This window comes from Pseudochaenichthys georgianus, chromosome 8 (genome assembly GCF_902827115.2).
Source record: "Pseudochaenichthys georgianus chromosome 8, fPseGeo1.2, whole genome shotgun sequence".
NCBI lineage: Eukaryota > Metazoa > Chordata > Actinopteri > Perciformes > Channichthyidae > Pseudochaenichthys > Pseudochaenichthys georgianus.
This window is the reverse complement of record NC_047510.2, coordinates 18,053,187-18,273,608: the sequence shown is the minus strand read 5'-3', so window position 1 is coordinate 18,273,608 and position 220,422 is coordinate 18,053,187. Positions and strand designations below refer to the sequence as shown.

Sequence of the window (220,422 nt, the reverse complement as noted above, 5' to 3'; positions counted from 1 at the left end):
ATGCGACTGAGCAGAGACCAGCAAGCTGCCATCCAGACAGCCACCGGAGGACAGCGGACAAAGTGGCAGTTACACAGGCGGGGCAGGTTGACAGCCAGCAAGTTTGGTGCTGTACTGCGGTCGGGACTTTCATCCACTCCATGCGCGTCCCTCATGAAGAGGGTGCTCGGGGGGTACAACTTGGTCATGGCTGTCAACTGGGGGGTTGTAAACGAGGCCGAAGGGGTGAAGGCTTTTGTGCAGGCCTATCAGGAGACAGTGTTCGAGTCTGGTCTCTTTGTGAGTGAGTCGGTGTTTTGGGAGCATCCCCCGATGGACTTGTGCAGCCATCTGCCCTGCTGGAGGTGAAGTGTCCACCATCATTATATAGGATATATATATATATATATATATATATATATATATTTGTATACATATCTGTAAATTGTATAATTTTATTTGATTTAAAAGTATTTTTGATCTTTTGACTGTTGGAGAAATGAATCCAAATGAAACGTTGGACTGAACTACAACTACACCTTTAAATCTCTACGGACTGTTTTTCAGTGGGATGGCAAGATCCTATCTTAGTTTTTTCTCAGAACAGATTTGATTTTCTGAAGTTAATTTAACTTAACCATGTAAGGTCATTATTAAAAAGGTACAATCAATTTGTTTAGGGTTGAATAAAATAATGATAAACATTTCATTTGGATAATTTACTGACAGAATAAGAAACTCAATGATGCTCTACTCACCTGTTCCTTTTTATAAAGTGAAACAGTTGAAACGATAGATTTTAGTAAACTTAAAAACAACCTTCTCCAAAAGCTATCAAGGAATATACCTAATACTTGTTTTAGAACTTTATTACATATTTTTATATAAATAGTTTGAGTGATCCATAATTGACAGAAGCTTGTGTTTACACTGACCTGTTACTCATATATTAATGTCTTTGTAACTTATTTAAACCACTACCTCACTAATTTCTTTCATTCATCACGGTTCAGTAAACTAAGTGACACATGAACCAGTTTAATAATTATAATAACGTAGGATTGCAACTCTTTGAAACTGTAGGTGGCTCTTAAAAGAGCCGTTGTATTTGGGTGTGCTGGTCTCAGGTCAGTCTAAGCCCTCTCTCGCGGATGCAGCTGGATGTCCTTGGGCATGATGGCGACCCTCTTTGCTTGGTTCATCTTACTGCGGGGCAGCTACATGGATGTCGGTGCAGTCCACAATCATTGTGCAGTTGAAGGCAGAATGAATTTATTATTGACTCCGAATGAAGCACAACTTCATGTCATACAATACATTGACTTTATTTGTAATTGTGTAAAAAATAAAGCATTGATTAGCAAGCAGGACCTGCGGGAACAGGGCACGGTGATGGATGGAGCTGGGAAGAGAGAAGAATAAAGAAAACAGATCAACTTCATTATCGGATATTAAAAATTCAATTTCAAAACAAGTTGCCGCTCCTACAGTTTTCTAGTGTGTAAAGATGATTTCACTTGACCTATGCACAATATCACACTCAATACATGTGTGTCTCTGGGGGGTGCATTGTGCCTTTGATGTATATAAATAATATACCATAACCAAATACTATTACATACAGTGGAAATCAGGTTGCCAGAGCAGGTCAGTCCAGTGTGCATGTTCCTCAGGGTCTCAGCAGTTACAGGTGAGGTAAAGAAAATAAAAGAGAAAAAGGTCAGTAACAATACTTTGAATAATTATCTCTTTTAATAATGTTCTATCAGTGATCACTCAACTACTGTCTTTCCAACAAACAGATTGACTCACTATCATCACAATGAAACACGTCCAGAAGAATGGACCACAGATGGAAATGAGCTATTAGCTATAATCTGGCATATTGCATCTCTTCTCTTTGCTGAGATTAATGTTTTTGTATGCATGGTCCTTCTATAAATAAATACATGTCATGCAAAGCTGCCTGCCTGCCTTCTTTCCTTCGACTCTCCCTGAACTGCCTGATCTTTTAATGTTCAATGTTAACCATTTGAGCAGATAGCATTAAGTAGAAAAGATCGCAGATGCTAATCTGCCGTTAGCCTACCTCCCGCCCCCTTAGCACCTGGTGGAGAGGGCGATAGGCTCCTCTTCAAATGTTTCACAAAATACTTACCATCATGACTACTCTTACTGTTTAACATTTGGGTTCACTTCATGTTAAGGCTAATACAAATGACAAGGCTAAGTAATGTGATGCTAACTAACGTGCTCGCTACTACAGGGTTCCCACGCTTGCCTTGAAAAATGTTTCCATACTACCTCCTGATTTTCCAGGTACCATATTAAGTGATGATCTATAGGCCCCTGAAGCTTGTGAAGTGTGACCTGACCATCTTCATGACCCAGCGAATCTCTGCTTCAAATACAGCTTGGCTTGAAAAAAAGTTTTCCCCTGAGCTCCAGAGCCTTTTTCCGTAGGCTGTTCACTGCTGGTACTGGGCACCTGACTGTCACTTTCGATATCCTGGCTTGTTGGGCCGCTTCTTCCCTCTCCTGTTTTTGTAGTCAAGAAATCTGTCATTCTTCTTTCATTATTTAGCTGTCCAGCTAACTTGGTGTGGGTTTGTCCTTTTGATTGGCTCTTGAGGGAAGCGACCCCCATATTGCTGATGTCAAATGACTTGCGGCAAACTTGCAATAAGCCTTGTGGACATCTCCTCCTGGTACCTCTCCAATCCAGTCCTTGTATTGAGAGTCATCTTTCCAATGTGACTTGAATCTGCCGCGTGTCATTGTCACTCACTCCCGTAATGCATCACACATTTGAGATTATGAGTCTTACTAATGAACCTAAAAGGGAAAACATAAGGCTGGTTCCCCTGTAGTTCCTCAGTACAGCAACCCTACTAGTAAGCTTAGCTTAACAGTATAGATGTATAGAATCAGTCTAGGCATGATAAATGATTTTTCAAAAATGTCTCACCCCAAATGTTCCTATTTACTAGTATAATTTTTTTTAAGAAAAAAACGAAAAATCACAAAAAGCTAAAAGTAGATATGAGAATGAATGTTACAAAATGTATCAAGACTATACTATTCATGTCAACTAGTATAGAAGTAATGTCACGGCCTAATGTGAAAATGTATTGGTAGTTAGCTAGCAATGCAAGCTAGCCAACACCAGCTAGTTAGTTAGCAAACTGAATGTTGGCTTGCAAGATTGCACTCCATGTGCTTGCTAACCATTATTAACAAATCCAAATTCAAAACAAACTCAAGTTGCTAGCTAGTTAGCAAGATTGCACTGCTTAATAACTAACGTTGATAAACCCAAGTTTACCACAGTTAAACACAGCTACTTACATTTGAGGATAAACTTGCATAAGAAGTTTCACTGTAGATGTCAAGGCTCCCGTGTTGGCTGGGAAATGCATGTATTTGACCCTTCTATTGAGATCGCGAGTAACGTTATTATTCCTGAAGTCCACCAATCCGAAACTATACTTTTAAAGTCCATATCACCAAGTTGCCTGCATCAAATTCCAACATCCAATATACCATATAGGATGCCAAGAGCATGCTCTACAACATGGGATCATCCATTTCTATCTACAGTAAAAGCTGTTCACATGTAAAGGGTTTTTATAAACTCATCTTAATTCTGTGCTCAATAGTTTCATTTTATTACTATTTTACACCTCATCCAATAACAATTTCCAGGACAACTGTTTCTATTTCCATGTAAGTGTTCACTTTTGCGCAGTTTCCATGACTTCTCCATACCTGGAAAATTAAAAATGTAATTCCATGTTTTCCATGTTTTCCAGGTACCGTGGGAACCCAACACACTCTCACTCCCTAAGCGTCCAATAGCGACGTTTGGTCAGTGTCCGTGGCGTCCAATTGTGACGCCCCTAGGCTCCTTCAGCGTCATAAAGGGACGCAAATAGCTTTCAACTGATTGCAATGTATTCCCATCTGCGTCGGGATTTGACGCTCATGGAAGCACGGCATTCGTTTATGCCGGCTGCCCTTAAAGGCAATGTGAGCATCCATTCCCATTGGATAACGGAGAATTTTACACCCGGAAGTAAGTACTCCTCTTACTGTCGATTGATTTTACAGTGATATCTGCACTACTCATCGACTAAAAAACACCAGATTATCCTTGTTAATTACACAACATTGATTGGTTTAAATTGTGTACAATGCTTTTGTATTTTTCCCCTTCGATTCGGAGAAACAAATGTGTTTTCTGAGTAAAGGATGGCAGAAGACACTACACTACCCAGAATCCCCAGCTATCGTTTGGCCTACACCATGTGCTCTGTTTGACAAACCCCGTTTATGGCTGGCGTCTATGTCACGTGATCTTCAAATGTCTCCCTGCAGAAAAAGAAAACATGGCCGAACATCGTTTTATTCTAGGTGTAAAATGCCTATTTTAAAGTTAGTTTGGCCATTAAAATGCGTTTTGATGTCATTTGATGCGAGAAATATGAGTTGTTATTTCAGATTATGTGTGCAGTGGATGTACATGATCTTTAGTTTGCTAGTTATTACGAAGATTACTTCAGGAAATCGCGACGTTTTCATTGTTACCAAGGTGGTTGCTAGGGACGCTGCTATCGATATTATTTCTGTTATGTTGTGTAACTGTTTAATGGTGTTATCTTTATTGCTACCCCCTTCCCCGTCAATGTATAGTGTTGGTCCACAGCCTAAACATATTAGTTTAACAAAATCCGCATCTAAAGATAGCTTACGTTATTTCCCCCCTGTGCAATTCCAGTCTCACATCTCAGAGCACACCGTCATTAACAAATACCGGAAACAGACCGAAATAATAATAATACCTTATTCCGAGTGTGCTTGCGTTTCTCGTTGAAAGTCATCACATAACGGCATTGTAATACACGGTTCGGCTGCATTACATATTACATATCTGCCGTAGTTCTGTATTTATAGAGCCCTGATGAGAAGACAAACATGAGGAACTGAAAACGTGACGTGGATCATAAATATATCAGCCATTAAACAACATCTTACATTTCTTTTCACACAATGCGTCTCCTTGCAGTATCAACACTAATTCGGCTCACTTTTATATTTGATCCAATTGGTAGATAGGCTGTATTTACACCATAAAGGTGCACAGTTGATATAAAGGGACACCTGGTGGTTAAATCATGTTATTGAATTTCAATATTTTTATTATTAGATATTAATACGATCCCTATAAAGTATTCATTACTCGTTATTCTCTATTAATTGTTAATTAAAGACTGTATGTAATGACTATTTTGCACATCCCTTTCAAGATTTCAAGATTTTCTAAGGTTTATTGACATATCATAATAGGCCTACACAACTGTGGTGTAGTTCTGCACTGAATGAAAAACTTGGGTTGCAGGTTCCTCAATAGTGCATTACAAGACATCTATCAATATTTGTGCATACCTCCAGCAATGTTAACTATGTTGAAGCACTTATTGTAACTGATATTATACATAATGTATTATACTCTTATAGATGTATGTAGATATTTCATCTCCGGCCTTGTCAGGTATTGAACAATCAATAAATAAAGAACACAGAATTGTTGAATATAAAACACAGAATTTATGTGATTATACTAAATGATTTTCAAATAAACACAACTGCATATTTAACTGTTACACATGCTGATGTAACGCAAATGTTCCAACTTGGGATCAATAAAGTATATCTTATCTTAAGCTGATCGATGGCTACTGCCATATTTGCAAAATGTGCCTCTGAACCTTGACAAGTGCATGTTTCAGGCTTATCAATTAATGTAATGTAATGTTATCACAGGGGTCACACACATAAGACCAGCTGTTAAATAAAGCTCTTCTGACTTTAGCTGGCATGTGGGTATATATAGTAATACTGCCCATAATGGGCACAAGCAATTTTCACCCATTTATTAATTATATGTTTTAAATGTGAGTGTTTCCTTTCCCCTAAACCTCCAGGGATGTACACAGTTTAATACTGGCAACTTCTTATTATGGGAAATACGAAAACGTCTTTTAAAACTACAACTCCCAGTAGAGACGTGCCATAGAGAACATGTTGCGAAACAGTATAGCCAGCATGTGTATTTCTGGGGACGGGGTGGGGGAGGGGGGACGCGGTGGACCCGTTCAAATCCAGTTTTGGACAGTCTGCCGTGGTTCCATCCCATTTCAAGTGCTGTTCGAGGCTGGCTTAACCCTCGGAGCACACTCTCCAATCACAGAGCTTGAGGACTATCACGGGGTTTGTCAGGAGCACATGGTGTAGTCCAAACGATAGCTGGGGATTCTGGTAGTGTAGTGTCTTCTGCCATCCTTTACTCCTGGGAATGGACGCTCACATTACCTTTAAGGGCAGCCGACATAAACGAATGCCGTGCTTCCATGAGCGTCAAATCCCGACGCAGATGGGAATACATTGCAATCAGTTGAAAGCTATTTGCGTCTCTTTATGACGCTGAAGGAGCCTAGGAGCGTCACAATTGGACGCCACGGACACTGACCAAACGTCGCTATTGGACGCTTAGGGAGTGAGAGTGTGTTGGGGAACCCTGTACTAGCTATGTAGCTAGCTTGACTGTGTTCCATGCACAACATGTGTATTACCTGATATGTTTGGTCCAACGACTCCTGGTCCTTTCATCAGACGGGAAGCGATAGAACGAGCTATGATCTATAAGTATGATCACTTATGTGATTACAACCTGGTACAAAGCACACAGGCATCTTGTAAAAGTGAATTTATTTTTAGCAATCTCTTATTTATTGGAGGGAATAAATCAGTTATGAGATCTTCTTCTTCTTCGCTTTAATTACGAGTCGCAACCACTTGGAGCATTATCGCCTGTGACATCACTTACGCGAGCCAGAATGGGATTTGGGATTTGTAGTCTTTGTAGTCGCGTATTTTTCATAGTCTTATATTTCAACAGTTTTACGACAAAATGTGACTTTTTTGACATGGAACTTATTGTTTAAGATTGACAAACATCATATGTGTAGTTCGTGGCACAATTCAAACGGGATCAAAAGATACGTTTTCTCTCTCCATTGAATAGGCTACATGCACAGTCACTTCCGCATTCTACTCAGAGCGGCCGCTGCATTTCCTGTTGATGAAAAATGACGACCTTCTACACCCGCTGCCTACAAGAGCTTCCGAAATTAAAAATGTCGGATGTTCATCGGATTTGCCGGACGACTAAAGCCCCAGCCAGCAAACTCGATAAAGGCTTCAAATTATATGCTGCGTCATATATACACAACTATGAAGGTAAGAAGGTAACAGGTACTAACCAGCTAGCTTATGCTCCGGGTTATGCTAACGTTAGCTGTCAAAAGCTAGGTAACGCCAGAGCCCTATAGTATAACTACTATTATTATTATTATTATTATTATACTATTACTATAGTAGACTACTATAGGGCTCTGGGTAACGCTATGTACTGTTTCTGGTGTTAATTCTTTAAAACATTAGCCATTTTGCTAACAAATACTATCGTTTAATAGCCTTATAGCCTAGCCAAGGTTGTCTTGTTGTTAGCCACACTGCATAATGGTATCGGCTTTTGTAAAGCAATGTTGCCATAGATGTTTTGACGTGAGTATAGATCTAACGCTGTTGCTCTGTTTTTTTTCATTCAGTGTCCAATAAAGACAGGCTGACAGGTCAGCGTGAGAGCCTTGTGCTACAGGTCAATGAGGAAGAGCGAGACAGCACACAGTTTGAGTGTAGGCAGGCAACATTGCCACTGTGTTCCCCCCTGTTTATTGAGTTTCAGTTAAACATTAGTTTACCTTAAGGGAATCTCAACAGTGTCCTACTTGTCCTACAGTGTCCTACTGCTTTATCACAGCTGATTGGTCAGATATTATTACATTGATTATGGATGTGTAAGTATGGGGGTTCAAATATATAGTCAAAACTGCTTTAATACAATTTTCAAGGCATCTTAGTTTCCAAAGAAAGTTCATTGTGGTATTGTAGGGTAAGAGGGTAACACTAAGCATTCAGGAATACATGCTTCTTCTAGGATAATGGGTCAGTAAAAATAACCAATAATTCTACTCATAACCTCCTGGCTCATTTACCACAAGTGAGGTTACTAATCACTAGTATTTCTTCTCTCTTTTTTAGATAACGCTTCGTGATTCATCACCAGTGGTGCTCACGCACAACCAGTGCTCCTGTGTTGCAGGAACTGTTTTGTGCAATCACACAGTAGCATTGCTGTTCCAAACAGCACATTACACTGAACTGAACATGTCAGTTGTGCCACCTGTGCATAGCTGTACTGAATCGGAACAGCAATGGCACAAGCCGCGAACAATGGTAATTTCAATGAGGTTCAAATACTTGTAATCTTTCACAGAGTTTTTGTTTTAAAGTGACTCAACGAACAGTACTTGTCTTTTCCTTAAGGGTGTGAAGCCAGGGCCCATCAACTCCATGGTCTTCACCAAGCCTGTACCAAATAGGATGGTGCAGACTGGAGTAAGGTCAGTTTAGCTGGAAAATTGTGTTTCCTGTGTTTTTTAAATTCATAATTCTGGTGCTGTATTCCTAACCTTTGTCACATTAATGTGCTATATTGTCTTTGCCATTCTTTGTAGGAGTGGATTCTACAGAGGCATGGTGGGGCCATTACCAGATCCCTGCCTGTTCAGAGTTACGGAGGCATACTCAGCGTTCAGCATTGAAGACAGACCGCTTGTGACCACAATGAACATGAGACCTGACAAGCCCCTTGTGGAAAGTGCCTTCGGGATTGTGCAGGAGGGCAGTGTTCTGTCCTATCAGATGCCTGCTTTGACGTCTCGGTACACCACACTTCACACTGACACACCACTTGCCCATAGAGGGGTATGTGATCTTGCCATGTGATTTACCGCTGGTGTGCTCAGAAGAGGAGCAACTGCATATTAACAGCTTATCTGTTGATTTAGAAATGTCTCACAAAATTGAGGAGGCTACCCGTGAGCAAAGCTCTAGCTCAGAGTGGCATCTGCTCCGCAAACCCAGGGTTACTGCCTCTAGGTTTAGAGAGATTTGTCACGTCAGAGGTGAGAGCTCTGCTAACTCTCTTGCAGAGCGAATACTCAAAGGTACAAGGCAGACTGCAGAAATGAGGAGAGGTGCAGAGATGGAGCCCACAGTAGCAGCTGAATACAGTAGACTGGCAAACGTGAACTACTCCCCTTGTGGCCTTGTCATTCACCCCTCTACGCCCTGGCTTGGTGCCTCCCCTGATGGAGTTGTATTTGACCCAACAGAATATCCCCAATTTGGCCTTGTTGAATTCAAATGTCCCAATGTCCCAAATTATGTCGACTGCAAATATGTGCAGATGGAATGTGGCTCCCCTAAGCTCAAGAAAAGCCATGCCTATTACTGGCAAGTACAGGGTCAACTTCTTGTGTCTGGGATGCAGTGGTGTGACTTTGTAGTGTGGGCACAGGAGGACTACCTGGTGCAAAGAATATACACAGATCCAGAAGTGCAAAGAGCAATCAGAGAAAAAGTAGACTTTTTTTTTTTTACACATACATGCCGAAGTACCTGTCATTACAAAAGTAGTGGGCACTGCAGCCATTGATAACTCTGTGAGCAGTTAGCTGCTAGACCCTGGCTCAGCCGCCATTGTTTTTAGGAGGCAATCCCTCAATCATGTGTTCTGAATGACAACAAAATGTGATTTTAATATTTTGTTTTTGATATATATTGTTTATATTGTATATTGTTTGTTTGTTCACATTTCATATATGTAAATAAATATACAATTGTATTTAAAAAGACAATAAAGTGAAGTGATTTTTTTGTAATGAATAGTAAATCATTGCATTTGTAAGAAATCATCAACGCATTGTAATTTGCTATTTACCATTTATTCAAACAAAACACTAGCGTGTGTCAGGCAACACGGTGTGCTCGCCCAGCTTAATCACAGCTACCTGCACAGGTGTCATCATCTTGTCTTATTTCACCCATTTCTTGACCAGTGCTTTGTTCTGATAGTTTGACAGCATACATGCTACTGCAAACAGTTGGTTGATGTTGTAGGCATGGGACAGGAGGATGACGCCATCAAAAAGTTTGTTCTCTTTTATCCTCCTGATGACACGCTCCACATGAACCCTCAGTCTGGCAATGGCCTGTGTCTCCCTCACCTGATAGGCTGGCATTTGCTTCTGCTTCGACAGAAAAGGTGGGCAGTACACTTTGCATTTGCAGCAATCGCTGATCAGGAAGCCCTTATCTACCATCACTGCCATGTTTTCAGTCAACAACGCAGCTATTCCAGACTGTTTGAAAATCTCCTTGTCGCTGACAGAACCACCATACAGACTGGAAACAAATGTCACTGCGCCATGTGGGGCTATGCCAACCAGGGCTTTCATGGTGCAGTGAGATTTGTATGTAGAATACATTTCACTTTGGAGGAGGAGTGAGGATGGTGTTTGACACCTCAGCTCTGTGCAATCCAGGATCACCTGTGTGTCTGGGAAATCTTTGAAGGCCTCTGGGAGGTGGGCTTGAACTTCTGCAGGTGTAAGCCAGATGCACTGTGACCCCAATAAAGTTGTAAGAAAACTTGTCCATGTTGCAATGATGCGGCTCACAGTGGACTGGTGTACGTTGAAGCGGTTTGCAAGGTCCCTTTCTTTCAAACCCACCGACAGGAAGCAGAGAAAAAGGAAGAACTCGTCAATTGGCTGAAGCAGCTGTCTCTGGAAGATAAAAACAAAAAAGGGTACTATATTAATGTCATGAGTGTAGCACACGATGGGAAAAACATTAAGTTGTTTTAGTTCTCTGATGTATTCAAAAATGATTGAGTACTATAGCCTTTTAGCCTACACAAAAGCAATGAAATGTCAGAGAAACATTTTCCCTTCAGTTTGTGTTTAGAGTGTGTGTTAAAAGAAACGTAGCCTACCGTTGATGGACGTGCGTGTGTAACCACTTCTTCATTCCTCTTGGCAGCTGATATCGCTCTTGTGACACGAACCATTTTATAAATGGAAGGCTCAATCAGAAACCAGAAGGCCATCAGGTGGTTATAGCTCGGGAATCTGTACACAAAAGACACATGTCAGTCATTAATGACTCGTTAACTGACCACATGGGCTAATGCTTTCCTCTTGTTTGCTGTAATACATTACAATTCAAATAGACTGATTAAGAAGGCACTTGGTGCAGGTATAGTAATATACAGCAGTAACATGTAACAACTACATTAAAGCAGCAGTAATAATCTAAAACATAAAGGGAACATTTTACACAGAATGACTACTTTTACTCTTCATTCTTAAGTGTGCAACTGGGAGAAACGCAGTGGATATTGACATGTACTTTTACTTTGGTAAGGTTTTGAAGATTTCCACTTGTAGTAAAGTATTATCAGTATGTTGTTAGTATTAGTATGTTTTACTCCACCACATTTAGTTAACCTTCATAGTTTCTAGTTACTTATAAAAACACATGATTTATGATTCTACATGTTCAGTTCAGGAGTATTTTCAAACCATAGTATTTGTACTTATACTTCAGTTAAGTTGAGTAGCCTACTTATTCCAACACTGCATGCATATAGTCAGCAGTCAAACGGCAGGTAAACAGGATTCTTTATAAGCTAACCCATCTCAAAAACTTGGATAGAATTTAGCCAAAACATTACCTGGTATAGAATCGGATGTTGTCGTCGGAGCCAGCAAACCGCTGTAAGCAAAACTCTCGCTGGACTCTTAACTCCTGCAGTTGCTTCTGCAGATCCTCCACTGTTTTGGAGTTGTCTTCTGTAGCTTGAGAGGACATGTCCAGTGAAGCTGGTTCAGGGGCTGAGCAGTAATCATGGTCACGGACATCCATGTGCTCTTCCTGCTCCTCCCGAGAGACTGGTTCAGTGGGCCGCTCCCTTCTCTCCCAAACACTAGCCCGCGGTGTTTGAGCAGTGAAGTGATTCCACTCAAACAGAGTTGGTACAGCACCTTTCACAAGCCTCCTACGGCCATCAAGGGTTTTTGGCTCTATTAGTTGATCCGTAGCGAAGTGACGACTGCAGACCTTGGAGTGAGAGGAGATTGTGAAGTTATCGCGTCGTATTTTAACCAGCCACTGTCTTCGCAGCTCGAGTTCGGTCGGAAAGCCATGGAAACTTAGGACCCCGTTAAATTTAGCTGACGCCGTACAAAGTGGGACACAGCAGTGCTCGGAGTAGTTCTTTACTTGTCTTTGCAAATGCTCCGTTTTGAAAATCTTCCGTCGACTCATATTTAAACCATAGATTTAAACAGTAAAACATTTGTGGACGCTCAGCTACGCAGACCGGAAGCAAACCGGAAGCTCCCAAGCAGTATTACGGCTAAGGCGGAAGTACGTCTCAGACCCTAGTGCATGTAGCCATAGACATATAAAGAGTAGACGCCGCATTGGCTGCTGGGGCGCAAGAAATACGGCCGCCATCTTGGACCGGTCATCCTACCCATATTGTACAGACATTCTACCCATAGACAGCAGAGGTTTCAAGATGCCAGAGCACTGTGCAGCATATTGCTGTGCAAATCGGCGGACGATTGCGAACAGGGGTCGGGGGATTACTTTTCACAAGTAAGATTCAACATTATAATTGGTTGTATTTTGTAAATATAATATTATTGTACTGTATTGATGTCCGCCAGCGAAATCGTAGCCAGCAAACATTATGTTCATGGCCAACTGAGACTTTATAAATCGCTGCTGTAACAAGTGAATTTCCCCGTTGTGGGATGAATAAAGTAAAATCTAATCTATCTAGGAAGAAGAAGGAAGAAAATAAGCTTGACCTCCTTCTTAAAATGTTTTTGTGTTGACTCTCAAATCTCCCGTTTTTATTTTGAAGGTTTCCCAAAGACAAAGATATGAGAAAGAAGTGGGAAGTTGCTTTGAGGAGGGAAGGGTTCACTGCAAGCGAGTCATCCGTGATTTGCAGTGAGCATTTTAAGCAGGACGAGTTTGACAGGACAGATTGTCCGACTCAGAGATGGTGTTATTCCCTCCATCTTCAGCTTCCCGTTTCACCTCCAAAGAGTAGGTGTATCATCATAAGGTTATTAGCATTCATAAATGTAAATATTCTATTATCAATAACAGGGCAGGGTGACATACGTGTGTGTGTGTGTGTGTGTGTGTGTGTGTGTGTGTGTTTCAAGTATTCTGCTTTCTTATTTTAGCCAGAAAAGGGCAGGACTACGTCTCCTTCCAGAAAAGCTGAAGAGAGCCTGTCTGTGGCCCCTCAGGACGACCCAGAAGCTTCAACCTCACACTCACAACCTCAGCGTAATGATGTGAGTATTTCTATTTTCAACATCATTCATAATGGTCCTAGACAAAGTAAAATCTCTCTTGTTTGCTGCCACTCATATTAAACACACTCACAAATAAACACATACACACACAATTGAAGACATGTTGAACATGCATTCCTGGCACACTCACACACGCACACACACACACACACACACACACACACACACACACACACACACACACACACACACACACACACACACACACACACACACACACACACACACACACACACACACACACACACACACACACACACACACACACACACACACACACACACACACACACACACACACACACACACACACACACACGATGCTGGCAGTGGCTTTGACAGGTGATGACTATAAGAAAGAATGTGGGCCATACTCTAGTTGTGTCAAAGTGATGTGTGTGAAGTGAAACATCACTCAAACCATGTTCATCCCTCTTTCTAGGATCATAGCTATGTCTCGCCTGCTTCTCCTACTGCTCTTAAGGCCAGACTCAATGAAGCTTTAGCAAGAGTGGAGAGTCTCGAGCGAGAGAGGAAGAATGCCATGGCTAGAGAAAAGAGGGCAGAGACCACAGTGAGGACTCTTTTGGGGGATTTGAGGGAAAAGAACCTCATTAATGAAGAACTCAAAGAGGCTTGATTTCTACTCAGGTAAGATGAAATTAGCACTTTGAAATTCATGTACATCTTACTCTTACACTCTTTATTAAACTCCTTTGTTATTATATGAAGGGGACTTATTAATTTTTTCTCATACAATTTCAGATCTTCAAATAGACTTGAAGGCAAAGCAGGGCCATGAGTACTCCAAGGACCACAGAGAATGTGCCCTCACACTCCATCTACATGGTCCAAAGGCATACAAATACCTCAGAGAGACTACAACAAAAAGGTAGTCTTAATGTTGTTCAATTTCATTTTTGGAAATTACGGTTGCAAGTACGTTAAATAGCTACTTCTCAATTTTTTTACAGGTGGCTGTGTTCGGTGGATGGAAAGCCTGGCCTGAACAAGATGATGCTGGATATGCTGGAGAGAAGATGCCAGGACGACCAGGCTAAATATGGATGTGTTTCACTCATGTTGGATGACATGGCCATCAGAAAACATGTGCAATATAATCCACATAACCAGTCAATGTCTGCTTTTGTCGACATGGGTGATGGAAACAATGAGACCGATGCTGCTACTGAGGCTCTTGTGTTCATGGTGGTTGGCCTACACGGACATTGGAAGGCTCCCATTGCATATTACCTGACGAAGTATTTGTCACCTGAAACACAAAGGGTCCTAATCTAAATCTAAAATCTAATCTAATCTATCTAGGAAGAAGAAGGAAGAAAATAAGCTTGACCTCCTTCTTAAAATGTTTTTGTGTTGACTCTCAAATCTCCCGTTTTTATTTTGATGGTTTCCCAAAGACAAAGATATGAGAAAGAGGTTCTCAGTCATGCTTTGGAGGAGCCGCATGCACGGGGCATTCGGGTGTCATGAGCAACTTTGGGTAAATATGGTTTGGGCGGGGTGGTGTCATGTTCTTGTGTTTAACTTGAACATTTACATTTTTTATATAGATGTAGAAGTACATTTTCATTTTTTATGACATAGATATTCATTTTTACTGATATATAACTTCTGTCTATGTATAATGTATTATTGTTTCTTCATTTTTCAACTTATTAAAATAGCTGAGTATAGGCCTACACAATATGCTTCTCTATCATATATAGACCATTAGTGTTTTTTTATGTGTGTGTGTGTATATATTATATATCGTGTGTCTTTTGCAAAATACCTATCATACATAACATAGGCTATCAAATACCAGAATATTCTATTGCTGTTAAGCCTACTATGAATATTAAAATACGCCGAATCATGTGTCCGGTATCATGCCTACATATATGACGTTTGCAGAAACCCCCCCCCCGTGAAAATCAGTTTTGTATTCAGCGAGTTATGATTGATAAAATGCGCTGACACTTCATTGCGCCTGCCAGACAGATTACACTGAGTGGAGCGGGTGACCGGTCCGAAGATGGCGGCCCCAGCAGATGCGGCGTCTACTCTTTATATGTCTATGCATGTAGCCTATTCAATGTTAATTTTTCGCTTCCGGGGTCCCATGGGCCGGAAGTAGATGGGCGTGACTTCGCCTCTCTATGCCCCTCTGGTCATTATTTTTGTGCCACACACATTAGAGGCTTCTCAATACTCAAATTTCCCCTCCTCGACTCCCCTCCTCGACTCCCCTCCTCGATACTTAGACCCGCCCACAGGAGATGCGAGCGGAGGACCGAGGAGGGGAACCGAGGAGAGAGGAGGGGAAGCAGCAGACGTTTAAAGAAATGAGAACTCCTCTCCTCTGAGCGGTCATATTAAAGCGACGTCCGTTCATTATTACGTGGCAACAGCTGCATCAGCTGTCGAGTGTTTCGTCATATTTTATAATCTCTGTTAGATCAGCTGAACATTGTTCCCCCACATATTTACTTTGAGTTCATTGAGAGTGCGGTATAATGAGACAATACCAGGCTACAGATGCGGACACACAGACACACATATATTTATATAAATATAAGCAATTTAAAGTATGAGAGCACTCTCATAATAACGTAACACAATCAGAGACTGGATATACCCCCCCCCCCCCCCTCTCTCTGGTCGCTGAAATGGGGAATTGAAATTACGGGCCAAAAGTTGTATTTGCAAGTATTAAAAGTAAGGACATCAAACCAACTGAGACCCGTCTGTCCGCCGCACCTACACACAGTACAACACACACCTACACACTGTACCACACGCACCTACACACTGTACCACACGCACCGACACTATAGGCCTACCACACACATGCTTGGAACAATCTTCAGCAAGAATTGAAACTGAGCATCTCATTCCTCTGCATGTTTTTAAAGCTAGGGTAAATGAAATGCTTGCTGATACAATGGGCACTTGTAAATGTCTATAACTATGTATCCTGTAAATATAATGTATAATGTCCTTATTGTTTTATGTTTCATGTGGGACCTATATGCTGCAGGTCTCCCTTGAAAAGAGATCTATGATCTCAATGGGACCAATCTGGTTAAATAAAGGTTTGAAATGAAATGAAAACACCTACAGCTCTTAAAGCATAATCAGGCAACAGCCGTTGTGTATTTTATTGTGAAGCACTAAATGTTCTTAGAAAAATATGGACTCTTTGTAGATATCTACTAAACTAAAGCAAATAAAGAGAGTAGGCCTGTTATACTGAGTGATATATATTTTACACACTGCTCTGCTTTCTGCACGGACCTCACAGCTGTTCTCTCTGTAAACATCGCGTTGCGATGAGAGCAGTTTCTAAAATAATATCCAGGGGATGCATGCAGAGCTGTCATTGGCTGAGATAAGTCCGGCCGTGCGTCACGCCGCCACCGTTCCCGGAAATGCATCCGCGGAGGACCCGTGGAGGAACCATCAGTGTATCCTCGGTTATAGCTCCTCCAGAGAGCCTCCTCGACGCTCGATCCTCGGTGTGCATTTAGAGAAATGAGACGTCCTTCAAAATGGCACGCTGAAATTCATTTCCGGGTCACTACCGGAGGACCGAGGAGTCGAGGAGTTGAGGAGGGGAAATTTGAGTATTGAGAAGCCTCTATTAAATAGGACTTAATACTCTGAGCATGCGCAGTGTAGTTTTTACAGTCACCATTGACTTAAACAGGGAGAGGGAGGGGCAGGATCGGGTTTTGTCCCACATGGCTCGAAACAGCTCAATAGGCACACTGTAGACACTAATTAGAAGAACACAGACTAAAACAGCAATGTACAGACGAATCAGATGATTAAACATGATCTTAAAATATATTTTATATTTTTTTTTATTTTTTTTTTTCATTTTTTTGTAATCATTATTTGTAATACTTTCTGCTGACACTAGGTGGGGCTGTGCCCCACCTGCCCCTAATGACCAGTCGCCACTGCCTATCTGATACTTTTGTGACCGGTGTCTGTCTGCGTTGTGTATGTTTCTCAAAGAGGACGGCAGACGGTATTTGAATTAGTTCATCCCAAACAATGCCACAAGTGCACACGCACGCACGTGCACAAAACCGGCAGACAGGTCTACAAAAAAACTACCGTTATGCTTTAGTTACTGTGCTGCAAAAAGCAGACGGTGCTGCGCTCAACACACACAGACTCAAAACAATGGACACACAGGCATATAAGTAACATAAACAATGGATAGGCCTACTGTAAGTTGCATAAAGGCTTGAGCTAGTATTGCTACTAAGCAGACAGCACTGTTTCTCTCTCTCTCTATCTCCACTTTCAAAATCTATTTAAATCTGAAAAAAAAATATAGCCTACTCAGGGGTGGATCTAGAAAAATATTCATGGGGTGGCAAGAGGGTGGCAGGAGATTTTGAGGGGTGGCATCGCCTGGTAGAAGTATATGCTGATTTAATCGCAGTCAATGTTAACTTGGAAAGCCAAAATATTTATATTTTAACTGAATAACATTAGGTGACATTATTGTGGCACATCAGTAAAGCCTTAAATAGAAATATATAAGATGGCAGACATAATTGAATGCATTTTAACTGGACAATAACTGAATTAGTTTGTTTCACTCTTAGACCAGGGGTACCAAATGTATGCAGACTGCTGCAATAAGTACATTAATTAACTGTCTCATCGAAGTTTGTCTGAATTAATATGATAATATTAACAATTACATTATTCCTATCAGCTGTCAATCACTGTTATGATGCGGTGATTACCATTCTGTTCAGCAAAACGCCTCACAAACTGATTAAGATCCAAAGCTTTAGTGCGTTTTGATTCAATGCTGAGTACAGCCAAACTTTACAGTCTCTTCTCTGTCATTGTAGACCGCAAATACGTCATTCCTTCCGTCTACAGTACTTGGGTCCGGATGCTTCTCGTTTTGCGCTGTCCTGTTCAAATGAAATCGCCGCCAATCATATTTCCACGCTCGCGCCAGGGCCGGGGGAGGGGTTCAGGGGCGGATCTAGACAAATATTCATGGGGTGGCAAGAGGGTGGCAGGAGATTTTGAGGGGTGGCATCCCCTGACAGAAGTATATGCTGATTTAAATCGCAATCATATCAATCAATTAGGGGTGTAACGGTACACGTACCCGTACTTAAATTATTCGGTACGGGCCCTTCGGTTCGGTACACGTGTGTACCGAACGAATATAGCGTTAAACGTAAAAAATTGAGAACATGAACAACTTTCTGGAAGTAATCTATATCATTTAATTTCATTGGACGAGAGGCATACTATGAGAGCTGGTCACAGGAATGCGTTCAAATGTAGTCAGTAATTTGAGGAACTGTCGAAATGGCGAACGCAGATAAAGTTGAGCTGAAAATCCTCCAGCATCATTGAAGTCTCCGGTTTGGGAACATTTTGGTTTCGCAGTTACGTACAAGGATGACGGACAAAGACAGGTGGACCGAACCAAAGCTGTTTGCTGGCATTGTTCAACTAACATTGGCTTACGCGGCTGGCAATACATCACAATAATTTGAAAAGGCATCACCCGAATGTGAATATCACCAGTACCAAAAGAAAAAAGACTGAAGTGCAAACCCAACTCCCACTAGCATGTAAGCCTCCACCACTCGCAGAAAGTTCAGACCGAGCCAAAGCTATTACAAACGCCAAATATCCTTATGTTGCCATGTTAGCAAAGCGCTACCTGGCTGTATCTGCTACCTCTGTCCCTAGAGAGGGTGTTCTCCACGGCAGGAGACATTGCTAGTGCCAGCAGATCTGCCCTTTCGGCAAGCAATGTGGACAAGTTCATCTTTCTTTAAACAACATGAAAATACAATGACAAGCAAGTCATAATGTCAAGCTGGCTGCTTAGGTACTAGTACAGTTCAAATACAGATTATTTCAGTTCATCGAAATGCTGCACCTTAATGTTTATTTTACTATATTTTGTATTTATTTGAATACATTAGTCACAGTTTAATAATAATTAAAAAAAATATTTAATGTTTTGTGATAATTGTTTCTGCTGTACCGAAAACGTACCGAACCGAACTGTGACCTAAAAACGAGGTACGTAAATGTTTGTGAACCGTTACACCCCTACAATCAATCTTAACTTGGAAAGCCACAATATTAATATTTTAAATCAATCACATAGGTGATATTATTGTGGCACATCAGTAAAGCCTTACATATAAGGTGGCAGACGTAATTTAATGAATTTTAACTGAACAATAACTGAATGAGTTTGTCTCACTCTTAGACCAGCAGGGGTACCAAATCTATGCAGACTGCTGCAATAAGTACATTAATTAACTGTCTCATCGATGTTTGTCTGAATGAATATGATACTATTAACAATCATATTATTCCTATCAGCTGTCAATCACTGTTAATAAATAATAATAATAATAGATTTAATTTGTTAGCGTTTTTACAGGTGCTCAAAGACGCTTTACAGATATAGTGAAGAACTGTATAAATGAATATGTTATGATTAACATATTCATTTATTATTGAATAAACTATATTTTTTGGAGGAGTTAATGATGAATATTCATCAAGATGCTTGCTCACCCTCCTTCAAATTTGAAAAACAAGTAATTATATAATTATTGATATACAGTTACAACCTTGACTTTACATCAGAAAGAACAAACATTAAAGAAGTGACTAACTGCATCAGTTAGGGTTAAAAAACGTGTATTCAGCTAAAACATAAACATCGCTGCAGTTATTATCCAGTGGAAGGTCCTTACCTACTGGCCTAGTTAAATCAAAGTGGTTACTTTCTGTTGGCTGGGCAGTGTAGTTTTACACGCTGTCTGATTTTACTTTCTCAGGACTTAAAACTGTTTTTTGGGGGCAGACCCCCACAAAGAAAAAAATATATACACGCATTCAAGGTCATCATCTTAACAGTTTGTTATTCTCATCGAGTCATCCGTGAGCAGAGCATCAAGTTGACATGTCTATTACAGCTGAATGCAGCGATTACTATTTTGTTCAGCAAAACGCCTCACAAACTTATTAAGATCAACAGCTGTAGTGCGTTTTGATTCAATGCTGAGTACAGCCAAACTTGACATTCTCTTATCTGCCATTGTAGACCGCAACTACCTCATTCCTTCAGTGCTTGGGTCCGAACGAAAGGCTTCTCGTTTTGCGCCGTTCCCCCGTTCAAGTGAATTCGCCACCAATCATATTTCCACTCTCGCGCCAGGACCGGGGGGTTACATGACGTGCATCTTGTGGTGCATTCACTTGCACTCGGACATTAGAGACTTTCTCTCATAAATGTCCGATGAGCCACAACTTTTCTTTCAAAACAAAGATGCCAACTGGGGTGGCAGCTGGGGTGGCAAGGCTATTGTTTAGGGTGGCAGTTGCCACCCCATGCCACCCCGGTAGATCCGCCCCTGGAGGGGTTACAAGGCTCGTGTCTTGTGGTGCATTCACTTGCACTCGGACATTAGAGATTTTCTCTCATAAATGTCCGATGAGCCCAACGACCACTACCCCACTGCCTGATATCATTAGAAAGCTAGGAATCTCCTCTTTCCTGACAGTGTATACAACTCAAAATGTGTCTTCAGGTCAATGCGACTGATTTTGATAGAGCTAGTCACATATGAGGTGGTCCCCGAAAATCCTTGATAATAAAAAGTGGATTTTATTTAGCTTTTTTCCACGGACCACCTGCAGTACCCTCGCGGACCACCAGTGGTCCGCGGACCACAGTTTGAGAACCGCTGGTCTATGGTATTGACCCGTAGTGTCTTACAAAATATATAGCTATATAGATTGTTACAATATATTTAAAGGTCGTTGAAATTAGAGGAAGACATTTTCACCTACAAGACCTTCAAGTTGTATTCCTGTCTATATTCTGAAGCTTTCTTTTCAAAATATTTTTATTAATTTCTTGTTCAAGACAGAAATGCCACAAATTGGCCAAAACAGTGTCACAATACAGTGAGTTGTGCAAACATGTAGCATTACATAGAAAACGTGAAGACATTTTATAGTAAAACAAAAACAAAAATACACCATCAGCAAAGAATTGTGAACAAATAATTATGCCGGAGATGGCCCATCCCTCCCCATCCCTCCCCGTTCCAGTGGATGATCAAACTAATTATATAGCACATTGTCCAGAGTAGAGAATATAATTACTATATGTTGTTATATATTAAAATGGAGTCACACTGTTTTCATGTCAAGGGCCAAGTAACCACATCAAGCTACTTTGGTCTTATTAAAGTAAGCCAAGAAGGGACCCCAGGTCTTATAGAATTTCTCATCAGAGCCTCTGATTGAGAAGCGCAGCTTCTCTAAGTTAAGGCAGGACATTATGTCCCGAAGCCATTGATTGCATGTGGGCGGGGCAGCGTCCTTCCATTTAAGTAGAATTGCACGTCTGGCCAGAAGCAAGGAAAAGGCAATCATGCGGCGTTCCGAGGGTGTCAAGTGCAGCACACCTACAGTGGTTGTACCAAACATAGCCATCAGGGGGTCCGGGTCTAGTTTTTGATTTAGGATGTTGGACAAGGTAAGGAAAACGTCTACCCAGAATTCCTGTAGGCGGGGGCATAGCCAGTACATATGAAAGAGAGTAGCAACATTGTTTTTACATTTATCGCAAGTAGGGTTCACATCTGGGAAGAAGCTGGACAATTTAGCCTTTGAAAAATGCGCCCTGTGTACTATCTTAAACTGTATAAGGCAGTGTCTTGCACAGAGTGAAGATTTATGAATTGATGTGAGGATTGTGTCCCATAGGTCATCCTCCAGGGACTGCCCCAGGTCATGTTCCCAAGCCAGCTTAATACTGACCAAGGGTGCCTGAATCAACATGGAGATGTTTCTGTATAAGGTTGACATAGCCTTTTGAGACATTGGGTTAAAGGAGAGGAACATATCAACAGGGTTACTATCCGGTTCCTTAGGAAAACACGGCAAGACAGAACGCACATAGTGCCTAGCCTGTAGATATCGAAAGAAATGTGTCTTAGGTAGATTGTATTTCTCTGAAAGTTGGTCGAAAGACATGAAATTACCATTTGTAAACATATCCTTAAATTGCCTGATACCCTTCCTGTGCCAGTCCTGAAAGGTGGAGTCATGTCTCGATGGAACGAAAAGATGGTTGGAAGCCACAGGGCTCAGAAGTGAGAAATCTTTGTGACCAAAAGACCTCCTAAACTGGACCCACACTTTCAGGGTATGCCGAACAACTGGATTAGCTATCGACTTAGACGAAAATTGACTGAGTGGTGACCCAAGGAGTGCTGGAAGTGAGACATCACCACATGACTCCAGTTCCAAGGATGTCCACGCTGGCCTATTGGGTTGAAGGTAGAAGTGGAAAACGGAATCTAAGGAAACAAAGAAGGATTTGGGGATGAACACTGTCACAATTCACATGTTATGTCACGTTTGTAGTTTTGTCTGTGTTGGTGTTTTTCTTGTCTTTGGGTTTCCTGTCTTATTGTGTTAAGTGTTCACCCCCGTTTCCTGCCTGTCTGCTTTCTGTCTGTTTCCCTCCCTGATTACCCGATTGTGTTCACCTGTTGTCCTTGTGTTTCTCCTCCCCTGCCCGGCTGTTTCTCGTTGTCATGATTACCCCTTCTTGTATTTAGTCTTGTCTCTGTCTGTGTTCAGTGTTGGGTCATTGTTTGTTGGTGACGGAGTTCACCGGAGAGTGTTCAGTTCGGTATTTATCTGTATCCTTGAAATAAAGGGTTTCTCAAAGGTTATCTGCATTTGGGTCCTGCTTCCTTCACTAATCCGTGACAGAATGACCCAACCAGGAATGGACCCAGCAGACAGTTTGTACGCTGTGAAGTACAAGTTAACATGCTTGAGGAATGACTTTCGATATGCCTCCAGTACTGAAGAGAGGCAGTCAGTTATTTCTGCGGCACGCCAGGAGGTAACCTCAAGGCCCTGGTTGAGGGAGTTGCTCCCCGAGTGGGTGGAGGACTTTTTGGGCAGCGTTGAGGTCAAACCTTTTCCCGGCCTGCTAGCTCCAGGCATGCTAGTCCCCTACCTCCCAATTCCCAACCTGACACCATACGTCTCGGCGTGTTCCGTCTGGAGTCAACCTCTGCTTCTTCCCCAGTTCCTGCTCCTGTCCAGGAGCCGTTCTCTGGAACTCTGGCTTTTGGAGGCCCACGGAGCCTCCAAAAGGCTCCTAAGAGAGGGAGTCGCAAGTCCAGACTAGCAGCCACGGTTCCAGTCCCGGCTCCAGCAGTCACGGTTTCGGCCCCAGCAGCCACGGTTTCGGCCCCAGCAGCCACGGTTCCAGTCCCGGCCCCAGCAGCCATGGTTCCTGCCCCAGTGCAGGCTCCCGCAGCCATGTTTCCGGCTCCGAGTCCGCCCCACACAGTCATGATCCGGGCTCCAGAGCTGGATCATACAGCCATGTTTCCGGCTCCAGGGCCGGCCCCAGCGGCTATGGTCCCGGCTCCGGGAGCGCCCTATACGGCCGTGTTTCCGGCGTCGAAGCTGGAGCTTATAGACAGGATTCTGGCTTCAGCAGCCATGTTTCTGGCTGCTATTCCGGTCCCTGCAGCCAGGGTTTCGGCCCCAGTTCTGGTCCCCGCAGCCATGGTCCCGACCCCAGCTGCCTTGGTTCCAGACCCGGATCTGGTCCCGGCTGCCACGGTCCCATCTCGGGTTCCCTCCTCTGGTTCCTCCTCGAGTCCCCTCTCTAGTTTCCCTCTCGAGTTCCCTTCTCTAGTTACTCTTCTAGTCCCTCCTCTAGTCTCTCCTCTAGTCCCCTCTTTAGTCTCTGTTCGAGTCCCCTCTCTGTTTCCATCTCAAGTTCCCTCTCCAGTTCCCCCTCGAGTCCCCTCTCGAGTTCCCTCCTTTAGGCCCTCCTCTAGTCCCTCCTCGAGTCCCCTCTCTAGTTCCCCTCTCGAGTTCCCTTCTCTAGTCCCTCCTCTAGTTTCTCCTCTAGTCCCCTCTGTAGTCCCTTCTCGAGTCCCCTCTCTGTTTCCATCTCCAGTTCCCTCTCGAGTTCCCTCCTTTAGTCCCTCCTCTAGTCCCTCCTCGAGTCCCCTCTCTAGTTTCCCTCTCGAGTTCCCTTCTCTAGTTACTCATCTAGTCCCTCATGCTCTCCCCAAAACTTACCATCTGCAAATCAACTTCCCTGCACTTGCTCTATCTCAGCCCCACTATCCACATTGATACAAGTACCTCAGAATCAAAGCGTGTTCAACTTTAAATGTATGTTAACAACCTTACACACGAAGAGGTTAAACAAAAAGCAGTGCTCGGGGATACATACACACACACACACACACACACACACACACACACACACACACACACACACACACACACACACACACACACACACACACACACACACATACATACATACATACATACATACATACACACACACGATAATAACAATAATGAAATAAGTGATACAAATAAACAATGGTAAACGGCAATATTAACTAAAATAAGAAATAGTAATAATGAGTAAATAAGCATTTGGAGGATCAAAACGTGACATTTTTTTCAGGACACACACACAGCCGAGGGATTCACAACTATATGGAGCATAGGTGGCATATCTCAATGCAAATCATCTCACGAATAGAGTAACAGTGACTAGGGGTTTATTCATAACAGAAATGAATAAATAAATAGTCACAGCAATGTGATGGGAAAGCATAATAAGACTGTACCTCGACATGTATAGTATGAAAAAAAACGGCAAAGAGTGTCAAAAAGTCCTTCTCCACAGCTTTACAATATATATATATATATATATATTATGGAGTGATGTATGAAGCATAGATCAAACCTGCTATTAAAGTTGGCCATCACTGCTCCTCTCTAGTCGAAGACTCCGACATGTTACCCTGCAGTGTTGCTAGGAAAGATGCAGCGTCCTCCACCGATGCGAAATGCTTTTTCCCCCCGTCCTTGGTTGTGATCCGTAACCTCGCTGGATATAGGAGTGACGGTCTCAAGCCGCGTTGATAAAGTGCGGACATCACCTCCCGGTAAGCCGCGCGTTGCTCCACGATCTCTGGGCAGTAGTCTTCAAAGATAGCCACGGGCTTTCCCTGGAAAAACAGTTTCCCCCGCCGCTTCCGGGCCTCCTGAATGATCAGCTCTTTCGTCCTGAAATGATGGATGCGGGCTATTACCGCTCTTGGTCTTGACCCAGGACTTGGCTTGGCAGTCAGGGCTCTGTGTGCTCGGTCCAGTTCCGGAGCTGTAGTGAGGACTTGGTCACCCAGAAGCTCCACCAACAGTCTCGAAAAAAAGTCTGTGGGACGTGCACCCTCAATCGACTCCGGTAAGCCAGTTATCCTTATGTTATTGCGGCGGCTGCGTGACTCAAGGTCTATAGCTTTAGCCTTTAGCTTGTTGTAGCTTCCCTCCATTGCTGCGCACTTAGCCTCCAACTCTTCCATTTTGTCGCTGAGCTGATTCGCGTTAGCCTCCAGGGAGGTCAGGCGGTTACCGTGGTCTGTAACTGTCTCCTGGACAAAGTCTAATTTCGCTTCCAGAGAAGTCATAGCCGACTTAAATTCCTTGGAAAGGGCATCTCTGTGATCCTCCAGTAGCTTAACCAAGAACGGCATGCTAACTACGGCAGTAGCAGCTGCCTCGTCTCTCTTCTCCTTTTTGCTTGTTTTCGAAGCCATTTAGCCGTTTCAACTGAAAGTAGATAGTATGCGTACAATAAATAAAACAATTAAACAAAAATCCCCGCGTTGTTTACAGGTAAGAGGTTTATAAGTGAGTTGTAAGTTAAAAGTAGTGGGAGCTAGAGAAACATGCGTCTACTCCATTCCTCGTCGCCGGAAGTCCAACGAAGCTTTCTAAAGACTGGAAAATCTCACTATTTACAATATTAAACATCACAACTTTCAACCAACTATTCATTATAAATGTCAAGACAGTGTCAAGTTCTTTGTCTGTCTTCCAAGACAGTGGGTCTGGCTGCTGTGTAGGTGGGGGTGATGGTGCATGGGCTGCTGTGTAGGTGGGGTGTACAAGTGCTATACGAGACCTCCACGAGACCTCCTTGCTGGCTGGGTTGAAGGTGATGGCTGTGGTGGAGCCTTTGTGCTGAGGTGTATCTTGACCTGGTGGCAGCCGCAGATGGAGGTGGAGGCAGCTGTAGTGATGATGGTCTGCTGGTCCTTGGTGGTGATGGCTCTGGGCCACAGTAGATCTTGACCTGGGGGCCGGCACAGATGGATGTTCTGGCTGCTGGATAAACGCCGCCTGTGTAGGACAATAATTACAACTAATTTCATTGAAATAAAGTTCAAGTAAAATGTTGCTCAAGCACAAATAATAATGCACACATAAAAATAAAGTTTGGGAGGTTGCAGAAGGAGTCTCTCTCAATCACACACACACACACACACACACACACACACACACACACACACACACACACACACACACACACACACACACACACACACACACACACACACACACACACACACACACACACACACACACACACACACACCCACACACACACACACACACACACACACACACACACACACACACACAGGTATTTCCAGTTACTTTACATTCAGTATAAAATCACAGACACACATATAGGCTACATCTGATTACAAAGTCTCATCTGTACAGAACAGTATGATAAAATAATCGATGGCAAAAACATGTCACTGTAAATGTCTCCGTTGTGGGACGAATAAATGATTAATTTAATCATCTCCACATGTAATCTCACTTTTACACACCAAAATAACGTTAACACAGAGTAAACGTTTGCTATTTTGTCCCAATAAAAAGTTCATGACTATCGATACAAAATATATATCAATAAACCTATTGTTCATTTTCGCGGTATTCCCCATACATTGCCAGTACACTATTACTGTAATATTTACACTTACCCATGTCCAAATGGATCCTTGTTGTTGTCTTTGTGTTCTTCTTGCAACCTGATCTCACCAGAATGCGTGACTCCACCACGACTCCTTAACACCGCATTGCGTGGTGGTGTCACGAACTTTGTTACATTTACGTGTCTGCACCACGCAAACAACCCCAATGTAAAGTGAATGAGGCTCCTTTGTCGTGGTGACGCATTTCTACAACGTCCCGCAGTGAGCTTTTATTCTATACAACGTTTTTTAAATCTACTTTATAGCTTGTAGTAACTCACGGGAGGCTTCTTTGATTTTATTTGTATTCATAATAATTTTTATTTTTCGACAGAATGTATTATGGTGCATTAGTTACGAATTTTTGGTCTCAAAAAACAGTGCATTGTGTGTAATACAACTGTGATTTGTATTAAATTAGTTTGTTTTTAAGGAAGGCCAGAGCTTCAGCTGTGTCAAATAGATTGTTCCCTTTAGTTAACGTTTTTTAAAAGAACATTATATTCCGATTTGATCATGTCCTCTTTATTGTATTACGGAGAGCAATGTGAGCATCCATTCCCATTGGATAACGCAGGATTTTACACCCGGAAGTAAGTATTCTCTGTCGATTGATTTTACAGTGCTATCTGCACTACTCATCAACTAAAAAACACCAGATTATCCTTGTTGATTACACAACATTGATTGGTTTAAATTGTGTACAATGCTTTTGTAATTTTCCCCTTCGATTCGGAGAAACAAACATTTGTTCAGTTTAGGATGGCCGAAGACACTACACTACCCAGAATCCTCAGCTATCGTTTGGGACTACACCATGTGCTTTGCTTGACAATGGTGAAGTTTACGCTGAGCGACAAACAGCATTTTGAAATGGAATGAAACCCATCGACGGCACACTATTCAAAACAGGAATCGAACGTCTCCCCCCCCCCCCTCCCCCCTTAGGTCACAGGCTCCTCCAACAGTGCAACACAATAAAACAGATAAACAGAAAAAATAGTGCAAGTCAATACAAAAAGAAAAATAGTAAAAAGTGAAATAGTGCAATAAGAGTCTATACAAGTGATTGGAATATGATATATTAGACAAATCATTTCTAAGTAGCAGCCAGATGAATGTTATGGATGTTATTTCAAAGTTCAGGTGTTTAATAGTCTTATGGCCTGTGGGATGAAACTGTCCCTGAGTCTGGTGGTTTTGGTCCGGATGTAAGATAAGATGATACTTTATTGATCCCAATTTGGGACATTGTTTTTGTTGCAGCAGCATAAAAGACAAGGCATTTTACAATAAAACAAAACCACAAATAAACAAGAATAGAAAGAAAAGAAAATAGAAAATATACGTGTTGAAATAGAAAATATACATGTAGATATTATATATGCAAATATACATATTCAAAAATATATGACAATGGAATATGGAATATCAAATATTGAACAGATTATATATGTGTACAATGTACAGCGAGGTTGTATTAGAGAAACTATGGAGCAGAGAGTTCTCTTCCAGCCAGAGGTGATTTATTGTACAGAGTTATGGCAGTGGGCAGGAATGTGTTCCTGTATGGGTCCTTGTGACAGTGGAGCTGCATCAGTCTGTTGGAGAAGGAGCTCCGTTGACTGTCCAGCTGCAGGTGGAGAGGATGGGTGGGTTATCCATCATGGACAACAGCCTGTTCAGTGTCCTCCTCTCCACCACAGCTTCAAAGGGGTCCAGCTTGATGCTGATGACAGACCCAGCTTTCCTGATCACTTTATTGATCCTGCTGGTGTCACCGGCTCTGATGCTGCCCCCCCCAGCAGACCGCAGCAAAGAAGAGTGCACTGGCCACAACAGACTAGAAGATCTCCAGCATCTTGCTGCACACGTGGAAGGATCTCAGCTTCCTCAGAAAATAGAGTCTGCTCATCCCCTTCTTGTACACAGCGTCAGTGTTGATCCTCCAGTTCAGCCCATAAGTGCACTCCCAGGTAGTCCTCCACAATAGCCACATCCTCTCCTAGAATGCGGCTGTTGTGCCAGATGGCAGCAGACAGAACAGTTTGTGGCTGGGGTGATGGGGGTCTTTTATAATCCTGAGGGCTTTCTTTAAGATTAACCAGGTATTTTTACTCCACTACATTTATTTTAGTTACTTTACAAATTCTGATTAATGATGTGAAATATAAACAACCCTTAAAGCAGACTTTAGTTACACCTGAGTAAAATTCAGGGAAGGTGATTGTCAAGTGCCAACAATCAGGTGAGATATTTGATTGGAGGACTGGCTTATCTAAAGCCAGTTGAGTAGCACTTGAAATGTTTTTGCTCTATGAAGCCTGATGTACTTTATGATTCTGTTTTCTTCAAGCTTGTATGTTGTTGGTCGAATGTACTTATTGTAAGTCGCTTTGGATAAAAGCGTCAGCTAAATGCAATGTAATGTAATGTAATGATTGTTGGTGCTTGAGAAGACTAAATATGTATCTGCAGATCCCTATAAAGTATATACACTACTCGTTATTCTCTACAAATAGTTAATTAAAAACTGTATATAATTGCTATTTTGGACATCCCTTTTCAAGATTTCAATATTACTCTAAACGTGTAATAACGTGCTTTAACCAGTAGGTGGTTTGGGTTAAAAATCTGTCAAGTTTACAGTGTTAACAAAATAAAATATACTGCTGTTTCTGGTTTAGTTTATGACGGATATATTTAGTTATTGTTTTGATATTTGTAACACAAAAGCGATGGAAAAACCCCACAGCAACACAGAAAAGATGGTCTTAACATGAGTAGTTAATAAAAAACAATAATATCAAAACAAATGATTACTACTAACTTTATTGTGAAATTAAAACAGAACGGTAAAAGAATAGTTTCCGGTCTATTCTGAGCCAGATCTCTGTAGATAAATACAAATACAGAACTACGACAGATGTGTAATATTTAATGCAGCCAAACCATTTATTACAATGCATTCATGTGATGACTTTCAAAGAGTAAAGCAAGCACTGCTGAATAAAGTATGATTTATCTTTTACGAAACGTTTTTTATATGGAATACAGTCAACCAATCACAGAGCTTGAGGCAACGCAGACAATAGCTGAGGATTCTGGGTAGTGTAGTGTCTTCGGCCATCCTAAACTGAACAAATATTTGTTTCTCCGAATCGAAGGGGAAAATTACAAAAGCATTGTACACAATTTAAACCAACCAATGTTGTGTAATCAACAAGGATAATCTGGTGTTTTTGAGTTGATGAGTCGTGCAGATATCACTGTAAAATCAATCGACAGTAAAGAGTATACTTACTTCCGGGTGTAAAATCCTGCGTTATCCAATGGGAATGGACGCTCACATTGCTCTCCGTAATACAATAAAGGGGATATTATCAAATCGGAATATAATGTTCTTTTAAAAAACGTTAACTAAAGGGAACAATCTATTGGACACAGCTGAAGCTCTGGCCTTCCTTAAAAACTAACTAATGTAATAAAAATCACAGTTGTATTACACACAATGCACTGTTTTTTGAGACCAAAAATTCGTAACTAATGCACCATAATACATTCTGACGAAAAATAAAAATTATTATGAATACAAATAAAATAAAAGAAGCCTCCCGTGAGTTACTACAAGCTATAAAGTAGATTTTAAAAACGTTTTATAGTATAAAAGCTCACTGCAGGACGTTGTAGAAATGCGTGTGTGCACCACGACAAAAGAGCCTCATTCACTTTACATTGGGGTTGTTTGCGTGGTGCCGACACGTAATTGTAACAAAGTTCGTGACTCCACCACGCAATGCGGTGTTAAGGAGTCGTGGTGGAGTCACGCATTCTGGTGAGATCAGGTTGTCTTCTTCTTCAGAAGAGTCGAAGACTTCAGGTTCTGAGGCTCTATCTTCACTGCTGCTAGCGAAAATAATCTCTAGCGAAGTCGGCAACTGTAAAGTTTTCTTTTAGCCATTTTCTCTGTCTCTCTCTCTCTCCCCTCACAGACGTAAACTGATGGGAGACACGTGGTTTATGTTTTGTTTACTTGGTGGGTAGGCCCTTAGTGATTTCTCGATGTCCATTGGTCATTTCAGACCATGATGGCTGCCGGCCGAGATTTCCTTGACGGGCACACAAATCCACCAATCCCACACAGTGTAAAGTCAAGCTGCTTTGAGCTGCCATATTGGCTGCTGTGCCCTGGTTACAGTCTCACAGGAGATACCGCTGGAAAGCTACTCATTCTAATTCTTACTAGATACAACCACGGAGGATTAAAATATAACGCATGCATTTCAGCGTGTCACATTAACTATCGCGGGCCGCCAGAAACATTTACGAGGGCCGCCATTGGCCCGCGGGCCGCACTTTGAGAACCCCTGGACTAAAGGCTCTATGCACACTTTTAGAAATCAGTAGGCTTTAGCTTGTTGTTAAATTACCACATATTTATAACATTATTACATTTAAGTGACTGTGGTGCCTTGTTCTTTAGGGAGCTTTGTGTGTGTGTGTGTTTGCTGTGGAAACAAATACAAGTTGACAACTTAAGTGCATCATTTGAATATTATTGAGAACATTTGAACAACTTTTAAAATCCACACAACATATTTTAACAGCGAGTTGTGTCAAACAGTCCACCTCACTCTTGCTGAACAGTCTCAGTGCACTAGTGAAGGTGTTCTCCCATGTGGTCTGGTTCTCTGAGACTCTTCTCACAGTGAGCCAAGACGTCAGGTTTTTCTCCAGTGTGGGTAGGCTGGTGGAGCTTCACACTGTATGATTCACTGAACTCTTTCTTCCAATGGTTAAAGAGGTGGTTTCGCTGGTGGCGCTTCAATGAGCGTGAGTCCCTGAAAGTCTTCTCACACTGGTCACAGGTGAAAGGTTTTTCTCCAGTGTGGGTTCGCTGGTGAATCTTCAAATGGCCTGACTGGCTAAAGCTCTTCTCACACTGGTCACAGGTGAAAGGCTTCTCTCCAGTGTGGATTCGCTGGTGAACCTTCAAATGGCCTGAATGGCTAAAGCTCTTCTCACACTGGTCACAGGTGAAAGGCTTCTCTCCAGTGTGGATTCGCTGGTGAACCTTCAAATGGCCTGAATGGCTAAAGCTCTTCTCACACTGGTCACAGGTGAAAGGCTTCTCTCCAGTGTGGATTCGCTGGTGAATCTTCAAAGAGCCTGACTGGCTAAAGCTCTTCTCACACTGGTCACAGGTGAAAGGTTTTTCTCCAGTGTGGATTTGCTGGTGAATCTTCAAAGAGCCTGACTGGTTAAAGCTCTTCTCACACTGGTCACAGGTGAAAGGTTTTTCTCCAGTGTGGATTCGCTGGTGAATCTTCAAATGGCCTGACTGGTTAAAGCTCTTCTCACACTGGTCACAGGTGAAAGGTTTTTCTCCAGTGTGGATTCGCTGGTGAATCTTCAAAGAGCCTGACTGGTTAAAGCTCTTCTCACACTGGTCACAGGTGAAAAGTGTGTCTCCAGTGTGGGTACGTTTGTGGACCTTCAATTTCCCTGAACTCCAGAAACTCTTCTCACACTGGTCACAGGTGTGTGGTTTTCCTATCATGGCTGTAGACTGATGTTGATCCAGCTGTTCTCCAATGATACTCTTCTCCCCCTCATCATAAAGTCTATCTGGGTTTTTGCAGGTCTCTTCCTATAAAACAAATCAACATAGAAAGTGACACAAGTGTATTAGGACACATATGAATGTCTTGATGCAAGTTAAAAATGGACGTGACAGAAGTAAAGTAAGGTTTTTAATGAAACCCGAGAATGCATTCTGACTCGTTGTAGCCTAAAATACCGCTGAATAAAGGAAGAAGTATAAATACCTATTAACTTGATACAACAAAACAACAAAGACACACTGATTGGTTGTTTGATTCAGAATGACTTGTTGTTATTTTTAAATGAATACAAAGGGGTTGGCTCTCACAGAGACATTTTTTAAATATGATTCAAAACATGCTAAATTTAAATGTGTTTTTTTCAACCAATATCATGATGGAATATTGCTTACTTTATCTGTTGTAAGGTTAGAGTTATGTATAGCTAAATACAAAAAACTAAAAGGGTTGAAGCACACAAACTTGTTTCATTGTTTTATAAATTAGTTATAGTATCCAGGTATCACTAGCTATTAAAATATCTACACCGTGAATTTGAAAATAATGAACATTAAATGATCACATTATATCAGTAAATTCAGAGGTAGGAAGTACATTTACTCAGGTACTGTACTTAAGTACAATTTGGAGGTACTTTTACTTGACTTGAGTATTTCCATTTTATGCTACTGTGTACTTCTACTCCACTACAGTTCAGAGGTAAATTGTGTACTTTTACTCCACTACATGTATTTAATACCTTTAGTTACTTTACAGATCTGGATGAATGATGGTAAATCTAATCAAGTGTTGAATCAGACTTTAGTTCCACCTGGAGTAAATTCACAAGCTACCCTGCAGTATACAAAGTCATTCAGACTAGCTGCACCTTCACCAGCTTTGAGAACACTTTCATGATCAATCATTATAAAACATAACATATATATTATTCTGAAATGGACCAATCTGCACAATCACTACTTTTACTGTCGCTACTTTCACTATATTTTGATGATAATACTTTTCTACTTTTACTTGAGGAACATTTTGAATGCAGTACTTTTACTAACAGAGTATTCCTTCACTCTGATACTTCTACTTTTACTCAAGTACAAGATCTGAGTACTTCTACTTTTACTCAAGATCTGAGTACTTCTACTTTTACTCAAGATCTGAGTACTTCTACTTTTAGTCAAGTACAAGATCTGAGTACTTCTACTCAAGTACAAGATCTGAGTACTTCTCCTTTTACTCAAGTACAAGATCTGAGTACTTCTACTTTTAGTCAAGCACAAGATCTGAGTTCTTCTACTTTTACTCAAGTACAAGATCTGAGTACTTCTCCTTTTACTCAAGTACAAGATCTGAGTACTTCTACTTTTAGTCAAGCACAAGATCTGAGTACTTCTACTTTTACTCAAGTACAAGATCTGAGTACTTCTCCCACCTCTGAGTAAATGTGAATGATCAGATGTTACCATCTCCTCGTATATGCTACTGTAGCTTTAGCACTCACTATTTGCTACAGGTGACTTCCTGTTTACATTTTTGATTGATTTTGCCAGATGTTTCCTAGCAACCAATAGGATTCACTCAGTATAACGAATGCTTTTTTAATTTTTCATTGTTTTCACTCAAATATGAATAATTATTTAACCAGGATTTTCACTTTTAAAAGTTAAAGTAACTTACCTCTGCTGATGAAGTCATTCTGCTGCTTGTGTTATCGTCTACCTGAAGTTCAGCCATCTGCAATAACAGAGATTACCATATTACTTATTAGCCAACTACAGGAATTAAAATAAACATTTTGTGTTTTTCTAAATGTTAAAGTTGAGACCATTCATTTGACAAAACAATCACTACCACAAAGCTCAAAGAGAGATGGAGTCCATCCAGTTAGACACTTGCACATCAGACATATAGAGACATATCTTGTTGTGCTTTAGTTTGTGCATTTTTTAAATAAATGCAGCTTTAAAATGAGGTAAAGCCATATATCACAAAAATAAATTGAAGACAATAAGTCAGTCTTGTGCAGAGAAACATACATTTCAGTCGCAGTATCCAACATGCAGAACAACAAACTCTATTTTCATTAAATATCAAAATAAGTTTGAAAGAGTAAAATAAATCTCCCTCTGCCAGCCAAACAATAGCTCCCGTAAACATCTCATAGAAACGACCCAGCTGCAGAAACGCTGTTTTTCTTACCGTTGATGTGTGAAAGTAGTTTCAATAACTCGTGCCGGTTGATGGACGTCTTCACGTAGGTCAGGTTTGAAAGATGCAAAGGTGTTTCCATGGTAACACAATTCAAAGGTTCCAATTCAAGTTTTATTTTGATTTGTCTTTGTTGTTGTATTTGTGTCATCTGTTTAGTTGGGTGGGTAGAACGGGGTATCATGCACCCCCCTGAAATATACTTTTAATCAGATTTTCTAGATTGAAAAAATGGTGTAGAAAACAATTAGCTATGTTAAAAAGTAAAAAAATTGTCCCACGTATATTTTTTTCCCAAATTAGTGTTTATTTACCCTTAAAATCGAGTTTCACTCTTTTTATACCTTTCACTATATCTCAGCCATTATTGCAGATAACTGAACAAATAAGGTATCCAGATCCATGTGTTGAGGGTCAAGGAACACAATAAAACTATTCTTAAAGTGATCACATGTGTCTGTGGCATGCTATTATGCTAATTAGTGCCGCCATTACAATAAAATAGCATTTTAGTCTTGTACCAAGAACGATGTATTTTGCACCGACAGAGAAATATTCTTATAATCAGTGTTTCCTAAGTGTAAAAAGTATGTAGAAAATGATGAGCTATGTTAAAATATCGTCTGGATGTCCCACATGTATTTTTTATGCAAATTAGTCTCACAATTGCCAACGGAATGTTCACACTTTTCACTCTATATCAGCCATTATTGCAGATACATGAACAAATAATGTGTCTAGACCAGGGGTCTCCAACCTTTCTCCACCTGAGAGCTACTTTGAAAAAATGAAAGTTGCCAAGAGCAACTTGCATCGCATCGCTTACATTTATTCACATAGCACTCATCAGTTGAATTAAGCTACTTTTGTGTGAAATTGCAATACCTAAAGCTTATCTAAAATCTTAACTTCACATCAAGGTCCAAGAAAACGACAATTTCTAACATATTAATATGGACAACATAGTAAGTACATCACTGAAGATTCACATAAATGTCCAAGAGAAAAATACAATGTTTTCACTTCTTATTATGGCCCACATAGTAAATACATCGCCTTAATCACCACCTTGCAAGCATCTTATGGCACGTGTAAAATAAGTGCATTCACTCTTTTTTACAGTTAGTGAGATGACTGGCGCTGCATGGAGTCCACCATAGAGGTGTATGCTGGAGTGTACCCACTTAGGTTCACTCTAATAGAGTCATTTACATGTTCATCAGTCGGTCTTGTTCTGTAGTTAGATTTCATGACATTCATGCCGGAAAAAGCAGCTTCACAAAGGGATGTAGAGCCTAATAAAGCAGACATGTTCAGTGCTGCTTGGTGAATGTTCTTATAGTTTTCTGGGTCTACAAGGCTCCAGAAATGTTGTGAGTTTTGCTGAGACTTCAGCTGAACATGATTTTGGAGATTTATAACCTCCATCTCCATCTCCACAGGATTGACACTGAACAGTGCAGCCATATTTTCTTCTTCTTCGTGTTGACATTAAATTATAAACCATAATTAATCAATTGTATAGGTCTAGCCTCCCTATATCTGTGTGTGACATTTTTCCATCCTCAAAAACAAAAAACTAATACTTCTGCAGTCTAGCTGCAGCTTCTAGCAACGGTCTTCTGTTAAAGAAAGGACACTGAATGTCCTGAATGAGGCATCACACACAGGACTTAAGTCTGAACACAGCAGACAACAGGAGTATTTACAACAGCATTATAAAAACAAAAATAGTGCATGTGGGTGCACACTTATTCTCTGTCTTACTGTTACATGAATCCCATGAATGTATGAGATTAAGTTAGCTTCATCATCTCAATCAGTGAATAATAAAGTTTCTATCAGCCTGTCACTCTTATTAGTAGTTATTTTTCAGGAGGGGGCGGGGTTTGGAGGAACCGAGAGGAGACGGTGATTGCGGAAGCTTTCCCCCTGCCTTCACAAACTTTGCACGTATTTATCAACTGAAAATAGCGAGAGGACATTCATACTCTGCAATCCAAGACTTGATTAAATCCACCAAAAACCTGACATTACGATAACGAGTGTTTTTCAAAAACACAAATCCCTTCCTGTGTGTCTCTGAGCCGCAGCGACGCGGCCTGATTCAGAGCGGGTCATTCTGCCGTTGGTTCTGACTGGTGCTGCTGGATAAAGTAGACTGCATGGTGTGTGGTGTCGCTGTGCCGCTGTCACGTCTGCTCCTTGATCTCTGCGTCACCGACCAATTTTATATTTGTGTGACAGAAACAATTCTAAAATAAAAACACTTTATTGTCCGGCCGCGGCCGAAAAATCAAGAAGCAACGTTACTACGCTATAATCGATAATCGAGCGGCGAGCTACTGAAAAGCTGCCCGCGAGCTACCGGTAGCTCGCGATCGACGTGTTGGAGACCCCTGGTCTAGACCCATGTTTTGATGGTCAAAGATCACAATAAAACTATTCCCAAAGTGATCAGATGTATCTGTGGAATACTATGCAAATTTAGAGACGCCAATATTGCAGTACAGTAAGTGAACACATAGGGTGTCCAGACAGATGCTGTGTATTTAACCAATATTTATTTGTTTTGTACTAGCCTACAGCAAGGGTCAAACATCATAATATAAGTATTGATGTGACTACTCTTTCCCATTCCAGATAAGCAGTCAAGGTTTGGCTCTCCACTATCTGATTAATACTCAATTTGAATCATCGTTTTCAATGCTATCATCAGAGTCAAATTCCTCTTCCTCTTCGTCTTCCTGTTCACGCTCTGTCGTGTCCAGGAGATCAACCAGGGAGGTTGGCAGGACAGGACCACAGGACCACACCGGTCTCAACACTCCATCAGTCCTCATCCATCCCTGCTCCTCATCATAGGGGTTTGGTTTTTCTAAAATGGATTCATCAGCTCGCTTGTATAGAGCGACGCGATGGTTCACACGTTGGACGTGCGGCTTCAGAGCATCATAGCATGGAGGAAGGCGAGCCAGGTCAACCTTAGACTTGGCAGTGAGTTTATCGTCCTGCCCCACCATTTTGCGCAGCAACTTGGCACGGACTACGTCCACTGAAGACTCACGACTCTCTCCATATATCAGACAGGTGAATTGCTCCAACTGCTTCATCACCTCAGGCTTGACATTCCAGTTGTCACCGAGTTGACTGAACGCCCTGTGAAACTTCGGGTTCTTCTCCAGCTTTTTCAAGGGCGCCACCTTCCCCTTCCCTTTGAAGGCACTGGTGCAGTCTTCTCCGCTGAACACATGGAATCCAAGAAGTGTGGCACAGTAGTCTTCTCCCAGGGATTCTGCGAGCTCAGAGAGGTTGAGAAGTTGTCTATGTTTCCCTGATCCCGTATCCAGGTATATAGTCAGCCTGATGGCATGAGCGTGGTAAAGAAGAATCACAAAGATATCTGTGTCAGGTGTTCAGACTACAGCATTCTTGTACCCAAGGGCACCTGTACCTTTGGTGATGTAACAGTCACATGCGTGTTTAGGATGCTAACATGAATGTTGATATGGAGCCACTGCCTTCAAGTGTAGCCTACCTGTTACAAAGAGAGGAAGTCCAAAGGACATTGCACCTTCAGCTTCTGAACATAAAACCATAAAACACAGAAACATTAACTCCTCACCCCCATACACCATGTTATGCAACCTTGTGCAGTGAGTTAAGTAAGTAAATTAATCTATAATGATGAACAAGACATCTATCATAACATGTTGATCGTCTGGAAATGAGACAAAATATCTACAGCCACACAATCAACCGTGTGATGCTTTTCTTAAACATAACGTTGTTTTAACCTAAAACATGCTCGTGTTTGCAGGTATATCATGTTCAGTTTAGCGTGTTTGCATGATAAATGAACTAATAAGCACTAAACACAAGGTGCAGCTGAGGCTGATGGGAATGTCATGATTAGTTTTGTGTCGTTTCATGTTCATTAACCAAAGTAATGGACAAAACTAAGAGAAAATGTATCTTAAACTTGAGAAAAATGTCTTTATACTTATTGGATGACTGCTGTGGAATTTGGTCATGATTTCTTAACTTCTGTTAGATATACTTAATATATCTATATGCGCTTGTAAAGCACTTTAAAAATGCTTGTCCTGTGACTGTGAAAATATGAATGATAAAACTAACGTGCATGGATTTTCTCTCCTAGTGTGGTTTCTGCTATTCTGTACGGAGCCATGGCTCTCGGAGAGGCCAACTCCTTCGCTCCAAACTACGCTAAGGCAAAACACAAAGCCAAACCGAAAAAACAACACTCTTGTAATAACACTCTTTAGACAGATGCTAACATATCTCTCTTTTGTGTCATCTCTTTAAACCCCCAGGACAAATTTGATGGTAATGTGCAATTTGACAGTGTTATGTTTAACTACCCGTCACGCCCTGATGTGCAAATCCTGCAAGGGCTGAATCTGAAGGTGAGGAAGGGAGAGACTCTGGCCTTGGTGGGGAGCAGTGGCTGTGGAAAGAGCACCACCATCCAGCTGCTGGAGAGGTTCTACGACCCCAGAGAGGGGAGAGTGGTAAGAAGACAAATAGACGTACATACTTTGTGCAACTGGGTTAACACCTTTATCTACTGTAACTTGTGTGTTTATGGCTACTTTACAGCACTGACATGATGAGAGGAAAATAAAAACTGGCTGAAGCTGGTGTAGCATGTGTGTTTTTATCTTTACTGCACTAGCCATTTCATTTTATCTTGATGGGATTCATTCCCGTTCATACTGACAGTCCTCTGAGAATGTGTTTAATTTTATAACTAAATTCACATTTTTGTTGACGTTGAAAATGAAAAGCTATTTTTGTACTACACTGAGAGAACCCTTTGCAAAACCTCTCTGTACCTGAGTATGGTGATAATAAATATACTTTTATTCTAAAAGGCACACAGACATACTTAGCAACTATTTGATGACCAAAGGGGAGTATTCAGCAACTATAGATCCAAATTATATTTCTTGGATACCAAAAACAAATCTGCATGTTATAGACGTAAAGCCCCATCAATCCTTATACAATAATGACTGCAAAATACTTTTCTCCTTCAGCTTCTGGACAATAAAAATGCACAAGAGCTGAACATCCATTGGTTGAGATCTCAGATAGGCATCGTGTCCCAGGAGCCTGTGCTGTTTGACTGCACAATAGCCGAAAACATCGCCTATGGAGACAACAGCCGCATTTCATCGCAGGCGGAGATAGAGGAAGCTGCCAAAGCGGCCAACATCCACAGCTTCATCGATAGCCTGCCACAGGTAACTGCTGAGGTTTCAGTGAGGAGATATGTCCAGACAAAGCCTGAAATTAAAGATATGTCGTTTTTGTATGAGCAGTATTATAACATCTCAAGGCCCTCTACTGGGCGTTTGGGAAATTGTTTCTCTAGTGGTACTTGTTTGGGCTATTCTGGTCTACTGTATGTGAGCAGGTTTAGAGATATGCCGTTTGTCAATACATCTGATTTCTTCCTCCCTTTCTGAACAATGTCAGTTAATGGGATTTGTTTTTAGTGAATCTCACAGAATTTACATTACATCCATGTGTATTCAATTTAAACAAAATCAACAGAGAAAAATGTGTAAACTTATATAAAGGTTTCTCAAAATTAATAAATAATGGATCAATATTTCACTTTTAATCTTAATTTAAATAATAGCCTCACAACTGTCTCTCTGTTGTTTTGGTATCAATTACATTATTCTTTCTTGGAAATGACTCTACTAAGATAATGTTTAAGTATTTAAAATGGAAATATTTCAGCGAGGTGTTTGTTGGCTTTTGTCTTTATTTAACATGTATAACAATGCACCTCTCTCTCTCTGTGTTGAGCAGAAGTACAACACTCAGGCCGGTGATAAGGGAACGCAGCTGTCAGGTGGTCAGAAGCAGCGTGTAGCCATAGCCCGAGCTATCCTTCGCAACCCCAAAGTGCTGCTTCTGGATGAGGCCACCTCCGCACTCGACACTGAGAGTGAGAAGGTAAGTGTTACGGGCACCAAGACCAATGAGCAAGAAAATGGGGAGAACTGGCGTTTTACCAGAAAGGTCCTTTTAGATACAGTAGATTGTGCCTGGGAGATGGGCAGCAAAGAAACGTTTCATATATACAAAATGACAGAACACATCACAAACAAAACTTAACAAAAACAACAGACACAAACAATACAGGAATTGTACAGCAACAGTCTTAAGCTTAAAGTCGATTCATTAAATGTACTTAATCCACTCTGGAAATTAAGTGCAAGTTATTCAAAATTACAAATAATTGAATGTGCATTATCCCTCCACGACACGGGAAGTATTAATAATTAAAATCAATAGAGAAAGATGGAACAAGCCACGCCTTTCTCCAAATGTTTTTCTATAAGTCCGTCCATGTGATCTCACTTTCATCATGCTGCTCTTCCAGGTGTTGCAGGAGGCGTTAGACGAGGCCAGTAAGGGCAGGACGTGCATCATTGTGGCCCACCGTCTGCCCACCATCCAAAACGCAGACCGCATCGCTGTCTTCAAGGGAGGAGTGGTGGTGGAAGAGGGGACACATCAACAGCTGCTGGCCAAAAAGGGATTCTACTTCATGCTGGTTACCACACAGATGGAACACGGTAGGGAATAGGAGGACATAGAGAGCAAAACAACACTGACGTGTCCAGAAATATTCATGTTTCCCTGTCCTGCAGTAGAGCAATGAATGTGATCATCAGACAAGTCAAAAAGCCAAGTCAAACTCCTGTATTACCGTTCATTAGCTGTCACTTCTAAGGGCCTTTTTCACAGGAGATATAATTTGATATGTGACAGTAGGAGATGTGCAGATGTTAATAAGATCACAGATACTTGTATTGTGCATGCTGGCTTACTGAATGTTATTAGTAACACCTGCTCTTCTACTATCACAAGTCAAAATGTCTGCTGTTTTTTCCCCCCAAGTGTGTGCCTTGAACACATGGACTCCTGTTTTCCTTTCTTTATAAAAGGTGGACCTACTTGTTGCCAATACGCCTTAGCTGTTGATTTCTGGTGCCATCTTCTGTTAAGCGTTAAATACTACTGATGTACAGAGATTAAAGATAGCGACACACTGGATTTATTATGCATGATAGGGCATTAAGTATACATCTGACATCATTACAAATGTTCTACAGTATATGTATTTGAGCACATTCTTTATAATTACTTGATTTTCATGATGAAGAGTATCTTTTTGTTACAGTTTGTGTTAATGGAATAGAAGTGCCTAAAATAAAAAATATTGTACACACAGGGCTGTTCAGAGTTTAATTTTTTATTGTCACACTTTGGTTGCAATCACAAGGAATCCTATTGTTTCTACAAATGCAAGGAAGGACTAACCTTCTTGTAAAACTTGCCTTTATGTAACTATTAAAGTTTTGTATTCAGTAATTGAATCATCCACTTACTTTAACATCAGATTACAGTTTGCAACATTTTGAATAATAAAACAAAAGTATTAATGTTAATTATTAAGCTAGTGTTCATTGTATGTTTAAATGAAGTACAATCTTATTCACATTTTGCCATTTCCAAAACCTTTGTCAACACAGACAGATTGTTTTTAAATGCAGTGGAAATGAGGGATGGAAATCACAGTTTTTTGGGCTCATTCACGTTTTACCGCAGCAATCCCAATATACATTCGTATTAACATTTAGCAATCTCAAGCGTGACGTACAGATAAAGGAAAGCTGCATAGTGTGTAGGCTTTTTGAGGTGCGGTGACCAAGCAAGTAAGGCAACCATAAGCAAACCAAAACTTTTCAACGTCAATAGATCTGAAGGCCATTCTTAGTTCCCAAAAGTCAAACTGAAATTTGATGGTTTGATTAAAAAGTGGAAGCTAGCTAAATGGTACGTTACTTCCTGCATAGCTTGGTAGTGTTAGCCGTCTTTCCTACAGTATATAGGGTGAATGCAGCTAACAGCTTACCCATACCTGTGTTTCCCACTACCAGGGGCGGACTGGGGGGAAAATGTGGCCCGGGGATTAATTGACAGACAGGCCCACTTAATGCGCGGCATGTATCGGCCGGCCGGCGACGAAAGTATGTTACTTAACAAAAAACCCTATGCATTTTATGTTATTTTGGACCATTATTCATATAGTAATCACATTACCTGAGCCTACCTTGAGTTGCCTAGAGCAAAATAGTTACAGCATATATTTAGTGATTTTAATGTTAACAGATCATTGATGCAATAACATTTGGACCCAATTTGCCTGACTTGACGCATGGAATAAAACATAGGCGTAGGAAGCATCCTCAATGTGGGTGAGACAATTTAACAGGGGGTGTGGGCAGGTGGTGGACCTCACTTCTTCTAGGGGGGGTCCGGGGGCATGCTCCCCCGGGAAGATTTTTTTGTTTTGTTTTAATGTTGAAGTTAAATGCATCTATCTGGTCCATTTTGAGAGCAAAATTAGGGACTAAATCTATGGATACATCTCTCAACACCCATATGAAACAGATTTACTTTTTCTTCAACATTTATTTGAACAGCAAGTGGAGACAAAAGTGACTGCACCCAAAACAATAAACCTGCTAGCTAACTAGCCTAAACTCAGTAACAGAATGTGGGCAACACGTTCTTCTCCACAGCCGCGCAACCTCTGAGTCAGACGTCACTCACTTCCCCCTTTTCTATCCTACGGGTACAGCCACTCCCCCTGAACCCCGTTTCCCTACCAACCGGCCCAAGCACAGCACCGGCCCACCGGGAAAACTCCCGGTATTCCCAATGGCCAGTCCGCCCCTGCCCACTACAACTATCAACACTGTAATTCCTATCACGATTTTGATTGTATGCAAACATAAAAACAAACAGTAAGACCATATTAACAGATTTCTTCTACAAAAATAATTTCAGTCCAACTTTTAAAGTTATGTGCTATTCTCTAGATTTGTACTAATCCATAACATAAAACAAATCAATTATATTTAACTTATAAAGTTATTTTTAATGAGTTAAATCGGAATGCATAATTGCAAAAATAATTAAAGGACAATAACTAAAAGAAACAGAAGCTATTTTCTTCAATTGTCCATGGGTCACAGCGTCTGGTAAATATTTACCCCCTGAAGAACCAACACCATAAAAAGGCCTTGAGCCATAGCATTAGCTTATCTTAAAAACGGATTAATACTGTCAGAATTTAAAATGAAACATTCTCCAAAAAATGTACACAAGAATCATAAAGATTTAAACTAAAAATGATAAATCAGTACATGAACCAGAAAAGTTGATAAGATTTGATTTAATACCCAAACCAGTGGCTATCAGCAGATCAGATTCAGCAACTTTGCATTGATCTGTGCTCTGAACAAACATGACTATCGCTAGCTGTCGGCTATTACCAGTGTTGGTGAACCGTGAGGGCAATAAAGTGTTACTTATAGCTGAGATGTGGTGGCCAGGTGGAGCATCTCATGCATGGAGCTGGAGAAGTTGTTGAACAGAGTCGCAGCGTCTGTCTCACGGCAAGAGTTCCACGCCAAGACAGTATTATTTGGATTTCTAAAAAACGAAAACACGAATAAAGACTGTACTGAATAGTAGTTTCTAATCAATTGCAAAGGCACTCATCAGTTGAATTAAACCGTACTTGTGTTGATGTAATGTAACATCTGTTCCTTAGGTTTTGATTCAAATGAGAGCTTTCACTCTCAAGGTATACACTCCTTAACTTCTGCTCTTGCGTCTTCTCAACGTCTTCTAGTCACACTTTTGATGATGATAGCTCTAAGGCTCCTTGCTGCTGACATCTTTAACCTCTCCGACTTCAAATCCAGCCATGTTTAGACTGTTACATTCACTCATGCAGCTGCGGGAGACCACGATCCTGGGGAGAAATAAGGCAGAATGTGGGTATTATTGAAATCGCTGAAAAAGCAGGGAGGCTACGCACAAATGTTCAACTTTTAAGGTAAAAACCGTATGTAAATAAACTAGGGCTGTCAGTCGATTAAAATATTTAATCGCGATTAATCGCATGATTGTCCATAGTTAATCGCGATTAATCGCAAATTACTCGCACATTTTTGATCTGTTCTAAATGTACCTTAGAGGAATATTTTTCAAGTTTTTAATACTCTTATCAACATATGAGTGGACAAATATGCGTTATGCTAATGTTTATTATCATTTGAACAATGACAAATATTCTCATGAATATTAAACACAACAACCTCTGAACATTACAAATATTCGCCTCAATTCAACCTGGAACCTCTCATACAATAATACAATACAATGTGTGTGTGTGTGTGTGTGTGTGTGTGTGTGTGTGTGTGTGTGTGTGTGTGTGTGTGTGTGTGTGTGTGTGTGTGTGTGTGTGTGTGTGTGTGTGTGTGTGTGTGATGGATCGTTGGAGCTATGTGCAACTCAAGGCATATGCTCGAACGGGAGCTGCCTGGACGCTGCAATCATGTTGCACTATCCGTGCTGAGTGTGCTGACTTTTCGTACAATGTCCCGCTGTCTGGCTGCCTGCATAAAGTCAAGTGCTCGGCGCAGTTGTGTGGATAGAGCGCTCCTCTGTTTTCATTTAAACAGCTCCTTATATCCGTTAGCGCAGCTAGCTAGCACCAGATGCTAACAACAACAATGCACGTAAGGTCTCTCTCTCGCTCGCTCGGGCCACACATACACACACACCCTCCCGGTCCTCCCGTTATTAACGCGTTAACTTGACAGCCCTAAAATAAACATATGAATGACAAAGATGCACATCATTAATATTTCTAAAACGTTCAAGAACTAGGAAAAGCAGCTTATAATTGAGCAAATAATCTAATTAATAAAACTAATTAATCTTGTGTTTTAAAAGGTTGCTAAAACATTACAGTTGGAGCAGAACGATTTTCAGAAGAAAAAACTGCATTATGGAAACATGCGTATAAGCCTTAACTCACCTGTCGTCTCTGATGCGATAGAAAAACCCGTAGCCGTGGTGCACCATGGGAGCCGCGGCCCCCAGAATTGTGGTGTAGCCCACCAGGCTGGACGACAGCACGAAGTTACCACCTCCACCGCTGCAGACACAAACACAAGTCAGACAGAAGGAACTCCCCAACAATTCCTTATTAGGATATTGTCAATGTGCTTTTCTTGCTACGACTATGTAAAATATATGTTGGAAAAAATTATGGAATTTGGAAATTGGCATAGTGGGTCATCTCACTTTAAAAACAGCATAGACACACACAGACACAGCTTTACAGGTAATACCTCAATGAGTAAAGGGGATCCATGAAGAGGTCTGGAGTGGGAAGTCCCTCCTCTCTGGCGATAAGATACAGCCCAAGAAGATGCCTGTCAAAACCTGGAAACATTGTCAGAAAATGACAGATTAATATTTGAGACACAAGCGTCAGAAAACAACATGTCACCCTGATCACCCAAACATTAATACTCCAATTTGTAAATAGGAGGAGATACCAAGACTCATTTTATCGTGACAGGAAAACTGAACTAACCTTGTCCATCCTGGGCTTCAACCATCAGGTTGTTGTGCATATTGAAGGCTGCCAGCATGGCTTTCCTCCTGCTACCAGCCTGACAGAAAAATAAATGGATGTACCCTGTAAATGAGCAAAAGCCTGATTTTGCCACAGTGTAGAGTTTCAGACGTGTACACACTTACATCACACGAGGGGTCCATCATGGCTTTACACCAGTTGACAGCCTCCTGGGTGCAGGGACGCATCGTCTCCGTCCGGCCGTGGTAGAACTTGCGAGTCATTGCGGTCTCATAACAACTGCCCGGCCTGTGAAGGTTAAGGAGAGAAATTAAGGGCCTTTCACTTCTTGGACATCAAACATCAGTAAACACATGGTACTATTTTTTGTATCATCTTGTACCTTTTGTGCATTCGCTGGAAGGCCAACTGCTTTGCTAGTTGTACAAAAGTGTCTGGGTGCAGCTTCTTCTGGTTGATGGCATCTTTTCCAAACGCTGTGAAGGCGTAACACACAATCTGCAGGTCTTGTGCCTGAAAAACCACGACCCACACGGCTGTGACTAAGTGATTTTGCATCAGGCTTTTTCTACTACAGTTTGGTGTAATCCTGGCTCACCGTCTCCAGGTACTGCTGTTTGGCGTGGCGGATGTCACTCCGGACTTTTTCGTCCACAGTAAACACCAGCTCCTCAGGACGGTGCACGGCTCTGACTGCCTCTGATCCCTTCAAAAGCATAGACATCGTTATGTGGAGAGTTGACATATACATTTAAATTGAACCACCATGAACTATTTAAATGGATGTAAAAAATAAAGTAATAGTCAATATTTACCTTCCATTTGCCTTCTGTAGCTTTGATTTGCTGGTCCAGATACCAACTCAAAGACACCAGCACCATGCCATCATAAGGTGCATGCTGCAAAAAAACAATCAGTGTTATGAAATCTGTTTTTTCTTATCTTAATGATAATGAAATCTTTCACATACAGTATACATGTGTCATATAGTGTTTCTCAGATTTCCTTTAGCATGACACACGTATACAAACTCACATCACAAGTGGTTCCAAAAGTTCCATCTGCGAAGCTGAGTGAGTTGTACGATTTGTCGCCCCAGCGGATTGTGGGGTCCCCTGTAAGGGCCGCCCTGGTTATCTTTGTTCAGAATTTCAAAGTCACGCAATCAGAAACAACTCATTCCTTGAAAAAATATATATAAATTCTAGTGAACAATACAAAGTAAAAAATATACGTTGTGATGCTCTTACATTTGTGTAGTTCACTGGAGAGGAGTAGGGTTTGGTTTCATCCAGAGATAAGACGAACAGGCTGCTCTGGATGGTCTCCAGGATGTTGCTATTGTGTGGATCGATGCTTATAAGATGCTCCCTGGTCTGCAGAGAAAGATAAATACTGACAGTACTGACTCAACTATGCTTTTGTAATATAAGAACTGCTTTAGATCTCATTAACAAAGATGGACACCTAAATGTTGAAATGTGAACACCCATACCTGCGCCCAGCGAGACCTCTCTTCTGAGGTGAGGGCCGACACTCCGTCTCCCTCTGGCTCCCCCACACAGCACTCTTTCACATAGCTCAGCTGCCTGTACATCAAATAAAACAAGGCAACATTGAGCCCTCTATGCTTCTCAATCACCTAATAGAGGCTCATAGTTAGATAAAATACCTTACAAAATGCAATTAAAAAATAAATAAATAAAGCGTCATTAAATGTATTTTTAAATCCAATTATTTCAGTACTTCCCAGGAGTATATAGCATTAACCTTTCACAGCTAATTATGAATTATATGTTTATGGATGTTGATCAATGATATGATCAACTTGGAACCCGATAAGCAAGTTCTTGCTGGAATTAACACCGGTTTCCCTGTTAACACAATTAACACACGTTTCCCTGTTGCTTCTGTAATACAATTATTTAAAATTCCTGCTGCTCTGGGGCACAGTAAAAACTGTTATTCTTTCATATATATTTCTTACTAGGACAGTTAAGATTCTGACTAATGGTGAAAATGTATCCTCACATCTCTAAAAATAGAATAAAATGAATTCAAACTCAGTGGTAAGATGTGTACTGTTCCTCCATGTTTTAGTACATTTAGCACTATCAGCGGCAGTTTGTTCATGGACGGACCTTTCAACCCTCCGTTGTTCTGTTGAATGATGTTTGTACTTGTGTGTATATCACTACCTGAGTATTTCTGGAGGAGTGAGGATTTGTCCATCACACACTGCATCAAATGTGAACATTCGTCCACGACACATCACCACCAAATGGGAAGGGCACGGCCCCTCACTCTCTGTGGCAAGGAAAAAAACGCACAAAAACAACGGTTATAATTAAAAACTGAGAAATTATGCTAAAGCTATCGGAGGTGTGTCTGAAGGCTCTAGATAAGATAAGATTATTTCCACCTGTCTTGAAGTAGTTACGGATGGTGTCCTTCTTCACTCCAGGTACTTTGCAGGTGCAGAACAGCATTCTGAACTGGTCCATATCTAACGGCAGTTTGCCGGCTTTCTGAGGATGCAGCCTCTCCCTAAAAAGAAAAGAAAACAACACATTTCATAAATACCCCATTTCATATTAAAAGACCAGCTTTTGATTAACAAAACACAAAAACACAGCTTGTAAAAATGTGTTTGAGCAAATCTTACGTGCGGATCAGGTTCCAGTACTGTAGTGTGTGCCATGTGCTAATACTAGCCCTCTGCAGCTGAGTTCCCTCTTCGGGGAGCCAACAGTGCTCCAGGTAGGGCCCCGGGCCGGCAAAGTTCACATTCAGCTGAGATGGGATGCGAACCTCCAGATACGCAACATCTAACCACCATTCTTCCAGCTGAGGAATGTTATTTTTGTTTAAAAAACATATAAGTAAGGATGAGTAAAACATCTAAGACTGTAACACCCAAAAAATAAATGACAGATTCATTACACACCCAATTCCTGTTTGTTCTGGCTTTCTGCAGTAGCTTTTGGTGCAGCTCTTGGCCAACACCCTCTTGAAATGTATTCACAATGTCCAACGTAGCCTTAAACTCTTCCTCAGATGCAAATAGGTGAACTGATGGAGACATGGCAATACAAAATAATTGTGAACATTAGTTAAAGCCAGTTAAGTTAAAGCCTTTTATTGTCATTATACACAGAGTATAACGAGATTCAGAGTGCAACTCTGTCCCGGTGTGTAAAAAATACAAACAAATACATAACACTAACAAACACGGCAATAGGACAGACAACATTCAATCATCCATCCATCCATCCATCTTCTCCCGCTTATCCGTGGTCGGGTCGCGGAGGTAGCAGTTCCAGCAGAGAGCCCCAAACTTCCTTTTCCCTGGCGACATCAACCAGCTCTGACTGGGGGATCCCAAGGCGCTCCCAGGCCAGCGAAGAGATATAATCCCTCCACCTGGTCCTAGGTCTACCCCTTGGTCTCTTCCCAGCTGGACGTGCCTGGAACACCTCCCTAGGGAGGCGCCCAGGTGGCATCCTAACTAGGTGCCCGAACCACCTCATCTGACTCCTTTCGACGCGAAGGAGGAGCGGCTCAACTCCGAGTCCCTCCCGGATGACCGAACTTCTCACCTTATCTCTAAGGGAGACACCAGCCACCCGGCGGAGAGGAAACCCATCTCGGCCGCTTGTATCCGCGATCTCGTTCTTTCGGTCATGACCCATCCTTCATGACCATAGGTGAGGGTAGGAACGAAAATGGCCCGGTAGACAGAGAGCTCTGCCTTCTGGCTCAGCTCCCTTTTCGTCACAACGGTGCGGTAAAGCGACTGCAGTACCGCTCCCGCTGCTCCGATTCTCCGGCCCATCTCACGCTCCATTGTTCCCTCACTCGAGAACAACAACTTCACTTGGGGTAAGGACTCATTCCCTACTTGGAGTGGACAGTCCATCGGTTTCCTGCTGAGAACCATGGCCTGAGATTTGGAGGTGCTGATCCTCATCCCAGCCGCTTCACACTCGGTTGCGAACCGATCCAGTGAGTGCTGAAGGTAGCAGACCGATGAAGCCATCAGAACCACATCATCTGCAAAAAGCAGTGGTGCAATCCTTAGTCCACCGAACTGCAGACTCCCGCCCCCACGACTACGCCTCGAAATCCGATGCATGTATATTACAAACAGGATTGGTGACAAAGCGCAGCCCTGGCGGAGGCCAACCCTCACCGGAAATGGGTCCGACTTACTGCCGAGGACCCGGACACAGCTCTCGCTTTGGGAGTACAGAGATTGGATGGCCCTGAGTAGAGACCCCCTCCCCCCATACTCCCGCAGCACCTCCCACAGTAACTCCCTGGGAACTCGGTCATACGCCTTCTCCAAGTCTACAAAACACATGTAGACCGGATAAGCGTACTCCCAGGCCCCCTCCAGGATCCTTGCGAGAGTAAAAAGCTGATCCGTCGTTCCACGACCAGGACGGAATCCGCATTGTTCCTCCTGGTTCGACAATCGGCCTATACAATCATACGGGGGAATGAATTGTTTGTTTTTTTGTTTTGTTTTTGGGCATTAGGCATTTTTTATTGTAAAAACTGATTTCATGAGCTTGCGTACATTTTACAAAATGAGAACATATGCAACAATCATACACGCAAGCTCAAACATTTGTATGCTGTTATAATATTAAGAGTTTGACATGATTAAAACACCTCAAAGTTGCACATTTTCTTTTCAAATAGTGAGTCAATTCTGAAACAGAGGAACTTGCGACACAGCAGGCTGTTCAAAGTTACTATCCTACCTGCATTCAGGTACTTTGAGAGGCTGGTCTCCAGTGATGGGACCGGCAGGGATGGCAGGGTGTCTTGGTGCTGGAAGGTCGTCTCTGGGGGAGCCTTTGACAAATGATTATCCATTTCTTCTCCCTGGAAGGAATTAAGAATGGATCAACAAAACAAACATCTGAAATAGTTGTGTCCTACATCAGAGGTTTCAGATTATCTACAACATAACTTTAGATCTGAAAACTGCGCGTCCAGTTTATATGACTATAAGCGTGCCCACCTCCGGCAAAAAAAAGAGCACCGGGTCATTTGAAATAAAGCGCATTTGCGTACAGAGAGAGAGAGCGAGAGAGCGAGAGAGAGAGAGAGAGAGAGAGAGAGAGAGAGAGAGAGAGAGAGAGAGAGAGAGAGAGAGAGAGAGAGAGAGAGAGAGAGAGAGAGAGAGAGAGAGAGAGAGAGAGAGAGAGAGAGAGAGAGAGAGAGAGAGATAGAGAGATATATATAGATATATATATATATATATATAGATATATAGATTTGCGAGTTGCATATGAACCATGATATGAACTCAGGGCCGGCCGGCACTGGCTATGTTCGCCGAGGGCGCCAGATCTGGGGAGGTGCTGCGCTGGCAGTTCTGGGAGGGAAAAAAACATTTTGACCGTTGGGGCTCATCCTAATTTTCGGCCTTGATATTCAATATTCATAATTAAGTAAATGTAACACCCTTTTCACCCCGGTTACACGTTTCTTTTGCCCTGTACGATGGGCGCTGTAAGTGATGAAAATGGGGGATGTTGGCTTATCTGGCGCCCGCAGCTCACAGCCAAAATGCGAGGGAGAGAGGGAGGGTGCACCGGTACCAGCGCTGTTGTTATTAGAATCTGGTGCCGTGCTAGCTGCTCTAACGGATATAAGAAGAAGATGTTTCTACAATAATGTGGAGGGAGAGTCCTCTCCAGTCAGACTGAGAGGCTGATAAGTTAACTACAGCTCAGTGAGGTAAAGGACTCTTAGTCTAAGTTCAAACGGTTTGGTCACAATTTATGTAAACACATATTTCCAAGGCACTCCTTTATAATTATTGGGATAAACAGGTTTTAAATCATTCCAATGTATACTATAGGACAGTAACCAAAAATATCCTTTCAAACTGGAGAGATAAAATAAATGCATAAATAAATAAATGTTAAGGTAAAATAAGATATGAATGAACAACACAAATAAAATAAGTTACATTCATTTGTTATTGGCTATGGTAGGTTATTGGTTATGTTCACATACTTATTTGATTACATCCACTTGTCTAAGATGACAACAGAGACTTTCGACCCAAAACCAGCTGTTAACTTGTGGATGCAAGCAGCTAATCGCAGCCTCAACTAGAGAAAGTAGTAGGCCTACATCATCAGCTACCATGTCTGACAGAGAGGAAGACAGTGAGGAGAACAGTCAGGAGGGATGTGATGACAGCTTGTAGGATTACTGGTCATGCTGCTAATGTTGTCTTGTGTTCACCTCTGCATGTGTGTTCTGTGTTCACCTCTGCATGTGTGTTTAGTGCTGTGTCTGGCAAATAAAGTCAAGACCCCCTCAAAAGTTACGGTTTATTTCATTTTAAGGATGAGCACCAAGCAACATCTCCAGGTGCTCCTTTGAGAACCAGGGCAAAAAAGTGATGTGCACCCCTGACTATAGGATAACGTTTAAGTTGTACAATATGCCTGTAATTCAAATGCGCAGCTTTATAATTTTTCTGTAGAATGGTTTGCAGGGTTTCATTCATATTACACATTGGTTAACTGGTAATTAAATAAATATAATCTGTGCAACATTGTGAAGAATATATAAGGTTAGACCAGGGGTGTCCAAACTGCGGTCCGTGGACCATTATGAATCGGCCCTCAGCTAATTCTGAAAGTATGGCCCACAAATTAAACTTGTGCTTGTCTTATATTGTACTTCGTAAATATATATGTAAACATATATTACACAGTAGTCATGTGTCAACAAGCCCACTTTTTGAAATAAATTCAATCAATTACATTTGAAAACATTTTCTAACAAATCTAACTTGATAAGAAAAAAGCCCAATAACTTCTTTATATAACAAGCATGACATTTACCCTTCATATTTCCCCTAATTATTAGCAATCTGAGGCTCCTGTTTAAGGAATGAGCTGCTAACAAAATAAATGAAACCCTATGGAGAGCTGGGATGTAGGCTGTTTTTTTCAAATTAAATAAGCATATTCAATAACAAGCATAATTGACCTACATTTGATTGATTTTGCTGACTTATAACTTAATTTATGAGGCAATAAACATCACCTCTAGTAAGTGGCCCAGCTCTTCTTATATTTTTCTGTATATGGCCCTCGGTGAGAAACGTGTGGACACCCCTGGGTTAGATAGTGTTCTAGTAAACGGTTTGCCTGTTCTATCATCATGTGATTGTTATAATTTATAATTTCATCTGCCCATAAGCATGCAATACTGTATATGACCACTCGATGTTTCTGTTGTTATTGCACCAGCTGTAAAGATGTCTAATTATCACATAATCACAATACTTTGTCCATTACCATTGTGTTGTCTGATAACAAACACCGTTAGCTATTTCAGCATCAAGAAAAGTACTTTTCACTTTGCAGCCAAACATGGACTTAACTTAAGTATCAAACCCACTACTTTAATCTAACTTTTAGAGTGGACTTTGCACCCTAACTCAAGAAATTATTAACGTATAGTTGGTGCAACAGGCTGCTTTTGCACAACATAAACAAAAGCTTTGAATTTCATTGTGACTGATAAACATTCACATGTTATCCCACAGTTCCAAAGTGCTTTAACGCGTTGCTGAGCTGTGTTGCTATACATGAAACAAACTACGTTCATTTATAATCCTCCTTCAAAATCACGAGACTCAAGAAAAGTTGAGTTACTTAGCTTTCAAAGCCCTAGGTAATGGAAACACGGACTGCTAAACCGCTTGTTGAAAGCAGTCAGTTTGGGAGTTTTTACTTGTTTATTCATGCAACAGAGCTAACTGTTCCAGTGAGCAAGCAAACGATTATAGTCCCATCGCATTAGCTACTCTCGCCTGCGGATATTGTCAACAACAATAGACATTTTGTGAGGGTTAAACTTGATTTAACGGCACAGTTCCTAGCTTTCCAACACAATGCATATCCTAGCTCACCTTCTTCAGGATGAGTCGACTTTGCTTACAGTATCAATGCACAGCAGAAATATCTGTAGTCAGTGTGTTTATGTCCGCAGCAGCAGCAGCGGTCCTGTTACCTTTACCCCACTAAACCCATCCGGAAGATCTCACTGCGCATGCGCGAGATGGTGGCACTTGACCTAGATTTAATCAGTGAAACAATGATGAGGCACTGATAGTGAGCTGTTATACTGCACAGAGGTGACAGGGCTTTGATTTAATGAATGAAATCCAGTTATTGCAGTTAGTCTTTATATATGTGCGGTATAGATAATGTAAAGACAGACATAGTTTCAGTAATTAAGAATACATAAATAAAAGAGATATTTTAACCCCTATTTCCAAGCTCAATGTGAACAAGAAGTAGGCTTACAGCTAAGATTTACATTTCATGTGACCTCAAATTGCTAGCACTGTATTAAAGTGTAACCAGAGAGCAGTGGTAACTGGGCAGTTTCTGCAGTAGATATTTATAATTTAACCCAATACAAGATGCAATGGTGATAGAAACATGTATCAGGGTTCATACACTTTTTCACCAATGATTTGCAATGACTTTTCCATGACTTCTCAATGACCTTTACCTCGTTTTCCATGACCAAAAAAAATTACCACTGAAAATGGTTTATTTTAACATGGAACAGGAAAATAAGGTCTGCATATGAAACATGTTGTGCCTATCAAATCAAATAGTAGGCTTACTAGCTTCGACACGCTGAAGCAACTGCAGTCAGGGAGGCAAACTCATCAGGTATGAAAAAGGTGACAAGGATCCGAGCCCCCCGACCCCACGGAATATCGGCTTTAAAATTAGGAATAACAGATGATTTTAGCAGTCAGAACAACTAAAGCAGCAGTGTTAATAATAACAGAAACGCCAAAGAGTCACATCTAGTAGAAATATATAAAAGCATTTATTTTAATTGTGTAGCAGTCAGTTTATAATTTTGGCAGCACTGTTGAGCATTTTGAAAATGTATTTTCATGCCTCTGTGCAAGGCTTAGTCTTTCTATCTTTATAGCCACTGGTGTAAAGTAACTAAGTTCATAAACTCAACAAGTACTATACATGGGTACAATTTTGAGATACTTGTACTTTATTTAAGTATTTCAATGTTTTTGCTACTTTGTACTTCTACTCCTTTACAGTTCAGAGGTACATGGTGTACTTTTCCTCCTCTACATGTATTTAATCCCTTTAGTTACTTCACAGATGTGGATGAATGATGTGAAATATAATCAAGTGTTAAATCAGACTTTAGTTCCACCTGGAGTAAATCCACAAGCTACCCTGCAGTATACAAAGTCATTCAAACTAGCTGCACCTTTACCAGCTTTGAGAACACTTTCATGATCAATCATTATAAAACATATCATATATATTATTCTGAAATGGACCAATCTGCACAATGACTACTTTTACTGTTGCTACTTTAACTATATTTTGATGATAATACTTTTGTACTTTGACTTGAGTAACATTTTGAATGCAGGACTTTTACTGTAACAGAGTATTCCTACACTCTGATACTTCTACTTTTACTCAAGTACAAGATCTGAGTACTTCTACTTTTACTTACTGTAAGGGAAACTTCTGTGTAGCAATGCAGTGGGAGTCACCGACTCAGGAAAGAGACACGGGAAGAGCAGGAGCTTTGATGTCAAACACTGATGGTTTATTTGGAGCTTCGGCCGGAGAATTCACATCACAAGTCACAGCAGCTACGATCTGACTGCACGGTAGAGTTGCCACGTCAATTCTGAAGAACTCTACCCCAGACCCATGTATTTAGCTAGTTCAGAGAGCATCATCAACATGCTGCATAACAAGATAAAATCATAACACCTCTATCAGCTGACGCCAACAGGCAGGAACAGGGAGACAGAACACTGAGAGCACAGCAGCAAAGGTTACGAGGTGCGTGTGCTCAGTCAGGACAGTTTGAACTGATGAACTGGGTCAAAGTTATGGGCCTTGGAAAATATTCCCCAACACTTACAAGACCTGAGTACTTCTACTTTTACTCAAGTACACGATCTGAGTACTTCTATATTTACTCAAGTACAAGATCTGAGTACTTCTACTTTTACTCAAGTACAACATCTGAGTACTTCTACTTTTACTCAAATACAAGATCTGAGTACTTTACTTGTATTAAGTACAAGATCTGAGTACTTTGCGTCAAATTATATTTGACGCAACTTTAGTTACATTTCCATGACTTTTCCAAAACTTCGGGAAAAATATTGTTTTCCATAACTTTTCCAGGGCCTGGAATTTGCATTTTGAATTTCCATGACTTTTCCAGGTTTTCAATGACCGTACGAAGCCTGATGCATCACCTGTGATGAAGCAGAGCACTGTCAAGAGGGGAGAAGCATACATATACAATATAGCATACTCAAGCTACAGATTGTCTTTCAACTAATAAAAGAGAGACATTGCCAATTTGATCACATTTTCACTTTTAGTATGCGTTTCACATTGATCTGAAAAGTGAGACTGTATCTGTTTTGCTTGCTTTCATCATTTCTCTTCATAATACCTAATTACATTAAGTGCTTCCAATGTACAGTAAATTGAACAAAATCTACAATCTTTATTCTGTTGCTAAAATACTCTCAGTTGCCATGACTATTCCGTGCACCAAGCCAAAACTAAAACAGTCCTGCTATAAATCATATATTGATGAAGGTCAGAAATGTGTTTAAATGCGTGTTCATTTGAGAATTTTGACCCCCTTCGTTATATCAATGAGGGTAGGCTGAATAACAACAACAAAAGACAAACAGTGCTCAAATACGTTTTATTTTTGACATTTCACAGCATTGAGTTTATCCTGGTGAGATGAAGAATCAAGCTACATTTAAAAGTGAATGTGTTTTGCTGGTAACACGTGGTGACAAGTTTAAACTACATCTACTAAGTTAGTAAAAACAGAAATGAGCAAATGTAATATTTCTAACTTTAAAAGGATGCATGGAAGTTGTTCAATTAGTAATCCATTAAAAAAAATTAAAAAAACATGAAATACAGCCCATTTCAAATTACCCTTGTTCCTGCATAATTGTAGACTCTGAAAACAGAAGGCTACGTGCTATTAGGAATATCTGCATTGCTTCAGTCATTGCGTTAGTAGGCTGTCCTCTTTTTGGGTTATTCATGCCTCTTCTGTTCATTTCAAGCTTTACAAGCCATATTTGCTAATGACTTCCGTTGCAAGTGCAATGTAGGCCGACATGGCATCCTCCTTGGACTTTTCTGAAACATAATTGGATTAAAACACAACATTTTAATATGATTCAAGATTCAAAGGTTTATCGTCATAACATATACAACTACGGTGTAGTTATTTCATGTATGAAAAATAGTTTCCTCAACAGTGCAATTACAAGACATAGAACAAATTATATAAACTAATGTTGCTTGTTTTCTAGCCAGCTTTACAAGAAATTCTTTATAAGTTACCTTTCCTAGAGTTCCAGGCATCCCACTTTGCTTTTCCTTTGAAGTCCAGCATTCCTGGTCTTTCTGCAATTGTGACATGACACAGGGAGTAAGGAAATGTTCCGAAATTCGGGAATATTGCATGGAAGTTATTCTGAATCTGAAGTCATACCGGTGTTAACATCTCCAACTGTTGCCTGCTTATAAAGGCCATAGAGGTCCAGCAGCTCCTGGTCTGTAGGCCTCGTCTTCACCTTCTTCACATCCTCTGCCAATTTCTCAAACTCTGCCTGCAGATAACAAATGTTCCCATAGCCACTCATTATATTTCTGTTATCTTATTCAATGCTAAGCTATCATTTCAGCACAGGGTAAGCACTGATAAAAACACTTATCTTCTTTGCCAAGTCCGACAGATGAATCCGTTTAAGGAATATGCATATTAATAAGTTACAAACAACACTGATTAAAAATCTGAGCATAGTGTTGTAGTCATGGTGCACAGCCCGGGAGACCTTTTGTTTCACAAGTTTGAGTTAAACAATGGGCTTTTTATTCAACACTCTTGTGCTTTGTGCCTACTTGAATAATCTCCTTACGAAAGCTCTAGCACATTGCAGAACAGATCATTAAAGATAGGAAACGTGAACACCATCAACTCTAAATATTAACCTCCAAACCTTTAATAGGAGTCGAAATCAGGGACGTGCACAGACATTTGAAGGGGCTATTGCTCTAAACTGGAAAAAGGGCCTCCCCCCGAAAAAAAACATACCTTATGAAAATTGTAACTTGTTTTTAATGTAAAGGAAACCAAACGATTATTACATCAACTAAATTGAACAGTAATTCACATCTCATAACAAAATAAGTTAAGGTGACTACTTGCATTCGGTGACTTGGTTTTTAAAATGTTTTGTGGTCCATATCTCATTAAAATATCTAATGTTAGTAACTATTAAAGACAAAATGGGGACAATTCTGTTCTAATGTAGTTTGACCATTGTAACTGCTGTGCAGACATACTGATAAAATAGGGCATCTAACTAATTACCTTAAATAAACTCACCAATTAATTAAACCAGTTCAATACGCATTATTCTTATTCTTATCATTCTTTATGAGCGCAGTAACGGTAAGGTATCTAATTACTTATTTATTTAGTATTCCATAACTTAGTAACAGAGATGGTCAAACTAAAGTGGTAGAGACATGGCAGAAATCCTACAATGAAGCGGGACATTGAACTGTTCACCCGTGAGAGGGCGATCAAGAAAAGAGAGCGAGCGGCCCCATTGAGGGAGTTTACAGATGAAAAGACACAGAAAGACAGAAGCACAATAACAACAAGTAGGCTATATTTAGGTGATTTTTTGTAAATAACCGACGGTATCAAGAGGAAGTAAAGTCCCCTGGTTTGTCCCTAATACCCTAACTGCCATGAGACAACTCAAAATCAAGTTTCCAAAATCCGACACTGAGGTGGTCTTAACGCAGATGACAGCGCAAACAAAGTGTGTTTCCCGCAGCGAGACGCTACAATACTAATTGTGGGCTTATGATTCGGCCACAACAGAAAAAACAAAAACAAACTCTCACTCTCTCCAGAGGAGCAGTTAGTTCAGCCAAAAATGCCAAACGGGCCGTTGCCCGGGCAACATTAGCCCGTACCTGTGCACGTCCCTGGTCGAAATGGTCATTAAAAGTGAAATATTTTCCATCTACTAAATGTAATAAGAGGCAACTCCTTTCCATAATTACTTATATTTAAAATACTGTTTATTTGGCGTGTTGTTTAAGCAATCTGCTTGCACTAAGAACCAGAGAATACATATGTATTACATTAACTCATCCCACACCGACAAAGATGGTTGACACACACTAGTATGACTGGAGGGAAGTGAACACACCCTGTCGCTACAACCGTTCTTTATTTAAATGCGATAAAGCGTCTACGAAACACTGCCGCATACAATGGAAGTGGATTTTTTTTTACCTGAGAAGCCATTTTTGCAGATGCAGTCTCGAGGTCCAGATGAATTTATGTCTGCTGCTGTCGGCTGGATGGACGTCTCTGCGCAGCTGTGAATACCAAAGACTGTATTATGCAATATATGGGCCATGGACTGTCCTGCGGAGGAAGGAGTAGAGAGAAGCCGAGCAGCTGATTGGCTGTCAGGATACACACACACAGGGACGTGCACAGACATTTGGAGGGGCTATTGCTCTAAACTGGAAAAAGGGCCTCCCCCCCGAAAAAAAACGTAAGACCTTTTGAAAATTCGAACTTCTTTTTAACGTAAAAGAAACTAAACGAGTAATTCACATTATCATCTCATAACAAAATAAGCTAAGGTGACTACTTGCATTCAGTAGTTCATAAAAGGAAAACCAGGGACATTTTTTGTTTTGCGGTCCATATCTCATTAAAATATCTAATGTTACTAACTATTAAAGAGAAAATGGCGACAATTCTGTTTTAATGTTTGACCATTGTAACTGCTGTGCAGACATACTGATAAAATAGGGCTTCTAACTAATTACTTGAAACTCACTAATTAATTAAACCAGTTCAATACGCATTATTCTTATTCTTATCATTCTTTATGAGTGCAGTAACGTTACGGTATCTAATTACTTATTTATTTAGTATTCCATAACTTCATAACAGAGATGGTCAAACTGAAGTAGAGACATTGCAGAAATCCTACAATGAAGCGGGACAGTGAAGTGTTCTCCTGAGAGGGCGATCAAGAGAAGAGAGAGAGGGTGAGGGAGTTTACAGATGAAAAGACACAGAAAGACAGAAGCACAATAACAAGTATATTTAGCCTAGGTGTTTTTTTGTAAATAACAGACGGTGTCAAGAGGAAGATAAGTCCCCTGGTTTGTCGCCTATACTCTAACTGCCATGAGAAAACTCAAAATCAATTTTCCAAAATCCGACACTAGAGGTGGTCTTTAACGCACCGGCAGATGACAGCGCTGACAAGGTGTGCCACAACTGAAAAAAATAAAAATAAACTCTCGCTCTCTCCAGAGGGGCAGGTCAGGGCAAACAGGCCGTTGCCCGGGCAACAATAGTCCGTACCTGTGCACGTCCCTGCACACACACACACACGCGCGCACACACACGCTCTCATTCATTTGCGTGCACAATACATGTCGCACTTTCACTCGAACGCTGGTTGGCGCTGTTTGTCTTGTCCCTTTGTTAATAAAGTTATTTCAATTCAAACAAAATGGCAGCGCCCTATGATCAACCACACGTGTAGTTGGACTGAACCGAACATCAGTATAAAAAAAAAGTAACGTGCTGCATTAAAATTCAGGTAAAGTAACCTAACGTCTCTTTTGTTTGTCAGGCATGTTGTCGACTGTCATATTGTTAATGCTGTAATAATAACAGTCGCTGGTAAAACTGAAGAGAAATTATTTCTTAACTCTTGTTAAAATATTACATTGCACCATCAATAATCACAACTGAAACAATGTCATATTATTTAAAGGCAACATTATTATAATATTTGTATTGTTTATCATTGTTTGTACTAATATGTTTGATAAGAATCCCTAAAATATGGGCAGTAAAGATTTGTAACGAGGAAATTGTCAGTTGTTGTTGTTGTAGGGACTTGTTGTCATTACCATTCATACTTGGATTTACTGCTTTTTATTGAGATTAGTTTATTTTTTATTTAATGTTGTGTTCCTGTCAGTATTACAAACCAATTGCTATAAAAAATAAAGATGATAATTTTTGGATTTGGTTAATTTATATTTGAAAACAAACTTATGGGTGCTCTCTGAAGGAAACACTATAGGCCTAAATGAGAAACTCTAAATATCTTTGGCATGTCGGGGATTTCTTATTACTGATATTGACGGGGTCTACCTGTAAAAGGGTTTCTTCATCATCACTTTTTTCTTGTCTTTATTTCAGAGGTATGGCTGCTGCTGGTAAGCCATCAAAAAAAGAAAGCAAGAAGTACATTCCGACCAAGACCTCCTTCACTTCACCATTCACTCCAAAATGGGGCCCACTCCCCCAAGAAGACATGCATTTTATCCTGAACACAGTGAAGGACAAGCTGGTTTCCATGGGCCTTGAGAAGAAAGAGGTGAAAGTGTTTCGCCCGTGGAGGAAAAAGAAAGACCCGAAACCTGCTGCCACACCAGAGCCTGTTCCCCAGGTCGGTGAGGTGCAGATGAAGGATGCTCCTAAAAACGGCTGGACAGATGTGGCAGCTAGGAGACAACTGGCCATCGGGGTCAACGAGGTCACCAAAGCTCTAGAGAGGAACGAGCTCAGACTGTTGCTTGTGTGTAAGTCCGTAAAGCCGAAACACATGACGGACCACCTGATCTCGCTGAGTGCAACGAGAGGTGTGCCGGCCTGCCAGGTGCCTCGTCTGAGCCAGAGCGTGTCAGAGCCGCTGGGCCTGAAGAGTGTCCTCGCTCTAGGATTCAGACATTGTGCCTCCAAAGATGAAGAGGTGTTCACTGACACTGTTGAGGCCATTACACCCAGAGTGCCCTCCCTGGATGTGGCATGGCTACAAGGTGCATCACCCAGAGTAACATCTGTAGACCCTGTTGATATGGAGGAGGAGGAGGAGGAGGAGGAGGAGAAGGAAGAGGAGAAGGAAGAAGATGGCCAGAAGAAGGGCCAAAAAAGGAAACTAGAGAGTGAAACTGAAACTGTGGCGGTCACAGAGTCTACCTCCTCCTACACTCTGCAACCTCTCAAAGTAAAGAAAATAGTTGCCAACCCGGCAAAGAAAATAAAAAAGGCTATTCAGCGTAAAACAGACTGTCTAGATATAAAAAAGACCATTCCTGTGATTTTGCATGTTTAGTCTGAGTTGTATCTTGGATTTTTAGCGGCCTGAAGAGTATAAGAAAATCTAGTATTTCACCTCCTGTGTGAATCTGATGTTTCAGATCAATTGCTAAAACTAAAAATATCACTAGTTTTTGTTTTATTTTCCTGACATATTGGTCAGCCATAGGTTTATAATCATGTTTGCCAAGACTTGAAACTGGCTTGAGATAGTTGTGTAATTCATTACAAATAAAGAAGTTAACATGTGTTGGAATTAGGGACCCTGACAAAAGTAAGGCTCTGTTGTGTTCCATTGAAATTGAAGTATCAATCGACCGGTTGCTGCATGGAGGGTCAGAAATGTCAAGTTATTTAGTTTATCATATAACTGGCCTGCCGTTTACATGACTTAAAATCACTTCTTTAAAATGGTATGACAAACCGATTTTTTTTGGGGTGACATCTCATTAGCCAGAAACAGGCATAACATAAGATGTTTCTGAATTAAACTGGGTGAGAATTATTAGTTATGTTCTTTAGTAAATATGACTATCTCAAACCAAAATAAAGAATGTTTTTGGGCAGTCTATTTAATATTTCAAACAAAAGTGCATTACTCCTGTCCGTTTTTAAAGTGAGTTTATTCAATCAAATATCCATGCTGGTATAGCCGACTTGTGTTGAAACAGATTGTTATTGGCATGGGGATCATGTCTTAAATGATGCTGGTAAAGGTTCTTCAGCTTTTTCACAGCTTACAATGGATTTGAATAAAAAATATTGTTCTTCAGTTAAAGAAAGCTGTATGTCATTTCAAAAGTACCCCCCTACCCAGAATTCTTAATTTAAAAAACAAAACATCTTTAAATAAGGCAGGTACTTCGGGTTGAGTTCTCACTAAAGGGCGTAGCTAGTAACATCAACGCTAAAAATCACAGCAGCAAAACTGACATGCTCGAAGTTCATTCAAACAGCTGCAGGCAACACATCTGTGACACAACCAACATCCATGAGACATGCCGTTGACTCAGTCTTAAATAAATGCCGATAACATCTGTCTTTGTCAACTCATTTAACCTTTCAATTGTTAAAAAAAAAACATCTTTGAGCCCTGAAGCACTGACTGTCCATCGGTTGTCCCTTTCTTGCTATTATATAAAGGAAAAGGTAACCACAAAGATGGCAGCAGCCTTTACCTCTTGTGTTATGCAGAGCCACATGAACATGAGCATCAAACACAAAGTAACAAACACAGAGCAAGACAATAAAACAAAAATAATGTTGTTAACCTTTGAGTACCGCAGCAGCTCCGGCTCAGAACAAGTGCTCTATCCGTTTTTCATCAAAGATCTCCATCGCTCAGTCAAGCACAGGGCAACGCTAAATACTCCAAACCCTCAAAAATCTGTTTCAAAGTTTCCTATTAAACTGAAAAATCTTGGGGGGGAAAAACAGGAATTGTCTTAAGACATGTTGCAAAGTACAATTATAAATACCAGAACTGATCAAATAATTTTCATTTAGCTGCACAACACATACAAAAAATGACCAACAGTATATTTTTCAGACACACAAAAACAGTACCATTTAAAAAAATAACCTGGAAAAGTTCAAATTTCAAATCGATGCGCTTACCGACACAGGCTTTTGTTTATCCAGCCACTGTGCTCTGAAAACATGCTGTTTATTCTCCAGATACTTTACATGTTGTGATCAGTTCTCTTTGTCATACTTAACCGAGTTAAACATCCTACATCAAGTGAAGGAATTGATGGTTATCTACCTTTTATCAACATAAATGTTGAAGTGCTGTATTTCTTGCAAAAGGCAAAAAAAGCAGTTTCTCTGAGTGGCAATGACTAACTTAAAACTAACCTTGGCTGCTTTCAAGAAGACTTAACTGGGAACAATTTTCAAAGTAGGTAAGCCATAGTTCTACTTTAAAAGTGTCTCTGGACAATAACAGACTGTTTTTGATTTTAATTTTTGATTAAATCTGAATCAGGGTGAGTCCACTCTGGTTGTAGTTTAATTGTTTTTTGTTTCTCTGCCCTGCTTTTGCACTCGGCGTGTTGTCCTATTTTTTTTAGGCTCAGTAACTTTTGCTTCCTTTTTAACTGAACACATATTTCACATGCAGGTTAAACCCTATGCCGAATATACATATATGTTTTCTTAAAAATCAAGTCTAGAAGCTGGTTTATAACAAGAGCTCACATCCCTCGTAAAAACCAAGGTTGTACATGGAACGCAACAAATCTGTTTTGAAATCTGACCCTTTAAAAAAAGGGCTCTTTTGCTTGTTAGGAACTCAACAATTGTGCTTCATTGATGCAATACATTCTTCATCAAAAACCACTTTAAACCAACGTTGTCTGAACAAACTCAGTGACATCTACACTACCTATGAGGAGAACACTTTGGATCAGCCCTCCCAAACCCCAAAACTCACACGACAGGAATAAATATGATCTGGCTTTAAATGTACAGGTAACTATATTTTTAACAAAAGAACATGTACATAAATGCACCAGTTGAATGAGTCCTTTCACGAAGATATCCTTTTTGTGTATATGTGTGTTGTTTGACAGTGTTTGTATGAAAAGAATTTTTTTTTTTTTTTTTTTTTTTAAAATGCTTGATGAAAAGTGTTTTTTTCTTCTATAAGTCAGCTATCACAGAAACACGTTCTTAGCATTTCTAATTCTACTGAGGCCCAACACAGCCAGCAGATAACTTCTGACCACAAAGATGGATAATAACGTGTTAAATGCCTTGAAGACCCTCAGTGGGGACACAATAACTTATCTTTTTGTATTGTGGTCATGTTTACTTTGTTGATTATCATTTACATAGTTCAATGTCAGTGAAATAAAAAGACATGCCAGTCCATGGTAACGACGCTTCTGCTCAGGAAAACAAAATTCACAATGTCAAGGCATCCTCTTGTATGTTTTAAATGTGAGTGTGCATGTCAGGAGCGTTGTACTGTATGAGTTTCTCAGGCATAGCATGACTTCACATTCAGGATGTTGATGATTTTAAGAGTTTTCACCTCCAGGTGAAAGCAGAATGTTTTTTGAACCGTCTTCCGGTCTCCAGGTTGGTTTTACAGTTCTCATTGTCTAGCTTGAGCTACCTGCATGTCCAGGTTAGGTTCAGCTAGAGGTCACTAACAAACCTCTTCATCAGTGTTTGTGTAGCAGCCAGGAAGAGAGCTGCTACTGAAGGACGAGGCCAACCTGGAACACAGAGAGCAAACTGTTACTGACAAACAGAATAGAAACAATTTGTAACTGAAGTGTCGGATGTTATGCATGTGTAAATGATTTATGGGGAAGTTTTTCATAAATATCAAAATATCTGTCAGAGCTATTTTACAAAGCAAGGTTTTTTGTGGTTAGCTAGCCTAAGCTAAAATAAAAAGCTGGCTCTCAACAACTAACTCCTTTGAGAAAAAGGGTCACTTCTATTAATCTATTCTTAGTTTATGGAATATTATATATATGCAAACTTGATGAGTTGTAACATTATATAAGTATTGGCACCAAAATAACATGTGTACATACTGTATGCATGGTGTTGTGTTTCTTTGGCACTACAACCCATATCAGTGATGCAGAAATAATGGTATATCGGAGTTAATAGAATACAGATTAGAGAATTAAAATGTTTTGATCAAATTGATTAAAAAAAGAGTTTTCCACATATCTATAATGGGACAGTCAGACCTAAATGTATTTTGAGGACAACGTTTAAATGTGTTGTATCAAGTTTTGATTTTAAAAGCTGCAGAATTGGCAGTTATCACATTATAAATAAACAGTTTTGCATTATGCTGTAATATTCTCATTTTCAATATTCTCACAAAAGGCAGAAGTAGGCATTTGTTTATCCATATTTGTATGGTAGAAGAGTCAAATGATGCCCCCCCCCTCATGAGAACACACACAGAGAATAATAAATAAAGCCTGGGTTATCAAAGACAGTTAATACACATCGCCCTGGTAGCCGTTATCGCTGATCAAACTAACTGCTGCTTGCTGATATAAATATTTGTTTTAATATATAACTGATATGATCATGAGCTCAGACAGATCCTGCTTCTGACCTTATCAGGGTCCATAGGGGGACATTTCCAGTTGTAGAGGTAATACTGCAGATTTCCATCTCCTATGCCAAACTTGAGCTTCTCCAGGAACACTTTATTCTCCATTAGATCCAGGGCATTGAACACATCAAAACCTTTCTGTTAAACACAAAGAAAGTCACAAACTCAATACCAAAATCAATCACAGAACATCAACAAAGATGATATCCTAAAACTGCAGATTCATTATTTAAGGTCCCTGATGCTGCCCATTTTGTTTGTATTCGCAGCTCTTGACGTTTTATTCATTGTCATAAATGTAAAAGGTATAAAGGGATAGTTTGTATTTTTCACAGTGGGGTTGTATGACGTACAGTAGATGGCAATAGACTGATTCAAATGAGCATGAATAAGTACCTCATATAACCCCACGTCATGAAATCCAAACTCTCTCTTTTACAACTCATAGCATCACAGAACTGGTTTATTATTTGGTAGTGTTATATGATTTACAACCATCTACATAGAGTGTAACTTTACCAGCTTGGCCAGGATCAGAGCATCATTCATTAATTCCAGTAGTGGGGTTTGTGTATGAACGTTGTAAAAAGAGTAGGCAGCCTTCAGGCTCCTGTGTAGAGGGTGATGCATCACGGTGGAGGGCAGAGTGTAGAAACTAGTGAAATCTGTCAGAACACCACCGGCACCCTGAGAACACAGAGAGGCACAACGAAGGTTTGGACGTATGTAGGAATCAACAGTAAGTATCTTGAGGGACAGATAGTAATTTCAGATACCTCTACTACAAATGTGTCAATGATGTTGTCCTGTGGCAAGAACCAGTGAGACACCTCCTCGTCTCCCATAGAAGGAGCAAGCTCGAAGCGTTTGAGGAATTTCAGTAGCAGCTCAGTGACTTGGCGGATGTCACGCCTCTCCATCGGCCGCAGACCTGGGGTCTTGGTGCTCTATATAAGGTGTAGAGAGAGAGAAAAAGAAAAACAGACATTAGTTCCTGCCATAAATAAGGATATTAAAGATTGATCCAGAGATTTATTATTTTACATCTGGTAGTCTGTAGAGCTTCATGGTTCTTTGCAGAGTCATGTTTCTGCTCAGGTGGGAGAACTTCACTTCCACAAGCTTCCTGGGGTTCAAAGAACGGTGCCAGTACCTGACAGAAAAACAAGCAAAAAAGCAAAAGCGTTAAGGACTATTGGTTTCAAAAGAGTTTCTGATGCTGTGTCTCAATGTGTTTCGATACTGCATAGCATACCTGCATGTGGACACAGGTTTAGGCAGCACCACTCCTGCCGTGTATACCGCCTGGAATATTCCTTCAATGTTCACCCTCCGTGTGATCTCTCTGATGAGCACTGGAGCAACACGCTTTGAACGCAGCTTCTTATGGACACACAGGAAGTTGATTTCAACCATTTTCTTCAGTCTGGAGCAGCAGAAGGAGACAAGATGTGCATTGTGGTAAAAATTTAATATTACTGTTTTGATCTAAATGCAAATGATCAGTAAGGAGCACTCACGTGTCATAGATACGTATATCTGCAGGGATGGCACTGATGAAGCCAACAAGCTTCTTATTTGAGGACACCCTCACTCCACAATGCCACTGTGGTAACCAACCAGGGGGACGCAGAGCCCTGAGAGAGGGGACGGGTTTTAGTGGGAGAACAGACTGATGGGTAATTTAACTACATATTGGGGGGGAGTTTATTTGAATAACATCAGAGCTGAAAGCTTACCATTTGAGAAAGTTTGGTGAATAATCAAATCTGAACATGTTGTCATCATCCTCCACATAGTTTTCATTTAACAATGTGTACAGCTCCTTCAGCTGAAAGATAAACCATTTTTTTAGTGTGTCACTTCAACAAAATGTTTTATCCAAAAACTAATCTTGAAAAGGATCAAATAAGTTGAATGTTTTAATGTCTGAGACAAACACTATACTTACTATATCTGCATTGCTGAGATCCAGAGTGTCCCACATAAAGCCTTGAGGTAAGGAATATGGCTCCTGTCTGATGTTTTCTTTGTCAGCTTCTATCGGCCCGTGACTAGTCACCACCTCATCTGCAAAAATAGCACAACTCTTATCAAAGATATACAAAAAAATGTCAATATATATTTCTATTGGAGCTTTGATTTTGCATTTTGTTCAGGTGATAATGATCCAGAGAAAACCCCAACCATTGATGTCTTTAAAAACCATAAGGCTACATAAAAACAATCTGCTTCCGTCAAAACAGCTTAGTCTAATGATACTTATTAAATAAACAATACTTTAGCTCACTCTGCCTAAATTAAGTTTATACTTACTTAGCTTGGGCACAGGCTGGGTGTCCCAGAACTGGTACTTGTGCTTGGATGCATCATCAATGCTCTTTGCTGGACCCTGGCAGGACAGCAGCTCCATGGCTCTTTGGATGTCCTGCAGCTTCTGAATGGGCAAGCCAGGGTTCTACATGTAGAGAGGGGACACGTACACTAATAAGAACATGTACAACAAAGTTAGTACATAACATCCGAATGTCCTTTATGAAACAATTGTCACAACACACACACAGACGGCATGTGCGAGACTTATAACCTCTTCCAAAATAAACCCAAACCCTAAGGATGTTAGGTGCAAGTTTAAGTGATCTCTCCCACTAAACATCAGATCATAGGTCACATGTCCACAGCTGTAGTTCAGTTCATGCACCAGTCAAACACTGTTCTTGGTTTGTTTACTTGCATACTCATAGCCCTGTTTATTTACTAGTATCCCTGCTTTTGTTCAGTCAGAAACATGAGAAACTTTTTATTTACTTATTTTGACAAGTCTGTTATTCTATGAAAGAAACTTGGAAGAGTAAAAGCTTCAGCTCAGCATGAAGAAGCACTGACTTCAATAAGGACAAGTCATGTCACTTATGGAACTTGCATCATCGTGGATTGCAAATTAATGTGGTAGGGAATGAATAAGATAAATACACATATGGGTTTAAAGTGTTGGTATTATTAAATGTAAGCAAATTCTAAACCAATATAATCCCATTAACACTGATCGCAAACAAACTTGGTTTTCTTAGTTTGCTGCCTGTGTGCAGAAATCCTATTCCTTGTGTCCTTGTGTCCCTTTTCCTACTCCTAGTACCTTGTTTACCATCGGCCTGGAACTAGGTTAGTGGGTAATGGCTTAAAATGTGGCCTGAAAAGGGTGTGTTTCCATTTCAGTGGCTCCTCATCGCACCTTTATCTCCTGAGAGTCAGATGCAGAATCAGACTTGGCTCCCCCCGAGCTTGGCTTCTCTTTCTTCCTCTTCTGCTTCTTCTTCTTCCTCTTGGCCCCCAAATCTCCTCCTGGACTCCTACATATGTGAACACAAACACATCATTAAACAGGGGTCACTGAAATGGTTTGACTCTCGGCACACAGAACCAGAGCAGCAGTGAGCTAACGTTAGCTATCATAGCAACGATGACAGCTGAGCTAACCTAACGGTAGCTAACTAACGGTTTGTCTGAACGGCTGGCTGTCATCATGTCATTCAATCAGGATGCTAACAGCTAGCTGAGAGTAAAATATGTATCCGAGGGTACACAGGGATAAAACACCATAAGTGACAACACTTTAAGGTTTCAAATGAGGACTTCTACTGTGGTAACTCGTTTGAAATGAAGGCCTTTTGGCAGACAGCCTGGCTGTTTTTGTGTCGGCTAACGTTAGCTAACTGCGCTAGCCGTTCCCGGCCGAGCACACATAAACACAAACAGGCTTCCTGAGATAACTGCGCCTCCCGACCGGACAGGCCATCCTCACCCTTGCAAATGCTCATTCTCCTCTTCGTTGTCTCCGTCTATCCCGCAGGTATCCTGGTCGTCTAGCTCCAGGCTCTGCTGACTGGCCGCAGATTCACTGTCCTCCGCCATCATAAAAATGTTTTAAAAAATTGCAGCCAGCCACCGTGTATGATCACGGGCAGCGGGCGAGAGATGGAAAAACAAAGAAGTTCTGAAGGAAAGTGCACCGCTTAGAGGCCAATGTGGGGAAAACAGAACAGAGCCGAACTCCACCTTTTATCGTGAACATTTGTTCGAATTAAATCTGATTATAAGCAGTGGTGGAAAACGTATTCATACTCTTTACTTGGGTAAACGTACTAATACCACATTGTAAAACTACTGCATGTTACTTAAATAAAGGTACTTTGTATGTTGGATGGTTTAATCTGAACCAAATAGGCCTAATCATAATTCATACGTTTTCCCTGAGTAGGCTATTGAGTGTCAACATCTGAAGTGATAAAGTAACTAGTAAATAAATCTGTCGGACGTAATGGAGTAAAAAGTATAACATTGGTACCAAAATGTAGCAGAGTAGGAGTATAACATGAAAATACTTAGGTAAAGTACAAGTACCTCAAATGTGTACGTATTTAGTCAGCCACCAATTGTGCAAGTTCTCCCACTTAAAAAGATGAGAGGCCTGTAATTTTCATCCTAGGTAGTACACTTAAGAGACAGAATGGGGGGAAAGAATCCAGGAAATCACATTGTAGGATTTTTAATGAATGAATTGATAAATTCCTCGGTAAAATAAGTATTTGGTCACCAACAAACAAACAAGATATCTGGCTCTCACAGACCTGTAACTTCTTCTTTAAGAGCCTCCTCTGTCCTCCACTTGTTAACTGTATTAATGGCACCTGTTTGAACTCGTTATCAGTATAAAAGACACCTGTCCACAACCTCAAACAGTCACACTCCAAACTCCACTATGGCCAAGACCAAAGAGCTGTCAAAGGACACCAGAAACAAAATTGTAGACCTGCACCAGGTTGGGAAGACTGAATCTGCAATAGGTAAGCAGCTTGGTGTGAAGAAATCAACTGTGGGAGCAATTATTAGAAAATGGAAGACATACAAGACCACTGATAATCTCCCTCGATCTGGGGCTCCACGCAAGATCTCACCCCGTGGGGTCAAAATGATCACAAGAACGGTGAGCAAAAATCCCAGAACCACACGGGGGGACCTAGTCAATGACCTGCAGAGAGCTGGGACCAAAGTAACAAAGGCTACCATCAGTACGCCGCCAGGGACTCAAATCCTGCAGTGCCAGACTTGTCCCCCTGCTTAAGCCAGTACATGTCCAGGCCCGTCTGAAGTTTGCTCGAGAGCATTTAGATGATCCAGAAGAGGATTGGGAGAATGTCATATGGTCAGATGAAACCAAAATAGAACTTTTTGATAAAAACTCAACTAGACGTGTTTGGAAGAGAAAGAATGCTGAGTTGCATCCAAAGAACACCATACCTACTGTGAAACATGGGGGTGGAAACATCATGCTTTGGGGCTGTTTTTCTGCAAAGGGACCAGGACGACTGATCCGTGTAAAGGAAAGAATGAATGGGGCCATGTATCGTGAGATTTTGAGTGACAACCTCCTTCCATCAGCAAGGGCATTGAAGATGAAACGTGGCTGGGTCTTTCAGCATGACAATGATCCCAAACACACCGTCCGGGCAACGAAGGAGTGGCTTCGTAAGAAGCATTTCAAGGTCCTGGAGTGGCCTAGCCAGTCTCCAGATCTCAACCCCATAGAAAATCCTTGGAGGGAGTTGAAAGTCCGTGTTGCCCAGCGACAGCCCCAAAACATCACTGCTCTAGAGGAGATCTGCATGGAGGAATGGGCCAAAATACCAGCAACAGTGTGTGAAAACCTTGTGAAGACTTACAGAAAACGTTTGACCTCTGTCCTTGCCAACAAAGGGTATATAACAAAGTATTGAGATGAACTGTTGTTATTGACCAAATACTTATTTTCCACCATAATTTGCAAATAAATTCTTAAATCAGACAATGTGATTTTCTGGATTTTTTTTTTTCTTCTCATTTTGTCTCTCATAGTTGAGGTATACCTAGGATGAAAATTACAGGCCTCTTTCATCTTTGTAAGTGGGAGAACTTGCACAATTGGTGGCTGACTAAATACTTTTTTGCCCCACTGTATGTGTTATTCATTGAAATAACATAATTACATATATCCGTCTGGTACTATTGAATCAGTATTACAATTCTAGTTTCACATGATTTCAAAAGTGGTATGAAAAAAAGCTAAAAGTGGCTGTTAGAAACTATAGGTCAAAGTGGCAGCTAAGTAAAAACAATAAGACCCACCGTTGGATAAAATTACAAAGTTATAACACTTTATGTTGAGAGGTTTGGTACTGCCATCAATTGACAATCTTATTGAACAGGACATAAAATAAATACAAATTCTCATGCTGCAACTTACTTGATATACGTTTGTTCATCATTACACAAATCAAAACACACATAATTCCAGTTTGGCGGTTTATTAGAATAATAGGCTTCAAATATAATGCAAGCAACCAAGCAACACACTCAGGATGCTGTACTACTGCAACTCCACCCTCGACCTGGAGATTGCTGTGGGATACTAAGAGAAAAGAGAACATTCACAACAACTCACGCATCATTTGACCAGGTGAAGCAAAGTAAAAACTATACACACTCTTTAATATGATTGCTATGACTATATCAACCTTGAGTGGATGTATGTTGATTATTTGTCAGCGGTCTTGCATCGACACACAGTCTGACAACACAAACTCACAGCCAGCAGCAGAGCAGATGAACACAACCCAGGCACACACATTCGAGACGAACATTCACCCTCTACAGACACTAAAGTAAGAAAATGCACTGAAATTACCTGCAGTTTAGCTTCACATACAATCGCACTTAGCTTTATCTATTCCGTGCTTCACTCAAAACTTTTGTAAATCCTTAACTGCTTAGTCTAAGACAGATTGGTGCCTTGCTGATTACTGTAGAGGATTTTACGATTGAAGCAGCTGGTAGACATTTTCTGAAACGTCTGCAGTGTAGCTTGTAATATGCTAGTGCTGAGGAAAGTTTACTGCATGCTTTCTTTCACAAGTGGGAGAGAAATGGAGGGCTGAGGTAGAGGAGAGAAGCTAAAGGCAAAAGACGGTGAGAAATAAATAAAGTTTTCTGTTCCACAAATTGGATGTATAGTCAGGGTGTTCAAAGGCACTTGGAACATGAGGAAAAGGTTAAAAACTAAAATAAGGTGAAACAGAGCATGCAAAAAATAGTTTGGTTTCAGGTAAAACTTGCAGTTGTGTTTTTGAAAGTCTTAACATAAGGCGAGTTAGGAAAAAAAAGTCCTTAACATATTAAAGGAAATAAAAATAGCCTATTTTCCCAGGTAAAATATTTCATGTTGGCAATTAAAATTATATTGATTAAAATGACAAAAAAGGCATCTCAAGCAGCCGTATAAAAGTGATGCATAGCCTGAAGTTCAGAGCAAAAATATTCTAGTCAGTGGTTCAACAAGCACAAAACCCTTCATATTATTACACCTCACACTTTTTGTTTTGTTGGTGGAACTACAGTTTTGCAGTGGTATTACATCCTTATAACCAGCAGAGTGGTGTGTCACATCTGTGCAGTGCGGATAGTGGTTTCATTTCAGTACTCCAAACACTTTACCCCCTCTGTGGATCATCTAAAAACCCATTCAGCATTCTGATGGGCTAGATTAAATTCTAGCATCATACTTAAAACCAATTAAAAGTACAGGATTCACATGTTTATGTCAGGGCTGATTATCTGTGCAGAACCCACTGTAAGACTTTTCCTGACAGACTAAGGAAAGAGTATGATCACCTGCCATATTTTGGCACAGATGCTCCACAATCTTAAAAATGAGGGTATTCATCTCACGATAAAGAAGTGTAGTGTGTTCTTTACAGTCAGTGGACAGAGGCCAATATGGCTAGAGAAAAAGGCTCCTGTATTCGTTCATTTGTGAGAACCACCCATAGTCTGTTCCCCCAACAGTTCCTTTATGCGCACAAGGCTAGTTATAAAAAAGGCATATATTTGTTGTGCATAAAATATTCAACTTTCTCGCCTCCATCGTCCATTTGTCTTCGTCAAGTGTACATCACTCCATCCTGATGAGTTTATGGAAAGTGTGGAGAACAACAGTGGTCTTTTAATAAAGGGAACCTGAAGCTCTGGACTAGGAGGTATCCCAGTGCTGAAATATTATGTCAGTGCTCTATTAAGAAAACAAAGAGCTATAATTAAAATGGTCTTTTCCTTCACGTTATGATCGGCGCAAAAACAGGAGTCATAGTTAAAGGATAGGTTCACACTTTTGAAGTCTCAAATAAAAACTGACATGCCCATATGTACAGCTGAACAATTTTGGTCGTTGTACTTGTTGTATCCCTATACATATATAACGGGATGATTATATGATTATAATCTGTTGTGAGATTTTCTCTTAAATTCTAAGCATATTTATGGAGTTTATTTACGATGGACATCTGAGAGAATGAAATATGTAAGTGTAAATCACACTGAATTAAAAAATATAAGTATTATTTCTGTGTGTTGAGATGAAACTAAGAAGTGTAGAAATGCATCCGTTTTCTGAGATAGTTGCTATGTATTTGTACTGCCTATACTTACTACTTTTTATTGTAATGCCTAGATTTCCTATAGGGATAATAAAATCCTCTATCCATTTAAAAAAAAAAAAAAAAAGGGATTTTGCGAGATCTCCAATATGTAAGATTGATACTAAATCAGACCAAATTAGAAAATATTTTAGCACAGAACAAATACGTTTGGTTTTGTCTCACCATCACTTTAAGATGGGCCATTATGCACAGTAGGAATAATTACAGCAACCAAACATGCTTTCTATGTACTTATTGGCATGTGAGTATTTGATTAAGAAAAAAAGTGTGAGGCTATCCTTGAAGTGGTCATCTGTGGATCATTTCAGGTTGAAGGCCAGCAGAGGTCGCTCCTCTCTCTTCTGCCAGGGACTCTTCTTCTCCTCCTCTCCATCATCCTGTGCTGCATCGTCATCAGGAGACACTGACAGCAGCACATGATCAGTCCTGAACGTCTCTCCCTCAGGTGTTGGCAGGGGAGGAGGAGAAGGGGATGAAGAGGAAAGTGAGGGCGGTTCCTCTTGTATTTGTACCACCTCTTCTATTTTCCCCTCCTCACCCCCCAGATCTCCGCTCTGACCCTCTGCTTTGTCTGACAGGATATGTGTCATGTCACTGTCCTCTGGGCTGCATTTGGGCGTCTCTTCCTCGCTGCCGCCCCCGTCCAGATCATCCACATACACCAGCTGAGTGTAGGCCATGGCTGGTGCTGTGCTCTTCGACCTGTCTTTCGCAATCCCTCTTTCCTGCCATCCTACAACTCTCCCCCTGCGGCCCACTCTCAGCTCGTTCAGGTCCACACCGGAGTCCAGGCTAGCATCGTTGCCCCGCCTCCCACCGCTGCCAGTATCGTGTTGGCCTCCTCCACCTGGCGAGCTGCTGTGGCACCCCGCCCGCTGGAGGTCAATGTAGGAGTGGCGAATAGCGTTTGAGCGTCCATCAAGCGAGACGAACCAGGCTCGTGGGTGAGGCAGAGGCTTCCCTCCTCTGAGCTCCATTAAAGTCTTTTCAGCCAACAACGTGTCCTCGCTGTTTATTTCCATCAGACCCGTTTCCCCAAGCGCTGCTGGGATGGACAGAGACTCCGACAGCCCCATACGTTCTCCACCGCCCTGTTTGGCGGGATGCGGGCCGAGGTCAGAGAGGGATTGCCCCAGTGGCTGCTGGGAATGTGAGGCATTCAGCTCAGCCTGGATGGTCTCCAAGTCACTCTGTTGGTCAGTCTGTAGTAGAAGTGCCTGACCGGACAGAGGGTGCTCCCCCGGCAGGCGCATGTAGTGAGCTGGGATGACCAGGGTGGGACGCACCCTCGGGTAGCCCTCCCCCCCACTCAGCAGGTCCACGGAGCCGCAGCAGAGCAGCTGGCCCGGCCTGGGGAGCAGGGGGGGGGTGGGGCGCTCCAGGTGGTCCACAGAGCGGGAGAGGTGGTAGTCAGGAGCTCTGCACTCACACACCTCCCCTCTACTGGGGGAGTGAGGGGGAGAGGAAGGGGAGATGAAGTCAACAATCCCGACACTGCTCAGCTGATTGGCAGACACCTGACCTTGATTGGCCGACGACAGTGCGTCTGAAACCGGGTTGCTGGACGAACAGACGGAGGTGTATGATTGGCGGTAGCCTCTGTCTGTCCCACACGAGAGGGCGGACTTTAATTGGAACGTCTCGGCAGACTGCCGGTAGTCTCTGCTGCGCGGCGTCAGGTTGCCAAGAGAAGAGCCGTGGTGGCTGTTGCCGAGCGAGGAGCGGCTGTGTTTGCTGTGATGGATTAGGCTGTGTTGACGATGATTGTCTTGTTGCTCATATGAGGACGGCTTCAGCATCGGTGTGGTCATGTTGGGCTCAGTCGCCGTGGAAACAAGTTCCAGCTGCGCCTAAAGACAAAACAATAATAGAGTAAGAAACTGTTTAAATATACTCACAGTAAAGACGTCATTTGACATTAGAGAAAGAAGTGTAGCGAACAAATTAACAAAATGGAAACCACAGATATTATATTTAGTTTTAGTAAAATACTGATATCATATTGATTATTCTTGATATTGCATTTGAAAGGGTTTCTCTTTCTGCGTGTCTTATATGTCACATTTAATTTATTTATACAGTATGTACTTTATATACTATGATTGCTTTTTGGCAACAATGTTGATGGGTCATTGTTATGACCTGGCTCAAAAAGCCACAACAAAAAGGAGACACACCATGCAGGACACCAGACCCAGGTGCCCTGAGTTACTGTAATCAATGCAATCACTGAACCAATGCAGCACAGACAGAACAGCCACACCCTCTCTACTGATGGACCCACAGGGGCATCACAGTCATATTAAGACGAGGCTCTCAGATATTCTCTGACACAGTGAACAAGTACTTCCTTTGACATTCATTAGGACAGTGCAATTAAAACTTGTGAATAAAGCGTTCTGTGAGAGTCCTACAGACCTCGCTGCTGATGAGGTCCAGGTGGGACATGGAGGTGGCTTGATCCCTCTTACTGCTGTCCAGACCAGAGGACATAGTGAGCTTGCGGTGAGACACTCGAGGCTTCAAACAACGTCTCCTGCACATCACAGAGACACAACAGAGGATATGATTCAATCATGGGAATTACTTTAACTTAAAAAGTTCTGTGATGTTAACTTAAATTGGAAAACATAACTCCCTTAGGGATAATATTTACAGTAGAGCAGTGGTACCAGAGTACTTGTGCAGTACTTGTTAACACCTTCTAGTGTAACCAAGAAAGTTTATGTTACATGAACTGCTATAAACAACTTGGATTTATTTAGCACTTATATGATAACTGATGGATTGATAGATTCTGTTACTTGCAGAGAGATGAAGAACCCTTTAATATGGCTCTTCAGCACATTTAGACTAAATGTTGACACGATGACAGTTTTTGACAATGGATGCTGAAGGCATGCAAAAGGTTGTTACGTAGCAAGAAGAATTTATATTCAAAATTTGCAGCAACAAAACAAACTCAATGTTTCGCTCTTTGATTTCTGATAGTTTTTAAGATAAACTTTATGACATATAGCTTTGAAAAGACTTTCACACACCTGCAGTAGTACAACAGGAGGCAGAGCAGGCAGAGCAGGATGAGAGCCATGCCTCCCAGTATAGCCAACAGGAACACTGTGTGGTACGTGCTGATGTCCTTCGCAAACACTGGACCTGTTGGATAGACAAGAGGTCATACAGAAACTGATTTAATATGCAACTAATTTCATACCACTTTCACCGAAAGGTGGCAACAAAATGTTTTGGTATTTGCTAAAGGCAGAAAGAGTAGTTGGACTGTGCTCAAAGAGAAAGAAAATCCAGTCTGAGGAGTCCTTCTTTTATTGGGTCATAACTGATGATTAAGAAGGATTATGAATATATTTGTGTACGAGTCCTTACATTTATAGCGAATCCTACTCATTGTGCCTTTAGGACTATATCTTCACTCTACATGATGATGATCTGTGGGAAAGCAGTTTCTTACCTGAGTGTATTGGAGACATGGCGGCCACCCAGTATCCCAGCTGAGGAGCGATGTAAGTCAGACTGAGCTGGTTGCCCTCTCGCTGCACGTGACCCCAACTGCTCTTTATCCAAGCACCTGCAGACACACACACAGGGATTGAAATCAAGTTTCAGAATAATGATTCATACAGTATAAGAACCAGAGGGCATTAGGGACAAAGTGACAACTGACAAAGCCTGCAGCAAACTCTCATCTGATTAACCCAAAGAGAAAAAGCAGGACTTTACTTAGCTAAATCTATGTATCTGTCAAGTTTAGTACTTTGTTTTTTTAAATAAATGGTTATTGAGGCAGAAATAAACTCAATTAACAGCAGGGTTACCACAAATGTAAAGTAGCACTCTCCAAGACCTTTTTTTAACCACATTGAAACGCACTTAAATTACCTTTTTCAAGCAATTATCAGCAGTGTTAAAAATTATTTTGAATATAAAATACATTTTAAATATCGCAACCTGGATAACAAGCATAACATTAGTGTTTTGTTTTTTTACAATCAATGCATCATGATGGTGCCTCATGCATGCAAAATGCAATGTTAAAACAATCTTACGTTTCTAAAATTCTCTGATCAGACAGCAGTTGGACACAAAACCTTTTTAAACAAACATTAGGGCTGCAAATGTTGTCATTTGTCCTCCATTTTCCAGATAAAATTATTACTCGTTTGTACTATGGAATTGTTTTAATAAAATGACCATGCTTGTTTCTCAAAGTTGAACTAATTGTTGCATCACTATTAAAAAGACTTGTCAATTATTTATTGAACCTATTTCACCTTCAAACATGCATTTAGAGGAGGCTGAAGGCAATGCTTTCTAAGACTTCTCAAGATCTTTTTAAAAAGGTCGCTTCAAGCCCAGTAGTGTGAAAGAGAACAGTGTTTTGGTAGTACTGAACTCTCCCACAGGGAGGCAGCACACAGTCAGAAGCCGGTAGGAGCACAATAGCAGCTCCAGCAGTGGCCAAACACCCCACAACAAAGCCAGAGTCACAGTAAATCTGAACCAAGAGGAAACATTGAGTTGTGCCTGCACACTTCTCCTTTGGGGCTCAAGGCTAACATAGAGAAAGCCATATTGAGTCTTTGTTTATTCCCAGTTATACAACGTCATATAGTCAGGAAACTGCATCGATCTTCAATGTGGAAAGACAAAAATATAAAGGGCTTGGACAGGGGGAAATAACATTTCAAGGAGAGGAAACAAGAGCGGACAAGGAGGTGGAAAGGAAGGAGAGATAAGGGAAGAGGCACAAGAAACAGAGGAATGAGAGAGGCTGTGTGACTCAGCATCACACACAAACACTTCCGTACACAGCCCTGCCAGGATTCACCCTGGTTCTGTCTGATGTTTCCACAGGGGGGGGTGGATATCTCTCTCTCTCTTGCTCTCTCTGTCTCTCTCTCTTAGCAACATTAAATTACTGTTCCCACGCTTCAATACAATACACTGCAGAGCGTCTGGCAACTGCTTAGACACAATGCAAACATGTATACTGTCCCTACAGCCTGTATATTACTCCTGCTTCTCGTCTATTCCTGCAAAGTCAACACGGCTGACGTAGGATCTTTGTGTTGCTCAGATAGCGGTCAGTTCATCTGAGTGAGGTGATTTGCATCCTCTCATGGTAAAGAGTGTCTGTTTATGAATGACAAATACACACAAACAATCCAGTGAACTTGATCCGTTTGTACATGACATACATTTGCCCTGCGCTCCCTCAATAAAAAAAAAGAGACATTGTCAGTTAGACAAGACAAACAGGTTTGTGTGTGTGTGTTGTCCATGTGCTCACTTTGTAAACAAAACTGAGCTTCTTTGTGAAGGAGCTTTTATCAGCCTGGAGTATCTCTCCAAAAAGGCAGCAGACGGATTTCAAAAGATATTTCTTTGTGTTTTTTTCATCCCTGGTTCAACACACGAACATTCACACACAAACACACACTTAAGCGCACAGTGAAGAAACTCAATCAGGAGCTGGGCCTTTCTGTTGTGTAACTTATTTGGTGGGTTGCTAAGGAACATGAGATGAAGCCCGGAGAGGGGCCGGGGATGACTTCTGTTATGGAAATACTCGCAGCTACAGGCTCTGCCTAGGCTTCAAGTGTGTGTGTGTGTGTGTGTGTGTGTGTGTGTGTGTGTGTGTGTGTGTGTGTGTGTGTGTGTGTGTGTGTGTGTGTGTGTGTGTGTGTGTGTGTGTGTGTGTGTGTGTGTGTGTGTGTGCTTATCAAAGCCCTTTTTCATAAACTTTGAATGTGGCTACTCTAAGTACTTGAGATCTATAAACTGTCACAGGAGCAAAGATGATCCAGATGTTCAACATTTGTTGGCCCAATAAAATGTTCCTTTCAGAAATATTTTCAGGGATAATTGGAAAGTGCTTGAATCATCACATGACAAGTGTTGGATGGACAAAGGCATCGCTCTTATTGAGAAGTGGCCTACTGTTCATGAAGTCGGAATCCACATGTGGATTGGAGGGGAACGCCTTAGTCTATTGAGCAACTGCATAATGCTTCTAGCAACTCTCTTTTAGTGCTCACCCCAAAAAGGGATTCACCTCCCGTCCACAGTGAGGGGACAGAGAAGAACGGAGGTAGTTCTCCCAGGAGCTGGGGGTGTCCTCACAGATTGTGAGAAGAAAGCCCCCCGTGGTGGTGGATGGTGGGCCGGACCCTCAGTGTCCTCTCCACTTTCAGATGAAGGGTCAGAGGAACTCAAAGAAATGCTGGACTACAGAGAGCATTCGGTGTCAGACCCCCCCTCGAACCTTGTGTCTTTTTCAGATGAGTCCTGCAGCTCGCTGGCAGAAGAAGGCTACAAGATTACTTCTGAAGTCTCTTCTGCACTGAAATGCTTCTTCATTTGAGTTCCTTCTCTGCTCACTAAAGAAATAAGCCCTTGGTCAAACTGCATGTTTCTCTTTGGCAGCCAGGTGCATAAACACACTAACAGTTGTTTTTGAGTAATCAAGCAGCTCTTCAAAGACACATCAAACAGATCCCTCAAAAGATGGCCTTTTTTCCCATGGAATGATCCGTGCATGCTTACAGATTCTCACACACAGAGAGAGGGAGGAGAGGTGTGTGCTGGTTGTGCACAGGCCTACAAAATTGTTGTTCTATCACCTGAGAGAGCACCAGGTCACATGCTGTAGGACCTGCTGCTAGAAATCAGAGACACACACACAGACAGAGACAGAGACACACACACACACACACACACACACACACACACACACACACACACACACACACACACACACACACACACACACACACACACACACACACACACACACACACACACACACACACACACACACACACACACACACACACACACCACACACACCACACACACACACACCACACACACACACACACACACACACACACACACACACACACACACACACACCACACACACACACACACACACACACACACACACACACACACACACACACACACACACACACACACACACACACCTCGGGGCACACGGGTCCATTATATAACTGGCAAAAATGTAAGCATTTCATGCATCGGCCTACAGTGAGAAAATTGTGTAATCTGTTGGAATAGAGTAGAAATATCAAACATCACTACTTGTCTTCTAAATGAAATGCTGACATTACAAAATGCATGGTTTTATACTGCAATGGCAGTGAGATCAAAAAATGTGGTCTGAATGGAAGTCAATGAGGCATGTTTGAGATAAATGAAATAATTAAAATAATGAAACAGGCATTTAAAGGGTTAAATTCCTGACAATGATTGAATGTTTGGTAGTTTTGAGTAGTTAGAAGTTGTTTATGTGATTCATGAAAAAAAAAGTAGAAAAAGATATTGATGTATGATGATCTAATAGCAGTTGTTGTTTGGGGCGTGTACATTTTTGCCACAAAGGTGTCCAGAGGTAGTATATCACACTACGTAAAAAATAATCATGCAGTGAAATCAATTTTGTTGCTAATCTTTGACACATCCAAGACTCTAATAACCACCAAAGTGATAATTTTTTGTGTTTTCTTTTAAGACAAATTAAATTATTCAAATAATCAATCATACATCAATTAAAAAATATTGATGTATGATGATTTAATAGCAGTTATTATGAGCGTGTACATTTTTGCCACGAAGGGGTCCAGAGGGTGTAAAATACATCACGAGAGTATACAAAACATGTAAGAGTAAACGACAATGAATTTCAAAAATCAAAAGAAGACTTCTTGCAAAAATCCATGCCAAAAGCTGTAACACAGCTGAAATGATCACCAAATAAAAAAAAAAGTCAGGAAAAATGTACAAAAATGCCCGAGGAGGGCACAAGGGTTAATTTATCTTTTTTTTTAAAGAACCGTTAAGAGTACCGTTAAAGGACCGGATCGATAAGCGGTATCGATAAAAGTAGTAGTACCGTTAAAACCTTAACGATACCCATCCCTAATTAGCAGTGGCGAATTCAAAAGATATTTCCCTTACTAGTTAATGCCAACAGGAGAGAGAATATCGGACACAACACAACTGCTGAATGCTAATGTTGCCCTACGTCTGTTGGATGTTTAAATAGCCAACTGTTTACTAACAATTTTTCCATACCAGGTTAGAAAGTGATGATGTGTCAGAGTTGGGACACTGCTGCCCAAAAGTGACCAAATTACTCAGTTATCGTGGGTTTTAAAAACTCACAAATGATCGATTTTTACATTTGCTACAGATTATTCCGTCTCACTACTAATCAAGTACATATATCCTTTCCCTAGAAGAATTTTAATAGGTCCTGACAAGCACAAACACAATGTACAGTTGATCTGGAAATGTGAGCCTAATTTACACAGAGAAGGATGTTTTGTATTACGGACACATCTGACTCAACCAATGATCTAATCACTGTCTTCCAGATCAGCGTGAACAAGAAGAAAGGGCGTATCAGAGAGTGTGACGTCTGACTCAAGAGATTTAAGACTGCTCAAATAAATCAGTGGGTCCAGAGAGGCTTGAAGGGTCTCAGATGTAGGAGAGCTGTTTGATGTTTGTTTTGCTCAGGTCAAGATTTAGCTGAGCTCCAGCAGATTAAACATCCACGGTCCAATCTTGTGATGTGTGGCAGTACTTGGGTTTTGATTTGCAGATTAATGTGGTGCCACAAGTTAGACTTTTTTTAATGACCTTATGAATAAATTCATTTATCCCTCTGACACACAAAACTGAAAGTGGCTGCACGTGGATTGTATTAAAGCTCCTGTTCTGATAATTTTTATAAATCATTCAGGTAAGCACTGTAGAACAGAAAACGTAAGGTTTTGAGAGTAAATAACGAGCATTTTCAAGATAACAAACCAAAAATGCCAAGACTATCTAAGCCTTTATAATCACATAAACATAACTATAAATTGCAAAAGATTAAGTTTACAATTTTTTTCATTTTAAAATATGTTTTCTTATCATTATGAAACAGCAGACTATGTTTAAATTAATGCATTCCTAACTTTCTATAACCATTAATTAAGCATTTTGAAAGTTTTCATGATTTTGTATAAACCCCGCCTTTGAGTTAGAAAGTCAGAAAAGCTTTGTGTTCATGTAGGGACATACCGAAGCGCGGGTCGAATCTCCAAGCAGGGATGTGATCATTTTCCTTCAGGCCACTGTCGGCCGGCAGAGGGACGGACACCGTGATTGGCTCATTCACCTGCAGCTCCACTCCGTCGCTGGCCAATAAGTGCACAGAGATGGCTGCTACAGGAGTCAACTCAAACCTCTTCTCGTTCCCTGTGAGAGAAGCAGCAGAGTGTAAGAGAGAAAAACGCAGCGTAAAGGGAAAGTGAGTGGGAGTAAGGTGCACAGGAGGGGGGGGGGCAGAGAAAGGAGCAGATAGCAGGTGGGTGGGGGGGAGTAACATGAAAAAGCATAGATAAAGGAGAGTTGTCAGGGGAAAGACAGACAGGAAAGAAAACAAGGGAAAGACAGGAAAGAAAGGAAACAGGATGAAGAGTGAAAAAGCTGAGAGACTGAGGGTGGAGAGAGACGGCTTGTGATGCCTGGAGGGACAAGGTACGTGCAGTGGGGAGGGGGGGAGCTTTTGAGGGGTATTGAAGCTGAAGGACACACACATTCATACAACAAACACACACACACACACACACCAAGACGTGGATGCCTGAAAGCGTGCAGGCTTGTGTTAGACACACAGGGGTTATTGTGTTTCAGGAGGTCAGATAGAGAGGCCTCTCCAGGGTAGAGCCTCTGGGATGTACCGCTGCTTCTCCTCTTCACTCCCCACCCCCACCCTGTCATCCATGCCTGACTCTCTTTAGTTCTATTTCTGCGGTCGAGTACGTTACCCTCCACCGGTTCGAGGCTCACCTGTGCCGTTGCCGCTGAGGACCTGCAGGTGGGGAAAGTGCTGGATGTGCGAGGGGGAGCAGGCCACGGTGAGTAGAGCCGTTAGGTTTGCGTAGGATGTGTCGGCGGGAAGACTCAGAGCTCTGCGCTGGAAATGAACACTGGGCTGATGCCTGAAACCTTGAGGAGCAACAGACAGAGAGGCGTCAGGAAAACAAGGACATGTTGACTGAACACCAAGTGCATCAGTTAGGCTGTTTGTGATTTGCTATTGGAGACAAGTACATCAAGGAAATATAAACCGCAAGTTCTCCATCTACACTTAAGAATCAAAGGTTGTATCGGTCAAAAGCTCACTCAGTGTAGTATATGCATTATATGTGCCAAAAAGGTCAGTATGCAATATGGATTAATGATTAGAACATTGGTAAACCTAATCATTAGAGAAATAAATAAAATGTGCAGATGTACTTTAAACAAAATGCAAAAGGCCAGAATCATTGAGAGTATAAATTATATAAAACAAAGAACAACAAAACTTTATAGAGGGTTTCTGATTTTAATTCAATGAAGAAAGTCAGGAGGTTTTTCTCCTGACAGAATCAGTCCATCTTCCACAGTGATGTTTTACAAGGCAATGTTCTACTCTTTCTCTTGGCCTAATGCCTTTTTATAAATTTGGCCATGAAATTAGGCTTAATGGAGGCAACTGTGGATCAATACAGAAGAGATAATGCCTTGCTCGACTGTTCTTTCAGCAGCGTGATGCTTCCTTCTGATATTCTGCTGTGCAATTAATAGCTGCCTTTACACTTCTCCCCATCTAAACTCTGTCTTTCTTGAACATATTTAACATAAAGAGGAATAAACAGTGAAAACTGCATGTAGCCGGACTCAGCAAGGTGATGTCATTGTGGTCTGACTGTACCGAGTGCACATTCCTGAGCAGTGAGGCACACATCCAGCTGTATGAGGGCTCAATCTGTTTCTAGTCGACATACATTTTGGCTCTGCAGTATAACCATCATATTAAACGTTCATGTGTCTGACTCTGTCTGAGTTCTTTAAGTTCAGGTGTGAATGTTATTTCTCTCTGAGGATCTGTTTTTGTGAAAGGAAATGACCCCAGTTTCTGTTCTTTGTGTGTTCCCTTCCTCAACTCTCCTTGTTGTTTTGTTTCCCTCCACTTTCCTCTCACCTCATCTGTTCCTCCTTCTGTTGGACACTGCGCTGCCCATCCCCCTTTCTCCCTTATTCTCTCCAACTGCTCCACTTTTCAGCACATACTGTATCATCCTCTTCCTCCTCTTTTATTCTCTGTCCTCGCGCCACATGCCAAGGTTTATCACTCCCCCGAGCAGACAAGTTCACATCATTGTGACAAACAAAGTGTGTCAGACAGAGGGCAGAAACTACAGTCCACTCAGGCACGTGCGGAGTGAACTCAGGAGGTTTAATGGTGTCTGAGAAGTTTTTCTTTTAGCCAGACAAAAAAGCTGACACGTAAAATTACTCCCTTGTCGGTCACAGACAGACAAAAGACCCCAGCAGACAAAGAGGCCATATTGATTTTGCCAGAGTAAGAAAGCCTTATCTAATATAATTACACACACCTCAACAAAGGGGCTGACTAACAAAGACAGACTCATGATTTATATCTGTGCTTGAGTGGAGAGAGGAGGGTCTTTTTTATTCAACAGTAGGCCATTTAATGCATAGGCGGGGCTAATTACGTTCAGTTCTTTATACAGAACAAAGCTGTGAATTTTATCAGTTTATTTTCATTCTTAAATATGGGTGAAAATCTGACTCTTTTTGTTTACCCAAAATGACTTGCCGTAGGTGCATTGTCAGCAGCTTGATGCATGTAAACATAAAACATAATAAGAATATATTTAGATATTTTGTTCGTCCTGTCTTGAATCTCAAGTATATAACTAGTGGTGTACCAAACCTCATTTAGAGTGTACTAAAGTGATTAATGTCTTAATCGTAAACAACTTTGAATGCACAAAAATATTTAATTTGGCAAAAAAATTACATTGGAAGTTCATTTTTTATTGTAAAAAGGTGTCGGCAAAACATTCACACCTCAAAGTCCTTCTTAAAGCCGTTTAATCCCCTAAAGTTTTCCAGCTTTCATGGAATTGTAGATGTTATAATATTAGTATTTCTGATAATTAAAAGTCTTTTGGCCAATGTTCATCTGCAGAGAAAGATGGACCAAAAGACCTTGAGAGGAATTGTGTTGACACTGTGGGAAACATGTTTATACCAATCTGCTAAAAAAGGTTTAGCTAAATACACACAGATCACACACACACACAGATCTCAACACACACACACACACACACACTACAAACCACACACACACACACCACACACACACACACTTTACCTCTCTACCAGGCCACTTTACTGATCTCTATGACACAAAACAAGTCATAAAAACATCTTAATACATTTTTAATGGTCTTGCTTTCATCCTGTCTGCTGTGCAGGACTCAAGTTTGACCCAGCAAACTGCACTTCTCTCCTCTTCCTTCCTTCCTTCCTTTCACTTTGCATTGTTCGGAGCTGGTAAGCGTGATAATCCAATTGGCCGCCGTTCTGTTGGCTCATAATATTAGCCCCCATCCAGTCCGCCTCCCCAATGCAACACACACGCGCACTACTGCCGCCTCTTGGGAGGTATTGTGTGTAAGTGTGTGTGTTAGTGAAAGGAAAGCTTAAGCTGCCCCCTTGCTGGGTTTTGGGCATCTATTGTAATAAATTAGTAATGGGGCACTCCACTCGTCATTGGCTCTCACACCTGGCACACACTCACACTATTTATATGTCACACTAACATACATACACACTTTGAGCTAGCTGGCAGCACACAATTACACACACACACACACACACACACACACACACACACACACACACACACACACACACACACACAGCCAGACACATACACACACACACACACACACACACACACACACACACACACACACACACACACACACACACACACACACACACACACACACACACACACACACACACACACACACCACACACACACACACACACACACACACACACACACACACACACACACACACACCACACACACACACACACACACCACACACACACACACACACACACACACACACACACACACAACACCAGGTAGTCTAGAAGGAGTCCAGGGCACAGAGTTTGGCACATATCCCCGTTTGGTTGCGGTGACGACCAGAGGTGTCCCAAGGCGGTAGGGGAAGCGCAGGTAGGTGTTGCCATCAGTTGACGAGATTTCCGTGGTTACAGCAGTGTGGTTGGCGAAGAGATGCACGGCGGCTCCTGCGAGGGGCTGGTGAGTGCTGGCATCGCTCAGGTGAACCTTCAGAGTCACCTCTGCGAACGAAAAGAGCGTCACTGAGCCGTGTGTATATCGATGTGTTAGTGTGACTGCAGAGAGAAGTGTGCGTTATAATTACTGCAGTCATCTGTCTAACCGGGTCTGTTTCAGTGCCAGGCCCTTTGATGGCGTTCCACATCCCAACCAATCACAAAGGGACGGCCTTCTGACCATTTCCTGGATTCTAGCCAACGACACTTCCCCTCTAAAACAATGGACTATTTCCTTCTCTCAAAGAAGCCTTAAACCAGAGGGAAAAAACAACTATATGTATATTTATAATAACCATCTCTAATGGGGGAATAAAAGACTGGACACAGACTGCCTGTTGACCGATGAAAGGCTCACACTGAAGGCGTCTATAGATTGAGGGACATCAACAATAACAAGTTCAATTCTTCGAATCCTGTGTCCGACTGTTTTCTTTTTATAGACACATTGGATAGATTCATTGAGAAATGTATCAGTATAATATATACATTTTAAATACAATTCTGCCCTAGGTAAGAAGACATGCAAACAAGGTGTCTTCAACACATAACCCCTATCTGCTCTTTATATTTAAGCAAAACAAGAAAAAAGTTATTGCCCTGGTGCCTGACGATTTCATGCATCTAAAAATATCAAAAGAGGAGGAGGAGTTTTGTGACTGCAGAAGATGCTGTTGCATGGATGTTACTTTGTATCAGTGGTTGTTGTTATAAATGTTAGAACTAAATTATTGATGCATGCATGTGTAGACCACTTTAAATGTGTTTTAAGTGGTTCTCATTTAAATGTTTCTCTATATACTGCTGGGTATCTTGTGAATTCCTTCATAAAGTCTTAACCGAACCAAATCAAGTACATCATTCATTCATTTAGCTAATCTAACATTTGTTCTTCTTGTAGTGGAGTACAAGTAGTACTATTCGGCATTAAATTAAATATTTAAGTAAAGTACATCTCAGTATCTCAACATTGTAGAGGAGCCTACAGTACCTAGTTACTTTATACCAGTGCAAAAAAAGGCATACACACATCCATTTACTCCTCTGCAGAGGCAGGTCAAACATTGTGATATTTATTATACCACAAGCGGAAAACAAACAAGGATAATTTCAGCTTTATGTCCCAAAAGTATGATAAAAACAAACTTGGTACAAAAACACTATCATTTAAAACTCCACACACACCATTGCTCTCGCTCTGCCTTCACACACACACGACAGCCTCAGCCCTGTTTGATCATTGGCTGCTGGTTGACCCATGGTGACCTTTCAATTAAGGCTGAAAGGGTTTCTCCCTCCTTCACATAAACATGCCCACCTCCCCCATCTTCAATGCGACTGAATTTCATCTTTATTTTCGCGACCCCAACCTCCGCGACACACACTAAACAAAATACATACCCCTGGCTAGACTGATCCCCCTCCCCCCGCTCAGGGATCCTGCGGTCAGTGAAGAACCCTCTCTTACAATATCTGGTGAGGGTTCACCCCGAGTGCAGCTTAGCTCCACCTAAAAACAGAGCGCTGCCCCAAATAACACCTTTGCATGGATGGAAGTGAGGAGGTTTGGCAGAGCATCGAGTCATTTCCAAACCATACACATCATTACCCAGAGAGGCTTGGTGTGAAGATGTGCTCTGTGGCTACTTTCTGACCCCTCACTTCATACCTCCCTGTTATTACATTTGCAGTGTCACAACTAGAGGACAATAAAACAAAAAGATGTCTGACAGTCAGACACTACCCATTGCATTAAGATTTCATGTGTGTATTGGAGGGATCATGACCTCACTTCCTCTCCCACTCCCAATGATATGTGGTTAGGGGTACCAGCTGTGCTCACTTTAAAAAGAAACTCCCCTGGGAGACTCCAGATTGGCAAATGCAACAGTCCCCCTCCCATTCCTTATCCAATAAATCACTACTGTGGTGACATCATTGTTAAACAAGCTAGGAGTCTCTTCTCTGCTACGACACACAGGAGTGAAGATGTTCGGCCTGAAGACTGACAGAAGACCCCTATTTTGTAGCTAAACCAGCACTTTTGCAACGGCTTAATGCTTTATTGAGTCCTCATCCGAGTGTGTTGAGTACCATATGGAGTACAAAGGCATCAAACAGAGTTTTGCCTGACCAACGCTGCGATCTCAAACCAATTATCCCAGGCAGCAGCCGCCAAAGCAGCGGGGTGGTTGTGTGTGTTTGTGTCCGAGTAGACAGAGATGAACCCGAGAGGAGAAAACGGAGAGGACAGACTGAGTGTGTGTATGTTTTTCAGCCTTCTACAGCTTGTATGAATGGGTGTTCATCAGAAGTTACAGGGAGGCAAAGCATTTCTACACCACCGTGATAAACTGGAAATGTATGGTATGGTTGGCATCCATTGGGTGTGTAAGGGGGTTTGGTGCTCTTTCAAGAAGAGAGAGGGGGGGGGAGCAGATGCTTTCTGTACATGAGTCTGAGTGAAGAGCTTGCTTGTACACAACACCAAGTACAACACAATTGCATCTCATTAGAAATAGTTAGAAATCACAAGGAACTGGGGCTCAAAGTGATGTCAATGATAAAATAAAGACATATTTTGTTTAGAATGAGCAAACAAACCAAAATGTGAATGACTTAAAAGTTAATCAAGCTTCTACTGAATACACTGAAACTTGCCACTGATCTAAACAGAGACAATAATCTTCCTCAATTCTAATACATCAAAAAAAGAATTTCTTTCATGTTTTTTTGTACACAGGGTTGACTGGTGCTCTTCTAGTAACTTCATCTCAATATGAATCTACTTTTGCAATGATTTAATGGATCCATTTAAAATACTCAATAACGTGGAATTGGTTTGGTTAGAAGATCAAATCTTAAATAAACCACAGTCAAATATAATCAGTGGGAGAAGAAGGTGACAGAAAACGTTCTGTATCATCTCATGCAGAAGCACATGGTTGAGTGTGAGAGGGAACAGAAATCATGTGACAATAAGCGAGGTCTCTCAAAACATCGGCAAGTTGTTTAAATAATGAAGAGGTAAAAGTTAAGTATGTCACTTTAACTTCAAGTTCCAACAACAGTTGATTGTGTTTATGGATGTTAAACTTGTTCAACCTCAACAAGAGCTGAATAAATGTATTCACCATCTGATTTTCAGTGTGGTGAGCTATGGTTTAAAGTAGAGCAAGCCCTTCACAATGTTAAAGGAAGGATAACGTGTGAATCATTGACAGCGACAAAATATCAAAACATGGTAAAACACAGACACAACCGAACACACTCCAATCTGTTGAAGTTATGCTCTTAGGCATAATAAATAAACAAAAGGGCTATCAATAGGTTTTCAGCCTGCTATTTTCCCTCATCTGGATTACAAGTGAGATTAGATGGCAAAGGTTGATCCCATTAGCTCAGCAGGGGACGAAGACATAGGTTACATCACCGCGTCTCAGACAGGAGACCAGATGCACTCTCTTCATCTTACGAGGGTAAATATTCCCGTCTACATACTGCACGGTTAATGGTTCTGCTCTTGAGCTCACAAGGTTGTTGTTGTTGTTGTCCCTAAATACTATGCTTTCTCATGACCTGATGTATCCTCACCATCTGGATCTGCTGTTAGCACTTAAACCAGCATCTTGTGATTAAAATCAAGCTTGGCAAGCTGGTGACAATATGATCGGATTGGTCTACTTCCTGGCAGCCCATGTCCAGCTTCAGCAAATGTTTGTCTGCTGGAGATGCAATGCCATGCCTATTATGGGCGGCAGTAATGCGAGTGAGATCTATATCTGCGGGAAGATTGTCTGTCTGGCTCCACTCATCCATGCTGTCTGCTGGACAGAGCAGAAGAAGTCCTCAGTATCGAACTGAACATAACCTCCCCCGGGACAACTGAAGGTCAATCTGAGGCAAAGTGAACACCAGAGAGAGGGAGCAAGAAAGAGAAAAACATAGCGAAGAGGGAGGCCCGGGACAGACTACACCTTGTTCTCTATCAGAGCTTGTTGCTGCGAAATTAGCCAATTTTCAGGACACATAAAGTACTAAATGACAACCATTAAAAGCAGAACTACTTCAAAAACGTCTAAACTTATCTAAAATGATCAAATATCAGAAACTAACAAAATCCTTCTGTTGGAAATCAGAGCTTGTTTTGTTTTTTTAAACCTCTGACTGATCTACAGCATTAGTTACTGAGTGTTTAATTTCATACATAGTTGTAGAGAGAGGACTGGATGTAGGCCAGCCAAAAATGTAAGCAAAACAAATACAATGTGTGCAATGTGTGCGTGCTTGTACAAGAAAGTAAGAGATAAAAGTGACGGATCAAACAGATGTGTCTCCACTTTTGTAGTTATTATGATAGGAAAGCTTCTGAAGTAAATTACAGAATAAGATTAACAGATAATTGTGATTCATAATCCACTTTGATGAATGTGCTTACAGTTGAAGTGACAGGACAGACCCTAGATACACAAAACTTTACCAGCTTATTGTATTCCAGTAGGTGCTATTGTGAATTTAATTCTTAATATCTAAATCAATAATTATTCACATTAGGCAAAGACAAATAGCAACTCCCCACATTGGAAAAGCAAAAAAAAGTTGTTTGAAAGATTTGCTTTATTGTTTATTCAAAGATTAATCAATTATAAACATTGTTGATTACTTTCAGATAATCTACTAATTGCTTCAGCTCTAGGGTTTTAGTTTTTTAAGCTTCATTTTGTTTATAGGAAATGCCAATAATGTTTTATGTATTGTAGTTTTTAAAAGTCATTTATGTGCACGTTCTTATACTATGTATACCACTCAATAATATCAAGTGTGATATCAATACATTTGATCTTATCTGACAAGTAACTAAAGTGAATAGTTTGTAATTGATCAAACTATTGATCTACACGCCTTTTAATTACTGCTTCTTCTTAAACCAAAAAAGCCACACATTACTTTGTGTATATGTTATTGAACTGACTAGCTTTGCATTTAAGAATACTACTTTGACACAAAATGAATCTGAATATCAACTATAGGGCTCTGGGTAAAGGGAAATATTTTACATGATTAGTCAAGAAAATAACTATCTAGCTCAAATGCTAAGTATAGAGACTGAGCTTATTGGTATTTCTATTTGCTGTTTGAAACCTGAACAAGGTAGATGGTGGCAGTCACCTTGTAGTTAAAAGCAACACACACAAACAACAAAAGAGCATTCACCTTCCACAAAATGCAAGGTTAAAACAGTTAAAGCCCCTAACCAGTGGTGTAATGCAGTGAAGTACATTTACTTAAGTATTTTTATTATTATTATGCTACTTTATACTTCTACTCGACTACAATTTGGAAGCGAATTGTGTATGTTTTACTCCACTACAGTTATTTGACAAAATTAGTAAATAGTTAGTCTACAGATTCAGATAATTAGCTAAAACAGAATATATGTAATATAAATAAACTATATATAATTATAGGTTAAGATATCCAGCAGCAGTATATTAAGTAATTAATAGTAGCTACACCTTTAAAAGCATTCAAAACAATAATCCGATAATTGAATATGATTTTTAAAATGGAACATTTAGCACAATAAGTAGTTTTATGATTTTTTGATGACAATACTGTTGTACTTTTACTGAAGTAAGATGTTGGTTGCAGGACTTTTACTGAAGTAAGATGTTGGTTGCAGGACTTTTACTTCACTTTCACACTATCATTTTTACTTTTACTTAAGTAAAGTACTAGAGTACTTCTTAGACCACTGCTCCTTTCATAATAATTGGTAAAGTGGTCAAAGATAGTCCCCCTTCCCAGATAAACTTACAAAGACAGTTTTCCAAAAAGCTAAAAATGACAAATCACAGCAGCTGGACTCCTTTGCTGCAGTATTGTGGACAATATAAGGACTTATATTTAGTCACTAGTCACTTAAAATTATTTTTACACAATTATGACTACAGAAGATTGATTTTCATGTTATCCAGGACACCAACCAAGTTGGATAAAAAACATTTCAGATAAGTTTTCAGTCTTTCTAGCACAAGCTAACTTGCTAATGCTAGCTAAGTTTAGGTCACATCAGCATCCGAGCTGGCTAGCGGCAGCATTAGCCACTTAAAAACATGAACTCCCTAGCTTATTATTAAGTACAAGATGTTTAAAACACTGTTCACCTTCTGTGGCGGGGTCCTCCGGTAATGTTTTAGCGGCAGCTCTGGAGACAAGGTATCCCAAAATGCAGAGCACAATCGCAGCGCCTCGTCTCCACTCCGCAGCCCGCATCGTTGCAGATGTGTGTACAAAATTAAATAAAAAGTCCAAATCTTCTGTTTGTAAAAAACTCACTGCATACACACATCAGCAGACACTCGGTTTATTCCATAAAGGAGGCGACTCCCCATGTTTAGCAGCATCAGCATTCCTGGTTTTTCGCCTGTGAAGCCGTGTTTCCTCTGTGCCGCTGTGCATCCACTGGTTTTTTATTTTTTCATCGATGGGTCAGAGAGGAAGACGGCCCCATTTCTCTGAGCTCATGCCCAGTAAACAGCACCAACAGGCGGGTTCTTCCACACGCAGCACCGCTAACATCTGCGGAACAACAGCGCCACCTGTCAGCCAAACATAAGGTTAAACCATAGGGTTAAACACGAGAGGATATACTTTATTGATGACAATCAATAAATCAGAATCAGAAACAGGTTTATTAATACCACCAGGTGGTTTACACACGGAATTTGACTTGGTGTCGTGGTGGTGCATAATAATAAGAATTAAAAACACAGGTAGAGAACTAGAAAAAATAAATAATAATAATAATAATAATAATAATAATAATAAATATAGAATGGAATAAGAAGGAATAAAATATGGAATAAAAATCGGCAGTAATAATAATAAAAAAAAAAAAAATTGTATTACTGCCGATTTTATTCCATGTTTTATTCCTTCTGATTCCATTCTATTGCAATGTAAATATTGTTATAGTTTACTATATTTTTACAGTATATATATTAAATACACAATATACATTTACAAATGATGGCATTTTTTCATTATATCGATTAAAAGGCATTGTCTACATCAGAGGTGCCCAGTACGTCGACGGTAGACCGCGAGTCATTCATTAAAATAAAAAAAATCAAGCTCCGTTAAAATAGACAAAACAGGTTGTGATCCCTCCTCCCTTGTCCTCCCTGCCACTTAATTCAGGAGTTTACTTGATTGACAGAAAAAGCGACCTATCGCTTTCCAGTCTGTTAACCCAGAATGCAAAGCGATATAACATCAGTCAAGTGCCGGGTAGTGATGGGAATTCCGGCTTTTCTTGGTGAGCCGGATCATTTGGCTCGGCTCACCAAGAAGAGCCGGCTCTTTCGGCTCCCAAAGGGCTCTTCAGTTTACCACATATTATACCTTTTATAATTAAATCAAATGCCATGCCTCATTTCGCTCCATTTGCTCTTTCCAAACGCTGTTTTGGCAGGGGGCTGATTCTGTGAGCTGCAGCTGACCACGCCCCCCTGCAGGAGAGGGGAGCGTGCTCTGAGATCAGCTGCTGGGCTGCAGCGGGAAGAAGAGGGGGACAAAAAGAGATCTCCGTCCTCCATGTTTTATTCTTATAGAAGTAAGAAGAGAAGTAATGGGGCAGAAACCCTCCTTTTTACGCAGCGGTCCAGACATAGACGTCAAACGGCGACACATATTCAGTTGCCAGTTACTTTGGCATTAGGGCAGGGATATCTAGATACTTTCCAAGGTTTGACAAAATGAATTGTGCTACTTTGTGCACATTGTGCAAGCAACGATGTTTTCAAATCTGTAATCAAAAAGCTCCTCAAAAACACTATCGAAGCAGTTCCTGCCTTTGTTACGTTAGTTCAAACGGTAACAACGGACTACTTTTCTTAGCGGATGCATGTCAATTTAAATCAATACATACAACTATTTTTTAAATCAATAAAATGATTTTCTAAATCCATAAAAGCATTTCAATTATTATTGGGAGTCATGTCGTTACTTTGTTGAGAATGTGGCCATGTGTAATAAGCAGTGTTGGGACTAACGCGTTACAAGTAACGCGTTACTGTAACGCCGTTATTTTTGGCAGTAACTAGTACTCTAACACATTACTTTTTAAATTCAATAACTCAGTTACCGTTACTACATGGTGCGTTACTCCGTTACTGCGTTAGTTTTTTTATATAGTCAACAGCCAGGTGAACAGAGATGAGAACTGTACTTAAGTACTTGAGTAAATGTACTTAAATACTTCCTGTGTCACATGCGGAGACGGGCTGTGGGCGTGTTTGTGTTGTTTACTAACAAGACTATCATGGCGGCGGCGGAGCTCAAGTCTAGTTTCTCCACCTGGAGATATTCTCACTATTTCACTTTTGTCGAGCACAAAGAAAAGAACGTTTTAGTTAAATGTAAGTTGTGTCCCGGCGGGTCAAAGAGCCTATCTACTGCCCAAACCAGTCATTCAAATCTCTTAAAACATCTGCAGAAACAACATGCTGGGACGAAGCTAGTAGCTAAGACCACAGAGACTCAGCCGACGCCACTCCACCTCCACCTAAGCAACAGCGGCTGGATTTTAACCGAGGGACTGCTAGCCAGGGAGAAGTCGATAAAGCCATTGCACGGTATGTTGTAGAACACATGCAGGCTATTGCTACAGTGGAGTCACCCGCTTTCAGGGAGCTAGTTAGCATGATAGCATGTCCGGGCGGCACACGGCATATGAAACGGAAAACTTTTTCCAACTACCTGGAGAAAGAATATACAAAAATGTAAAGCCAGCTAATATCGATGCTATCCAGATTGCATATAATGCATGTCAAGTTGATCAACAGATTGTATTATTCTCCAATGCAATAACAGTACTGAAATGAAGGCTATAAGGGCATTAATATAATGGGAGCCCTTTTTTTAAGTAACTAAAACGTTACTTTTCACAGTAACGCATTACTTTTTGGTGTAAGTAATCAGTAAAGTAACTGAGTTACTTTTGAAATGAAGTAACTAGTAATGGTAACTAGTTACTGGTTTTCAGTAACTAGCACAACACTGGTAATAAGCGGGATAATGTGCACATTGCAGATTGCATAATGTGCCTTCATGCCGATCTAGATCCCTCCGCAAAAAAAACAAAAAAACGGCTCATTCGCGGGCGAGAGCCGGCTCCCGTCGTTCACTTAAAAGAGCCGGCTCTTTGAGCGAGCGAGCGAGAGAGAGAGAGATATAACATGCCTATATTGGACCTATGTATATTTCATTATAACTTTGAGAGACTGTTAATAGGACCCATTTGAGTCTGGTGTCTAAGTTGAGTGTTCTACTCGTTTATTGTATTCCTTGTGCTTATATTTGTGTTTTATGTTTAAGATTTCAGGACATGGAGAGTGGTTTCTTAGCCTGCTTGTTATGTGTTTCTTAACAGAGAGAGAGAGAAATAGAGAGAGGTTAACATGCCATTTTAGTTTTATGTATTCATGTATTTGTTTCTGTTCAAGAACCCAAATAGAGTTGTTGTAGTTATCCCATGTATACATAAAACGTGTTATTCAGCCCCTTGCAATTTGGGATTTTATTTTTGGTTGGTAGACCTCGGTGAGCTGGTCATTTCAAAAGTAGCCCACCGGCCCAAAAAGTGTGGGCGCCCCTGGTCTACATCATGCTTGTCCAGCCTATCAAACTCAACTATCACCATGAAACTTCCCCAGTTAAGGTGAGATGGACCTTTATTGATCCCCGTAGGGAAACTCAGGTGTCATAGCAATAACAGAATGAGAAATAAACACAGATAGTACTGTGATGCCCCTGTGTGTTCATCTGGATAGGGTGTGGCTGTGCTGCACTTCAACACTCTCACACACATGCATGTCCATACAATCCTCACCCTTACACGACTTATACCACTGACATCCACACCTCATACTTTACTTGTTTTGCACTTAATTAATTTGGTTGACTTGGTGACTTTGGTGAATAAGTGCAGCTAAAGTGGAGATTTCAAAATCATAGTGCCCCAAAACGGACAAAATGTTGTAAAAATACAAAATATAACTTTATGCATCAATAAATAATAATTAAAATGGAGTATTAAAAACAATAACTTTTTTTTTTTACTTTGTGTAAAAAATACCAAAAAAGCCTGTATAATGTTGGTCCCGTCACAATGTGAATATAAACTAATATTGCTAATAATATAACTTTTATAAATGTAAGTCTTCCAAGAAAGCTTTTACAATAACCGTGTTGATTATACCTCTAGCTATGAGAAAGTTGGATGCAGCTATGTTAAAATATAAGTGTGAGAAAATATCATGAATGAACAATGAAGATGTTAATTCATAGTTTTATAGCTCAGTGTGGTTTTATGTCAGAAAAGTATGAAACTAGTGCTGTATTTATTTATAAATGATATAGGCAAGGCAAGTTTATTTATATAGCACCTTTCAACACAAGGCAATTCAAGGTGCTTTACAAAAAGAAAGACATTCCGACAAAGGCATTTAAAAACAGTCATTGAAAATAAAAGATAATAAAAGAAACATTCAAAGAAAAAATACTTGAATAAAAATTACATGAATAAAAATTACACGAATAAAAAGTTACAGTGCAGTTTAAGATATGAATAGTTCACACAGAAGTTCCACTTTACTGATGAACACAACGGCTCAGTTTCAATTAAAAGTAGCGACAAAAAGAAAAGTCTTCAGCCTCGATTTAAAAGTAGTAAGAGTTGCAGCGGACCTGCAGGTTTCCGGGAGTTTGTTCCAGATATTTGGAGCATAATAACTGAATGCTGCTTTACCATGTTTAGTTCCGACTCTGGGGACAGAAAGCAGACCAGTCCCTGAAGACCTGAGAGATCTGAATGGTTCATAATTTAGCAGTAGATCAGAAATGTATTTTGGGCCTAAACCATTCAGTGCTTTATAAACCAGCAGCAGTATTTTGAAATCTATTCTTTGACACACAGGAAGCTAGTGTAAAGACTTCAGAACAGGAGTGATGTGATCGACTTTCTTTGTGTTAGTGAGGACTCAAGCAGCGGCGTTCTGAATCAGCTGCAGCTTTCTAATATATTTTTTAGTGATACCTGTAAAGACACCATTACAGTAGTCGAGTTTATTTCAGAAGAAGTTGAGTTTGGACGTGAAAACAGCCTCATCTGCTTTGTGAATAATTTCTACCCACCTGGTGTCAGAGTCAGGTGGACCAGGAATGGTGTTCAGGTGTCAGAGGGGGTGTCACTCAGCCGATATTTCCCCAATAAAGATCAAACCTTCCACCAGTTTTCTACCCTGACGTTCACACCGAGGGAGGGGGACATTTACGGCTGCACTGTGGAGCACTCAGCCCTGGACATGCCTCAAACAACGATCTGGGGTGATTGAATTATCCAATGATGCCACTTAAATATCAAAACAATACCATTATTTGCTCTGAAATACTTAAATGTTATGTCACGCTCCCCTACAGAACCTGACATCAGTCATCGCAGTCTGGGAGCAGATGTTTACTGTGGAGTGGGCCTCACACTGGGCTTGACATTTTTAATGGTTAAAGGACACCATGGACACTAATTTCTCTGCTTTAGAGGGATAACACACATAAGATGATGATTGCACATACATGTGAACCCTTTGGATTCTCCACACATAGTGTTGTGTGTTCCTTCCAAACAACTCAACTTTGGTTTCATCTGTCCACAGAATATTTTGCCAACATCCAGGTACTCTTTTTCAAACTTCAAACGTGCAGCAATGTTTTTTGTGTAGTCTTGTGTGTATTTAAGTTCTGGTTTTTCTGTCTGTCTTTGTCGGTTCGTCTTGTGTCATGACTAGTTCTTCGGTGAGTGTTCTGTTTTGTCTTTGTTTATATCGCCTAGCCTTGAAATAAAGGAGTTTTTCAGTTTATATCTGCATTTGGGTCCTGCCTGCTTCACACACCGTAACATTACGAACCGACCAACAAATGGACCCAGCAGATGATCCATGGGAGGTAGAATTACAGTATTTTACCTTCTATCTGGCTTGCTGCTTCAATTGGTGGAAGGGAGCGTCCAGTGTTCGGCAGAAGAGGGCAGCTCTGGTAGAGGCGCACCGGTTGGCAGCAGAGAAACTATGTTTTGTTGAGTTCTTACCTGACTGAATTTTGGATTTCCTTGAAACATGTGATTCCCGGCCTGCTAGCCCCAGGCATTCTAGCTCCCTGTCTCCCAATTGCCAACCTGGCACCATACGCCTTGGTGGGTTCCGCCTGAAGTCAACCCGTGCTTCTGCCCCAGTTCCTGCTCCTGTCCAGGAGTCGTATTCCGGAACTCGTCTGGTTTATGGAGGTCCACGGAGTATTCAGGCGGCTGCTAAGAGGAGTCGTCGCAAAACCAGGCTAGCAGCCCGAGCCCCAGCAGCCATGGTTCCGGCTAAAGAACCGGCCCACACAGCCAGGGTTCCGGCCCCAGTTCTGGCCCCAGCAGCCATGGTTCCAGCCCCAGTTCTGGCCCCAGCAGCCATGGTTCCGGCCCCAGTTCTGGCCCCAGCAGCCATGGTTCAAGCCCCAGTTCCGGCCCCAGCAGCCATGGTTCCGGCCCCAGTTCTGGCCCCAGCAGCCATGGTTCGAGCCTCAGTCCTGGTCCCAGCAGCCATGGTTTCGACTCCAGCCCCTCGTCTCCGGCCGACGCCTGCTCCCCGTGTCCTGTCGGCGTACCGGCCGACTCCAGCACCTCGTCTCCTGTTGGCTGTCCGTCCGACGCCAGCTACCCGTGTCCTGTCGGCATACCGGCCGACACAAGTTTCTTCTCCAGTCTCCTCTCCTGGGCCTTCTCAAGTCTCCTCTCGAGCTACTTCTCGAGTCTCCTCTCGAGCTACTTCTCGAGTCTCCTCTCGAGCTACCTCTCGAGTCTCCTCTCGAGCTACCTCTCGAGTCACCTCTCAAGCCTCCTCTCGAGTCATCTCTCAAGTTTCCTCTCCAGTTCCCTCTCGAGTCCCCTTTCAAGTCACCCCTCCAGTTCCCTCTCGAGTCCCCTTTCAAGTCACCCCTCTCGAGTCCCCTCTTGAGTCATCTCTCAAGTCTCCTCTCGGGTCTCCTCTCGAGTTCCCTCTCGGGTCTCCTCTCGAATCCCCTTTCAAGACACTTCTCAAGTCACCTCTCAAGTATCCTCTCGAGTTCCCTCTCGGGTTCCCTCTCTGGTCTCTTCTCGAGTCCCCTCTCGAGTCTCCTCTCGACCCTCTCAAGTCACCTCTCAAGGTCCCTCTCAAGCCCTCTCTCGAGTTCCCACTCAAGTCCCTACTCAAGTACCGTTGGAGGTTCTGCTGGGGGTCCTGCCCACCCTTTGTCCTGTCCCGTTGGAGGTCCCGCCGTCTACTCTCCTGCCGGAGGTCCTGCCAGCTCCTTGTCCTGTCTCGTTGGAGGCCCCGCCGTCTACTCTCCTGCCGGGGGTCCTGCCAACCCTGTGTCCTGTCCCGTTGGAGGTTCCGCTGGGGATCCTGCCAGCACCTTGTCCTGTCCCGTTGGGGGTCCCGCCGACTACTCTCATGCCGGGGGTCCTGCCAACCCTATGTCCTGTCCCGTTGGAGGCCCCGCCGACTACTCTCCTGCCGGGGGTCCTGCCAACCCTGTGTCCTGTCCCGTTGGAGGCCCTGCCGACTACTCTCCTGCCCGGGGGTCCTGCCAACCCTATGTCCTGTCTCGTTGGAGGTCCCGTCGTCTACTCTCCTGCCGGGGGTCCTGCCAATCCTATGTCCTGTGCCGTTGGAGGCCCCGCCGACTACTCTCCTGCCGGGGGTCCTGCCAACCCTTTGTCCTGTCCCGTTGGAGGTCCCGCCGTCTACTCTCCTGCCGGGGGTCCTGCCAACCCTTTGTCCTGTCCCGTTGGAGGTTCCGCTGGGGATCCTGCCAGCACCTTGTCCTGTCCCGTTGGGGGTCCCGCCGACTACTCTCCTGCCGGGGGTCCTGCCAACCCTGTGTCCTGTCCCGTTGGAGGCCCCGCCGACTACCTCTCCTGCCGGGGGTCCTGCCAACCCTGTGTCCTGTCCCGTTGGAGGCCCCGCCGGCTACTTTCCTGCCGGGGGTCCTGCCAACCCTGTGTCCTGTCCCGTTGGAGGTCCCGCCGTCTACTCTCCTGCCGGGGGTCCTGCCAATCCTATGTCCTGTGCCGTTGGAGGCCTGTGCCTGTCCCTTGGAGGTCCCGCCGTCTACTCTCCTGCGGGTCCTGCCAATCCTATGTCCTGTGCCGTTGGAGGCCCCGCCGACTACTCTCCTGCCGGGGGTCCTGCCAACCCTTTGTCCTGTCCCGTTGGAGGTCCCGCCGTCTACTCTCCTGCCGGGGGTCCTGCCAACCCTTTGTCCTGTCCCGTTGGAGGTTCCTGCCAGCACCTTGTCCTGTCCCGTTGGGGGTCCCGCCGACTACTCTCCTGCCGGGGGTCCTGCCAACCCCATGTCCTGTTTCGTTGGAGGCCTCGACATCACATGTCTCGCCGGGGGTCCTGCCAACTCCTTGTCCTCTTCCGTGGGGAGTCTTGCCGACACCTGTTCCACCGGCTCTGGTTACTGTCCGGTCCCCTGAGAGCTGTGGTCTTCGCCCCTCCTCGAACTCTGCCTTGCCCCCGGGCCGTCCGCCCGAGAATCCCTTTTTGAACTCTGCCTTGCCCCCGGACCGTCCGCCCGAGATCCCTTCCTGGTCCTCTGCTGTGCCCCTGGGCGGTCAGCTCAGTCCCGTCCTCCTGACCCCCTCCACCCACCCTGGTGGCCTAGTGATACGAACTGATCCAATGCTGCTGTGAAAAAAAGAAGCTATATCCATGTTGGATAGAATGGATAGTTGGGTACTGTCATTTAAATAAAAATAATAACCTTAAGGGACAACTTGAATGCTTTTTTCATTTTTTTTCTCATAATGCATTGCATAAAGATCGGATCGGGAAAAATCGGTATCGGCAGATTGTCAAAATCAAATGATCGGAATCGGATCGGGAGCAAAAAAAGGTGATATGATGTTACTTGTGAAGGAAATATTGAATGAGATTTGTGCATGGAAGACTTTTAGTGATTTCTCTCTTTGTCTCCTTCAAGTAATTTCTTAGGAAGACACAGGTCAAAAGGTCCTTTGCCTTTCCTGTGGGGGGAGGGGTATAGGCACATGAGAAGTTGCCATACAAACAGTTTTGTTCCAGGGTCTGGTATTGATTACCAGAGGCAGGAAAATAGGCCACTCCTTATGGATATACAGACCATGTATTTTGTCTTATGTGTTCAGAGATTGCAAGGTTGCCCACATGAAAGTGTGACTATGCTGTGTAATCTCTCCCGGCCGTTGGATCTCTCAATAAATCCCAGTGTTTGACATTCAGAATTCCTGCTCCTCCCGTGTCTCTCTGAGTCCTGATTTCCATTGCAACAGAAGTTTCCCTTACAAATTGGCATCACGGAACAGGATACCAAAAGATCTTCAGAGGCTGGTAAGTCAATTTCTATTTTGGCTTGCCAGTATCTGTGGTTGACGGTATCATAAAATTACCTGTAAAAAAAAAAAACTGAGCTGCTGCAATTTTTTTCGTTTCTCTACTCTTTACATCTGGGGGTGTGACCAAATTTGGGTTCGGAGAGACTTTAAAGAAGGGCATCAGTAAAGTGAAGTTTCTGCATTAGAAGCAATGTGATAGATTTGTATTGAAACAAATCGCCGAATTCTGGAGGTCTCAGTGGTCAACTGGTTAAATTAACAGCAGAAATCGGCTCAAATCTGCCTGCAGCTGCTGCTGCTAGAAAGGGTGTGTGTGAATCCCCCCCCCCCCCCCCCCACTAAACGGAACGATTGGGCGTGATACGCGAGAATGTGGCATAGCGCTGTGTTTCATAACTGATTAGTTGTTGAATTTGGCTGTGGTTGGAAGACAGGGTACTGGATAAATAAAAGACTCTGCTCGCCGGACGGGACGAGCAAAGCACCACTAAATTAGCATAGTGGTTGTTGATTTGAGAATAAATTAGTTATTGCTCTTCAACAGATTGGAACAGCACATAGTCATTGTTTCCGCGATTATTGCCATTTTTTAACTAAAGAAAGTGGTTAAACGTGGTCTGGGAACGTCATATATGAATTGGTGAATATGAGTAAGAAGGAACTCATAATTAAACAGATATTTCCCTACCCCCTCTGAGACTCTCCCTAATTCGGACTAAATTGAGCGTAAGAATTTTCTGTCACGCTGGCGATTGTTGAGAGTTCATGTCTGTTTGTATAATTGTTTCGTGTTTGTTTGTCTACCCGCCGTCTTGTGCATGCTTTGTAACTAATAATAAATCGGTCCACAGCCAGGGTAAAATGAACTAAACTTTAGTTATCTCACCAAAAGTAAATGACTTGAGAAAAATAAATAAATAATATAAAGATGAAAAGCTAAAACAGCTCAATGTTGTATTATTTGTTTCATTTATTCTTAATCTATGTATTGTATGGTAATAATGAATAACAAAACTTAATGTATTGAACACATTCCGAAACAAAGAGGATAAGACAGAACCAGACTCAGACATGAGGACTGGCTTATCTATAGCCAGTTGAGAAGCACTTGAAATACTTGGCTCTATGAAACCTGATGTACTTTATGATTCTGTTTTCTTCATGTGTGTAATTAAACCCATGATATCGAAATCTCACTCCAGCCAGGTACCCAGAGTTGGCAACCTTGCCCACACCCCAATAATATTTGTATTGCAGATCTACATGAATCACACAAACGACCTATTTTGGATTCAAAAGGTGACAAGTTTGCATCCCTGCTTGTTATCCTTTCATTACAGAGCTGGAAGAATGGTGTATTGATTAGATTCTGATCCGTGCAAGTCCTATTTTAACTGACTTTAGTTCTAATATTAATGATAATTTGATTTCAACCCATAAGTAATTATTTAAATTAACTCAACATTTCACATGATGGATTAGTGTTCCACATTTTCCCACTAATGTGTTTTATGATTTAGCCAATGGTAAAGAGAGACATTGATGACCCTGTGTCCCTTTTTGTTGTCCATGGCCTCGGACGGCTTCACTAAAAGTCACCCAGCTCTGCCCTACTACAGTTCGGCTGAGTGCAGTCACAGAGATGCTATGCCTGCCCTACATGACATTAATGGTCTGGTCCGAGAATGGACACCATTTCCTGCACACAGAGAGAATGACATTCCTCAAACTGAACTCTACAAGCCGTTGATACTGTCTCACATGGGTCTGCTTCCCCCCCACCGAGCCATGAACTGAAAGCTTGACGTCTGCTCTGAACACTTGGAACTGTCACACCAGCACCAAACCCTTGGGTCAGTCAGATGAGACTAACGGCTTCACTTAGGGCATAAGGGTCAGAAATATGACTCTCGTTACCACGGAGTGGTTTGTTTGTTTTTTAAGGCTATCCATACTGCTATGCAGAGGATGCCTCTGGCCTGTAAGATTGGCAAGCTGTGAAAAGCCCCTACCATTTTGGTATAGGCCTGATGTCAGGGGCCTCTTACTGTATAGACCATGTTTCCACCTGGTGAAACTAGAGGCTGCACGGAGCTTAGGCTAAGAAATACAACCATTCTGTTCTGCTCTAACGATTCCATTTATAGATTCTATATCAAAATAGTTTGTTTTTATTGTTTCCAACGATAACGTCACCTTAAGTGGAGGAATGCAAACCTGTTTTCAAATGTAAGGTTTTGAATTTGTTTGACATTTCTCAGTAAATACACCCTCAGACGCCCACTATCATTCATGCTCCTTCAGTGGTAACTCAGATGTTAAGGGGGTTGAAGCTTTTCTTCCCAAATCAGAGATGCTTTGTTTTTTCAACAAAGGTGTGCATTTCCTGCATAATATATGTTTCTCACAATTGTTTTTGTTAGTTGCGCACAGCTGATACTGAGTTTTCTCGAGTGATGGATTATGACCTCTACCATGCTTACATGGACTCGTATGTTTTATTTCATATCTAACGGAAGTAAGAGAGAATAGAGAGAGATGTGAAAGAGATGGGAGATGAGGATGAGAGAGGGATGTGGAAGAGAGAACAGAGAGATGAGGATAAGAGAGGGATAGGAAAGAGAGAAGAGTTATTTGCAAGTTGCATGCTGATACTGAGTTTTCTCGATTAATAGCTTAAAGACAATACCATGTTTAAATAGACTCCTACGTTGTTATTACATTATGTGACATATGTAAGAAAAGGGAGGGGAGAGTCAATTATATTTGAGTAATTGATCTCATATTGAAACATTCATTTCTGAATGCTATTTTTGTAATTGAATGATAATGTGCTAATCCATTACCTTGAGTTGTCTTCACTCAGGAAAACATCCCTATCAAGTGTTAACCCAATAACTAGGACAGCTCTGAAGGCCAAGGGTCAGAGAGAGAGGATCACACCCTCTGGCTGCAGAGAGCACCCCCAGCCACGGGCAAGGAGGCACGAGGTCTTTCGAGATGAGAGGATTCTAATCTTCAACTTTCTGATGGGATGGGATGCTTCTTCATCTTTCTGCTCAGACAACTCTGCAGGACGAGCGATGGCTTCAGAGGCTCCATGTTTCTTGGAGGGGCAGATTTCTTCCTAAACATCTTCCATCACGGGTCGGGGCATCTGGATGTGCTACTTGGAATAGGCTCTGCTCTCAAGCAGATAGCAGAAGGAATGCAGGCAGATGAGCCTCTGTTTCACTGGGAAATCATAAAGTGCTCACTGAATGAGCTGCAAAAAGCAGAGCAATTGGGGGGGTTTGAAATATGGCGCTCTGGTGAAGAAGAGTTTTGAGCCAATCAGCACCTCAGTGCTAATCTACAGTATCAGGATGCCTTCACACACCAGACATTCTGTGTCATAAAGAAAGGAGGAGAACGAGTCAGGACGACATGTTTTTCTAGCTCTTGTACAAAGATAACATTTGAATTGAATGACCAGATGATTACAGATGTACAATTAATGATTGTTTTTATATTTCCGATGAACAGATATGTGTTAAATAGTGGTGACAAATATATTTTGTCAGATCAGATTACACTTTCACACTAAACAAAATAAATTAATTGATATTTTCAGATTGATAAGGTATTGAACAATAAGATATTTCTAATATTATAACAGACAATGTTACTATCCTTAATCATTACCAGGTAAAATGTACAACGAGGAAACCAGATTACCAGGTTCCCAATCCAGGTGCTACTGCATGCTAAATTTAGATAGAAAAACAAATGTTCTATCCACTCCACTTAAATACTCAGCAGGTGATGTAGATTTTTCAAAAAGGCCTTAATCACTCCTTTTAAACGAACTAAAACTAATTCTGCAGCAAGTTTAATGTTAGACTACGCACATGAACGCAATATTAGCAACTGTTTGCTGTGCCAAAATATGCCAGAATCTATGCATTCTCCTATGTTTAGCCCAATTCCTTTCACGAAAGCTGGTTTAGTGAGCTGGACATAGCATCCAGAATTAGCGATGAGGCTGAGGATTGGTACACCTTTTCCTACCCATAGACTCTGAGCAATCTTTACAGTACGAGGGCTTAGTCTCTCTCATTGTTGATACAGTAAATAAAATTACCTGCCTGACGGTTTCAAACGAATAGATGTTTTGATTTTTCCTTGAATAAAGAACAGATGTTTTGATTTTTCCTTCCTCAGGTTGTTACAATAAAATGTCTGACTTTTCCTTTTCAGATTTTGAACAAATGTATTTGAATAAAATGTATGTAGTAAAGTGCCTTACTCTTGAAATAAGCGTACTGAAGTAAACGTAATGTAATGTTAAAGATTGAGGACACTGTACCTTTACAGATTACAGATTGATCGATTCATCACTGTGAATTTATACCTTAACTGGGAATCTTAACTGGATCTCTCATAATTCTGATTTATACCTCAATTGGATTTCTTATAATCCTACATTCTAATTGTGTTTTAATAAGTAATTGCCTTGAAGTAAATCTTTAAGATGTAAGCTGATTTTGAATTTGTGTTTGATGAATGAGATTAACTGAGTGATAAATGATAAAAGATCTTGTTTTGAAACATATATTTTACTATTATATTTTTGTATTACATGTGTATTATTATTGTGCTTTTGACAAAAGAAATCAAACACTGAAGAGAGATGATTTTTCTATTGTGGTTGTCTGTATCAACCATTGTGATTGACTGTTTCAATCTTATTCTGCTTTTGATGTAATTAATGTAATGGGAATCCACACAACTCTGAGGACGTTTTATTTGATTTAAGTAGTGACTGAAATATTCTTAGACTAATGTTAATTGGTTATCAATAAATTGATAAAAGGGAGGATCTGTGAAGGAAATATTTAATGAGATCTGTGCATGGAAGACTTTTAGTGATTTCTCTCTTTGTCTCCTTCAAGTAATTTCTCAGGAAGACACAGGTCAAAAGGTCCTTTGCCTTTCCTGTGGGGGGAGGGGTATAGGCACATGAGAAGTTGCCATACAAACAGTTTTGTTCCAGGGTCTGGTATTGATTACCAGAGGCGGGAAAATAGGCCACGCCTTATGGATATACAGACCATGTATTTTGTCTTATGTGTTCAGAGATTGCAAGGTTGCCCACATGAAAGTGTGACTATGCTGTGTAATCTCTCCCGGCCGTTGGATCTCTCAATAAATCCCAGTGTTTGACATTCAGAATTCCTGCTCCTCCCGTGTCTCTCTGAGTCCTGATTTCCATTGCAACAGAAGTTTCCCTTACATTACTGAATGTCAACAAGTGGACTCCATTTATTCGTTAAATGGTCTGAATGAAGCTTTGAGTTTAAATTCTTTATAATTCATTTATTGCCATCTTTGTAATTACATTGTTTATTCAAACATTACCATGTAACATGCTGTCTGTAGAGTGCACTGTTATCTGTAACTTTGATATACATTAACAATATTATTGAAGTTTAAATAACACGCCTACTTTAAAAAATGTAATCAGGTAATCCTTTTCAGATCTCTTTGTGAGCTCCATGAATACAGAGGGTAGTATGTGAAGTGATGTACTTGGGCTGTTTTGCAGAAAACCTTTTAAGTATTTAACATTTTGAAAATGTTTTTCTCTTTTTGTTGCTTTTGTGAACTGTTACATTTCTCCAGTTTTATACTTCAGTACAACTTCAAGTACAACATTTCACAGGCAAATATTGTAATCTTGACTATTTATCTAACAGCCTTGGTTAGTATTTACTATATGGTTACATTTCACCAACAGTATTTAAGGTAGTTTAAACTAACCTTCTCCTTCCCCAAGGACAACATCTAAATGTGTTGCACTTTAATTCATATAAATATAATCACTCTTCTTTACTTCCTTGTGCTTTTAATTCGAGATCCTTTTACATCCCGATTTTAATTCCTCATTTCTCAGGTTTCACCATGAATATAATAAGCTTCCTTTCACTGTTATTTATTCTGCTGTTTTATTCAAGAGCTGGTAAGTAACATTATATCAAACCGTCATTTATCTTTTAAGTTTGTGTTTTTAAAAACTGAACAATTGTATGACAGACAGAGCCAAACCATTGCTACAACGTACAATGAGAATCCATAACTTATTATTGAAGTGACAAAGAAAAGGACATAAATGAACGCAGAATTCTACATTTTTTTAAATATTGTTGGCTTCATTTTATAGATGCTCTTTTTGGTCTTAGTGCCATTTACTTTACTTCTACTACAATCATTTATTTTATGTGTTTATGCTTTGTCAGATTGCATTGTCATGCCTTTTTCCTTATGTAGTTTTCCAGATGTTTTTGAGTAAACATTTAAGACGAAATGAACATCAGGAATACTTATACAGTAAATGTATGTATTTATACATATACAACATACTTACTTGTTTTTGTATTCTATATAGAGTGAGAATCACAACCTGACAAATTCCAAGGACCTCCCTCCTGCCAAACAAGATAGTCTATGTCAGCTTTAAAATAACACGGAGCCTCTCTATCCAGAATTCCTGTTTAATTACCTCTAATCCCTGTAATCGTTAGTGTGTGCATTTATCAACATGCTAGAAAACAGGCAGCCTCCCCCTCCTGCTCCCTTTTAAACACCTTCAGCGCCACCTGCAGCCCAATATTGGAGATTTCCTAAAACTTCTTGTGACATATGAAGAAGAAAAACCTGCCAGAGAAATATAGTAATACAATCATCTTGCCTGTTTATGTAATTCACTGTCAGGTTGCATTCTTCTACCATTTCTTATTTGGAAAACATCAAAGAAGGAATATACATTCCCTGTATGATACGAATAGAACATTTTGGACCCATTGTTAGTATGTCTGACTATAACTTAAGTAGTACACCACCTAGCCTTATTAGCAAAACAATGTTACCCATACAATTGATTTCAACGGTGTTGTGAATCACAGCATTATGTGATTTTATTATATCCAAGCTATTTGTACTGCTTATATACACTGTCATTCAAAACCTATGCCACATTTTGAGAACCTCCTCCCTGCCAAACAGGTTAGTCTGCTGTTTCCCGTCAACATTAAAATAACAAGGAACCTCTATAACCAGTGCTTCATATAGCTAGCTTCCGAATTCACTGATGCATGTTTAACCAAGGATTCAATTACAATCTTCCATTTCTTTATTTTGCACACAACCTCTTCATCTGTGAAGTTTAGACCGAGAGTCGCAATGATGAAGATCTGCAGCCAAGACGTGAAGCGCTCAGCTCTCATACTCCTGATGATCAACAGCTTCTGTGCCTTTTCACAAAGTAAGAATGAGTTTCAAACGTATTACTTTTATTATATTGCTCACTTCTGTAGAGAATGCAAGAAAGACAAACACAAACCAAATGCTGTATTTATTTACAATATGTCTATATCGATATTTTTGTAATTGTCCTTATTTCCCTTTTTGTTGTTTTTCAGTTCCTCATGACATTATCTATGTTGTTGGCTGCTTTGAAAACGGGACATCTGAAGTACAATATGAATTTGATTCTGAGGAGATGTTGTACATGGATTTTGACAAATCTGATATAGTTTACACTGTGCCCGGAATCTTTGTGGATGATCCAAGCACAATGTTTGATCATATGAATGTATTCACTAATGCTAATAAAGGCAAGAACCTGTGTGTAGCAATGCTTCAATACTTAAAAAATGAGGAGAACAATCCCCCAGAAGAAAAAGGTAAATTAATCTCAACATTTGTCTCTGTAGTGACATGATTGTTTAGATTCTTATGAAGGTTTTAAACTATCTTTTGACCCCTGAAGACCCCCCTGAGAGCGTCCTCTACCCTGCAGAAGAAGTTGAGTTTGGACGTGAAAACAGCCTCATCTGCTTTGTGAATAATTTCTACCCACCTGAGGTCAGGGTCAGGTGGACCAGGAATGGTGTTCAGGTGTCAGAGGGGGTGTCACTCAGCCGATATTTCCCCAATAAAGATCAAACCTTCCACCAGTTTTCTACCCTGACATTCACACCGAGGGAGGGGGACATTTACAGCTGCACTGTGGAGCACTCAGCCCTGGACATGCCTCAAACAACGATCTGGGGTGATAGTAATATCTGAGGAAGCCACATAAATATCAAAACAATACAATTATTTGCTATGAAATACTTATTTGTATCTAACGATACATTTTATGTCACGCTCCCCTACAGAACCTGACATCAGTCATCGCAGTCTGGGAGCAGATGTTTACTGTGGAGTGGGCCTCACTCTGGGCTTGTTGGGAGTCGCAGCCGGAACATTTTTAATGGTTAAGGGACACCATGGACACTAATTTCTCTGCTTTAGAGAGATTACACATACAATTATCATTACACATACTGCACATTACATACACACGATAATCTAGGAGTGTAGCATTTCTTCCTGTAAAATGTCCTCAACACACACAAAGAAGCAATAGAGTTCATGAACTGTGGGTGTCATTTACACATTTGAATACACTGTGCATATGCCAGATTATATTTAACTTTGTAGAGAGACTTTCTCACTTTTGAAAGGTGATACAACAGACTTCCTCATAATGAAAGCTTTAGCGCAAGTTCAATAAGGAAGACCTAACAATGAGTCACTTACACGTCACTCTATTGCTCCCTTCCCACTCATTAAATACGAGGGCGTCACCCCTCAGCAGCCAATTGCTGCACATGCTAAATTCCTTAAATGCCTGCTCTTCCTCCCTGTCAGTTGTCATTTCAGGTGACACGCAACCCGCCTCCACCCCTCTCGCTTCCTCCAGGACAAAGCTAAACCTTCCTTCTTCAGACCGGTCCCACCTACTTATCACCACCACCAGTGTCTAGACCCCGGGGATTTCATCGGAGCGGTTCTTTCCCTCCTGAATGATAATCCTGCAAACCGGGGCCTAATCGCCAAACACCATTCCATTCTCCTGTTGTATTATCATGGCAATCATTTCATTCATATGACGTGTAACAATAAATATGTATTCCTTACATCACGTCTCTCCGGTTTGAACTGAATTCATGAGCAATAAGAGAAAGCCTCACTTTGTCTGGTATGACCAATAGCTGTTGTTGTTGGCAAACACACTTTAAAATAGAGAGATGTATGTGATGTATGTGATATCACTGAATGTCAAGTGTTTTTGTTTCAGATTTGAAACAAGCTTGTGGTCTGAATAAGTTAAATTTCTTTATGATTCTTTTTTTTTATCTTTTTGCCTTCTTATTACATTGTTGGTTATTCAAATATGTGACATGCTGTTAGTATGGTTACCTGCTGTTTGTAACTTTAAGAAGAAGATATTTATTTTCTCTAATAAAACAGAACCATTGTGATAAACTGCATGAAGTTGTTTTGAGGTGCATGTTACGGTGGTGAGTGAAGCAAGCAGGACCCAAATGCAGATAACGCTGAAAAAAGCCTTTATTTCAAGGATAAAATAAAAATAACTTGGACAAAACAGAACTCTCACCGGTGAACTCATTCACAAACAAAAGACGAATGAACACTGAACACAGGAAAAGACGAGACTAAATACAGGGAGGGGTAATCACAAGACGAGAAACAGCCGGGCAGGGGAGGAGAAACACAAGGACAACAGGTGAACACAATCAGACAATTAGACACACCAGGGAAACTAACGACAGGAGGAAAAACACAGAAGAGGCTTCTCAATACTCAAATTGCCCCTCCTCGACTCCCCTCCTCGATACTTAGACCCGCCCACAGGAGATGCGAGCGGAGGACCGAGGAGGGGAACCGAGGAGAGAGGAGGGGAAGCAGCAGACGTTTAAAGAAATGAGAACTCCTCTCCTCTGAGCGGTCATATTAAAGCGACGTCCGTTCATTATTACGTGGCAACAGCTGCATCAGCTGGCGAGTGTTTTGTCATATTTTATAATCTCTGTTAGATCAGCTGAACATTGTTCCCCCACATATTTACTTTGAATTCATTGAGAGTGCGGTATAATGAGACAATAACAGGCTACAGATGCGGACACACACACAAATATATTTATATAAATAGGCTATATGCAATTTAAAGTATGAGAGCACTCTCATAATAACGAAACACTATCAGAGACTGGATATACCCCCCCCCCCCCCTCTCTGGTCGCTGAAATGGGGAATTGAAATTACGGGCCAAAAGTTGTATTTACAAGTATTAAAAGTAAGCAGAGGACACCAAACCAACTGAGACCTGTCTGTCCGCCGCATCTGCGCACTGTAGCCTACAACACACACCTACACACTGTACAACACGCACCTACACACTGTACAACACGCACCTACACACTGTACAACACACTGTACAACACGCACCTACACACTGTACAACACGCACCGACACTGTACCACACACACCTACAGCTCCTAAAGCATAATCAGGCTACAGCCGTTGTGTATTTTATTATGTGAAGCACTAAATGGTCTTAGAAAAATATCGACATTTCAGAGCCAATGTTCTGATTTCTCTCTCTTGGGGTTTTAACAATATTTGTTGACATTTACTATAGAATGTGGAGTTTAAGGGACAATTTGTTTCTATTGAAACACAGCCATGTGTATAGATGTATTATTGTTATCTTTAACAATATTTGATCATAACTTAAAGTTGCATATTCATTTATGAGAAGCTCCACGTTTTTCAAGTGAAGCTTATCAACCCCTGCTCCTCCCCCCTCTGTCTGTTACGTCTCCATAGGACTGATTTGTTTACTTCCATATCATAATGACATCAATATGTAAAACTTGGCTAGGACACCAAACCAACTGAGACCTGTCTGTCCGCGCAGATGCGGCGGACAGACAGGTCTACCATATATGGTAGATATGTCAACCATATGGTAGATATCTACTAAACTAAAGCAAATAAACAGAGTAGGTCTGTTATACTGAGTGATATATATTTTACACACTGCTCTGCTTTCTGCAGGGCCTCACAGCTGTTCTCACTGTAAACATCGCGTTGCGATGAGAGCAGTTTCTAAAATAATATCCAGGGGATGCATGCAGAGCTGTCATTGGCTGAGATAAGTCCGGCCGTGCGTCACGCCTCCACCGTTCCCGGAAATGCATCCGCGGAGGAGCCGTGGAGGAACCATCAGTGTATCCTCGGTTATAGCTCCTCCAGAGAGCCTCCTCGACGCTCGATCCTCGGTCCTCGGTGTGCATTTAGAGAAATGAGACGTCCTTCAAAATGGCACGCTGAAATTCATTTCCGGGTCACTACTGGAGGACCGAGGAGTCGAGGAGGGGAAATTTGAGTATTGAGAGGGACCAGACAATACACAAGGGAGACAGGGAGAACCGAACAGCAAAATAAACCCAAACCTAGACATACAAAACTAAAAACGTGACATATCATGAGAATCCTGACAGTGCATTAATTAAAAAAACTGTGTGAACTGATACAACTTTAAGTACTACATTTCAGAGGCAAATATTGCCTACTGTTTACTCCACATTCTGACGGTAACATTTCACTGACACAAAAACAATATGCAAGGTTTAACGGTAGTTTAAACTAAGATTAAAGCTCATTCTCCCCCAGATACATAATTTAAGATTAACATGAACCTCTATGGATCAGTCTATAGGGGGAAATTCAGATTTCTACTCTGTTTTACTATAATTTTGAATACACACACACAGTACAAATACACACATGCATTACAATACAGGTAAAGGTGCACACATGCACATGCATTATAGAGAGGTGCCAGAGTGAAGAGGCTACATTCAAGTTTGTTATTCTGAAACAGACTTGTGTGACATAAAAAGGCCAATTCTATGCGCCACACACCCGTTTAAAAAAAATGTGGTCGAGCAGTCTGCCTAACTTCCTCATGTTTTAGTTCTACATTGATACCCGTCGGCTCTTACATTTTCATTTCTCTCAACATGGGTATGAAGTTCTCGTTTTCACTGCTGTTTCTGATCCTTTTTTTTTCAAGAGCTGGTGAGTTACATTAAAATAGCTGACATTTACTTTTCTAGTTGCTATAACATACTGTACAGTACATTACATCTGTGGCATTTTATTGGAGTGTGCAATGCTTTATTCTACATTTTAGTAATACTTGTTGGCTTTGTGTTACAGATGCTCTTTTTGGTCATGCTTTGTTCCACTGCCAGTTTACTTCCCCTGATGACTTTGTTTATTTGGGACAACTTTTCTTCAATAAAGTGCTACAACTCCAATACAACAGCACTTTAGGGAAGTATACCGGCTACACAGAGAAAACGAAAGATATTGCAGAAGGCCTCAACAAAAATCCAAAATGTATAAAAGAAGAAAAAAAAAATGAACTAAAATGCAAGAACCACATCGCAATGTTTTTTGATGTCTTTTTAAAACCAGGTGATTGTGTGTATTGAAACTCTGTTAATAATTTAAATTAGATATTGCATAATTATTTCGTAATTATGGGGTTTAAGTAACAGACTTTTAATCATATTTCTGTGAAAAGTGTGCATAGAAAATACTAAATATACCCACTGTAATATTTTTGTTTTAACCTAAATATATCCAGAGAATTACTTGTGAAAACATTGAAGAGTTGTTGTTTCATGCCAATTTGTTTCGTCTATTGACCTCCATTTGGAGCCCTCTGTCAGGGTGAGGTCAGTCCAAGCAGCGAGCAGTCGACAGACTCGACACCCAGGCATGCTCGTCTGCAGTGTGCACTACTTCTTTCCCAAACCAATCCGAGTGACTTGGCTGAGGAACGGAAAGGAGGTGACATCTGATGTGACGTCCACTGAGAAACTGTCCAATGGGGATTGGCATTATCAGATCCACTCCTACCTGGAGTTCACACCTGTACCTGGAGAGAAAATCACCTGCATGGTGGAGCACGCCCACCTCATGAAGCCCAAGCTTTGCGAGTGGGGTAGGAAAAGTGATCGCTTGTTTTGAGTTAAATGTTATCCAGCCACATTTGTATTGATTAGAGTTATAGAAATGTGTGCTAAATGTGTTTTCAGATCCGAGAACTGATCGAGAGTCAGAGAACAACAAGATTGCTGTCGGGACAGCGGGGCTGCTGCTGGGTCTGGTGTTTTTTGTTGCTGGGCTGATTTACTTCAAGAAGAAAACTTATGGTGAGAGACACATACACTTTACCAAATTCTACCATCTTATCTCAAGACTATCAAGACACAAACATACAGTCCGTCACAAACTGTCTGTTTTTTTTTGGTCACCCCCTGTGTTAGGCTACGTTTGTTTTTACTGCTTGTCCCTGTGTTTTCCCTCCTGTTTGATTACCTTTCTGTTTTGCCTTCCCTCTTGTGTCCTGTCCTTGGGATTAGTCTTGCATGTTATTGCGGCAGTAATCTTAAACCAAGTGCCGCGAGGGACTAAACAAGAGAAAAAACACTGTGGACGCGCAAAAACTCAGTCTTTCCAACACAGTATGCGTTTGACCTTTTATTTGCTTTCCAAAAATGCAATATTCCATATGAATGTACGTATCTCCTTGTATGTGCCTGCGTGAGTGCGTGCGGTCAACAAAAATTGTCCTTCTCTAGCTCACTCCCCCATCTATTGCCACCTGCACAGGTAAAAGCAACCGGATATAAACACAAACGTCACCACCCCAATGCAATGACACGCCCACCACCTATAGTGACTCAAAAAACATGTATCTTAACAAACACAGAAATGGCTTCATATGTGGCTCCTACATTCCGGCCCCTAATTATATCAACATAATAATTACACAACTGGAAAATTATGTAGGAGACAATCAAGAAAAAACTTTTAAGGATAAAACGTCCTTTTGTCAAAGTGTCCTTTTCTTCTTTAGGCAAAAAATAGAAAATAAAATAAAAAAGATATAGTTTGTTAGCCTATGAAGGAGTGATCTTTACTATCACTTAAAAATCGGAAAAAACGTCAATGTCAAGGTCTATCAAGTTCACTAATTTCCTCACGGCTCTTCTGCTTCCTGTAGAAGGCAGATCTTTGTGATAGGCCTGTCCAGATAGCTTGTTTTTGTCTTCACTCGCACCTGACGTACAAGTCCTCTTCTGTCTGGAATGGTTTGTACAATCCTTCCTGTAAGCCATGAATTGCGAGGTGCTGAGTCGTCGACTATGAGCACAATATCTCCTGGTATGAAGTTGCGCTTGACATTTGACCACTTCTGTCGTTCCTGGAGTAGAGGCAAGTACTCCTTAATCCATCGTTTCCAAAACAAGTCTGAGATGTACTGAACTTGTTTCCATCTTCGACGAGCATATATGTCCTCTTTATGAAACAGTCCAGGTGGAAAAGATGGCTTGGTTTTTAGCAGCAAAAGATGGTTAGGGGTTAGTGCTTCCAAGTCATTGGGATCTGTGGATGCTCTCGTTATGGGACGGCTGTTGATGATGGATTCGGCTTCACAAAGAACAGTGTGAAGACACTCTTCATCAAGGTTCTGTGCCTTCAGGCTGGAATTCAGAACCTTCCTCACAGATCTGATCAACCTTTCCCATACTCCTCCATGATGGGATCCAGTAGGGGGATTGAAAGTCCACTTTATTCCTTTCTGAAGGAGGGTGTTGTTGATTTTAGCAATATTCAACCTTTCTATTGCCTCTCTCAATTCACGCTCAGCTCCAACGAAGTTGGTTCCATTATCTGAGCGTAATTCCAGTACTTGTCCACGTCTTGCGATGAAGCGCCGAAGAGCATTAACAAAGGAATCTGTATCCAAGGATGAAGCTACTTCAATGTGGATGGCTCTTACTGTTAAGCATGTGAAGAGAACACCGTACTTTTTAACTGTACTCCTTCCTCGCTTAACCTCAAAAGGTCCAAAATAGTCAACTCCAACACGAGTGAATGGAGGTTCATCTGGAGAAACTCTGTCTCGAGGTAAATCTGCCATCTGCTGCATTCCTGGAGCTCCATTTAGTCGCCGACAAACAACACATTTTGACAGGGTTTTCCTTATAGCCACACTAGCACCAGGAATCCAGTATCTTTGTCGCAGGCTAGATAGCATGTGGTTACGACCACCGTGTCCCACATCTTGGTGTACTTGCCGTAGAATGATGTCAGAAATGTGAAGATCTTTTGCCAATATAGCAGGATGTTTAGATTCTTCAGGCATTGCTGCTCTACTGAGACGTCCTCCCACTCTCAGAACACCATCTTCAAGTACTGGGTTGAGCTTGTAGATGTGACTAGTCCTTTTCACACCTTCTCCCTTTTGCAAGCCTTTAATTTCATCAGGAAACCTTTTTCTTTGGCAAAAGCAGATAATTTCTTTCTCAGCTTTCCGGAGGTCCTCAATAGAAAGAAAACCGGAGACCACCTGAGCCTTGATAGTCTGCATTTCCTTTTTCATCTCTCGGTCTTGTTGTTCCTTATTCAAGCCAGACTGAGCAAGAGTCAGACTCAATTGCTTCCTCTTCCGACTAAGGCACAGCAGCAGGTTTTTCAACCTAAGGATCCAACCAACTGTCTTCTTCAGGTGGATCCAAGAAGAGAAGTGATTGATCAATCGGGTTACAGCATCCATCTCTTCTTCAACCTGCACAGCGTTCACATTCAGACTTATCTTGACCTCAGGGTCTTCTGGTGCCATTTCAGAGCCATCAGGGTTCCCAGGCCACTGTTCTTCAGGTCCAGTGAGAAACTGAGGTCCAGACACCCATGTGTCATCTTTCAGGAGCGTTTCCACTTTGACTCCCCTGGAAGCCCAGTCGGCAGGATTGCTTGCGGTGGGAACATATCTCCACTGAGATGGATTTGATACGCTGCGTATTTTTGAAACCCTGTTTGCGACGAAGGTTCGAAACCTTAATGTCTCATTACTGATGTACTTCAGTACGGAAGTACTATCAGTCCAAAAGATGGAGTCTTTAAGTTGCATTTGCAGCTCCTTCCTACACATCTTGTCCATACGACTTGCAACCACGGCAGCCGTCAATTCCATTCGAGGGATGGTTATTGGTTTCAATGGGGCCACTCTAGCTTTTCCCATAATGAAAACACAGTGCACTTGTGCTTTGATGTTATGTAATAACAGATAAGTCACTGTTCCATAGCCGTCTTCGCTTGCATCTGCGAAGTGGTGTAGCTGAGCAGAGGTCACTTCCCCAAAATCCACCGGTTTTAGGCATCTGTCAACTTTAAACTCTTCGAGATTGCAGAGCTCCTTCAGCCAATTGTTCCACTCTTGTGCAGCTGAGGCTGGTATAATATCATCCCAACCAAGTTCTCTTCTGCACAAGTCTTGAAGAATCATCTTGGCTGATAGGACCACAGGTGCCAATATTCCTAATGGGTCAAATATTGAGCTGACCATGGAAAGGATCCCTCTTCTGGTTATGGGTTTGTCCTTGATCATGATCTTGAACTTAAAGACATCTGACTCAACACACCACTGTACGCCCAATGCTCTTTCCACAGGGAGTGTGTCATTATCCAAGTCCAGATCCTTAACTTCTTTCGCTCTCTCCATTGAAGGTATAGCAGCAAGCACGGTACGTCTGTTGCTAATCCACTTTGTGAGATGAAAGCCCCCTTGAGCACAAAGTGCACAAAGGTCATGATAGAGTGCCACTGCCTCCTCCTCTGAAACCACTGATGTTAGACAATCATCAACATAGAAATTGTGCAGGACAGTGTTGATTACTTTGGGACTGAACTGCTCCCGATGGTCCTCTGCACACTTTCTAAGGGCAAAACTAGCACAACTTGGCGACGATGTAGCTCCAAACAGATGTGCAACCATTCTGTGCTCTTCTAAGTTCTGATGATGATCTCCATTTGGCCACCAGAGAAACCTCAACAGATCCGAATCCTCAGCTGGTACTTGAACCTGATGGAACATGGCTTCAATGTCTGCCATGAGTACAACAGGTTCCTTTCTGAATCTTGTCATGACTCCAACCAGTGTGCTGGTAAGATCTGGTCCCTGTAGGAGCTGCGCATTCAGCGATGTTCCCTGGAATGTAGCTGCACAGTCAAATACGACCCTGATCTTTTTCTTCTTTGGGTGGTATACACCGTGGTGTGGTATATACCATACCCTGCCGTCACTGCGTTCCAGATCCACAACTGGCACTTTCTCTGCATAGCCCTTTGAAAGGATGTCATTCATGAAAGCGGTGTAATCAGCATGAAATGAAACATCTTTATCAAACCTTCTCTTGAGGCTCAGTGTACGTTGTTCTGCTACTCTCCTGTTGTTTGGCATACTAACATCCCTTTTCCTTAAAGGTAAGCCAATACAGTAATGGCCATCCATCAACTTAGCAGACTTTGTGACGTACTCCATAAAGTGACAGTCCTCTCTTGACGGTCCCATTTGCTCATCCTGACTGCATTCAGGGAAATCTGCCTTTAGCTGCTGCTTCCACAGATCTTCAAGGTTTGCAACAGATATCCTATTGACAGTGACATCTGGCTGTCCACAAGTCATTTCACTACTCCTGTCTCCTCTGAGAGGTCCATTGACAGTCCAACCCAGCATAGTTTTGACTGCGTATGGGCCTCCGTCTACACTCCGAATAACTTCCCATGGCTCCAGTGCCTGAGGAACATTAGTTCCAATCAACAGGTCCACATCTGAATCAATCTCAGTAATCATTACATGTTTCAGGTGTGGCCATCTCTGAAGGTCTTTCTGACGAGGAATGTTGCCTCGATGAACTGGCATAGTTTTCTGGGTGTAGGTGTCAGGCAGCTCACAATAATGACTGCTGTCTAATCCAGCCACATGCAGGTCAGAAACAATGTGACTTCCAACTATTTTCTCCTGACCCATTGTCCGAAGGAGAATGTCTGTTCTTCTTCCCCTGAGATTCAGTTTGTTCATCAGCCGCTCCGTGCAGAATGATGCTGAGCTCCCAGGATCCAGGAAGGCATATGTTATGATTGTTTCATGTCCCTTCTTAGACTTTACTTGAATGGGCACTATGGAGAGAGTACAATCTGGCTCACCGGCCCCTGTAAGACCACTGGACTGAACGGAGATCAGAGCACTGCTTACAGCTTTTCCTTTAGCTTGCATTGTGTCATTTTCTTTCTCTTTCTGGTAGATATGAAGTATGCTTGGGTGCTTCAGACTGCATACTTTGCACGAGAGGCGTTTCCTGCAGTCTTTACTCATGTGCCCAATACACAAGCATCCAAAACACACACCATGTTCCCTCAAGAAAGCGATTTTCTCACTATGAGCCTTTCTTTCCAGTTGAAAACACAGATCCAGTGTATGTCCACCTCCACAAAACAGGCAAACACTTGTATCTAGTGAGCCTCTCTCCTTCATTCTTATTCCAGGTTCCACTTTATTGGCTGTCGTAATAGTAGTAGCAAAGCTGCTTCCCCTCATCCTTGAACGAGGTTCAAATGTAGCTTTCCTCACATCTTTGTTGGCTGCTGGTGGAGTATCCTGTATATCTCCAAACAGTGGATCACTCACAATATCCACCTGTCTTTCAATGAAGTTAACAATATCAGTGAATGTAGCTCTCCGGCCCTGCCTTTTCTGTAAGTCATAGGCCAGGGTTCTCCATTTGTCCCTATATTTGTAGGGCAACTTTTTTATGATGGCTAGCATATTGCTAGGCATGTTCAACTCACACATGAATTCCAACTCTTCCATGACATTGCAGCATCCTCTCAGAAAGAGACCGTAAGCTTGCAGAGCTCGCACATCTTCTACTCTTATTGGCTGCCATGAAAGAGCCTTTTCCATGTAAGCTGAAACTATTTTCTGTGCATTACCAAAATGCTCCTGTAGCAAAGCCTTTGCTTTGGCATATCCTCTGTCATGGGCCATATGCTGACAGCTTCTGACAAGCTCCAAAGGCTGCCCCCTGGTGTACTGTTCGAGAAAATACAGGCGGTCTTTAGGATTGTGAGTCTTCTCCTCAATGCTGTGCTCAAAAGCTCTTATGAATGCTTGGTATTGAAATGGAGAGCCATCAAAAATCTGAATTTCTCTTTTAGGCAGAAAAGAAAGAGACTGTTGCTGAACCAACATGGATGTTATTTCATTTTGTCTTTCTAAGACATTAAGTAATGGGTTCTGAGCACGCTGCTTGGTGCCAGTGCTGCTGGGTGATTGCTTTGGTGCTGTAACTGTGGATGTGATTGTGTTGAACTTTGATGTATATTGGCCTCTGAGATTCTTGTGGCTTGATGTTGCAGATGTCCATTGGCTACTTCATGTTCTCTGTGCGAAAACTGTGCGTCAGACTGGCCACCTGTAGGCCTGTTTGTGTCAGGCACAAATGTTTTTGCTCCAGCACTGAGTGTGGCTTCCTTTCGTCCCCTTTCCAAATAAGAATTCATGCCATTGGGACTCACAGATGCGTTACTTGCAGCACGAGACCTTCCAGAGCGTCTTAGCACATTCATTTTAGCCCTTGATGCGGCTATTTCCACTTCCATTTCCAGTTCCTCCCTCTGTTTCCTGAGCTCTTCCTCTTGTGCATCCAATGCATGCTTGTCTTTTAGTAACATTTGTCGTGCCATGAGAGCGGCCATGTCAGCCTCAGCTTTGATGCATGAGGATGTAGCTGAAACACTGGACCTGGTTCCAGCAGAGCTCTGCTTGCAAGACACAATGCTTCCTATGTTTGAAACACTGTCGCTTGGTTTTATTTCATCTTGTGCTTCGGAAGTTTCAACATTTTTCCCAGAGTGTTTTGAAACATGAGACATACTTTGCTGGTGTTCATCAGATATCTCATTTGAGGGCACATGTGCAATGGTGCTGCTCGGTTGTCTCCCAGTTTCAGAAAGCCATTGCTTGACATCGTCGATAAATCCATTATTGCATTTCAGTGTCTTGGCAAACCATACATTTTGTTTTTCCTGTTCGTCTGCAGGAAGAAGAGGAATTACAGATTTGTGTAACAGGGTGGTTTCATTAACCAGTTGAATTAAATGCTCAAGTTGAGTTTGTATTTGTGAAGTGTTGTCATCCCTTTGCATGAGATCCTTCATTGTTTTAATCACACTTTTCATTTTGTGAACCTTTGATTGACGTTCCTTTTGAAGCTTTTCCATTTTATTTGCCAAAGCCTTGGCTGTGAGTATCGACTCTCTTTTGTTCATCCATTTTTGCCACATTGACATCTGAATTTGCTCCACTTATTGACATATTCTTTTAATGTTTTAATGAATGCACCAACACAAGCTCCAATCCACTCAGCCGAACGCTCAATATATCACAGCTGCCGATAATAAGCAACCTCTAGCGGCACAAACCAACACACGCAAGCAACAAGTCAGTCCCCAATGGACACGCAGCAGTAACTTATTCACACTGTGTTCTAACAAACATTTACACAGCATGAATGAAGAAGTTACATACCGCTCGCTCTTGATGCTGTGTGGATTGTCCGTCAGTCCTTCTTTATCCTCCCGGCAGTACGCTGAAGTTTCCTTAATCCGCTCTCCAATACAGCGGCGAACACAGCACACAATGTTTCCTTTTAATTCCACAGCGTCCAGATCGATCCTAGGAATCTCCGTATATATCTTCGTTTTCCGTAGATCCACGCTGTGGTACAAACTTTTTTGTTGACTTAATATTGCGGCAGTAATCTTAAACCAAGTGCCGCGAGGGACTAAACAAGAGAAAAAACACTGTGGACGCGCAAAAACTCAGTCTTTCCAACACAGTATGCGTTTGACCTTTTATTTGCTTTCCAAAAATGCAATATTCCATATGAATGTACGTATCTCCTTGTATGTGCCTGCGTGAGTGCGTGCGGTCAACAAAAATTGTCCTTCTCTAGCTCACTCCCCCATCTATTGCCACCTGCACAGGTAAAAGCAACCGGATATAAACACAAACGTCACCACCCCAATGCAATGACACGCCCACCACCTATAGTGACTCAAAAAACATGTATCTTAACAAACACAGAAATGGCTTCATATGTGGCTCCTACACATGTATTTAAGGTCTGGTTTTTTGTCAATTGTTGTCAGATCCTGTTCATTGTTCAATGGTGAGGTTTGTTCTGTTTTTGTATTTAGAGATTTTCAACTTATTTTTTTGTGTCTTACCCTGCTCAGCCTGATTACCTGAAATTAAAGTTTTTTTTCTGTTCAAACCTTGTGCGTCCTGCTTTTGGGTTCACCTTGCTCTGCTTTCAATCGTGAGAGTCTGCTTTTGATGAAACTGTTTAAAGATTGTATCACTGTTGTCTGAAGTCATAAACTCTCTGTTAATAATTTTGTCAAAATATTCTTTAGATAACAAAAAGCAACACGACCAGTGATTTCTTTCTTAAAGATCAGTTAAAGTAGCATTTTAAGTTTTGACATGAGCCTCTAAGGCAGGGGTCGGCAACAGGCGGACCGCGGTCCGGATCCGGACCCAGACGCCGACCTATACGGACCCGGAGCTATAATCAATACATTAATAAGGGATTATTCGGCTCCTCCCGCTTTTTTAATGCTGATTTGGGTGATTTGTGTAATTCGTGGAGAACTGAAGAGTTTTCGTTTTGGGGGTGGGGCGGGGAGTCCGTCCGTCCGTCAGTCTGACTGACGGACAACTTCTCACTTCAAAAAAGAAGAAGAAATATAGACCACAAAACAAATTAAACAAGCGAGTAGGCCTACCTGTTTTTCCTGGCTAAGGACAGGTTCCTTGAACACAACACGAGCGTAACGTGTCTTCACGTGGTATATGTCTCGTCTGAAAGGAGTGCTGACAGAGAGCACCGGAACGCCGCTCCAGCCCTTAAAATATTGCAATACCCATAAGGAGCCGTACACATGCATGCCGCAGTGTTTGCGTGGCTGTGTCTTTAGTTGTAAGCACAGTGGCGATCTGTTGTTATTAGCATCTGGTTAGCTAGCTATGCTAACGAATTTAAAGCGCTTTTCTACAACCAGGTGGAAGAGAGCTCTCTCCTGAGAGGCTCAAATAACCTCAGCTCAGTGAGGTTAAGGCACACCTTGATATGATCAATATAGTTATTAATGAGACTAAATGAAAAACAGGTATAAAATACTATATGACAGTAACAAAAAAGTTGTTAAAAATAACAAGAATAGAGTTTAAAATGGGAGATTTGTAAAATATCCAAAAAGAAAAATATGCTTACAGTTCTGTTTCATATGGGTGTTGAGAGATGTATCCATAGATCTCTTAATGTTGCTCTCAAAGTGTACCAGATTGATGCTTTTAACTTCAATATTTAAAAAAAAAATCTTCCCAGAGGAGGTTAGGGCCCCCCCCACTTAAATCATGTTCACATGGATAGGATACTAAATACATTTGCACACATCTTGTGTCCATATCCTCTGTTTTGGTGGTCATGCCACACCGTGCACATGCATGCATATGTGAGTCATGGTGAGATATCTGGATTAAGAGGTTGCTTTTTCTTTGCACAGCATGAAAGAAAGGCCAAATGAATGGGCTGTGATTTTAGTTTGTTTAAGCAGAGGTTGAGTTCAATAATTTGTACGACCCTCGGAGGATGTTGTAAAAATTGAAAGCAAAAAGGTTCCCCACCCCTGCTGTAAATAATAATAAAAACCCTTGATTTTTAACTTAAAATCTCTGTCTCCTATTGATCTGAGTATATTATAAAGAATAGCCAGTTAATTGAAGCATTATAGCACAGGCCTTTGTCAGATGGTATATTACGCTGTTTTTTTTCTGCTTCGAATAGTTATCTCTTTTTCCACCATACCTGTGTTTGCATCACTGTAACCAATGAGCAGCTGCATGTATGAGAATAGCCCTGACTCCATGTCGGCCCAGATTTACAAATTCCTGGCAGGACAAGCTCGAGCTAAATTCTTACACTGAATTTAAAAAAAGTGAGTGAGGGACTGCAATATAAGAGGGAAAGAAAGAGAAACTTTAAAACTGTTCAATTGTTATGATGTGTAAAGACTGATGTTGTTCTATAATCGTCTGAAACTGTTAAATCATGATGTGAAATGGTTAACAAAGAAAAAGGGACTCTCAAGCTGCTGCTACACTTTATTTTATTTATCTAAAATTAAGCACTTTTAAGATGCACATATTTTCAAAAGCTATTTTATTTATTTTCTCTATTTTATTTGTAAATGCAGCCCGAGAGGAACATTACACATATCCACAGTTTACTGTATAGTTCAATGTTAATTGACAATAAATATTGTTGTTTTTGTACTTTCTTTATTTGATTGGCAGTCAGTTGTTGATTACATGCAGACGTTGATAAAGCTACAGGTCACTTCAATATATATCACACTAATTCATGAAGCAACTTAGACATTTTGATGTTCTGGACCTTTGCATGGGGAGATTTTCTCTAACTGGACCTCGTTGAATTTTAGTTGAAGACCCCTGCTCTAAGGCTTTGCTTAAAACAACATTAGTGGGACTGAAACTCAACTACAAGTATGTGTGACTTTGTTTTTCTTTTTGTTTCTTATTCTAGGACGAGAGTTGGTGCCAACTAATTCTATTTAAAGCAACCTTGTATTGAACTTGGAGGAAATGTTTTAAAATCTATACTTTTACAGTTCACATTTATGTGGGCTCCTTTTAGAATTAAAAGGTTTGAATAAACCCTGAAATAAGGAGTTCAGGTGATGAGCAAAAAGAATGTGAAAAGACAGTGCATTTTTTATTTTTTATGAATTAAATTAAATGACATTTTCTTTTATACATAATCTATACACAAAACTGTAGTTCTGGCTTTTACAAATGTTGTGTTGTAAGCCAAGGCATGTTAATGAGCCAGGCCACAATCTGATCTGATAACCTTTTTGTACTGGATGATATACAATCAGTCGTATATTGTGTCTGTATGCTCTATAAATCATTTTCCCTGTGTTTTGCTTTAAAAACTAAATAAATCTTTAACCAAAAGAGAACATGTGTACTTTATTAATTCTTGAAGACAAACTTTTCCAGACATGCCTCCACGGTGGACAAAATACCAACATCTGATATTGAGTATTAAGTTGGCCCTGAAGCTCAAAATACAACATTTTGCAGAATAAACTGGCATTAAAGCCATAGATGTAAACACAAAAACATGTGAAAAATATCAAGCTCTGTTTCTATCTATGATCTCCAGCAGTGCAAAGTAATTAGTAAGTGGATTTACTCACTGTACTTAAGTACAATTCTGAAAGACTTGTATATTACTTGAGTTCAAATTGATGCTGTATTTCTACCCAACTACAATTCAGAGTTAAATCATATACTTTTACTCCACTACATTTATTAAATATATTTGGTTATTTTGCAGAATTGTGAACATCACTTAAATAATAGGCTACTTTAGTGACACCTGCAGTATACAAAGTAATTAAAGTTAGCTGCACCTTTACCAGCTTTGATAACACATTCATGCATCAATAACTAAAATCAAAATGTGTAATATATTATTCTGAAATGGGCCAATTTGCATAATGAGTACTTTTACTTGTAGTACTTTAAGTGTAAGTGTATACGCGTCTGTGAGCATTAGGAAAAGCGTTATACAAATCCCATGTATTATTATTATTATTATTAATATTATTATAATAATATTTGAATGCTAATACTTTTGTACTGTTACTTGAATTACATTTCGAATGCAGGACTTTTATTTCTAACAGAGTATTCCTACACTCTGGTATTTCTACTTTTACTTAAGTACACGATCTGAATACTTATCCTGCATATTTTGTACGACTAACAAGCCTGTTGTCTGTAAAACAACATTCTGGGTTTAAAATCTCCACATCCCAATTCACTCTTTATGCGCATGCGCTCAGAGGAATAATGAGTCGATTTGGGATCTATTTTATTTTCATTTTCTTATTATTTAAAAGCCCGAGTTTAATCCTATTCTTGTGTTTCGCCGTTTATGTTTACATTCATTACAGAACGCGATAAAAGAAAAATATGGAAAAAGAGGGTACCATTTGACATAAAATGATGATAGCTCGTGATCTACATTGTTACATAAACTGTAGCCTACGTAGGCTATCATGCTATATCTCCGGTTTCCTTTCAGTTCACACCACGTCATGGGATGTCTTGTCCCTGAGGATGCAGTGGCGTCAGTCTGCAGTGATGGACTGTGCTGTTCCCTGCTCGGAGGTCGTCCCAGAAAACATCACCAAAAAACTGGAGCGGTTACGTTACCGAGCCGCGATAAGACGCATACATGCTTGATAAGAGACTGGTATAAACACACACAGACAGAGGATGTCTGCACACAGCCTGCGCTACCTACCAGAGGGAAGCACTCAGAAACACAACTGGTAAGATTTTAAGACTTATAGGTCACTGTCTGTTTTTGCTGACTTGCAGACGTGGGAAAAGTACTTGCAAGTAAATCCTGCATTCAAAATGTTACTCAGGTAAAATAACAAAAATATTAGGATCAAAATATACTTAAAGTACCAAAAGTATAGGCTACTTTTTATGCAAATCATACATTTCAAAATAATATATATTATATGTTTTGATTATAATTATTTATGTATTCATGTGTTACAAAGCTGGTAAAGGTGGATCTTATTTAAATGACTTTATTTACTGCAGGGTAACTTGTGAGTTTACTCCAGGTGTAACTAATGTCTTATTTAAGTGTTGATTATATATTACATCATTAATCCAAATCAGTAACTAAAGGTACACATAAATGTATTGGAGTAAAAGTACACAATTTACCTCTGAATTGTAGTGGAATACAAAGTAGCATACAATGGAAAATACTCAAGTACAAGTATCTCAAAATTGTACTTAAGCATAGTACTTGTAAAATGTACTCCCCACCTTTGCTGACATGCTTTAACAGGTGAAATAATCAGATTATTCTTTAACTGTGTGCAGATTTAGCATATTAAATTGATAATCTACAAACTTTGCTTCCTTTACCTTTTTTCTTTCTTATTCATTCTTGCCTTCCTCACAGTGTTTGAACGTTGGCTACATTTGCCTTCTTCAGGACAACATTCAGGTTATTTATATAAAGGAGTATTTTATTTCAACGGCCAATTTATGCTCTACCTGTTATGGAAATGCTACATTTCATACACGTTTAATGCAAAAGAAGTCAATTACAGCACCAACATACAATATCTAGAATTAGTTTAGCCTGGGCCAACAGCAATGCTAAGGTGATAAATGACAATGCATCAGTTATAATTAAACAATAGTATAACATCTGTATAACTCTGACAGAGTATCTATTGAACAAACTTTTCATGAGCTCAGCACAAGGGCCTAGGATGTGTGCTAAAGTACTTAATTTACTCATTTACATTTTCTCAGCTAATGTATACTATTTATAATCCACCACTATACGGCTACAAGGTGAATAACATTTATCATTTAGGAACATGGAGCTTTAATTTTTCTAGGCACTTACCCAAAAACAAACTGTTAACTGAACAAAGTAAATAATTGTTTCCAGTGTTTAAACTACATTTTGTTTCTGTCTGTCTCCTCCACAGCTCTTCTCTGAGGCTGTTTGTACCGATGGGTGTCTCACTGTCAGTGTGGCTGTACAGCAGGGCAGACGACAGCCCTCCCTCCTCTTCATCAGCTTTCCCTCTGCTAGCTGTCTCCATATCCTCTCGCCTCGCCGTCACTCTGAACTCCTCTCCAATTGCTCCAGGAGACAGCCGCTCACGCTGGAGCTCAACCCACTGCTCTCCTTCCTTCCTGCTGTCTGGCTGCAAACAGGAAGTGACACGTTCACCTGTTGAGCTGAGTACTGACGGGGTGAGGGCGGAGATGGGGGTGAAGAGTGGGCTTCATGTCTGGGAAGTGCTGTGGAGTCCCAACCAGAGAGGGAGTCATGCTGTCATCGGCATCTCCAGGCAGAGCTGTCCTCTGAGGGCCCCGGGGTACGACGTGCTGATTGGCCGGGATCCACAGTCCTGGGGCTGGGAACTCAAAACCAATCAGCTCTGGCATGCTGGACAGAGTCTGGACCTCTACCCAGGGAAGAGGAGGCGGTTCCACCCTGAGGCCGTGGAGGATCTTAGGACAATGTCTTCCACTTCGTCACACAAAAAGATGGCACAGACTCTTCTACCCATCCCTGAGCGTGTCCTGCTGGTGCTTGACGCCGATGCAGGGACTCTGGGATTTGTTGTTGATGGCAGCTTTCTCGGCGAAGCTTTCAAAGACCTTCCTCGTGGAGTGGAGCTGTTTCCAGCCGTGAGCAGCGTGAGAGGTGGAGCCAGCATACGACTACGATACCTGAACGGTGCCACACGTGAGTAGCGCAGCTTTCAGCTTAACTCTATTAGCCACTAGTCAGAACATTTTTTATGACAATAAGATGTAGGATCAAATGGGATGACACAACATACATGAAAAAGGGGAATGTGTGTAAAAGTAGGATAAGTGACAACATCTATCCAACATTGTAGCATAAAAATAAGGAAAAGGAAGTGTGTGTGTGTGTGTGTGTGTGTGTGTGTGTGTGTGTGTGTGTGTGTGTGTGTGTGTGTGTGTGTGTGTGTGTGTGTGTGTGTGTGTGTGTGTGTGTGTGTGTTTGAGTGAAGATTATGGAATACAACAGTATTGCACATAGGATAAGTAGCAGAAGTTATGTTGATGCATTCTTACAGTGCAGACAAGTTTCAATTTACAAAGATCTGCTTTAGTTAGAACTTTAAACAAAACACCTAAACTACTTTTCTTTGCTCTCTCTTTCCCAGGTGATCCCCCTGCTCTGATGGCTTTATGTGGACTGTCAATTCGTCAGTATTTAGGGCAAAAGAGGCAGAATGAAATGGACAAACTTCCTCTACCGCCTCGTCTCCAGCACTACCTGCTTTCTAATCAATAATGTATACTTGTACATGAACAAACACAAACAACATGAAACATTTAGTCAGTCACTTTAATGTTCCAAATATGTATTGTATTGTAAAGTGCACACTCGTATTACAGCCAGACAAACGTATTTATTATTTATTTTATTTATTACAATTGAATATATTGTGAGGATTTTCTTACAGATATTACTTTTTCATATACAAATAAATTTGACATTGTCATTGTCATAATTGCTTTTTTTACAGTTTCAATCCTTTTCCATTTTGTGTTGTTTTGTGGTACGGAATTTTCCCTCTTTTAGAAAAAATCAATCACATTCAGTAATAAGAAGAAATCTTCATTGTTATTATGAAGAAACTGCAGTAATGAGGGCCCAACAAAACGACCGAAAACCTTCCCCTGCATTTATCATGAATATAATTCTGCTTTCACTGACTGAAAACCTGCCTGGTGGATCATACAGGTGGAAGAGATGATAGAAAATGGTACTGATAATACAATTGTATCGACACCAGTACATTTGAGATACATCAAACACACTAATGATGCTAGATGATAGTTGATTATTTTATTGACTGTTAAATTCACATGCTTTTCCGGTTATTACCTGTCCCCTTGTGTTTTATGTAGCTTTTTCTGCATGTAAACGGTCTGCAAAGTCACAAACCCTCAAAGTACACCCTGTAGCGAGTACAACTCTAACACAGAAAATATGTGTCTATGCTGCCCCAGAACGCCTCGTTGGAGATTTCTCTTTTTCCGTTGTTTTCTTCCTGGGTACAGTGACGTAACGGTCATAGTGACGTCACACATGCACTCACTCAGCCTTATCTTTTCTCAGCTGCGGCTCCCCGCAGGCTGTGAGTGTGTGTGCTCAGGCTGAGTTCCGCGGTACCTCGCTGTCTCGCAGACCTCACGCAGCAACCAGGAAACGCCACAAGTAATCCAGCTCACACTGTCCGCTTCTCGAGCCTCAAAGGGCGGAGCAGCGAGCCCGGCAACATGGCACCTAGACCCCACGCAGCATTCTCATCTGTTTGTCATTACTGGTGTCATTTTCTGGTTGCTAACAAACGCCATTTTAAGTTTACAATTTCACATAAACACTGGAAATGGCCATGTCATGGGACCTTTAACTTACAAACAAAACCATGACAATTTTAAATCTCTGAATTAATATACAAAAGCCTGCTCAGCTCAGCTGCTACGTTGCCCATATAAATGTACTTTTTATTTATAACATTACATTACATTTAATTCCAATCCAATCCAAAGCGACTCACAAACATTTAAACCAATGATATCCAATCCATTTTCCAATCCATTTTATTTATATAGCACATTTAAAAACAACAGAGTTGAACAAAGTGCTGTACATCAACAACTGTATAAAAACATAGCATAAATACATAAAAACAGACAGGACATGAAACGAATGTAATACACGAGACAATGAAACCAGATCAGAAGCCACCGACTGAAAAACTCTCCTATATGACGTAAAAACAATACAAAACACTAGTAAGGTAAAAAATAAATAAGTGTCACCTGGTCTGTACAGTAAAAGCCAGGGAAAATAAGTGGGTTTTTAAACGAGATTTAAAAACAGGCAGAGTTGGAGCAAGTCTAACCTGGAGGGGTAATTCGTTCCATAACTTTGGAGCTTCAACAGCAAAGGCTCTTTTCCCCGCTGCTTTAGCCTCGATTTTGGGACTACCAGAAGGAGTTTGTCAGCAGACCTCAGTGACCGTGTGGGTGTGTATGGTTTTAAAAGATCTGCCAGGTACGGTGGGGCTAAAGCGTTCAGGGCCTTGTATGCGAACAGCAACATTTTAAACTGTATTCTAAAATGGACTGGTAGCCAGTGTAAAGAGGCGAGTACAGGCGTAATATGTTCACGCCTGCCTGTCCTTGTAAGGAGGTGTGCAGCAGCATTCTGGACCAGCTGTAGGCGTGACAGGGAAGCCTTGGTCACTCCAATATACAGAGCATTGCAGTAATCCAGTTTAGTGGATATAAAACAATGTATTACTTTCTCAAAGTCATTAAAAGAAAGGAAAGGCTTGACCTTTGCTAAAAGTCTTAGCTGAAAGAAGCTGGATTTGACCACAGAGTTAATCTGTTTGTCTAGTTTAAAATCACGATCAATCCATACACCCAGGTTTGTGACAATGGTTTTCACATATGGGACAAGAGAATCCAGCACAGGTGGGGCATTGGGGCCACCACTGGGTCCAAATATTATGACCTCTGTCTTTTTTTCATTGAATTTTAAAAAGTTCAAGGCCATCCAGGCTCTGATGTCCTGCAGACAGTCAGACAGACGTTGCTGAGGGTTTGGGTCATGCAGATATATATTTTCTTTTCTTTTATCAACAGCTAGGTTTAAGAAAGTTAGTTGTTTAACTCAGTAATGGTAAATGTTAAGTAAAGGTATCACTAAAGTATATAGCCTACTTCTAAAATATAAAATGTCCCAAATTAAAATAAAAACATACAAATATCTTCATAGCCTTTTTTTCTAATCCAATTCAAAATAAATTGTCACATATTGTTAAATAGAAAATAACAATACATTTAAATCAGTGATACGGGGCAATGTTGTCATGACAACAGGCCAGGGGAACACACGCGCACAAAAAAAGGGTGCCCGCCAAAGTGCGTACATGAAGGTAAGCTGAGTTAAGCTAGCTAGGAATCTAACAAACAATCACCACACAAAGTACTTTTCAACTGTTTAATTATAAGTCGATACCTATAGCCTGTTATCTTTACTCTGAAAAGTCATAACCCGACCTGTAAGTAAATGTTAGCTAACTGATACAGATTCTGCTTTTATGGTAGTTCACTTTAGTTAGTTAAGTAGCTCGCCTAGCTAACTCCACTTTGTTTGCTAAACAATTAACCTGGATGCTAGCTTTCTAACTAGCTAATGTTTTAGTTTTTCGAGCATTACATTTAAACATTGTGTTGGTTTAGTGGTACTTTAATGTACTTTAATGAAGTAAACATAGTTGGTACTTGTACTTTAGGAACGTTATTCACATGTACTGCTACTTTTTACTCCACCACAACTCAGGGACATATTGTGCCTATCACTTCATTTACTCGATGCTTTTGTTACTAGTTACCTTGCAGTTACTTTTAACTTATTATTAATACTAAATATATTATTGCATCAATTAGGCTTTACTGGCACAAAGGGGAACATTCACAGCAGTAAGTACATTAATATGTAAAATGTATATGCTTTACAAATGAGCTCCACCTATAAAACCAGCTGCATCATTAGAGCACTGGAAACATTCAAGTGTTAATAATTATAATTCAATAATATATTACGTACTTTGAAATGGGCCAATCTGTACAAATGACTAAGTATAAATGTATTCTTATACTTTTGTGCTCTTACGTAAGAAAATGTTCAGTTAAAGACTATCAATTGTAACCACTTAATGTTATGCAGTAGTATATCACTAAAGTAACACAATTAAGTACTTCGGGCCCACTGTTAGAAAGTCAACTTATTAAAAACATGAAATTATTACCTTGCTTTGATATTTCATATCTAGAACTGACTGATCATGGCAGCAATAGAAAGTCTGAGAGGAGGTGGAGGAGGGTTCATGTTTGGTCAACCGGGCATACATGGAGTTGAAGAAGAGGAGGAAGACTCACCTGCGGTAAGTTCAGAAGTCACTCTAGTACATTTTAATGCAACAACAAATTACCCCAAGTTTCACGAAGTGTTTTATATGAATACAAGGAATATGTTAAGACTCGCCAACTTACAGCACTAAGAAAATGCCAGTAAATTGTTACAGTGAACTCTTTAAAGAAGAACAACATTTTTTTTATTAAATAATTTCATATACTGAAGTTACTGTATCTTAATTCTATTTATTTTTATATTATTTTAATACAGTTTATGTTTTTGTATACATTTATGTTTTTTTGTACATTTATGTTTTTTTAATAAATACTTGGAAGGAGAATAGATTTTGGCAGCAGATGCAAATTCATGTATTTGTTATTTTCCAGATTTTACTGAGTGTTGTAGCCCAGCATGGACAGATTGGCCTCTGCTTCTTTGACAGTAAGGACTCCACTTTAAACTACATGAGAGACATTCCCGACAACCATGAGCTCCACCTGCTGGCCAGAGGTAAACAAAACACTGCCTGTTACATAATATCAGTCTCTACCCTATATAAGATTACATTTCTATTTTCTATGTAATTTCATTAACTCAGAGATGACAATTATGTGTGATCTGACACTTGTGCTTGCCTTACTATACTTATTGTATCTCCTTTTTTCCCTGTTTAGTCATCCAGGAGGTTAGTCCTCATGTAATAATTACCAGTGCAAAGCAGGAGCGCTGCATGACACGGTTCTTGCAACAACTTGGTGAGTTCTGAGAGACAAACATCTCAGTATAGGGCGGGCAAATGAGAAAAATGTCTGTCAGAAGTTTCTAGGTCAAGGGGAATAAAATTAGATTAAGGATGCTTGACACTGCAGAAAGATAGTGTGATAAGGGAGAAGAGTGATTGTATAACTAGTATACATAGCTCTGAAATGCTTTTACTGAGACTTCAGTGAAACAATATTGTCATGTGAAACCACTGCTTGGTAACATTTATTTCATAAAACATGCTGTTTTCTTTTTCAAACTGTCTCCTGTTGTATCCCAGGTTCAAACCCGGACTACAAACCCGAGGTGGTTACTTATCCATATGTTGATTTTGGTAAACAGTCTCCCACCTATAATATTTTTTATCAATCTTAGGCAGGATCTTCTTTATTCATGATTTCCACAATGAACAGATTATGAGTCCATATTGAATGTTGCAGGTCTGGAGGTGGGAAAGCAGAGACTTCTTTCTGCCCATCTGCCTTTCCTTCCTGCCTCCACTTCAGAGAGAAACAAAATGTCTTACCTCTCGTCTTGTATCTCCTTTGACTCTCCCCTGATGGTGAGTCAGCTTTCTACATGTCATCCTATTCATTTTGTCCATCGATGTGAAGGAGCTGATCACGAACTGTCCATCATTAGTGTGTGTGTGTGTGTGTGTGTGTGTGTGTGTGTGTGTGTGTGTGTGTGTGTGTGTGTGTGTGTGTGTGTGTGTGTGTGTGTGTGTGTGGTGTGTGTGTGTGTGTGTGTGTGTGTGTGTGTGTGTGTGTGTGTGTGTGTGTGTGTGTGTGTGTGTGTGTGTGTGTGTGTGTGTGTGTGTGTGTGTGTGTATCCGTTGTGTAGCTGAGGGCAGTGGGCGCTCTGTTGAAATGTCTGGACAGGAGGAGAGTGGGAGTGGAGCTGGAAGACAGCAGTGTTGGAGTTCCTATCCTGCAGTTCAACGCCTACACGCTGTAAGACACATAATAATGTAGCTTTGCACACACACACACACACACACACACACACACACACACACACACACACACACACACACACACACACACACACACACACACACACACACACACACACACACACACACACACACGGGACTGTGGTCACACATTATCTGTAACAAGGACCTTTATAAGTTTTGTCAATGAGAAGTGTTTTTCACTGCTCTCCTTTAAGCCTCACAGGTTTTGTTTATTGGTGGCATGCATTTGTGCCATTGCGTTTTATATTACATTTACATTACGTTTTCTCTATACTCTCTACAGTTAGACCAAATGGGTCTTGTGTGATGCAGGAGTTTTTATTAATGAAAAATAATACTTCTCTAAAATGTGCATTGTTTCTTCCAAATATAGTAAAGGTGTTGTTTGCATTGACCGAGACACCTACAGGTAAGAGTGTTCTCTAGGGTTCGTACGGTCATTGAAAACCTGGAAAAGTCATGGAAATTCAAAATGCAAATTCCAGGCCCTGGAAAAGTTATGGAAAACGATGTTTTTCCCAAAGTTTTGGAAAAGTCATGGAAATGTAACTAATGCGTCAAATATAATTTACATTTTATCAAATCGCCAAAATAATCTGCGGTCGCGAGCTGTTATGTGCCATCATGACGCGCATTGTGTTATTTTTTTATATATGAAGCGCGAGCTGTGTGCTCGAGTCTTCCTGCCTGTCGGTTGAACTCTGCTGCTCCGGTATGAGGGTCAGCTACATTAGCTACGGTGCGTTCGTTAACTGTGCGGAGTCACTGTGGCACAGACTGCACCGCTGGTGAACAGCTGTTAGAACGGCCGTTCAGGTGTTCAGAGCAGAGCGGCAGAGCGTGATGTGAACTGAAATGTTTTTCTGTCACAATATCATTAAGGAATCGTTGAACTAGCTAGTAGTGATGGCGAGATGAAGCCTTATGAAGCTTTGAAGCTTTCCAGCCAATTGGTTCGCAAAAGGGTTCATCTCATGAGGCTTCATCATGGGCTTCATCTGAACACAAACCCCCCTGTTGGTCAAAGTGTGTAAAACAGGCAGATTGGACATCTCAACAGTGTGCTCTCTCATACCGAGTTCGCATTGAGTAAAGCCTTAGAATAACTCTAAACAACGAACATTAAATCATATCTTCATGTTAACAATATTGTTTTTATTCCAGTTGAATGATTGTGATTGAAAAGCCTAAGGAGGCTGGTAAACATTGCAAAGAGGGATTTGTATTCCTTAATAATATTCTTAAACGTAGCCATGTTGTAGCCTGAGAAAGGCTAAACCATATCAAAGAATACATTTATTAACTACATTATCTCATTTAGCTGTAGCTTTTATAAACAACAAAAAAGAAGTATTGTTCAGTCGTTGAACCAGGGACCCTGTGGTCATGAGTCAACTGCTTTCCAGCTGAGCCACAGCAGCACACGCTGAATCTCTCTGAAAACACTGCAACATATGTATTCCTGTATTTATTGATGTTTTTATTCCTACATTTATTTATGCTTGTATCTATTTATACTTATGACATGTTTTGACCTCTATATAAGTGAGGGTCTGAGCTCTCTTAATTCCATCGTGTCACCGGGCCCGGGTACAGGAGGGGTAATATGGTTCTTATAAATACATCCATGGCATGGGTAATATCAGCACTGTGGTTCAACCATCCATGGGTTCAACGGTTCAACCGATCTGAATCGCTTCCTGAAGCAGTCACGTGGTATCGACAGGCAGCGAGGCTTCGTTTGTCATCGATGACGTCACTGGCCCAAAACGATACAAGCCTCGATACATGCTTCACAAAAAGCTTCGGGGATTACTCGACACACGCTCCGAAGCCTCGGCACAATACGTAACATCACTACTAGCTAGCATACATTGTCACTATCTGCTAACGTTAACTTTAGCCTTCGTTTTCTAATAGTTTTCATAGGCTATAAACGGAGGTGGTATAAGTATAGATATTGTGCTTGTACTTTAGTAGAAGTAGAAGTACTCAGGTCTTTTACTTGAGTAAAAGTAGAAGTACTCAGATGTTGTTCTTAAAACTAGAAGTACTCAGATCTTGTACTTGAGTAAAAGTAGAAGTACTCTGATCTTGTAGTAAAAGTAGAAGTACTCAGATCTTGTACTTGAGTAAAAGTAGAAGTACCAGAGTGTAGGAATACTCTGTTACAGTAAAAGTCCTGCATTCAAAATGTTACTCAAGTAAAAGTACAAAAGTATTATCATCAAAATATAGTGAAAGTAGCGACAGTAAAAGTAGTCGTTGTGCAGATTGGTCCATTTCAGAATAATATATATGATATGTTTTATAATGATTTATCATGAAAGTGTTCTCAAAGCTGGTAAAGGTGCAGCTAGTTTGAATGACTTTGTATTCTGCAGGGTAGTTTGTGGATTTACTCCAGGTGGAACTAAAGTCTGATTTAACACTTGATTATATTTCACATCATTCATCCACATCTGTAGAGTAACTAAAGGTATTAAATACATGTAGTGGAGGAAAAGTACACCATGTACCTCTGAACTGTAGAGGAGTAGAAGTACACCATGTACCTCTGAACTGCAGTGGAGTAGAAGTACACCATGTACCTCTGAACTGTAGAGGACTAGAAGTACACCATATACCTCTGAACTGTAGAGGAGTAGAAGTACACCATGTACCTCTGAACTGTAGAGGAGTAGAAGTACAAAGTAGCAAAACATTGAAATACTTAAATAAAGTACAAGTATCTCAAAATTGTACCCACGTATAGTACTTGTTGAGTTTATGAACTTAGTTACTTTACACCAGTGGCTATAAAGATAAAAAGACTAAGCCTTGCACAGAGGCATGAAAATACATTTTCAAAATGCTCAACAGTGCAGCCAAATTATAAACTGACTGCTACACAATTAAAATAAATGCTTTTATATATTTCTATTAGATGTGACTCTTTGGCGTTTCTGTTATTATTGACACTGCTGCTTTCAGGGGGTCAGGGGTCGGGTCCTTGCCACCTTTTTCATACCTGATGACTTTGCCTCCCTGACTACAGTTGCTTTAGCGTGTAGAAGCTAGTAAGCCTACTATTTGATTTGTTTTGATAGGCACAACATGTTTCATATGCAGATCTTATTTTCCTGTTCCATGTTCAAATAAACCATTTTCAGTGGGAATTTTTTTTTGGTCATGGAAAATGAGGTAAAGGTCATTGAGAAGTCATTGAAAATCATTGGTGAAAAAGTGTATGAACCCTGTATTACAAAGAGGTTCTTTATTAAATATACAGTATGTCCCTGAAAGCTGATTTACTAAATATTCCATTCATTGTTTGTTGTTCCATACCTCAAACCTACTGTGCAGCTGTTTAGTATACTGTATGTGTGTCTAGTGTGTTGAGTGTAGCTGTGCACTTTGTATTTGCTTCAGTGTACTGCAGATCTTCAAATCAGAGCTTCACCCATCAGTGTACAAGCTGCATTCAGGTGAAAAGGAAGGACTCAGTCTTTATGGTGCGTCACCTCAATGGCACCCATTACAGTAAAACATTATTTATGTCTGATTGTTTTACATTAACTTAACTGCTTTATGGTGTGTTGCAGGAATTCTGAACCGCTGCAGGTGCAACTTTGGCTCCAAACTGCTACGGTGGGAAACACAAGACACAACAGAACAAATAAAAGCTGTCTTTATTTCATTTTAAAGACAATAAAAGGCTTTAATTAGAAAATTGCTGTTATTTCCTTCATTAGGTATTCAGTATGAAGTTAAACAAAATGTTACCACTATGTTGTATAACAGTGATGCAAAATGTATGCCGTTGATCTGGAAGATGCTGCGGTCATGAAAATGTCAAGGTTTACGTACTACTGCTTGTATCTATGGCAACACGATAAATGTTCCAGCTTTCCCAGCATCATGCTTTATCTCTATTGATACAGTACAAGCTGTGTTTATTATGGGAATATACATTTATATAATGCTGGCCTGTTTCCTTGCACACATTACATACACACATACCCATTATTTTTTTCATATTTTTTGATTCAGAAATCTGGGTTTCTGGTTGTTGTGACCGAAAAATACTACTATAAGTTTGCTCATGCGTACTTTTGGTTTATTAATATCAAGGTTCAAGGCTTTTATTGGTCATACGAACATAGCTACAGTGTAGTTATGACGATGAAAATCTTAGGTCACAGGCTCCTCCAACAGTGCAACACTATAAAAGAGAAAAATATTAAAAAAAATAGTGCAAGTAAATACAAAAAGAAAAATAGTGAAATAGAGTCTATATACAAGTGATATACCTCAAGTGTAAGGTTTGTCCTCTTCTCTCTCAGCCAGTGGTTTATGCGGCCAACACAGGACCTGGCTGTGTTACAAAGGAGACAGGAAGTGATTCGTTTCTTCACGTCGCCCCGTAACTCCGACGCCCTGAACACCCTTCAGTCTTCGCTACGCAACATCAGAAACATACCAGTAACAACTCTCATAGATTTCCCCATTTTTTTCTCCTTATTTGTATCCATTTATCTTTTAAAAAAGCTGTGTCGCCACCTGAGAGTAGATCATATGTGTCTGCTAACCCAGTCTGTGTGTATGCTTGTGTGTGTTAGACTCTTCTGCGCAGGATGTCTCTCTCTCACACCAAAGTGAATGACTGGCAGTGTCTCTACAAGGTTGGAGCTGCAGTATTACCACATGCACCTTACGCACCATGACAGGCTTTGTTGAATGTGTGTGCAAAATGTTGTATTGTGTGTGTTTGTCAGACAGTGTACAACGCAGTGTGTATCAGGGACACAGTGCGACACCTGCCTCAGTCCATTCATCTCTTCCGGGATATCAGTGAAGGGTTGTCTGACGACCTCCACCATATTGCCACCCTCATCAGCCGAGTTGTGAGAGACACACATACAATACAGTACATACTGTAATAATACATATTGTACAGATAGTTTTGCAGAGCAGGAACTGGGGCGATAAAATTCCAATAAAATAAACTGGAATTTACAAGAATAAAGTTGAAAGATTACTAGGAAGAATAGTGTTTCCTTTTTGTAAAGAAACAGCACTTCCCTTTTCAAGACACAAACAACATCATTGCATCACAGACATCTCTCCTTTACATGCATTATGCCAGCTTAAGTGGGTGACATTGCCAAATTATTCTTTTGATAAATATAGTAGCCTATATTTTACTTTTAAATTAGATTTTGAAATATTAGGGATTTTAGCCAAATATCACCATATTATCAAAAGCATCTGGACTTTGAAGAGTCTTTGCTGTGATGTGGAGCTATTCAGAAGTAAACAACATATATGATTAAATGATGAATGATATCCCCCTCTTCTAAATGTTGCATATTCTCACTTATTTGGTATTTCCCTGGTGGGATATGTGATGTGTGGTTGCCCAATCTTGCAAAGGGATGAAATGCGGTTCCTTCGGAAAAAAACAACTACACTTTTTTCCAAGTTTTTTCCTTTCATCTCAATTCAATTCAAAACCTTTATTTATCCAGGTAAAATCCCATTGAGATCAATGATCACTTTTTCAAGGGAGACCTGCAGAGAATATAAACATGTTTGTTTCTTGTCAATGTAACACTTAAAGGTAGGGTAAGTAAGAATGGAGAAACCAGCTCGAGTGCGCTAGAATTGGAAAGTACACAACCGAAAACAAATCTGCCCCTTCCTTCAGACTTCCTTACAGAGCCCCTCCTCCAACACACACGAACGCGCACATGACCAATGAGGGCACGAGATAAGTAGGAAGGCTGACAGGCAGGTAGGCCATCCAGTTACTTTAGCCGGGCCGGCTCAGATGATTGGTCGTGCTTTTTACAGGGCCACGGATTCCACAGATGACATTTTTTAATGTATTTATTGTCAAAGCATTTAATATATTCATTGCTATCGGGATGTTAAGAGCATTCCATGGAATATAACAAAAAGTGTTTCTGTGTGAAGTGAATTACCTACCCCACCTTTAATGTTTGTAAAGTTATTACATCTGAATATTAATCCCAGGCTCTATATTCGTTTTTTCATACAACTGCCCATTATAACATGTTACTTATTAGATTGGTATTAATGAGTTTGACTCCATCTTTGATACGGAACATATAGGTGGATTTTGAAACCAGCATAGCCGAGAACCGCTTCACGATCAAACCTGACGTGGACCCAGCAATCGATGACAGTAGGTATCTCCAAACTGCACTCAAAACTGAAAGAGTGGTATAATAATAATTAAAAAAAAACTGATCCAAAATCTATGTGTTTGAGGCTTTGTTTACAAATGTTTATTGATTTAAAGTCCTAACAGTACTCCTTTCTTTCTGTCAGAGAAGAGAAGGATGATGGGATTGTCCGACTTCCTGACAGATGTGGCCAGAAGAGAGCTGGAACATCTGGACGCTCGCATTCCCTCCTGCTGCGTCATCTACATCCCTCTGGTCTCTGAGCTTTACACACACAGCTACCAGTGGATCTGTCAAACAACAACATTATATTTACTCGTCTGGGTTGAGCCCACATATACTTATAATCTCAGATATGGTGGAAACTGAGTCTATGTTGCACCTCATATATCATTCTTAAATTACCCTCACAGATTGGATTCCTGCTGTCTGTCCCTCGCCTGCCCAGCATGGCGGAGAAGGAGGATTTTGAGATAGAGGGGCTTGATTTTATGGTTTGTAGGATCTTGTCAACGTGTTAATTGTGTTAGTTTGCATTCTTCAAAATAAAATCCTCATGAGAGGCTGTGGCTCAGTAGATAGTGTGCTGAACTTCAAATCAGGGGGTAGCAAGTTCGAGTCCCACTGCAGTCAGCATGTCGTTGTGTCCCTGAGACACTTCACCCCAAATTGTTCCTGTGGAGATTGCCCACAGTATTGAATGTATGTAAGTCGCTTTGGATAAAGGCGTCTAACAAGTGAAATGTAATGTAATGTTGTTTAATACCTTTGCCTTGTGGAGTAGTTCCTGTCAGAAGACCGTCTGCACTACCGCAGTCAGAGAACCAAGGAGCTCGACGACCTCCTAGGAGACTTGCACTGTGACATCAGAGGTCTTTAACTTTTTAACAAACAGAATCTTTATCTCATTTTTGTTTACCTGGATTTTTCATAAATTACTTAAACCACTAAAGGCATTCCTGGTTGTATACTTCCTATTAATTTAACTTGCTTTATATCTTGTTATTGTTCATTTGTAAATTCAACATATATATTTTCTACTTTCTTGTTTATTTCTAGTCTTTTAATTTGTGTTGTACAATGCCATGTCTTTTTATGCTGCCGCAACACAAACATTTCCCAAAATGGGATCATTAAAGTACTATCTTATCTTATCTTATCCCTCAGACATGGAGACGGCAGTAATGACACAGTTGCAGAACGCAGTCCTCGAGAGGAGCGCCTCCCTTTACAAAGTTAGTGAGCATCGCTCCGCACACCCGGTGACAGATGGTGCTATTGCTACATGCTGTAATTGCACATTTTATTGTGATTTTTGAGGCGAGACTGAGCATCAAGTTTGGATGATGAAAATGTGTCATTACAATATAGTAGCTCTGGTGTTCTAGCTATTGCAGCTTGGCAATTAAACTAATGTTAGAGAAGCAATTAGTTTTATTAAGATAAAGACTTTCAGGGTTATAACGTTTTATTGAAGTGATTATTGAACTACCAGTGTGTAATGTGTGTGTGGTGCAGGTTCTGGATCTCACTGCTGAGCTGGACTGTCTGATGGCCCTGAGCAGCGCCTCCCAGGAGTACGGCTACACCTCGCCCAAACTGTCCAGCCACAGGAAGATCTCCATCACACAGGGCAGGTTGGCATTCACACACTGATGGAAACTATCATTAAGGAACTTTTTGTAGTTTAAAACTTCAATTAACATTCATGTAAGCTAATCTACCAATACTTTGATTAATAATCACATACAAAATACACATACCCACACACCAAAGCATTTGATGTGTACGGTCCTTGGGCACAGACGTTTGTAGGTTAATAGCGTATCTTTGTGTGTATTGTGCATCTTATTGTTCCTCGTCTGGCTCCATTGCCTTCTTTGTGGTTGTTTTGTGTCTCCTTGTAGTTGTTTGATTTACTTTCCAACTATAAATATGAATTCAAACAGGCGACGGTCCAGCTGGCCATTGGCTCCTATGGCCTTCCTTTGGGCCTGTGCCCAATAGGCCAATTCAATAATCCATCTGTGGTTGTATTCAGTATGAGAGTGTAGTAAAGTACTCATGAATGTCTGTATTTGTATGTCTTCTAGACACCCGCTGTTAGAGTTGTGCTCTCCTGTGTTTGTGGCCAACTCCTTCCAGAGCTCAGAGTCACACAGCAGAGTGAAGGTCATCACTGGCCCCAACTCATCGGGCAAGAGCATCTACCTCAAACAGGTGAGGCAAACCAGCACACTTATTTCATGCTACCAACGTTTATTAATGACTATGTTTTCCTCCTACTTTCATTTTGATCAGATCAAACTGCTTTAAAGTGGAAACCACACCCATATGTATCAGGGTTTCCGTTAGCCGGTAATTACCGGTTTTTAGCTGGTAAAATTTATTAAAAACCGGTAAATTCAAAACCTGCCGGTCAAAATGTCTGGTAATAATTAGGGAGGCTCCGATCGATCGGCCGCCGGTCATTATCGGCCGATATTCACTCTTAATAGTTTGATCGGTGCTCTCTATAAAGGCCGATCAGGAGAGCTGGATCTGATCGATATGGACATAAACGCGAGTGAAGTGTAACCGGAGCGAGAGAGAGATCAGATCAGCTGCTGAGTCTGACCGAGACACGCAGCTCTGTATAATCACCTGAAGCCCCGCCCTCTGTTTAGCGAGCTGCAGGAGCTGCATGAGAAACTGACGGGCTGTCAGGAGAGAGAGGGAGGGAGAGGGGAAAAGAGAGGCTCCGTTTCTCCCGTGTTATTATTCAAATGTAATGTGCACTTTTGAATAATGTACGTTATCTACTACAAGTAGTTTATGTTGTTTGTTGTTTGTGGAATCATTTATTGAAAAATGAATCTGAATTTTTCGATCTGTTACAATTATAAACTGAAGCAATATAAAAATGAGCCCCGTGAACTGAGTTTTAAACTGAAGCATATCTGCTCATAGTCCGGTAATTACATGCTAACGGAAACTCTGCCTCACAACTCTTATTATTATTGAAATATGACCGGTAAGTTTCAAATTAGTCCGGTAAAATAAATTCTGCCCGGACATTTGACCGGCGAGGAAAAATCCTAGCGGAAACCCTGATATGTATATGTCATGCACACCAGCAGACAAACCAATATTATTTTGCTCCACCCAGTGCTGAGCTGTGTTCGGGCAAGTGGTTACTGCGAAACCAAAGCCCAGTGAAACTATATAAGTGAGATACAATACTGATTACAAATCTTCATCTTCTTCATTATCTGCTTTTAAAAACTGTTTATTCTGCTACAGTGGTTTCCCCTTTAGCAGTCTGCTGTCAGGATGGCATGCAGATGTATATTGTCTCTTTCAACTATCTAACTTAATTAATTATGGGTATCAGCAAAAGCCTTGAAGCTGTCATTTGCAATTTAATCTTAAAAACCCATTTAGAGTGCAGTAATTAAGGGTGACAATAGGGTGTCCTAATGAGAATGTCTTAATGTTACCCTCAGGAGGAATTGTGTCATCCAGGCTGATTTTAAAATCACAGATGTGCCTTAGTGCTGGGTTATATGAAGAAAATTAAATATCACAACATTTCTGATAAACCCTTTTTGATATAGATATTACGAGGATATTGTTGTTTTGACTATTGGTGCTTTCATAACATAACATATTTACCTAATTGAATCAGTAATGTGGATATAAGGAAAAAGTGACTAATACTAATAGACCTGCTGGAACAGTTTTGGAGTAGTAAAAGTTCATTTATTTAATGTAGTGCAGCATTTAAACCAGGAAAAGGCAATGATGCTTTATTAGGTTATCCAAAGTCTTAGACAATATCCAGCCCTTCTGTATCTCTGCTCTCCCGTTTGGTCAAGTTCACACAGCATCACTCATCATCACTCATCATCCAACCCTGACCTCTTCTGATTTGACTTGTCAGGTTGGTCTGATTGTGTTCATGGCTCTGATTGGCTCAGACGTACCCGCGAAGGAGGCGGACATTGGTCTGCTGGATGGGATTTTTACCCGCATGCAGAGCAGAGAGTCTGTGTCTGTTGGCCTCAGCACCTTCATGATAGACCTTAACCAGGTACCTAACACACACACTTTGTATGCCCATAAGTAACTGTGTGTGTGTGTGTGTGTGTGTGTGTGTGTGTGTGTGTGTGTGTGTGTGTGTGTGTGTGTGTGGGTGTGTGTGTGTGTGTGTGTGTGTGTGTGTGTGTGTGTGTGTGTGTGTGTGTGGAAATACAAGTTATGAACTGTCCTCCCACTCCACTCCAACTCTCCACCTGCCATAACACACACATTCTCACACAATAAAACCAAACTTTGTCTCTATTCTCCAGATGGCCCACGCAATCAACAGCAGTACTGGCAACTCGTTAGTTCTCATCGATGAATTTGGGAAAGGAACTAACACAGTAAGCAAAACCCTGTTCCAGCACTTTGTGAACTAAACATAAACACATAACAAGGACAAACAGGGTTGCGAATGTGAGGCGCCTGAAACCAATTCCAGACGGCATTATCTCATTTAGGGCAAACGCACAACAGACCTTCAGCCCAACATGTGCCTCCTGTCAGCAGAAAACAGCAGCAGCTGCTCATTTAAAGAGAGGTGTGAGTGTGTGCCTCCTGCAGGCAAGAGGAGAAATATAGACTGCAAAGACTGCTGACTTTCATTTAGTTTCAAATATATTTCTTTATATTTCAGAATTAGCAACTGGTGTACATTTCCTGCTGGATACTGGGAAATGTGCAGAGCATCATTTTGTTCCTGTCTGCAGAGTTACTCTGGAGAAGGGACACACCAGTTGTTTGTTCCTAAAAGACAAACTGGTGTAGGATACAGAGGAAAGAAGAAAACTAAAAATGATAATATACTAATACCAATATTTTATTATTAGTCAATTATTATTATTATTAGTCAATTTTTTGAACATGTTCAAAACAAACAAAAATAATAATAATAATAATAATACAAATAAATACTTAAATTGTTTTCTTCATGTTCAAAAGGGGCAAGAAGAAGTTTCTGGTCCGACCCCCTCTAGCATACATTGTTCATGAAAATAAAAGTTCAGGTCATCGTCATCAGCATCCGTGATATTTGATTCATTGTTTTAAACAAATCATTCCTTTGTACAAAAACAAGAACAAATAATCTTTACAGGTAAACCAAAACCGTCAACGACAAGAAATAACAAGTTCACAGGTCCTGCTCATAACCATTCAGGGTTTGGTTTCTAAATCATTTTTTATAGTTTCAATATGGGTCGAATAAGTTCCATCCTAGCGCTGTACATAGATACTAATGACAAGAAAGTGGCTATAATCAATACTTGTTATCTCTGTTAAGCTGGATCTATTACTGAGCAACTGTGCGCTAACACATTTTGCATATTGAATGAAAAGGTTGTCGACTTGAAAAAGATAAAAGGATTCTCTAAAAGCTAACACACTGTGTTGTCACAGCAACAAGCTGAACTTTAATTATTGTATATCTGAGTATTCCTAGTAATATCTGAAACAAAAAGAAACCGAACTGTAACTGTTACATTCTTACCTGTAGGTGGTGTATGTGTCACATTTAGGCAGCTTTTGCTTTCTTTTCTGGTTGTTGCGTGTCAAACCTGTCTTCCTATTTTCTTTTGTTGTTTCTCCTCATAACTTTCGGATATAAATGCAAAATGCCCCCTGTCAAAAGTCAAATGTAAAATGCTCCTCTTCAGGTGGATGGAATGTCCTTGCTGGCTGCATCCATCTCTCACTGGCTGAGAAAACCTCTGGGGGAAGTTCCTCATGTCCTGCTGGCCACTAACTTCCACAGTTTGCTGCAGCTGGGCCTGCTTCCCTCCTCTGGCCTGCTCTCTCTTCTGGTACTGAGGATTACAGCAACACAATGTAGCCTGAAGCTTCTTGTTAATGCTCGATGATAAACTAATGTGCTGCATGTTGACAACTTCCAAATGACCAACGAGCTAACGAGACTCCAGTCCAGATTATTTTGATTATTAGAAGTCTACCTGTGTGTGTGTGTGTGTGTGTGTGTGTGTGTGTGTGTGTGTGTGTGTGTGTGTGTGTGTGTGTGTGTGTGTGTGTGTGTGTGTGTGTGTGTGTGTGTGTGTGTGTGTGTGTGTGTGTGTGCGTGTGCGTGTGTGTGTGTGTTAGACTCTAGAGACGGCCGTGGATGGGGATGAGTTGGTGTTTCTGTACCAACTTAAGGAGGGAATCTGCCAGTCCAGCTATGCTGCCAACATCGCTAAACTGGCAGGCCTGCCAGCCAGTCTCGTGCAGAGAGGGGTGGAGGTAAACAAACAAACACAAACATAAATACAAGCACATGGATACACAGGAACCTGCTTACATATACTGATTTCTTGTGTGTGTGTGTATGTGTGTGTGTGTGTGTGTGTGTGTGTGTGTGTGTGTGTGTGTGCGTGCGTGCGTGCGTGCGTGCGTGTGTGGGTGGGTGGGTGGGTGGGTGTTGCCAGGTTTCTGAACTGTACAGGACAGGAAGAGTCATCAAACGCATTGACAAAGCATCATCTGATGAGCAGGCTGACAGGTTTGTTACAGGGCAAGTTCCCCACTTAAACTTCCCTTAACTTGCACTGATATATCACTGATATCATTCACACACACACACACACACACACACACACACACACACACACACACACACACACACACACACACACACGCGCACACGCACACACACACACACACACACACACACACACACACACACACACACACACACACACACAGCTTGCCATGCCATTGGGAGTCATTTGGGGTCAAGTATTTTACACAAGGATAAAGGGGGCTGAAATTGATCCACCAACCTCCTGATTGTTAGTGGCCGATTTCTCTAACCATCTGCAACTAGTAGCATACAAATCTAGATTGATGAAAAGAGTGCAGGTAAGAGGAAAGACATTTCATTTGGATTTTCAGGCAAACTGTCTCTCTCAACTCACAAAGTGAAGTTAAGGAGGATGTGAAAAGGATATGTTTGTATGTGTGTGACGGACAGGTGCAGGACAGTGGTGGAGGCGTTCCTGAGCCTCGACCTGGAGGACAGAGATTTTGACCTTCAGCACTTCATGAAAGAGGATTTGCTGCCCTCTGCTGGGGATCTGCTGAACCGCAGCTGAGCGGGTCTGCTGAGGCACGTTCTACTGCTCTGTGGTCAGTTTGTTTGTTCACTATCTAATGTTTCCAGCTGGTTTTCTGGAGAGGGTAGGGTTTTACTGATTTGTATATCTACAAGTGTATGACATGAAAAGACTTGTGACTGTGTTGCAAAGGTTTATGTTGGAGCAAATCATTTTTTGATTCAGTAAAAAAAGTTCTGTAATTTTTTTTTCATCTTTCATAAGGTTCAGTCAATTCAGCTTCCCAGTCGTTTGCTCTCTTTTGTGTTTACAACATTAAAACATGCCGGTTGTTTATCACCGTGCTCTCGTTGAGGCTTCGCTGAGGTGCCAGGTGGTGAGGACAGCCACAGTGAGACACAAAAGTGTGACGTGTGGAAGTTTGTGCGCCGAGTTGCACAGAGGAGTGTTGCAGCAGTGTTTGGTCATGACAAAGATGGTGCTGTTTCGAGAAGAGCTCCACCGTGTTCTCCACATCGCACTCCTCCGCCTTCACACAACCCAGAGTCTTAACGTCCAGAGTATCAGCTGGGAAGACAAGAGGATGGTGCTCAGTATAACATAGGAAGTCAATTAAATACATTACATGGTTCCCACGCGTCCTTGACAGAAAAATGGAGAGGATCAAGGCCTCTATGTTTTAGCCTGGACATCCTCTTCTGGCCAAGGCTGCTCTCACCAACAGTCAATCTGTTGAGGACAGAAGCGTGGCCGCATCTCTGGATGTATTTTTATGAAATAGAAAGAATTGACAGAACGTGCTTGAATGTTTTTTTACTTAACGTCAGTAACTGGGAAATTGTAAAAACATTCTTTGTCATTGTTTCACACGCCACCTGCCTTGAGAAATGAAACATAATTAACTTTGATTTAATCTAAACACAACAGAAGATGAAGTCAAGGAGTGGAGATCAACTCAATAAATAGCTTAAACATACATATATCTGGGAGCATCTGATTGATTGACATCAGTGCTTTAACTGGAGTATGAGTGAACAAGAATGGTTCTAGATAAGGGGGCTTAAAATGAAGCAAAAACAAAATACACTACAGGAGATCTTGTTGTCTTTTTCCCGTGAAAAGGCGGCTGCATTTTGAACTAACTGCAGAGGACTAATACATAACTGTTCTACACCCACATACAAAGAATTACAGGAGTCAGTCCGAGAAGTGATCAATAATTTGAAATCTTTGGGTTCTTGAAATTCCTCGAAAAGCCATTACATTTCATTTGAATGAAGGTAAAGAAACCCTCCATACTGTAAGTAGCCCCTATTGGTGATCAACTTTAACACTCTTTGAATGCTTACATTTAAATGAATAAACGTTCACTGAGAAAAAACACAATCCTAACCAACACACCTGCCTTCCCTTTGCCCGTGTATCAGCGCTCCCGGCCTTGCAGGTCGTTTTGGTCGTAAAGCAGGTGTCCCAGAAGCCCAGGTCGCAACGGAAACACTCGAGAATATTCCATTCTTCAAATGCGTCCGACTCAAAGAGCTGCACCCCCGCCTTCTCCTCGCCTGAGCCACAGTCACACCACAGACACAGGACACTTTGATGCACTGAACGTGTTGAGAAAATATCTAACAGTAAGATAATTGAAACAAATTGGTAAGATTATTATCAAAATGATTTTGAATTTCATTTTCTGTGAACTTCATGTAACAGTTAGGTCCCATTGAGTTTGGAAACTTCTATTCCAAGCAAGGTCAAAGTGGCAAGACTGCGGTAAAAAAAGACAACCCAGCGAAGAACAGATGATATACAGTACGCTTATCAACAGTTGGATGAAAAGCTTTGAATTATTCAGATTTGAAGCATTTATGTAATGTGTTGTTGGACACATTCATTATTCAGGGGGTGCTGAATGTGTGAAAGTGTTGGAGCGCTGTTGAAGGACATCAAGCCAAACTGATGAGCTGCATTCTGCCGAGCTTTTGAGCATCTCCGAAACATTTTGTTTATTCTGCAGCAGTCTGGAATTTGTTTCTATGAGTGGATAACTTGTGTTATTCAGAGAGTGCTCCAAGTTTTAGAGCAGCATCGTGTTTTTATTAACCAGACAGATACTGGAATTAATAGAAAAAGTTGGTAGCATGTAGTGCAGGAGTGGGACGAAGCCCTAGTTTTCTGAGCCCACTGTCCTGCACAATCTTGTATAATAATAATAAAAGTGTCACGTTTGCTCTTGAAATGTGAAGGAGACAGCTATTTTGTACTTTTTGAGCATAAAACGTTTTTGATCTGTCCTTTAAATGTGGCTGGAAATCCCTTCTCGGGTCTTGATTTTAAGCTCATGCTAGAAATCCATTTTAAATCCAGAATAACTGCAAGTACAGCATATTTTGATACAAAAAGGTGATTATCCAGGTAGCTCTGATGGTAACAGTGTCCACAGATGTAGCGTTGGAGTGTATTGTCAGAGGACGTCCAGTTGCCAAATACCTCTAGAGCTGCTTTAGACTGCTGCTGCTGCTGGAAGACAATAATCTCCTTCGGACCGCCACATGAGTTTGAATGACTTGCAATCCTTATCCGCTCTCACCTCGTTAGCTAATGCAAGCTCAGGTAAACGAACGGGCAAAAGGGGTGAGCTGTGATTAATCCCTAGCTCAGACTCACTAAATCTGAACTGACAGCTTGTTAGGTATAGCTAATCGGTGCAGTCTTTTACAACCGTCCTGAAATAAATCCTCTTAATCAATCATTGGTGAGACGAATAGACTATACTCCGAATACATTTGATAATGAATTAAAAAATTTGTTTTCCAAGCAAAAATGTGGTGATTCACATTTCTCAGAGCTTTGCTGCTTTTCATTGACAGACATTATAGTTGATAGAATACTTTAAGTAAAGTACAAAGAGATTGTATTGTAGGGTTAGACAGTATAGTAAAACAGGCCTTGTTGTTTTCTCACAAATCAACAAGGGCTTTTTCCTTGTAATTCATATTTATAAAGTACTTATTAAGTACCACCAATAAACTGTTTCTCATTAATAATAATCACCAAAAATATTGTTTTAATTTTCAGTAGTTCCTGAACACTTTTAGACTTCGAGGCCCACCTACAACAAACCGAGCCACTACATGGTCTTACCTTTAGCAGCTGGTAACATCATTATGGCAAAAACACAGAGGGATGATAGTCCTTTCATGTTGCGCTGGATACTTCCTTCATTGACTGCAGCATGAGGACTGCTGAGGGGAAGGGTCGAACCATAGGAGTCGAACGCAGGAGATTAGATCAGGAATAAACCTGCACTTTGTTCCGGACGGATCACAGCCGCTGAGAGCAGGCACGTGCACACATAGACCTCAAAGTGGGCTTGAGCCCCTGCCTTTTTTCTTCCTCCAGAGAAAGTGCCCTTTTTATGGGGTGCTTTTTATTTTTATTTAATTTAAATAAATGAATATGTATCTACTGCTGTTTGCGCACACTTTCCAAAAAGATATTGATTGAATAAAAAATAAAAATATCAGGTCGGGAGATTAGACTGAAGTTCCGCTGCTCTCTCTCCCCTCCCTCCCCTCCCTCCACGTCTCGCGCACAGCGGTGCGGACATCAGCAGTCCCTTCAGACAGACAGGTAGCAGCATCTCCCACTTTACTGTCCCACATTATGCCGGCTTTTCTTGGTTTATTTTGAAGGTGAGTGGTGATGAACAAATGACTAAGCTGCCGGTGTGTGAAAGACACACTCAAAAGCCAAAGTACAGAAGAGAGGCTTTCTGATCTCCAAGATCACCGACCTCGGCCTAGGTGAAAGGCGAGATCTACCTATTGCAGAATTGAGTGAAAAAGACGGCCCCGACAGTGCTTCCAATTCGAGGCCTTTTATATTATAGGCTAATTGCATCTGAATTACTGTTACAATGAAGGCTCCATAATCAGCTCACGGCATATAGGCAGGGGTAAAGTGCTATTTGTTATGAGTGGGGGGTGGACCTCACCTACTCTATGGGGGTCCTCACCTCCTCTGGGTCCTCACCTCCTCTAGGGGGGTCCGGGGGGGATGCTACCCCGGGAAGATTTTTTTTTAAATATTGAAGTTGAAAGCATCAATCTGGTGCACTTTGAGAGCAAAATGAAGAGATCTATGGATACATCTCTCAACACCCAGATGAAACACAACTGTAAACAGATGTTCTTTTTCTTTATGGATATTTTACAAATCACTCCCCTTTTAAACTGTATTCTTGTTTTACTGCCATATAGTATTTCATACCTGTTTTTCATTTATTCTCGTAGTGTTTGTATAACTATAATGATCATCTGAAGGTGTGCCTCGGAAATAATCTTTTTAATAATTTGTGACAAAACCGTTCTAAACACTCAGAGAGTCCTTTAGCTCACCTGAGTCTCTCAGTCTGACAGGGGAGGACTCTCCTCCAGCCTGTTGTGGAAACAGATCCTTATGTCCGTTAGTGCCCCCGCTAGCACCGGTCCCTCTCTCTCCCTCTCCCTCTCTCTATCACACTAATAATGCACTATTGCCACACACACACAGAGCCGAGCTTGAATGACACAAGCACACGTGTATTTCCATGCAACTCTTTGATTGGTCTTGTGACTTGTCTCTATTGCATTCATTGAACACGGGAAATTTCAGTCCTGCCGTCCTCTCTTGTGTCATGATGAGGTTCACGTAAAGCACGGTTAATGTATTATATTATGTGTCTCAATATATACGTCAATCAAGTGGCACCTGCTAACGGGGTGGTGGATGATAGGTTTACATCTAAAAACGTATTTTTCAAACATTATTATTATTATTTTTTTTTATTTTTTTTTTACGGCCCGCGATCTACCCGCACCACCGATCGACTGGTTGGCGACCACTGATCTACAGGGACATGGCCCCCAGAAGGTTGCTGCTGTAAGGGAGGAAGGAGCATGGGAAGGAGAGACAGCAAGTGAAGACACGAAAACATATTTAACAACTTCCAAGTGCAAAGAAAGATACAAGATACAAAGAAAGTTAGTAACAAAAGAAATTATTAACAAAATATTTAATTTCAGATTTCAAGACCTTGTTAAATAATTTCAGTAAAGTTGCAGTATTTTTGCATGTTCTTAATAAATATTTTTGATGTTTTGTCCAATTAAATTAAATTAAGTAAATGAGTAGGAGAGGAGAGCAGAATGCACTAAGTGTAATTGTTGTAACTAAACTTAGCCCTACTTGTAGTTTGGAGTGTAGGTTGGTTTGCGTATTTATGTAGAGAACAGCCTTTTTCAGTTTTGTGTGAAGATTTTTGTTGATTTTGAAGTGTTATTCATTTTAATACCACAAAAATAATTAAAAGGACTTAATGTTGTGCTAAAATAAACTAATTAGTATAGCAATTAACTAGTAGCATAGAAAACATGCACATTGTGGCATAGTTTCCTTTGTTGATGTCTGCTCTTGTGCTTAGTGAATACTAAAGAAGACCATTGTCTCTGTGTTAACTGATTATTTTGCAGAATTATGTTGAGTATTAAACAATTGCGTGAGTGTGAGGGTATTCAAATTAATTGGTCGGTAAGCCAGAGATGTGCAACTATATTTAACTTTTAGTTTTACATTTTTTTTAATAAATTATTATGGGATGTGCCCTTTTTCTCACTTGAGCCCCTGCCCCCCAAAATGTCTGTGCACGTCCCTGGCTGAGAGGCTGACGAAGATAAAACAACGGGTGGGAAGTGGAGTTCGGCCACCAGAGAGATTTTGTGTCTCCTTAAGTGTTTGTAACTCATTCCTCAGTTTTTACGAAATACTGAATGCCAGATGTGGACAAAGGTGGTGGAACATATTTCTCCATCCAGCCGATCACTGTTTATAAACACGCTGCGGTCACTTTTCAGACTAGTGAAAAGAAAATGTCATTAAAAAAAAAAATCTTTTGTTTCTCCGAATGTGATAATGCATCATTGGCATATTTAAACAATCATTTTAAATAAAAAAATAAATATTGTAAGGTCATCAACTGTTTCATGGTGTTATCTATTAGTTTTGTGTTGACCCTATCCACCTGCAGTGTCTCCCCTAAACGTAATCCTATTTCTCTGCCTTAAACTGGCATCTTCCTCCCTCACACCTTTTAAACCCAAAAAGTGTTGTTCACAGTTTCTCTATCTCTCTTGGGGAACGGAGAAAGTGCATGTGTCCTGAGTCAGTGCAGGGTTAAGCAGCTTACAGCCTACGGTCCATCTGCTTATATATGTATCTAAGGAGGGGATTTAACGCAGCTATATTCTCAATGCAGCAAAAAAGAGAAAAAAGACGTCTTGCTGAGTTATGTAACAACACTGTTGAACAAGCACAGGGGAGAAACCTCAATGATTTCTTGAAATCTGTGTTGCCGCAGGACTATCTGTGTGTGTGTGAAGATATGTAACAGCCTCTGGTCGGTTTAGTTTCCGACTGAAAGAGGAATGATGCCTCTAAATATGTATTAGGACAAATTCATCTTGCTACTGACAGCAGAAATGGTTAATAAATATAAAGCAATTTAAAGATGTTATGATACTTTTGGAGGATTGTGATGCAGTTGAACGATATTGCATTATACAGACGTGGAGTTTTAGCCTACCCTCATTGATATAAATGGGATGGACACAATAATAGAAACACATTAGCATGCATAATGCGTAGAATAATGGACCTCTTGAACATAATAACCCTCATAAAAGTATGATTTATTGCAGTAATATCCAATGAAACTGCATTTTACCTAGAATATAAACTGGCCATTAAGTGTAGACAACAATATTTCATGATAATCAGAAAACAAGCTGCAGATTCATGATGAATACTCTTTGGTTGCAGCTCTGACATCCTGCAGGGTTCCCTCCTGAATGTAAACACATCAGAGCATCTCTCACAGTGAGAAGGACTCGTCTATGTGTGAGCGTGAGGAGAGAGAGAGTGTGATGAAGCTGCAGCCTGTTGCAGGATTCAGACACATCTCCCCGACCCGTACCTGCCATTGAAATAAACATCTAGCATCTTTAAACAGCATAATGTACTGACATAAACCCTGTGTGTGAGAGAGAGGGAGATGGGTGTTTGAAAATGACTGTAAGCTTCAGTCTCAGTCGTCATCTGGATGGCAGTATCTCAGCATGGGCCAGAACAACAAGGAAATACTTTGCAGTCCTAAAGAACCTATAAAAACCTTCAGACTGATCCCCTGTGTAATTAAAGGCTGGGGGAGAAAACGCTGGTGATAATTAAAATCCTACCCCGTTTACCTCTCAGACTTTTGCTTAATTGGACCCAAAAACATTTCCCTCTGCATTGTATTTGCTCTATATCAGCAGCCAAGGCTTGAGCTGGAGGATGGGGGTATTTGAATAAAGCGTAGGAATCAGATGATGAAGCGAGAAGAGATGAAAGGTTGGGATGGTGGGAGTGTGAGGCTTCAGTTACACGACTCACAGGACCGCTTTTCTCAGTTAAACTGCGTCAGGAATAAGTCATAGCAGCCTAACAGGGTTTTCTTTTTTCCCAGTCATTGCTCTTTTCTCTTCTATCCACCATCTGATTGACATTCTTTAAGATCTCGCCTCACCACACTCGAGAAAAGGAAAAGAAACTGAGCAGCTGAATACAAAAAAAAAAGTTGAATTACAGTAAAACACTGAAAGTTGCATGTGTACAGTGCAGCAGCTGGTATTTATAGCGGGGCTGTAGGTGTCGAGTGAGAGGAGTGTGGCCTTGTGCACTTCTCTTGTTTACACAGACACAATTTCCTCAGATAAAGACTAGATTACAGCATGTGTGAGATTAGATAAAGAGTCATTTAAGACCTAATCGTGCTCATCCTCTTAACCAAAACATCTCTAGTGAGTAAATGTAGACGCAGTACATCTGCATGTGTGTGAGAATGTGTGTGTGTGTGTGTGTGAGTTGGTCCGTCTCCCAGCACAGCACCTAAATAAGTTTTCAGCAATGCTCCTCACGTCCAAATATGGTCAAACAAGCAGAGGCTTTTGGGGATTTCAGGCATGGGTGAGTTCAAAGACAACAAGATGGCGAGTTGACATCAAAACACCACAGCTCCGAATCTTTCAAACGTGGGTGAGTCAGAGAACGATGTAGGACAAAAACACCCTTCACAGACAGTGAGTCAGACCGACTGCGCCACTCGGAGGCACTAAAACATACCACCAAACATTTCATCTGTTTATTGAAGACAGCAAAGTCCCATTTTAAGTGTGTCCGCACGTGAAACCTCCAAAGAATCTCATCATGCACATTTTATGAGTTCAGTGTTGAGGAAGGCCTGTCCGTATGTTGAAGTTAATTTCACAGGAGTTGCAAGAGTCTGAGGAGTGGGAGATGGAGGGGCAGGGGGAGGGAGGGTGAGGAGTCGGCTCCTTGTGGTGGAGGACTCGGGCCAGAAGGGTTGATCTTCCTTCCTTCTCCTCATCCTCTCTATCTCCCGCATCTGGAGGAGGAGGCGGCGGTGACGGCCTGCCGCTGACGGTGTGTGTGTTCCTGTGAGGCGTCCCACAGTTCTGGTCCGAGAGGGGGAGTGTGTGGGTCGGAGCGGCCCACTGCCCCCCCTCTTTCTCCTCCCACTGCTCCTGACAGCTGAAGCTGGGCTGCTCCTGTGAATCCTCCCAGCCGCCTCCCCCCTTCAGATCCTCCAGGTCATCGCACGTCCCCCGTCTGAGGACTTCTTCCAGATCCCGGTTCTCGTACAGTAGCGTGGCAGCGCAGATGAAGATGAAGAGGCCCACTCCCATGACGACGGGTCCGGCCAACTTCATCCTCTCAATGTGGGTGGAGCCGCGCCCGCTCACCACAGGCTTCGGTGGCGAGGACACGTAGCCCGCCACCGCCACAGCCATCCCCACCAGGACCACCACCACACCCAGCAAGAGCCACACCCCCGGGGCGGAGCGCAGGGGCAGGGTGGTGTGTAGGGCTCTGCCTTTCTTCAGGTGCCTTTGGCATGCTGGGAGGCAACCAGGTGAGGACTGAGAGGAGGTGGGACTGCAGGGAGGGCTGGCTGCTGTCATCCTCTGGCTTCACACTGAACAGAACACAGAGAAATACAATAATTCAGTCACAAAGTGTTGCATGCGGCCCCAAAGGGAGAGCACATGAGGTGTTTGGGAGAAGACAGTCGACTGCAGTGCTCACAACAGGAAGTAGCAGCTTTAATAAGGCATGTGGCTCTGTGGAGCCACACAGCAGCTCCTCTGAACCCGGGCTGAACTGCTATCACATCTTCATCATCATCATGGGAATAAAAACGAATGACCCCTTTCAGGATCGCGTGATTTGAGTTAACAATGTCACTGCAGTCACAAACAAAGAAGCACATTAGTTGGGTTGTCTGAACTCATGATTCCGTTTCGCCCGGAGCGAGTGAACACTAGGCTACGGGTGATTCAACAGGACGCAAATGACAAATTGCTATTTTATAAGTGCTTTTACGCATGCATCTTTAATGTTATATTATAATTCATGTTGCACCACGGCACTGTTGCTGTCTATAATTCACTGCAGATCACTGTCCGTTTACTTTATCGCAGTCAATGGAAACAATCTGACAGGGTACTTGCCTTGTCTTGGAGGTAAATCCGAAGCAGAAACGGGATCCTCGGCATGATAAAAAACATCAAACAAACTCTGAGTTTCGTTATTCCTCCCACTCCGTGCGTTAAATTCTGACTTTCCCCGTGTTTTCCTCCTCGCATTACGACGTTTTTCATACCGTGTGCCCGTGAGCAGCGCAACAGCGCGCACTGCGGAGCCAGAAATGAAGCTTTTAGAGTAAAAAACAGTCTTACTAAAAGTGGTGCAAAGCCACTCTGCACGCCTCCCTGCGCCTCTGCCGGAGCGCCTCTGCAGCCTGTGTTTTCATTTGTCTCTGTGAGTAGAGGAGGGGTCGTGGGAATGTGAGGCTGGTCCAGGCCAGTCCCACGGTGAGCCCGGTTATTCTTAGTGATCACCAAACAGTGAGATACTGACGAAGCAGCCTCCTTCTTCCTGCACAAACCTGAAATGTGTAGAGCAAATGCATCAAATGTAACCATAAATTAATCTCTTTTATAAAAACACTAGGTTGGGTCTCCAATGATTTTCTTCACATTATATACAGCATTATTTTCTATCTTTACAGCAGCCCTTATAATCTCAGTTTAATTATTTAGTGTATGAAAATCAATTCTCAGATGTGTGGATTTTTCTTGAATAATTACTTCACTGTGATCATTTGTTCATGCGTTTTATAAACATCTTGTTCTATTTTCTATTCTCTTGGCTCTTTAATGACTTGTATTCAAATGTATTTTCTTCTCATGTGTTTCTTTTGCTCTTTGTCTCGATGCTTTTAATGTTTTATGTAAAGCGCTTTGAACTGCCTTGCTGCTGAATTGTGCTATTTAAATAAACTTGCCTTGTCTTAAAGAGGAACTCCACTGATTTAAAAGTGCATTTTACAGGAGATGTACCTTGTAAAGCTTCATGTGACAAATCAAATTGATTCACTGCTGCCTGGGGAAAAGGCTGGGAAAATACCTTTTGTGCTGTGTCACTGCAGGCAGCAAATGTTCTGGAAATTGCCTCGTGATGTCACTTAAGGCATCATCGATTCGGGCGAAAGATTACAAGTTTAGAAATGAAACAAAATTAGAAAGAGGAGAGCTAACCGGATCTCTTAACAACTCTCCTTCTATCTTTGAGGCTACATTAGCCGCTACTAGCTTAACACACCCACATGTCTGACTGACCTGTGGGTGTTGGTTGTCATGCATTGTGGGTGGCCAATGTAGGCGTAACGTTTTGACATACAAATAAATATCTTTGACTCTGCTCTCATTCTTTTTCTTAAAAGTTACAATCTTGAACTTTCCCTTTAATTCTCTTTGGCCATTAACTTGATTGGCGGCTTTGCTTTTGGATCTCACTTTCCAAATATGCAAACAGTGCGCGGCGCTTGTGTTTCCCAAAACATTTTTAATGATATCAGCCAGGGTTAAATAGTGATCGTCAGTTGTGCCAAACTGTACAAAAGTGAAGAGTGAAGATTTAAAACAAAAACCTTGTAAAACTAAATAAACTGTGGCATTTCAAACACAATCAAAAGATGTTGGTTTATCTTGAAATAGCAGTTTTTAAAGGACATAACCCTATATACACCACTTTAGTCATTTTAAAAAGTGAAATGCCATTGTAAGAATCGCATAACTCACGTCACAACCACTAAACAAAAGGTGGACTTGTGTTTGGTGAACTTTTTACTTTAAACGGACTCCGGCAATGCCGCAATGCTTTGTTGGAGTGCAATGCGAAACCAGTGTTAAATTGTGAAATGTATTGCAGAATGAGTTTACCACATCCTGGCCAAATGTATCTGGGCCACAGTTTTCGGCAATGTCAACAGGTGTCATGTCAGCCAGCACACATCTGAGCCCCCCAGCATTGGGGGGGAGGGGGTTTGGGCTTGCTGAAGGGTCAGGTGTAGGCAACACACAGCACGGTGGTTTGAGGGTGAGCTGTGATGTGTTTTGCCCAATGTGCATGTGGGTCATGTGTGAGCAAAACACAACCAGACAGTTTCCACTTTGAGGCCATATGGCAACATTCGGTCTCACAAAAGGCCAACTTACTGTCATTTCACAGAAACCGTGGGCCAAAACACTTGAAGCTATTTATGTGAACACAAAACAGTACATGCCCAGGGACTCATTACATAGATGGTACTAATGAGTAAGGAGCATTTTGCTTTTTCAGTTAATGGAGTTAGTGGTTGTTTTGATCAACTCCAGGCTCAAGCTGCGTCTTAAGGGTCATACAGTACATCATTATCGTCGGATGATTAATGTAATAAGAAAGAATAAAAACGCAAGGCCTCAAGTCATTTTTCTTCTTCAAACAATTATGTAAATGAAACCACCTGAGAGGTTTAGAGAGGGAACCAGAGACTCTAGAGCAGGGGTGGGAACCTTTTTCCTCTCAAGGGCCATTTCAATTTTTACAATATCCTCAGAGGGCCGTACAAATTATTGACCTCTGCTTAAAAAAACTAAAATCACAGCCCATTCACTTCATTCTGTGCAAAGAAAAAGCAACCTTTTAATCCAGATATCTCACCATGACTCGGGTATGCATGCACGTGCACGGTGTGGCGTGACCACCAAAACAGAAAGATATGGACACAAGATGTGTGCAAATGTATTTAGTTTCCTGTGAACATGATTTAAGTGGGGGGGGGGGGGGGCCTAACCTCCTCTAGGAGGGTCCGGGGGGCATGCTCCCCCGGGAAGATTTTTTTTTAAATGTTGAAGCACTTTGAGATCACAATTAGGAGATCTATGGATACATCTCTCAACACCCATATGAAACATAACTGGAAGCAGATTTATTTTTCTTTATGAATATTTGACAAATCACTCCCCTTTCAAACTGTATTCTTCTTTATTAATAACAACTTTTTTTTACTGTCATATAGTATTTTATACCTGTTTACTTTATTCTCTTATTTTTTTATAACTATAATGATCATATAAAGATGTGCCTTAAATTTACCTCACTGGTTGTAGAAAAAGCTTCTTATATTAGTTAGCATAGCTAGCTAACCAGATGCTAATAACAACAAAGTTATTGACTGTATGACAGATGAGCAGATCGCCACTGGGCTTTCAACTAAAGACACAGACACGCAGAAACTGCGGCATGTGTACGTCTCCTTATGGGTACTACCATTTCTGAAGTGCTGGAGTGGAGCGGCGTTCTGGTGCTCTCCGTCAGAACTCATGGGAGCCTGCCTGCAGACCTCCACTGTCAGGACAGTTCCGGTGCAGACCTCCAGTGTCAGGACACCTCCACTGTCAGTACAGGAAGTGACGATTCTGACGAACACGTTTTTTTCCCCGCCCACTGAATCACAATGGAGACTCATCACGGAGGTGATGAGTCCGCTCACCGTGCACTTTGGGTCGGCCTTGGTCAAGCCCTTTTGACCCCCCAGCCTGGTTCTCGTAAAAGTTTTTCGCTCAAAAGACACCATGGAGGAATGTAACGGGAGTTGACAGGGGTTTTATTATTTTTTGGGCTATTTCACCCGGTTTCTACCTTGGACATTGCCCAGTCTCGGGTGTCCCCCCACGGCCTGTGTCCAGCCCGCCCCCCACTCATCCATATATTAACGGATTTTGACCATTTTTGTTGCATTTTTCTCCCCTCACTGATCGAATGGCAAACGCGACCCATACCCAGATATTTTAACTATGTCAGCATGACACCACTTAAGAGGGCAGTAGAAGTTAGTTAAAACTGTAGCGCCAGGAAAAAGGAGTCGGAGGCGGTGTATTCAGAACGGAGTTCCACTCTTTATTATCCATTAAATATAGAGAGGTCAACACATCGTCTGCTCTGCTTAACGAGCTAGCAGGAATGGAGGCTAACTCTCCAGGTGTTCCCACTAAGGGGTCCGTGTGGCAACACAATAAGAGAGGTGAATTATGTCCAATAACGTGTCACCACACAAGCCCCCCCAGAATTCACGTGTAAACAAAATCCGTATGGCGGGGAGGAACAATCCGCCTGCCCCCACGAGACCTGCGCACCGGAGTCGGTACAGCGACCTCCGCCCGTGCGGCCCCTGACAGAGGAGGGACCGGAACAACAGGTCCACACTCCCTGACAGGAATCAAAGCCGGGGGTCGGCCCCGTCTCGGCGGCCGAGCCAGCACCACCGGCCGGTCCACGTCCAAGTGAGCAGCCTTCACCCGGTCAACCGAGACGTGCTCAGCCTTACCACCCATGTCGACCACCAGGTGTTTTTCACCGTGTTCCAAAACCCGGAAAGGTCCGTCGTAAGGGGGCTGCAGGGGGCCTCTGTGTGCGTCGTGACGGATGAAGACGTGCCCAGCTGAGCGTAGCTCCGCGGGAACTTGAGACCCTGGCGCACCGTGCTGAGTAGTCGGGACTGGAGCGAAAGCCTCCACCACGTCACGCAGAAAAACTCGCTGGGCCGTGGCAGACCAGGGAGCTGATGCATTTGGGAGGAAATCCCCCGGAACTCTCAGCGGCTGACCGTAGACCATCTCCGCTGTAGAACACTGCAGATCTTCCTTGGGTGCGGTCCTCAGGCCCAGCATCACCCAGGGCAGCTTGTCGACCCAGTTACCGTCCGTAAGGCCGGCCTTGAGGGACGCCTTCATGGAGCGATGAAAGTGCTCGCAGAGGCCGTTAGCCTGAGGGTGGTAAGCGGTAGTCCTGTGCAGCTTGACCCCCAAACCGCTTGCCACAGCGTTCCAGAGCTCGGACGTGAACTGAGAGCCCCTGTCTGAGGGAATGTCTGACGGGGTGCCAAAACGACAAACCCACGTTGCAATGAAGGCCCGGGCAACGTCTCCGGCCAACGGGTCGTTCTGTCCACCATGGTGAGGAGGTAGGAAAACCCCTGAGAGGAAGACAACGGACCAACCAGGTCAATGTTGACATGATCAAACCTCCTCTCAGGCACCAGGAAACGCTCCAACGGGGCCTTCGTGTGGCGGTGCACCTTAGCGCGTTGACAAGCCACGCACTCCCTGGCCCAAGTCCTCACATCCTTTTTCAGCCCATGCCAGACGAACTTCGCGGCCACCAAGTGCACCGAAGGTTTAACGCCGGGGTGTGATAGGCCGTGCACCGCTTCGAACACAGAGCGCCTCCAGCTGGCAGGGACGACAGGCCGCGCCAGGCCCGTGGAAACGTCACACAGGAGGGTAATGCCCGCGTCGCCGAACACTACGTCCTCCAAGCGCAGCCCCGCGCCCTCCACCTTCAGAGCCTGGACGCCGGGATCTGTGACCTGGTCTGCCGCCATGCGAGTATAGTCCAGGCCCAACTGGACGGCACCGATGACGACTCTGGAGAGGCAATCAGCAACCAGGTTCGACTTGCCAGCCACGTGCTTAATGTCCGTAGTGAACTCTGATATGTAGGAAAGCTGCCGCTGCTGACGTGCCGACCAAGGCTCCGCCACTTTTGACATGGCGAAGGTGAGCGGCTTGTGGTCGACAAACGCCGTAAATTCACGGCCTTCCAGCATGAAACGGAAGTGCCGCACGGCCAAATAAAGTCCAAGGAGCTCTCGGTCAAAGGCGCTGTACCTGCGTTCTCTGGGCGTCAGCTGGCGGCTGAAAAAGGCGAGCGGCTGCCAAGCGCCCTCCACCCACTGCTCGTGCACTGCGCCGACCGCGTAGTCCGACGCGTCCGTGGTGATGGAAATGGGAGCCGTAGATGATGGGTGTGCCAGTAAAGCCGCCTGAGCCAACGCGGTCTTGACCTCAGCAAAAGCGACGTCCGCCTCTGCTGTCCAGTCGATCGCCTGGACGGGGGTCTTGCCTTTCAACGCTTCATACAGCGGCCGCATGATGTGTGCGGCCCGGGCGATGAAACGGTGGTAGAAGGTCACCATCCCCAGAAACTCACGGAGCGACCGAGCTGTGAGCGTGCGAGGAAAAGCCGCAACAGCCTCCACCTTCGCTGGCAGAGGTGTCGCACCGCCCTTGGTGCCCCAGGAAATCAATGTCAGACACCCCGAACTGGCACTTTGCCGGATTGATGATTAATCCGTGTTCGTTGAGCCGTGTGAAAAGGGCTCGGAGGTGGGACAGGTGCTCCTGCACTGAAGCGCTGGCGACGAGTATGTCGTCGAGGTAGACAAACACAAACGGCAGGTCCCGCAGTACCGAATCCATCAGGCGCTGGAACGTCTGAGCGGCATTCTTGAGTCCAAAATGTGTTATCACTGCCGTCTTGGGAATGTCCAGGGGGTGCATGGGCACCTGGTGGTATCCACGCACCAGGTCCACCTTGGAAAACACCCCCGTACCGGCCAGATGCGCCGAAAAGTCCTGAATGTGCGGCACTGGATAGCGGTCAGGCGTAGTGGCGTCGTTGAGTCGGCGGTAATCCCCGCACGGGCGGAACCCGCCGTTCGGTTTGGGGACAACGTGCAGGGGGGAAGCCCAAGGACTGTCAGAGCGGCGGACAATGCCCAGGCGCTCCATGGTTGCAAACTCCGCCCTCGCCACAGCCAGCTTAGAAGGGTTCAACCCGCCGGGCCCTGGCGTAGACAGGAGGCCCCTCGGTAGTGACGTGGTGCTCCACGCCATGCTTAGTGGTAAGCGCAGAGAAGGTGGGCAGCGACAGGTCTGGAAACTCGGCCAACAGTCTGAGAAACGTGTCTGCCCCTGACAGCGAGCCCGACAGCCCGTCGTACGCTGCGCTGCCAAGTGTGCACACGAGGGAAGAAAACGTCAAGGCATCAATCAAACGCCTATTCTTAACGTCCACTAAGAGTCCATGAGCACACAAAAAATCCGCTCCGAGGAGGGGAAAAGAAATGTCCGCTGTCACGAAATCCCAGCTGAAACGCTGTCCTCCGATGCACAAACACATAGGCCTCACGCCGTACGTGCGAATGGGACCGCCGTTAGCCGTCGTCAATCGCGGTCCGTGCCCTCCCCGGGTGACGTCTTCACTCGACGCGGGAACTACGCTCCGTTGAGCGCCCGTGTCACACAGAAACAGGCTCCCCGAAACGCTGTCGCTGACGAAGAGGAGCCTGCACGTGCCGCCGACGCTCAGGGCCACTACCGAGCACCGGCCCCTCCGTTTCCCGGGGGTTTGTAGCTGCACGGAGCGATGCATCTCTTCGCCCTTGTCCCGAAACGTGCGTGGTAAGAGCACTCTCCGGTGTCTCCACGCCGGCTCGCCACAGCCGTGTCCGGCCGGCCCCCGCCACGCTTTCTTGACTGCAGATGGGCTGCTGCGCGTCGCGGCTAACGTCTCTGCACCGGGCTGTTGTGTAGCCAGGAAAAAACGATCCGCTTCCTCAGCCAAGGCACGCGGCTCCGTGACAGGCGTGTTGGCCAGCGCCGTCTGGACCCGGGGAGGCAAGTGACGCAGGAAAATCTCCGTAAATAAAATCCGGGGATCTTCCCCCCCTAGCAGATTTAGCATTTTCTCCATTAGCTGGGATGGCTTGCTGTCTCCCAGGCCTTGAATGTCAAGTAACTGGCGGGCCCTCGCCTTAGCAGATAAGCTAAATGTCTTAAGGAGAAGGGCCTTAATCGCCTCATATTTGCCATGATGTGGGGGGGCTGCGATGAATCCCACCAACCTGGACGACGTAGAGCTGCCCAGCGCTGTTACCACATGGTAGTATTTCAGGTCCCCGTCACGGACCTGTCGGCAGGCGAAGTGCGCCTCCACATGTGCGAACCATGCCTCCGCGGCGTGCTCCCAGAATTCCGGCAGCTTTACGAACACATCGCGTTCAGCCATGCTCGTTAATTTTCCGGAAACTTTCTCGGAAACGTCAGGGTCACCAGTGTAGTGCCAGGAAAAAGGAGTCGGAGGCGGTGTATTCAGAACGGAGTTCCACTCTTTATTATCCATTAAATATAGAGAGGTCAACACATCGTCTGCTCTGCTTAACGAGCTAGCAGGAATGGAGGCTAACTCTCCAGGTGTTCCCACTAAAGGGTCCGTGTGGCAACACAATAAGAGAGGTGAATTATGTCCAATAACGTGTCACCACAAAACCATATTTATTTTCTTAAAATTATTTGCCTCTTATTTATGTCATAAGCCTGAAAATGTTATGTATAATTATGTTACTTATTATGTTACAGCTCTATAGTCTAATTACTGTTTGCTATTACAATAGACTGTTTCACTTCACTCCTACATACTTTATTTCTCCCTTTACTGCACTATTGGATTAAGAATCTGCATATTAAACAATTTGCTATAAATTATATCCATTTTAGATTCCATTGTGTATTAAAATGTCAATTATTTTCATATTTGGTAGTTATTTTTTCTGCTAGATCCCCTTGATGGACTCCTAAATTGCCCTTGTGGTGTGATGCGGGAGACAATAAAAGGCTTATCTTAAAGTAAACCAAAATTCCTCTGTGGTGTTCATGGTATAATCAAGGTGAATTATCAAATGCTTCATTGAAAAACAAAACAAAGCAAAACACACAAAAACTGACAAAGTGTTCCAACTTCCTGTTGCCCTTTATTCAAACAGAAATGCATTCGCAGAATGCCAGATACCCTCTTTTGTCTCTGATCTCGTTTAAGAAGGTCCACATTCCATATGTTTAAACCTAAACTTGAATGGCTCCAAGATTGCCTCCATCTCATCCTCGTCACATTCGTCAGGCTTTTCCTCCCAAAGCTTGACAGCCTCTCTTAGTTGTGCTTCCCCCATGCTCACTGCATCGGGCAAATGCACCCTGGTGCACAAATGTTTGTGTGCCACCACCCATTCTGCTGCCTTCTTGCAGTCCTGCACGATCTTAGATGTTGGCTACGGAAAAGAGAAAATATATCATACCCACTGATACATATTAAGCATTAAGTAGCTTTTTGGCAGACTAACCCAAGGAAAGGGCGTCCTCCTTGGATATGATGTATATAACTAGTAAACAAGCCTACCGCTTCCATTGTTTTATCCACATCTTTCCCAACTGAGACATCAGCTGGATGAGGCTGAAGTTGCTCCTCTTTCTAAAAAACAAAAAAACTTCAAATGTTCAAAATACAAGGGACTATTGCCATGAACTACCATACTTTTAGTAAAGTATGCTATTTTCAACATATTCTTTAGTTTAAGGACTGTCCTCCAACATCGTCCTAAATACTGATACCACGAGGAAGAATAAATGCAGTAAATATTGACAAAATACATATATATTTAAATATAGAGTGGTGAAACAAATAATGAAATTGAAGCTTTAGTGTGAGAGTAGATACAAACACAACTTAAATGAAATAGATTGCAATGCAAATCTGACCTCCGTGATGTCATCCAACTTCCTCTTCCTCATTCTGAACACTGGAGGCACCTCACCTCGCAGGAGGGCTTTAGATTTCTCTGTCCAGTGGGCAAACATTTTGCCATGACTCAAATAAAAAGGGTTAAATAAAGAAACAAATACAGGTACTGTTGGTATAACATTGTGTTTTTTAACCATTTCAAAGTTAATCTAACGTCAACATTTTAGTGGTCTCACCTTCCGAGGTCGAAATTCTCCATTAGCATGACACACCACCATTTTCGCAAAGCTGGCATGTCAGTCTAAAAAAGGAAAGAAATATATTATCACTGTATGTCAGATTAAATGTCATAATGGGATTTTGAGTTTACTTTAAATGACCAGATCAACTTACAATAGTGAAATCATAGGGTGCATCTAGTATGGTGTAAAGGGCATACTATGAAAGAAAATATATAATTTAATGTTATTATCTTAAAAACAACAGAGAATTCAATCAGACCAATAATGTAGCCTACCATCAACATGAAGATGCCACAGTCATTCCCATACAGTTGCCTGGGGAAACCCTAGCATGTCAGAAAGCATTTAGTTGTTTTGTTATGGTTTGACATTTCAGTTGAATATAAATGATACAAATGGTATACTATTACCTCTATTACCAAACCAGTCGTCTCTTTCCACGGTCCAGGATGTATTGACTGTGAAAGGTTTCTAGAAGGAAAAACACAGCTGTATGAAGATCTAAACAGGTCGCTATCAAAATGATCAATATGGTCCTCTTTCATGCACAACACACACCATCAGAGGTGGCAAAAGTACACACTCTTTACTTAAGTAGAAGTACAGATACTTGTGTAAAAAAATAATTTGGTAAAAGTAGAAGTACTGATACAACATTTTACTTTAAAAAGTACAGGCTTTGTAATCACACTACAATGTAACTTTAAATGCCTATTTTCCTCAATGTACACGCCCCGGATTCCTATGACGAAAATAATAGAATGTCGCCAGTTGTCATGACTCACGTTATACTGCAACACCGTAACAAAATACATGCTTGTACATCGGCACACACACACGGTTACTTAAGGTTTCTCACACAATGCCACTGCCTCGTAGCAAATAAGACATACCGGCTTGTCTCCATTTATCACAAACTTGTGCTCAGTTTCCCATGTCTCGGTAAACGAGTGCATTAAATTGCCTCCATCAACTTTTTTGTTATTACCGCTGATGATATTGAGACGCATCAGAGAATAACGGCATAGGTGGCCTATGATAAGCAAATTATATGCTCTGCAAGTATATATATATTATATCGATACATTTTGTTTTGTCTGCGAAACAATACATTTAGACTGCATTCATTGTTTTGGATAGTGCAAACAGGTCACGCACCTTACCTTACTAATTTGCAAAAACCATCAGACGAGTCGTTCGGTGGGCGGGGGAAAAAACGTGTTCGTCAGAATCGTCACTTCCTGTACTGACAGTGGAGGTCATAGACATAGATATATATATAAACACTAGGGCTGAAGTCGAATAGTCCATTTAGCTTAGGAACCTTCCTAAAGGAGTGAAATGACCCGGAAGTCCCTCAGTGGCAGCCATGATAAGTGCCGTTCGAATACTCTAGAATGATGAGAATGATAGGAAAGGAGGTTTCAAACTTCCTGTATAACCTCCTTTAGCTTAGGAACCACTGGACTTCCCTAACCGGCAGGAGAAGCGAAAATGCTGCCCCACAATGCCTTGCAGCCGCAGCATTTGCCGTCACTCAACAGTCGGCCGTTCACGGAAAAAAACGATTATGACGGAGAAATTATATCATGAAAGTTACGGTGCTTATTAAGCTTTTTAAAACATAGGTGGTAAGTTGCCAAAGTGCTTTGTTTTGAACGTTCATCAGTATTATAATCAAAGAGAGAAATATGAACCTTAGTTTTTACTGAAATGATCAAATAAAGTCAACATTTCAGTCTTCACTGAGCTGTGTGGGGTTTGTTCAACTTTTAAAAGATGTTTGAATGGTGATATACACAGTGATAGATGTTAAGGACTAACGTTTATAATAAATACATCTGTATTGATTTTAAGATCTTTAGTTCATACAATCATACGTATTGGGATCATTTGTATTAATGTGGACCGGAGGGAGAGGGTGACGAGCAGTTTCACTTTCCTTTTTTATTTCAATTCCAACTTTGGTCCTGAAGAATATGTTTCTCTGTTGTCCACGTTCATAAAGCAAAGCAGCAGCATCAGAGCACGGTGCAGAGTCTCTAGATGAGTTTACAGTAGTCCCTCGTTCTTATTAAACATCCATGTTGTCGTCCGCTGTATAGAAAATTGTGGTTTCCATAGTTTCCCCACAGCAGCAGACGCACACAATGACGTCCGCTGGCGCATCATAAACACGTCGGATAGTGAAAGTGCATTCGGATTCTCTAAAGTACCGCAGTCTCTTCTCCTAAGTCCTTTTAAATTCTCCTATCCACTATCCCTTAACCCCGTGACGTTTCACTCAGAGGTCAAGGAATAGACGATAGGGTTAGAATTTAGGAGCTGATTTTTAAACTATCCGACTGCAGCCCAGATGACTCACCCGCGCTGCTGGCCGCCATCTTGCTACAGGCAGTTCTCTCATTCATAACATTATGGTTTACTATTTAAATAACCATAGCTTACTCAATTTTCAACCAATTTTCAAACGGTTTGGTTTTTTCTAAACATCAAAGATGTAGTTATGATACTGCATACTTATAATCGTGGACTTTCATATGAAAATAATATTAATCAGATAAAGCAATAGCTATACACACACACACACAAGGTATTTATATTAAATATTTGCCGGTGTATATATTTCCATTTATTTTATTATATTGTTAATATTTCAAATAAATTATAAAATTAAAATACATTTATATTTTATATATAAAAATCGGTCTCATGTTACCACTCTGTAAGCCAAGAGTTGTTAATTTAGCAATGCCTTAGCTTTAAGAACAGGGACACAACTAATGACAATAGCATATGTTGGTATATTATTTAGATATTCACACCTTTATCAGAAGAACCAAACCAACATAAAATGTGCTCACAGACAGGCCAGTTCTGTCTAATTTATCACAATTATTTTTGACATGAGATTTTCATATCATCCTAGTTTTGTATTTAGTTTCTAGATTTGTAAACAAATCCAGAACCTTTGAAATATGTTATTGAAAAAAGACCAAGAATAATATAAACTGTACCATGTGTCCTTTTGTGTCCTTCTGTAGTCCATTTGTGGTTTGTCTTGTCTCACCCCGGCTGATATATCACAAAATCCACTGTTTAAATTGTTCCCTATATTGCCCCTATGCAATATAGGGAACAATTTAAACATAAACTATCCTATGTGTCCTTGGGTGTTATGAAAGGCGGCCCCCCAAAATAAATGTATTATTATTATTAAGAAGAACACATGGCACACCAACAATCAATCACCGTCCAGCCTCAGCTTTGGTATTCTTTCACAACCATGTTATGGGTTTATTAGACTGAGCAAACATAAACATATGTGGGGAACATAGTGCTGTGTCTCCTGTCCGGTCAAATTCCTCACTCCTGAAGTGCTCACTGCAGAGCAGTGTCCTGTCACAGGAAACAAAACCGTCCCTTCTTTGGGCGAGTTCCCACTGCCTCCTCCTCTCTTTGGTTTTGGGAAACCTTAAAAACATGAGAAAGGTAGCCAGATATATAAATTATTGTCAACATGTTCCTCCCTTCTTTCCTTTAACATTAAGGGTAGGACAAAAATACACACCGAAATTATCATATTTTTGGTATGTATGCATGTATGTATAGCCTACTTTAAGAATAAGACAACCACACTAAGAGTAATAAAAAAGGTGTCCAATAGAAACATTAAATAATTGTGTAAAGAAATGGTAACAACATATTCTAAAGAGGCTGGGTCAACAACAATCTTGCAATACTATTATCTCACATAGCCCCACTGATCCTGTGTAGCAGGACTTGTAATGTACATACATCCACTAAGTAATTAACGATTATCCTAATTGTAGTCATAATATTGTCATATCTTACACGTGAAAGGTGATCCCACGGGTTCTTGTTTCCAGACTGCGGTGATTAGAGCATCCGTAGGCTGCACAAAAGTCCGGCATAGTCAGGTACTTCTGTAAACACAAAGCCAGCAAATTCCTGTATCATAATGCAAGATGTTTTTAACAAGCCAAACCACTTGGAAGAAATCATGTGTAACTTAAGTTGTGTTGAAAGAAAGAGCAGTTCTGCCTCTCCCACTGGTGGAGTTGTGGGTCAACTTTGTAATACTAGGTCTCACTGACAGCCTCTTGTTATTAGCCAGCTAATAAATACAACCACATACACAAAGAAAAGCTGCAATTTCAACATGTCCAAGCATCCTGTATCATAGCCATGCTAATCATGTTTATAATAAACCAAACCGTTTGTAAATCAGTCAAGATTTCAGTGAGTTAAGAGTATTTTTGTGCAGATCACTCACCTGACAACAGCTACCATAACGCGAATCAGAGTAACTGTTTATAGTGTTTATATATATCTATAGTGTTTATATATATCTATGGTCATAGATATATATAAACACTAGATGGCTCATGGGAGATTTTCCAGCGTAGCTGACTGGCCGCCATCTTGCTACAGTCAACAGTTACTCTGATTCGCGTTATGGTAGCTGTTGTAAGGTGAGTGATCTGCACAAAAATACTCTTAACTCGCTGAAATCTTGACTGATTTACAAACGGTTTGGTTTATTATAAACATTATTAGCATGGCTATGATACAGGATGCTTGGACATGTTGAAATTGAAGCTTTTCTTTGTGTATGTGGTTGTATTTATTAGCTGGCTAATAACAAGAGGCTGTCAGTGAGACCTAGTATTACAAAGTTCACCCAGCAACTTTACACCAGTGGGAGAGGCAGAACTGCTCTTTCTTTTCAACATAACTTAAGTTACACATGATTTCTTCCAAGTGGTTTGGCTTGTTAAAAACATCTTGCATTATGATACAGGAATTTGCTGGCTTTGTGTTTACAGAAGTACCTGACTATGCCGGACTTTTGTGCAGCCTACGGATGCTCCAATCGCCGCGGTCTGCAAACAAGAACCCGTGGGATCACCACATATGTTTATGTTTGCTCAGTCTAATAAACCCATAACATGGTTGTGAAAGAATACCAAAGCTGAGGCTGGACGATGATTGATTGTTAGTGTGCCATGTGTCACTGTGTGTCTTATTGGTTTTGTGGTATACTGTATTTTATTTTATTGTGTACAAGACACATTTAAAACAAATAACCTTGAACCTTGAAGCCCCATCTCTCCCCACCTGCTCCTGCTTCCTACATCCCCTCCACACCACACCAAGTTGTTCTTCTTAATAATAATAATACATTTATGTTGGGGGGCCGCCTTTCATAACACCCAAGGACACCTTACAGGGGCATAGGGGCAATATAGGGAACAATTTAAACAGTGGATTTTGTGATATATCAGCCGGGGTGAGTCAAGACAAACCACAAATGGACTACAGAAGGACACATGGTACAGTTTATATTATTCTTGGTCTTTTTTCAATAACATATTTCAAAGGTTCTGGATTTGTTTACAAATCTAGAAACTAAATACAAAACTAGGATGATAAGATCTCATGTCAAAAATAATTGTTATAAATTAGACAGAACTGGCCTGTATGTGAGCACATTTTATGTTGGTTTGGTTCTTCTGATAAAGGTGTGAATATCTAAATAATATACCAACATATGCTATTGTCATTAGTTGTGTCCCTGTTCTTCAAGCTAAGGCATTGCTCAATTAACAACTCTTGGTTTACAGAGTGGTAACATGAGACCGATTTTTATATATAAATGTATTTTAATTTTATTTATAATTTATTTTAAATATTGACAATATAATAAAATAAATGGAAATATATACACCGGCAAATATTTAATATAAATACCTTGTGTGTGTGTATAGCTATTGCTTTATCTGATTAATGTTATTTTCATATGAAAGTCCATGATTATAAGTATGCAGTATCATAACTACATCTTTGATGTTTATAAAAAACCAAACCGTTTGAAAATCGGTTGAAAATTGAGCAAGCTATGGTTATTTAAATAGTAAACCATAATGTTATGAATGAGAGCACTGCCTGTAGCAAGATGGCGGCCAAGTGGCAACGTCGGTCTCCATTGGCCAGCAGCGCGTGTGAGCCATCTAGTGTTTATATATATCTATGGTGGAGGTGTCCTGACACTGGAGGTCTGCACCGGAACTTGGCCAGGAAAAACAGGTACTCGCTTGTTTAATTTTTTTGCGGTCTAGATTTCTTACATTTTTTTCTTTTTTGCGTGTGTTTATAAATTACCTCGAGGGCCGTACCAAATTGTCTCTCGGGCCGTATACGGCCCGGAGGCCGAAGGTTCTCCACCCCTGCGCTAGAGGTTTCTCAATACTCTAATTTCCCCTCCTCTCTCATCGGTTCCCCTCCTCAGTCCTCCGCTCGCATCTCCTGTGGGCGGGACTAAGTATCGAGGATAGGAGTCGACAGTGTTGGGAAAGTTCACTTTCTACATGAACTAGTTCAGTTCACAGTTCACACATTTTAAAATGAACTAGTTCAGTTCATAGTTCATAATTCAAAATGTTGAACTAAAGTTCATGGTTTCAAAAATGAACTAATTTATAGTTTATAGTTCTTTTTTCAATACGTTGCTGCGAGCTATTATTTGTCTCCTGTACGATGTCAATGGGATTTGGGTGGTAGTGGATCTGTTTTGGCTCTCTTTTTTATTCGCCACTCACACATACCGTGAAAGGCTAGTCGTGTGCTTATTCTCAATGTGCCGTTTAAGGTTTGTTGTCGACGTCGTCGATGTACGGACTTGCTTTTTCAAACCGGGCGGACACAGTTTACAGGCAAACGTTTGATTTTTTCCGTCTGAGTCAGTACTGACTTTAACGTAAAACTCTTTTAAATGCTCATACGCCGACGCCGTAGAGCAGGGGTGGGGAACCTTTTTCCTCTCAAGGGCCATTTCAATTTTTACAATATCCTCAGAGGGCCGTACAAGTTATTGACCTCTGCTTAAACAAACTAAAATCACAGCCCATTCATTTCATTCTGTGCAAAGAAAAAGCAACCTCTTAATCCAGATATCTCACCATGACTCGCGTATGCATGCACGTGCAGGGTGTGGCGTGCTCCCCTGGGAAGATTTTTTTTTAAATGTTGAAGTTAAAAGTTAACTTTGAGAGCAACATTAGGAGATCTATGGACACATCTCTCAACACCCAAACACAACTGTAAGCAGATTTTCTTTTAATTTATGGATATTTGACAAATCACTCCCCTTTCAAACTGTATTCTTCTTTATTAATAACTGTCATATAGTATTTTATACCTGTTTACTTTATTCTCTTATTTTTTTATAACTATAATGATCATATAAAGATGTGCCTTTACCTCATTGGTTGTAGAAAAAGCTTCTTATATTCGTTAGCATAGCTAGCTAACCAGATGCTAATGATAACAACACAGTTATTGACTGTCTGATCAGTATGACAGATGAGCAGATCGCCACTGGGCTTTCAACTAAAGACACAGACACGCAGAAACTGCGGCATGTGTATGGACTTATCGGTACTGCAATTTCTGAAGTGCTGGAGTGGCGTTCTGGTGCTCTCCGTCAGAACTGCACCCCTGTCAGTCGAGACATATAGCACGTGATGACACGTTAGGCTCGTGTTGTGTTCAAGGACCCTGACCTTGGCCAGGAAAAACAGGCACTCGCTTGTTTAATTTTTTTGCGGTCGAGATTTCTTTCATTTTTTGCGTGTGTTTATAAATTACCTCGAGGGCCGTACACGCCGTATACGGCCCGGAGGCCGGAGGTTCCCCACCCCTGCCGTAGAGTCTCACTCTGAGCGAGTGCTGCTCCAGCTGCTCTCGGCTTCGTCCATACTAATTCATTCATTCATTCAATGCTCGCCGGTTCCGCGGTTCCACACTGTTTGTTGTGAGGAGTCTGATATATTTAGTATATTTATATTTTAGTGCGACAGCCACGGGTGACAGGCGCGTACGCGTCACAGGCAGCTTGCTGTTGCCAGATTGGGTGGTTTTCCGCATTATTTTGAAGCCTGTTTACTGTGTGTTTTAACTGGGGTTTCGGCTGAAAGGCATATGAAATCTGGCACACTTTTGAACGCCGTTATAATACAGTGCTGAGAATGAACGCACTTTTGAACGCCGTTATACAGCGCTGAGAATGAACGCGTTCTCAATTACGTTCATCGAGCGGAAATACAGTACGTTCAGTTCACGTTCGCCCAAAATATGAACGCGTTCATGAACGATCGTTCATTGAACTCGTTCAGGTACATCACTGGGAGTCGAGGAGGGGAAATTAGAGTATTGAGAAACCTCTACTGTTTCTTTGAAAGGGGGCCAGGTTGGGAACGACTGGGTGTGGATGAAATTAGGGCTGCACGATATATCGTGTCGTGACGATAATCACGTTATGTGCATTCGCGATATTCACATCAGGACGTGCGTTTTTTGTTTTTGTTTTTTAGGACTTGCGATATTAGGCAAATTAACTCAAACACGTCATGTTACAATTATTTGTGCTGCTTGCTACATAAGGAAAACTTGCACGGCTCTCATGTCAGGGGTACTTGAGTGAGTGACATGCAGGCTCTGCTAACCGAGCTAGCTCACCTTGTTGCTCTGATAACTTAAGATCCAGACGTCTGTGACTAAAATCCTTCATCCGGTTAAATATAGTTAAAAAAATACCAATTGTATAGCATTAAAGTTCAAGAAAGGATGGTTTGCGGGGGAAAAAACGGTCTTTTCTTCAATTCCTGTATGTTTTCATATCGCAATATATATCACAGGGGGGGGGGGGGGGGGGTCGCAATGTCAGTTGTTTCCAATATCGTGCAGCCCTAGATGAAATATTAAATTGAAGAGTAAATTGAGCGCCTGCCACAGATTTCCTAAACGTGCCATCACTTAAAGTGCAACAGCTACTGAGCTCTCAAAAAACAGGAACAAAAGTTAGTAGATAGACCTTAAGTAATGTTTGTTTTGTCACACTACGTTACCTAAAAAATGCATTAAGTACTTAAGCCAATGTGTTTTCCCCTTCTGTAAATAATTCAAATGTACAGATAAAGATGGGTTTAGGAGGATGTGTGTGGTGAGAGAGGTTGAATGAGGACAGCAGACAGTGTGCATCTCATTTATTTTCACCCATTCACACACTTTCCGTCAAAGAGCCACAGCTTACCTCGGAGCCAAAAACAGCGTACCATTACCCTTTAAATTAGAATACATAAATAAAAGCCGTTTGCATATAAACAGTTGCTGATGTACACATTCCAACTCACCGAAGTACACGCTGATTCACAAAGACACTGACAATGTTTGTTTTGTTTCTTTTTTTCTCAAAATCTTTGTATGAATTGAGGCTCGTATGTTTTCACTGTCACAACGTCCTCTCCTCGTGGACAGATGTCAAGCCTTTGCATAACCAAGCAGGAGTAAACTCTGTTAGGGAGCGAGGACAGTCTATTTGTAGCTGTATACTATTTACAATGTGAATGAAAATAAACAAGATAATATAAACAAAACAACAGAAAAGCTGTTTTTTAAACATTCATTTTCATGTGCCGTTCCCATTAACAAACAAAGGAGACCGAGATAAAGCTGTCTCGTTCAACTTTAAACGACTGCAAGGTTTCTTGATTGAACATTTAGCCCTTTGCCATGCCTGCCACAAAACAATCCTCTGACCAGAACATAACACGTGGGCTGATGGGAAATTACACCCTTATTTCTCAAACACTCACATCTGCACACACAAACACACAAAGTCTTTACCATCCCCCTTTCAACCCAAGCTTCAGCTCCAATCTAATCAAAGCGTCTCGCCTGCGGGCCCGTGGAGCTGCCCACGCTCTCCATCTAGAGGAGAACAGCTGAACTACATAGTGCTTCTGCTCCACTGGGTTTCACATTTTAAAAACCTCTCGCCCTCCACGATTGTATTTTGCACCTTTAAAAAAAGATCTGTTGCTAAGTAAAAATGCAACAAAGCACAAACGCTCTTGTTCCATCTGCTCTTAGCCCGAGCACCATTCATTAACGCAACACTAAATCCAATTCAAAAACTGTACAATGTTAAGAAGCATTGAAGGTGCCTGTAGTTCTTTTTTAAATGATTCAGTAAACAAACACGATAGAGATCAAGAAAACTTAAAGTATCGAAGTGACCTCTCCCTCAGGTTGATCAGTACTGTCCATCATGGAGAGGGGGAGGGGTGGACGTTTTTTCTGAGATGATGGCCTCCGCTTCTGTCTCTGGTGATGCTGCTCCGCTCTGTCGCAGAGCTCCACAGACAAAAGCTGTTGAAGCTGATTTGATCAAAAGTCTTCATAGCTGAGTGTCGATGAAAGGAGGGAGCGACTCCTCTTCAGTCTCTGGAGTTTCTACTCTTCGTCTGCGTTCTTCAACATGAGGATGGAGTTGTAGATTTTGAGGGCGGGCCCTAACTTGATGGACAGAATCTTGACGATGTCCGCCTGGGTGAGCAGCAGGAAGGACTCGCCATCTATTTGCTAAGAAGGAAAGGGAAAGAAAAATGTTGCTCCGTATTACTGAGTTTTTACAGAGTAACCAGACTCGTTTAGTAAATATTAACCATCATTAAAAACAAGTCACAAGAACACAGTAATTATTAGTGTTTCTCGCCACCTGGTGAATGTGCTATATTCAACTCTGTTTATGGTCTCTTCCGACCCCTGAGATCAATATCTGGCTCATTTATTCACAAGCTAGTCTCTAACTGTCAATAAGAGAAGTTACATCCTAAGCAAAAAAATCTTTGCAATTAACAAAACTCGACAACCATGTTTTGATATGACTTCATCATCACATGAAAACGCATCGACTTTAATGAATTTTCTTAGTAATAAATGCTCTGGGAATTACTTATTGGGCTTTAATGAACATCAGTATACAACTCAAACTCTACAAGTCACCATAAGGGACTGAATGATCAATGAATGTGTTATTAAAGGTCCCATGACGTGCTTTTCCGGTTACCCCGTCCCCTTGTGTGTTATGAAGGTTTGTATGCATGTAAACGGTCTGCAAAGTCACACACCCTCAAAGTACACCCTGTAGCGAGTAAAACTCTAACACAGAAAATACCTGTCTATGCTGCCCCAGAACGCCTCGTTGGAGATTTCTCGTTTTCTTCCTGGTACTAAGTGACGTAACGACGACCCAAATGGACCCATTGGTCCAAATGGACCAATCCGCGGAGCAGTTATGTTACGTCCGCGGAGCCGTTACGTTAGACCAGTGTTAGCTTCTGGTGCTAGCGAGCTACGCTAAGGGATATAATGAGTTTTTTCAACAACAAAGTGGAGGAGAGTCCTCTCCTGTCAGACTGAGAGACTCAGTGAGCTAAAGGACTCTCTCAGTGTTATCTCAGTGAGTCTCAAATGTTCTGGTCATCATTAATGTAAACAATTACTTTCCAAGGCACACGTTTATATGATCATTATAGTTATAAAAAATAAGAGAATAAATGAAAAACAGGTATGAAATACTATATGACAGTAAAACAAGAATAAAGTTTAAAAGGGTGATTTGTAAAATATCCATAAAGTAAATCTGTTTACAGTTCTGTTTCAAATGGGTGTTGAGAGATGTATCCATAGATCTCTTCATTTTGCTCTCAAAGTGCACCAGATTGATGCTTTTAACTTCAATATTTAAAAATACATCTTCCCGGGGGAGCTTGCCCCCGGACCCCCCTATGTGAGGTCCACACACCACCTATAAAAATAGCACTTTACCCCTGCTTACACCTATATGCCGTGAGCTGATTATCGAGGCTTCATTGTAACAGTCGCGGGTGCACTGTGTGTGTGTGTGGGGAATGTTGCAGTAGAAAATTCCACTGTAGCGCCCGGTACATTAATGGGAAACCTTAAATGTTTGAGCACCCTCTATGAAACGTCAAGCTACCCCACAGCACCCCCAAAATAAATCTCTGGCGCCGCCACTGAGCCTGACTATTTGTGTTGGGGGGGCCCGACTTTTTTTTCCCTCCAAAGGGGGGGCCTGACAGAAAAAGTTTGAGAACCACTGCGTTAGACCAATCCGCGGACTTCCTCACACACACTCAATCTTTTCTCAACTGCAGCTCCGGGGATTTCTCAGCCTGAGACGGCGTGCGTGCTCGGGCTGGTTTTGCCGAGCCCACACAGCAACCAGGAAACCACACCAGTAAGCCAGCTCACACTGTCCGCTCCTCGCAGCAGCGAGCCTCGCAACGTCCCGCCAACACGGCACCCAGACCCCACGCAGCATTCTCATCTGTTTGTCATTACTGGTGTCATTTTCTGGTTGCTAACGCTATTGTAACACATAATCACTGATGTTCCGCTGTAACGGTGGTAGACTCATCAAACTCACACTGGGCTCACAGGGAGGGGGGGGGCAGGAGCTCCAACAAGCCGTTTAGGACAGAGAGTGAATACACATAGTATACAGAGATGCTGTATGAGAAACCAATGTGATTTTAGAAAATTGCACAATGTAAATCTATTCTAGTAGACGTCAACAATGGAATTATGATCAGTAGAAATGGCCATGACATGGGACCTTTAAGTCAATTCATTCTGAGAATAAAGGATTGCTTACAGTTTGACTAACAAAGTTTTGGGTAGCATTACAATCAGAAGACATGAGTTGAAGATTCAGGGATGACTTATTAAGCAAATGTAATGAAGGTGGAGAGAACGTTATACAATTACGAAGAGCTGCAAGGCAAACAGACCAACAACTTTGCACACTGACTTGTATGAAAAAATATGATTCAATATGGTGTAAAAATGTCAGACCCTTTTTCCATCTGCTTTATGTCAGACATGGCATGGCAGGTGGCGCCACGTATAAACATTGAATTCATTAAGAGCTTATTGCTGCCACCTGAGTCTGGGTTTGAAGTTTTAGCATCCAGCTACTCAACTAAAAGCTGGAAACTATAGCAACAATCCAAAAGAGCACATAACAATTTAAGGACATGTAGGGCTTTTTAATTTAAAACAATAAGAATAGAAAAAGACTCTTTATTGATAATGAAATAATGTAATCAGTTGAATCTGAAGTGCTTACCTCTGTTTTAAATATAGCAGCATGTTCTTTACATCCTGGTAAACCTTTGACAAATGTGGCGACCTGATGAAAAAAGGAAATAACTTTCAGCAAAGTGCTCCAGAAATGCTGTCAAACACAAACCATTTTTAAATCTTAACCTAGAAATTTAGCAAATATAATTTTTTTATGATTCATTTCATAACATTCAAAGCCTTTGTTCATGGGTTCGAACGTTCGAACCAAGCTGAGAATGTCTTTCGTAATATTTTATGAAAATACAGATTATTATTGTGTTCTATTGTAAGTGTAAATGTATTGTCTATCCTTGTTCAGACAGGTAGGTAGGGGCTTTTTTGGGGGGCAAGCAGGTCAGCAAACTGTTTTCTTTTTCTTGCGGTGAGTTATTTAATGGAAATGTTTGTATCACATGAGTCTGAAACAATCCTACGAACCATCAGCTGGAATTTAATCCTACAAACATTATATTACAAATAATTGTGTCATTTTGTGTGTCTTTTTAATCTGCAACTATGCAGAGATACTGGCTCTGAATGTCAGAACACAATGAATAGACATGCACAAAATAAAAATGAATTCAGCTTCCAAGCTTCAAACTATTGGGAGCAGCCCTGCTACAAATCAGAGAGGCTTGTATGCCTTTATGGAACCGACAGGTGGAAAGCGAGCACCATCTCGGAATCAGAAAGGCTCTGTTTGAATATTCATGCACAGCTTCTCTGAACAACTAGCTGCCTTCATGTAGGGGAGTGAATGAGGAGCATGTCTGCTTCTCATGTGTTGGCGCAGTGCGAGTGTGTAAGCATGTCCGACCTCCTCAGCGCTCCAAGTGGCCACTCGCTTGGCAGTCAGCCCGAGGACCTCAGGCAGCAGCTGGCAGTGTTTGTCCCAGCAGAGAGCCACCCGGTGAGGGGGGGAGGCGGAGAGGCCGGGGGAGAACACTGACTCGTGGAGGGCCTGCTGGAGAGAGATGGCATCTGGAGAGGCTGCGGAAAGAGAGAAGGGGGGGGGGGGGGGGCAGCAGTCAGTGGGAGTGAGGTGCTGATTTACATGATTTATCACGTCTCATTTTCGCATTCACACATACCTTTGCCGTGGCCGATCTCCTCTTTAACGTAGTGCATTTTCAAGTATTTGGGAACGGGAGCAGTTCTGAAAAGACATCAAAACTGTCACTCTCTGACACAAGAGAACATCTTTGACATTACACTACAGCAGTAGAGCTGGATGTGAGGGTACCGTTTGGGCCTGGTTCCATTGTGGCTTGGCTCGCTGGTGCCACCTGCTGGCTCCGGCTGAGCGGTGCGTCCCAAACGCTCAGCTTCCACTGTCACCGGTTTCCTAGCAACACAGATAACCCGATGTCAGATACAGACCACTGGATAGAGTTGCGTTTGAAACACTAAAAGAAGTTATCTTGGGAGTGTTTTTGAAAAAAGGAACAGTTTATCCAAAAATCTAAAAAACTTTGAAAAATGTACGCTCCTCCCTGGAGGGCTATTTATCAGTCCTGGTAATTTGTTTTTAAAAGTAGAGATGCCTGCTTTAATCAAATAAACAGAGCTAGATGGCACTCGGCTTGTGGTGCTCAAAGCAGCAAATAAAATATATTTAAAAACGTCTCTTTACAGATAACATGACCTGTCAACTCTCGATGATCCATAATCTCCATCCGTTTTTTGTGAGCAGTTTAATCTAGGAACTATTTTCTTTTTTCTTTGGGGGTTATCGGTCCCTTTTATGTACATGCTGTGTTTTTAGAGTGACAGCCGCTAACCTGTTCTGGGGGTCTTCAGCTCCCTCGGGCTGTTCTGACGTTGTGGAGCTCTGCGTCGTAGTGTTTGTGGGAAAGTCCGGACGTCGCCCACGTGGGTGAGGTCCACTGAGGGCGACGGGTCGTTCTCCGCTGAGGCGATCTGGCAGCAGGCCCTCTTTGTTCAAATTAACATCCGAGTAGGGACAGCTCACCTCACTGCACACACAAGAGACACACAAACTATAACCGGGTCCAAAACAACCACCACCCTTTCCTGGCTCTGCAATTACTGTTAGCCTCAGATAGGCTGAAAAAAATATATATATATCGATATCACTTTAAAGACTCAAAACGCACACAAACAAGCAACACATTTAAACTAAAGGCAGCCCACACAAGTATACATTATATCTGAAATATGACATACACAGACTCCTTACATTGATAACAACTAATCTTAACTATTAATGTGCTGCTTGAGCAACAGTAATTATAATAAGATAAATACATCGTAAATTAAAAAATAGCACTTTGCAAAGCATATATAAAAGGTAGGATAAAAGGACATTACAACAAAGGGTAGGTGCAAATAAACTGAAAGGGATAAAGAAGAATATAATAAAGTGATCTGATAGGACATGAAGATTGAAAACAATGAGAAACAAAGACAACAGCAACTAAATAAAAATAAATCACAATACAGAGTATGTGCTACTAACGTGTAGTGTGTTCCATAGCGAGGTCCTCTAATGTGGCCAACCCCGTTGCATCCTGGGGTAGGACATCCTTGTCCCGGGGCGGTCACTAACTCAGTGGAGCCTGAAATATATACACACAGACACAGGGGATGTTCATAAATCTATGCAAGATTTTCCTTAAAGACTTCATACAGATATTAAATGAAGGCAGAGGAAAACTGTGAGTGTGCGTGAGTGAGGGAGTCTCACCGTTCGGGTATTGCAGTGGGTGTCCTGTTTTCTGGCACCATCCTAAAGGGTGCAGATCAGGGCAGTCCGTCTCCACCCAATAGTCATACTCTGAACTCCAGCCATCAAAATGAATCTAGATGAGAGGACAGTGCATTAAGCAAAATTACACAGAAGTTAACAAGTTATACATGTTTTTTATTTGTTATTACTTTTTATTTATTTTACTTAACTCAAACACTTTTTGACTACCATTTAAAAACCTATCATTGGCTTTTCATCTAAATTCCTGTTGAACATTGGACCTGGGCTAAATAGATAAATGGCATTTGATCTACGGCAATATTTAATTCCTGTTCTTGTTACTTAAAGTGGACCTATCATGCTATATTTGAAACATATATTGTAGGGCCATACCTATATATAAAACATGTGAATACCAAACAGTTCACCCATTGTAGCCATCCCTCATACTGCTCAAACCCCTCTTTTGCAGCCCTGTTAGAGAAACGCGGATCTTGGGTCCTTAGCTTGAAAAAAAAAAAAAAGAAGAGGAGGCGGAGCTAATTCCTGATCAGAATTCTACCGGAGATAAAGTTAAATTCGGTTGTGATAAAACGCCATCCTGTTTAGTATGGAGCTCAAATGCCTTTTCTCTTGCAGGTCACAAGGTGAGTTCTTTTTTTATTTCCTGCTTTTTAAAACACATGTGCTCTTCAGTACAGGTTAGCTCTGAGTGTTAGCGAGGCTTGCTAATGTAAACAAAGATGAGATTACGTCCAAAACACGTCAGGCATTGTTTCTGATAGCAACTTTCTGTGGGTCCGCCGACGTCACAGCGGATGGAAATCTGTATCCGCTCGTTGTACACTCGTTTTTAAAAGATTTGTGTACGGAGGAAAAGAGAGAGGGTTTTATTTTCTGACGCTGCGTGAGTTCCCCGACGCACCAGGGAGGGACACATATTTATGTATAAAAGACATCACAAAGTGCATTTTGCATGATAGGTCCCCTTTAAATCCACAATACTAGACTGGGTTTGAAAAACAAAAGGGATTTATTGTGAAACAACTGTGTCTTTGTGCTATCTCCTGGAATGTCAAGGTCTGTTTTACTTTCTGTGGTTCAATGTCGCAAGAATTGGCAGACGTTTATGCCGTCTTCTTCCTCAAAGTATGATGTTTATTTACTATAAGTTCAAGACGACATTCTTGATGGATTTATTTTGCTTCTGTTTCATCTTAAAATGATGTCGCTGAGTGGAAAGTTTGTACCTTTAGTCGGTGGTCCTCTGTGTCCACTACGGTAGTAACACGGATGAGCATGGGGTTCCTCCTATCCACAGCTTCCACTTTCATCCCAATCTGGAAGCCATGTGGAGGTCGCTGCAAACACAAGCAGAACCACAATCACATGACCATATTAAGACCACTATCGTCCATATTATGATTATTTGTGTTTATTCTTATATTTGCGTGTGAGAACTGTACCGGTTTGAAAGCCCGAGCAGGAGCAGCCTGTGTGCCCGTCTCTTCCAGGTATTTCTCCCATGAGAAACTTTTAGGTTGCTTATATTCTGCAGTGAGAGTTAAAAGGCATTAGAGTCTGTCTTGTGACCTTTGACCTTTGGATCAAAAACAACAATCTAGACATCCACAGGAACTGACTTAATTATTATTAGCTTCAATACATTTACATTATTTCTACTTGTTATTTCAAACAGTAGCAACAATATTTTACAAGCATTGATTTTACATGCAAACAATAATTTCAGCATAATGTAAAATTGGTATTAGTATTTATTACTGAGTGTTAGATTCTGCATTCCCTATAGTATATTAAAGGAATTTATACTGACCCACGTGTGTCTTGGTCTGTGTCTTACCAGCTGGGGTAGTCAGAGTTAGCTCAGCCTCTTCACAGTAACCCACAGGATGGATATATGGACTGCTAGCGTCACACCTTCACAAAAAACAACCACTAGGTAACCAGGAACACAGTAAAGGCCCAATGTTAGACTTTTCTAAATGTGTTCTAGCTGTAAAACTTTGTAGACGTTAATGTTTGCACAACTTTCCAGGACCTTTTGTCCAATTTAAACTTGTCAAGACTTAATTTCCTATATGTTAACACTTTTCCACACCTTAAAAACCCAGGCACTATGCTTGTACAGACAATAAACTACAGTAGAGTTCACTTGAATTGAAATATACAGCAGTCCTGCAAAAGGACAGGGGGATACCTCTGGATGATAGCCATTCCTCCAGTCTTAAACCAGGCTCTTACCAATAATCATATGTGTCGTCCCAGTTATCAAAATGAATGAGCAGTCGGTTGTCCACAACAGCAGCAATGGTTGCTACACAGATCAACGAGGGGTTCTTCCTGTCGATCGCCTCCAGCTTCATCCCTGCTCTGAATCCAGATGGAGTCACAGACTGAAATAAAAAATAAAGCACTCTTATAAAAGCTGATTTAAAGAAACATTTGATGACTTTAGGATTTACAGTGCTTTTAACTCACTGTGTTGAGGCTTTTGAAAAGGTGTTTTGGGGCCAGCTGACCCCTGCAGTTCTTCACATACATGCTCCAATTAAAGTCTCCGTCCTTACAGCCTACAGGACGAATATCACTCAGTTATGTTGTTTGTAAAATACTGTACATTTTTCTCAGCAATTTTTTTTATCTAATCTTTGTCCTGTGTAAAATTCCTTGACAGTTTATCATATTAAGTTAACTTCAGCCTGTTGTTTCTTTGATTAAGGCTAAATTGACTTACAATCTGGGCATTTTAGTATTATCTCAAATAAAGCCCATTCAGTTAAAGTGTTGAATTGTTATTGAGCGTTTCAAACTACTCTAGCCAAAATAGCACCCCATGTCTTTCACTCAAGCCCTGATGTTGTCACCAAAACTCATTAATCATTGTGTGCTTCTTGTTAAAATCCTGATTTGGCTGCTGCAACACAGGAAACAAAAAGGCTGCTTAAAAAAAAGTGGCTTACATTGTTCGCCTTATTTAAAAAGAGATTTTGGTAAATGTTTTATTTTTGCTGTGACTTTTTTGGTCAACAGTACTGCATGTTAATATAATCACAATAAGTGATTGACAACATCTGGGAAGGACATTTGTTGGTTTCCTTAGACCAGGGGTCGGCAACCCGTGGCCCCTCTGCTCTGGCTCCCTTGAGCTTAGACAAAAATAAGAAGGAAATAAAATAAAAGTATTTGTACGACTATTTATATTTTGTTGCATGGTTGAAAATGTTTCGTATCTTGTATTTTGAGATGATACCGTGACACATAAATAAAAAACAAAACGGTTTTAATTAGGTCAACAAAAATATGCGTCACATCCTGCTACGGTCCCGCGCGAGCGCCTTTTCTTGGAGGCGAATAACCTGACCCCCGGCTCGATGAGCGAACTATGGATAAATCAAAGAAAAGTACCGGAGGAACACAGGATTTAATTCTGTGTGGACAGAGTTATCTGCTTTCACAGCAAACGATGCTGGTTTACCGGTATGTTTGATATCTAGAGAGAAGTTGTCAACGGTGGTGCAGCCTTTACGTATCGAGGAACAACACGGGAGAGGAAGACAGCTGACGATCTTCAGTCATAATTCAATGGGGTATGTAATTTATTTCAGAAAACACTTTTTGTTATATTCCATGGAATGCTCTTAAAGGTGACATGTCATGCTTTTCCGGTTATTACCCGTCCCCTTGTGTGTTATGAAGGTTTTTATGCATGTAAACGGTCTGCAGAGTCAAAACCCTCAAAGTACACCATATAGCGAGTAAAACTCTAAAACAGAAAATACCTCCCCAAAACGCCTCGTTGGAGATACGTCATTGTCCATTTGATTCTTCCGGGTACATCATGATGTCATGTGGTCCCCGGAACGAAATGGACCAATCCGTGGAGCCGTTACGTTACGTCCGCGCAGCCGTTACGTTAAGCCCCCGCTCATTGGTCCAAATTGACCAATCCACGGACTTCCTCACACACTCAGTGCATGCAGCTCAGCTGATTTCTCCTCCCTCGCTGCAGGCTGATAACAGACAGTTGGGATCGCGGCAAAATTCTCTCTGCAGACCCATTCTCACAGCGTTTATCAACCTTACTCAATATCAAGCCACACTTATTGTTTTTACTTCGGCTGTGACTTTGTGTGTGCTCAGGGTGAGTTTGGCTGTGTTTCGCTGTGTATCGCTAAACAAGGAAACAACACCTCCACGGAGCTTAGCGCGATTCACAACGTCCCGACTGGTCCCGACCAATCGGAGCACACTGGGCTCACAGGGAGGGGGGGGGGACAAGAGCTGCAGCGAGCCGTTTAGTGGAGAGAGTGAATACACATACTTTACAGAGATGCTGTATGCGAAACCAATGTGAGTTTGGAAAAATGCACAGTATAAATCTATTCTCGTAGACCTCAACAATGGAATTATGATCAGTGGAAATGGCCATGACATGGGACCTTTAACGTCCCGATAGCAATAGCCGCGTTCACACTGCGGTACTTTTCCCACAAAGGTTCATGCGAACTTAGTTCATGATCGCGTTCACACCAAAAAGAGCCGGTACTAAAAGTAGTTCATGCGAACCTTTTTACCCCCTCGAAAGTCCCTGCTCTCTAGCAGGGACTTTCAAGCGGCTCTTTTTTGAGAAAAGAGCTATATTCCTGATTGGCTGGGCGGATTGCAAACCACGCCCCGTAAAACTCCCAAAAAGTTTTGTGAATCCGCCATTTTATTATCCTCACATTAGCATTATTAGCATTAGCCCAGCGCAGAAACGCAGAGAGACTAACTTATGGCAACACAAAATAAAACATGGGAGCGGTGGAGATGAGGAGGTGTCGGCGTTCTGGCGATTTACTCGGAAGGCTTCAGTAGAAGCTGCTGGGACTCCCAGCAGCTTCTACTGAAGCCAGTCCCCAACTCCGGGGACTTCCGGCCGGGGACTTTGGGCGGCAGTATACGCCGTGAAGTGGGTTGCGGCCTGCCAGTAAACCCAAAGCAGAAGAAGAAGAAGAAGTGACGTCAGTGGCTTCATTTGCCTTATCCACCCCCAGGGACTTTTTCTGGTGTGAACGCGATCTGTACTTAGTTCATGCGAACTAAAGAGTTCGCATGAACTAAGTTCGCATGAACCTTTGTGGGAAAAGTACCGCAGTGTGAACGCGGCTAATGAATATATTAAATGCTTTGACAATAAATACATACAAAAATGTATCTCTGGAAGCCGTAGCACTGTAAAAAGCACGACCAATCATCTGAGCCGGCCCGGCTAAAATAACTGGATGTCCTACCTGCCTGTCAGCCTTCCATCTGTGCACAAACTTATCTCGTGCCCTCATTGGTCATGTGCGCGTTCGTGTGTGTTGGAGGAGGGACTCTGTAAGAAAGTCTGAAGGAAGAGGCATATTTTTTCCGGTTGTGTATTTTCAAATTCTAGCGCACTCGAGCTGGTTTCTCCATTCTTACCTACCCTACCTTTAACTCTTTTTAGGGTGCAGCTATATGTTTTATTTATTTCAAAGTGGGCCCATTTTAATAATATTTTTTTTCCCTTCAAATGTGCAGAGGACTCCCCAAGTGCTGTGTTTAATTTATTTTAAAGTAGGCCTGTGTATTATTTTTGAATTCTCCTTATAAGAGTTCTTTGTTTCTTATTAGAGGTTAACAGTTTTATATCATGTAATAAATAGCCTAATAAATGCAAAAAACCTGTAGTTTTTGTCTGATATAACAATAAAAAACTATGAAATATGTTTTGCGGCTCCAGACAAAAAAATGTTTTGGAAAAAGGAGCAAAATGGCTCTTTTGGTCAAAAAGGTTGCAGACCCCTGCCTTAGACTAAATAAACACTGTTATAAAATCATGGATAGGTGTGTCGGTCTGTGTGTGTTTGTGAATACCTTTCGGCAACAATAACTTATGCCCATTCTTCTCACACCAGCCAGCTGGTTTCATATCCCACGAGTCAGCATTGGCCCAGAAGTCGTAGCATTCTGGGTAACCATCAAAGTGGAGCCTTACTCTGTAGCCTTGGATCTGAAAGGCATATGGACTGTCAGATTATTTATTATAAACAGGGATAAAGATAGATGTGTTCTATTAGCACACGTACCTCTGCAACAGATAGTACACAGAACAGAGAGGGGTGGGACGGGTCCAGCCCCTCCAGCTTCATCCCCACCTTAAAACTGTTCCTGCTCTGAGGAAACGTCTGGTGCTGCAAGACAAATGTTCAATCATAGATCAGTCATGATTTGGCTTGTCATGGACAAAATAAACAAAACCATCTGGCTTGTAAAAATATATAAAAATTGGCCAGTGTTTATGGGCGAAAATACCTCTTTGAATAGTTTAACAGGAGCAGCGATGGCTCTCTCCTCTTCCAAGTAAGCCGGCCAGCTCCATGCCCGCTTCTTATTGGCTGGGGCAGTCACTAACGGTGGGGCAAAAACACTGAAGTTTTATGTACAGTAGACTGTGCATGAGGACCTCAATCACAATCATGAGAAACATACACATATTTAGAGTCATGTGAAAACATGCCCATAATATTGATAGAACCTAACTAATACTAAATAAATACTAACTGCTATATATACCCTCCTTGCGTCACACTTACAGATTTACAGCATCTTTAGGACTTGTAAAAATAAAGGAAATACATTAAATGTTATCTTGAGCTGTATATACCCAGTTTAGCAATTTTGGCACCTCTTCTTCCCTTGGTCGTCTTGGCCTTTTCCTACAAAAATGTAAGAAAATGTCAAAAATCATAACTGTCCACAATTTTCTCACCCATCTTCAGTGTTTTCTCAAGTTAAAATTGAAGAGATAAATTATTAAAATTGAAACATATTGCAATACCTCAGGGGTTACAGCAAAACACTGAACACTTGAGGGGCTTGTAGCTCTAAGGTTAGCAACACTGGTTAAAAAACAATACAAAAACACTAAACATATGCTCCTTACCTCTGGTTCTTCTTGGTTGTCTTCTTCTTCATCACCAGAATCCATATAGATTTTCCTCTTTTTGCGCACACGTTTACCCAGCCTCTCACCCTCAACTGCTTGACTCTCCCTTGCTTCTGCTGGAGACGATCTGTAGAAACCAAACATTTTGCTGGTGTTAAGAAAAATCTGAAAAATAACAAAAAACATGAAATGACATCAGGTGTGGGATTTTACCTGCCACTGGAGGGCTGGGCACAAATAGAGCTACAGAATTTGCCCTGAAGGAGGGCGTCCCGGGGAACACGGCCACCACAGGCCCGGCACCTTGACAGCTCCCCATTTGGGCCTGTGTCTGCGTTAGGGCCAACCTCCACACTGGGACCAACCTCCACACTGGGGCCCTCCATAGTGGGGCCTTCCTCTAGAGACAGAAGCACAGGACCGGGGGCTAGAAGACAAAGCACAAAGAAGGGCTAAAGCTGACAGGTCCAGAATTTAAAGAAAAAACTGCACATCTTTACTAAAACATACTTTTAGGGGTTAAACATGTGCTATCATACCTTTACTTTGAGACGATCCTGGCTGACTCTGATTGGCTTTAGCTGCAGCTGTGCCAGTCTGTGATTGGCCCTCCGGTGGAGGAGTGGGCGTGTGAGACTGTGCTGGGTCCAAGGCCTTGCGGTTAGGCTCTGGCTTCTGACCTTTGACCTCCAGGTCTGTGACAATCTCAAGAGTCCCAAACTCTGTCATGCGGAACTGAAAGACACAAGTAAGGTGTAACAGGTATGCTCATCACAGATAGGTCACTCCTAAATTATCTTGTCTCTTTCTGAATCAAGTTACTAGAGGACAGCCAAAATATGAGTCACACTCCTAAAATATATGACATGCCCCGTGTAATATAGCAGTTATCAAGGTTAATGTTTTCTTTCATTATTGTTTTTTTAGAGAGTAAACAGAGATGGTTTTAATTTCAAGCAAGGTGGCCCACCTCAGCTATAACACAGAACTCTGCTCTTACAAATCGGTGTCTGATCAGACACTAAAAGCACAAACATTAAACACATTATCCTGGACAGGATCATGAATCTCTCTCATACCCTGATGTCACTTCCTGGCAGCGTTGCAATACCATCCTTCCAGTCCAGGGCACCCATCATATCAAACTCAGCTCCTTGGGAGGGGCCATCACTGGGTGGGGTGTCGGTCATTCCCACTCCTCTGATATCACCAACCTGCAAAAACATAATAACAGTCACATTAAATATACTCTCAACTGACGCTAAAACACTAAGATGTTCAAGATGTGACAGGATTAATAGAAAGGTTCAGTCTAAAACTATGACATAAATTATGCCATTATTTTCCGTCTATTTTGCTGAATGGGTGTGATCATCACGGGGATCAGCCCCCGGTTGGTTTTACCTACAAAGTGCTCCAAACTACGAATGCTGTTTGTACATGGACTTGTAAACAGCATTACCAAACATCATAGCTAGATGGCGACTGTGTGCTGGCTTGCAGGACACCATGCACTTCGATTTGACACAAACAGTCAATAATAATATTGTTTTGCTGGTCAACTAAGAGGGAAATGCTTGCACAAACGGCCCCATTATAGTGAACCGTCCTCGGGACTATTGACAAACAGGAGGAAAGATGTCTTAACTTGAAGTTAATCACATAAGTTCATATTTTCCTCGTTTTAACAGTATCTCCTAAAACCGGCTGTTTGCCTGGTTATTAACAACTGAGAGGGTCACTTGTTTATCATTTTCAAAGAAAACACTGTTTTCTGCACTAACTGGCCAAACTTAAGAGCGTTTTAATCCGACTAATATTACGATATAACGTTTTACTGTTGACGCATGTACAATACTGAATTAAAGAGATATTTTCTGTTTCCATGTAGGGTCATAAGCATGTGAAAAGTAAACAACAGCCCGAGCTCATGTATCTTGGTCAAGTTTGACTTTCCACTTAATACCTCAGTTTTATTCTAGCCATTAATAAAGTGTCTGTAGGAGCGCCCATGATTAGCATTCGTCTTATACAAAATGGCGGAGCATAGGAAGAGGCCACCAACACGTTTAAACTATGTAAATTACTCAAGTTACCCATTTAAACAAATCATGCAAAGCTGCTACACGTCGAACAAAAGCAAATGCTTGCGGTGTAATTTCCTGACTTTGTGTTTTCCGTCACTCGAGTTATTTTCTTCACTTTCCCCTTGTCACGGAATGTCAGCCCAGGTTGCTAGCTAGCGCTGACATGAAGCTAACAGTCAGCTAGCTGCACTCCGTTCAACTGAACTGAGGTTTGCTAGACAGCTAGCCCTAGCATTGTGACTGGATGCTGCCAGCTAAGGACAATCTGTAATAAATAAGTTTCCCGGTTAATAACAATAGGAAAACGCATAATGTAAAACACCAATATTTCGCACAATATCACACACACTCACAATAACATCACGCTAGTGTTACGAGCTTCAACATTGTTGCTTGATTAATTTCTTCAATAGAAACTTGAAAAAAAACGATTTATTCTCGCCGTTTTAAATCAGAGTGGAAATAACGTAAACTAATAAGCAAGACGAATGCCTCTTTTCCCAAAGTGTGCCAATGCTAATAACAATAAATTAGTATTAAAGGCAGTATTGTTTAAAATGTGGAACTCACCTCGTTTCTGTTTTAACTCTTATTTAGAGCTGCTGGATAGAAGGATGCGCATGCGTGCAAGATGCGCTGCCTGACAACTTTGGGTCTCGGAAAAGTTCAGTTTACTATCGCTGGTCAATACTAGGCCTGTTTACACTTATAACACGCCCAACAACTCTGTTCAGTTCCGATATAACGATGTCTACCGATGGACTGAAGCTTATTCCCCGTTGTGCTCACAACTGCCAAAGAAGTAATTCCCTAAAGAAGTACGACAGTGTATCAATGAGCGCGGGGACCGCAGTGTGTTCCATAACCGATGAGGAGCGGTTCCCCTGTCGTTAACTGGTGTTACAGTAAACCCTACCGTAAAACAGCTGATTTGTGTAGATGCAGTCCGAGCACAGGCGATAATCAGTTTAAATACGGCGCTGCTAACTGTAGGATTAAACACTCAGGCCGGTAAAATCAACCGAAGTGACATTTTCTAACCTAAAAACGACCTAAAAAAACGTTACTACACAAGACGTTGCACTAGTTTGGCTCTTAAAACATATGCACAGTTATGTCGGCTGGTGCGTATGAGAGCTGTCCCCTGCAGTAACGTTGAAAGAAGTCGGAAGGATAAAAACACACACTGAGTTTAGCATAATAAAACCCGTGTGTTATGCCAAATGACTACTACAGGGTTACATTTGTCCGGAATGTAATATCGACAAAGCCAGTGTATCAGACTGTGTGTATGATCACCTACAATTTGCATCAGTAGGCTACTGGATGATAGTTTTGGTATTTTTTTGTGGCAGTCCAACCATTTAATTAAATAGTAGGATTACTATGGGCGTGTATTCCTTCCTGTGGTTTTTAGGATTAATTAAAAGTATTTTGTGGGTCGGTGATGGTAATGTTGAACCATATCATCTCCTCCTGCAGTATTCAATCCCTCCCACATAGGGCGGTTATGGTTTCTCCGGTGTGTAATAAAGATACAGATTTTATGGGCCGATTTAGCCATAATTGTTGATGAAATACACTCCGTCTACACACAAAATCGTCATAGTTTGCGAGACCATGCTTACCCTTGTTAGCAAACAGTTATATTGAGAGAAAAGTCTTTATTTCTGTCAACAAAGGCCGCCCAGATATGAGGTGAAATGAGTTCAATGCTCGGTTGTAGAAGCGGCGGCGCTGCATTTTGTGTCCTGTGTTCATCGCTAGATGGCAGAAGAAGGCAATTTTTCAAGGGGATTAACGAGGTAATCGTGCTGCTGCAGCCTGGATTATTTTGTAATATTACATCACGTAAAAACCATGAAATGGCGTTCAAAAGCAAAGCGGTCGAGTCCAAGGTAAGAGGACAGTGAATGTGTCATGTGTAACATTTCTCTGTTAACAGTCGGGTTCGACTGAATACAAGCTAAATAATGTCCGATAGAAAATAAAGAGGACGTGACCAGTACGGTTATGTCCGATGCCTATTTGTTTTCGTTATAAGGATTGTAAATATAACTGTAAAGTCAGGTTTTGCAGATAAAGTCGCTGTCTGCCTCCTACTGCAGATAGACTATACACTGTAGGACTGCATAGCTCTGGGTTGAAAACACATGTGTTGATATCTATTACAGAAATTAGATGGAGAATTGTGATATATTCTGTTTCATTCCCACAGACTGTGTTCTTCAATCTCCTGCTATGTCTGGTCATATTTTACTCTCTTTTTTACATGATTGGGAGTGTGTGCTTCGGTGCCTTCAGGTGAGGATCTGTCACACGCATGCGCGCAGGCACACCACCCTTTGAAAGCATCATTATCATACTGTAAATACTTCAAGAACATTCTTCTTTTGTTTAATGTTCTCTCTGCTGCATGTAAATTAAATAGTGTTTTTGAAAATGAAAACACATTGGAAACCAGGTATGTCTTGTTCTAGGTGAAATATGATGCCCTGTGTAGTCTGCAGTTTGTATTTGGAGGTTATGGGATGCATACATATACCACAGACAGCAGGGGTACAGGGCCAGACATATTTTCTTGACAAGGGCCTCATTGCAGCTTATTTTGCCGTAGATCCACCTTTGCTCTAGTGACTCCAGAGAGGTGATTCTGTTTATCTGCACCATAGTGTTTATCTGGAGACACCCTACCTGTTGCAAGGTAGACAACATAAGAGCTGAGATGTGTTCACATTTTACAGAGGATTAACAAACTTTCCTGTTATTGCTTACAGTACTTTTCCTTCTTATTACATGTCTTCTCATGTAGGTTGGATAATTTTGATGGATTGATTCCATTTGACTTTAAGACCGAACCCGCTGAATCCAACTCCAAATACTTGGGTGAGTGCAGCCAATATGATCAACAATTTGCATTAACTTTTTTAACTTCATGTATTCTTCCTGGTTTGGTATTTTTCAGTAAACCTCCTATCACTGGAGCTCACTTATTTTTGCAGTGGCCTTTTGTTTGCTGCAGTGGTGAAGAGGCGGGTATGGGACTATGCCCTCACAGTCACACTTCTGCATGTTATTATCACCAGCCTAGGTGAGTGGCAATGTAACAAACACATCTACCTAGGTACACACACATAACAAACAAAAATGTGTTATTAAACCGTATGTTTTGTTTCCATGTTGCAGTGATGTTGGAGTTTCCAACGGTTTGGCAGTGGTGGCTGGCTCTAGGTAAAATGTGCCTCTTATCTGTTAGTTTTTGCATTTAAAAAGGACAGTGTGTAGTATTTGTAGGCATCTAGCGTTGTAGTTAACTAATGAAAATATCTGACCCCTCTCCTCACCCCTCTTATTATAATCAATCAATCAATGTTTATTTATATAGCCCAATATCACAAATGTTACATTTGTATCAGTGGACTTCACAGTTTGTACAGAATATCAGTATGACAATACGACACCCTCTGTCCTTAGACCCACCCTTATTATAAGCATGCAGTAACTTGCCACCAAGTGCCAACCCTTTGTAAAGAGCATGGTATCTTTCAGGACTGTTTACTCACACTGAGGCAGACCTTACCATAACAATATGTGTGTCAGAGAACTACAGTGGCCTTCATGTAACTTAAAAATGCTAAAAGACCTTTCTAGAGACACATTTATTCTGTCCATTTTAAGCCTGAAAACTTATGAAGATAGTATTCAATTTCTAGTAATATATCCCCTTTAATAGTACATCATCAGCTTTATTTAAAGAGACTCTTGGTCCATTTAAAAAAAACACTCAAATATACATTTAAAAAAGGCAGTTATACCAATGTTTCCAAAGAGGTGACTGGTACCGTACAGCACTGAGACACAGATTTGAAAGCAGCATAATAACAGAGTTATGAGAAACATTCAATCGACAGATGAATTTGTACATCAGATTTCTCAAGAGAGCATGGAACGTGTTGACCCGTGCATTACAAAAAAAATTCACTTGCACTGCACCACCTTGGTTTTCTAAGCAGTATACGCAAACAATCATTATAAGCAACCTGGAGCTACAATAAGCTCTAAAGAGGTTTACCTTAACCTTATCTGAACACCAAGAGAATTTTCTAGCCAACATGTTAGCTAGCATGACACGCCGCTGTCTATACATGTCATCATCATCATCATCATCATCATCATCATCATCATCATCATCATCATCATCATCATCATCATCATCATCATCATCATCATCAGCCATTTCATAATGATGATACTTAGTTTTACAGCAGTGTGTTTACCTGCCCTGACAGATAGAATATTGGAAAACCAAGGTTCTTATCCCCTTTTGCTCTGCAGATCATTACAGTGCTCTTCGTATTTAACATCAAATTTGACCATAATCAGAACATATATTTAGCAACTGCTAACAATAGCCAAATAATCGGCATACAATAATAATTCCTTACATTTATTATAGCGCTTTATGTGTATACAGATATACACATATATCATACATGGTCAGATACTGTGGACCCACAGGAGCAAGTTCAGGTGAAGTGTCTTGCCCAAGGACACACCGGCTTTACAGACGCAGCAGCGTGATGATCATTGCACAGTGCACTGCGCCACACCGTCCAACTTCACGCCTCGAGGTCATCGACAGTACACATTGGTATTATACATGTACTGTGGACAATACCCACAGGAGCAAATCCGGGTGAAGTGTCTTGCCCAAGGACACAACGGCCTGACGCAGTGGGGGCGGGAGCAGGTTTCGAACTGGAGTTCCCCAGCACCCCTTGATCTGATGATCGGATGCACAGACCACTGCGCCACCCATCCCACATACATAAGATGGTTTACAATCACATGACCAATCACACATCCTGTTTTACAGCCACTTAAATCATCTGATAGATCATTCATATAGATATTAAAAAGGCTTGGTGAGAGGAACTCCATTACTAACACCAAATGGCGCCGAGACTGCAGTCCCCCATTTTATCCGCATGCTCTGGTTGGCATACCAATAAGCCAGGATCCTAATTATACTGTTGGGCACACCAATTTGTTTACATTTTAAAAACAGTTTATGATGGTTAACTCAGTCAAAAGCCTTAGAGGCATCAATGAAACCAATCAGAACAGTAGAATTCTGTCTTCTATATGTTTCTACCATTTCCTTCAAAGCATAGATGCATAGCTCAGTACCATGCTTAGCCTTGAAGCCAAACTGGTTATCTGAGGTACATAAATAAGAACATAGTCTATCCAACAAAATTATTTCCAGGACTTTGGTTAACACACTGGCTAGAGCAATTGGTCTATAATTATCCAAGCCCCCTACCTTGCCCGCTTTGTCCTTAATGACAGGCACCAAAGTAACAGTCAACATGGAGTCCGGCAACACACCATGAGTCATGAGGCCGGTAAAACAAATGGCAAGAAGAACTGCAACCTTCGGGCTTGCCAGTTTAAGATGCTCTGCAGTGATTCAGTCAGAGCCGCTTGCTTTGTTATCAGCTAGCTGTGCAATTGCTCGATAAACCTCATTAGCTGTAATTCCCACTATGTCACTTTTCACAACATTACCAACCTTGTAGGGGTCACTTTTAACACAATTAAGTATAGTAGATTAATGTTAACTTGCCTCCACAACTCAGCTATGTTATCGGCTCCAGATACTCCCTCTATGGTACATGGTAACGACGTACAGGCCCTGTTCAGAGCTCCTTCCAGAAGCCAGTAACATCATTATGAAGGAGCTTTTCAGCCATAGAATCCGCTCTCAATGTTTGTGTATGTTTGTTGACATAAGGAACTGCATATTTATATCTAGCATTTGTACGCTTTTTGAGATCCAGGACAGGCCCCTCTCTGGGCCTACCTGCCCGGACCCAGGCCCCAAAAGCATTCTTAGCTTCAGCATGTTGATCAGCCACATGTTTATTGCACCCTGGCTTGACGTTGTGTCTCTTCCCAGAGTAGGGATAGCACAGTCTACTGGCCTCACATACAGCTCCCACAATACAATCATACATGTTACAGAGGTCTTCACGGTGAGAGCTTTCATTACAACCCACATCAACACACAAAGTTGCTACTTTGGGTAGATATACATCACTCAATAGGACATCAGTTCTCCCATAGTACAATAGCCTATCCTCATTTGTGAGCTTGGACCAATCCACTTTAGTGTTACAGGCATTGTTAACCTCCTGAGACATCTCAGGGAGACTATCACAATCTAGTGACATTACAAAAGGAATGTGATCAGACATGGATGCCTCATACACAATCTCAATTGATCTTAAAATGTCATGGGCATTAGCAGTGCTTATGCAATGGTCAAGCCTCGCAGTTGTGTGTAAGTTGTACACACTGGCCCTATTACCTTATTAGCTCAATTATTTCTGATGCTCTGTGCTTCTTGTTGTCCTACAGGAAGCGGCTTGTTTCTGATGATCTGCAACGGTCAGCTGATAGCTTACTTCACCTGCAAAAGTGACCAGAGCTACGCCTCCTTCAGCATGTACTGACAGACAGAAAGCTATGAACTTTTTCATAAACAGTCTTGTGAAGTGAGGTGGAATAATCAAACCAGACATCTCATCATTGAGACCACGGTGAGATTCTCCATAGTGCGCGGCTTTTGTTTTTTGTTACTATGAAAAGACATGACTTCCTGAATGGCATTTGTTTTAAATGTTCTATTATATGTTCTATGTTCTATTGTTCTATTGTTTTTATGTAAATGCCACAACGAGATGTTTCTATGTATTTTGCTTGCACAATCCATCGGTTACTTTGCAGGATTTTAAGGCAACCTGTTCAGTATTTTCAGTACTTTTGTAAGCTGTGGATTTAAGGGCAGGAAAGTTGCACTACATGTTTGTTACATATTTTAAAGATATACATGTTAAAGAAATAAACCTGCTGCAGAGTGTTTTTTCTTTAATCTCCATACAAACTAAGGTAGCTAGAAATTGTGAAATAGAAACCAGCCTATTTAAAATTATGAACGAATGCTTTGAATAACTTGTGAAAAAGCAAATATAAATTATTTAAAAACTGATAAAAACATGAAGTGTAAGTGTTTAAAAATAGAATTTGATTTAATAATTTATGACGTAAAAAATAAATATTTGACACGTTCCCAGAAGATTTTGCGTTGTTATGAACCCGGCTTTGCTGCCACGTACTCCACTGGGTTCATGAAGGAGAATCCTGGGAAAGCCTCGTTGGTCCCAGACGCCTGGCACTCATTCACAGAGGCAGGGACAGGTTGGAGAGTGAACTCAGGGTCGATGTAGCTTAAATCACAGGGGCGGGCCTAGAGAGGATAGGGAAATCAACATACACTCAGGTACACCGTGCATTGGTTCGTGCATTGGTATGCGATGAGTTGCGATGAGTTCTGCTAAATAAGCCGGAGCCAGCCCATTTAGTGCTTTAAAAACAAATAAAAGGAGTTTAGTTTCGGAACCGAATTGGAAGCCAGTGCAGTGAGGCCAGAATTGGGGTGATGTGGTCACGCTTGTTATGGTCAGTGAGAAGACGTGCAGCTGCGTTCTGCACTAGCTGCAGGCGTCTAATTGACGCCTGGTCCATACCCACATACAGAGCGTTGCAGTAATCCAGTCTTGAGGTAGCAAAGCCGTTAATAACCCTTTCTAGGTCTTTAAAAAATAAAAACTACTTGGTCTTGGCCAATAGTCGTATTTTAAAAAAGCAGGTGTTGACTACGTTGCTGACCTGCTTATCAAATTTAAAATCGCTATTGAAGGTCACTCCAAGGTTCATGACAGAGGGGAGGATGTTTTTATTGAGGGAGCCCAGAATTTCAACCTGGGAAGCTGGAGGTTGGGGTCCAAAAAGATGACCTCGGTCTTGCTCTCGTTGAGGTTGAGGACATTTTGGCTCAGCCAGGATTTTATCTCTGTTAAGCAGTCCATCAACAGCTGTAATGAGTTGACATTTGAATTGAGAGGCATATAGATCTGTACATCATCTGCATAACAATGGAAGGGGATGTTGTGTTTTGTGAGAATTGAACCTAGGGGCAGTATGTACAGTAGAAAAAGGATGGGGCCCAGAATCGAGCCTTGGGGAACCCCACAGGTAAGAGGGGCTTTAGCAGAGGAGAAGGTACCTAGCTGCACTGAGAAGCTACGGTCTGTCAGGTAGGACGGACCTGAACCATGCAAGGGCAGAGCCTGTGATGCCTGTGGACTGTTCGAGCCGCGACAACAGGATACTATGGTCCACAGTGTCAAAGGCAGCTGTCAGGTCTAATAGCACCAGGCAGCTGGGCTGCCTGAGTCAGTGGCTAGGAGCAGATAATTAAAAACTCTTAAAAGGGCTGTTTCAGTACTGTGCATAGGTTTGAAGCCAGACATGAATGCCATACGTGGTTAAGAAAGACTGCAGCTGGGCGTAGACTACTCGCTCCAGGACTTTAGATAAAAAAGGTAGCTGGGAGAAGGGCCTAAAATTTGCGAGAATGGAGGGGTCGAGATTTTTCTTTTTAAGTAGTGGCTGGACCACGGCATGTATGAAGGCAGCTGGGACACATCCTGAGCTAAGAGAGGTGTTTATTAGTAATACAATACTTGCTCCAACTGATTCGAAAACATCTCTGAGAAAGCGAGAGGGAATGCGTGTCTGAGGTGCAGTTTGTCGGCCGCAGGTGCTTGACAACATCCGAGAGAGAAGAGAGGGATACAGGCTCAAAGTGGTCGAGGACAGCAGGGCACAGAAAATGAGCAGGATCTGGGGTAGCACTAGTGTGGGCTAGCCTAAGAGCAGATACTTTTTTGATAAAAGATTTAAGAAATGTATCACAGAGTAGTCGATGGCACAATTGGAGAAACATCAGGGATTAATGATCGAGTTGAGGACATTAAAAAGAACCTGAGGTTTATGGCTGTTTTTGGAGATTAACAGAGAAATGTGCTCTGTTTTGGCTGCTTTGACTCCCGTCTGGTAGTCGGAAAGGCAAGCACGAAGGATTTCTAGGGAGACATGGAGTTTATCCTTTTTCCATTTTCTCTCTGCACACCTGCAGGCGTGTCTGAGAGCACGAGTAGTCATTGAGCCACGGTTCTGAGAGAACTTTGGTGCGTCTAAGCGTAAAAGGAGCAACAGAATCCAGTATTAGGGTCCATGTCGAGTCAAACATGGAGATAAGCTCATCTGCACTAAAAGCACAGTTCACCTCTAATTTACAGATCGGAGAAGCATTAAAAACATCAGAAATATGTGAGGCAGTCAAGGGGTTAATTGAACGCAGACGACGCGCAAAAAAAAAAACTACTGCCTAGATATTTATGAAACTTGGTAAAAGGTGTAGTCCATGGTCCATGGAAAAAGAAAACGTAAAATGTTGGTGTGTATCCGAACAGAGGAGCAGATACATGTATACTTTCTCCTTTTTAGAAATTGTCTAGGCAGAGGTTTTTGCTCTCTATGATCCTTTCTGGTTTCAACTGTGTGAGACTGACCGTTGAGCAGCCCAGACCAAGCAAGGAGGCAGAGGCAGAACGTCCAAAAATATAACCCGACGTGGGCATTTATTAAAATCATGTGCACAAAGTTCACAGCCTCCATCCTGCTGTTCTCCTTGCACACATCCTGCAGCCACAAAGATCTCACACACACCCAGTTACAAGGAAACAGCACCTAAATACACACATACTAACAAGACACAGGTGAGGGGGGAGGAGACAACACAGGACACCAGGTGCACACAATCATCAGCCACAGACATCAACATATTATTTGCCGGCCCTGACCAATTTGCCGCCCTCGGCGAGATTTTAGATGAAGCTTCTTTCAGCAGCAGCCATTGTAACAGGAAGAGTGGCAGAGATGCTCAGAGCAACCCACAAATTGGGGTACATTTCTGTCAGCTTCTTCTCATGAAGGAAGGTCAATAGTTCCATGTTTGTCATCTTCTTTGATGGCAAATGTGGAACATTTTTGCATTTCTGCAGCAAGTTCCCTGCCATCAATGTCTGGTTGTCCATCATGGGTCAGAGCAGAGCTCAGGGTTTGACAGTGCTTTGGCAGTTCTTCGTTTGATGTGATGGGAAAGTTGATAAGCACTCCAAACTTGTCATTTACCTCTTCAAGGTGCTGAAATCTCTCATCAAGTGAAGAGAGAGCTGTATCCACAACCACATTAAAAAATGTGATTTCCATTTTTTTTTTGGAGGGGACAGGAGCACTTGATGCTGTATCACTGGGCTCTGCTGAGGTGGAGGGGACAGGAGCACTTGATGCTGTATCACTGGGCTCTGCTGAGGTGGAGGGGACAGGAGCACTTGATGCTGTATCACTGGGCTCTGCTGAGGTGGAGGGGACAGGAGCACTTGATGCTGTATCACTGGGCTCTGCTGAGGTGGAGGGGACAGGAGCGCTTGATGCTGTATCACTGGGCTCTGCTGAGGTGGAGGGGACAGGAGCGCTTGATGCTGTATCACTGGGCTCTGCTGAGGTGGAGGGGACAGGAGCGCTTGATGCTGTATCACTGGGCTCTGCTGAGGTGGAGGGGACAGGAGCGCTTGATGCTGTATCACTGGGCTCTGCTGAGGTGGAGGGGACAGGAGTGCTTGATGCTGTATCACTGGGCTCTGCTGAGATGGAGGGGACAGGAGCGCTTGATGCTGTATCACTGGACTCTGCTGAGGTGGAGGGGACAGGAGCGCTTGATGCTGTATCATGGGCTCTGCTGAGGTGGAAGGGACAGGAGCGCTTGATGCTGCAGGGCTGGGCTCTGCTGAGGTGGTATGAGGCCCAAAACATTTCAAAAGTGCATCTGGAGAGAGAAGAGAAGTATATGTGACCATCAAGAGATGCATTATATTTGCTAGACCTAAGACATATTATAGAAATCAGAAAACAGGAGCAGCTCACAAAATAATTAGAATATCATGGAATATATTGCCTCCATATATAATTGATGCATTTATCTCTGCAAAAGGAGCCCCGACCAAGTATTGAGTACATATTTGAATAAACTTTTCAGAAGATCGAAATATCGGTATTATAAATCCTTATCTAATATTATACTAGATACAGGATTATTGATTTTCATGATCTGTAAACTGTAAGAATCACAATTAAAACAAAAAAGGTTTGAAATATTTCACTTCATGCATAATGAATCTAGAATATATGATTAATTTGTTTTATTAAATTAAAGAAAAACAGTTCTATGATATAGTTATTCTTTTAGATGCACCTGCAGATTCTGCGATTTACCAGATGGCAAAGAAGCAGCTACATTCATTGTAATATAGCATATTAAAGCTAAAGGCTAAGGTATGCAGTATTTACAGTAGTGACAAGCATTTTAACACTGATGTAAATGTTACACTATTGATTATTGAACATACTTTAGACAACATAAACTGTAAGGCAATACAATTAAAGGCCTACAACTATAAATTATTGAGGAACCTGCGACCCAAGTTTTTCATTCAATGCATAACTACACCATAGTTGTATAGGCCTATAAACCTTAGAACATCTTGAAATCTTGAAATTCAATAACATGCTTTAACCACTAGGTGTCCCTTTATATCAGCTGTGCACCTTTATGGTGTAAATACAGCCTATCTACCAATTGGATCAAATATAAAAGTCAGACGAATTAGTGTTGATACTGAAAGGAGACGTATTGTGTGAAAAGAAATGTAAGATGTTGTTTAATGGCTGATATATTTATGATCCACGTCACGTTTTCAGTTCCTCATGTTTGTCTAGAAGTCTTCTCATCAGGGCTCTATAAATACAGAACTACGGCAAATATGTAATTTAATGCAGCCGAACAGTGTTTTACAATGCCGTTATGTGATGACTTTCAAAGAGAAAAGCAAGCACACTCGGAATAAAGTATTATATTAGAAAAATAAATTCGGTCTGTTTCCGGTATTTGTTAATGACGATGTGCTGTGAGATGTGAGACTGGAATTGCACAGGGGGAAATAACGTATCTTTAGATGCGGATTTTGTTAAACTAATACGTTTGCGCTGTGGACCAACACTATACATTGACGGGGAAGGGGGTAGCAATAAAGATAACACCATTAAACAGTTACACAACACCTAGCAACCACCTTGGTAACAATGAAAACGTTATATGGAAGTAATCTTCGTAATTACTAGCAAACTAAAGATCATGTACATCCACTGCACACTTAATCTGAAATAACAACTCATATTTCTCGCATCAAATGACATCAAAACGCATTTTAATGGCCAAACTAACTTTAAAATAGGCATTTTCCACCGAGAAACATTTCTGCAGGGAGAAATTTGAAGATTGTGACATAGATGCCAGCCATTGGAATGAATGGTGAAAAAAACGGGGTTTGTCAAACAGAGCACATGGTGTAGTCCAAATGATAGCTGGGGATTCTGGGTAGTGTAGTGTCTTCTGCCATCCTTTACTCCGAAAAAATATTTGTTTCTCCGAATCGAAGGGGAAAAATACAAAAGCATTGCACACAATTTAAACCAATCAATGTTGTGTAATTAACAAGGATAATCTGGGTTTTTTTAGTCGATGAGTAGTGCAGATATCACTGTAAAATCAATCGACAGTAAGGGGAATACTTACTTCCGGGTGTACAATTCTCCGTTATCCAATGAGAATGGACGCTCACATTGCCTTTAAGGGCAGCCGACACAAACGAATGCCGTGCTTCCATGAGCGTCAAATCCCGCCGCAGATGGGAATACATTGCAATCAGTTGAAAGCTATTTGCGTCCCTTTATGAAGCTGAAGGAGCCTAGGAGCGTCACAACTGCACGCCACGGACACTGACCAAACGTCGCTCCTGGACGATTATGGAGTGAGAGTGTGTTGGTTTATTCCACTCACGTGCACACGCCCACCTGCTGGCTCCCTATACTGGGCTTTACAGCGGGGGCGGGGAGTGTAGGAGAGTGTTTCTTCCGCTGGGGATGGGCAAGAATCAGCCACGCTGCGATTACTCCTTATCCCGTGAGCAAGGAGATCGATCCATAGAGCCCTTCCGTAAAGACAGGGGCTCCCAGGAGATCAACACGGTCCTCTTTGGAAAAATGCCATGCGACGTGATATTCCAGGGACATCACAAGGCAGGCAGCGGCAGCGGCCTGTGATGAAGTAGGGTCGACCCTATATCATGTGAAGCCACCGAGCACCGGTCCCCGGGGGAACCGGGCCTGGGGCAAGGCTCGTGGACCAAGCTACTTATTCGGCCTTGCGGCCCAATAATCGCTCTGACCTGGTGAGGCGGGGGCATCTCTAGCAATGAGCGAGTAGCCCACACACCCGCCGCCATGATCATCACCCAGGGAGAGCACAGCCCTGGGTCCCTCACTTGCGTCGTTTCCCTGCGTTTAGTCCCTCCCACCAGGGAACTGTAAGGAGTGGCTCAGTTTTTTTAAATAAACAATACTATTACTGTATTTTAATATCTCACTTCTGAAAGTTTCATTTAAAAGAAGAAGAGGCACCTAAAATGATGATTGTTATTTCAATACATTTATGTTGTGAACCGAGACACAGGACCCAAAAGCAGGACTCGGAGACAGTTGTCCAAAAATAGAATGTTCTTTAATAACAAAAACTAAATCGTACTTTCAAAAAATAGAAAGTAGTTAAACAGCCAAAACTAAGTTGTACATCAACACAAAAACTCATTTGGCAAAAGGTCTAAATCGCAAGGTAGGTATCAGGAGTCAAAATGCCTAGGTGCTCACGACATGAAACATAACGAACTGACAAAGGAACAAAGAAACACCAGGGCTATATATAGGTGAGGGGGATGGGCACAGGTGAAAACAATCAGGGCAGAGCCAAGCAATCTCACGGGCAGGAAACACACAAAGGCAGGAAATGTGGGATCTGGAATGACAGGAAAGATTACTTTCAAAATAAAAACATGAAGGGACAAGATCAAAACACAAAACTAGAGAAAAAACATAACTAAACCTAACATATTTGTCGAGTCACAACATTACCCCCCCCTCTAGGGACGTCTCCTGACGGCCCAGGCAGATTAGGATGTTGCCTGTAGAAATCCCTGATCAACTCCTGATCCACAACGTAGCGAGAAGGGATCCACATCCTATCCTCTGCTCCATAGCCTTTCCAGTCAACGAGGAACTGCTTGCCACGTCCCCTTCTCCGGACTGCCAGCAGTTTCTTGACCGTATAAACAAGGCTACCATCAACAATTCTGGGGGGTGGGGGAGGTTTAGTTGTGGGCACCAAACTGCTTTCCTTGACAGGCTTGATCTTCCCAACGTGGAATGTAGGGTGGACCCGCAGGGACCTGGGGAGTCGCAGGCGCACAGACACAGGGTTCACAATCTTCGTTATTGGAAAGGGACCAACAAACCTGGGGGCTAATTTTCTTGAAGCGACATGGAGGGGTAGATCTTTCGTGGACAACCACACCTTCTGCCCAGGCTGGTACACTGGAGCTGGCCGGCGGTGTCGGTCAGCCCCCCTTTTCATTGAAGAAGAACTCCTTAGAAGGGTTCGACGGGCAGCCGCCCAGATGCGGTGGCAACGTCTGACCAGGGCATGTGCAGACGGGACCAAGACCTCCTTTTCAGTCTCAGCAAACACGGGTGGTTGGTAGCCAAAGACGCACTGGAAGGGAGTCAGACCTGTGGCAGAGGTGGGAAGAGAATTGTGGGCGTATTCCACCCAGGTTAGAGGCTTGCTCCATGATGAGGGATTCTGAGCCACCAAGCACCTCAGACATGTCTCCAACACTTGATTTAATCTCTCCGTTTGTCCGTTGGACTGGGGGTGATACCCAGAGGAGAGGCTAGCGGTGGCTCCAATGAGACTGCAGAACTCTTTCCAGAACTTGGAAACAAACTGTGGGCCCCGGTCTGACACAATATCCCTGGGAAATCCATGTATCCGGAACACATTGACCAACCTGATCTCACCAGAATGCGTGACTCCACCACGACTCCTTAACACCGCATTGCGTGGTGGACTCACAAACTTTGTTACATTTACGTGTCTGCACCACGCAAACAAGCCCAATGTAAAGTGAATGAGGCTCCTTTGTCGTGGTGCACACACACATTTCTACAACGTCCTTCAGGGAGCTTTTATTCTATAAAACGTTTTTAAAATCTACTTTATAGCTTGTAGTAACTCACGGGAGGCTTCTTTTATTTTATTTGTATTCATAATAATTTTTATTTTTCGTCAGAATGTATTATGGTGCATTAGTTACGATTTTTTGTTCTAAAAAAACAGTGCATTGTGTGTAATACAACTGTGATTTTTATTAAATGAGTTAGTTTTTAAGGAAGGCCAGAGCTTCAGCTGTGTCCAATAGATTGTTCCCTTTAGTTAACGTTTTTTAAAAGAACATTATATTTCAATTTGATCATGTCCCCTTTATTGTATTACGGAGAGCAATGTGAGCATCCATTCCCATTGGATAACGGAGAATTTTACCCCGGAAGTAAGTATTATCCTTACTGTCGATTCATTTTACAGTCCTATCTGCATTACTGATCAACTCAAAAACACCAGATTATTCTTGTTGATTACACAACATTGATTGGTTTAAGTTGTGTACAATACTTTTGTAATTTTCCCCTTCGATTCGGAGAAACAAAGATTTGTTCAGTTTAGGATGGCCGAAGACACTACACTACCCAGAATCCTCAGCTATTGTTCCGCGTTGCCTCAAGCTCTGTGATTGGTTGACCTCCAACTGCATTCCATATGAAAAAAACGTTTCGTAAAAGATAAATCATACTTTATTCAGCAGTGCTTTCTTTACTCTTTGAAAGTCATCACATGAATGCATTGTAAATAGTACACATCTGTCGTAGTTCTTTCTTTATCTACAGAGATCTGGCCTCAAAATAGACCGGAAACTATTCTTTTACCGTTCTGTTTTAATTTCACAATAAAGTTAGTAGTAATAATTTGTTTTGATATTATTGTTTTTTATTAACTACTCATGTTAAGACTATCTTTTCTGTGTTGCTGTGGGGTTTTTCCAATCGCTTTTGTGTTACAAATATCAAAACAATAACAGAATATATCGGTCGTAAACTAAACCAGAAACAGCAGTATATTTAATTTTGTTAACACTGTAAACTTGACAGCTTTTTAACCCAAACCACCTACTGGTTAAAGCACGTTATTACACGTTTAGAGTAATATTGAAATCTTGAAAAGGGATGTCCAAAATAGCAATTATATACAGTTTTTAATTAACTAATTAATTTGTAGAGAATAACGAGTAATGTATATACTTTATAGGGATCTGCAGACAAATATTTAGTCTTCTCAAGCACCAACAATCATTACATTACATTACATTGCATTTAGCTGACGCTTTTATCCAAAGCGACTTACAATAAGTGCGTTCGACCAACAAAATACAAGCTTGAAGAAAACAGAATCATATAAGTACATCAGGTTTCATAGAGCCAAACATTTCACCTGCAGCTGGACAGTCAACGGAGCTCCTTCTCCAACAGACTGATGCAGCTCCGCTGTCACAAGGACCGATACAGGAACACATTCCTGCCCACTGCCATAACTCTGTACAATAAATCACCTCTGGCTGGAAGAGAACTCTCTGCTCCATAGTTTCTCTAATACAACATCGCTGTACATTGTACACATATATAATCTGTTCAATATTTGATATTCCATATTCCATTGTCATATATTTTTGAATATGTATATTTGCATATATAATATCTACATGTATATTTTTTATTTCAACACGTAGCCTATATTTTCTATTTTTTCTATTCTTGTTTGTTTGTAGTTTTGTTTTATTGTAAAATGCCTTGTCTTTTATGCTGCTGCAACAAAAACAATTTCCCAAATTGGGATCAATAAAGTACCATCTTATCTTATCTTATTTTATCTTACATCCGGAATAAAACCACCAGACTCAGGGACAGTTTCATCCCACAGGCCATAAAACTATTAAACACCTGAACTTTGAAATAACATCCATAGCATTAATCTGGCTGCTACTTAGAAATGATTTGTTTAATATATCATATTCCAATCCCTTGTATAGACTCTTATTGCACTATTTCACTTTTTACTATTTTACTAATTTTCTTTTTGTATTGACTTGCACTATTTTTTCTGTGTATCTGTTTTATTGTGTTGCACCGTTGGAGGAGCCTGTGACCTAAGTGTGCCGTGATGGGTTTCATTCCATTTCAAAATGCTGTTTGTCGCTCAGCGTACACTTCGCGCACTGCCACTCCAACATCCAATCACAGAGGTTGAGGACAAATCACGGGGTTTGTCAAGCAAAGCACATGGTGGAGTCCCAAACGATAGCTGAGGATTCTGGGTAGTGTAGTGTCTTCGGCCATCCTAAACTGAACACATATTTGTTTCTCCGAATCGAAGGGGAAAAATACAAAAGCATTGCACACAATTTAAACCAATCAATGTTGTGTAATCAACAAGGATAATCTGGTGTTTTTTAGTCGATGAGTAGTGCAGATATCACTGTAAAATCAATCGTCAGTAAGGGGAATATTTACTTCCGGGTGTACAATTCTCTGCTATCCAATGAGAATGGACGCTCTCATTGCCTTTAAGGGCAGTCGACACAAACGAATGCCGTGCTTCCATGAGCGTCCATAGAAGCACATGGACATCCCGGAAAGCTGAAAATGGACGCTAAGGCCCCCCCCCTTGCGTTGAAAATGGACGCTAAGGCCCCCCCCCTTGCGTTGGAAAAAGCCGGCAGGGGACTTGACATAACGTCAACATAGGCCGACCTGGGAGTGAGGATGTGTTGCATAGACCAGCAGAGGGAAAAAGGGGGGGTGGGTAAGGGCACAGCCCCACCTAGTGTCAGCAGAAAGTATTACAAATAATGATTACAAAAAAATGCAAAAAATAAATTAAAAATATATTAAATATATTTTAAGATCATGTTTAATCATCCCGTTCGTCTGTACATTGCTTTTTTAGTCTGTGTTCTTCTAATTAGTGTTTACAATGTGTGCCTATTGAGCTGTTTAGAGCCCTATGGGACAAAACCCGATCCTGCCCCTCCCTCTTACTGTCTAAGGCCCATTCCCAAACCGCCCCCTACACCCTACCCCTCCGTTTGCGCGTTCGCGCGGAGGGTCCGCCATATTAAGTGCTGTTCCAAACCAACGAGTGTGGAGCGGTGTGGGCTATCAAGCCCTCAAACAGCGAGTCTGCAGCGATGTTGACCAGGGGCGGCGCCAGGGGGGAGCTAGGGGGTGTTGAAGCACCCCCCAGGATTGCCAAAGCACCCCCTAAGCACCCCCAAGAAATATGTTTTTTTTTTTTTTCCGAAAATTATTATTATTATTTTTATTAAATTAAATTAGAAAAATTATTGATTACATCAATGCAAATGTGAAACAAACACATTTTTGACCAAAAACATAAAGCCAACACAGGTGATATGATTAGGCCAATGGCCAGCACCCATTCGATTTTTGACCTACCCATAGGCTAAATTACTTTGTGACACTTGAATGACTTCCTGTTAGCTCGAGCGCCAAATTATTTGCTAACAGCAAAGTTAAAAAATTATCGTTTTTTACTCCTTAAACGTCCACGTGTGGACACTCAATCAAAACCACCTGAAAGCGAGAGGGATTCTGCACATAATAGCATAGCCTCGTGAGTACAAGTAGCTTACTTTTGGGTCTCTGTGTTTCATTCAAGCTCTGCTCTGTGTGTGTGTGGCACGAGCCATTTTGTGTGCGTGCGCACCGGTGGGTATCTACTGGAGATCGTTGTGGTTAGCATCTGGTGCTAGCTAGCCAAGCTAACGGGTATAAGGAGCTTTTTCAACAACATGGTGGAGGGAGAACTCTCTCCTGTCAGCCGGAGAGTCTCAGATAACCTCAGCTCAGGTGAAGTAAAGGACTCTCAGTGTTTAGATAGTGATTTGTAAAATATCTATAAAGAAATAGAAAATCTGTTCTTTTGGAGAAGAAAATAAGGCCAACTAACTAAACAAATTGTGAACAAAACTAACATTGCTTTTTATTTAAATTAAATACATAATATTTCACATCAAAAGAAACAACAATGTTTTAACAAATCGTATTAAATAATCTGATGACAGAACTGTGAACAGAATAGCTGAAACTTTAACAAAATAAATAACTCAGTTACCTCTAATCATTAACCCATGTTTGTATAATGTAGTTAACTCGGTGTGTTGCTGCTAGCATACAGAACACCTGACGTGAAAACGTTACTCGTGGATGGGGCTACTAAGAAAGTCCAACCCGGTGCATTCCTCCGTCTGGATGTGGAGCACTTTTGCTAAATGTTTAGACACATTGCTCGTGTTACCGCCCTTAAATGCTAAACTCTTATTCCACTTTTGGTAACGAGTATTGTCCCCATCGACACGGCTATAGTTTAACCACACCTCGGAGCCCGTTCTCTCCGTCATCTCCTCCGTGTGTGTGTGTTGCTGCATGTAGCAGCTGCGTGTGTGTAAACTGCCCCGCCCCCTCGCACACAGACGGGGATAGATCTCTTAAACGGAGTTGGCGACACTTAAACTGCAATGTAATGTTTGTGTAGCAATAATACATACAACATATATCAGGGGCACAGGTTGTTTATCCTTGACAGTCGCACAGTGGGCACACACTGAGTGTTTTCATATTCAGCAAATGTGTACACGCTAAACTGCAGACCTCAAGAAGAAATAATACTTTCATTCACTCACGGCAAAAGTTAATTTACTTACTATGAAAACTCACGGTAAAAAAATGCACTCCCTATTCCATTGTCATGAAGGTGGAATCTAACTATATCCAGAATAAGTTTTATTGGATCCAGGCTAGAAACATGTTTATTTCTGCTGTAAAGTTGGGCATTTTAACATGGGGGTCTATGGGAATTGCTCCTTTTTGCATCCATCCCCTGTCGGCCACTAGATGAACTGCAGTTTGTGGCACTTCCTTCTGGGCTTCCCGGTTCTGCGCTATGAAGCGCTGATTGGCTGTGGGTGGGCCAGACGTGCATGTGGGTGGGCCCAGGCCCACCCGGGCCCACCCACAGCTACGCCGCTGGTGTTTAGTCTAAGGTAAATGTGTGCATTTTATTATAAAGTTGTGTATATTTACAGACTGTTGCAAAAACTAAGAAGCTTATAAACATCAGGTTTAAAACTAAAAGAGCTTTACAAAAAAGTAACACAATGAAAGATGTTTGGAGTTTTATTTGAGTTATCAATTTACATTTTTTGTCAAAGAGATGCTGATTTGAAACCGTTGTTACATACAGTTACGGCATTTCCTGTGTCTGCCGGAGAGAGGGGAGGCCGTCCCAAAGCTTGCTGCTGTATGTACTCCCTCCATCTGACAGGAGGGAGCCTCGTTGAGCTGCGAGTGTGGCTACAGACGGAGTTCACTCCATCACGGAGGGGTAGGGTTGAGGGAGTGGTTTGGGATTGGGCCTTAATGTGTGTGGCAAAAAAATAATGACCATAGGAGCATAGTGCTGCCATCCCCACCATACATCATCTCACATAATTCAGAGCTGATTGGCTGTAAGTACGTGTGCCGCGAAAAGTGTGGTGTGTGTGAAGAGGAGACGAGAGAGCTGCAGTGACGCGTCCTAAAACCCAGAAGTAAGCTGCGCATGGCTTCCCTCCACAAAAAAGCAATGAGATTTCTCCATAGGATTTTAGAAAATAGCTCCAAATAAGATCTGTAGATAAATGCACGTTTTCTTCAGCCGGATAATATCCACATGTCTACCCTACTTTTATAATTTTCGAATGATAAATCTATTGATTAGATTAGATTTATGATAGACTTTTGAAACTACAAGAACATAAGAAGGAGGACTTTTACAAAAAAGTAAAGATTTTTGTCCAGAAGGATAGGCAAATGGACTTAATCTTCAAGTCAAGGTAAGACTGCAATTTTATTGAAAATGGGATCTTACTAAGAGAGAACAATTCAATATTTAAATGACACGGTGGCGACAATACCTATTGACGCAGCAACCACTGTAAGTAATATTCTTGTTTAATTAGACTTCTCTATTTCATTTATTCTACTCTGTATAATTGTTCTGTAGTTATTGTAGCTAAATCGGCGGTTTTGAGAGATTTTAAATCTCAGATCTGATCACGTGAACCTGCTACACACAGAGCTCAGTAGGCTATCAAGCGTGCATTAAAATAGACAGGGCCTCTCAGCTGATTGCGTGAAATGTACAACAGCGTGAAGTGGTCATCTTCCAGCTAAAAAAGCATTCAAATAGCGGATTCAAAAACTGAAGAAGTCAGTGTGCATCTTGACCCGGTGGCGACAATACCTATTGACGCAGCAACCACTGTAAGTAATATTCTTGTTTAATTAGACTTCTCTATTTCATTTATTCTACTCTGTATAATTGTTCTGTAGTTATTGTAACTAAATCGGCGCTTTTGAGAGATTTTAAATCTCAGATCTGATCACGTGAACCTGTTACACAGGGCTCAGTAGGCTATCAAGCGTGCATTAAAATAGGCAGGGCCTCTCAGCTGTCGCCCATCAGCTGTAGAGAGTTAACTAATTAGAGGGGCGTGGCACCACAGCTGTGTGAACTCAGCAATCAGGCGTCCATTTAGGTAGCTCTTTCCTTGAGCGTCAGCTTCAGCGTCAGACAGACAAAGAAATTGGAGTCCTGCGGGAGTCAAAGACTGACAAAGACATTGGAGTCCTGCGGGAGTCACGAGGGTGGCAAAGAGGAGGCAAATCCTACTCTGATTGAGCTAAGTATTGCTGGTGTCTTATTTTTCTTTTCTTTAGCTTTCTAGCCCCTCATGCTATAATCATGTGTATTTTCTCCATTCCTGTTCATGTGTCTTCTCGCAATTATCACTAGCCCCGTGTATCTCCTAATCGCTATAACCGGCCTGCTCTCGTCTATCCCACGTGCTCCACTGACATCCAACATCTAGTTTCAGGCAGCCTGTGCAACTGCCAGTCAGCTGTTCCTAAGGCTGACTTCATCTCTGGCTACGCCTCCCTGCAGACCCTGGATTTCCTTGCTCTCACTGAGACCTGGATTACTCCATTCAACACATCCACCCCAGCAGCTCTCTCTGCAGCATATTCCTTCTCCCATACACCCAGACCCACTGGCAGAGGAGGTGGCACTGGTCTCCTGTTCTCTCCCAAATGGAGCTTTTCCCTCTTCAAGCTACCTAACTTCACTCCTTCCACCTTTGAATTCCATGCCGTCACAGTAACCCATCCTATACAATTAACCATTGTTGTTCTCTACGGTCCACCAGGCGCCTTGGGGGACTTCTTGGAGGAATTGGATAATCTCCTATCACACATCCCTGAATCTGGCCCTCCCGCTGTACTTCTCGGAGACTTCAACCTCCAAACGGGGAAGATAGACAAACTAACATCTCTGTTAACCGCCTTTGCTTTCTCACTGTCTCCGTCCCCACCAACTCATAAAGCTGGCAATGTCCTTGATCTCATATTCTCAAGGAACTGCGCTACTTCTAACCTCTCTGTAAACCCGCTCCATACATCCGATAACTTCTTCATTTCCTTCTCTCTACCCCTTTCCAAACATAACAAACTCATTTCTTCTCATCCTGCACCTGTCCGCCGTACCCTCCGTTCCCTCTCCCCCTCTACCTTTGCCTCATCGGTGCTCTCAGCCCTCCCTTCCTCTGACTCGTTCCAACTCCTGCCTCCAAACTCTGCTGCAGAAACTCTCCTCTCTACTCTCTCATCCTCTCTGGACTCTCTCTGTCCTCTCACATCTCGGCAGGCTCGTCAGTCCTCCTGCTCCCTGGCTAAATGACGCCCTGCGTGCTAATAGAACCGTCCTTCGGGCAGCAGAGTGGAAACGGTGGAAATCCAAACACCGCGACGACCTCCTAACCTATCAGGCTCTCCTCTCCTCTTTCTCTGCTTCGATCTCTCAGGCAAAAAGCACTTTCTTTCAAGATAAGATCCAATCTTCCTATTCCAATCCTAAAAAACTATTTTCCATCTTCTCCACCTCTTGGACCCTCCCAAAGCCCCTCCCCCCTCCTCACTTCTGTCAAGCGACTTTGTTAACCACTTTGAAAAAAGGTTGATGATATTCGCTCTTCTTTTTCTGACTCACCTTTACTCACCGATGGGTCACCAGACCCTCCTTCCACCCGCACACTAGCCTCCTTTTCCCCTCTCTCGCCAAGTGAGGTTCTTACCCTCATTTCTTCTGCCCGCCCTACCACCTGTCCTCTGGACCCTATCCCTTCAAACCTCCTTCAGACTATCGCTCCTGATATTCTACCGTTTCTCACCCATTTCATCAACACTTCTCTAACTTCTGGTCACTTTCCAAACAGTCTCAAGGAGGCAAGAGTAAACCCTCTCCTAAAGAAACCCACTCTCAACCCGTCTGACGTTATAAACTACAGGCCTGTCTCCCTCCTCCCGTTCCTGTCTAAAACACTTGAACGCGCTGTCTTTAAACAACTCTCCGGTTATCTCCATCAGAACAACCTTCTGGATCCGCACCAGTCTGGTTTCAAGGCAGGTCACTCCACAGAAACTGCCCTCATTGCTGTCACTGAGGAACTGCACACTGCTAAAGCAGCCCCCCTCTCCTCTGTCATCATCCTGTTGGACCTGTCTGCTGCATTCGACACGGTGAACCATCAGATCCTCCTTCGCACTCTCCAAGAACTTGGAGTTTCAGGCTCTGCACTTTCCCTCCTCACCTCATACCTCAAAGACCGTACCTACAGGGTAACTTGGAGAGGGTCAGAGTCCGACCCTTGTCAATTAACTACAGGGGTCCCTCAGGGCTCTGTTCTTGGTCCCTTCCTCTTCTCCCTGTACACAAACTCGCTCAGATCTGTCATTAGCCCGCATGGTTTTTCATACCACTGCTACGCTGACGACACCCAATTAATTCTGTCCTTTCCCCGCTCAGAGACCCAGGTCGTCGCACGCATCTCTGCTTGTCTAGCTGACATCTCTCAGTGGATGTCCGCTCATCATCTCAAGCTCAACCTTGACAAAACTGAAGTGCTTTTCCTTCCGGGAAAAGATTGTCCCACTCTTGACCTAACAATCAACATTGACACCTCTGTTGTTTCCCCGACCCAGACTGCAAGGAATCTGGGTGTGATCCTAGATAACAACCTGTCCTTCACTGCAAACATCGCTGCTACAACCCGCTGCTGCAGATACACGCTTTACAACATCAGGAAGATACGCCCCCAGCTGACCCAGAAAGCGACGCAGCTTCTGGTCCAGGCTTTCGTCACCTCACGCCTAGACTACTGCAACTCCCTCCTGGCTGGTCTACCTGCATGTGCCATCCGACCTCTGCAGCTCATCCAGAATGCAGCGGCTCGTCTGGTCTTCAACCTTCCTACATTTTCCCACACCACGCTGCTCCTCCGCTCCCTTCATTGGCTTCCGGTAACTGCTAGAATTCACTTCAAGACACTGGTACTTGCGTACCATGCTGCGAATGGATCTGGCCCCCTACACCCCAGCGCGTGCTCTACGCTCTGCATCAGCCAAACGACTCGCTGCACCCTCGCTGCGAGGGGGACCCAAGTTCCCATCAGCAAAAACACGTGGGTTTGCTATCCTGGCTCCAAAATGGTGGAATGAGCTCCCCATTGACATCAGGATGGCAGAAAGCTTACACACCTTCCGGCACAGACTGAAAACTCATCTCTTTCGACTCCACCTCGAGCGATAGAATTACTAACAAAGAACTGCTAACAGAGCACTTATATACTAATAAAGGACTGGCTTATCTATAGCCAGTTGAGTAGCACTTGAAATACTTGGCTCTATGAAACCTGATGTTCTTATATGATTCTGTTTTCTTCAAGGTTGTGTCTTCCTGGTCGAATGTACTTATTGTAAGTCGCTTTGGATAAAAGCGTCAGCTAAATGCAATGTAATGTAATACAATTTTTTGGGTATCCTTCTGTTGAACTGTCTGTTTAAAATTAATTGAAGCATCAGACAAAAAAAGCTTTTGAAAATAATATTTTGATTTAGGTCAAAATATAATAATTGTAAACCTGAAGAGTCAGTGCCAGTGCCTCACCAGCCATGAAACGCACTGCAGAAGCTTATAGACATCTAAGTTTTTTGTGCCCCACCACTTTTGTACATATAAACACACCACTGGCCCCATCATGAAAAATGATGTTAAAGTAAGCAAAATAAAGTCGGCTAAATTGCACAGACAGCAGTTAGTAAGATTGATTTCAGGAGCCACTTGTCTGGAAATACCATAAATACCGAAGACTAGAAACGGTTTTGAAAACTTTTGTCACGTAGTGATCGTCTTCTCGATAGAACATCTTTGATAATGTCTTCTGGCCAATCAGAATCACAATAACGGCGTAGTGTTGTTGCAGGAAGTCCCGACGGAGAATACTTTTACTGTAGTACATCTCTATACATCGATACAACATTACGTAATGAAAAAGACCCCACGGTTTGATGATTGATAGGTGTGTGGGCTGTCTTTAATTTTGACACACAGAACAATGGGGACTATCCACCCTTATCCACAATGTAAAGTAATTCACACAGCCTCTTCCCTCTTCTCTCTGTGAGGATTAGCAGGTTCAGCTTTCAGAACAAAGTAACAAAAAACTAAAATGGCATTCATTTTTTTTAAATATGTCGTGTAGTAATAGATGTATTTATTTTTCTTCTTAAGAGAGTACCAGAATGTGTATTTTATGTTAGTATTTCAAAAAATCTCCTGGGAGAGAATCCCCCAGACCCCACTGCAGGGGTTAGGTTTTTCATTAGGATACGAGAGGGGGATGAGTGGAAGACCGGT

At 41.7% G+C, this 220,422-nt stretch overlaps 16 protein-coding genes and 1 long non-coding RNA gene across 35 annotated transcripts; 8 read left to right on the top strand and 9 right to left on the bottom strand.

Annotated features, from left to right (window-relative positions):
* Positions 1 to 7,117: 7,117 nt before the first annotated feature.
* Positions 7,118 to 9,530, top strand: LOC139434220 (uncharacterized). Its single transcript, XM_071203889.1, has 5 exons — positions 7,118 to 7,278; positions 8,143 to 8,337; positions 8,428 to 8,504; positions 8,619 to 8,868; positions 9,453 to 9,530. Exons 1-5 carry the CDS (start codon positions 7,183 to 7,185, stop codon positions 9,528 to 9,530), a joined length of 696 nt encoding a protein of 231 aa, XP_071059990.1. The 5' UTR covers positions 7,118 to 7,182.
* Positions 9,531 to 9,893: 363 nt separating this feature from the next.
* On the bottom strand, positions 9,894 to 12,372 carry LOC117451426 (uncharacterized). The gene is made up of 3 exons (XM_034089721.2): positions 11,684 to 12,372; positions 10,943 to 11,078; positions 9,894 to 10,733 (listed from the first exon to the last, which is right to left on the bottom strand). Exons 1-3 carry the CDS (start codon positions 12,274 to 12,276, stop codon positions 9,981 to 9,983), a joined length of 1,482 nt encoding a protein of 493 aa, XP_033945612.2. The 5' UTR covers positions 12,277 to 12,372; the 3' UTR covers positions 9,894 to 9,980.
* A 10,138-nt stretch (positions 12,373 to 22,510) lies between these two features.
* abcb4 (ATP-binding cassette, sub-family B (MDR/TAP), member 4) lies at positions 22,511 to 42,676 on the top strand. The gene is given in 6 exon segments (XM_071203888.1): positions 22,511 to 22,536; positions 25,560 to 25,691; positions 39,265 to 39,637; positions 40,166 to 40,372; positions 40,950 to 41,096; positions 41,527 to 42,676. Coding segments are annotated over 6 exon segments (1,092 nt in total). The 3' UTR covers positions 41,734 to 42,676.
* Positions 31,812 to 35,197, bottom strand: LOC117450592 (zinc finger protein 180-like). Of its 2 annotated transcripts, none has more exons than XM_034088432.2 (3): positions 35,094 to 35,197; positions 34,572 to 34,628; positions 31,812 to 32,926 (listed from the first exon to the last, which is right to left on the bottom strand). In XM_034088432.2, exons 2-3 carry the CDS (start codon positions 34,626 to 34,628, stop codon positions 31,934 to 31,936), a joined length of 1,050 nt encoding a protein of 349 aa, XP_033944323.2. In that variant the 5' UTR covers positions 35,094 to 35,197; the 3' UTR covers positions 31,812 to 31,933. The 2 variants fall into 2 exon arrangements, with proteins under 2 accessions (XP_033944323.2, XP_033944324.2); XM_034088433.2 differs by lacking the exon at positions 35,094 to 35,197 and adding an exon at positions 34,746 to 34,802.
* Positions 42,677 to 44,376: 1,700 nt separating the features above from the next.
* LOC117451337 (acyl-CoA-binding protein homolog) lies at positions 44,377 to 60,175 on the bottom strand. 3 transcript variants are annotated; one of them, XM_071204016.1, is made up of 19 exons: positions 60,037 to 60,175; positions 58,213 to 58,330; positions 58,062 to 58,124; positions 49,562 to 49,686; positions 49,280 to 49,461; positions 49,037 to 49,161; positions 48,813 to 48,921; positions 48,110 to 48,203; positions 47,865 to 47,990; positions 47,650 to 47,751; positions 47,430 to 47,513; positions 47,213 to 47,320; positions 46,997 to 47,127; positions 46,779 to 46,902; positions 46,612 to 46,690; positions 46,364 to 46,457; positions 46,048 to 46,167; positions 44,966 to 44,976; positions 44,377 to 44,637 (listed from the first exon to the last, which is right to left on the bottom strand). In XM_071204016.1, exons 1-19 carry the CDS (start codon positions 60,046 to 60,048, stop codon positions 44,528 to 44,530), a joined length of 1,917 nt encoding a protein of 638 aa, XP_071060117.1. In that variant the 5' UTR covers positions 60,049 to 60,175; the 3' UTR covers positions 44,377 to 44,527. The 3 variants fall into 3 exon arrangements, with proteins under 3 accessions (XP_071060117.1, XP_071060116.1, XP_033945493.1); XM_071204015.1 differs by lacking the exons at positions 44,377 to 44,637; positions 44,966 to 44,976; positions 58,062 to 58,124; positions 58,213 to 58,330; positions 60,037 to 60,175 and adding an exon at positions 45,795 to 45,831 and having other exon boundaries at positions 49,562 to 50,173; XM_034089602.2 differs by lacking the exons at positions 44,377 to 44,637; positions 44,966 to 44,976; positions 46,048 to 46,167; ... (11 more) ...; positions 49,280 to 49,461; positions 49,562 to 49,686 and adding an exon at positions 57,384 to 57,854 and having other exon boundaries at positions 60,037 to 60,146.
* Positions 60,176 to 61,265: 1,090 nt separating this feature from the next.
* rpp38 (ribonuclease P/MRP 38 subunit) lies at positions 61,266 to 63,212 on the top strand. The gene is made up of 2 exons (XM_034089601.2): positions 61,266 to 61,372; positions 61,984 to 63,212. The coding sequence occupies exon 2, from the start codon at positions 61,988 to 61,990 to the stop codon at positions 62,897 to 62,899; it is 912 nt and encodes a 303-aa protein (XP_033945492.1). The 5' UTR covers positions 61,266 to 61,372; positions 61,984 to 61,987; the 3' UTR covers positions 62,900 to 63,212.
* A 2,255-nt stretch (positions 63,213 to 65,467) lies between these two features.
* nmt2 (N-myristoyltransferase 2) lies at positions 65,468 to 70,994 on the bottom strand. Its single transcript, XM_034089600.2, has 12 exons — positions 70,779 to 70,994; positions 70,209 to 70,326; positions 69,293 to 69,434; positions 68,928 to 69,046; positions 68,716 to 68,807; positions 68,497 to 68,613; positions 68,232 to 68,402; positions 68,021 to 68,129; positions 67,753 to 67,923; positions 67,496 to 67,663; positions 66,977 to 67,114; positions 65,468 to 66,107 (listed from the first exon to the last, which is right to left on the bottom strand). Exons 1-12 carry the CDS (start codon positions 70,889 to 70,891, stop codon positions 66,087 to 66,089), a joined length of 1,479 nt encoding a protein of 492 aa, XP_033945491.1. The 5' UTR covers positions 70,892 to 70,994; the 3' UTR covers positions 65,468 to 66,086.
* A 2,308-nt stretch (positions 70,995 to 73,302) lies between these two features.
* fam171a1 (family with sequence similarity 171 member A1) lies at positions 73,303 to 100,998 on the bottom strand. Its single transcript, XM_071204014.1, has 9 exons — positions 100,799 to 100,998; positions 94,940 to 95,374; positions 88,551 to 88,778; positions 85,389 to 85,547; positions 84,618 to 84,794; positions 78,974 to 79,090; positions 78,546 to 78,660; positions 77,923 to 78,040; positions 73,303 to 77,354 (listed from the first exon to the last, which is right to left on the bottom strand). Exons 2-9 carry the CDS (start codon positions 95,046 to 95,048, stop codon positions 75,804 to 75,806), a joined length of 2,574 nt encoding a protein of 857 aa, XP_071060115.1. The 5' UTR covers positions 95,049 to 95,374; positions 100,799 to 100,998; the 3' UTR covers positions 73,303 to 75,803.
* Positions 100,999 to 111,459: 10,461 nt separating this feature from the next.
* On the top strand, positions 111,460 to 112,561 carry LOC117451690 (H-2 class II histocompatibility antigen, A-U alpha chain-like). Its single transcript, XM_034090087.2, has 4 exons — positions 111,460 to 111,541; positions 111,699 to 111,962; positions 112,049 to 112,330; positions 112,440 to 112,561. Exons 1-4 carry the CDS (start codon positions 111,460 to 111,462, stop codon positions 112,559 to 112,561), a joined length of 750 nt encoding a protein of 249 aa, XP_033945978.2.
* A 4,242-nt stretch (positions 112,562 to 116,803) lies between these two features.
* On the top strand, positions 116,804 to 128,086 carry LOC117450577 (rano class II histocompatibility antigen, A beta chain-like). Its single transcript, XM_034088410.1, has 3 exons — positions 116,804 to 117,149; positions 117,244 to 117,360; positions 127,666 to 128,086. Exons 1-3 carry the CDS (start codon positions 116,924 to 116,926, stop codon positions 127,695 to 127,697), a joined length of 375 nt encoding a protein of 124 aa, XP_033944301.1. The 5' UTR covers positions 116,804 to 116,923; the 3' UTR covers positions 127,698 to 128,086.
* A 946-nt stretch (positions 128,087 to 129,032) lies between these two features.
* LOC117451573 (SPRY domain-containing SOCS box protein 1) lies at positions 129,033 to 132,137 on the top strand. Of its 2 annotated transcripts, XM_034089952.1 has the most exons (4): positions 129,121 to 129,138; positions 129,238 to 129,487; positions 130,685 to 131,454; positions 131,903 to 132,137. In XM_034089952.1, the coding sequence occupies exons 2-4, from the start codon at positions 129,432 to 129,434 to the stop codon at positions 132,031 to 132,033; spliced, it is 957 nt and encodes a 318-aa protein (XP_033945843.1). In that variant the 5' UTR covers positions 129,121 to 129,138; positions 129,238 to 129,431; the 3' UTR covers positions 132,034 to 132,137. The 2 variants fall into 2 exon arrangements, with proteins under 2 accessions (XP_033945842.1, XP_033945843.1); XM_034089951.1 differs by having other exon boundaries at positions 129,033 to 129,487.
* Positions 132,138 to 134,633: 2,496 nt separating this feature from the next.
* On the top strand, positions 134,634 to 151,381 carry msh5 (mutS homolog 5). Of its 7 annotated transcripts, XM_034089565.2 has the most exons (27): positions 134,675 to 134,695; positions 135,210 to 135,242; positions 135,596 to 135,706; positions 136,065 to 136,188; positions 136,353 to 136,433; positions 136,721 to 136,774; positions 136,881 to 137,002; positions 137,284 to 137,393; positions 137,793 to 137,828; positions 140,831 to 140,913; positions 141,004 to 141,049; positions 141,745 to 141,883; positions 142,021 to 142,083; positions 142,177 to 142,305; positions 143,537 to 143,609; positions 143,756 to 143,865; positions 144,024 to 144,104; positions 144,395 to 144,482; positions 144,778 to 144,845; positions 145,129 to 145,247; positions 145,704 to 145,830; positions 147,533 to 147,682; positions 147,942 to 148,016; positions 149,328 to 149,474; positions 149,767 to 149,904; positions 150,090 to 150,163; positions 150,635 to 151,381. In XM_034089565.2, exons 3-27 carry the CDS (start codon positions 135,608 to 135,610, stop codon positions 150,753 to 150,755), a joined length of 2,457 nt encoding a protein of 818 aa, XP_033945456.1. In that variant the 5' UTR covers positions 134,675 to 134,695; positions 135,210 to 135,242; positions 135,596 to 135,607; the 3' UTR covers positions 150,756 to 151,381. The 7 variants fall into 7 exon arrangements, with proteins under 7 accessions (XP_033945458.1, XP_033945455.1, XP_033945460.1 ...); XM_034089567.2 differs by lacking the exon at positions 135,210 to 135,242 and having other exon boundaries at positions 134,634 to 134,695; positions 140,831 to 140,886; XM_034089564.2 differs by lacking the exon at positions 135,210 to 135,242 and having other exon boundaries at positions 134,634 to 134,695.
* Positions 151,382 to 157,420: 6,039 nt separating this feature from the next.
* Positions 157,421 to 160,785, bottom strand: LOC117450611 (uncharacterized). Its single transcript, XM_034088463.2, has 2 exons — positions 160,322 to 160,785; positions 157,421 to 159,786 (listed from the first exon to the last, which is right to left on the bottom strand). Exon 2 carries the CDS (start codon positions 159,770 to 159,772, stop codon positions 159,014 to 159,016), a length of 759 nt encoding a protein of 252 aa, XP_033944354.1. The 5' UTR covers positions 159,773 to 159,786; positions 160,322 to 160,785; the 3' UTR covers positions 157,421 to 159,013.
* Positions 160,786 to 168,766: 7,981 nt separating this feature from the next.
* LOC139434322 (uncharacterized) lies at positions 168,767 to 172,013 on the bottom strand. Of its 4 annotated transcripts, none has more exons than XM_071204183.1 (8): positions 170,951 to 172,013; positions 170,203 to 170,263; positions 170,068 to 170,118; positions 169,944 to 169,988; positions 169,787 to 169,851; positions 169,568 to 169,676; positions 169,209 to 169,280; positions 168,767 to 169,080 (listed from the first exon to the last, which is right to left on the bottom strand). In XM_071204183.1, exons 3-8 carry the CDS (start codon positions 170,074 to 170,076, stop codon positions 168,847 to 168,849), a joined length of 534 nt encoding a protein of 177 aa, XP_071060284.1. In that variant the 5' UTR covers positions 170,077 to 170,118; positions 170,203 to 170,263; positions 170,951 to 172,013; the 3' UTR covers positions 168,767 to 168,846. The 4 variants fall into 4 exon arrangements, with proteins under 4 accessions (XP_071060284.1, XP_071060283.1, XP_071060281.1 ...); XM_071204182.1 differs by having other exon boundaries at positions 170,956 to 172,013; XM_071204180.1 differs by lacking the exon at positions 170,951 to 172,013 and adding an exon at positions 170,686 to 170,764.
* A 791-nt stretch (positions 172,014 to 172,804) lies between these two features.
* LOC139434321 (uncharacterized) lies at positions 172,805 to 174,128 on the bottom strand. Its single transcript, XR_011643680.1, has 3 exons — positions 174,090 to 174,128; positions 173,648 to 173,739; positions 172,805 to 173,266 (listed from the first exon to the last, which is right to left on the bottom strand). It is a non-coding gene; the product is annotated as an uncharacterized lncRNA (long non-coding RNA).
* A 4,712-nt stretch (positions 174,129 to 178,840) lies between these two features.
* Positions 178,841 to 195,489, bottom strand: l3mbtl1b (L3MBTL histone methyl-lysine binding protein 1b). Its single transcript, XM_034089697.2, has 22 exons — positions 195,150 to 195,489; positions 193,572 to 193,706; positions 193,032 to 193,227; positions 192,706 to 192,919; positions 192,490 to 192,619; positions 192,211 to 192,262; positions 191,859 to 191,953; positions 191,633 to 191,737; positions 191,421 to 191,556; positions 188,016 to 188,107; positions 187,779 to 187,930; positions 187,351 to 187,454; positions 186,983 to 187,068; positions 186,767 to 186,877; positions 185,514 to 185,628; positions 185,286 to 185,385; positions 184,588 to 184,782; positions 184,050 to 184,151; positions 183,898 to 183,962; positions 183,624 to 183,796; positions 182,811 to 182,873; positions 178,841 to 180,238 (listed from the first exon to the last, which is right to left on the bottom strand). The coding sequence occupies exons 2-22, from the start codon at positions 193,680 to 193,682 to the stop codon at positions 180,110 to 180,112; spliced, it is 2,526 nt and encodes an 841-aa protein (XP_033945588.1). The 5' UTR covers positions 193,683 to 193,706; positions 195,150 to 195,489; the 3' UTR covers positions 178,841 to 180,109.
* An 887-nt stretch (positions 195,490 to 196,376) lies between these two features.
* LOC117451399 (putative transmembrane protein 244) lies at positions 196,377 to 201,621 on the top strand. 6 transcript variants are annotated; one of them, XM_034089674.2, is made up of 6 exons: positions 196,377 to 196,477; positions 196,798 to 196,883; positions 197,392 to 197,465; positions 197,602 to 197,670; positions 197,766 to 197,810; positions 201,003 to 201,621. In XM_034089674.2, exons 1-6 carry the CDS (start codon positions 196,445 to 196,447, stop codon positions 201,095 to 201,097), a joined length of 402 nt encoding a protein of 133 aa, XP_033945565.1. In that variant the 5' UTR covers positions 196,377 to 196,444; the 3' UTR covers positions 201,098 to 201,621. The 6 variants fall into 6 exon arrangements, with proteins under 6 accessions (XP_033945565.1, XP_033945566.1, XP_033945564.1 ...); XM_034089675.2 differs by having other exon boundaries at positions 196,863 to 196,883; positions 197,545 to 197,670; positions 201,003 to 201,620; XM_034089673.2 differs by having other exon boundaries at positions 197,545 to 197,670; positions 201,003 to 201,619.
* Positions 201,622 to 220,422: the final 18,801 nt, after the last annotated feature.

What these genes read in the sequence shown, in the direction of transcription:
- msh5 (XM_034089564.2), top strand. Translation starts at nt 135,608, where the DNA reads ATGGCAGCAATAGAAAGTCTGAGAGGAGGTGGAGGAGGGTTCATGTTT. An exon ending in ACTGGCAGTGTCTCTACAAG is followed by an intron (nt 142,084 to 142,176) that starts GTTGGAGCTGCA and finishes TGTGTTTGTCAG; the next exon opens with ACAGTGTACAACGCAGTGTG. An exon ending in CTGGCCTGCTCTCTCTTCTG is followed by an intron (nt 149,475 to 149,766) that starts GTACTGAGGATT and finishes TGTGTGTGTTAG; the next exon opens with ACTCTAGAGACGGCCGTGGA.
- fam171a1 (XM_071204014.1), bottom strand. Translation starts at nt 95,048, where the DNA reads ATGCGGGCTGCGGAGTGGAGACGAGGCGCTGCGATTGTGCTCTGCATT. An exon ending in GACTCCTTCTAGACTACCTG is followed by an intron (nt 85,548 to 88,550) that starts GTGTTGTGTGTG and finishes TTGCTCCTCAAG; the next exon opens with GTTTCAGGCATCAGCCCAGT. An exon ending in TGGACCTCATCAGCAGCGAG is followed by an intron (nt 77,355 to 77,922) that starts GTCTGTAGGACT and finishes TTTTGTCTTTAG; the next exon opens with GCGCAGCTGGAACTTGTTTC.
- LOC117451399 (XM_034089673.2), top strand. Translation starts at nt 196,445, where the DNA reads ATGGCGTTCAAAAGCAAAGCGGTCGAGTCCAAG. An exon ending in TGTTATTATCACCAGCCTAG is followed by an intron (nt 197,671 to 197,765) that starts GTGAGTGGCAAT and finishes TCCATGTTGCAG; the next exon opens with TGATGTTGGAGTTTCCAACG. An exon ending in GCAGTGGTGGCTGGCTCTAG is followed by an intron (nt 197,811 to 201,002) that starts GTAAAATGTGCC and finishes GTTGTCCTACAG; the next exon opens with GAAGCGGCTTGTTTCTGATG.
- LOC117451573 (XM_034089951.1), top strand. Translation starts at nt 129,432, where the DNA reads ATGTCTGCACACAGCCTGCGCTACCTACCAGAGGGAAGCACTCAGAAA. An exon ending in AGCACTCAGAAACACAACTG is followed by an intron (nt 129,488 to 130,684) that starts GTAAGATTTTAA and finishes TCTCCTCCACAG; the next exon opens with CTCTTCTCTGAGGCTGTTTG. An exon ending in ATACCTGAACGGTGCCACAC is followed by an intron (nt 131,455 to 131,902) that starts GTGAGTAGCGCA and finishes TCTCTTTCCCAG; the next exon opens with GTGATCCCCCTGCTCTGATG.
- LOC117450611 (XM_034088463.2), bottom strand. Translation starts at nt 159,772, where the DNA reads ATGACAGCAGCCAGCCCTCCCTGCAGTCCCACCTCCTCTCAGTCCTCA.
- LOC139434220 (XM_071203889.1), top strand. Translation starts at nt 7,183, where the DNA reads ATGTTCATCGGATTTGCCGGACGACTAAAGCCCCAGCCAGCAAACTCG. An exon ending in ATATATACACAACTATGAAG is followed by an intron (nt 7,279 to 8,142) that starts GTAAGAAGGTAA and finishes TCTCTTTTTTAG; the next exon opens with ATAACGCTTCGTGATTCATC. An exon ending in GGCACAAGCCGCGAACAATG is followed by an intron (nt 8,338 to 8,427) that starts GTAATTTCAATG and finishes CTTTTCCTTAAG; the next exon opens with GGTGTGAAGCCAGGGCCCAT.
- LOC117451337 (XM_071204016.1), bottom strand. An exon ending in ACTCCTCCAGAAATACTCAG is followed by an intron (nt 48,204 to 48,812) that starts GTAGTGATATAC and finishes TTTGATGTACAG; the next exon opens with GCAGCTGAGCTATGTGAAAG. An exon ending in CTTTTGGAACCACTTGTGAT is followed by an intron (nt 47,514 to 47,649) that starts GTGAGTTTGTAT and finishes GTTTTTTTGCAG; the next exon opens with CATGCACCTTATGATGGCAT.
- LOC117450592 (XM_034088432.2), bottom strand. Translation starts at nt 34,628, where the DNA reads ATGGCTGAACTTCAGGTAGACGATAACACAAGCAGCAGAATGACTTCA. An exon ending in GAATGACTTCATCAGCAGAG is followed by an intron (nt 32,927 to 34,571) that starts GTAAGTTACTTT and finishes TTTGTTTTATAG; the next exon opens with GAAGAGACCTGCAAAAACCC.
- LOC117451426 (XM_034089721.2), bottom strand. Translation starts at nt 12,276, where the DNA reads ATGAGTCGACGGAAGATTTTCAAAACGGAGCATTTGCAAAGACAAGTA. An exon ending in AACATCCGATTCTATACCAG is followed by an intron (nt 11,079 to 11,683) that starts GTAATGTTTTGG and finishes TTTTGTGTACAG; the next exon opens with ATTCCCGAGCTATAACCACC. An exon ending in CACACGCACGTCCATCAACG is followed by an intron (nt 10,734 to 10,942) that starts GTAGGCTACGTT and finishes TTTATCTTCCAG; the next exon opens with AGACAGCTGCTTCAGCCAAT.
- l3mbtl1b (XM_034089697.2), bottom strand. Translation starts at nt 193,682, where the DNA reads ATGACCGACACCCCACCCAGTGATGGCCCCTCCCAAGGAGCTGAGTTT. An exon ending in TGCCAGGAAGTGACATCAGG is followed by an intron (nt 193,228 to 193,571) that starts GTATGAGAGAGA and finishes TGTGTCTTTCAG; the next exon opens with TTCCGCATGACAGAGTTTGG. An exon ending in CCCACTGCAATACCCGAACG is followed by an intron (nt 185,386 to 185,513) that starts GTGAGACTCCCT and finishes TATATATTTCAG; the next exon opens with GCTCCACTGAGTTAGTGACC.
- nmt2 (XM_034089600.2), bottom strand. Translation starts at nt 70,891, where the DNA reads ATGATGGCGGAGGACAGTGAATCTGCGGCCAGTCAGCAGAGCCTGGAG. An exon ending in GAGAATGAGCATTTGCAAGG is followed by an intron (nt 70,327 to 70,778) that starts GTGAGGATGGCC and finishes TCACATATGTAG; the next exon opens with GAGTCCAGGAGGAGATTTGG. An exon ending in CCAGCCTGTGCCCAAGCTAA is followed by an intron (nt 69,047 to 69,292) that starts GTAAGTATAAAC and finishes CTATTTTTGCAG; the next exon opens with ATGAGGTGGTGACTAGTCAC.
- LOC117450577 (XM_034088410.1), top strand. Translation starts at nt 116,924, where the DNA reads ATGCTCGTCTGCAGTGTGCACTACTTCTTTCCCAAACCAATCCGAGTG. An exon ending in GCCCAAGCTTTGCGAGTGGG is followed by an intron (nt 117,150 to 117,243) that starts GTAGGAAAAGTG and finishes ATGTGTTTTCAG; the next exon opens with ATCCGAGAACTGATCGAGAG. An exon ending in CTTCAAGAAGAAAACTTATG is followed by an intron (nt 117,361 to 127,665) that starts GTGAGAGACACA and finishes TTCTTATTCTAG; the next exon opens with GACGAGAGTTGGTGCCAACT.
- rpp38 (XM_034089601.2), top strand. Translation starts at nt 61,988, where the DNA reads ATGGCTGCTGCTGGTAAGCCATCAAAAAAAGAAAGCAAGAAGTACATT.
- LOC139434322 (XM_071204180.1), bottom strand. An exon ending in GAGAATTTCGACCTCGGAAG is followed by an intron (nt 169,677 to 169,786) that starts GTGAGACCACTA and finishes TTTTTATTTGAG; the next exon opens with TCATGGCAAAATGTTTGCCC. An exon ending in TGGATAAAACAATGGAAGCG is followed by an intron (nt 169,081 to 169,208) that starts GTAGGCTTGTTT and finishes TCTTTTCCGTAG; the next exon opens with CCAACATCTAAGATCGTGCA.
- LOC117451690 (XM_034090087.2), top strand. Translation starts at nt 111,460, where the DNA reads ATGATGAAGATCTGCAGCCAAGACGTGAAGCGCTCAGCTCTCATACTC. An exon ending in CAATCCCCCAGAAGAAAAAG is followed by an intron (nt 111,963 to 112,048) that starts GTAAATTAATCT and finishes TGACCCCTGAAG; the next exon opens with ACCCCCCTGAGAGCGTCCTC. An exon ending in GCCTCAAACAACGATCTGGG is followed by an intron (nt 112,331 to 112,439) that starts GTGATAGTAATA and finishes GCTCCCCTACAG; the next exon opens with AACCTGACATCAGTCATCGC.